This window comes from Dromaius novaehollandiae, chromosome 2 (assembly GCF_036370855.1).
Source record: "Dromaius novaehollandiae isolate bDroNov1 chromosome 2, bDroNov1.hap1, whole genome shotgun sequence".
NCBI classification, from domain to species: domain Eukaryota; kingdom Metazoa; phylum Chordata; class Aves; order Casuariiformes; family Dromaiidae; genus Dromaius; species Dromaius novaehollandiae.
In genome coordinates this window covers 154,826,886-155,049,375 of record NC_088099.1, presented here as the reverse complement: position 1 = coordinate 155,049,375, position 222,490 = coordinate 154,826,886, and the positions used below count along the sequence as shown (strand labels likewise).

At 43.9% G+C, this 222,490-nt stretch overlaps 1 protein-coding gene across 2 annotated transcripts; it reads left to right on the top strand.

Moving 5' to 3' along the window:
* The first annotated feature begins 20,654 nt into the window (after window positions 1-20,654).
* Window positions 20,655-212,141, top strand: EXT1 (exostosin glycosyltransferase 1). 2 transcript variants are annotated; one of them, XM_064507825.1, is made up of 11 exons: window positions 20,655-22,363; window positions 181,210-181,303; window positions 184,091-184,198; window positions 188,154-188,273; window positions 193,614-193,746; window positions 195,007-195,125; window positions 195,858-195,953; window positions 198,718-198,807; window positions 202,515-202,675; window positions 203,669-203,840; window positions 206,606-206,923. In XM_064507825.1, exons 1-11 carry the CDS (start codon window positions 21,411-21,413, stop codon window positions 206,639-206,641), a joined length of 2,082 nt encoding a protein of 693 aa, XP_064363895.1. In that variant the 5' UTR covers window positions 20,655-21,410; the 3' UTR covers window positions 206,642-206,923. The 2 variants fall into 2 exon arrangements, with proteins under 2 accessions (XP_064363895.1, XP_025965877.2); XM_026110092.2 differs by lacking the exon at window positions 206,606-206,923 and adding an exon at window positions 206,959-212,141 and having other exon boundaries at window positions 20,658-22,363.
* Window positions 212,142-222,490: the final 10,349 nt, after the last annotated feature.

Below are 222,490 nucleotides of genomic sequence, written 5' to 3'. Positions count from 1 at the left end.
CAGATCTGTGCTACATTCGAGTGAAGTCTTGTGAGCAAATGTGCTTTTTCAGTGAGTAAGGTACAAACCTGCAAAACATAAGTGATATTCCCATAACTCCACCATTGACAGGCTGTGCATCAAATGAGTTCCCTCACTTCATCTCTTCATGTCCCACCTCCTTATCTGTAAAATGGGAACTGTATTTACCCATCAGGGTTAAACCTTGAAACTAAATGGAGAAATGATAAGTCTTCCAAGAAACTGCTGCTGCAAAGACTATGTTGCAAATGGGATTAATTTGAATACAACAGGTGCCCTAGTACAGAAGAAATGCTCTTGATTTGGCAAACAAGAAGTTACCATCCACAACTCGTACTTACCTGACTCAGTTTTGTTGTGCCCATGCTCCAATCTGTCAGTCTGGGGACATGTCATGATACTCCAGAAGCTGTTGTATGGGTGAGGTTTTGTATAGTCTGGACTCAATTTGTCCAGGGTTTATACCTTTTATACACTCCTTTGCTTCATCCATAGTCACTGCCTTCTCCTTGCTTCTCTATATCTAATGCAATTTCTTGCCTTCTACCATTATGGATTAACATCAAGTGGGAAATGCACTGAATTACTGCATGAGAAATACACATTTAGGTGAAGTGGTTTTGCTTTAGCTAAATGGCACCAAGCCACCAGCCTTAGGAGGAGACTAAGGGGAGGACAAATTGTTACAGATATGTTCTAGGGACCAAGGGAAATAACCTGCTCTTCACGTCTGTGTTGGGTGAGACAGAAAGTGATGGACTGAAATGGCAGCAAGAAAAATTCAGAATGGGCAGTAGGAAAAACTTTCCAGGAATAAGGATGCTGAAGCAGTAGGAGGGATTGTCCAAAGAGACAGTGACCAGATTAGACAAGCACCAGTCAGGAATCACACAGGGCAGCTGACCTGGTGTTAGGGCAGGAGGATGGACCAAAATTTCTTCTGGGCCCATTTTTCTGCAGGTAAGAAGGGGAAGCAAAGAGCTTTGTTAATTATCATTACTTAACATTTCAAATGGAACTGATTCAGCTCTTCTTTTTTTCACCTCTTAGAGGTAAAAACCTACCACTATGTAGCTGTGAGTAATTCCAGACATGCTCTGGCTCATTTAAGTCAATACATCAGGCTGTCAGCTGAGAAACTGGGACACATCCACTGCTGCTGGTGGGTCCAGGCAGAGCCTGGGCTGACAGCTGGGAACAGTCCCACCTTCCAGGGTGAATCAGCAGACTTTCCGTAGATGCACCATGAATGCCTCACCGAAAATCACCCTGGTGCAGAGTTGTAGCAAGAGCCCAGTTCCTACGGTATGCAGCCAACAAATAGCCGCAGTTAGGAAGAGCACAGAGGGTTTGCACAGTTTCGGCTAAGGCGCATGGTGAGGGTCATGCCATGACCATCGCAACTATCCAGGCTTTCATCTGCTCTTTCGTAGACATGATCAGGGGATTAGAGTAGGAAAGGGAGAGGAGTGCTTGCAGAGGGATGAAAAACAAACCAAAAAAACCCTATTTTGAGCCCACATATAATACTGGAAAGAACCAATATTTTATAGCCAGCTGGACAAAGCCTTGAAAGCTTAAGACATCTTTTGCAGAGGGCAGGTTTAGAGGGGTGTGTGGTCACCTTCAGCCTCCACAGAAAGCTGTAGACTGATTAGAAAAAAAATCTCTTCTTTCACTTGGGAATTTTAATGCAGAGAAACGAAACACTCTAGGGCACATAATAAGTCTCAGCTTGAACGCTCTGCTCTGGCTCTTTCCAGGATGAGAGCGTGGTCTGTGCTAAGCCACGGCTCCTCAGCCTGAGGGGCACTTCAGCTCTCTCTGTGCTGCTAAATGGGAAGGAGACGCTGACTATGTGGGAGGCAAATTGTTTTATGGAAAATATTGGAAACCATTGTACTAAGCCTATTAGCTCATTTTAACAATTTTATTTAACTGCAAAATTTGCCCCATATGAAAAGTGCAGCTGTAAGCGTTTGCACAATGAAAACGCTCCCACACAGAGGAAGGCCAGATAAGCCCCTGCCTGTCATGGTTACAGCTGTGTGTGTTCGCACTTTGGGGAAAAAGCAGGGTTATTTCTGCCTTTGTTTAAGTTTGAGCTCAGAGCATGAAGGATACTCTTATGCTAAATGTTTTTGTACATGTCCCTCACGACTTGGCAATTCTTGGGAAGTAAAATTTTTTCAGAAACTTGAGCAATTGGGAAAGCCTATGAGCTCCAAGTGCATAATTCCACCTTGCAGTAACAACTGCTCAATTTTATCTCGTGAGAGTAACTCTTCTCCCCTCCCTCCACTTCCCTGAGTTGTAGAGTGATGGATAGGGGAAATTAGGTTTCCCTCATGCTTCCTCTCCTTCTTTACATTATTAGTTGAGTGAAAGGCTGCATCTTGATCTCAAAATATGGACCCCTTTTGACAGTGTCCTGCTAATCCCATGGAGGACAATGGAACAAACAGGAAAAATGAGATTGTCTGGAATATCACCCAAATGCTTTGGACCAAGCACCACCCTTAGCCTTCAGCATCTCTCTTTGGTCACCAGTTACTCACTGCTTCCTATTAAACTTGAATTAAATCTCTTATAAAAACAACCTGGTTTCAAGCACTAGCAGCAGGGCATTTATATTGGCCTTTCAGACTGATACTGTTCCATGGGCCACTGTTTGGGTCTGCCCTGAGTACAGGATATTGTCTTGATATTCTCTGAATGCCATCAAGAGGCACTGGTGTCCAACCACAAAGATAATTGCTCTATCATCTCTGAAAATGCAAGCTTTAAACCAGTTTTAACCTATTCGTTTTGCTTTAGAGCTCATGGCTAGCACTCTGGCTCCAGGTTTTTTTGTTTGTTTGTTTGTTTTCCATTATAGACTTAAAGAAGCAGCACACCTTCACCATAAACAGAAGCTGAGGGTGGCTGTCACATTCACTTGCTATCTGGCAAGGTGCAGAGCTGCCTGAGTTATACCTGACACTCACTGACATGGCTTCATAGAAAGCCTGGGCTTCTCAAAGGCACTTGATGAAATGGAAAATGTGATCATCCACCTCCATGCAAATAGGTATTTGGAAAGCATCTGAGAGATGCTAGGCCTTACGTGCTGCCATTTGTTTTGTTTTGAATGGTAGTGCTGCAAAAAATCAATATGGCACATTTTAAATGGATTACAAGCCAGTTAAATGACGGGTCTCAAGGAGGAGTTGCAAATGAGGGGTCATCCCATGGGATTTTTTATAAAGGGAATATTCAGGAAGCTGTTCTTGGCTATTTATTGTAGAGGTCATGATGGGTAAACAATTGAATACAAGTTCCCTATGTGATGCTATTGCTAAAGGGGCTAATGTGACCCTTGGATGTATAAATGGGAATACTGAGTGGTAGGAAAGATGTATTAGCTCTATACCTGACATTAATGAGACAAAAATAGTCCAGTTCAGCTGTCAACACTTAAAAATCACATTGAAAAACTGAGAGAGGTTGGGAGAAGAGCTGTAAGACTGATAGAAAGCATGTCTTACAGTGACCCAAAGGAGCACAATCCATTTATATTATCAAAAAGAAGTATAAGAGATGATTTGATCAAGATCTATAAGTATCTATACATGGAGGAGGAATTCAATACCAGAGGATTACTTAATCTAACAGACAGAGGCGTAGAAGCCAGGAAGAATGAAGCTAAAAAAAGAAATCAAGTCAGAAATGAGGCATATTTTTTCCTTAATAGCCTAGTAATTAACCACTGGAGAAGCTGACATGGGAGATGGTAGATTCTCCATCAGCCAAAAAGATCTTTAAATTAAGTTTGAATGTCTTTCTACATGTTCAAGTTATTGGTGTGGGAATTACTGGGCGAAGCTCCATGGTTTGCATTATGCAGCAGGGCAGAGGAAATCATCGTGGTGTTGCCTTCTGGCCATGAAATCTGTGAAACTATCAAAGCGATGGAGTTTGTATCTTACAGCCCAGCAGCATCTAGCCAGTTTATGCAACATATGCTATGAAAACGCTCTTTTAGGGATATTTAGAGGGTTTAAATATTTTATTAGAGTTTTTTGGACAGCCTTTGCCTGTAAAAACAGGTAGATGAAATGAACCTAAAAGAAAAAAAAAAAAAAGATAATCTGAAATAGATTTCCTATACACCCAAATTCCGGTATTAAAGGCCAGTATCTCAGGACACTCAGGGTTTTCAATGTGATGCTCTAAGGACTCAGTCCTTCATTGCGGTTTAAAGCTCCTATTTCACAGATTTACAGATGCTAAACTCAGAAGGGACCACTGTGATTATCTAATCTGACCTTGTGCGTAACAGAGGCCATAGGGTATCCTCCAATTACTTCCAGGCTACGCTGAGACCTTGCAGACTCTTCCTTCATAACATTGCTAAGGTACAGCCTTTCCTCTCCATCCACACAGCTAAACTTCACATTGCCTCACCACGGCGTCCTTTCTTCTGCCCTTGACAAATGAAATCTTTCCTGGCACACATCCATTCAAATTTCTGCTGTAAAGATCATTTCCCATTCCCATGTCACCCCTCTCTTTGCCTTCTGCACTGGCTCTTTTCTGCCCTTCTCAGCAGCCAACCTACTGCTTCAATTTCAAGGCCTCTCACAGCCTGGCCCCTAACTCTGCCTTTTTGTCCTCATTCGATACCAGCTCACTCCTGTCTCTCTTGGCCTATTATACATTGCTTATTCCCCCCCACCCCCCTTTTTTTTTCTAACAAGCCCTTCTATGCCTTTAGGGGTGTTGCCTTCACATCTGGGAGATGCTCCCTATGAGGAGCTGCAAAGCCACTTTGTCCCTCTCTCTCTCAAACATATCCTTCCAACTCTCTTTTTGTCATAGTGCCTGTAGACACCTTGGCCATGGTTATGGTGTGGACTGCTGAGTCCTTCCATGGATCAGAAGTTGTCTGCTGCCTCCATCCGGCTACCTGTCGTTTCTTGGGAACTCAGTGAAGCTGCAATTTCCATTTTGCTCTGCAGTCACACAGCCCATAGCCTGATGTAGCACTAGTCTACGGTGAGGTCTCCTAAGATACACTAGTACTGCTAAATGAGAAGATAGCAGAAAACCATGAAGATTTGGGAGCAGAGAAAGGAAATGAGAGGGGATAAAATTCTTCTGGCAGTCATGTCCAGACACATTTCCAGACACATGAAAGATAAGGTGACTGGAAACAGCCAAGTGGATTTACCAAAGGTAAATTGTTTCTGACCAACCTGATTGCCTCCTATAAGGAAATGACTGGCTGCGTGGACAAAGGGAGAGTGGGCAGGAATAGATATTCAGACTGTCTGAGGTCTAACAGGAAAGTGAAGAGAAAGGATGTGTGAAAATAATCTACTGCCTTCACTGCTTCTGTTCTATGAAAAAATGATAATAGCCTCTTTTATAAAGCCTGAGGGTTCAGAATTTTTCACCTAATACTGATATACACAACTGCACAACGGGTATCCGTCTGAAGTGCTTGCTTCTTGCTTTTTGTTATGAGCAGAATTTAGTCCTTCTGCAGGCAAACTGCATAAAATTGCCAAAAGCTGACACACTTCCCTTCTCAGCATTGTCAAACAGGCGCCCCTGGCCAAACCACGAGGAAAACATCCATCAGTAGGTGTTAATGAGAGTATAGCATGTAAGGGACAAGACCAAACCAGCTCAGCAAGATCAGACAAAATTCATGTTCTAATCAGGTAATCACAGCTATCTACCATTGCATTTAGTCACCAGTGGATTACTTGCACACATCCTTCCTTACACAGATATTATATAAATTCTAGAGTTAGCAGAACGCAGATCTGCCCTTTCAAGCTAGTCTGTCAAAGTTGGTTTGCCAAAGCAGAGCTTGGGACAGTGCCTGGACAGGGGTTTGTACAGGAAAACAAGGTGGTATTAAAGGATGTTGCAAGAGTCCTTTTCTCTGAGTCAGCACTGTTCAAGCATGGGGCTGGAAGCACTTTTTTTAGCAATGAGATGTAAAATTAAGTGTCTCATCTCTTGTAACTAGTACTGCTACTGTGTCATTTTTGCAGGAAGTCATGGTCAGCTTCAATCTTCATAACTGCCAACGATCTCAAATGAAACGCTGCTGCCGAAATAGGTGTGTAGCATTATTTCAGGTTGTCAGATGACAGCTTCATGCCTTTGAACAGTGGTGAGCTAAAGTGGATGGAAGGGAGGGGAAAATGGGAGAGAGGGGAGGCAATAATTCACAGAAAGAATTTTTATTTAATTAACTAATTATTTACATCTCACTATACAAATCAGAACTAAGTATATCCATCCGAGACAATATATATGATTCACGGTTTGTCAAATAGATATTCTGGAAGTGAGAAGTTATAGAAATAAAAGTCATGAATCATCAGTTGTTCTTTTACGCTCATGGACAGCATCTTTTATTACATGCAAATTCAATTTAAAACCATCACAAACAGAAAAAAAAACCAGCTAAAATCGAGTTTGCATGGATAGAAAAGTGACATGGCTTTGAGAACAAGGAATTCTGAGTATAAGGCTGGACTCTGCCAAGATGTTTTGGAAGGATTCACCTGACCAACAGCAGACCTCTGCAGTGTTTTTTTGTGGGTGCCACTAGGGAATTCTCCATACCATTCTAAAATAGCAGCCAAAATATTTCAGACAAACAGCACCCCAGGAGCTGCTGTTTCCCTCTGTTGGTCTTCAGAGAAAGCTCAACGACTAGCTCAGATGAAGACTGTAGCTTACTGGAGTTAGCTGAGATGACCCCCACCTTGCTAACAGTATTTGAAGTCAAATAGCATAGACTCATAGACGAGTCCCTGATAATTTTGAGAATTTCAGACGAAATACTTGGCTTGATCCATGAGCCTTTCTTTGCAGTGATGCTGAGCTCCTGCAGTGCTAGCTGACAAAGATAAAAGCCATAAATACTGCCCCCCCCAACTTTTAAAAGTCAAATTGCAGCATCTTAGGCTTAATAGCCAAAAAGAAAAGGCTCTTTTTTAATGTGGGTTATTTCTTCTGTCCATTTCAGAAGATGGAAACCTGCTACTATGTAAGGTTCACTGTGGGGATAAATTAGCCCAGTATCAGGAATTTTTATCAGGAGTTTTTGCCATGGCTTGCTGGGAGGACAAGCATGGTTTGGTCTGCAGAGGTAGCAAGCACATTTCTTAACATTTCTTTAACATGTCAAGAAATGCCAAGGGTTAATATAGGCTTCTGAATGGAAAGAAGAGCCCCATCCAAAAATGTAGATGTCTCAGGTACTGTGCCTCAGCTGAAGCAGCCCCAGTCCATGGTCCCTCTCATCTAAAGATGCATCTAAGCAGAGGAGGACTACACTGTGTGCTTTTGTTTCTCTGGAGAGTATCTATAGAGGCAACAAACAAAGAGGCTATACAGAGGCTATAAAGTTAGCTGCTTAACTGGCTTGAGTGTGTACAAATTCAATAAACAAATGTAAACACAACTAGGTATCAGACAACTAGTGTTTTCTTTTTTGTCTGAGACAGCCAACTGAATGGAGAGCAATACTCAAGCACTGCAAGTAACTAGACCAGAGACAAAAATATACCAGTTGCTAGGAGATGGCATTTAATCTAGGATTTTGGGCAATAAATAAAAATGAAGTTATAAGAAGAAATATTGTTTAGGGCAGAAATTGACACTAAGCAAGTGATTGTTTATGACAGGAAAAGAACTTGCGCTTGTCACAGAAGAGCAAGGATGCTACCCAACATTACATTTCAAGGACAGGGGTGACCAGGAAGGTTATCATCTTGACCGCAGGGACAAAACCTGTGCCAGTGAAAGACACTGTGGACAAAATCCTTTCCTAGTTAAGTTGCTTGGAGAAGAGCCACTAAAGTAAATATTTCAATCTGCAAATATTATCTTTGTCTGCAGTGGAAGCCTGACCAGAACCCAAAATGTTGTGAAATTCAGCTTGCTACCTCTGGTCATGAAAATAACAGCAAAACAGAGCGTCTTCCTTGTGAAGTTGAATCCTGAATCCACCAGAATCTGCTGGTTTCTATCCCCACTGAAAGTCCTAATTTTTTAATGGGATCAAAATTGATAAATGCTGTTTTTCAAGACTGGAATGCCTTGTGAAATCATACTGGCTTCAATAAAATGCCATCAGGGAGTGGATTTGGCTAGTACAACAGTCAATAGCCCAGCCTTTGGTGGAGTTCATCTTAGTGGGATTTTAGTCCTGCTGAAATCAAGGGCACAAATTCAACACATTTCGAAAAGGTCTGTTTCTCTTACACATACACATGAAAAGACTAAGGTGTAACCTAGTCAAGCTTAATCAGCTACCCCTTTTGAGTACTTTGAAACATTCTCTTTCTTTTGTTTCTCACATAAAAGTGACTATATGCAGATCTTAGAAGAAGTGTTTGTTTCAATACTATCCCTGGGTAATTCCCATCCCAGAGGTTCCCTGGCTGGTAAACACTCCCATAATATTTGGTCAGAGTGGTTATGGTAATTAGTAGGCTGGACAGTTTGGGTCCCATGGGCAACATAGACATTCAAACCCTTCATAACTTTGATATTACTTGGAATCCTGAATACTGTATCACTACTGGGTGTTTAGACTTGCTTAAGCCAGTGCTTGTCTGACTGATTGATAATTTTCTCTGGGCAGCAGCCAAAGATCAGAGTACATGCTAGAGGAGTGCATGCAGAGTACAAAGCCAGAAGGCTTTGATAACCAGTGAGTGAGTGGTTCTGTACTTCTCTCTCAGAAGATCCAGAGTGTCAGGTGGAGCATCTTCTCTGCAGGCTCAACTTATCTTCTGAAGGATAACTGTGGATTTCTATGGCCTCTGTAGATCTAAGAGTGCTGGCAGGAAAGCAGTAACATGTGCTATGTTATGCTAAGCCTGCTGATGGCATCTTCTCTTTGTGCAATCCAGACAGTACAGGTGGTATCATCACATCTGGATCTGCACACTCTTCAGTGTCTTGAACAGTGACAAGATGAAGGGCTGGGCAAGGACTGGTTGGTTTTCATTCGCGATGAAGGGCTGGACAAGGACAGGCTGGTTGTTGTATAATCCCTATAAGTACACTTGCCAGGTGTGGGCATTATCCAGGAATCAGCCAGCTAGGGTTGGCTGGATTTTTGTCATTAAGTGAGGTTTAGAGCTCAACCACCACGGGTACCAACTGTCTCTCTCCTGTTTTGATGTCAGTAGTGAGTCCTGAACTTACACAGCTGAATGTGAAAACAACTGATGAGAGCCCACGCCTTTGGGAACTCTCTGCTTCCACCGGTGTGACAGGCCCAAAATGTGCTGTGAAGCTTTATAATTACACAGGCATCCTCCAGAAGGGACCTAGTGGCTTTTAAATCTGGAGCGAGGCATAAAGATGGAGGGAATAGAAACAGAAGAGAATTTTACTTAATATTTTGTTGACAGAATCCTAAAGCACATAGCACTGAAGCAGCTTCTCAGCATTGTTTCATCCACGTAGAATCAGATTTTGCACACGCTCTGAGGGCACATAATGGTGACACATACCTAATGGAGAAAAGCACACAAGAGCCCCCACAGCAGTGTGGTGACGGAGCTCCAGGCTGCAGGGGGGGGTTCTCCTCGTGCAGCCATCACCACTGGAGTCTGCAGATCCAGGTCGGTGTGGACCGCCTTATGTCCAGGCAGTGCTACCTGGTCTGCTGAGATCACCGACACATCTGAGACTGGGCCAGATCCTGCCCTAATTTAGCTCAGCTGAGTTGCTATGGCAGCACACTGGACTACTATACAGATTAAAAAGCCAGCTGAGATGCCCCTTGGCATAGAGGAACCTCTCAGTGATATACAGTCACTGTAGCATAGCTTGTTTCAACCTATTACAGCTCCAAAAGGGGTTAGACGGACTGAGATCAGAATTGGGCTTCTCAAAGGCCACTATGATATCCAAAGCCAACCTGGCTGGCCCTGCAAAAGGGAATGAATTCAACTGCCTTGGTTTCTGCTGGGAGTGAGCACAGACTTATCAGTGGGGCTAAGGAGACAATAACCTCTATCTCTGCCATGTCACGAGAGCAGAGCCAACTGCCCACGCTGTCCATCTGTCCACATCAAAGCTGTGCCTGGGGCTCCCTTCAGCCATATGTGTGATTTGAATGAAACTCAGAAAGAAAGAGAAATGTAAGAGATGCATGTGGGCATCACATGATTTTTTAAGTTTATTTTTAAAAGAGTACATTCCTGAGCATCCAAGGGCCAAAGAAAGATTTTTGTAAACATGAAGATGATTGTAAACCAGGAGAGAAGAAAACAATGGGTCACTGCTGTTCAGTTTTTAACTTTTTAAGTCCTATGTTCTGATTTGGGGGCAGTCTATGAACCTTTAAGTTAGCAATACAGTTCCTAAGAGGTCTGGGAAGAAACTCCTACTTGTTTTCTGGTATCTAGGGCTGGAAATACACAAACTGCCTTGTAAGTTAAGTACCCTCCAGTGCCAGAGATGGGTACATGCAACACACTAGTTACACCACCAGCAGCCACCACGGCTTCTCTAACAAGGTTCACTGCTGAGCAGCAGCTTTCAAACATTAACAGTGATGTTTATCTGCCTAAACAAAAGCTTATTTCCCGCATGCATGGACTGTGTGCAAGTCAGGCCTACTTATCTGTTGATACAATTGACATGCAAGGCTAAGGCTTGGTGCTTTATGCAAGCTTAATAAAGTCTGAGTAAGTGCTGCTTTTTCAGTATTATTTGAAGAAGGAAGTAAAACCACGGAGTAGTTGCAGGGGGTCCTATGCCAGCACTGTAAGAAATGTGAAAGGGGGAAAGAGTCTGTTAACCCTTCCCCTTAACTTTCTTATTTTCTTTCTTTCAAGAATAAGGAATCTATAGGTATGTCTTGTTGTAACCTTAACTGTAACTAAATGTGTGTGTCTGGACAAAAGAGGGGAAAGGGGAAACTACCAATCTGTTTTTCATATGAGGAAATGGAGGCAGGGCAGCCAGGTCAAAATACTTCAGACACCCACTAATGACGGTGGCTCCGTGTGGACCCTGAACACCCGAGTTTTTCAGAGGCATTTAGCACCCACCTTCCTCACTGTTGTAAATGTGCATAAGCTTGAAATTCAGATGCAGAAGGGAGTCAGGCCCTGTGGACCAAGGCCATGCCAACAAATACAAGTTGCTGCTAAAGCAACTCCCTTTCTGCAGTAACGTTGCTCACAAAATCTGGGAGAATCCCGACATCCCAGCCCAGTCTGGGGATTCTCCACTTCCCCAGCTGAACTTAAGGATTCTTCTTATTTTCTCTGAAGCGGAAAAGAGACGCTACTCAATAGCAGCAGCTGCTTTAGGTTTACAGTCACCACCCACCCATGGAACTGGGAATGGGGACTCACACCCACCTACTCTGCGCAGCAGAGCAGGCTGCATGGAGAAGATGGAGTACTTTTATCTTTGTGATTGTGTTTTGCCTTCTGATGCCCTGCATGTTTATTCCTTTATCATGTATTAATTATTGGCATTCTCTAGGCTTCCTTCTGTCTTAATCTGATTTAAAACAGACATTTGCATTTGAAAAGTAGCTAGCATGTATAGCAAATCCTTTCCCTTGGTTTCCTATTAATGCGCCTAGCTTTGATGTATTATATTAATGCTGTTTGCCAGGGGTGATATTAGCACACCACCTATGGAGACACACTTCCCTGGTGAACCCACTGCTTTCACCCACAGGCAATGCATCTACCTCCCCTGCTAGACCTGGATGCTGACTACAGCAGCATGGTCACACAGCAACCCTTCTCCTGGGTGCCTTCGTGCTGTTTGCGCTCTGCATCCCTGCCATGGCATGGGGAGCTGCGTTCACACCCCTGGCTGCTGGCTTAGGGCTGTGAGTGGGGAAAGGTGATCTTACAGGTTAAGGATTAGACATCTGTTGCAATGGAGGAAGTGAGAACTAAACACACTCAAAGGCACCAAACAGGCAACTGAGAGCTGTGTGGAGACCAAAGCCAGTGAATGCTGATGAATCTGTGGTCAAAAGAGGGCCAGGCCAGCAGCAGGATTTGCCTAATGGTCTTCATGAGGGTGCAAGCAAAGAGGCCACAGTATGTGTGAACCTCTGTCACAAGAACCTCAAAATTATCTAACCTTTCTGTTGCAAAATCTCAGTCAGCCTGGGAACAGAGCAAACCAGTCCTCTGGTGAGCTCAGTACCAATACTTCCTTCTTCTTCTTCTTCTTTTTTTTTTTTTTTTGTTTTTGATTGCAGTCTATTTCTTGCATAATTTAGGTCTTTCATGAAGTTGCCTTGAGCCTGATTGATTTGTTTAAATGGTGCAAAGGGCCTGGGGGATCACTGATGTAACCCAGTTATGTTGATTTAACTGAAGTGATTAGCGGTGGACACAGGACTGGACGACCAAAGGTGCAGTCAGATTTGCTGTTCTGATGGTAACTGAGTTGACTTAAGCTACAAACCTCAGTCCACCTCAGCTGCTTGTTGCTGCTGTTCCTCTTTTCGTCTGCCGAGATCTGGCAATTTAACTGCATTGAAGAGTCTCTTCCTCGCCTTGCTCTGGCACAATATTCCAGGTTAGCTGAAACTCTTCTAATGGGAGGTTTTACTAACCTGAATCATGTTGTCAGAACTGGGTGAGGGAGCAATATTTCTGTGCAGCAGAGCTGGGGGAGGTGGTGGTGGGGGGTGGTAGCCTTTGGCAAGAAGTAGCACTGAGCACCATGAGTTGGAAACCAGGCCCTCCCAGAGCAGCATGTCTGATCACTGCTTTAGTTGGTTAGGAACACCTCAAAGTGAACTTATTTCTTCTTAAATGCCTGCACTGAGTTCTGCACCAGCTTGAGTTGTTTTTAAAAGCATTTAAGTTAAACTATTACAACTTCTGCCTGTGGACAAGACTTAAAGCAGTTTCCAGAGCTCATTTAAAAAATGGACTGGAAAAGTTATTTCAAGTTAACAGCCTACATTACAGTAGTAGTTATTTGAACAGGTGGGGACTGGGGGAAGTAGGGACATTAGCCAAATTGTGACTCACACACTAATCAGATTGCCACCCATGTTTGCACCAAAAGAAAAAAAAAGTGGTGCATGAAAATAATGCACATCGCCAGCTACAGAAGTGACTCAGCAACAACCCAAACTTTTGTTGAGGTTTATGGGGATGATTGTCTATGCTGCCATTTGTTATAGTCACAGGCTCTCTCTGGAAGCCACCAGAAAGGCTTGCTCTATTCAGATGTCTGCCAGCTCTGAAGGTACCATGACTTGTTTGTATCCTTTGTCCCTCATCACATTTCTGAAAAGATTTTCCTGTAAGTGATACTTCTCCATACAAGCAGGGATGAGTTTTGAGTCTTGTGCTCTTTACATTTGGCCTTAAACAAAGTCTTTTCTGCTATAGTGGTTGGATTCCTATTGGAGGCTCTTCCTGTAGGCTAGTTGGCAAAGCAGCAAGCCTTAGTTCTGAGTACTCCACACGACCCAGGCACAGACCCCAGGACACCCACAACCTCAGCCTCCTCTGGGCTGCCACAGCTTGAGCTCCCAGCTACAGCCCTTTTGCTTGTCCAGAAGGAAGTGTTTGGCTGTCAGGAAGAATGAAGTTCAGCGAGCTGTTCCTTGATGCTTCTGAAACACAGGTGAAGGGCTGCACAGAGCCATCCTATCACCCCACTATGCCAGGGGGACAAGGCTCCATGTACTCTGCACCGCCTGTGCATCACTAGAGATTTTTGCCTCCTCATGGAGCGCAACTTCTTAGGTTTCCCTGGGGTAAAAGAACTGGAGATGTAACCTGACTAAAAAAAAAAAAGGAAAAAATAAATAAAAATTACATTGTTGAAACTCTCCTGATTTCAGTGGAATTCCTCATGTTCTACACCAGCACCAGTGAGCGGAAAATCAGATCTAAAATGCTGAGGATGCTGGCAGATGCTTGCCTGTTTGTGTGTGCAGTGGAGAAAAGTGCTTGTTTGGTGCTGATTGCAGACTACGGAATAAGAGCAATTTCTCATCCCACCTCCACAGAAGCTATTTAAATAGTTCTACACCCACTTTGAAAGATGCTCAGTTAAAAAAGGGAGTAAATCTGGAAGTTATTACTCCTCGAAGGAAGAAGAACCAATAAATAGGCTTTGCTAAGACTGCCTGGGTTCTCGGGAATAACACCCGCGTAAGAGCTATAGCTCCCTCCATCAGCCTAACTTTTCCGTGGAACAGTTTTGATTACACAACCTGCAAAGAAAGTGCATGTGGCTGGAAAGAGCCCTGCATGCCACTTCTGGGGAGACTTCAGAGCCGACTCTTTGTCCCAGTGAAGTCACTGGCCAAAGCCTGGCTGTAGAAATGCAGATGCCTTGCAGAGTAAACAAACCTATCACAGAAACATGTGCTCCTCAGACAGTGCAGGAAGGGAGAGAATGACCAGCAAAAAATAAGGACCATGAAAGCCAAAATATCTAGCAGAGCACTGTTTTAAAAAGCCATTATGAAATACTGGGGACAGAGTTGTGCCACATGCAGTCAGTAAGTGCCTCCCTTTCCCCTCCTTTGGGATTCCCTACCATAAATTCCTCTCAGAGTAAGCTGCGTTAGCCAGCTCTTTCCCCAGACTGCTGGTGGAGATTTTAACCCACAGAAAAGTACCTGAATCAGTTGCTCAGGATGAGGAAGATGTATATTCAATTTTTCTCTCTCTCTGTGGGACTTCTGCATCCTGCAAGAGCACGCTAGCAGTTAAGGGGTGCTACCTGCTGTGTGGTCACTCTTTCTGGCTGCTTGTGCCCCAGGTAATGCTCTGTCTCTGATAACTCCCTGGCACAGAGATGCTGTGCAAACCAGCACAGGTCCTTTCCAAGAGCAGGCTACTTACTGACCAAGTCTCCTGGCTCTCCTGTTTTCCAGGCCTACTGGGGGAAATATTAAACCCACTCAGCGGTTGGAAGCTGTCCCTGGTGCCAGTAAGTTAGGTCTCATCTAACGAGGTGCTCCGGGAGGTGAGACCAGGCCACCATCTCTGTGAACTGGACCCAGGTGCACACCAGGTACTTGGCTCCCAAGCCATAAGCAACTCTGATCGGGTTGAGAGCAGACATTTAGGCAGCCAGGGAGCTTACTGATCCCACTAAATTAGATGCTTGTGGATTTTACGTGTTTTCAAATTAGGCTGCACCCAATCAGAAACTTTGAGCATATGAATTTATGCACTAAAAATAGCTGGATGGTGCATAAGCCCTCCAATGAATCTAACACAATGCTCCTGTCACTGTCAGGACTTGGCCAGGTGCTTGTATTTATACCCTCTTAGCACAGTCATCCTGCTCCATAACAAAACATGTTGAGGCCCTGACCCTACAGTGAGTTTCAGGCAAAGCCTTATTTGCTTCTGGCTTTGCCCCAGTAGAGCTCTACTGTGAGATTAAGATCTTAATATTTATAAGCCTCTGGTTTTACTATCTGTTTAACATCACAGTAAATCAGATGCCTAAACTGCTATCTCTGTATTCCACCTGAAACCCTCACCTTTTTAGTAAAGGCAGTTATGTTTTTCCTAAAATTAAACTAATTATAAAAGCAAAGTCAATTTCTTACATTTAAATAGCCTCTGTAACAACCAATTATTTCTGAGGACATGAGAAACAGCTGTTGCAATGCTGAAGCTCAGTTATATCTCAGCTATTTAAAGGGATAAAAGAGTTGATATTTTTTATTCCTATGTGATATTACCAAGATATGATAAACAACCATGGTGTTAGTATTAATTTGTGGAGCAAAGACCCTCTAATTTGCTGCAAGCTAAGGAATAGTTTTTATGGTCTTCTCTCATTCCATAAATTCACATTTGAAGGTATGTTTTATCTTTTCCTCTTTTTCTCCACCTTTCTTTTTTTTCTCTCTTTGAGCTAGGCAAAAGCTATTTTAAGACAGAGTCAGTTTTTAAGTCTGCCTTAAGTCTTTTCAGATTGGGGAGTGGACTTCAAAAAATGCTTGCTAAAGTTCAACCCTGCACTATCAACTACAGCATAAAAGGTGACCACTGGCTTTGCCTCTTGGGGACTCTCTCAGCTACCACTAGAAGGTAGGTAAATATCACAAAGGAGTCAATTCCTCTTCTATGGATCTCGAGTGAGGACTTCTGCTAAAAGCTTCACTCTTTAAGCTGTGTATAATCACCTAAATCAGAGTGGGATCTGTGGGGTACTCAGCATCTGTGAAAACTGAACTGGTTTCATTTAGGCTTCTAAATATAGAGCCAACTTGCAACTTCAGGCCACTAGCTTTGAAAGTTTTTGCTTAATTCTTTTGAAATCCTTGTTGCACTTAACCATGGAAAAGTGCATTTGGGGCACAAAGAATGGCAGTTCTAGCTAATTAAGCAACAAGGTAACACTGATTAACGGCACACGTGTTAATTACTGAGCCTTTCCAAGCATTTTAGTCACTCTGCATTTTTATGCTGCTTTTCTTCCTAGGATCATGACATGCTTGACAATGGCACTGAATTAACTCTCACGCTGTCCTATTAGATAGGAAGCCCCATTTAGCTGGAAATCTGAGGTCCACAGATAATCTAATAAACTGATTACCCCAGGTAGGAATCCTCAAAGGTTGGCTGAGCTAGAGACAGGGCTCAGCACTTCTTAAAGCAGGGAAAAGAGAGTTCTAAGAACCATGCCTTTAATGTATCAGATTGGTGAGAGCTGGGTACTCAAGCAAATCTAAAAGTCCCATGGAGAGTTAGATTTCCTAAGAGATTTAGGTACTATGTACCTCTGAAGGGGACAGTCAGGCACCTAAAAATAACACCCTTAATTGCTAGCATGCGGAGCAGGGAGCAGCTTGTGCTGGCCAGCTGAAAGCCCTGGGGAGAGAGGTTTCTCTTGAATCCTTTTCTAATCTGAGACTTGGGAGGCTTTTTCTACTGAAGGTTCAGTACGATCCTGCCTAAACTAGGCCCTAGGCAATCTCTCAGAACTGTGGTGGGTGTAAGCAGGAGTTCTCTGGTTTTGTAGCCAGGGTGCTTACCCAGAAGTGGCTTCTCCAATGACACTTTAGTAAAAAAGTGATGCATTCACTGAACTGTGAACTGAAATGCAGGAATTTTCCCTATTAGAGACTGCTTGAATGATGAGGTTGCTTGAATCAGGCCACGATTTTCTATTTAACACAATGACCTGAAACAAAAAAGTTTCAGCAGGGAAGTGCCATTCCATCCACCCCAGGAGGGTGCTGTCCTGGAAGGCACGAGGGTGAATCCAGGTCTCCTACTTGGCCAAATGCTTTAACCACAGAGTTATGAGATTAAAAAAAAGGGGTGTGAGGGGGGAGGAGAGTTAGGGCCAGGTGAGTGTGTGGCAGCATTTTCTCTTATGTTTTACCTGAATTCAATCCAAGAAGTACATCCAGAGGTCCAGGACTGAATCCTGTAGGCAAAGTAGGTAGAGGAACGTGTAATTCCCAGCGAGTGTCAAGGGTATTACTCAACAGCATCAAAACTAAGGCACATCCAAGTGTGTCAGGCAGTAAGGAACTTTTCACATAAAAAGGTGGAAGGTGTTATGGACTTCATGCTTTTCCAGTTAGGTGGCAGCTAAGCAGGGAACTCTGAGGAACTAAATTTTGGAGGCACCTAAAGTTAAAGTGGGTAACCGAGAAAGATCCAAGAAGAGAAGTACACACTAATCCACCTCTTAAAGAATCTAGCCCCAAGTGACTTGCCCCGGGTTGGACAGGTACTAAAGTGGCAAAGCCAGAAATAGAAAACTGATTCTCTGTCCTGGACTTTGAGGGCTTGGACAGATTCCCAGATAACTGCCAGCCATATGAAGATACAAATTATTTGAAAGAGTGCAGAAGGTGATAGAGCAGGGTCAAAAGCCACCTGCAAGCTTGCAGACCTTTAGCAGGCAACTGTGGCCAGAGCCAACCTGGGGGTTCTGTCTTTCATGCATCTGCCTGGTGGATACCTGCAATACTAAGATCTCTTTTACCACAGATTGTTTCTTTTCCCCAGGCAGAATTTCTAGTATGCTGGTTGTGCTCCACCATACACCTGCTTGATAGCAGATGCAGGTAGATTTATTACCTTAGAGAAAGGTAGGCTTCCATTTCTAGAGCGCTCTCCCTCCAGCTACTGCCTGGGCTGCAGATAACTCTCAAGTGGCAGCCGAATGCAGGCTACATGATTCTTGTTGGCTTCAGTATTGCCCACAGGGTCTGAGCAACAGTGATGAAACGGGCTGGAGATAGGCTAATTTCATTCTGTTATTTAGGAAAATTATGAACAGCAGGTAATAACTAGTTTATAAAGGCATTCTTCAAAGACAGAAGTAATCACCAAAGCTTTATAGCCCCTTTCCCCCTAGCTGGGGGGTGGGGGGAATTCTCTCTTGCCCAGTACAATATGATCCAGATCCATTTGGAACAACCGTACTGTAAACCAAGGATCCTATGGATAAAGCATGGTAGCAACCTGTACAGGTTTATTTCCCTGAGTTTTAAAGTGATGTCATAACTGCCTTTGTCTGGATCCAAAGCTTTTTTAAAGCGTGATTATTTATTGCTGCTGTGAAGCTGGTACCGGCTTCAATACCTCAAGTGCAGTGCAGCCCTCCTTGAAGCCCAACTGCTTTCACTTCCTCTCTACAGTTCTCTGTTGTGGTGAGAAGAGTTTTTGTGCCATGGGCACCCGATCCTCAAAACCTGCCTGCTGTAGATACTGTCCTTGGCACAGACAGCAGAATTCACAGGCTTCCTTTTCTGTTTTAAACTGGTCCCGAGAGGCTTAATTTGCAGATAGTAATGGGATTCCATCTTTCTGCTTTTGACAGAAGGTGCCTCTGTGAGCAGCCTTGTTTCACCTTTCAAGAAGCTGACTTCTTTTTCTTGAATAACATCCCAATTTTGGTATGTGGGCTGTGACAAATGTTTCAGGGAAAGATTACAGGGTTAATTAACACATTAATATTTAACCTTGCTTCCCTGCTATCAGGTCTTCAGCCAAAATATCTGCCCCTGGACCCAAATCCATGCTGGCCATAAATATCACTTTCCTCCAGGAACCTGACTCTTATTATTATTCCAACTCTTCTCTTCTGCCTCAATCCCTGACCTCCTTCCTCCAACAGTCCTCCCTACAATCAAATTATTGTAGAAGGGAATGGTCTTCTCTTGGCTCCAGCTACAAGATCAAACCTCATTTACTGCCAGTGATGCATCCTTCAAAGGTAGACTCTCACCTATTTTGTGGAGAAGGCACACTGTCTTTATGCATATTATCTTTAAATTTCTCCTTCTCATCTCCACAGGAGTGGAGGAGGTAGGACCGGAGAAGATACAACAGGAGCCCTGGGTCACTTGTGGGATGGGCATGGAAGAGCACAGGGATGGTCTAGGTCAAGCTTTGTTCAAGAAAGGGGAGGTTTTGACCCTTGGTTTAATATACCTCTGTTCTGGCACTAGAATGAGGGGTGGGATTGCAGCCTGGGGAAGGCCTCTCCATTACAGCTTTAATACTGGGTGTCAGTAGCGGTGACAGCATGTTGGTGCAGGTCTTGGCATGGGATAGTTTCTCCACATTTAGGGTCTTGTGCAAGCAGCTTGAAGCCTGTGTCATTGAATTTTGCTGTTATTATTTGCTGAGCTAGCAAGATTGATACAAGTACACCCATCTGTGGTGCAATCACCCCCTGCTCTATCAGGGCTTATGCGCACACGGCACTGCAAGTCAATTGCACTCCTGCAACCTCCTCCCGCCCAGCTCTGCCCTCCCATGCGTCGTGCAAGCTAATGCACAGCCTGCGTGAAAGGACATGGCTTTCCCCAGTAAATCAGGCTTCTGGTTATGGAATTAAATGCCAAGAAGTGTGAACACAAACACGTAGCTGGAGGGATGGTTAGGTGCTTAGGCAGCACCGTATAGTTTAGTCCCTTGATCAACCTCTAAAGTGCCTGCCAGGAGCACCTGGTGCTTTGGGACTCAAGGCGGTCAGCCCAACGGAGGGGAAACGCTGGCCTTTGCCACTATTCCGGCCTCGCTGCCTGTGAGCCCAGCGGTGGGGGAGCCGCGGCCGGGTGGCTATGAGTCAGACCCCGCTGCCGCCGGGCGGCCGCTCCTGGGGAGGCTGCGGGGACGCCTGCTCTCAGGCGCCCACCGCGGAGTTACGTTTTTCCCCAGTCCCCCCGGTTTTTGAGCCGTTAGCTCAGTTCCCCCTCCCCAGCCCCGCCGTGCCCCGGCGCTGCGGGGCGGCGCTCGGCAGAGGGCACCAGCGGGGCCGCGCACCGCCGGCACGGAGCCGGGCCGAGAGCCGGCCCGGTCGGGGAAAGCCGGGCCCGGCAGGGGGGAGCTCGGCGCGGCCCCACCGCGCCCCTAAGGCGGGACCCCGGCCGCCACGGCCCGGCCCGACCCTGGGGCGCACGGCCTCCCCGCGGCCGGAGGCGCGGCCGGTCCGCTCCGGCGCAGCCCGAACCCAACCGAGCCCTCAGGGGCGGTGCCCCCCCCCCACCCCTGCCCGCCCGGCGGGTTATGAATGGGTGCAGCGGAAGCCCCGCCCCTCCGGACGTGACGCCCAGCCAATGGAGGCGCGGGGTTGCGTGGCTGGATGAGGTCAGCGCGGCGGTGCCGGGGAATGGGCGGTGCGCGGGGGGCCGGGTGACGCGGGGGTCGCAGCCCGCGGGCGGGCGGGCAGGGAAGGGCAGGGCAGGGCGGGCAGCGGCGCGGGCTCCTGCGACTGCCGCCCGCTGGGTGCCGGGGCCGCGGGGAGGAGGAGGAGGAGGAGGAAGGAGGGACGAGGAGGAGGAGGAGGAGGAGGAGGAGGAGGATCCTCGCGGCCGCCGCTCCGCCGCGGGGGCCATTCAGCGGGCGCGCAGAGGGGCGGGCGGCGGCGGGCGATGCAGGGCTTCGTGAGGCTACGGCGCGGCGGCCGCAGGCTGTGAGCGCCCGCCCGCACCGCCGCGCTCTGCTCTGCTCCGCTCCGCCCGGCGCCGGCGGCGGCGCCCCCGGCCGGCCGCGCGCGCCCGCGGGGAGCGTGGCGGAGCAGCGCGGCGCCAGCAGCGGCGGGAAGGCGGGAGCGCGGCTGCCCCGGCGCCCGCCCCGCGCGGGGGGCGGCCCCCGTGTGCATGCGGGGCGCCCCGCCGGGCCGCCGCCGGGCCGCCGCCGCCCGCCGGAGATGAGGGACCGCCGCGGAGAAAGTTAGCGCCGTCGCCCACATGCGCGGCCCCGGCCCGCGGCTCTGCGAAGGGAGCAGCGCGGCGGCGGGCGCAGCGAGTTTGAAGTGTTTGCCGGCGGGAAGATGGCGGACTGGCGCTGAGCGCGCTGCCCGGCGAGCTGGGGCCGTCCCCGCGTTCCTCCGCAGCCCCCCGGCCCCCCGCAGGACACATGCAGGCCAAAAAACGCTACTTCACGCTGCTCTCCGCCGGCACGTGTCTCGCCCTGCTCTTCTACCTCGGCGGCCTGCAGTGGAGGGCCGCCCGCAGCCCGCGCCGCGGCCAGCCGCCCGGTAGCCGGCATGGCCCCGGCGCCGAGCGGCCCTGGCCGCGCTTCCCCGACGCCCTGCGGCCCTTCGCCGAGCGGCCGGGCCCCGACGGCGGCGGCGGCGGCGGGCGCGTCTCGCCCCGGCAGCGGCGGGACGCCAGCGCCGGGCTGTACCGCGGGCGCCGCTGCCGCATGGAGTCCTGCTTCGACTTCGCCCTCTGCCAGAGGAACGGCTTCAAGGTGTACGTGTACCCGCAGCAGAAGGGCGAGAAGATCGCCGAAAGTTACCAGAACGTCCTGGCGGCCATCGAGGGCTCCCGCTTCTACACCTCGGACCCGGGCCAGGCGTGCCTCTTCGTCCTCAGCCTCGACACGCTAGACCGGGACCAGCTCTCCCCGCAGTACGTGCACAACCTCCGCTCCAAGGTGCAGAGCCTCCACTTGTGGAACAACGGCAGAAATCACTTGATTTTTAATTTATATTCCGGCACCTGGCCCGATTACACCGAGGACGTGGGGTTCGACATCGGCCAGGCCATGCTGGCCAAAGCCAGCATCAGTACTGAAAACTTCAGACCCAATTTTGATGTTTCTATTCCGCTCTTTTCTAAGGATCATCCTAGGACAGGAGGGGAGAAGGGATTTTTGAGGTTCAACACCATCCCTCCTCTCAGGAAGTACATGTTGGTATTCAAGGGGAAAAGGTACCTGACAGGGATAGGGTCAGACACCAGGAATGCCTTATATCACGTCCATAACGGGGAGGATGTTGTCCTCTTGACCACCTGCAAGCATGGCAAAGACTGGCAAAAGCACAAGGATTCGCGTTGTGATAGAGACAACACCGAATACGAAAAGTAAGTGAGCGGGGCCCCTCCGCTGCGCGGGCGCGCTCGGGGGACGCCAGCCTTTCCGGCTCGGGGTCTCCGCAGCTGTCAGGCACTGCTCTATCTAAAGGCTGGTAGGTGCTTTCAGGCCGAAGGAAAGTCACGATTTTTGTTTCTTTTTTGGGGAGTGTGTGTGTGTTTTCTTCTTTTTCCTCTCTGCTGTGAGATTGCTGTGGTGTGTTGCTGTGCATCGCGGAGCAGGGAGGGAGATGGGAAAAGGCAGCCCGGAGTCCTGGCGTTTTGGCTTAGGCTGCCCAGGGACCGAGGACCTGTGGAGCATCCATGCTCGCAGCCCTTCGGCTGCGCCGGCTCAGCCGGCGGCAGAGATGCTGCTGGAGGCTGCTCTGGCAGCCGGCACCACCGCTCGTCCCGTGCCTCTGCAGGGTAAATGCCCTCGTCCTTCCCAGCCCTGGAGTTCTCCACCTAAGCCAAAGTTTGAGGAGAGCTGAGGGCTTGTACCCGCCTGTGCAGTGGTTTAGTTCCTGAGGGTAACAGCTCACGTCTCCCCGAAAGCACTGCCCAGGGTCCGGGCGCAATCTGTGCGTCTCAGTGGCGGGGCAGTGAGGTGCCTCACAGCCTTTCTGCTCTTGGTTCAGATTTGATGCAACATCAGAAGAGGATGGAGAACATAACACAGTCGGCGCTTCTTTTTTCTGTCTCTGAGTTTAAAATTTTCATGTGTGAGAGAGAGAATGCTCCAGGGGCATGAACACACTTCGCAAGTCCTGTTAGCACCAGGTTTCTTTGTTTTTCCTGCCTTTTTCTTTTTGTCATGTCCCTATAGATAAGTTTAGCCAAATTTTAGGTTGCTGCAGTGTTATCCTTGTTATCCTCCCAATATGCTTTTCAGGTTTGTGTATGAAGCCTTTGGGAAAATCATATCCTGGGACTTACCTCCAGAACTGCGGTGCTGATTAGGCTGTTTGGAGCTGATTAGTTCATTTAAATGCTGACCACCGCTATGCTGCCGCCGAGTAGATATAGATGAAGTTTTTTGCATGAGAGTGTTTACCATGTTGCACAAGTTAGAAACTAAATTGAAACAAACTGGCTTTATACCGCTGAGTTAGTACACTGTGGAGCTGCACTGAGAGCTGCCAGAGGCTGAAGGGGTTTGCAACGCGTAGTGGAATAGCATGTGGGTGGAAAAATGCTCCTGGAGAAGAGCAGTGAAGAAAACCCTACAACAGCATTAATGCTGATCAGAATTTCCAATTTGCTGGAATTTTTCTCCACTAAAATTTGCCACAGAGGTTTGAGAGAGGTTGGTAAGGTAACACTAAAACATGAGGAAGACTGTATGTGTTCTTGAATGAACTTTATTCACCTTCCGATTATTTTAAAGCCACCTTAGGCAGGGAGAAGACAGCAGTGCAGATAGCTGATAAACTTTTAATACTGTTCACATTCAGAAAACTGATGATTGAGTGACAAAATGATGTTTATGTGGAAAAAATATACAATATCAATCCTAAGCGTGTAGCTAAAATGTTGTTGTTTGTGCTCTGGGAGTCCCTTTGACCTGGGATCCCCTTAACACGATGTTTAAAGGGACCTGCTTTGAGGAAGAAAATGACTTTGGCCTTTCAGGTTATATTTTTGTTTGGCACAAGTTTAAGTAGTTTGAGCTAGTTTAAAGACGTGAAAACTGTAGATCATTTGATATGTTCTACAAACTGTGTGTTGTAAGGTTGTTATAAAAGCAAACATACCAGCCAGTTGTTTGACATGAGTAAGGCCTTGTTCATTTTTTCCAGCTATGCCATTTGGCCTAATAAAAGATATACTTCTCAGTATAAACTCTGCCCCTCCTTAAAAAAAAAAAATTATTTGCAGCCCTTTTTGTAGTTAGGAGTGCACTTAACTGTGTATCAGAGGATATGGAAACGTTAACCCAACTAGTATGTAGTGTTATTCATATTAAAAATAAACTTGCCACTGAAATGCAACCGTATCTGGGGTGGTGTATGATGACTTTAATATTCCATCAAAATGTTGCTGTTTAAGACAGGAAATAAAAAAAAATAGGTGATTGCAGGAAAATGAGATTACATGAGGAGTCGAGGCAGGCTGAGTATAACTTGTGGTCAGGCTTGTGAGATGAACAAGCTCGCTCTGGTGAACACTGCAAATGGGAGAGATCTTTAACCTTGTGTCTTATGTGAAGCAGTGCACCTGCCAGAGCCTGCTGCTGCCCCTTAACGCCGGTGATTCAGTGCTGATTTACAGCAAAGTATGCCATCTACTGATACTCCAGTACTGCTTCCTGGAGTGTCCTGGATTTGGTGCTTCTCCCATTCAAACGCTGACCACGCCTGACACTCGGCTCAGTTTATGAAACCTGACAAGGTCACATCCTGAGGGTAGCGTCCCTCTGGTCTGCTAGTAGAAATTCCTGCATGTGGGTATGTAACCTATGCGTGACGGTTGTAAGAGAGAGGAGCCTCTATTCATTCAGCCTGAAACAGAATGCGATGGTGAACAAGGCTGTAGTACTTGGGAGAGACATGCCTCTAAATAAAGCTGGGGCCTGTGCTGACTTGAAAATCACTTAGTGGGTCTTGGAAACTGCAAGCAGAGCCACTTTGGCAGGGATTTTTCAGCTCGGATTTAACAATGTGTCCACGTGGCTTTAATCAAAAGGAAGAAAAATGCATTCTCCAAGATATATATATTTGCACAGCCATATAGAGTTGGCGAAGTTGTATATTGCACTCTGTCTTCTGTGCCAATTTTTTATTCTTTTGCTGTGACATTTAAACTGCTTTGCTTCATATGAAAGACAGGAGTGTGGATGCCCTGTCCACAGAGACCTGGCCCCAAGATATTGATCCTTGCCAGGGTGAAATGAGTGATTGGCTAACAGACCTTGCCAAGCCAGATAAACTAGGTGATCAGATTTAAAACATGATCGTTTCATATCAACAGAGTAGCGTTATGTCCTGTTAGATTTAGCATCGCCATATGATGTAAGTCATTTGTGGTGGAGTTTTGTCTACAGCAAAATATTCAGTGTCCAGTTGCAACAAGATCTGCTTTTCTGCAGGATACATTGTTTCCTTGCTAGGAAGCTGAAAAAAGTAAGAAAGATGTCATCTTCACCTGTGGAAAATGTGTAGGGTCCTTGGGGATGGGCTGGGGAAAGGAGGGAGCATATTTGGCTCAGTGTCCCTGAATTGTATTGAAAGATCCATCTGTATGTTACAGCTAATTAATTTGCATCCCAGTTATGCATCTCGGCAGATAAAGCTGATGCAGAGTAAAATGAATTGCATTATCATGATTAGACTAGTAGCAAACAAGATATAAAGGAAAACAAAGCAAGCCTCTAGTTTCTTTACTGTGCCCTTGTCTCTGTCAAAGTTGGCCTTTAAATCTATCACTAGGGCAGATGGATTTTTCTAAATTCCTGTACAGTAGAATTTAATTTCAAGCTTTCCATTTCACAAAGGGTTAAGTGAATAAACAGCACTGCTGAAGTTTGAAGACAAACTCTTAAATATTTAATGACAGTCTAAATATATACATATGTACAATGTGTTTTAAACAAAGGCAGAATTCATGTACAGGCTTAACTGGTTCCAAATAATTACCTTTTGGAAGGTAGTATAAATGACTGTGGAAAGCGAAAGAAATTGAGGAATGCAATGTTGTAATATAGCAAGATGTATAAAAGATATTTGCACCAAAGCTGACATCTTTCTAGGAAAGTGATAGTTGTCTGCAACGTATCTCCAATCTGTGAACAACTCTGCCCTTAGAAAATGGAGAGAGTAGCAGTGGTCATATCCAAAAATGTAAGGCCTCATCAAAAGCTTATTCAAGTTAATTGGAGGCTTTTTGTTGATATCTGTGCAGGATAGCTGAAACTAATGATGGAAAATGAATACATGGGGAAAAACAAATAATGGGGGGGGCTGAAGAGGGTAGGAAGGATGAGGGGCAAGTCAGCAAAAACAAAATAATTTTTTTGTTTTGAGGAATCTGGTCCTTTTTTTGGTACATATGTATGATGGAGGACACAGCTAGTGTAGCTTGGTGTCCTTTGTGGTCTTAATATGTTTTTCAGCTGGTCAGTGCTCAAACAGACTGTATGATCAAGACCAAACAGAGAAATCCAGGCAAAAGGCAGAAGACTTTGTGACATGGGGACTAGTGAGAGAGTGCTGAAGGCTCTTGGTTTAGGATGAATCTACCTAAAGAGCTGTATAACCATCTACTTGGGTGTTATCTTGGTACTTGCAGAGAGGTTAAAGACTAACAGGCCAGGTCTGAAGGCAGCATCAGTTTAACATGCTTATATGTATGAGAGATCTCTGTGGGTGACAGGGTGACATTCAGTGGGGTTGTGTATGTAGTTTTAATGGTGAATATGTGCAGCTGAGCACACAGCTGTGGATATTTTCATTAATTCCTGGTATATCATGGGTTTACCTGGTATGCACTCTACTGGTAGCACTTGTGTCAATCACAGCTGAGTCTCCTGCCTATAGAAATGCTGTCCTGAGCAAAGCTTACAGTGATGTGCAATAGCACAGAATAGAAAGAAAAGTAACTTCTAGTTTCATTTCTTCTTCAACAGGAATAAAATACAATTAAAAAAAAATCAGTAGAACCAGACACTAGGGCTGACTTTACCACTCACAAGAGAGGCATGAAAACATAAAGTAAGGCTTAGGCATGTCTGTTCAACGTGTAATGATAATCTAAACATTGTGTATGCCTGTATGTGCATGTTTTGAACAAAGGCAAAATTCTTGTATTTTCAGCGTATTGAATTTCAGTGTATTGTATTAAAATGTAACTGCCACCCTTAAGCACCTACTGACTTATTTTCAGAATTATTGAAAAGCTTTTACAGTTCAGCTCTTATTTAGAAGGGGGCTGAGGAAGCATCCAAGTTGATAGCAGCTGTTGTCAGACACAGATCTGTTCCTGAATTCAGTGAGCTGAGCTGAGACTGGAGTCAGCCTATGGATTTTATATATCATTGGGCCTCTTCTGTAGTTTGGATGAAACTCAGGAACTACTGAGAGAGCCTGGGCATTTTCCCAGAGTATCTTGGCTCCTGCAAAGACCTATCCCCATCAGACTACTTTTTATTTTAATATCAATTTTCAAACAATTGGAAATTTGCCTGTTTTACAACGCATTTATTGCAAAATGCAGTAAATGGGTAAATAACAAAGCACCCCTGCTCTAACACGCATCTGAGAAATTTGCTCTAACACGTTCCTCTTTCTGCATGTCTTGCAAAGTGTCCTCACATGCCTGTCAGTGCAGATTTAATGCAAGTGGCTTCCTAGAGAGGATGGGGGCTCAGGGCCCCCCCCCGCCATGTGGGAGCAAAATAGGGGTTTCTAGGTGCTTTGTATCCCCCCAGGCCGGTTCTCTGGCAGGAGCTGGGAGTAGAGGTGACAGGAGCAGCTGTGGCCTTGCCTGAGCTCTCGGCAGCAGCAAAGCCCTTGGCCTCGCTGTTGGAGCCAGATCCTTGTCACTGGTTGCAGAACGGCTCTTCGCCTCTGTCCCTTTCTTCCTCATCCTCTTTCATCTTGCTGCCTTCAATATTTCCACTTCTTTTCTTACCTCAGTGTTACCTCTAATCCTCACTTCTTTACTCAACAGCGATTGCTCTGTTGCTTTGAAGCTAAGCAGAACAAGAAGCAGTAGTTGCCATCTAAATAAAGAGGACACGTGGAAAACATAAGTTCTCGTGGAGGATGGTGCACGTGTGCCTGTGACCTGGTGCACTTGTAGTCCAGGATGACGCCAGCATCACAGCAGCAATAACAACTCCCGGCTCTCGTCGTGCATGAAATTCCTTGAGCTTCGTGACCGTGTCTGCATAGAAAGGGGGCTCTGCGAGTGCAGTGCGTGCTTCCCCGCACAGAAGTTCACAGAAGTAGGAGAGCTCCTCGGAAAGCGGCAGCACGTGTGGCCGGTTGCGTAGGGTCATGCCCAGGCAGATAACACACCCTGCCTGCCGGCCTTAAACCAAGCTCCCTCCTAACCTCAAGTAATTAAGTTTTCTTGTGGGGCAAGTTATTAATATAATTAATCGCTGCAGGCTTTTCTGCATCTCTCTGTGAAGCATCTAATGCTAGACTCTGTGGTGACAAAGCATTACATTAGATGGCCAGCTGGTCTGGTCCGGCGTAGGCTTTTTCTGTACGCAGCAATGTAGGTGAAAACTACTCCCAAAGCCAGAGGGACACTGCTCCTGTTTTCCATGCCCAGGAAAATTGTTCTAGGTTAATTTATTGATACATAGTTGTCACTGAAAAAATGGTTGGCAATAGAACAGAACTCAAATAAAAACAAATGGTTTGAGCCACTGTTTTCATTTTAAGCAGAACTACAACCAAAACTGGTGGTTTGAGGTGTTTGTTGAGCACAAACCAGAACTGGACCAAAGGTAACATTTCCACTTATGTCTTCGGGTGATATTAAACCCGATGCGGTGCGGTGGCGAGGTACTGCAGCCAGCGGAGAGCCCCGCTGCTGCCCTGCCTTCTCCTTCCTGTCTGCCCCGCGCTGGCTCTGCGCGGGTAAACCCCAACCTTTGCAGATCTCGCCAGGGATTTCTCACACCAGCCTGAGGTGAACTCCATTAAACTGCTCCTAGTGGGAGAAGAAAGGCCTAATTTTGACCTCCTCTGGGGGTTATATACTGTCATTGCCCGTGGTGCACTGTAGTTGCCTTTGGATCTCCATTGAATCAGTTTATTCCCGGAGTTGTCGCCGTTCCTGTGCATGTGTGCAGATGTGGTGGGAGAGGAGAGTCCTGCATAGGCCTTTAGCCTCCTCAGTTCCTGCCAGGAGATGGTGGCTGGAAACTGCTCTTCAGCTGGGGTTTCTTCTGCTGAACTTGCCCGCGATGTGTCCTCCGAAGTTCAGCTTCCAGCCTGAATTGGTTTGAATGAGAAGAGTTTCAGCCAAAGAATAACACTAACTGCAGCTGAACAGAGAAGAGTACTGATTTGACTTTGGCTAGGAATAATCCTTTTACCCCATATACAACCCGCAACCGTCCACTGGAAAGTAAAATTCCAGACGTCTGCAACAGAGAGAAGTAAATGAAACTAGTAGGCACAAAATACTTATTTACTCAACAGATGTGAGTCAGGAGAACTGGTTGTAATCTGGTGATTTCTGGAGTATTATCCATGATTGTTTTCCCTTTCTCTCTGCAAGGTCTCTGAGAAAATCCACAGAGTTTTGTGGTCTTTGGTAAATGGCCTATTTTACTGACTAGAAAAAAAGTAATCAGTAGGTACGTAAATAACTATTTTGATTAAAAATGAAGTTAAATAATGTGCTCTGTACTGTTGGAGGCACTGATTTCCCTTCTCAAGGACTTGGCTATATCTAGGTGATGATGCAAGATACAGACTCCTGTCCCATGTCATACGGAGATGAGTTCAGCGTACAAGAATGTACCCGTGTGACTTCAGGTTACATCTAAGGTTCTGCAGCTTTCCGTGTTACTGAGTATTTTGGGACATTTTGTTTTTAAAGCACAGTCTTCTCATAGTTTACACTGAACTGCAGATTTTATTTGTTCCTTGTCTCTTCCTGTTCGTCCAGCTATGCTGAGCTTTTATTTATGATTTTTTGTTGCTTTTTTTTAATCAGAGTTTCCTGAGGAAATGGGACGTGCATTGTCGCCGTCTGCCAGTCTTGTCCTTAATTTAGGAGCCAAGCTCGGCAAATAGGAGGGAGCATTGATGCTGTGTAATGCGGAGGGAAGGGAAGGTGTAATTCATGTCCACATCTCTGCTGGCCGCCTGGCTACTGAGCCAGTGTCCTGGGCAAGCAGCTGCGTTCGCAGGAGTCTGCAGCAGCTGCAGCACATGCTGCCGCTGGCCCTGACAGGTAGGAGGTTGCAGACAGGGGCCAGAGGATGTTGGCTGTCATTATTTCTTCTGCTCTTTTCTGCAAATTACTATTTTTTTAACAGGTGACACCCCTGCATTAGAAGAAATGGAAGTGTGTGCTCACGGTCTTCTAAAGCGCTTTGGGTAGCAGTTGCTGTCCTGTATGGTAATGCAGACTTTGCGTGACCCGGGAGATGGTTTCGAAGCAGACAGATGAGGGATCAGCACAGTGCAGAGTCACAAAAGGAACTAGTTTTAAGGAATGAATTGAAAATGGGAACAAAAGAGATGAGATTTGTTTCACACGAGAAAAGGGAAGTAACGCTTTAAAAAATAAAGACTCTAACTCAGCAATATTTTGTGCCTAACTGCTTTTCTGGGAAAGAACCAGTGTGAGTGTTTTCAGTTAGATGAGTTTTCAAATGTGATGGAGCTTTTTAAAAATACTGTAGTTTTGTTGAATAAGAAAACATAATTTTAAGTTAGTACAAGGCGTGAGGTTTCCACAAGAACATGAGAAAGAAGATGCCATTTTCTTCAAATATATTGCCTTTTCCCTATTGATCTCTCCCACTGCATCTTGCTTTGATTTACCTTCAGCTTTTTGGGCAGTGTAATGCTGCCTCTTTGGAAAGGGCACAGATGGGAGCTAAGCAGGCAGGTGCCCAAAAGGCAGTACAGTTGTGGTTTTTATGTTGGGTAAATCAGGCTCCCGTTTCATTTTTCAGAAGAACAGACTTTCCAGCGCTCCTGTAGTCCCCTTGATAGGTACGGTGCTGGTAGGGCTGTCTTGGGGGCTCCCAGCCTTCCCCTGCCATGGTGCGAGCAGGTCGTGAGGGGCTGCAGTCAGAAGACCAGGCTTGCTGCTGACTTCTCCTTCACCGGGCATATCGTTACATTTCCATGTGCCTCGGTTTTAAAATGGGGAACGATACTTTGCTTTTCATAAGCATTTTGGGGGGTTACTTTAGTACTTTAGAGTATTGTAGGGAAAGCGCTTCATAAAAAACCAAAATATTATTCATTAATGTTTTTTGTGACCCCTTCTTGGGAAGCAGCGGTGAGTGTAGGTCTGACTTTGGCTTTCCAATAAGAGGTGATAGTCATTAGAAGCAGCATAAAGTAGCTGTTTTCAAGAGTGGTGGTGGTGGTGGGGGGACACACCAGAGCTTTTCTGGGTGCTTCATTTGTCAGTTGATGTAGGTCAGGGTACTTGGCCATTTTTTAGCATCTTTGCCTTTTAATTCTCCCTGCTTCACTCAGACTTTACCAAATGTCACCACTTTTCCAGCTCTTGTAGCATTGCCATTTCTGACGGGTATTCCGAGGGATCTTGCAGAGCAGTTGGTAAATACAGTAAAGCTGTCCTTACTTACGTTGACTTTTTCCCCCCCCGATGGTTTCTAATCCAGAAATACATGAAAGCGAAATAATTCTTGGGTTCCTAAGTGAATTTCCTGTTTGTTCACTTTTTTCTCTAATATACTCTTTGTGTTTCTGAATGAAACAGAATTAGGGCTAATTTAGTTGATTGGCTGCAAAACAAAAGTATTCAGTGCTAAGAATGGGAAATGAGAAGGCCTCTCTGAAATGTTACTTCTTTGCATAATTGTAATAGATTATAATTATACAGTTGGTTTTTTTGCAGTAGATTTGCTATAAACATGGTTGTGTGAAATGTCTCGTTGCTCACTTTGTCAGTTTGAGTCTTAAGTTGGTCCTATTGATGTCTGCACCAGCCACTCTAATAACATTTTCTCTTCCAGCAGCATGGTGTGTTACAGAAAATGCCGTCTTCGGTTCCTCTCTAAACTCCTCCCACGAAATTACCGCAGGTCAATGAGACTGTGTCAGAATGTTGACACAAATCAATAAGATCAATCATTCTTCTGCTCCAAAGCAAAACTGAGAGCGCAACGCTGAAGGACTAAGTGTAGCAGTATTGGCAATGATTCCTAAATGGCAAATGTGTACCACAGTGTTTTCAAAGTATATGTGGAGGGCCCTGTCCCCTTAATACTAAGGTATCTGAGGCTATGAAAAGAGCGTGGTATCAATGGTTTCCCTACAAATGCAATACACTTTATGATCCGCACAGCTGGCAGTCAGAGCATGAGCTTCTCAACAGTGGTGCAGGTAAGGGGCGAATGGAGAAGAGCTGAGTGGAGGGTGCTTGCAAGGAAGAGTGTAGCCTCAGCGATGGCCCAGAGGAGGAGGAGGAGGATGTGAGCCAAGGCATGAAACCAGGTCAAGCAGGTGAAGGGAGCTTTGAGTGAGGAGTAGCAAATGATTGAAGCCTGTTAGAGTAGGAGTGAGATGATGGTTAAGGCGAAGAGGCTGAGAGTGAGTGCTTCAGACTTGCTGCAGTAAAAGACCCACAGCCAGTTGGAGGATTTTGGCAGGTGATGGGGGGAAGTGTTGATGTTGTCCCATTTGCTTTGATCTGCAGTCTGCAAGGTTGCTGGACGTCTCCTCTGTCAGGGAAATAAATCTTTGCTGCAGGTTCCTGCATTCAAGCATTGGAAATCAGTTTGTGTGCTTCCTCTGTTGGGTGTAACTGGGGGGGTTAGTTTGGTCTGTTCTTACCGTATTGGATTAAGCCAGCAGAGCTCAAAGTTGCCTGTTGCTGACTGCAAGGGAGTGAGCAGAGCACAGAGATGCCCAGCAGCAGGCTTGGCATACCGGGGACCAAGTGACACTGCCTGTACGTTGTATGGTGAGTTTGGGTGCATTTCATTCATGCAGCCACACACTAAATTTAGTTATAGATCTGGATTTTCTTCTTTCCTCTAGAAGATCTTGGGTTCTTCTGATAATGTTTATTTTCTATTTTTTTTTTTGTCCTGCAAATAATTGCAGTTATTTTATCACAATACCATATTTACTGGTGCAGTCAGGTAGTTCAGTGTCTAACTGCCAGAAAGCCCATCAAGATTGTACTTGCTGTTGTCCTCAAGAAAAAAATCAGAGGCTGCTTCTAAAAATCAGAACCTTTATCTGAAGTGAAGGATAAATCTTGATTTATAGTGTCTGAATTTACACCTGTGAAGGCCTGTATGGGTATCTTTGCTCATAGACGCAATCACCTACTTCAGGAAGATAAACATGTAAATGTTTTATCTCCTGGATTTGCCACCAACAATTGTGCTGGATGCTTGCAATTTTTTTTAATTAAATATAATTTATCTAATCCTAGTGGGAAATATAATTAAGGGATTTATTTTGTGTACTGTGCTTTCAGAATTACTTTATAAAGAAGAGTAACATTTCCCCCCTTAAGGGCTGTTTAAAAACGAACAAACAAAATCAAAAAAAACCAAACTACACTTCAGTAAAAGTAATAAATCTCAGACAGGAAGAATAATAAAAGCATCTGATCTGTTGGAGCTGCAATAAAGCTGAAAATTAATAATCAGTAAGTTGGTGCTGCAAGAGAGTGCGTGCATTATGAATTTGAGGAAATGTCTATAGATTATTAAATATCAGAATATTTTAGCATAAGCACCACAAAACACTGGTCGGAAAGTAAAATCGTGCAAACTGCAGTCTGAGGATCCAGTGCCCCAAAGGATGTGGGAACTCTGAATATGGTTGAAAACTGAGAAGGTACTTTGCAAGATCAGGCTCTGAAAATGCATGCTAAACTTCTTTAGTTTCTGATCAGAGGGATTTAAACATTTCACTAAGGCATGACTGTAGTCTTAGGGAGAGATTTATCTTACTGTAAAACCTTCATACAAAAAGGTAGATATGACTGTTTAAAAAAATTTAAAACAAATAATATCCCTTCCCAGTCTCTCACGCTTTTTTCCCCCCTAAAACTGAAAGGTAAGGCTACTACTTGAATTGTAATGGAATAATATATCAAGTGAGTGATCACATCAGGCATGGACACTTACCAAATCACAGTGAGATAACTGTGAATAACTCTCTAGTTTCAACAATTTGCATGGCCATTAACAATTGATGGGTTTCCCTTAGAACTGCATTATCTATGGCAGCAGGATCTATTCCTGTGTACTTCTCCTGCATATTAAGTGCCAGCAAAATTCTCAAAGTAAGGGCAATAAAACTCTGACAGCAGCAAGGTGAATGATATAGGTATGAATTTTAAGGTGACATTTTTGAAGATGGGGAACTATTTCAGGCAGTCATGCTTTTTTTTTTTTCCTTCATTTCTGTATGTGACACCCTTCCCCAGCGCCCCCCTGCCCCAGTTTATTTCTTTAGAAACAGTTCTCCAGGTCTTAATTCAAGATTGTCTTACCTTCCCCTGTACTACCTGGGATGCTTTCAGACTTGAAGGTTGCCTTTGGCATATGGGACAGTTTAAACAAGATTTTAAAATATTTTTTTATTTTAGTTTTGGACTGGACACGTGTCTCAAATAGCTTCTATGCATATTCAGTTAAAGGCACCATCACTGCTAAACTTGGCAGCCCTAGATGGCTAGATGGCTGTTTTATGAGAGCAATTTTGAGGAGGTGTCGAAGATGTGTTTTCCTTATGAGAAGCATGCCACCATTTTAATAAACACACTAGATGTCCCTTATTTATGGTACTTTCATCTCTGACTTGCGCTATGTCAGATTTTTCCTGGTTCCTCTGTCAAGCTGGCTTCTTCAGCCTCAAATCTCTTCTTTCTCTCTCTTTTTTCTTTGCTTCTTTCTTTTCGTCCTGCTGTCGTTGTGGCAAGATTAAAGAAACTGAATAAAGTGGCAGTGGGGAAAGTGCAAATAATCAAAGTGTGTGAGTTGTTAGAGCTTTATGAAGGGGGGTAGATGACACATGAAAGTTCATGGGTGCAGGCTCTCCAATGCACTTGTATTTTATTGTAGACAGACCTCCTGCCATAAATAAACACTGTGCTCCTGTCGTTATTTGTTAATTTGCACACAGATGTGATTGCTTTTCCATGCCCTTCCAAAAATTTAATTGCAGAGAACTATAATAAAACCTTCCCTTTGTTTTCTGCAGAATTACTCCTGTAGGTATGTTATAGAAATAACTAAAGCCAAGCCACAGTTGTTGATACATGGGAGATGCTCGTTCACCTTTCAGCTGAGAAAATCACAGCTGCGACCTGTCTGTAAGCGCTGGCTTGGTCCATCTGCCAATAAATAACAGTTTCTGGATTACAGTGAATAGGGTCACCCTGAGGAACGCAAGCAGGAAGATCTGGGAGGCGCATTAATAGCCTCTGGGGGCAGAGACCTGCCGCGCTCAGTGCCTGCGTTGGCGAGGTTGGGCTGGAGCTTGGCGCGGTGGCCAAGGGTTTCTGCATTTGGGGCGAGGGTTTCAGAGAGCCTCTGTCCATCGCAGCGCTGCAGCCTGCCCCGTCCAGGCAATGTGAGAAATTGCCAGCAGTCTTGAAACTCCCCGTTCACGTGCCTGGCGAAATGGAGCTACTGCTTGGTATTTTTTCAGCAGATGAGTTTGCCAGCGTTGCCTTCTCCCCAGCCTCGTGTGTGCCTTGGCTTTGCCGTTAGTTTGGAGGTGTGAAGCACCGCAGCAGTCCAGACAGACTCTTGCTCTGTGCTCGTATAGTGGGATCCCAGTCATCGTCCTAATTGTTCTCTCTAAATGTGTCAAAAAAGCATTGCATTTTGCATCTGCCGTTTTTTTGCATGACTCTCTTCTTTGCTGCCTCCACCTTTCTGAGGTCTGTTTCATTTGCTGCTGCCGCTGAATACCAGAATAACAAATGGACTGATTAGGCCACACGTCTTTTGGCTGCACGCGTAGGAACATCAGTGGGCTTCAGTGAAAATAGATTTTCAACTTTTGTTCTGTTTGCTATTTCTGGTGGCTTTTATCATCCTTTACAGCAAAAAGGTTTTCTAGTTTTCTTTCATTTTTAATGAAAGATCTTTCTGACAAAGGTCATAGTAAAATAATTAGCAGTGAGAGCTAATGTGCTATGTATGTATAGAGCTGGAGATCTAAGCATTTAGAGATACTGGTGTGATCCCAGATTGCTCTATTGGTGTGGGTACTTATTATAACAGTAATTCTTATTTACTTTATTCTCAGGGTAACTATGTTTCACAATAATCAATGCACTGATTACTATAATTGCATTTTGTGGTATTGTGGTCTTATAATTAACTGACTGGACTAATAAAGTGTGGAATCTAATGAACATTTGTAAATAAACTTCATTAGGAAGTAGCCTAGGCTGAAAATATGCACTGGTGGAGGATAATAGAGGGGACCCGTCCTCTATTCCCAAAATTAAAATATATGAAAATCTGGAAGTGAACAGCTAAACATTGAAGCCATTCCACTGTTGCACTGCCTCACCTTTCATTTACTACTGAACTGTATCTTTGAAATCTCTCTCTTTTTTTTAATTTTTCCAGAAGAAGACACTACGTTGGAATGACATCCTGTGTACACAGTTTCAGTTTCTTTTGCAGAATGTTAACATTAAAGCAATACCAGGCATGATGTTGAAAATCGGTTTTACAATGTAGAGCTAATGTCAGCCTTAAGAAGTTGTCTATTGTTGCTTCATGATTGGATCTTAATGCAATTAAAATGAAAAAGGAAACGACCACTGAAAGCGGGAAATAAATTTCCTAGTGGCGCCTCGGTGGGGGTGGATCACTGACATCTGGCTGTTGCTGAAAAGTTGGGTATGTTTTATTTTCCTTGAGGAGCTATGTCCAATTTTTGCTTTTGTGTTTGCACGTGCTTTGCATGCCTCCCTCCAGTTGTATTCTCCATGTTTCAGATGTACGTTCCTTGTTTCAAACTAGAGGTTTGGTCCTGTCTACTGCTGTCAGACTACTTGGAAGAATATCTGACAAGAGTATAGCAAGTCAACCTTTGGAGGATCAGGCCCATTTTGAAATATCAGTATAGCCACTTTGCTCTGTTCCAAGGTACCCAGAAATCACTTTACACCGCCTTGCTTTCTCTCTCCCTCTTCCCTCATTTGAGTAGGTATCCTCATCTATAAGATGCTTGACTCTTTCTTTCTTTATCTTTTCAATGGGTTTTTCTGCTTGGGTCTGTGTGTGTCATTTTAACAGGTTGCATTAAATCCCCACTTTTTTTAAAGCTTTACGTTATCTGCAAAGTTTGGCATTAAGTTTTCAGAAAAATGAATTCTGTAAATGACCTTGCTGAAGGAGCACCAGCTCTAGGCTATGAATATTTGGCTTGTGAATGTTTCTTGCAGTATGAGCTATGAGGGAAAAGGGTCTTTCAGCAGCTAGACTTCATACGTTTGCTTCCTACCTGCTGGTTTCAAACAGTATTAATTTTTATGCATTTATTGTGTTTAATTAAAAGCAGTGCTGCTCACAACAGTGCTTGCAGAGATTCATCCCACCCCCAACCCCATGAAACAAATAGGCATCTGGTATTTGTTTTGTATAACACAATCCTCATAAAATGAAGAGTAATAAAATATAATTATCTGTAAAGGCTTGTTTTATAAGCCTAAGAATGAGCTCTTTTCTGTCTTGTTTTGTTCTATTTGCAAGATAAGGATCCCTTTGTACTCTTTTAGCCCCTCTCCAAATTAGTAGCGAATCAATTATTATAGTGTTTTAAACCCCTCCTATAAGGGAGTACTAAGTGTGAGTGCCTACACATGAAGGCACCTCTGTATTTTTAGGGGTGGGGAAGATGCTTTTTGTCTTCCTTCAGAAAAATTTCCATCCAAACTATAGTTTTTATTTCAAAGACTGAGTAAAGGAAGAGAAGGAATATCTGTAGGCTATACAGGCAAAGAATAAAGGTCAATATTTTTGAGCTACGATCCTTAAAGTCAGATTTGAGCCCTTTTTGCATGCAGCTTATCTTTGGCAGAATAGAGGACAACTATGTATATCCAGTTTATTGCTTGGCTGCGTATAGGGACTCTTGTTTTGGCCCTTGTGGCTCATCTGACAGACCATAACCGCTGCTGTATCTTCTCTTTGGAGCATTGCTGGCCTGATCCAAATCCAGCCAGGTCACTGGGACTCCTATTTGTTCAGCAATTTCAAACACAAAATTATACTCACTTCACTTCAGGTTTTGCTATTTGTCTGAAATTTATTTGCAGAACTGTGTGCATTTGTGCTTCACTTTGGCTTGCTGTAACTGTGCAAAAATGCTTCCAACTACCAAACGCTAGCTGCTCTGTGAGATTTTGCTGTTTCTGCATCGTGTCTATGCCTGGGGGACTCGGTCTCTCGGGAACATCCCCATTGCTGATTCTCAGCTCCGTGCGGCCCTTGGAGATGAAATTCTCCAGGGATCACAGCCTCCTGTAGCTGTGTGGCCACTACTGCAGGATTAAAAGAAGCTAGACTGGGTAACAGTCATGCAGCGTACTATTTCACTGGTGACAGTTTTATGTGCTTTTGTGGTATTGCAGAGTCCTGTATGCGATATCGACCCCTTCCTTGGCATTTTTTTCCAGGGGAAAAAGTGGAAATAGACCATTTAAAGCAATGAGATATTTAAGTGAGAGATGCTAGTATGCTCTGTGTGTTCTAAAGGTAAAGTGTGAAAAGATCCTTTCAGAAAACTGGCGCGGTGAGCCTATTGTGTTTGTTATTGCATAAAATAGCAAGAAGCAAAATTTTACTTGTTCATCATGAAAATGAAAGCTGTGGGGCTGCACCTTCGACTAGAGCATGCTTTGTAGTACGCTGCTTTAGGCCCTATTCTTGTTTGCACAATTAATTAAAGTGATAGAAAAGGAAATAAAGCTTCTCTGAGCTTTTATGTGAATTGTAGCCTTCTCGAAAGCAGATATGACTTAGGTATTGCTTTCTCTCTGCAAGGCGAGCCTTGTAATTTTGAATCTTGATTAGCAGCTGCTTTTGTTCTTCTGCGAGTCTCGGAAACAATGGGGTTGAGAGCATGTAACAAATTGCTAAATGATACCTTCGCGGAGAGCAAATTCTCCCTTTCTCGCTTGCTGCATTTTCCTGTCTGCCAAGAGGCTTGCATCAGTACAGCCACAGACAAAACAGCCTGCTGCTGAGGCTGGAAGGGGCTTCCACAACAAGGCGTTCTTCCTGGGCAGGAAGCTGCGCCCATGCACATCTACGCTGCTCTGCTGCTACCGCCTCCGCAAATCATTTACCTGCAGTGCATTTTCCTTGTCTTGTCCCAGTTATCTGGAGATATTAGCATCATATGCCAGTTGCTGGCTTTAGTTATTTCTGTTATTTAGTTAGAAGAGCCACAGCAGCAGTGTTATGAGTCTCTTTAGCCAGCTGATTGCCATCAGCAGCAGATAAGGTGTTAGGAAGTATCCTGCTGCCTGATGTGAGCCGGTTCATTTTCTGTGGCCAGAAGTCTTTGATCTGTTCAAACAGAAGCCTGCCCCCCTCCAGAGAAGCAGAGATGGGTGCCAGATTGGATGCTGATGTGTAAATGTGTCATTTTGCAGTAAAGTCTCACGTCACACATGAGCTAAATGTGCTGTGTATTTTGGAGGCAGTTCTGTTTACAAGTCAAATGGTCTGAGAAGTGTGGACTCTTGCTCCCCCATACCACCTAGTTTTTCATGAAAGGTCTGGAATCCATCTTTCTTTGTCATTTCTTTTCTGGGCTATTGCAGAGTTGGGAAATACCTACATACCTGGAAGGTCTATTGGTGCTCAATTAATTAATGACTACAAAATGTTCTGAGACCAGTTGGGCTAGTATCTGAGTTAGCCTCTTCATGTCACCAGAATAAATGGGTTTTACTTTACTAGTGTAAGAAGGGGGGACAGGAACAAAAAAGAAAAAAGAAACACCCAAGCCATTAGTTTCAGTCATGCCATCAATATGGCATGGATTCTTTATTTATTTGTTCTCTTTCTCATTGTCTATAAAGTGGTAGCAGTGGGTGCATTTTCTTTTAAACGTGACAAAAAGTGAAATCCTGTTATTTGCACACATTCTGTGGCACTCATCTTCAAAGTATCTAGGCAACCTTTATGTAAATGACACTTTCAGTTCAAACTCTTTCATCATTGTGGGTATGACCCTGTGGAGAGAAGTAGGTTTGAAAAAGAGCTGGCTCAAACTCATGGTAGGCAGCTTGAGTCACTTTTGAGACTCTGTGTAGACAGTAGAATACACCAAAGAGCTCTGCTCTCATATACTTAAAGCCTCTACTTCAAACTAATCCATGTTTTTATTTGAGCCTAGGCAGGTAGGGGGAGATCCTGGTTTTGGTGGAGCTGATGGTAGAGCTCCCTTGGTAGAGCTTCTAGGAAGTGGGGATTTCATTGCTTCTTTAATCAGCTATCAAGCAATGAACTTGCTTGCATAGTTCTCAGTTTCAGGCGCTCTAGCAAGAGGAGCAGTCCTCCAAAAAGTCATGGTGGGTGCAATAACAATGCTGCAATACTGGGAGGTGGGTATGTTTAGAAGGCTTTTTAATTCAGCTGTGCTGTCCAGAAAACATGAGACCACACTTGACTGGGAAGCTTTCAAGACTGCACGAAGAAGTCGCCACTGCTCTGTTAGTTTGCCTTAAACCCCCCAAGGAAAAGAAGAAGGAAGGATTACTCAGGGGAGATTCTTTGAATAAAGACATGTCTATGGCATTAGGGGTGGGCAGTCGTGTGACCATGCCCTGCTGACAGTCCAAAGGGGGCAGGCGTCAGTAATACAGTTATGTGGTCTCAGGTTGGGAATTAGTCTCCACTGAAGCCCAAGCTGCTCAAATACAGTATGTGGGTTTAGAGTCAGAGCTGGCTGGGGCATGGGAGGACTGAACACCGCTGGCTATACCTCAGCACATAACGCCACCCTTAGTCAACGTCTTTTTGCAGTAGCTGGTGCAGGTCAGCACTGGCAATGCTGAGGTCTCTAGGCCCTGGTCTCATGAGACAGTAAGTCCAGTTGGAGGATGTCAGGCATCAGCTATATCACGCTGTTGGTGCATGATGTGATATACCATGTGTCAAGTAGTGCAAACTCAGTCTGTTGTGTCAGATGTCCTCAGCATACCTCCAGGAGCAGCGTAGTCCTGGGCTGTGTGGCAAGCGGGTGTTGTCTGTCAGAGCAGTTGGTTAGATCCAGCGGGCTCTCTCTTCTCTTCGCAGGCATAGGATGTAACGCTGGCTCTGACGCTGTGCCATGTGCTGTGGCTAATTTGACAGAAATGTTCTTGCGTTCTCATGCTTAATACTAATCAAATGTGGGCTGCCGGATGATCGGTAGTGCACAGACTGGTGTTAATGAGCACGTAGTTGGTGTAGTTCAGTGTAACCAGCCTGCGGGTTGATTAGAAATCTCATACTTTCTTGCATAACCCTGCTCAGCTGCTCAGGCTGTGGTTAACAACAGTAGCAGCTTTGTTATCTTGTTACTGGTCCTTGAGTACGGAGTGAAGCTCCTATTTCTGGCCCACACTGCAGGGTACAGCTGAGCTGGCTTCCTGGGTTGGGTGAGATGCCTTCAGATGAACCCCAGTGACAGTGCAAGGAAGGTGGGAGCGTACGGATGGGGTCTTTGCGGAGGACAAGAGGCATTTCCTGGGTCTCCCTGCGGAGACCAATTTAGGCTGTCTTGGGCCTGTGATCCTGGTCTGTGCTTTTTGTCTTGGTGAAGCTGAACCTCGGCCTCCATCAAAAGAAGGAAAGTTTTAGGAAAAATCCTTAGTGTAGATGATAGGTGCAGCCAGGATCAGTTGCCTACTTATGTTCTGACCAAAATCTTACCTGCGGTCCTTTGGCTTTTCTCATAACTTTTTGCTTTAAATCTTTGGGCCAAACCCATAGCTAATGGAAAGAGAATCTTTTTTGCCTTGAGAGGGAGAAGCCCCTGCTTATTACTGGAGTCCTCACTTAATGACACAGCTTAGCAGGTGACCAGATGGTTCCTGCTGCCGTGCAGCACTCCGCCTTGGTTGTGTGATCTACATGGACCATGACTAAGATTTGGCTTTAATTAGCCCATTGCCTTCTTACAACCTCCTCCCCCCACCCAGACCCTCAGCACACTGAAGTCGATTTGGCCCCCTTACCCTGTTTATGTGGTGCTTTTCAGTTGCTGAATGTTGTTTTCCCTGTTGAATGGGAATGGATGAGACGGTTGGAGGACTGGCACCAAAAGACTGTAACTGCGGTTTCGGCTGATAAAATGTTGGATACTGGTGACTTACATTTGCTGGGCAGCCATTCCCTTGTGCATTCGTTGCGTTTATTGAGTCAACCCAAATGTCCGTGACCATACTCTGTGTCCGTGTGGGGATCCGATTCAATGTCGAGAAAAAAACAGGCAACCACCCAAAGCTAACAATTTTATTTTAGTTTAGTGGATTTTTTTGTTTTTTACCTGTATCAGTTCAGTTTTAGTCTCATTTGCAGTTTCTTCACACACAGTTGCGCTGGCCAAAGCGAGGGGGCTGTGCAGGAGGAGGGGGGGATGTGAAACCCCTTAAGCCAGTAGTGCCACAAGCACTGCGCTTTGGGAAACCACAGCCTGTGTCAGCCAGCCAGGACTGCCCGGGAAACCTGTGCAGGATGGGAGATGAAACCTCAAGTTTCCCAAATTCCATGCTGGTTCTCTAACTGCTGGATCCCCTTCCCCATCCTAGTGTAGTAATTCCAGTTTTTAGCAATAGCTGAGACTGAATTTTTAACTGTCTCAGGATAGTGATTTTAACTGCCTTCTTATAAAATACTGAAATGGAAAAGCAAGGAATGGCCTGGACAAATATTTGAAGTGTGGGGAGGAAGAAACCAGTGTTTTCCACACATCTGCATTTGAAGGCTTTGGGCTGTAAACAGCTTCCTGTCATAAGGCAAGACAACTACATTTGTAGCCAAAGTTTCTTTTCTGCTGTGCAGGGCAATATGATTCCTTGTGAGACTAGTGGGGGTAGTGGGGAGGAATTGCATGCACGGGAAGTAAAATCTGTAACTTGATTCAGTGCATGGTGTTGCTAGTAATGTACACATAAATAGAGACTCTAGCACTGAGCTGCTCAGGGGAAGACAAGTCTGTATTTATCAGGTTTTGCTATTTTTGTAGCATGCCATGTTACACTGTTTAAAAAAAAAAAAATCCATATTGGTTCCCTGGTATTATCGTTGCCTCATTCTGGGATCAATTGTACCAGACCTTTCGCATTGACTCTGACCTCATTGCATTTAAATAGCTGCAAATTTCCAGTATTTCTTGTCTACAGGAACACAGAAACAGTTAGGTCCGAGTTTCTGTTGCACGTCTCCTCTGCTGTAGGATTGCTTCCCTCTGCTTTGAGAAGGTCCTCCGTTTCCTGCAGAAGCCGTTAGGAACAGCTGCCCTTATGGATTCCCTATAGGATCAGGACTGGAGTCAACCGTGGTGGCTTGATAATAGCAACAGCGGACTGGATTCTCAGTTTGCTGGTTTTACACCAGTGCAACTTTATTGATTTTTGGTGAAGCTAGCAGGGTAAATTGGCAGAATAAATAAGTCTTTGCAGTTTAAAGAAATAGACTATATACTTTTAAAAATACAATCTTTTAAAATAACACGTATCTAGTAATGATGATGAAAATGCTTTTTGTTCTCCTTTAGTACCAAAGTAGGAAAAAAGTCTTCTGTGCTGTGTAACATAGTAAGCAGAGTTGAGCTTTTTATTTTTTCCGTGTCTGTTTCAGCAAAGTAATCTTGCTGTGCATTAGTTTCTTTCTCTGCAAAATGGAAATATTGAATTTTTTAAAATGCTTTGCGATCCTCAGATAAAAGGTATCATATAAAACTACTTCTGTTACTAACGGTGGGGTTCAAGTTACCTTCTGGTAATATTTTACATGTATAAGATGCTCCATTCCTGAAGGGTTTTCCGGATTATACCCCAGCGGGCAGCATCCTCGGAGCGCAGCCTCCGGAGGCGGAGTACGGCAACACGCCGATTGACAGCAGAGCAAACAAGGAGAGAAGAGGGAGAATTTCACTTAAGGATGCCAGGTGGTTTTCTTGTTTGTGGGGAAAAAAAGTATCATGGGATATTTCCGATCTTTTTTTCCTTTATTTTTTTTTGAGATCAAGTTTTGTCTTTTTACGGCCATGTCCAGAACTATTCACAGGTAGCATATGTGGGACTTGTATTTATGTAACAATGAAAGTCTAGATCGGCTTTTCTGGGTTTTACACTTTTAGTTCCAGGAAGACTGGTTGTTTCAAGTTGGGTCGCCAGTGAGCAGTAACGCAGCGTTGATCAGAAGGGAAGGGAGTATTTAACACATCTTATCATTGATAGGCCAGCTGCATAGTACTTTGACTTCATTTCTCTACTACAAAAAGCTAAAAAAGACGGCTTGGACATGTCAGCTCATGATTAACGACAGATTTTCATGTAATGAGAATAGCACTAGTAAGTATCTAAGTGCAGTAATATTTCTTTATTTGAAGTCATGTCTGTGGCTTGGTCATGAAAGCTGAGATGGATATTGACTAGTCTAATCTTGACTATATGCTTAATTATGGAGCAGTAAGAGTCAAGTGGATTGTATTTCGGACAGTAGCTGTGGAGAATAAAGTGACATGGTAAGCTGAACCCTGGTAGTTCATTTGGGACAGCGTAGTGGATTGTTATTACATTATAGTGGGAGAAGCTGCCAAGCACATACTACTGTACAATTAAATGGGGCTGTTAACAGCGTGACTGAGTCAATTCATTAATGACAATGGTGTATTCTTGTATCTGCTTTCCCTTACAACTTCTTGGTGGGGATACGCTGGGGGAAAAAGACGGATGGGAAGAAGTGAGGAGGAAAGGAGAATGTGAAGATCTTGCGCAGATGCAATTTTCTTTAAGCTTTTGTACTCTGTCATCTGAAATGTGGTCGTTTCCCAGAAGACTTTTATGGAGACCTGTCCATACTTGATTAGACCAGGGAAGCCAATGTGCTGCTCTTGAAACGTCTTCGCGTAAATATTCTTTCTGTGTATCTGCTTATTTGGTGGATCGGAAAGAAGTGGAGGAAAGGACAAAGTTCCTCCTGTTGTACGGAGGCTTTTGTGTGAAGGGACTTATCAAGGCGACCGGTGTCCTTTGATACAGCATTGCACAGATATTCTCAGTTGCTGTTTTTTCCACAGCAAAAAGCAGTGAACTGCAGGGGTGTTTGAGATAGGAAAACAGCGAAAGTACTGTCTTTGGAATCTGAAAGCAAAGCCAAAATGAAGAGCTGGAAGCTGTGGACACGGTAATATTTCCTTAAGCATATATAAAGCTGTCGTATGACCCATTTCTCTTTATGGTTATCAGCTTCTTTATTAGGAATTAAAGTCTGGTGCTGGACCTTGCAGTTCTTTGCAGCTACCAGAAGATAATAAAGAAGACCCTGAAATAACCTTCTGTTAGAAAATAGTAGCAGGAGCAGTTTAGGAAAAAAACAACCCCCCCCCCCCCATGTTGTTTTAAACAGTAAAATATACCACCTCAACAATTAGAGCGTTGAACAGGCCACGGATGCCCGTTTTGCGCTGTCGTGTAGAAGGTGGCCTCCCCGAGGAAGGGCGGGAAGCTCTTGGGATCCCGGGCCGGATGGTAGCGGAGTGCCGGCCGGCCCCTGGGCCTCAGGAGAAACGTGGTGAGGGATGAGGAGCTATTGCCTGCAGTCACCAGGTCCCGACACAGGCAGCAGGACAGATCTCAATAAGCAGTGATTGTGCAGAGCTGGCTGAGCTTCAGTTTGTTGGGGTTTCTTCCTTGGAAGGGCTTTGGGAGATTTAGGGCTACTCGCTGCCGTGGCTTGGCCCACATCCTGGTTTGTATTATCGTAATGGTGCTTCCTTGTCGAAGGCTCCTGGAGCATACGGAGGATAAACGCTTTGTGCGAGGAGGGAAGGAGGGAGGGAATTATGAATTTGCAAAGCAGCACAAGCTCTTTCGGTGGAACGGCTTTTTCTTCCCTTCCAACTCCGTGTCTCCTGTACGATACTCCAGGAAGGGTTACGCTGTTTTGTTTTGGGTAGTGAGGGGGTGAGAAGGTTACTCTCAGTTTTAATTTGCGATTGAAGCCGTTAACCTCGTCTAGGCAACCGGATGGATGCAACAAACACACCTGAAGGAGAGATGCTCACTATTGCTTAAAACATATCCATATCTATGTGGAGGGCATTTGGGTCTGGCAACTTGATTCAGTAATAAAATAAACCCAGTCTGAGAGCTCCCAGCACTGAGTTGTGCACCACAGACATAGGATTCAAAGAGCAAATCTGGTGTAAACCCACTCCACTGGTTCATATTTCCCTAAAAAAAGGAAAACCAAGAAGTGGGTTGGTTTGACTTAGATGTTTGTGCTGAATCAGGTATTTGCCAGGCTGTTGTAATTTAGTTTAGGTGCCATCCCACCTTTCAAAGCGAGCATGAAACCAGTACAAACTGAGTATTGGGTGCTCTGCTGATTTGGCAGCTGGGATACATATGCCTGCGCCAGAGGCAGCGACCTCCAGCACCAGGGTGGGATTGACGCCAGTGGGACAGCGGTGTCGAAACCGATGGCACTATATTCACCCTGACCAGAGATGAAAGGCCTCCAGAGCGCCCCACAGACTCCCCGGGCGTTGCGGCCAGGCCTGGAGGGAAGCTAGCACCTGAGCCGAGCGCCGCCCGCAAAGAGCTCGGAGCCTCGTCCTCTGCCAGAAGCTCCGGCGGTTGTCCCAGTCCCTGTAAATGGAGTGTGTTTGTCTGTGCATGTCCCTCAGTGGAGCGTTTATGTGTGTGTAATCGCTTAAGTTAACGTATTTTATTTTCTGGCTTTCTCCCATTATGCTAATTTTGTTATGTCTTTATTTTTTTGAGTGCTTGTGTGTTGTGTTTTTTTTTTTCTCATACAAAAAATCTGTTATGGTTCAATTTAGAACCAGGTTTTGCAATAGTTTAGGTAATTTGTTGCTTTCCAAAATGTTAAATTTATGCAGTACCCAGGGAAGGTAGAAACAGACCAGGCCCGGCCCTGCGCCTCCAGTGCGAAGCAGCAGAGGAGAGGGCTTCAGAGGATGGAAGTGTTTCCTGGCGGTAACGAGATGCCTTTTGTTATCCATTTGAATGAGCTCTTAAATGTGGTGCTAAACATTGGTGTGTTAAACAATTAATGGTGGTTAAAACTTCACAATAAATGATAACTTCAAGGGAAGGTTTAAAAGATGAGGCATTTCCTGCTTTGACTCTTTTATATAAGAGATCAAATTAGGCAAGCAGTCTGACCTTTGAACTTCCTGGGACTTAAACATCAAAAGGGTTTTCTCTTTTATAGTACTAAAAAGCAATGCGTGAAAGTGTCTCACAACACAAATTTTTGTTAAATGCCACAGTTTGAGGACACTGGGAAATGCTGAGGTAGCTCTTCATGTGCATTTGTGAAACAAAGCACAAGTAGCATATTCTTAAATGATTTTTTTTTTCTCCTTTATAGGGCCATTTGGTGTACATATGTGTGTGTGTGCATAAGTAACTGTTAATCAAATGGAGGGAGAAGTATATTTGGATGTTAAGTCTGACTTTTTTCCTCTTAATCACAATTGCTGTCAGCATTTTTGCTCCGTTTTTTTTAATAACACCAAAGCTGATCCAATATCCAGTGCACGTTTTCACTGTTAAATTATGTCCTGAAAGTTTTGACCTCTAGCATTTCATAGCAGCTTGTAAATTATGTATGGAAATACTCTGTATTGTTACAGTATGAACTCCACTGAGATAGGGTGTCTGAGTTGCTCCATTTGTTACCAGGCTTGTGAATGTTTCCCTGTCCTCCCCAAACTTGCATCATTGTGTTATTTTACTATTATTGGATTAAAGATGACTTTGGTCTGTGCATACAGAAAACCTGGAGTTGCTCTTAGCCAAATTAAAATAATGGGTCACTTGAAAGAATGTTGCTAGCATTTATTGCTGCTCACCAGAGGATAGTTTCAATAAGAATTTATCATATTTACTCAATAGAAGGCTAATACATTCATAATTGTTTAAACAAAGACTTGAGGGAGAAACTGCTAAATGCGTACTCTTATATTCACTGGAGGCATACGCTACTCCTTTTCACTCAATGTACTTGTACCTGCTTATGTCACCAATTAATTTGTCTCTTAATATCTTATTTTCAGAACTTTGCTCTCTTTCCTCTGGGTACTGCAAGTCATGTTCACCCCTGGTGTAAGTCTGTTGAGGATAATGGCATCTCTGATGCTTTCTGGCTTTGTGTGAATTTGATTTGCTGTTGTGGCAAAGTCTAGATAAATAAAAACAGTATTACAGGAAAGTATGATCTAATAGGCTGAACTTGAATCCAGAAATGTCCTGTGTATGAATTCTCCTGTGCTCTCTGTGCCTTCGAATAGTTCACCCAGTCTCTCTCTCTTCCCTTGCTTAAGAGCTGGCTCAATGCTTAACATGTCAAAGGTATTGCTGTTTAGTATCTCTACAGTGTTTTGTGTATGGAAAGCATGTGCCAGTGCAAATTATTATATGGTTTAGTGGTTTGAGATTTTTGTCAGGAGCTATTCTAAAAGCAAAGAAAGCAGAAAACAAATTGGTAGCCTAATAGTGTACGGACCATATGTGGAACGGATGAGGGGTATGTATTGTTATAACATGAGCATAAAACTAAGTGATCTTTTGATTTTCCATATTCTACTTTCGTTGAGTATTATATTTCAGGAAGCCAAATGGATGCTCTTAAAAATAAAAAGCTTTCACCCAAACTGCAGTTTCTTATGCCAAAGTTAAATCTGCAAAGCTGGGTCCTCTGCATGAATGGGAATACTCCAGGGGACTAGAATATGTTATGCCAGGTGGCGTCTGGATTTGTCCCTGTACGTGGTGCAATCTGTATGTCTCTGTGTGTGTGTTCAAAACTGGTGCATCTACCATGTTTTTCATTTACATAGTGTGTGTGTGTGTGTGTACATATATATGTATAAATAAATAAATAATTTTTTTTAACCTTAGTGAATTCTGCATTTTTTAATGGAATTCAACATAGTGCTACTTTTCCTGTTTTGTTGGTCTCCATCCCACCAACTCACGCATCCCACTTTGCATTTAATCTTCTTTAACTACAATTAAAGCACTGCAGACTCTCTGAAATAAACTAGGGCTTATATATTAACCCTAAAAACAAACAAAAATGCTGATGGAAGGCTTGGTCTTGAAGAGCATTGGCATGGCAAACAGAAAGTGAAGGTTTTGCAGGCTGTATTCATGACTATTTCATAAATTCATCTAACAAACCTAGTCATACCAGTGAGAAAGGCAGAGAAATGCAGTAGTATTTCTTCCTTTTTTTTTGTACTAGGGAGTCTTGCCAGTGCTCTGCTAAACAAAGAGTTTAGGGCTCGCATCAGACTGATTGCATGACAATTTGGGGAGCCCCACCATAGCTTTCGCTTGATTTGTGAAAGTCTGGTGTTTGAACCCGCAGAATCTGGAGGGTTAATCATGGTTCAGGAAGGAAAGGCGATGGTGACCTTTTCTATGTAAAGTAAGGCTGAGGAATGCCATGCATATTAACCTAAAAAGGCTCAGTAAGAGTTGTTGGCTTTCTAGGAAACCTTTGCATGTGTTTGTGGTTTCTTTTCCATAAGAAATGATTTTTTCTATGTCCTGGGAGTGAATCATAATGTTTTTTTTCCCCCGCCATTCTGTTTTTTTAAATTAAAAATAAAAGAAAGCAAATGTAGGCGTTTTGAGATTTCTTTTATATAAAGGCGGTTTGAAAGCCAGGCAAGCCATAAGAGATAAATAAACCGGTACAGATTAATTGAACCAAATAATAGAAATGACAGATTCCTGTGCTTTCAAATCCTGACACAAATTTATTAATATGACTAATACGTTGATTTCCTAATGTGATGTATTCTTGCATTGCAAATTACTTTGTGGGCAGTATGCTTTCTGAAATCCAGAGTAAAATAAAGTAATTTGCTGTCTTGATTTGATCTTTGCTATCCAAGTAAAGTACTAGAAATGCATTGCTGATGTAGCAGGAATTGCATACTGATTTATCTTACTGGCCAGCAGGGAGAAAGAGTGATCTGGGCAACTTTTTGAACCTTAAAGTCGTCTTTCATACATTTAAAACAGCTAGGCGTGCTCGTCTGTGTGATCTTTGGACTGCGGGAGGTGCTGGGCCTGGTGACTTTGTGCAGGCAGCACTTACCTTGTACCCTCAAAGTCGCCCATGTAGTTAGTATTCATCACCTAGCTGTTACAGTTTTTTAATTGCTTTTGTGTGTGGATGGGTGCAGTGCTCTGTGATTTATCATCTTTGTTATTTGTATGACAGTAACGCTCAAAGACTCGCATCAGAGCCGAGACGCTGTTGTGCTGAGGCACCATAAGGATGAGGCTCGCGTAGCGAGGAGCTGCTGCTGCTGCGGGGTTTGGCGGGGGAGCTCGCGTCGGCTGAGTCCTCTGATGCTCTTGAAAAAAAGAGAGGCAAGAGTCAAAGGGCAGTGTTCAAACTGGTGGGTTTTTATTTAAACTGATGTGATTCTGGAGTATCTGCCACAGTGTTCGCTGTTAAAATAGCCCGGGGTGCTTTTAAATTATGCTCTCCTGCGTTGTCAGCAGGGAGTAAACAATTATGCCCAGATCAGTCTGGCATAAGTCATCTTAAAATGCCGCCTCCGTCTGCGCACCTTGCCCGCGGGGAGCGGGGCGGCACACGCGCCTCCAGCCTGGCAGGGCACCGCCGCCATGTCGCTGCCGCTTCTTCTTAAGCCGCTCATCTGGGAACGCGTAAACTAAAACTCTTCATACAGCCTGCCGATGGGGTGGAGCGGGTGAAAGCGAGTTGAATTTCTTTGCTGTTAAGAATGAAATAATGATGAAAACTGGGGGAAAAAAAACCCTCTAAGATTAGTGCTTTGGGGTCGCTGGTTTGTTACGAGGGCCTGAGAACGAGCGCTGGAACTGGGCACGCTGGCAAAATGTCATTTTACTGCTTAGGGTTTGGATTTGCAAATATTTTGCTTTCTCTCCTACAAGTTCAGGGGTTTTGAGGTCTATGTTTTGCTTTGTTATGAAACCGAGATGGCAGGCTGCGGCCTGAAAAATGTTTCTCTAGGCACATTTAATTCGCTAGCAAAGCGTGAGCCTCTTTGCATGGTGGAGACAGTTGGAGATGAGTGTGTGGATTTTGGCCGATACCTCGGGCTGGGACGGGGACGGTGGCCCTGAGTGTGCGTCACCGTCTTCAGCTCTGGGAGCTTTCCTTGCGCTGAGGCCCGAAAGCGGGCGTCAGGCTCACGGCGTAGGCGTTTCACGGCTGTGAAGCCGAGCGCTAACTGCCTTTACGGGAATAGTGTTAATGAGCGGCGATAGCCCTTTTCTGAGGCCTTCAGTTGTTTTGGTTTCAGCACAATAAACGGGCACCTTTCTCCTGCTGGTTTGAAAAGGGACAAACTATTTTTGTTAGGTTCCCATGAGAATTGCTCGCAATTTGTTCGGGGCATGCCAGGACCTCTGCTGCTCTGCGTGCGTTAACCAAGTTTTTAAGGGCTTTATAAACACTTTCCATTAGCTATGCCATAGCTATTGTCATGAATATTTAATGTCGAGAGCAGTACTTATTATTATTGTTTTGGTCAGTCTGCTTTGGTGAAAGTCAATATGGAGCCCCCTTACGCCGTGAGCCCTCGCGAGGCGGCAGCGGGTGCCACTCGCCTTTGCCTCTTTGCTCCCTCCCTCTTTTCTGCTCTTGCTGTGAGAAAGTTTCCCCTAACACCATTGTGGCCTTAAGGTTTCTTCCCCCCCCCCCCCCCCCGCCTTTTTTCCTTTTATCTGCAGTTTGGCGAGGGCCTAAACTCCTCCTCCTCCCCCTCTCCTGGCTTTGCGGCCGGCGAGCGGGGCCGTCTCAGACAGGATTTGTGGTTGAACTTTGGTGGAGCACAATAGCTGCCCGGCCACCTTGCTCGGGCACCGCTGCGTGAATTCCCCATGCTTCATGGGTCGCTGGCCCCTTTCTGTTGGCAGCCGAAACCAGGGAGCGTCTGCGAGGCAGAGTGACTTTGGAGATACACCGTGTCTGGGGCGACCTCTGCGCTTGTTCTTTCCTTTTTTTTTTTGCTAAAGAAAAATGCATTTTTCCAGGTTGTAGCCCGGTCCTCTTCCTCTTAATTGTTAATTTTGACTATTATTTTTACCTTGTCATCCATCATGTCTGTGTTGTCTTCCCATGCCCTACTGCTTTTACACTTAGGTGCGCACATGCACACACACACACACACACACACTTTGCTCCACCTTTTGCTCTCAAGGAACTCTGTTTTGCTTTGTTTCTCCTCTGAGAAGTGCGAACTTTGCACTGAAATTTTTGGGTGCTTGGCACCAATAAAAAATCACATCAGGAATTACTAGAATTTAATTTTGTGCTGAAGTTAAAGGTGCAGATATGCTCCAGATACCCGACTGATACAACATAGGGCAAAGATGGTGGTGCTTCTTTGGAACAGAAGTTTTCCTACAGAGGGTGTGATGTCTACTTAGGTACATCTGAACGTTTCCTAATCACTTGTGCGTAACAGCCTTGCAGTTCACATGGGGCAGGGATTTGTGCTCGATGACGGCCAGATGGGACATGGAGCTGCAGGAAGGATTATGGGATTTATCTGTGTTGCCCAGCGCATCTGTGTCAGACTGGGGGGCTCTGCGTGGGGCTCCTAAGCACCCTTCAGACCTCAATGTTTCACATGCCACTTTTCTCAGAAAATATTTCTGACATGAATCAGATTTGTATCCTGCCAGTGGAATGAGCTACAGCCTGGGAATTTCTGCTGGTGATGAGAAGTGGTGCCAAAAATTCATTGACTGATTTTGGGCAGAAGTCTTCCAAGCAAGGACTTGAGAAGGCCTCTTGGAATTGCCTCATTTCAAAAGGGAAGGACAACAGCAATATATACACTTTGAAGAAGATCTGCTTAGTTTTATTTGATGTCATTCTTACCCAAAGTCCAAAACATGCAGGAGTCCAAGTAAAGTCAAGTTTTGTTGTATCTGAAATCGCGAATGTTTCAGTCACAGTGGAGGAATCATTGATGGTCTCTACTGTTTTCACAGAAGAGAGTTCCCACCACTGCCCTGTCATGCTCTCTCTGTGTTTTAGCAGCATATATCCCACGCGTAGCTTTTTGAGGTTTGAGAGAAACCAAACTGTATGTGTTGTAACCGATCAGTATGCAATTATTTCAACCATGCTCCACTCGCCCCTCCTCCAGTGAGGACGTGGATGTGCTGCTACACACATCGCTTGTTTGGAGAAGCACTGGTTAAAGGCATCTCTCCACTGGGGCTGCACGAGTAGGTCGTTTTCTTTCTCCCCCCTTTTTTTTTTATTATTATTACTAATCTAGTTATAACTTAGCCTCCAGAGGCCTAGTCAGCCTAACCACATGTCCCAGATTTGTTTGTATGTCAACTTTTAGTGGTAGGGTGGAATTGGATGATTTAAGCAGATTTTTCTGATAGTAGGAGAAAGGCTTGGGGGCAAGAGAGGCTTTTCACTTCAACTTATTCACTTTGACTAGAGCAGCTAGAATACTTTATTCTCCAAATCCTACTGCAAACTCTCTTCCTCCGTTTCTGTCGCTTTTGAAACATGGCTCAATTTGATCCACGGAGAGTTTGAAAACTCTTGTTTTGCAAATTGGTTTCTAAAGCTTGTGATTACAGTCATGACATTAAGGATGTCGTAACTGTGGGAGTCGTGTCTGCCAAACGCCTCTCGCAGACTGCTTTTCTGGGATGTGAAAAATGAAATGTTCAGTTCTGGATTCAGGAGCCAATCAGTGGTTTGGTTGTGCATGCTGAAGGTTGAGCTTTGAGAGACGAAGGCTCTTCCTGTTGAAATCTCTCTAGTGTGATTCCTCCTCCTCCTCCTCTTTCTCCTGCAGCTCAAGCTTGAGCACTCTTGGCAGTGGTGATGATGTTGGTTTCACGCAGAGAAAGGCAAACAGAAGGCAATTTATGATGCCGTTGACTCTGCTGTAGTGATGACCCCCCATCTGTGGATTTTGATGTGGGTCCCTAGCAGGGACAGCTTACCTCAGCGCTCTCTAAAACGGATGGGAGGAAGAATGGCCTTATGATTAAAGCACAGGGGCGTTAATCCTGCCAAAGCACTTCTGGCTTCAGGTTTGGAAACTGAGGGGTCTGGATTCATAGATCTGTCTCACCCTGTGACGAATTGCTTAGTCTGCTCTGTGGTGCCACCGACTTTTTTTTCCTCTCTCCACCAGCACTGGCTTGGTGGGCTGGTGGCAGTACCCAGCTCTCCCTTGCTTCCCTCTCCTGGGCTTCAGTCTGTTGAACTAGTTGACTAGTCCAGCTGAAAAATAATCGTTGTTCTGGAGGTTATGTTCCAGATGAATCAGTTATTCAATCCAGTTCACTCTACAGCCTCACTAATAACACAGTGTAGAGAGTCGTCAGTGGTATGAAGTACACAGGAATCAGGAGGAATGTAAGCCTACTTAAGCTACATTGTAGGTGAATATTTAACCATGGCTTCAGGTTTTTGTGTCTAAAAATGAAGCAGAAAATCTTTGTTGGGTATAAAGTTGTTAAGAAATATAAAGCATTACTGGAAAGCAAGAGGTGGTTAAATCTTAGAGCTAAAGCTTGCTTTCTTTCCACTGCAAAGAGCCTTTGTTTCCTTGCAGGAATCCGCCAGCATCCACAGTATGTTTCTTTGTCAGATTAAACTGATGTAAGGTACCATATTTCTCTTGGGATTACGAAGTGAGAACCTGTGATTTATCTCTCTGTCTCCCTCTCTGTGTTGAAGAAGGGGCTGGGTGCAGTTCTTGGATGCAGTTTTTCTGGAGGTGAGTGGTGCTTGCTCCATGGTGGCGTTCCCAGCATAGCACCGTAGTCTTTCCACAGGACTTGTGTGACAAAATACACTAATGAGCTCTGCTCCTTTTAATTCCGTTGATATGATGTGCATTGGAAACAGTGGGGCTTCCCCCGCTTCCTCTTGCTATCCCTGGAAGAAAACCATATCTGATTGCTTAAACTTGGTTTTCCCTAGCTGAGAGTTTCCTAGCAATTGGGACACTTCCATCATTGCTGTAGCCCTGTATTCAAGACAATATTAAGAGACATCATAACATCACAGTGTCAGAGCAAACAAAGCGCTATGTAATTTTATCCCATATTAATGCAGAGTGTCGCAGATGGTGCTATCATTAGACAGCAATCTATAAAAATGGCCCATGAGACAAAGCCCTGGCACAATTATTTATTCTTCAATTATTTATTCAGCCCTTTAGGATGTGCAGTACTGACAGACAGCACAGAATGTACTGCCTACCAATTTGCCGATCTTGACTGACTGAGTCCTCCATCATTTTATGGAATAAAACATTAATAGGGGGAGGGCGGTTAGTTGTGGTCTTGGATTTTATTTTTGCTTGTTTTCCCTTTTGCTAAGTGGTTCTAAGGTTATCTTTTTAAAACAAGCCCCTTCACCCTCATTTTCGTCTTTTCATTTCAGTTAATTGTGAGAAGGACTTAGCGATCTTGGCCTGAGGTTTTTAATCCCTTGTGTTTTTGGACCCTGAGGTTCACATCCCAGCAGGGTTAACGGCAGCTCAGCAGCCTTGCTGGGCAGGCTAATTGGCCGGATTTCTACTTTTCCCGCTACCTGAGTCAATCCAGCAGAGCTCTGCTCTCGTCACTGATTGATTTTATGATGGATTCGGCACTGACCTGATGGAAAGCAGAATTTGACCCGCTGATTTCTGGTCAGATTAATGTGAGAAGATGCAGCTTCTTTTGGTTAAGACCGTAGCAGCCTGCAACATTGCCTGCTCCTGACAAGCCATTACTGATCCAGAGGCATTTAAGACAGGAATTTACCTCCTGCCGAATTTTCACTGTCACTTTACCATCAAAATGATGTCACTGCTATCAAAAGTAACCCATCTGCCTTCTGACTGTACTTTGCCTCCCCTGTGATAAGACAAATTTTTCTGTGGTTGCCTGGTGAACCAGGACTGGGAACTGATTTGGTTTAAAGGTAATGTCAGTGTTACTGGTTTAGGTTTAGGCTTCAAGTGACTCTGAGACAACAGAAGTGTCGGTGTCCAAGATGGCTCATGTTCATCTGGAAAAATCCTCCAAAGTAGCTATATTATATTAGTGGTGACTTTAATTCTGTTTGGTTTTAGAATCCCAGTAAAATGTAGATTTATCTGTCACCGATTTCTCCTTTCTCTTCCCATAGGCGTTGATTAGGTTCCTACCTTTGGCATGCGTATTGCCCAAAGTCCTGTCCCTTGAACTAACCTGAACCCGAAACCCCCCTGGCCCAAAGGCATCATTCTGTTCTGTTCTGTTTTTTTAAGTAAATGACTACAGCACTCCTTTAAAGCCTTCCTCGCCTTCCCCGTAACAGTTCTCTTCATACCTGTGATTAAAAAAATGAACAGTGGACCTTTCACTCAGAAATACAATTGCAGTTATTTATAGCTTATATTAGCTACTTGTCTTTAAAACTCTAAAATCCAGCTCTGCCCTCTTATTTGGTGTTGAGTCATGCTGGCAAGTCCTTTCTATTATGCTGGTAAATTGTGGGCCAGTGAGAGTAACCTCCCATTTCTTTTAAATTTGCTGATAAATCTATAGCAAGTGGCTTGTAACTGACAAGATAAAGTCTTTAATTAGATTAGCATGTAATTTCTGAAGTGCATGCTTTGGAGAGCTAAGTTAGCTAGTTCTGTGCCGGATGAGATAGGATCTCTTGATAGTTCACTTCATAATTTAAGTAATTTCTTAAATCTGCAAACAGCATCGGTTTGAATGCTAAGAGTGGACAGAGAAAATGTGTGCATGGGCTGTGCCCTTCCCGTTATGTCAGCCGTAAAGGGCACCTGTAGTTTCCATTATTTGACAGGATATTTAATTACTTGGGAAGGAGCCGAGTTTGGGTCAGAACTGCTCGGGGTGCCGGCCGCAGTTTGGTCCAGTGGCTGCCGAGCCGTGCCCGGCTTAAGCATCCGTTGGAGCCCCAGTGTGGGCCAGGCCAAGCGTTTCCATTTGCGATGGAGGTTTTGTTGGCCGTGTGAAACCACCTCCTAACAAACTCCCCCAAAGCTTCATATTCTCAGCCTCTGAAGAGCCACATTTCAGCGAGGGGTGGGTTCTTCTAAAATGCCGAAGACTTCAGCTGGCTCTGTATCCGTTTTGGGCATAACGTCTCCCTAGCAGGACTCCTCTGTGCTTAATCCCTGGAGCATTCTTCCCACCCGCCTCCCCCAGGGCAGGCTGGAGGGAGGGGAACCGCGAGCTGGATTCTTGCTATTTGGCACTGCTCTGAAATACCGACTGCTACAGTTACACAGGTCTGTTTGTCAGCGCTATTCAGCGCTGCTTAATTCCCCTTTGTGTCTGCTTTGGAAGGACGGCTGGGATTTTGCAAGTTGGTTCATGCAGTGCTTGCAGCCCTTGCAGGGAGCGAAGGCCAAGGAGCACGTGAAAAGGTGTGCGGGCACATGTGCGCATGCAGCACATACGCACACGCGCGTGGTTTTCATTAGAGGGTCATGTAATATTAAGAAGACATATCTGAGTGAGGCTAGCAGCTTGACTTAAGCAAAGAAATTCATGGTGAGGCCTGAAAATCTCTGCTGACATGCAGGCTTTAACCCAGGTGGTTGTGCCAAAAGATCCAGAAAAGGCTTAATGGCAGGAGACAATGCTGCAGTGTCAGCACACATTTTCAGTCTTAGCTGTGAATTTCCTGACTTTTGTTTACTTAAGTTAAACCCTGATGTTAGTAGCCCCTCACCCCTCCAAATAAGTACCCTCAAACAAAGAGTCGAATCCCAGCAGTCTGCTGCTCAATGAGGGAGAGTGGTAGGTAATGACGTGTTCAGAGGCATGAACCTGGTGAACTTGGAGAGTGATGTTACAGTCCATTGGTGACCTATTAAAGCTGCTCTACTTCAGGTCAGTAGGGACATTACAGGCCTGCCGTTCCCTGAAAAATATATTTAGTCTGTGGATCGATAGCTAGAGATAATGAGTCCTTGGGACTCAGAGGTGCAATTCCTGATGATCTTGGTAGTGTTGCCGATAGCAGAATATACATTTGTGTAGTAAAAAATCTTTCTTTAGAAATTATTTGGTTGTACTCCTTCTAGTAAATGTAGACTACAACCAGCTGCTTTCGTGTTCACGTTAGCTGCATTACCTAATTATTGTAGTGACTTATATTTTTTGTTCTTGTATTCTGCTGTTTAGTCCTTGCACTTTGCACGTTTCTAGCAGGAGCATGTGCTATAATAATACTTGTTACATCTTAGGGGCTGGAAATGCCACGTAAGCTCCTTGAGTACAGTAGCAATGGCACGCAGGGCATTCCCATGCAAGAAAATACTATTGTTTTGACAGCACCAAACAAGAAGACAAATATTGGAAAGAATGGCAAAGATCCCTAGCAATATTTTCAGTGATAGCAGGATTTGGTGTTGAGACTCTAATTCTGTGCTGGAATCCATTAGGTCTGATCCCCAGATGTCCCACTGACTCAGCCTCCTTTAACAAGATACGTTCAAGAGAAAGAAGGGGAAATCTCTCGCTTGAACTTGAAGTTGCAGCCAGTATGGGAGTGAATCTATCTAATCTAGCAAAACAGGGGTAGAAGGAAGGGTTTATCTTTTGTCCATAACCAAGCCTTTCTCAGTCTCTAAAGCCAGAAAACATGTAAGAGCATAATATTATTGATAATCCATGCTGTGTGTGTGCCTCGAGGTAGCCTTAGGACAACTGTAACTTGAATGTGACATACTCAGACTGTTTGCAGTCAGTCTGAGCTCAGGCGTCCTGCCTGTCCTATGGACCCTTCCCTGAACATCTGGTCGTTCCTGGCAGGGGACATGGGATAATGCCAGTCCTATATATCCTGCCAGTCGTACCACAGGTAGAAACTTCCTGGGACCAGTGCTAAGGATTAGCATGATCTGAAGTATGGGCTTGAGTACTGCTTCTGCGGACTAAATGAGCTAGACGCATTAAATCAAATGCAGACATGTATTTTGTATAATACGGGGTTGTCTAGATTTGTATGATAGTTACTAGAGAGAAATGAGCACTCCAGGGTGCGATTCTTCTCATCCTGTCATAGCATTAAAAAATAAGTCAGGTGACTGAGCCCTAAAACTTGACCATGAACTCTTCAGAGAGACTAGATGACTAGCTCAGATTATGGTCATTTGATGAGGATATGAATTGTACCTTGATTTGATGGGATTGAGTATGGGTTTGGGCTTATGCTTAAAATCCAGTTTAAGCAAAGATGGTACTTTCGTGGAAGAACAAATATTTCTATTTTCATTACCTGTAGAAAAGCCAGAAATTGTTTGTAGAGTGACAGATTTGGGAAGCTCTTATTTGACGTGTGTCCATGCATTCCTCATTTAAATGCAAAGTTCAGAGAGGGACTGACCAAGCTGATCTAGCTGTTGAGATGCTGCTGCTGTTGTGTGCAGTGTTTTGTTCTGGAAAACTTGAGCTGTTTGGCCCAAGGAGCTCACAAGCTGATAGACCATCAGCATCTTCAGGAGTGAATGAGGAAAAGAAATGGAGCATCTTTCTCCCCCATTTTTTGTGAAACTGATACATACATCTTCTTTCACTTTGCAGACAGAAATGAGTAAAATAGAAATGAAGTCTTAAAAGGTTAATGCTGTTAATGAGTCAAACAATCATCTGTTTTTTTTCCTTAGGGGCCTCCAACTTCTGAATCCTGGAGACACTTTAGATATTGCACATCACTGCTATGTAAATATACAGATCATGTTCTTAATAAAACCAGAATTTAATAAATTTGAAAAAAAGTTTATACTAGGTTATTCTGTTTACTCTGGTTTACTCTGCTTGTATATGAAAGCTGAATTTGACCCATTCTCTCTTGTATTTTTTTAAAGAAGCCATTTACTTTACCTATCCAGTATTTCAAATACTACAAATAGATATAACAGCTAAAATAAGGGGGAAGTTTTTGTCAGTGATTGGTTGGCATATAAGATTTTTTTAAGAAATAAGAACAAACAAATTGGGTGAAATTCTTTGAAGATTTTATTACAGTTGTGGTTTTTACTGTCGGCTTCTACAGTGTATGGTTCATTCTGCTTCTTAAGGAGGTGGTGGTGGACACAGGCTTTACTGATTGCTACACGCCATGATTTGGCTGGCAGCCTGCCTCTGAACCAGCTCTAAACTGCGCAGAGCTGAGATGGCCTCACCTAAAGATATAAGGAAAAAGAAAGATACAAGGCGAGCAGAATAGAATGAAATTTTAAAGAAGGCATGGGAGGAGGCAGGAATGAGGAAACAGTTTTCCCCATTTCCTTTGAAAGGTAACCAAAGGAGCTCTGTTGCTCTTTCTCTGCAAGGTTCCTGTGGACTTCAAAACTTGATGAAAAGAATGAGTATGGTTCCCAGTGCAGCTCTTCTACATCAGACTAAAGATTTTTTATCTCACTGACAGATCTGGACAGAATTGTAGCTTCTTGTGGCTGTGTGGCTGCTTGGAAAAAAATACTGTTTTATGGGGATAATATTACAGGGCTTCAAGTATGAACTGGGGTGCTGTTCAATAGCTGAGCCTTGCCACACAGATGAAAGTCTTCATTCTGGAAAGCAATGCTTTTGGGCCATGCAGAGAAACAGTGAATAAAGGTTTTAATCTGTGGGGTAGCTGAATTTCCTTCATGTAGTATGAGACCTAGACAGCACTGAAATCACATGTATCTGTCAAAATAGTTCATAAAGGGATTGAAGTAGCATGTGGGCTTTGTGGTGACCCTCTGTGCTAGGAAGGATTTCCTCCCTGGGAACATTGCAAGGAAAATCTGAGGGAGCTGAAATGTTAAGTGTCTTCATTTCACTTGGCCAGACACTTGCTGTTCTGCAGCATCCTTTTTCCAGGTCTCTTCAACTACTGTTCAGTAGATCGTGGAAGAAAAAATCCATCATAAGCTAGTTTTATACTGCTTCCTATATGCAATCTGCTGCCATCCTGTTCAGATAAAGAAGGGGTAAAGAGGCTTCCTTGACTTCAAGTGGGAGAAGGCAGAGAGGCAAAAGGCTCGCGGGCTGGGACAGGCAGCGATTTTGGGGTGAAGGTGGGGGGTTGTGCTGAGGCACGTGCTGGCAAGCTGCAGGCTGGGCCGGTGGAGGACAGTGGCGTGGGTGCTTCTCTCCCGCCGTCGGGGCTGTCACCTCTGGCAAAGGATGGTCACAGGGAGCCGGGGGCAGCGAGGCGACGGCGAACAGCCAGGGATCGAACCGCGGCTTGCTCAGCAAATGTGAATTGGAGTCTGCTGTATTGTGCTCACGTCCCTGCATGAAACCATTTTGCAGTGGTTCTGCTAAAAGGTTGGCACCAGAGCGAGAATGGGAGTTTCAGTCCTCTTTACCAGATAGTCTGTTTGTATTAATTCTTTTGTGTTGTATTGAAGGGAATTTCCTGGCAAAATGTCATTTGATAGGATTGTTTTTAAATTTAAACATGTGTCTTTCCAATCCCTGCTTCCTTTTCTTCACCTCCAAGAAGAGGAGGGGTATGTATGCTAAAATAAAATTTGGCTTGGCTATTTAGGGGCATATGGGTGATTCAGAAGAACTCAAGACCTATAGACTTGCAGACATTTGTTCCCATAGTTCATTGCAGTGAAGCAATTTGTTGTATTTACTCCTTATTTATATGCTTTTCAGTTTTTTCTTGAGGTGCTAGGGCACAGCCAGAAAAAGGCAGAAGCTTGGCTTGAATGGTCATCTGTACTATCTAGCCTTGTCCAGGTCTCCCTTCTTTCCTTGTCTATAACCATTGGAAAGTTGTTTTTGCTGAGATCTATACATACAGAGATTCTGTAAACCAACGACTAATTGAAAGCAAATAATAACTTTCCACATGATTTCAAGTAGTACTCTTGACGCACTGAAATTAGACTTCTATTGCATTCTGGTTTTAATATATTTAAAAAAGATGTAACAGAATCTACTCTATGACTTTTGGCAGAATACGAATCGTACTGCAAAATGTACTTTTCACAGATGCTGCAGTCTGAACAAAACTTTGTCATAAGCCGTGCCTAATTTCTCATCTGCCTGTGACTGTATTGTGTTCTTGTAGTAATTGCTTATGAAGAAATGGAACAGTCAGGAATATTAGGTATTTTCTAATGTGATTTAGTGGATGAGCTTGGCCAGGTTTTAATACCACCTAACCTGTTGGTTCTGCACGTGTGCATCAGTAAACCTAAGGCTATAGGCTGAGAGCTGCTGCTTCACTGTTAACTAGGTTACTGTTTTCTCCCTGTATCCTTATCTATTTCATAAAGTTGTTTGTTGGTTTTGCCACTGTCCTTTCTTGCTATATTCAATAATGAAGGATTGAGGGCAGCGTGCTTGCGAAACACATCTGTTTCTTAAAAATTATTTTAAAAATTATTTCTTTATTGATTTTCACTTATGATATTTTTTGACCTTCTAGTGGAATTGCAGCAGGGACCAAAAGCAATTTTGATGAGAAAAGTAATAGCAAAAATCCTTGCACTTTTTTAGATAGACTGATAAAAGTCACAGCGTCCTCCAAACACAGGTAGAGCTCCTGTCCTACCAGAGAAGTCCCTTGATAGGTAAGTGGGCTGGTTTCACCCCAACAAAATATATAATCTATTGTGTATGTCAGTGTTCATGCAAGGTTGAAGAGCCTTGATGCTTGTGAGAAACTGCCTATGAATTTACGTTTGGTCCTGTCATTCAGGTAAGGTGTCTAGTGCAGCAATACCAGGCCTCTGCTTCACAAAATGGATGATTTGGGGACTTTGAACCAGTTGACAGAACAATTACTTTGGAAATTTTCTTCAAAAAGCTATGTTGTCTTCTGATGCAATATATTTTCTAACAAAGATAAGGACAGCAGGCACACAAATACAAACATCATACAAACATATCTTTACTGGTATAGGGGTAGGACTATTGACTAATGTCCAAGAGACAGCATGCTGTCCATTTTGCTTCTGATTTTTAGGAAATATTTCCCCAGTGCTAGGAAGGAGAGCAAAAATATAGCATGGAAAGTCTGAAAAATACCCAGAGGTGCTGCCAGTTCAGCAGCCACCTTGCCTAACTGCAAGTCCAAGATTCTTGAGTTCCTAGATCAGGTCTGCATGAAATATAGTGGTGTTGAGAGCCATAAATCAAGATTATTTAGTCACATTGCATTGTGAAAATGCATTTAACTTTCAGTCTGATTTTATCGGGAAGAGCCATATAGAACTGAATAAACAAACCTGTCCCCTTAATTTAGGAGCAATTATTCTCAGAAAATAAAAAGGAAACTATGAAAAACACATTTTTATTTCCAAGGGAAACAGTAACGAGAAAGAGTTAGGTCACTGTGGAAAAAAATCCACATAGAAAAACTTTTTTAGCAAGGAACATGGAAGCAGAGCTTATCTTTTGGGGCAGCTTTGCTCAATAGATAAGGCCCTAGATTGGAACTGGGTTCAAATCCCAGCTCTCCTGGAACATTTTGTCAACTTAGACCAACAGTTTGTGCCCTTTTAATGTCTTTCTGTAAAGTGAAGATAATGTATCTCCTCTTCTCAGAAGTGTTCACGGTAAATATGAGGTGCTTATATGGCCCCCCATTGTTGTACTGTCTTAATACCTACCTGCACAGATACTTAGATCTGAGAGATGAAGTTAGGTGTGACAGTTTGCCCTGCTCACTTCTATATCCTGATTGAGTTAACATTTTATTTTTCACCTTTCCCTAAGGAGACTATTGTTACCTTTAAATGGCAGTACTGTCAGAGATGCTATATGCTGTAAAGTGCCCCAGCTCCTCCCAACTCCTAAGCTCCAAGCTCCACCAACTTCTAAGAAACCTAGAGACCATATTGACCGTTTCAGTACCTTTCAGCCAAGGAACAAGTGCTAATTAATCAAGCCTTGCAGCAGACTTTTGAAAAGGCTAAGCATAATCCCAGCTTTTCAGGTAGGTGAATTAAGCATGGAGAGGTTAAATCACCGTTTCAGGACTGCAAGCTGTGTCAGGCTAAATCAGAGCCTCTAACTCAGTCTCTTCTAGATTCCTCACCTCTACGTGAGGACAAGGTTTAACGTATTTCACACCACTTAACCCAACTAACAAGTCTTGGGTCAGGGTTAGAATAGGGACTATAAGAGAATGGGGGAGCTGGAAGCAATGTTGAGGCTTTGCTTTCTAGATCAGCTGTCTCTAAGACCGCAGAAAATGAAATCTTGGATGCTTGGTGTTATGAAAGCTGAAGGCTTACTAAGCCAGCGATAAGCCAAACCCAGAGCAGTGACTAGCAGGGCTTGCTTGCTGTTCAGTTGTCGATCTGGCACTGTAGTCTTTGTTTCCTCTTTTCCTGCTAGGTAGTGTTTTCTGTCAGCTGCCAAACAGCTACTGTTAGGCACAATGATGGCAGAAATCCATGCATGGGCTGATGGCAGAAATCCATGCATGGGCAATGTCACAGGTACGTTGCAACTCTTTTTAAAATGTCTCAAGTCCTGCAAGTTCACGGCAACGTTGAGAGGTATAGTGGAGAACGTCTGATAGAAACAGGCTGGCACACACGCTTATGGGCTGAACTCGTTACTGCGGTTGTAAACCATGAGAGACTAAAAACAATTAAATGAGAATGGTTAATTTTTTTAAACCCATTTAAATTCAACATGTCATTACGTTTCATTTCCATTTTCACCAGGAATGAACCTAAAAGATGCAATACCTCAAAGCTTTCAGTTAAAGTGAGGGCTGTTGTTAGCACTCAAGTTTCAGTATCCCACTGAGGAAAACCAGGTTTCTTATATCTTTGAGTCCTAAGGTAAAATTTAACTGAGAAACCACAACAAGGCACCCCCTCACACACACAGGCACCCACGCACTCGCACACTTTCTCTCAGTCTTCCAAGCCTAGTTTAAATCTCTTAAAGGAGTAAAGAAGTACAGACAACCTATTTAAAAAGCAACTGCTAAAAAAATGAACTTACTTCCCAGATTATTATTAGGTGGTCCTTTGGTCCACCAGTGTTTGTAGCCTCAAAAGCAGCTGCAACAGAGTTACCCCTGACCCTACAGCCCTGTATTCATTTCATGCACATCCTCTTAACACAGCTGGAAGCCTCTACAGGCTACCCGGGTTACTCCTGGAGTTGTAACGATGGTAAATCAAAGCCCAGCAGAGGCTTTGTGAGTCTTCTGCTCAAGCAACTTTTCCATTACAAACAGCAGTTCTAGATTGATGACAGTTATTTTTTGCTGATAGTAATTTTTTTAAAGTGTAATTATTGCTTAATTAGTTTTTAAGCAAGAGAATGGTTGAAATCACCCTGTTTTGAAGAGAAGAGTTAGTGAAATACTGCTAATTTATCTGTGAGTGAAAACCAAAGCAGAAAATGGATGTAGTTCCACTAGTTCCTGTTAATTCCTCGGTTAACCAGCAAAGTTCGAAGCAAAACCTGACCAACGTCTGTGTGTTTATATTGGCCACAGCATTTGGTATCATCAGTGTATGGGAGAAAAATGTTTCATATTGACCCTGTGCAAAAGCCAATGGTAAAGTTGCAGGCAACTTCGAAATGCGGTTACTCCCTACATAAAAAACGTACAGCAGAAAATAGCAGGTCAGCCATGTGGAGAAATAAAGCCAGAAGAGAGAGTATATTTCCAGTAGCAATTTAGTGCATGATTGATCTTACTGATAGTGTTAGTGTAGTGTTCATAGCTGAGTAAGCCCACCAGCAGAAACTTGCTTGTAATGTGTGTGTTGGAAAAATGCACGGAAGATAAATTAAGTTTTAAGTAAAATTTACATTCGTATTAGGAAATCAGCATGTTAAAGTTTAGCATGATTAACATTTTATGAGAGCTAATTCCCTTTTCCAGAATTACTCAGTTTATGTGTTTGTTTTGCTGTTTCCTCTCTCTTCTGTGGCTGTTTGTTTGTCTTGATATCTTTAGTGTACTGTCTTTAACATTAACACTTGAGAGGTAAAAATGACAATTTCGGATGCAGTAAACCAGAAGTTAAGTTTGCCCCTGTGTGTTTGTTTTCTAGTTAAATTTCCTGTAATGCTTCCTCCCTTCCTGCCACCCTCTCTGATAAAATCTCATTTTTTCACTGAGTCAAGACAGCTGATACAATCGTGTGTCGCTTTTGCTCGGGGATGTCCCAAAGCGGTTGCCTCCCTTCTTCAGCCAACGCAGCAGTGCCCGCCCTGGTGGTGCGGAACAGAAGCCATGTGGAGGAGCAAACGTGGGGCGCAAGCCCCATCCCCGCCTTGCGAAGCTGCGGCATGCATGGGGGCAGCTCCGGAGGCAGAGGCTGGGGTGGGAGGCTGCAGCCATGGGACGTCGGCCAGGTGCCCACATCTGGTTTGGCTCTAGTCATCGTTCCCAGCAGGCACTTGTGGTTGGGTTGTGACTTGCATGTTTGCAAGCAAATGCTCTTCTTGCTGATGATGTGAAGGGAAGCTTTTGCGCTCAAGTCCCTTACCCTACAGAAATTTGAATAGGAAAGCTGTCAAAGCCACCTTGAAGTGGTTGAGAGAGATTTCCCTTCTCTCCCTGACCTTTCTTTTACAATAAGTGCACTCACACATATGCTTCTGAGCAATGACAGTAATCATAGGGATGGTGTTCAAAAAGACTTCAGTCAGAGGTGGTCGGCCTTGAGTGACGCGTTTGCTTTTCCAGCCCTTCTTTAAGTGCTTCCCTTTGTAACGAGGGTGTTCAGAGTAACAGACAGCCTTAAGCATTATAAAATCGCCATCATAAGTAATCATTATATTGGTTCATCCTTTTTCCGATGCACAGCTTTTTTGCTGTCAGAAACAAAGCAGTGGTACTCACCTTCCTTCCCATCCCCTGCAAAGAGAAGATTTAGAAATGATTTAGTAGTAGTACTGAATCCTGCATTAAGGTAGCAATGATCTGTTGTGCCTACAGTGATCCTCTTCCTCAGACTCCTTGTACTGCTCTGCGAGAGTCTGTGCTCCTTGGCTACGGATCGTGATGGCTTGCATTTAGAAATCAGGCCACTTAGCTGGACTTAAGTTCTGTTGGCACCTGTGTTCAGAAATTTTACCACAGTTTTGGTAGGTTGATGTCTGCAAAATTGAAGTTCTCTTTTGACTTACCAGTGATTTGATTTGGTTGAAGGCATGCTAACAGTAACGTTTTCTTCAGTGAAATTTAAGAGTGCTCTCTTGCATCTTGCCTCTTTGGGATTTTGCACTCTGACAAGATTTGGTACATCTTGTGCAGCAATCTAAAATGCTACTGCTCTCAGCTGATTACAGCTGGGCTGGAAGACTGGCTTGTAGCAGAGTTGGTGAACTCGTTGTGTGCCTGTATGTCAACCAGGTGTCTGGGTTATTGTCCTAAATATTACTGTTAGTAAAAATAGGCTTTCTCCAAAACTCTGGATGATAAGCTGGAGATGCTGAAGTGCAGCATGCCCTCCCTTCTACAGAGAGTGTGAACGTGTCCAGTTACACAGTCTGGCTCAGCTCTGAAGCTCGTGGGGAGAAGAGAGACCTCAGTGCCTTGTAGGTCTTGATGGATCTGGCAGAGGTGAGGCCAAGCAAGCTGCAGCTCAAGTGACCAGCTCACGTGGATTGAGCTCCTCCCAAGCAAAGCCACTCCTATGAACTGATCTGCAGCAGGGTACAGCAATGAGGACAGAAAGTGTTCAGGTCAGTGGATGGAGGACATGCTTGAGCCTGATCCTCGTTTGTAGGTATAATGAAAGTCTAAAGTCTGAAATAAAAATGACAGTATCTTGGGACACAGAATGGACTCAAGGTGATCTAAATCCAGACAGTCTTAACTTTGAAAAAACTATCTGTATTTCCTCCTGTTTGGTTATATCTAGATATTGTTTGTATTACTAAATTTTGGTTGTGATGTGTTTTATTTGTCAGAATTGTTTTATAGCAGGGTGGTTTGTTTTGAATTCCTACAGTAGTTGAGCTGCGATCTCTAGATTAATGACGCTTCTTCTGCATTTGCATAGGGGCCTTATATATTACAGTTTCCGTTGGGAGGGAGTGGAGGTCTGGTTTTTGAACATGTATTAAAATATTATTGTGGGTAATAAATTGTTGTTATAGGCTGTTCACATAGTGCCTTAGATTTGCATGCGCTAGACTGATAAATAAAATGAGTGATCATGTTCTGAGTAAATTTAGCCTCTATATTTTACTGTAATTTTTCTTTTGCAGAAAGGCAGACCTGATGTTGCATGTTGGATTTTGCGTGCATGGTGTGTGCAGCTAATGTTGTTCCATAATAACTTATGATAGAGCCATTTTATGGTGGGATGTTACCTGGTGGCCTTGAAAAAGCAGGTTGTTATAGCTTAGATAGCCCAGTGGCAAGCAGTTTGCCCTGGTGGCATCCTCAGTTTGAAAGCCCATGGTTTGCACCGTGAGCCTTAGGTTGTGCTCATTTCTTTATGTCTTATTCCCTCCACCTTTTTACTCATTCGTGACTGCCATGTCTTTTTTCCTCTGTGAAGGAGAAGGTGAGTTATTTCCTTTGGAAAGTATCTTTCTGTGCATAAAAAAGTGCTTCTGAGTGGTCCTCTTCACTGCTGCTGTGCTTCCATCACCAGGTCAGTTCCTGTTTTGCTTATGCAGTCTCCATCTCCAAATGTTCCGTATAGGGCAGTGGTAAACAGTACAGAATATTGCAGCATATATTCATTTATGTCTGTTCTGTAGCATAAAGTAGCCATAAACCTGCTGCATCTGGCTAACAGACCCAGGTTTTTCGCTCTTGTGTGCCACTGGCGTGCCACAAAAGCAGGGCGCCCTGGTGAGTGTTACTTCCACTGGTGATTTCTTCCACTTACGGATCTCAGAATGTCTTGTGTGTAGATCCTGGAAGTGTGTAACAACACTATGAGATGTATAAAGTACCTAGGGAGAGTAGTTTGGCTCACTCTACAGTAGTCTGCTGTGCAACCAAGCTCCTGGTCTAGCCAGTGAAAAGAGCTGCTCCAGAGGGCAGTTCATGCCCTCCTCAGGTTGGTATCTCCATGAAGTGACTGTGGCCTGGGACAGATGGAATAAACTAGCCTTCAGGGAACACATCTCTCTCCTTTGACTCAGAAAGCCTGTATAGCTGGGTTAGAGCTGATACCTGGTTTTCAGATGGTTTGTTAGGTGACATGAAACCCATCCTAAATGTCTTGCTCTAGCAATAGATCCGTATTAACAACTTTATCTCTTAACAGATTTGTGTGTGTGTATGTGGAAACTATGGAAGTTGTGGTTCTAATTGCTTTATCTTTACAATCTCTTCTTTTGAGGCAGTTTTAAGTACCCTTCCTCTTGCCCAGACTAATTGCATCTACATGCATTAGCCCTGTTCATTGGAGGTTTTCTTAGAGAGCAAATCTAGAAATTGTGGAGGTTCTCAGAAAATGAACAGAAGGAGATGCCTGAAACATCTGTTGTGAAAGGAAGAGGAACATTTTCTGTGAAGAGTGTAGAAAAGATTAACAGACCTCAAGCATTTACAATCTGAAATGTGCTGCTTTTGAGAGGTTTCAGAAGACCAAAGGAGATCATGGAAAACAAATCATTCTGCTAATGTAGGGCACAGCTTAGTCCATGAAAGTTATTAGGTCTTGGAAACTTTCTGTAATCATGTCAAACTCTTTCCTAAATCATCTGGGACTATTTTCTTTTCCTGGCTTGGTTAGTATGTATAACCTCTTTTACTTGGCTTGAATAGAAAGGTGGCTAAAAAAAAAAGACCTTTTCCAGGGAAGGGATAGGAGACCTTTTCCAAAGATAAATTTTCATGCAAAGATCTGGGAGATAGAATTTTGCCCTGCTTTGGAAAAAATGCAGAGCCTCAAGCAGTTGATGAGACAAGTACTGAAGGAGCAAAAAAACAGTCACGCTAAATCAGATGCAGGTGCTAGCAGATCAGCTGAACTTTGCCCAGAGAAGTCATTCCAATGAGTCATATGTGTGTGTCTGCCTCCTAGCAGCCTGAGCTGAAAAACTTTTAAAACTCTATTATCTAATTAAGATAACAAGGCATTTGAGAAAGGATCTTTCCCATCTGGATGATTTTAATGAATCAGCTAAACTGTATGAATTTGTTAGCTGTAGTCTGCCTCAGTTAAAAGATACAGCTGGTGTAAGAAGATGGAAGAGTTGGCCTAGAGTCAGCTTCAAACTGCAGAATTTGAAATCTAGATCTGCTGCAGCTCTGACATTACAGGCGTTTGGGTATATGTCTAAATGGGGTGTATTTTTTATTTGAGAGCGTGCATTTCTTTTATCCTGCAGTACTGTTGTCTTGTTCGAGACACGACTCAAGCGGCTGCTCTGTAAGCATCACATGTCTGGGGAAGAGTAACGGCGGAGAAGCTGCTCGTCGTGTCCTGTGCTTTTACATGGAGCAGAGACACATATGTGTATGCGAGCGTGGGTGTTCTTCGTTTTCTTCTGGGGAGGAGGCAGATTTCGCATCGCACGCCATGGGAGATGGGGAAGGCGTACTGCTCCGGCACGGCAGACCGTGGATGTCAGTACGCACAATATATATTGACAAAAGCATTTGATGTGCCAGTCAGAATAGGGTGTTCTCCCGGAGACAGAGGGCAGCTGTCGCCAGCTGACTTGAGAGGTGTTTATGAGCAAATAAATCTTTGTCGTCTTTCTGTCTGCTAATGGGGATGTGCTAAATTAGTGCAAAGAAGTAGGAGGAAGGTGCGAGCGCCTACCTGCCAGTGACAGCGTTATGCCCAGGTCAGCTCCTCTCCGAGAAGTTAGCATCAGAAGTGGCTTTTGTACCACTTCTAAAGCGTTCAAATACTCAGAAAGGGAAGACTTCTATCTCTAGATATTGAGTCAAAGCATGATCTTGTTAGAACATTTAAAACATAATAGACCTAATATGGTCCGAGGCACCAACAGAAAGGCGAACACACTTGCACGGGAAGCTTCTCTGTCTTGTGATTTGTGGTCTGCTAATTAGGTCAGTTGGTTTATTTGAACTGTATAGAGATTTGTTAAAATGCATGACTATAGAGGTTTGAGGGTCAAACATTGCTCTTTTCTGATCCCCATTGTACTTTATACAGAGTAACGTAATGCGTGTTATTTACCTTCTTAGACACCTGTGTTACTTTTGATAAATACCAAATGTCAGGTGTAGAAGGCTGGAAACTAAAATATTCACAAGTTCACAACCGTTTGTGAAGGGAATGTGAATCATTGCTTCAGTCAGAGTGAGACTGGATACTTAATTTATAAAAGACAATTCCAATTAAAATACTTACTGTTTTGCTTTTACTTTTACATTGGAATATGTGGAGCCTGTTACATAGAAGTTCCCCCGGGCTACCTCAGCACAAACATATAGATATTTTTTCCTTCTTCATAGTTACTCACTGCTAGTTACAATTCCCTTGATCACCAGTGTTTGACAGCATGTGCAGTTAAGAATTTATCCGCATTATTCTGAAATCTTATTTTTTTTCCAAAGGTCTAAACAGGCCAGAACTTCATCAGATTAGGTGAAAAAAGAAAAATTCTGGTAATTAGCTAGGTCCCTCTTCAAGCCGGGGACCAGGGAGCCATAGTCAGGCTGCAGTCTCTCATTCCTGTTTGTACCCCTGCATGTAGAAGAAAAATTGCTGCATCCTTGCCAATGGATGTATTTAATTCCTCAGCGTTGCACAAGGTTCCTTCCTCCAACTCCAGGGCATTCTGAAAGTAGCTCGGTATTTTATTTAGGAAGTTCATGTTATATGGTCCTTAACTGTGCTGCTTATTTCCCATAATCTCTGTTAAGCACCCACGTTGTCTGATTTGGGATGCATTGCGTGAAACTTTAAGTAGCTGTTCCCTCCAGCGCTGGGCTCACCGGTCAGACTTTCTAGGACTGGTACGTTGCTGTCCGTGCAGAGGTTTGAAAGCTTCTTTGTGTACGTACTGTGCTTCATATTTTACCTTTTGAATTCCTCTATTATTCTTAAAAACACATAAAGAATTTTTCTTACGCTAATTAAAAACATATTACATGTTTTTTAGACCAAGCCAACTGATGCAAGCTTTTTTTCAACTGAGTTTTTTAAAAATGGTTTTCAACTGTTTGCAGTAAAGAAAATGGGTAAAAAAGCTTTTTTTCTTTTTTTTTATTCCTCTCATAGCTTTGACTACAGATTCTTTTAAATGTGTTTTTTTTATTTTAAGATGGAGAAAAACTAGATCTAGTTGTGTTTTGTTATAAAGGATTAGTCTATGAGAATTACTAGCCAGAAGTTTTTACAGCGAAGATGGTAACCCATGAGATAATCTCTCTGGAGAAGCTGGAAAGGAATTTGTCTCATTTTGTGTATTACAAAAAGCAAGGACAATGATGAGGGTTGTTTCGGGCTCTAGTAGGTTATGTTCCTCTTCAACTTGTTTCCTCAGTCATTAATTTAACCTTAATTCCTTTTCTTCTTTTATTAGGTTTAAGATGGATTTTAATGGAATATCATATCAATATATTAAAAAAAAAAAACCTATAATGTTGGCAGTAGATTGCAACTAGGCTAATTGAAATGCATAATGAATTGTTTGCTCTATAGTGGTTCTGGTTTTCTGATTACAGTGGTGCCAAAAGCTGAAGTTGAGGGAACTTTAAAGTTCTTGTTACCCCTTAGAGCTTGACTAATTTGAATTCATACTCAAACTGTGCTTTATGTCCTGGCTTCAAATGAGTTTTTGGAGCACAGGGTTTTCGAGGCTATCCATCTGAGGCTCTTCTGGCTTTCTGAGGATTCAGCCCCTGGGTGTGAACTGACCGTGACAAAATCCATCCTCTGGGGCTGGGGGTGGGAAGGAGCCCGGGCTACTCGTGCAATAACAGGGAATTCAGTGCGCACTTTCGGTTTCTGTCCAAACGGTTTATTACATTTTCCTAGCAAAGACCAGATACTTGTTCTTAAAAACTGTTAATTGGATAGAATATGCTTGCAAACAGTCACAGGGGTAGTAACAAAGAACCGATGGAGCGAAGGGACAATGCCGCGCTCTGAGCTTCAGGCTAAATGACAGTCCTGGGCTCATTATGGACGCCCGTAGTGCATCTCTGTAGTTAAGGCTGCAACTGATTTCCCATTGTAGTTTGTTACATCAGGTTATTTGTTTTGCTGTATGAGAAAACTTGGATTTAGGAATGTCTTTTGTCAGCTAACTTTGTTTTCAACAAAGCTTTTTTTTTTGTGCATTTTCACATTGATGCCTGATAATGCCTCACTAATTGAGGTCCATCAGTGGCTATATGATTTAATGGCCTTAATAGGAGTCTATGAGCACAAACAAAACACTGTAAGTCACAGCGTGCATGGAGAAAAGTAATTCTCTTTCTGTGGAGAGGTAAGCAGCAAAATTATTGAGCTGTATAATACTGCATACCCTATAGGTCATTCAGAGAACTGGGATTTCAGATTTATCAACTTTTGTACAATAATGTCACATGAACAGAGTAGAGTATAAATATCAATGACTTCTTTGTTTCCTTTATGTGGCCATAACGAGTGCTGCTGTTGTTGGGAGTTACAGCCGCTTACCATGCTCCTGCATGCTCTCATACAGGTATAGACATTAATTTAACTGAGCACATTTTCTGGCAAATATTGTTTTAAAATAATTGAGGGTAAGGGTTTTTTTTTTTTTTTTTTTTTTTTTTTTTTTTTTTTTTAACTATCCTCCTACTTATGATTCTGGTAACCTAGGTAACTTGTACTTGATATTATATGGAGATGTCTTAGTTTTATTGGGACAGCCTGATTTTATTTTATTGTCAAGTAGATGGCAACCGTGCAGAGATTTTTACATGAATATGGTGAGAACTGCTATGCAATTATTAGCCTTTCTGGTATAGGGCATATGGAATATAGTTTCATAGTCTGTTTTAAAATGTGCTATATTTTATTATATAGGCCATAAAACCTATCTTTTTCTCCTTCTGCTAATAAGACAAGATTTAGATTTAAGCAAGAAACACAACAAACACACATTCACAGATGTACGCCATCAATGGTTGCAGCTGAATAGGTGTTATTTCCCATCTTTTCTCTTTTGACCTTGTTAGCTAGAAAATCTAGCATGTCATCTCAGACTAATTGTGCAGCTGGAGTGTATGCATTGTCTCTGGCTGAGGGAGATCTTTTGATGTACATAGAGATTTAATTATCAATACATCTCTTGACAACATTTCAAGAGTGGTAGAGAACAGAACAAGTGCATCATTTTTTTAAAGCTATTGTTGACATCTTCAAAAGCCCATGGGATGTTGACAAAGCATAATATGTAAAATTTCATGGTGTGATGTTGAGTGCTACTACCAGACTTTTAATAAGGAAAAAATATTATTTGCAGAAAGAAGCAAGCTGTGGATGGCAGGTTATTTCATGTTGGAATAAGGTGCCATGTGTCACGAAGTGTATATTTTATTGCTGCTCTGTGCTTACTCCTGCCACCATACATGCAGCACAGTCTGCCATTTCTTGTGTGCTACCCCTTCCCCAAGGGGAAACCCATTCCTCGCGCGGAGGTCTGTTGCCTAAGCTGGTCAGGCACTAACCTGCCTTAGTCCATGTTCTGCTTTTGGGGATTTATGGAAAAGGCAGGCAGTTTTTCCAATGGAAATAGTGAAGAGAACACCCTGCGTGGAGTGGACCCAACCGAATGCGCAGAGCCAGGCAATCTGGCCACTGGCTGGGATCAGCTCATATACTATCCTTGAAATAAAATTCATTAGACCTTCTGCCTTTTTTCTTTTTGTTCTAGTGATATAGTAAATCATATAGAATTAACATTTGTAATCTTGTGCTGGATAGACATGTCACTGCCTAAAATGTACATGCATGTGTGTATTTATTCCTCGTTACTGATGTGCCAGTGACAATCTCGAACTGTGGGCATCTTGCTCTGACTTGCTCCTGCTACCCTGGTGCAGACATGAAAGTCCTCTGCCTCTGTTGCAAATATTTCATTTTTAAACCACAAAAGCATAACCCATTTTTTCCCTGAAATGCTTTGATATGGTAATGATCAAAATATGGTGCGATTCTGAAGGAGGTATACAAACTTCCTTGTTCTTGGCATGAAAATATTACTCTCTGGAAACACCTTCTGTGTCAAATGATGGATATGTTCATGTGCTTTATCTAAGTGACTGTCAGGAGGTTTTGTAGCTTATCCAATTTGAGCAGTCAAGTGCTCTTGCCTTACCACTTCTGACATACTTGATGGATTTTCATGATTAGCTAACATGCTTTGTAATTGTCAAAACTTTGCACTGATATTCCTTAGAAATATTGAGGGAGGGGGAAAGAAGTTCTACCTCCCTATTTTTTCCAGGCCCTCATTTTTTTCCAGTTCTCTTTTATATAGCCAGTACATTTGCCAAGGCAAGTAACCTTTCACAGCTCTGTTTGCTTTGCTTGACTGTCTCTTGGGTACATGCACTGTTTGTGTATTTTTTTGGGGGGGGGGGGCAAACGATTTACTGTTTTTCACTCAGGCAGGGTTAATACCATAGCATATGAATATTCCACCTGTATTTAATGGGTCTGGTTTGGTCGGAAGATACTGTGCTACTGAGAACATGACACACATTTTCTGTCTAGTGTTTTATAACATCGATTTTCTGGGTAAATGCTGATGTAAGGAGTTTTTTGTTTGTTTGTTTCTTTTTTTCCCCCCTACATACAACATTTTCAAATGCTCTTGGCCTCTGTTTTGAGTAAGCGTGTACCTCATTACTTTGCTATCCAGGTCAATAGTGCAGATGCTTGAGAGACCTACCAAGGGTGTCCTTCCTGTCACTGTAAAGACAAACTTGTTTATGGTGCCTCTTATGATCTTTAAATCTGTGATTCGGTAATTCCTAGCCTGTCTGCCTCGCGGTTCGGGCGGCCTGTAATGGCCAACCTCTAACCCATGCGGCGCGGCACCTGCGAAGGACCCCATCATTAGGGGTGGCAAGGCCAGCACCTCTCTACAGCTCTCTTCCTCTCTGTCACTTATCTGTCCGCCTCAGCCAGCGCTAATTGCAGTGGATGAAACAGAAAAGGATGGGGAAACGCAGAGGAACATCATGGTCCTGCTTCGGGTTTGCAGCGCTGGCAGAGAGTGCAGCGCTCGCGTTTGTGCCATCGGACCTGCTGGCGTGGGAGAGGTGGCCGAGGCAAGCGGGGTCGGGGGGGACCGGGCGAGGAGCGAGACCCATAAACAATTAACGCAGGTTGTTTCAGTTTGTGGGAGGCCATAAAGCGTAGCCAGGCTCAGCCCTTGGCTGGGTAAGTAATAGTGGGAGGACTCTGAAGGCTGCTGCAGGGAGGCTGTAAATAAAGGTTTAAAATTTGCAGAACTAATAAAACTGGGGGAGACAGGGGAGCAAACTGTTGTAAATGAAGTGCTCTAAACTTTGGATGATTTTTGAAGTGGAAAAAGAGGAAGAAAAAAGGGAGACAGCTCCCCCGCCCCTTCCCCCTCCTCCTCCAAAAGAAAAGCTGGGGTTCGGATGGGAAATTTGGATCCTGGAAACCTCTGGTGGGGAAAGGGGCATCAGGCTGTGTCCCCACGATGAGGAGAGTCCTCTTGCCTCTGCAGCGAGGTTGCTGCTTTACGTCCCCTTCTGACATGGAGAAATCTCTCGGCTGAGGTCCACTCTGAGAGTGGCAGGGTTATTCATTAAAAGGGACCGGGGTTTTGTTTTTATTGCTGTATCCCCAGGTGCTGCCGGGTGGGCTTTTGCTGTGTGTTAACACTGCAGGTGTGCAGGGGAAGCCGGTCTCGGTCGAACCATGAGCAGGGCACCAGGGCTCTCTCAGCGGCAGCGGAAGAGCAAATACCATCTACATCCATCTGCTTAGGCTCTGACAACAGCAGTATATTACCAGGTTTTCATTCAGAGGTCCTACGGGCAGATACGTGGAGATCCCTGTTTGATATAGTACTTGTGTTGGAGGCGAGAATACATAAACTGCATCCAGTTAAGGTTCTGGAGGTGTATTTTATCAGTCACTTTTCCTCCTACCTTCCATTTTAAACCTTACTGTGAACTCGAATCCTCCCTTTAATTTGCCTGGAGGAAATGCGAGTCCACTATTCTTGTATCTCATTATCCACTCCTTGCAGCAGGAGTGTTTTATCTCCTGGAGGCCGCAGCTCTGGGTGCCTTAGGGAGGATGCCATACAGCGTAGGCAGTGCAGCGTCAATCAAGATCGCTGTAGAAGGAAGACAAAACAGTAAATGCTGCCGTCATAACATGTTTGACCTAGGCCCTTGTATATGCCAGAGACATCAAGAAGTTACCTCTGTAAGCAATCAGTGCAGTGCTTCTTGCTGCTAAAATAGTTTTACGGGTTTTTTTTTTCTTTTCCCGGGTAAAGTTTTGGAATTGAAACCTTTGTCCTTGAAAAGTCCTCGCAACATAAAATGTCTCGGAGATGAGAAACCAGTAAATGTGCTTTCTGAATTGCTTACATAAATAACTGCAAAACTCATTTTCTTGTCTCTTCAAAATATCGCAGGTCAGTATATCAGATGTGGTGCGGTGTTCTAGGCTTTCCCCTATGGCCATGCAAGGGCCTGGGCGTGATTATGCCTGTCCATTTGCAGGCAAGTTCGGATGGGGAGATGTATTAAAATGTTTTGCGATGAGAGAAGATATTTCCTCTGTTGGGCTTTCCACACTTCTTCCCACCTCTACAAAGTTCAGCCTGCTTGCTTGCATCTTCTCAGTGAAAACATCCAGCACTTGGTGCCTTTGAAAACTAGACCTGCCAAATCCCAGGAATCCCGCGGTGAGGTTGCGAGCTCTGCAGAGAAGGGTTGCAAACATTTTTTTTTAATTTTGAAAATTAACATTCAGAATGAAAATTCTTCAGCATTGCTAATTCCTAGATGACTGCTGATCAATGTCTTTGAATTTTTTTATTGTTGGTTTAAGCAGGAATAAATTTATGCCAGAGCTGTCACTTTTTGAAAATCTTACCCAGTTGTAGGTACAACATTATAGGAGACATGAAGTTAAAGGGAAGAGGAATGGGGAGTATTTTAAAGAATGTAAAACAAATACCAATGAACGTGTCATATGGGCTTTCTAAAACCCAGCAACTGAGCCTTGCTTTCAGTACACCTTCCTGCAGTTGCCAGTCTAAAAGCCGTCATCTTGGCAAAGGAGGGGAGCTGAAGAGCCCCTTGTGGGTGAGTTCAGCATCAAAGTTAATCTGAAAGAAAAACCTAAACTAAAGAGAAATAAAAAAAATGTTAAAGAGAATTTCTCATTTTTCTATTTGGAGGCTTGGCCGCGTTCACAAAGCAGTCTGGCAGCTCTGTGATACACGGTAGACACCCACTGAAATGTATACCCCATCCACGGCATCAAAGACGCTCTGTTTGCCCTGGCGGGGAGCCACCACGAGGAGAGGATGGGCTCCCCGAGCAAGGCATCCGAGCAAGGCATCCGTCACCTTGGCATTTAGGCAGGTCACTCAGTGCAGCCAGGCTCCAGAGGGACCTTTCTGTTTGCATTCTTGGGTAATGCCTCTGAAGTCCGCTCCCCTGAGCAACTGGTCCCCGAGCTGCTCTCCAGCAAACTCCTGGATGACCGGGTGTAGCGTTTCAGCATGCGCCGCCTGCTTTTGCCTGCACGCGGAGGGCCCTGGGGCTGCACCTGCACACCCTGAGCTTTGCTTCACTGGCCGTCGGGTGCCGGCAGTGGGTCCCTCTCGTCCCTGGGGAGAGGGAGCAGGTGACCGGTGCTCGTCATGCGGCCTGTTACTAACGCAGAGCTGATGCTAATATTAATGAGCAGGTGCTGCGTTGAGCTGGACTCAGACTGTGGCATAGCTGAGGCAGGTAACATTTATGGCCGCACTGAAAAACAATCTCCAAAGCAGCTGGCTCGCTCGCTCCCCTGCGTGCTGCTGCTCCAGCTGCTTCGGGCGCGTGTCCAGCAACGCATTCGCAGTGCGGTGGGAGAGCGTGCACATGGGTGCGTGTGCACCTATCGATCTCCGAAGCGGTAATTTCCAGTGGACTTCATCATCTCCAGTATCCCTTGTAAGGAGCTCTCTGTCTGGAGAGTAAATGCAGCCCTTCTTTTGCTGGGTCACGTGCAGGGCAGCCAGGCAGTATGAATTGTCCTAGTCTTGCTACTCAGGTGACCTAAATCTTTCGACCGGACTGGGTCTTTCTTCTCAGCAGTGCCACATCTGGGAGCCTTCCCTGCTCGAGCCTGCATTTCGCTCTTGAGCAGACATTGCCAAATTTACCTGTCGTCGCTTTTGCATTTTTACTCCGGTACCTGTTCTGTGATCCAGACAACAGTTCTTCAAACGCTGAGCTGAGATCAGCAATTCTGTTTTTATTTATTGTCTTTTCTTCGTCAAAGCACTGTGGATGGTGTTAGTTTATAGCTCTTACTCCACCTGGTCTTCTCTCTTCTCCTTGCATTCCTTAATCATTTTCGTCTTCTATTACAGGAGTTGCAATATATATGAAAATATCCAAGTACTTTAGGCTGGCAAGCATTACATTATGGACTGTGACTACATGGAAAGTTGGCAGTTTCCCTAAATGTTTGTAATAGTGAACCTGGCTCTGGAATGTACTTTTGCCCTTCATGGCCGTCACAGCAAATGATAAAACTATGTAAAATTTTGTGAAGATAAGGACATTGTGAGGGGTAGGACTGTTACGGGATATTCTTTTGCTCAACTACATGATACAAGGCGAGATTAAAGCTAAGTGAAATTCGTGGCCAGTACAAGAAAAATCACAAAAAAAGTTGGTGACCAGCTTTAAAAGAGCAATGTTTGCTGCTGGAAAATCTGGATAAGCAAAACCTGTTAGTGCTTATAAAAGAAATGAATTAGATTTTTGTAATGTAGAAGAAATTAATTTGATATTGTAATGCCTAATTGAAATTTTACAGAACCACACAGTTTTCCCAAAAGCTAAGCAGTTCTGACCAGAGCCGTGGCACCAAGCTCTCCAGTTAGGGGAGGTGAAGAAAGAGCAGGACAGTGCTGTGCGCTTCTAGGTGAGATCACTGGCTTTGGTTGAGAGCCGAGCTTAAGGGGTGAAGTACCTTCTTTTGAGAATACCGGTAAAGAGTATTAGCAGTTTGTTGATAATCATGGGCCCTCCCTTCCCCTTATGCTGTTCTCTGAGTTACTTAGCTGTGTGTGCACGTAGAGGACTGAGGTAAGGAGCTGTGATGCATGCAACTCAGTGCAAGTACTTTGAACAACTTTTGGGTTCAGGAAGTAATATTTTTCCTTCCTATTTGTTGTTCAACTCTTTTGAAGGAATCTTTTGGGTCTGCTTTGCAGCAGTGTGTGGCTTTGCTACTGGGTGTACTGATAAGGCCTGTAAAAGTAACATTGCCTTGCCTTCAGAACATGTTTTGAATTCTGACTTTCCATGTGGTTTTCAGCACCTCTGTCTTTTGACCCTAAAATGTCTTTTGACCCTCACTTGTAAACTCATATTGTCTATAACCAGCTAAAGTGTCACCTGCATTGGCCTGGGGATCCTTACATGTTAAAGGATCCTCCCTGGACAGTGTAGATGTGCCTTTAGGGCTTGTTCGGATGGCATAGCCTGGAGAGTTAAGGTAAATCAACAACCAGTGCAGCCAAAGCACATAAATTAAAATGTGAATGGTTTTATCCAGGTGTGAAATGGCCTTAAGAGGTACTGGCAGGGAAGCAAGTGATGGGAGTTGGGTTTCGCATTCAGCAGGCCTGTCAGTCTGTACTTTATAGAAATCTCTCCTTAGATCCTGTTTTACGTAGAGGCAGTTGAAATGTTAACAGCGAATCCTTAACATCAGTAAACCTAATAAATACCTGTTTACATCACCAAGCTAAATGTATGAGCTGAAGAAAACGCAGTAGAGAAAAATTTTAATAATGCAAAAAGTGATCTTAGCGCTCTCTGCTAATGGTTATTTAGTGGTTCGACTCATAGCCACTTTATGGGGTACTAAAGTGCTGAATTTGAAGCTGGGAGCCTCAGTGATGACCGGGAGCTGCAGGCGTACCATGTTGCTGGACTGGGTGAGGAGGGCTTGGGCCGGCCGGGGGGTCCGTGGCCTGGCAGGAGCAGGGCAGACCCGGCGGTACGGTGAGCCTGAGAGTCGGGGGGGGGACCATCCTGCTGCAAGTTAATGACCATCTGCTACAAGAAAGGCTCAAGAGGTGGTATCCAGAGTGACAGTTTACGTTCAGGAAGTTCTCACCAATTAAGGGCTTTCTTTTTAATGAAAGTTTGCTTTTGCATGGTGAATGATTTATGGCAGGGCTTTAGATGTATTGCTTTGACTATGCCTACACACTTTGAACACTCTAAATAAAATCAGAAAGCTTTGAAACAAACTCATAAATATTGTCTGAGCATTCAGAATATATTGCCTTCTGGAGGATGTGTATTGTAGTTTATCACCAAGCAGTTACAGGAAGATATTTAAACTATGTAGACATTGTTGCTTAAACCCCAGTAATGTAATTACTCCATTAGTTACTGAATCCTGAAATAACCTCAAGCCCCTGAGATGTGAAGTAGTTAATGCCAGGGGGCATATGTTGTATTTTAAGCAAAGCAAGCTATTTTAAACAAGGATTAGTTACTTGTCTTTTGTTTAAAGCTATGCAGTTGAATATTTGAAAAAAAGTTTGGTAGTTTCTGTCTGCTCAGATAATTTTTGTACTGGACTTTGGAACTGTAGTATTTCATAATGAAACACAGATCAGCAGAAGCTCCCCCTTACCCCAAGTCATTTGATGTCCTCAACTGCTTTGTCACAGAGACATGTGTCACCTTCAACCGGATCTGGCACGAAGGAGAGCAGTCAGCTGATGCTTCTGGGACGGAAGAACAGCCCTGGTTACCTAACTGGTGGGCCAGTAGATAGCAAATCATCAGAAATGTCTATACAAACAGGATGTACACATGTAGCATGTATTCCTGGTTTTGAGGATATTCACCCTGCAAAGCTGGGCTCTCAGATGTAAAAATTTTTTTTTTTTTGAACAGGTAGGGGGAAGAGAGGGATAAGCCTGTCTGCATAAGAGAAGCGGGTGATTTCTCTATTGCTGGAACTGGTAGTGGATGTTTAATCTCAGCTCCTTCACTGTGGAAATATTTCCTATATATTTGTACAGTGATGTGCAATATGGAGCGTAGCCCCGTAACTAGGGAGCCTGTGTAACTATTTCAGTTTGTAGCATCGATATTGCAGCACTAACAGTGAGAGCAAGATCCTGCAGAAGTTCCAAGGGCATTCCCTGTGTCTTTTTGATAATTAAGCATTTTGGTGCTCAAATCTTTGTGTGTGTATTGGCCACGTTTGAACACATTAGACCAGCCAGCAGTCACGGGCCCATTCTGGCCCTCAAGGTGGTTTTGTGACCAATATGTGATTTTTGATCCTGTTCAACTGTGTCCATACATGCTTCGGAGTTGGACCCTGCAGACTCTGCTTTTTCTCTTTTGACTGCGCAGGGACATGAAATTAGCCACCGAAACAATGTGGGAATAGTAACTGGGTAATTTCCTTGGTTCCTCTTTGACTTGATCCCTCCATTTCCATTCCAGTCCTTACTTAAGTTGTTTAAGCCAAGAAACTGAACTAAGAGTATAAATGTGCTAGAGGACTTAAAAGCTTGGGGCCGAACTCTTTTCGGGTAATATATTTAACATACACTCTTTATGCTGGATAATGACAAAACGATATCCCACATGGGTGTCTTTACACTGCCTGTCCTCCTTCCCAAAGTAATTCTTAATGGAGAAGAAGGGGCAGCACTAAGAGAATGTGTTTTTCACAGAAGAGTTATCATCTTAAATATTCTCATTGTACTCTGTAATTTTCTTTTACTTTGAGCACTGTCTAAGTAACTTTATATCAAGCATTGATCCTATTTTGTTGAAACATTTGCATGGTCCGTTGCTTTTGATTTGTTAAATAGCACATTTGAAGTCCTGTCAGGCATACCCGTTCAGGAAAGTGGTGCCAGCCATTCATAATTTTACTTGATATTAAATTATACAAGTTGGCTTTGGGAAAAAAAAAAACAGCTTGTAGGATTACGTTCTCTGCGATTCTTTTGAGTCTGTTCCAGAACTTCAGTTTAAAGGTATTTCTAGTTCCACCTGAAATTTTAGCTGTGTGACATTTGCATGATAAAGCCTTTTGCTGCCTCCTTGTGCTATCCAACATCCTGGAACCGAAGGGTTAATACTGCAGCTCTGTTTCCCTCTAAAGGTACTTATCTTTGGGTATTTGGATATGTTTTTCTTAATTAATTCTGACAAGATGTTAAGAACTCACCAGTAGTCTAGAAGCTAGTTTCAGTAACTAAAGTTTTTATGTGACTAATCTTTTTTTTGACTTTTGAAGGGAAACAATCTGATAAACAGCAGTATAAACTAGTTCCCAGAAAACCCTGTAAGACAGCTGTTTTCTTGTCTTCTTCCAATCTTCCAGTGGCTTTCTTGGAGATTCAGAGCCTCCAGTGTCAGGTATTAGAACATGTATGTGCAAGATACTGTTGGAAGAGGCAAACCAAATCAAGACTGGGAGCAGTTGCAGAGCCAATTAATTTTGCTTTGATTCTTTGCTGTCTCTGACTATGTAGACTGAGACATCATTGAATTAAGATCTTGGAGATAAATATTTCTTTAGTGAGTTTAGAGAAATTAATTTAAACTTAGAACTGAAACATTCTTCTTATACAAATTTCTCTTTATTCTTATTCCATGCTGTTTTCTGTGCCTGTCTTCCAAACAGCATGAGTTTTGGTTTTGGGGGTATTTTTATTCTTGCAGTTAGTGCAATTACTGCAGATGTGTAATACCAGTCTTGTGTTCAGCCGGTGTCTGGCCTTAGTTAGCAATTGTTTCGTACACTGTGGTGATGATTTCGTTTCTAGCAGCCCAAACTCCTTACGTGCACAATTGCCACATTTTCTGTGCAACTGGAAACCTCTTCTATACTAAAGTGCTTGTGGGTGGAGGTTATTTTTTATCCTAAACTTCACTGGAGTTGTGGAGCTGCTGTTAAATACCTGCATTTCCTTAAGGTGTAGAGGACTAACCCACACCACCACCACAGCCTGCAGCAAGTAGCAGTTCGTTCCCAAGAGCTTCTTGTCTTGAAATTTAAAGCATTTTCTCAGTGAGGGGAATCTCTCTCCCCCCACCCTGGGCACCATCCTTTTGGGGGGGGGGTTAACTTTAATAAGGTGTAATTGGAGTATACTCATCTGTCGTTAACTGGGTTACAGAGCAGCTCCTCTTGCCTTGTCCTGGGCCACTCCGCTTTGGCTGTGGGTACCGGAGGTACCTGCTTTGGGGGTCGCTGGCTACCTGTACTGCTTAGCGTGCTGCGGTGCAGGACACAGTACATATTCATAATCCCTGGTTTCAGAGGCAGTAATTACTGAGCAGCTGTAGCCTATGATGATAGTGAGGATTTTAAGCGGCTTACTGATACAGCATGTTTACTGGCTAGAGTAACATTACTTCTCGTTGCCTGTCTTAATTCATTTCAGATTAATCTGTCTTACAGTCAGGAGGAAAATGAATCAAGTCAGTAACTTTGAGGGTTATGTAAAATCGGAGCAGTGCTAAATAAGTGTGCGGTGCTTTACGTACGCTGCTGGAATTGGGATGTCAACTTGACACAAATTCCCCAAAGCAGGATGCCGGATGAGCCGATCTTTCCCTCGGAGAAGAGCCTTGAAATTTGTATTTAGGAACCCCGTGCTGGAGTTTAACAGTCTCGCTGTGTCCTTTCCCAGGCCGCCCTGGGCATATCGATGTTGTTGACCAAATCTGCCCTCCGTTGTGTGTAGGGGCGCGGAGGCCCGTGCCGGCGCGTTGGGAGCGAGGATGGCTGGCGGCGTGTGCGAGCGCGTGTGCACGTGGCATGTGCCCCCTTCCGCAGCGCTGGTGTTGAACAAATGCCAAAGTGAATCAGATAAGGGTATGACAAAACAGAAACATATAATTGTATCAAGAGCCAACAGACTAGAAGTGACTAAATATTTTGGCAGGGTGCCCTGCTGAGGAAACGAGATTAAGTTTTTCTGTTGCATTATGTGGGAGGGAAGAGGAGATCTGGATTCTCCCCTGCTCCAAAACTCCTGAGTCTAAAATCTGATTCTCTTTGACTGTTTAGAGCTATTTAAAATTGGTAGAAGGCAAGGCAGAATGGCATGAAGGATGTCGATGCCAGCTTTTAGCATTTGTAGCATGGGATCCTGTGTTGAGTCCACTTGCTTGTCGAACTTTCTATAGTTAGTGACTGTTCGTTAGTTTTTCCTATTTATTTTAGAAAGGACCAGTGGGAAAAGTCTGGGCTCCCCGCCCTAAAAAAAATAAATGGTGATTTCATCATGTTCTGGCCTTATCTCTGTTGTTCTTTATTCATCATAAGCATTTAAATCAGTCCTGAGCAACCGTTGGCTCTGCTTGTTCACTGTGTCCAACTGGAGCTTTGCAGACGTGGCTCAGTGCCTCTTTCGATGTATGTGATCAGCTGCTCTGCATCAAAATTCATCCACTTTCCTTAGTTGCTTAGTTCCTCCCAAACTTCTGGCTTTGTTAATTAAGGAAGAATTCCCCATTTATTCCTTTGATTTTTTCCCCTTTGTGGTTAGTGTAAGATGCTAGAAACAATAAATGTAGATAATCGCAAATCAGAGGAGTGGTGATGCTTTGGGTCCGCTACAGACTTGGGGTTTTCTGTCTGTCGTCCCATTGCAGAGCACGGCTTCCAGTGCCGCGGAGCCTTGTAGGACGGGGGTTTGCATCCGATGGCTGAACACAGGGCAAGTGGCAAAACACTCAGGTTTTGATGTATGCTGAGTTGTGTGGGGCATAATTTTGCTCCCTTCTTTTTTGACATAAATTTCTTGGATTCTTTTGGGGAGGAGCATGCATTTAAGGTCTGTATATCTTCTGGTCTTCTTCATCATCATTTAGAATAAACAAACTAAAAGGGCAAGCTTCAGTGCAGTACATATTACCCAATGTGTTAAACAGTATCATGGCCAAAGAGTAAAGGACCACTTTGTTATTCATCTATTACCAGTGACACTCCATGAGAAAAATTCCCTTACCTCAAAGGCCAAGCGTGTGACTTCATTCTGTCTGCCTTAGAATAACATTTTTCTGTGGTAACTGGAGACACGGACGCTATTTCTGTCCTAAGAGCTGAATAATTTTGGCAAATGATGCTTATCATTGGTTTGCCCCATTGTCTGGTATGCAGCTTACTGCCTTGACCTTGGTTTATAAAGGAGATGAATGGCATGAAGCATGTTGCTGTCTCAGTCTCTTGTTGAGTCCTGCACCCGCTCAGCTGGAGCCCTCGGCTGCCTTTTTTATGGTTGTGTGGACTGAACCGGTGTGGAGGATCAGGTTTGGGCCACTCTGAGAGTAATGGGGGCTGAAGGGGGAAAAGGGGGAGCCACCACATTTTAATACGAATCCTGGAATAGAAGAGGTCAGAGAGCCTGAAGGGGAAAGCTGATCCTTTGGGAAATCTGGCCCAGCGTAAATGCCTATTTCTGTGTGAACCTGCCTCGAGACCTGCCTCTGCCCTTTGCTCGGTTTCTGCCTAAACTTGCTGCTTGCACCGCTCCTTCTTCCATGACCCTGACTGCCAGAAAGATCTTTGCAGAATGAAAAGAGATACTGCCATGCCGCTCCTTGCCAAGGCTGGCTGTTTATTTGCTTGCAAACTAAAAAGCATTGAATAATATGTGCCACCTAGTGATACCTGTAAGAGAGCAAGTGGTTTCGTTTCTCTGTGTATGTGGTTGTGAACACACAGAACATATATTATGATCATAATACGTCACCCAGAAAGCAGCATTTCAGTGCTCCTCTGTATCTGCCAAGATGGGAATCAAAGCGAGGCAACAGAAATGAGGGGGAAGGGCATCCTGTGGTAAGAAAATACAATTCTCTTGCATTTTCATAGGCGAATGAGATTTACATTTGAAAATACTTGGTTCATCAGCTTTCTTGTTTTCATTTTGCCATTGAGAAAGTGGATGGAATGGATAGGCTGGCTGTGAAAAAGCAGAAATACAAAAACTGAGCCCAGCCAACATTTGTTTCTGCTTGGTTAAAACAGACCATGCAGATGTAGGCGCAAGAATGCCAAAAGACTAGCTCTCAGCAAAGTTTAAGATTTTTAAACTTTCCAACAAACTCTTGCGCAGATTTGATACTGCCTAAGGACAGAGAATTGGCCTTAATGATGCACCGGTGCCCTTTCCTGTAGCACTTTCTTACAAGCCGTCAGTCTGAACGCTTGACCTCTCCTGGACCTGTGACGCTCCGGAGACCTAATGAGAAGGGGTGCACATGGGATGTCTGAGAGTGGGAGTGCTCAGGCAGACATGGCCAGGGAGTACAGGAATGAGATTTGAACTTCTCAAAGATACATTTTTTGTGTGTTTCTCGGGGATTAGGTCATGAAACCGGCATTAGCACTAATGGGAATTTGTGTGGCTTCATCTCCATAAACAGCATTAACATGCATCCTGCAATACTTAATGTGTTAACGTATATGCAAACTGGCTTGAAGCTAGCACATTTGAAAGAGGCAAGATGGGGTTTTGGAGGTCATTATTACCATGCATTAAAGGAAAATTTATGTTGCACAACTCAAAACCCTCAAACAGATGGAGCTGGAATTGCTCCCAGCATCTGGTCAAAATGCCAGTTTTCTTGAGAAGGGGGAGAAATGGTGCAAGAATGCAAACCAGTCCTCCGCTCCTTTTAAGTAAGCCCTAACCCTACGTCTTTTGTTTGAATGAGGAAACTATGGTACAAAAAAAAGCTTTCTCTCCTACCTGGCACATCAGATTTTGTCTTTCCTGGGGAATTTAAAATTACCAGACTAATCTGCAGGCTGCTTGCATGCTGTGGTTAGGTTTTCCAGGAATCCCACCGTGTGGTCCGCTCTGGAGGGGAGGCTGGAACAAACCCTCTGCTCTTGCACTTGCTCTCCACTGGCATCTCTGCTCTGCCAATGAAGCAACACTGAAATGTAAGGGAATGTGAGATTTGAGGTCTTTATCGAATAGCACAAAAGTAGCGCGTCAGGCTGAGTTAAAGGTGGGAGAGGCACAAAAGGAATATATAGTTTGCCGTGCAAATCTGAAAGCGTGTTGTTCCCTGACTGACCCAGAACAAGAAGGGCTTTGAGGCATCACGCTTTCACAGAGAGTCTCCGGGCTCTTTTTCCTAACTTTAAAGATGTGCTATTTCTGTGATATATAAACCCGTGCTAACCCAGGGAGTCATATGTTTGTGCTATGAGTTGATATCTAAAGAATCAACCAACTTACCTTTCTACACAAACTCTTGCTTCTGTATCCTCTTGCCTTTGATATTCAGGGATAGTTTCCACGTGGTAAAGCCTCAGTGTGAAAATAAAAACACTGGCAGAACTATGTCCCTAGCATTTTTTAACTTGGAGATAAGATTACATTAGCCTCTGCTACAGGTGATCTAAATTGTTGCTCTTCATATTATATTTTAACCCTGTTATATTTCCCTGCTTATATACAGCGTCATCACAAGGAAGGGTCACAAACATTATCTACTCAGTCAGGAATTTTCTTACTCCGTAAACCTCCCCATAAATTTTAACCTGACCATTTAAATAGGAAGAGGCCTGCTACCCATAATTAGCACTCTATTTGAAGCCTGGGCTGCTTTCATATTGTTTAAAGAATTTAGCAGAAATGAATTTCATCTGTGAGGTTTTCTTTATAAGTAAAGGGTAAACCAAAAGGAATTTCCTGGGATTGTTGCATGTATTTGATCTGAAGAGCATTCGGGGTGGTGGTGTGTTTAAAAGACTGTCAAAAGTGAACCTTAGGCACAAGAATTGAGGTCATTAGGGTTTCTTTGTGCTGAGAAATGATTGCATATGTACCAAAGAAATGAATTTATCTGGATATCTGCCACTGCCTCCTACTTCCCTCTTCATAGAAAGCATTTTTTTCCAAACATAGCAGAATGTGAACTCATAGCTTAAAAGAGCTGGTGGTTTGGATTCTTTTAAAATCACGATGCAGACAGGGAAAATGTTTAAAATACACTTAGTCTTTGACCAAGATCCTGTTACGTAATTCAGGGGCTCCTGTGTACAGAAAATTTGAAACAGAGTGTAAAAAAAGAGAAACACAAACTAATCAGCTGCTGAAGGCTGTGTTGCAGTTTAGTCAGGAAGGATGCGGTATTGATGAGGTTGAAGGCTGAGGGAGAAACTTGAAACTGTTGGATTAACAGAGATTTAATCTTAGTTTGTGAAAATCTTTCTTTCTTTTTTTCTTTTTTTTTTTTTTTTTTTGAAGAGGAGGCCTCTCAGCCAAGCAGTGTGAAGGAGAGCCTGAAGTGACGCTGCACTCTTCGTTATATCAAGATGCAAGGCCTAGTATAATGTCAGAAATTACAGCTCTATCTGTTGAAGTGGCCTGTTGGTCTTCCCACTCGTACAATTTTAATGACATGGGAGGAACCATGTACTAGTAGCCTTGGGCTTTTGTTAATTCTGATCTTTGGTGTACTATAAAATATACTTCCATGGCTTATAATTAGTGGAAGCCCGCCCCCAATAATTAAATGGCATCTGCTTTTCGTCAGGATCTTTGCTTCGTTAACCCCAGAGCCATCGTTTCCGAAGGCTCTTCGTAGACTCAGAGGATGCACGTAGGTGAGTGCTTAAATTGCTTGCTATGGTGCATCATTGCCTGGGAAGATTAACAGAAATAGAGAGTCCTGAGTTATCCGGTTTGGCAGTGAAGATGTGGAAGGTGCCATCTGCATAGCAGCTGCTTTTTCTCTGGCCTTGATTAATCCATCTCGCGTTGCGTAAGAGCCAACGGGCTTTTTTCTTTGTGCAGTCAGGCGACCTTTTGGGCCCATGATTTTCCTCTGGCGTGCGTGGGTGTTTTTTCCCCCATCTCTTCTTTAGTAAGACTCATTTCAGGCCATGCGTTTATAGGTGGCAATCTGCCACCAAAACCTTGGTCTGGCTTTGCAAAATCTCGGCAAGTGCAGGCTCAAGGGGAGAGGGAGCTCGCCGAGCGCATGCCGGCACACGTGTGTGCGGGGCCCCGGTGTCCTGCTGCTGTCGGCGACTCTCTGCTTGTCTCTGTCCCCGGGAGCCCCCTTACCCAGCGTGGCGGGAGGAAGGTCTGCTGAGGCTTGTTCTAGGGATGCATCACAGGGAGGGAAGCGGAAAGCAGCTGACTGCTGACGGATTCGTCTTGGAAGTGCCACTGGACACTCTGGTTGCTTTCAGGCAATCTTGCAAGTTAGTTCATCCAGACTCCTACAGGGATTGCATGGCCCCAGTGGTTTCCTTCTCATCAGCGTTGTTCTCCAATCAAGGAAGAAGAAGAAAAAAAAAAGAAAATTCTCCTTTGGACAGATTTACAACGAAACATCTGTCTGAAAAGCAAACAGTGTTTGTGAACATTATGTTTATGAAACAGTCGCTCCTAAAACAAACAACTTCTACGGTTTTGCTCCCTAGGTATGTTCTGTTTTGGAGAAGGGGGTAAATCCTGACAGAAAGGAATGCAGGTTGAGAATAACCCACTTCTTCAGATGAAGAATTTTTCTCCTTACTTTTGCCTAGTTGGAAAAAGTTTGGAGGATTAAGTTCATGTGATCTACACAAGTTTCATTCAGACTATTTTTTCTAACCAGGTATTTCTTTTCCCTGGAAATGAAATTTATCTTGAAGCATATAAGCATTTTACACAGTTAAGTGGAATTTAATGAGGAATGGCTCCATCCCCAAGATAGGAATATGGGTCTGTGCCTTTTTTTTTTTTTTTTAAGGGAATGGGGGAGAATCTTGCTTAAAAACTGTTTACGCCATGGACCAGATTATCCCTTACAGCTTGCTCCCCTTGAAGGCAAAGATCTATGTGCTGAGCACTAGAAGCAGAAGGTAGATTAAGGGTTAATTTTTTGTATTCTTCTGTATTTACTGAAGAACTGTCACAATTTCTGCCACAGTCCAAAACCTGTTCCAGCTCTAGAGCTCTATGACAGCCCTGAGTTGTCACATGAAAATCTGAGTATATACCTGAGGAGATTTGGCTTCTGTTTTCTAGGGTTTTGCATTCACAGGTTATAGGTGTTTTTAGCTGGTTTTGAGATGTAAAGAAAAATTATTTGTGCTTTAGATCAGAAGAAAGATATACATCTAGTCATTTTTAAAAACACGAGGGGAATTAGATTAAAGTGATGTTTCCATGCTGGGAAAAAAAATCCATCAAAGCATTCATGGATTTTTCAAGTGTGCTGAATACTTCTCGCTGCTCCTGACTTCAGTGGGACTCAAGCGCTCTGCAAGTTTTTGAAATTAATCCTATTTGCACTTTACTGTAGCGTCAATTGTAGTTTTCCTGAATATTTACCTAGCTAACCATCTGGGCAGACAGCCCTGTTCTGCTGCAAGGCGCCCGTGGAGATGGCTTAGCGCAAGAAGGTGGCCTTGTGCTTCGGCGAGTCGGGGCGGCTGGGGCTCACCAGAGTGCTTTCCTTTGGGTCCTCCTGCTTCATTAGCAGGAAGGTAAAGGAGGGTAAAGTCCCATTTGGGGAGCTTGTGAGAGGTCAGGGGTTTGGCAGGGCCAATGGGTATTTGCGGTAATGCTGGAGAGGGAGGAGAAGACGCGCAGCGAGGAGTTGCCCTGATTTAATGCTAACTGCCTGTGTAACGCGTCTCCTTGGAGCAGGCTGACGGGAGCCTCCTTGTGTTAAACCTCTGGATTAACCGTTGCTTTGGCCCTCTCCCGTGGTTTTTGGAGGGGGTTGTGCAGTTCAAGTGGCCAAGCACGGGAGTCTCATTGCGCTCTTCCCCCAAGCTCCCCCCAGAAGCAGGGCCGGTCAAGGTGGTTTCAGTGCGAGACAGGCAGAGAGTGTTTCCCTCTTTGGGGAGGAAAGAAATGGAGTTTGGAAAGATTATTTTGCGACACCGCGCTGCTGGGTGGGTGCAGAGCAGTAGAGTCCCAGTGAGGGTTTCCCAGCCTGGATGCCCTTGGTTTTGGGCCCTTGGAGGTTCCCTCTCTGCCCCCAGGTCCCCTGCGCAGGAAAGTGGCCCCGCGAAGGGGAGCCCCTGGCACCGCAAGTCTCTGCCTCCAGCTGCTGTGTGACACCAGGAAAAATGAATGGAAAGTTGGAAAAAGCTCTTTGGATGCCGACAGCAATAAAGGAAAAAAAAATCCCCGTGTGCGTGGTGGCCATATCATCTGCCAGCCTGGACTGAAGCAACTGGTGATCAGGGGCTTAACCCCCCGCCGGACAAGCGAAGGTCCTCCCACCTTCAGCCTTCGTTTAACCTGGGGATTTCAACCCACCTTATACTTAGTGGTTTGGAGCCTAAACTTTTCGATAACGAGGCAAGGGAGTAAAAATATCTTTGTGTGCAGGTTGTGTTTGCAGAAATCAAGCACTTCCTCTCCCACTCTCTCTTAAAGCAAACAGCTCCCTCCCACAAGCAAACTGGCAAATCTCAGAGCTCATCCCAGCCCCGTGTAAAGTGTCAGACCAAAATATAGGCTTCCGAAGCCAGGGATAGCACGAAGCGGGGAGGAAGCAAGCAAATCCCTTGACTTCGATAGGAAATTCTGCCTGCTTAAAGGGAAATAATGTCAGCTTTCAGGTGACGGCATTGTCAGCTGGAGAGCCAGTTTATGCCCCTGATCTGACGATGGACGTGTGTGCCCTTGATCATGCAACGTAATTTTTAGCCTGTAGTTCTCCTCCGCAATAATGCATTTCTCAAATATGAGCCAAAATGCTTTTGTATTAAGTACAAATGTCAGCGCCATGGAAAGCTACACATAATTAAGAGTTAAATGAGTGATTTTTTTTTGTTCTGTATGCTATTCTAGAAAAACGAATAGAAGTAATACTTGCCTTTAAGTTAGATATAAACAAAGTCCAAGCAGCCAAATTGGTATCGAAGACTGAATACTTCTAAATTGGTATGATTAGTGAATTATCCAGAAATTGTTATTTTCAGGTCACCTCTTTCCCTTTGATCAAGAAGAATTATAGACACAATTAGATTTTCATGGTGAATGTAAAATAGAACGTAATGGCTGCTGTATTACTTTTTCCCGAGGATCTGTATTTTGGGGGTCAGGGGAGGATCAAATGGAAGGGGAGAGGGAAAAAATGACTGGTGCCAATGCGAATGACTCAGGACTTAAGCATGATTGCTGGGAGTTTGGGCTTTCCACGTTCGCAACCAGCATCTCTATTCTGCTGGGAGAACAAGTCAGCTTTGGAGCCATCTCAGATGCTTGTTAGTCATGTTTTCCAGCATCAGAGGAGAATTTTTCCCAGTCTGCTCCACATGCCTCCATATGCAACTGTGCGGAGCAGTTTTCCAGGATGGAAAATCAGAGTGGAGTGAGTGAGTGAGAGTGTGTGTGTGTGTGTGTGTGTGTGTGTGTGTGTGTGAGGGAGGCAGGAGGGGGAAGGTGGACAGGAGACTCAGCTGCTGTCTCATTTTGTAGGCTGATTTGGCACTTTGGGAGATGATCTCCCTTCTGACTGAAGGGCTAAAAGGAAACCGCGTGTTCACAAAATGTTATCCAAATGTAAAACAAATATTGGGGATTTGATCTAATGTGGGTCAGAAAGCTTAAATATGTTTTAGATGAGAACAAATTGTCAAACTTAATTATTTGTATTGGGTAGCTTTCAAAAAAAAAAGCCCAAACCTCAGTGAACTTCAGAGAAGTAAAAACAGCTTTTTGAGAATTTGGGTGGATGGCTCTTTTTCCACAATTTGGAAAAAGAAGGGATCTTTCCTGCAATGCTGCTGGCATGGACTTGCACTTCATGTAGGTGCTTTTATTTGTTTTTTACTTTATGTATCTTCTGTCATGTAGCCTATTTCTAGACAGCCTCTCTCTCTCCCTGAGCCCTGCACAAAAACATTTAATTGAAAATGAATGTAGAAACATCTGATGTTCAGTGGTGTTCAAATTTTGGATTCAGCCCGTCTGCTGAGCTCTGTGTTATGCCAGTGGAAAAATGCTGGCTGTGTTTCATCACATCTGACTGTTGACTAAGTTAGATGCATTTTAGCCATTGCCAGATGTACAAGATACTGTAAAATGAGCATTTCCTGTAGCAAATTAAGACTTGTTGGCTCTGTAATGATATTGGCTAAAACTCCTTGTTTGCACTGGGGATTTGGCCAGATTGTGCTGGTCAATACAAACAATAAACTCAGTTAGCGGAGGAGATCTCCCGATCCGGCTTGAATGCTTCTTATTCTAATTAGTGAAGTCTGGGAATTACAGGATTTTGTTGTCACTCCTGTCCGTGATACGAGCTTTAGATACACCCACTGTTAGATAATACCAAGTGCGTTACGGCATTTCTTAACCACACTGAACTGGTGAAGAGAAGCCTCCTTGGGAGTGGGGGATGCTGGATGAAATGACCCAGCTAGCCTGTTTCCCAGGCTAAATCCTGAGCTGTCTATGAGCTGAGGCCTTGCGGAGTCAGAAACTCATCATACTACTTTGGCAAAGGACCTGGCTCATCAGCTGAAGGCTTGCCCTTTTGCTGGTAAAATGCCCATGTTCATGATAGATGGGAGACCTCTGACCAGCCACCTCCAGTCCTGTCCTTCCACCCCCTGAGCTGCAGGTAGTGGTGCCTACCTGGCTGTATTTTAGGGTCATACATCTTTCTTCTTAGCGTGTATTGATGCCTAGGAGTGGGAACTGTATGCATATCTCGACGGTGGGATGTTGTCCTGTAGCTGCTGCCTTTATGCATTAGGAAAGCCATTATATCTGGGGTCTCCCAGGGAATTAGGGTTCGTTCCTCCATGTCCTCTGCAGGCACTTATCAAAGAGGTGCTTCCTGTCTTAAGAAGCAGATGAGTGACTGCAGTGGCTACAGGAATTAAACTGGGAAAACTGCCATGTTAAAATTAGGTCGCCAGTCGGAGCAGTAAGTAGGGATCACAGGGAGAGAAGAGGAGCTGTTTTAAGGCAGTTCAGTCTCTCATCATGGAGCTGATTGGGAATTTATTCTTTAAAAAACTTTTGAGTGCTGTTAGGGGCAGGCAAAAGAAAAAATGTTTCTTGTGTACTAGACCTGCTTATGGATGCATATCTCCATTGGAGAAGCCTTAGAAATTTGAGACAAGTGACAAGGCTGTAAATGTGTCCAGTTACTGAGTAACATTTACTGAGGTTTTGAAGGGGTATGTTATCCACCTCTGGAAAAAAAACTGCTCCCTGAGCAACCCAGCTATGAAGGCTGCAACACAGGGAATTTTTTTAGCTTGTGCAACACTGAAGACATTTAAAAGTGCTGCCAAAAATGCTGGGTAAAAGCCCATCCCATTGGACACATCAAGCGGACCTCAGTGGAGTATGACAGAGAATAAGGAAAGAAACTGATGTACTCCTGAATTTACCTGCAGGCAGAAGATGGTCACGGCAAGACTGGGTTAGAGGCAATCTAAAAGACAAATGTCTGAGTTAATATTCATGAATCTACTATAGTCAGAGCAATAGTGGCCTTTGAGGGGATGATTTAACCCATTTATCTTAAGACACCTGCTTTGAGAAGGAAGAGGCTACCTGAAACGGGGCTGGACCCGTGAAATCCTAGACACTAGGAGACCAATCCAGGGGTGGAAGATTTTGCCACTAAGGCAACAAGTTCACATAAATGTAGAGGAGAAAAGCTAGGGTCCAACGAGATGTCCATCCTTGATGCTGTAACCCAGAGAGGCGCGGACCTTTGCTAACATCTCAAGTGAGGCTTGTTTGCAAATGGGTTGGGAAGGATTGCTGTAGACGATTCAGTAGCAAAAAATGTCCTAATGCCAATTTTCTAGCTCCTATCTGTTTGCCGTTGTAAGTGGAGCTACGCCGATGATATGTGTAACGACTGGGAATTGAAAGAAGCAGTGCTGCTAGTGCTGCAAAAGCATAGAAGTGTTGCATACAGTGCCTTTGCCGAGGGAAAATGAAGTGTACAGGAAGAAAACAGTGTCTCCTCTTCTTGTTGCTTAGCTAATATTGTTTTCAGAAAAAAAATAGCTGTAGCACCAAAGTAAATGTAATCCCAGATTGGTTTTGTACCCACGAAATGGAGAGGGACTGGTTTTTTTTTATGATTTTTTTCTTTTTGCCAATGCAGCAGTTGCTGAAAGATCAAGGTGCCGTAGATGTGAAATTTTGAGCTTCACAGACGGACAGGAGAGATGCTGAATCCCCGTTTTCCTCCGTGACAGCAGCAATGCTGTCATGTAACGGGAGAATACCGGGGAAGTTGAAGTCCACAGCTGTCTTTCCTCATGTCATCTAGCCCTCTCCAGGCTCGTTGTCGTTGAAGCTCTCCTACCCTGTGCCAGCGCCATCTCAGCCGCTGTATGGAAGGGAAGTTATCTGGCTGGCACTGATTATCTTGTCATAAGACAAAGGGTCCACAAAGTAGGTGCATGTGAAGCGTCAACAGCGACTCTGCAGGGAGCCGAGAGCTCGCGAAGCCCAGGGAGAAAATGCTGCACTAATAATGTATGTGGAGCATCAACTCTGCCGTGTTTAAAAGGATGCATGGGCCTCTGAGGCATGGAGTAAACAGGGCAAAGGGAAGGTTTTGGACAAGATATAGTATTGCTTTATCTGTCTCCTTTGAAAATATAGCTAGTCTAAAGAGGGTAGCCCCTTAGAGAATTCCTTTTTTAAAAAAAGCATATATATATACTTATATACATACATACATACATACACACACGCTTTTTACAGTTATCTACCATAACCAGATCTCTTGGCTATTCAAAGCAAGGATTAATATTTACGATAGTAAAACAAGCCTGTTATTTATTAAAAAAAAAAAAAAAAGTTGTATTGTGTTAGGTTGGTGGAGGGAGGGTATCTCACTCTCACATTTGGTGACCTGTATTAACAGCATATAATAGGCACTCAAAATTCATCCAACTGGGGACTTTGTCAATATCTCACCCAAAAGCCCCAAATCCTTAAGGCCTAGATCCTTTTTACCCCTGTAAATAATCCCGTGCAAATCAATTTACTTTCATGAGTCGACTAAACGGGATTTGTCCCTGGTTAGCATGAAGTGGAACAGATTGCAGGCGTGCTTATCTTTACTGTGGAGGGGCAGCCGGCGGAGGCTGGGCACTGCCGCATGGCTGTCTGCGCACGGACGGACGTGAGGACGCGTGGCTACCGGGAAGCTTCGGCAGAGCGGCGCATCTTGGCCTCCTGCTGCCGTTAATTCACTAGTAGACGCTACGGAAACAAACCTCAGAGCAGTCTGCCAGACCAAAATGGTGCCTCATGTGAGACTGAAGTCCGTCCTTTTTATTTTTCCCTGTCACAATCTAGATATTAATGCTGCCTTGTTTATTCTTAGTTATTTAGATTTTTTTTCAGATTAAAGCCAGTGGCATTTACTAAAATTGTAAAGCACATTTACTCTTTAATTTATTACCTCTAATACATCATTATTTAATATTCGATCCCCCAGTAGGTTTCAAATAGCTTCTTCCTAATGTTTGAATCCCCCAAGTGGTAACAGTTTACTTAGTGGATTATTCTTCATTTGTGTTTCTTGTGCTTTTGAGATGGGGACAACTCTATTTCATGGCTTGTGAAAACGCTCTGGCTTTCAAAGTTATCTTTAGATGGGGCTATTCTTCTGGCTGCTGGGCAAAAGTTAAATGATGTTGGCTCCACACACGTAGCGTTACGCCAAGTGGGTTATTTTTGAAATGCCAGTGTACGTCAGTTCAGGGTTATGCCCCCAGATAGGTCTGTGCCCAAGGTGAAATGCGTTTCTGAGAAATGCAATCTGAGAAGACACTTTGCACCTCATGGCCGTAGCCCACATGTGAATGCATTTTTCATTTTAAAGTTGGCTTCAAGATGCTGTGTGTTAAATCTGAAGTGTGTTTGGTTTTATTCCCTAAATACAAACATTGTGATTTCCTTTGTTGGTTAAACTGTTTCTTGTGGTTCCTTGAGCATCTCCTAGCTTCATGCTTGCTTGGGAAAGGATAGTAGCTCTCACGCACAGGTAGGGGTTTCCTGGTCGCAGCTGATACAGATTGGAGGTGGCAGCGTGGCTTGCACTGGAGGTGAAGCTGTAACTTCTAATAAAATGCTTTCATAATCCGCTGCCAATGATCTGATAGATTCCAGCACCTTTTCAGCTAAGGCCCAAAAAGTAAATTCCCAAAAAGTAAATGCTGTGTCTCTGTGCCTCCCTCTGAAGTTGCCATGTTCTTGCCCAAACAAGCAGGACGGAAGCCAAGAGCTGCTCGCTGTCACGATGGAAAAATACGAGGGAGGTCTGTAGAACAACGTTGAATCTACTGGGGTAAAACTGACAGGAAAATCTGGCCTTTACAAGGGTTAGTTTTGCTAGCAAATGCACAGGAAATAGATTGATAATGATAGCATCTTTATGATGCTTTTCTTTTTGAATATTTGGTGAAAGCTATAGTTTCAATATCTGGCTCCAGATATAAAACACCTTGGACTTTCTCTTCCACTGAATGAGATTAGTAGCAAAATAACATTGCAGTTAGTAGGAGTAAAATTTGGGCAGGGATGAATAAACCGATTTTTTGTTTTTATTTTGGGAGGTGCTGACTTAAAAGCTCGTCTTTTAAATGAGCAAACAAAAATTGGAACGGTAACATTAAGACATTTATTTACACAAGATGTGCCATGAGCTGATAGCTGAATTGGTTTAAACCAAAATAAAACCGGAGGTGTCTGATATATTGCTATCAAATAAATAAAAATGCGTCGGTGGTTTGGTGAATTGAGTAGTGGTATTTGCAAGAACACGGCACGTGGGCGAAGCGGGATCCGCTGCTCCGCAGCCTGCGGGGGGTTGCGTGTGGGACAGGAGCAGCCCTGGAGCTTCCAGGTGAATCAACCCTCGACACCTTCTGGTACCCGGAGAAAAAGCTAATTGATTTGACTTGCTAGCTGGTGTTTTGGAGAAGGTTTGTCACGGAGGCGGGAAGTGAGTCAGCACTCGCTCTCCGGGTTTGACCTTGGGATTGGTGGTTGGTTTTTCAATTTCAGTAATAATGAGCACTTAATATTCGCAGCTAAACCTGCAGACAAGTGAAAGGAAATTACAGGCAGACTTCAAATCTGCGTGGAGAAATGAGCAAAATAGAAATTTTTCATGCCTCATGCTGGATAACATAAATATTTTATTTAGCTTTAAGGAATAACCTTTGAAGTGAAAAGTGGCAGCTAGCTGAAAAATGGCCTGGAACAGGCAACTGAAAGGCTTCTGTTTCCAGTAGTTTGTTTAGGGATTATTTTTTTAATATATATATATGTATGTATGTATATTTTAAGTTGAGTCACTTCATATTTTCCATATACAAATGCTCCTGGTTGTATTTGTAGGCTCTGAGATATCTACGTACCTGTATCAATATGGTTTAACTAGCGCCTGCCAACCCTGCGTCCTGCTGACGTCCCTCCTGCGACGGCTCCCTGCAGCTCCGTCGGGGACCTTCGCTGCCGGGGCAGACCGGGCGCAAAGGCAGTGCGGCACGAGCAGCGGCCGGGCAGCGAGTGGGCGCCATGGGCGAAACGGGCGGCTGAGGGTGCCTCGGAGCCGGGCCCTCAGAAACGCAGAGGTTGCAGCATTCACGGTGGTTACAGTAAAAACCTTTGAGCTGGGTTATTTCACGCGAAAAGCACCCTTTCCAGGCACTGCTGGGAGTGTTAGTAGGAGAGGTCCCAGCCTGTGATGGCCGAAGGGTCTCGGCACAGCAAGGGGGCTGTGCTTCAGCGCCAGCCTGGGCCACCTCAGACTCGCCGAGTTGTTGCTCCCGTTATTACGGGGAAAGCTTTCAAGTACGTGGGGCTTTTGGCACTGCTCACTCACTTGGGTGCAGAGCTGTTGTGGGACATGTGGCCCCTGACGCTGAAAACTGCCTTTTTGAGAGATGCTTGAGCGGCGTCTCTATAAACCGGGCTTACCTGCCGGGAGTCCCAGCACAGAGCTGCTGGGGACTGGAGGGGACAGAAGTGACCTCTACAGGTGCGGTAGGAGCTTCTCTTTTAGGCAGTAGCAATCCACACTGTTGCTCCAGTTTTTAATCTGTCTCCGTTGCCGTAAAGCCCTCTGGGTCGTTGCCCTTGCCACTGCCTGACCGACAGACCTCCCGTAACGTTTGACCCGTGGCTCAAGGAGACGCATCTGTTCTGATGCAAATCTTGGCATCTTTGTCAGGTCTAGGTTAATTTTTAGAATTTTTATTGCAGGGTTCAAAGCTGCTGCTTCTTTTGATTTTACAAAGACAGTTGTGTGCTTCGTTAGAACAGCTGTAAAATTTTAACTTAGGCTGGCACTGCTAGGACGTAGCAAAGGAACGAGTCATTTTATTTATTTATGTTCTGAGTGCTGAGCTAAAGTTGTCGTGTTTCGCCCAAATCCAAGATTGGACGGTAGGTTTAATCTCTGTGAGAACACTGCAGAAAGAATCACAAGAGCAAACGGGAAAATGTATGCTTTCGCTGTATCATCTTGCCCTGTTTTTTGTAGCATATAGATATTAACGATATAATTTACTCTTGTAACTGGCAGCCAGCTAGTTTAAATGCAAGCGGACGTGGAAGATGGCAGAGGCAGAGGTTTACGGAGAGGCTGCTCTGGCGCTGCAGCTCGGCAGAGGAACGGCTCCTGCTGCGTGAGCAGCACCTGCACGTGGGGTTTCATCCCATAACCGACGTTCGTGTCCAGTTTTACAAACCCTTGAAGATGGGGCTTAAAAATGGAAAAGCTGAACAGCCCTGGTGTTGTGCGAACGGCAGCTCTGCTGCGATAAGGATTAGCAGACGACTGCTCCTTCTGCCGCTGCGGGCTGTGCTGCACGGGGCTGCCCTCGCGGCGTGGCCGTGCGTCTGCGCGGGCTGTGATGAGATGTGGCCTGGGCGGCTTTTGTTTGTGAGGGCAGGGCAGGGCTTGGAGAAAACACATCCACTTGCTAGTGGTGAGTAAAGCCACGTTGTTTGACTGGCAAAGGAGATTAAGGCATAAATTCACCCTGTGGTTTTTTTTTTTTTTTTAAGTTTTAATTAAAAAGAGGAAGGTCTGGCCTTTCTGTGCAAAGGCAGCCTTTCGCGTTAATTTAAAAGGCATTAGTGAGTTCTGCTGAGGTCTACAAGTAGATGACTCTTCTGTCACCACTGCTGCTCGTTCCTCTCCCAAGAAGCAAGGAAGCAAAGTTGATAAAACTCTGCTATGTGATACAACTTTGAAATTTAGAATTTTAGAGGAAATTTATTGGGTAAGCAAAAAAAAGAGTCTTGCTAAAATAGTAAAATAAGCAACAATTTGGAATATAAATAGGAGTTCTGCTTAGGGCCAGAGGAATAGGAGGAGTTTCATCTCAAAATAGGTTTCCACAGCTGTCATCTAGAAGTTGCTCTAAAGAAGTAGAAGATCAGCAATGCAATTCTGGCCCTGAATTTTGTCTCATTTTAAAAAAGTGTATCTAGGTAAAGTGAATAAAGGTATTTCCATGCCACGGGAGTAGCTCCCAGATCACCCTTTCCTCCCAGCAGCTGGATAAGGAGTCATTTTTGTGAGACCTTTTCTGTAATAAATAGCAAAGCAATCTCATAAAGAAAGTAATGTGCTTTTTAGACTCAGTAACCATATTGAATTAAATGTTATGCACACTGTAATTACATTTGCCTGTCAGTTGTATTAATGTGAATTTCCTTGATTAATTTTTCAAGTTAGCCTGTATTAAGTGAGTAAAAAGTTTAAGGCCGCTGCCCCCCAGACCTCCAGTCAGTCAACCTTCATTAGTGGGAGGATGGTGAAGCTCCACAGAATCAGTGTTGTTTCATTCACTCTACAACTTTAATAAGTTACCTAGAATCTTGGTCTTTTAAGTCTCCCAGTATGATGCAGTGTAATAAGAATCACTGACTGGTAACAAACGTGCCTTTCGAGTGTGATGTGCGGCATTTATAAGCCGGGCGAATGTGCAAATAATTTCATGTGTGCTGTAGCGTTTTTATGCCCAGGTGACAGCAGAGGTGGTAAGTCTGCCAGGCACTGCGCTGGCCACGTTCGCTGCTGCATTCAGAGCTGCGCAGGTAGTGCACAAGTTATATGATCATCCATAAACAGTGTGAAGTGTGTGATTCCCAAGGATACAGGGCAGTAATTTGGAAGCACAGGTAACAGAATACTTACCAAGGGTAGTTAATGTGCCGTTAGCGTACACTTTCCAATTTAATGCTGATCTCATCCAGTTATCTTGGTATATGTCAGCTCACTATTTTACCAAAAGCTTTCATTGTGTTAAAGCCATCCAGGTTCATTTTACCCTTTTGAGGAGCTGGATTCTGATCTCAGTCCTGGAGGCTGCTCCTCAGACGGATAATTGGAGAGTCTGTTACCGAACCCAGCGATCTCGCAACATTCAGCACAGAGCATCCTGCAGCCAGTGGATGTTGATATGTGAGTCTGACCTTCTCCAAATTAATAAAATACTTAGCGCTATTTTAGAGAGGAAGCTGGAGTCATTTGCACGGTGGGGGTCTGTGCATTACAGCTGTGCTACTTTTTGCTCCGTGTCTGCAAACTTTATATTACGTCTCTGTTCCTGGTTCATCTCTCAAACATCTGTGTTAACTCATGGGGCTCTGGGAGTCCTGCTGTAAGTGTGAAATGGGAATGAACTGAAACAAGCTCACTTAAATACGGACTCTTCTTTTGGGTAAATCAGTGTGGATTATTGTGATCCAAATAAACAATCATTTGGATACATACATCCTGCAGCACTCTCTGTTTCTATTACATAGCTCTTGGGAGATGAAAAGAGTCTGTTTAGTATCTACTCAGAAGGAAGAAACGGGAGCAGGACTGTGGAAGATTTTTTCAAGACTGGGAGTCTGTTTTGTATTACAGTGGCTTGCCTAATTTGATACAAAATTTCTTAAATATTGGTGTCCATATATAACTGACTAGCAGTTAACAACTGTTAAGCCATGCCATGCACTGTACTTTTATTTCCAATGTGCATAGCTTTTGCTCTTTAATCCTGTTCTTACAGAACAGTATTTTAAAGTAGTTTGGAAAAAAAAAATACAAAATACAACCAAATGTAAATGATCAATTAAAAAGAAGAAAACTGGAAAAATTGGAGACACTTAATAGGAAGGTCTAATGTATACAAGCTTATTTCCTTAAGAGGCTTTTTTTTTCTTACCCTCCTGTTGCCCGTCTGTTCTTAGTATGCCGTAGAGCATATACTGTAGCAAACCATATGTTTCAGGCAAAGCTCAAAGTACTCTGCCTGTCTGCAAGGCAATATGGACAGGCAATGGAGTCTCTGTTCTTTGCTTCCTTCTTGCACTTCTAGGTAGTTGGTGCATAGGCCAGTTTTCAGTTTATTCTTATTAAAAAAAAAAATAGAACCCCCCAACTAAAAATAATTGGAAGATGAAAGATGACCATTCAGGCTCTTGTTTTCCCTCTGCTTTTAGAGCAAGTAAATGCTCCAAGCAGAAGAATATGCTGCTTCAGTTGCATTTAAATTTCAGCTCACTCTTAGCTGGGCTGAGTCCTTTCGGTGCCACACACAAGCCGTTTGGTTTGTGGCGAGCAATTGCTTCTTTTTTCCCTGTGACTAGTGGCTCATCAGAAAACAGAAAGTGAGATCCTGGCTTGAGATCTCACTTGAGTGAGATCCTGAGTCTGTGAAAGTTGCTGATAACTTCAGTGGCACAGCCATGTCTGTACCTAGAACTAAACATTACAAAGAGTGAATGTCCACGGGGAAACCTGAGTCACTGTACTTAGTGTGCTTAGTATGCTCCAGGATACGAAAAATATGCGTTGGCAAACCCCTAATTTCTTGTGTGGTCTGTTGCTGACTTGTAGCAAAAGATGGCAATATGCTTTTTCCTTCTATCTCAGTCTACTCTTTTGTAAAATGGGAGTTTTCGTAAACGTTGCATGACTACTGTGAGGGCAAAATAATTATTGTCTGCACAGTTACCAAACTTTGTTTCTTGGTTCAGTCATGGTGATGCTTAAGAATGTGAGCAAAAATGTCAATAACCACAGTGTCGAACGTGATGCTATGCTAAGCAAGAGAGCTTAGGCTCTAACCCAGTGGATACCTAGAAAGACTGGAGAGTCAAGTGAGTAGTTATATCTTTAAAATTATAGGGAAATTCCTTCAACATTTCTAAATAGGCTAAATCGCTTCTATTCTTTGGATCAGCTTCTGACTTTTCTGTATGGGGCAGAAAAGCAATTGGCCCTGTTCCACTTTGAAGGGGAAGAAAAAGGTTGTGGGGGAAAACCCACTTGCCCTAGGGATCTAATAAGTTTAAGATACTTTGAAATACTTGTGACTTAAATTAAAATGAGAAATATTTGTTAATTTTTCTAGTTAAAATGTCCTTTAAAGCTGTGAGCAGATAGGTGTATTGGTATGTGTTGCAGCTAATAGTAAGTAGCATTTGGCAGTCTGCACAGATATTTTTCAGTGTGCACAGAGTGCCTAAATACTCCTTAGTGAACAGTAGAGAATAGACTGGGATTACTGCAAGCAAATTGAAACCTTCTGGCACCGTGTCAATAGTCACAGAGATCTAGGGGGAGGGACTGAAGCAATGTGCTCTTAAAAACCTCTGTGTTTTCTTTAGGTGTTGTCTGGGTAGCACTTGATAACCTTTTTCAGATCAGATCCAGCCCGTACCTCTTGTAGTCTTTTTATGTAAATAAAGGCATGCTGTTGAAGAAGGCCCACTGTAGGAAAAGCTGAGTTATTCAGGCAGCAATGTGCCTTAGGAAAGGAGAGCTGCAGCATTTTTTTGAGGAAAGTCTGATTCATCACTTGTCTGCATGCCTGGACAAGAAAAGGGTCATATTTCTGCTAGACAGCGAAGCGGGGGGGGGGTCTGTTTCTAACTTGATTTATCAACTAGTAGAGATGAATTAGAAGCCTCAGGGGAAGGAAAACTTCACACAAACCGAAATATTTTTACATTGCAGATGATTGTGGCCTCCAGACTTTTTCTTGTATGGCATTTATGCAAGCACACATTCGAAAACAAAATTAAACAAACAGTCCCTTGAAGACTCCTAATTAGCCACTTTGCTCAATACTCAATTAGAATAACCATGTAGGTAAAATATGACTGCAGTGCAGAGATTTTCATTTGAAGTTGCAGTCCGTAAATAATGTTTAGGAACAAGTAAGAGAGTTCATCAATGAACGCCTTTTGCTTGGAGCAAATTGAACGCCGCAAACAGTTGGTAGGAGGGGAGGGTGAGATGCTATAAACCTGATGAAGTCTGGTAATTTAAAGCAGAGGCCTAGAGTTCAGAAGATTTGGGAAGATCATACCTCTGCCAGAAACCTTGATGTGACCTCAGGCAAGTCACTTTACCTTTCTGTACCTTATCTGAATAAATAGCTCTGTTTCCTATCTGTAGGATGAAGATAATGCCTCATATGTCTTCTGAAACTTTAACGTTAATAAAGCACACCGAGATCATCAGATGGGAAGTCCTTCAGAAGAATAAAATCTGAATTGTATATACCTTTATGTCACTCAATAGCTACAATTTTCTTTCTGTTTTTCTCAGGCCACTTGCAAACACTTAATCTATTTAGACTTATTTGGCATGAGAAAGAGCATATAATACAGGGACAGACCTGAACAAAACATTTGGATTCAAACAGTCTGAATACTAGAGGGATAGAGAGCAGCTGGTTTCTCTATCCAAACTTGGATTTAAAATGGAATTTTGAATGTAGTTGTCAGCTGCATAGTGAGTAAAACTTAGTTTGGACCCTTAGGCCGGAATTCATATTTGACTTGAGATTTTGTGGCTAGAACCTGTTTTTATCAAATCATAATAAAGAATATTATAGGGAACTTACCAGAATTCCACTAGCTAAAAATTACCATCTCTGTATGTCTGTTTTGGTTTTGCTTCCACAAAAAGGCACAACTTGCACAACTAGTAAATTACGTAGTTTCTATTGATATGATTTATACCATGCTAGTAGCTAGTGGTTTTAGCTGGCTGCTTTGTGTTTTTCATAGTCCCTTGTGTAGAGAAGATTGCCTGGAAGTGCTAACATTGTAGGTTTGTCTTCTCCCCGCTCCACATCTCCAGCCCATATATGATTACACTAAGGTGCATGCTTTATACTTACTCACACTTCACAGAAGCACTGAATCACACAGAAGAATTGAGGTTGGAAGGGACCTCTGGAGATCATCTAGTCCAAGTCCCCTGCTCAAGCAGGGTCACCTAGAGCATGTTGCACAGGATTGTGTCCAGATGGCTTTTGGATATCTCCAAGGATGGAGGCCCTACAATCTCTCTGGGCAACGTGTTCCAGTGCTCAGTCACCCTCACAGTAAAGAAGTTTTTCCTCGTGTTCAGACGGAACTGCCTGTGTTTCAGTTTGTGCCTGTTGCCTCTTGTCCTATCCTTGGACACCACTGAGGAGAGTCTGGCCCCATCCTCTTTACACTGTCCCTTCAGATACCTATCACATTGATAACATCCACCCTCAGGCTTCTCTTCTCCAGGCTGAACAGGCCCAGTTCTCTCAGCCTTTCCTCGTAGGAAAGATGCTCCAGTCCCTTCATCATCTTAGTAGCCCTCCACTGGACTCGTTCCAGTAGGTCTGTGTCTCTCTTGTACTGGGGAGCCCAGCACTGGACACAGCACTCCAGATGTGGCCTCACCAGGGCTGAGCAGAGGGGGAGGATCACCTCCCTCGGCCACTTCACTAACTGTTAGGAAAACTTTAGACTTCACCCAAGGATTCCTCCTCAGAAAGCCCAAGAGACAGCACGTTTCTGAAGTGTTATGCCCCAGATGAGATAAAATGCAGTGCGTTCAAGAGAAGGTGAGAGTGATGAGCCTTAACACCTTTGACAAAGGTAAATAGAATGCAGAACAACATTTGATTTGATGCAAAGAGTAAATAAATTTGATGATTTAGTAATATGTGTTGAAGTCATGGCATTCCATTCTCATAGAATTAAAATAGCTACCATTTAAAGAGTATTTTGCCTGAAGTACAATAGTCATATGTTGATTTTTAAAAACCAAAAGTTTTAAAAAGACTTATTTAAAAAGCCTTCAGAAAATTTTCAATATAGCTCAGGTGCTCACTTCAGTTAGTTAGGAACGATGTCTTCTAGCTCTTTTCCAAGAGATTTGTAATTCAGAGGACAATTTGAAGACTAAGATCTTCTTGGAAATAACTTGCAGTGCAGCTCCTGACTGGAGATGTCAGAGGCTGCAGATGAAGGTGCAGGATTGGACCCACAAAGCCTGGAAATGCAGGTGTGCATGGGAAGAATTCCAGAGCGGAGCAGGCTGCATGAATGCTCTGAAATTTTTGCATTGTTCATAGTGTAAGAATATTTGGTAGTTCCTAAAAATCCTTTTGCTTAAATTCAGAAGCAATGTAATGATTTTGAATACTGAATTTGGGACGTCTTAGAAGGATTTATTTTCCTCAGGTCGTGCGCTCAGCATTTGCGAAACTGAGACACCTTATAGTGACCTGGATTTGGAAAAAACAAACAAAAATAATTAGAAAAACCAGAGTGAGTAAGAATGTGAAAACTAGGCCTTTATCCATTGTTTAAGATAGACAGGAAAGGAGAGGTCATAATCGGTAACAGTTCGAAGAAAAACTATTTAACTATTTTGTACTTTGCCGATGTCTATTTGTAAAATTCAAATCAGGTATTCTTCAAAGAGGTCATTAAAAACAACCTAGCGGTTATGAATCAGTTTATTATAATTTTTAATTTAAAACTGCACTTGCATAATTTTCCAAATTAGTTGGAGCCTTTGTAAAACTCACTTCAATCATTTTTTTTTTCAAAAGAAGTCAGCTGATATATCTTAACTTATCTTCCTGATTAAATCTTTCCATGCTGGATAGAATTATCATTTCCTTCCCAACCTTCCCTTGTCTTTTGAAAAGACCAATAGGTAATTTTACCAACTTAGATAAAGAATTCCATTATAGCTGGGAAGCCAATTTTCTGTCAAGACATTATTGCATTATTATTAGAAAACTGGATACTTAAGCAGCAGGTTTTTTTTTTTTTATTTCCTGCATAATTACCATGCCCTATGTTTTGATTAGATCCTAATGATAGCAAGAACTTTTTAAACAAATACTCAGCCCGCCCGAATGAAAAACATTTTGCTCCTTCAGTTGCACTTGTGTGGCAATGGTGATTAACACATCTTGGGATATTCAAACTCTATCTCATTAAATCAGAGTGCACCGAAGAAGACTTTATAAATAATCTTTCCAAGAACCCTGCTGAGAGAACTATGAGGGAAAAAAAGGGAAATTTGTTAAACAGCAGCTTCATGACGGAAGACTTCTGCTAACAGTGCAATCCCCCAGATTGATTCTCCTGCCTATAAACCTGCCCTTGCCCTGCACCCCCTGATAGATGGGACCGACTTGATTATTCATTGTTTTTATTGCAGTAATGGGGTCTGCGCTTCTGGGCCCGGCAGCCTGGCTGAGTCCTATCGAAGTACCCAACTAAGGATACTTTTCTGGACAGCACTGGATTCACAGTGTCGTCCACTCTGTAATAGCGCATTGTGTGCATGCTCCTACTTCGTAGCAAACGAAACACTGCTTATCAGAAAAAGAGAGTAGGGGCATGCATATTGCACAGTAACTAATTCAGTTAGTTGGCTTACCTTGCAGGGATGCACCTTGTCCTTATATTAATATCCGAAAAAGCAGTCCTCATAGCAAAGCGCATGCTGCTCAAGTGGTCTCTCCCCAATATGACCCTCCTCGGGTTGTATTCATCCTATAGTCCGGTACAAGTCTGTTTTAAAGCAGTCGGCATAAAAGGTATGTCAAGGAGGCAAATAAGGGATATCTGCTTGGAGTAAGCTACTGTGGTGGGTTGTTTCTTCATGAGCGTCACCAGCTAGTTTGGCTCCAGGTAGTCCCCAGGATTAAAAAACCTTAAATCCTGGCCTCCACTAGTTAGTTTTGCCAATCCCTTACCTCCGTGATGTAGTGTTTGCGAGCCAGAAAGAGGAATTTGTTTTGGTGTTAAATTAAACATGTTTTAACTTCCCCAGCACTCGTTCTGAAGGCTGCGGTTCAGGCCTCCGTAAGGGCAGGGATGCAGTTTTAAAGAAGCACTGCCAACCTAACAACAGCAACAAAAGTTCTCAGGTTATTTTCTGTCTCATCTGTTTTTCTCTGTTCCTTTTACAGGAATTTATTGTAACTAAATGAGTTTAGAGGAAAGAGATCTCTGTTTTTCAGGTGATTTAGTTCACATTTGTCAGGCAGCTTCACCCTTTCCCCTGCGTTGTCAGCTTCCCCTCGTTGTTTGCATAGGTCTTTCCTATAGCAACAGGAAGCAGGTTCTTAAAAATAGGAAAATGTGATGTTAAGTCATCAAAATTTGGCAGGGTAACTAAGGGGCAGGTGAGACTTGTCAGATTTCGGGTTGGCAGTGTCTCTGTATTTGTATAAATGCCATCCGCTGTGTTGCAGTCTGTGCCGGCTCTTGACTGGCTGTTAAGCAGGCACTAGCCTTGAACCTGTGTCATTTGTGAAATCTCATTTTCTGTGTGTGTTTGGGCATGTCAGCAAGTCTTTGAAGATTTATTAATAGCAGATTATACTCTTTTAAAGAGGTGTTTTCAGTTCCAGGATTAGATGAGGGAGTGGCCCGTTTACCTCTGCAGCCACCCATATCTAACTGTCTAAATCAAATTGCTCCAAATCCATTTATAACATAACCACCAAAAACTGGCACAGAATCCCTCCTTGGTGAAAGATGCAGCATCCCTCACACTCCCAGTGATGGCTCAGTGGTCTCTGGGTCAGGTTTCACGCAAGCTAATACAGGCAGTCAGAGGAGCACCTCTAAACAGTCTGTTTGATGGTTACTGCAGAGCTGAAGCTCAACCATGTGAAAAAGCTTTGGGGTTTGAGATCTTGGGAGACCAGTGCCCTGGTGTTTTGGCTTTGCCTATTCGGAGTAGCAGACTGAAAACCTAGTGTTTTGTGTTTTCGTCCCCTTTGAAAACTGGAAGGCGTCTTACAAGGACAAATTCTTACTGTAGGTCAACATCAGTTGGACCAGAAGGTCTCCTAGTAGCCATGGAAGAAAGGGAAAGAGCCAGGGAACAAAGGGAAAGAAGCTGATTTGATTTAGAAGTTGGTGTAGAGTTTGTTCATTCGTTGTTGAAGGTAACAATGTAGATCAGCACTCCTGAACACTCCTCTTTTGTGAAGACCAGAGTAACCAGGAGACATACGGAAGGTGTCAAGAATTACTGGGGAACCAGCCTCAGTTTTCCTCTTTCCAGTTTTTATCATCTCAGCTCTGATGCCTGTGTTAACATTTGCCATATAACATACAAATCTTGGATCTCCCTGTGCATTTTCTGTGGGAAAATACTTGGGATCTCAGACATTGACAACTCTTTTAATTATAGCCCGTGGCAATCGCAGCTTTACAGAAGGAATTTTCATGGGGAATTTTGGCTAGAACTGGCATTTCTGTCCATCAGTGTAATTCATTTACATTTTTTAAAATATTTTGATTGTGGTTAAATAACTGCTAATCATGTGCAGGTGGTAGATTTTGAGTATGATCTTCATTACTTCTGGCAGGGAAGGAAAAAGCCATCTTCATGAATAAATATTTTTTTCTTGAACTTAAGTACTGAGATTCCGTCTTTGTGGGAAAGAGTTTCTTTTCTCAATCCACAGCTCAGATCTATGACTTGCCCTTTATTGAGACACACATACTAAATACACTTTTAGTTTTACAAGATGCCCAGGTGTTCATTTTCTTCTTTTTCTTTCAGTTCTGGAGCTTTAAGTAATTCTGGACTCAGTCCACCCACCTGGTTGAGTGCTTTTTTCTGTTCTTGATTTCTTTTTTCTCCTTCTCTTTCCCCATCTCTCTCGTGTTTCATTTCCTAAGCTTTTCTGCCAGAAAAGCTTTTTATTTCAATCACCTCCGGGAATGGAGTGGACGTAATGAATTGGGTATTTTATATGGGCTCCGTGGGAGAATTAGGTGTGGCAAGAAGTGGTATTGGCCGCTGTTGAACCAGTGCTCCTAGACTGTGCCAGTGGGCACTGTGCAGCTGGCTTCCAGCACAATACAGCCATGAGGGGGAAAGCCATGACTTTTTTGCAATTGCTTATTGTCCATAAACCAAGCTTGAGCCCATAATGCAGCTCGCACGCAGTTCAGTTGGAGAGTACTTTCAGGAACAGATATCTGTCTGGAGCAGAGACCTGTACTCGTCCAGCCTTGCTGATCAAGATTACTGATGAAACATTTATTTGTCAATGTGGCTGTTTAGCTAAATATAGGCATACACTTCTGCAGCGCAAAGATGAACATCAAGGATCTTGGCACAGAATAACGTGAGCAAACGGCAGATGCAATGAATGTCTCCTGTCAGACGCAGGCTATTATCTTCCGCACGATCTGAAGAGGTGCTGGATGGGTGTGATTCATTTTTGTTTATTTGTTTGTTTGTTTTGTCCTGGATTGTTGATACCTGTATTACTGTTGTATCGTTAGTCACGGACTAAAGCAGTCTTTAGTCTGCTCAGCCGTGGAGCAGGACTCCATTTTCGTGAGACTCATGAAGCAACTCCACGCATTTGCAAGAAATGAGCCAGTTTCTGGCACTGGGACAAGAAGAAGTCTTTCTCTGATATGCATTTTTCTAAGCTGCTGTTGAAAACCTGCATGAAGTTAATATTAGAGCAGCTTTAGGAAACCTTGTTCCTGTGTTTCGCTACTATTAATATTGAATTATTTTCCCCTTCATACCCCAATAAAATGCAGTTTGTTGCAAGTTGAATTTTTTTTGTCCATCTGCCTTTGGATATAGGAATCTTCAATTTTAATGTTTCTATTTAAATTCATTTATACTTAATTTTAAAATTTATATTTTTATTTTATAGTCCTCTCATTTCAGACTTTGTACATCTAGTTCTAGTATCCTTTAGTCATTGGTTAAATTACTTAAGCCTCTTACGATTTTTATCGCTCTGTTCAGGCGCTGTTTTAAATTTGGCTGCTGCTGTATCTATCTTAAAATGCTTTATCTGAACCTGGACTCAGTAATATGGACTAAGGTCTTGCAAGTGCTGAATAAAACAGGGCAGTTATCTCCCATTTCTTATGTGTGCCACTGCTTTTCATAGAAATCAAGATTTGGGTTTTTTTGTAACAGCATGACTTTGTTGACTCACGTTTATGTTGTGATTTGCCATGACCCCCAGATTCTCGCTCCTTGTTTTGCATTTGTGCATCAGTGTTGGCTTCCAAAGTGCGTTATTTAGTTTGCTAATTAGCTCTTCTGTGTGTACTAAGTTCTTTGGATTCAAGAGGCGCTCATATTTTCCCGTGTGAAGTTTTTTTTCTTTATCCTTGCTCTTTCTTCTGTTGCTATGTGAAAGACAACACACAGAAAACAAAGAAATTGCCTGATATTCTGAAGAAATGGAAAAGCAGAGTATATACAAAACAAACAGGGTGAGAAAAGCAAAAAATATTTTTTTTTTTAGCTGTGGTAATTTTAACTGCATTCCTAAGAATAGCAAGGGAAATGGATATCAGACATACAATTTTTAAGAAATCAAGCATAGATTCAGAGAGCACACTTAAAAAAAAAGTAAAAAGAAGGCCATAGAAAGATGGAAGGAACTATGAGATAGATTGCTTGGTATTTCTAGGGACAGTGTAATGGTTTAGCCAGCTAGAAATGGTCGTAGTAGTTTTTGTAAATATGATGGATAACAGAATGGTTGACTTTCATTTTTCTGTTTAAATATGTTTGCACGTGAATTTCAGTTTGGCCTGGGTATATTAAAACATTATTTTATTGGATAAATAGATTGATGCCTTCGATGTTAATCATGTCTTCAAATTCATTTTAATGGGGAATCATAAAACTGGAGTCTTCTAAAAATTCACATTTCTTCATAACTTTCTTTTTTAATTCAGCCAGAAAATAGGGAGTTAAAGTAGCTTGCTGATATAATTTTGTCAGGAAAAGAAAAATTGGGGTGGGATGGTCTGATTCCAGTCCAAATGTATTGAAATTCTGGTCCGAATGGACAGTGAGCACTCAGCATGAACTCTCTGATAGCACAGTATCAGTGCTATTGGCCAATATAAAGCTCTTCAAATGTCTCTTAATCCAAATAATAAATTATTTTTACTGGGAAGATTTTAGGAAAAGCTATTAACTTTCATGCCAAGGTAAGCTTTTCGCTTTTATCCTGAAGATGTAATGGGAGTGTTTGTGCAATTCATATATGACTAAGTGCTGTTCTTATATTGCTGAACTCTGCTCTGAAAATAAAATCTTTTTATGGGGATCAGCCTCGGGTGGAGCGCTTGCATTTCTGGAGTGTTTATCTTGCTCACGTTCCACCAAAGCGGGTAACGTTTTGCAGCTTAAGCCTTCCTCCCCCCACGAAGGGAGAAATCTGCTTGAGCTTTGGCATTTATTTAATTTTTCTTTTATTTATTTGTTTTTAATTCCATTTTCTTTACCTGCCTGTGTGAAAAGGCCTACTAAGACATAAAAGGACAGACAGCAACACCCAGCTAGTGATGGTGGAGTTTGTCATGAGCTTGGTTTGGGTTACGATGAGAAAATTTTGAGCGTTGCAAGCAGGGCCAGCCAGGGGTGGGCTGGAGGGATGGGCAGGAGCCAGCTCTTTGCTATTTAGTACCCTAGTTTCTCTATATTCAGCCAGTCTTTCCCCTTTTACGGAGGTGGCAGAGAGCTACCAAATGAAGCTTGCATTTTGACCCCGAGCTGCCGTTTCCATTTACCCTTTTGTTGCCCTTCATCCTTTCTCTTTGCACAGCGGAAAGAATTTATGGATGCGCATGGGCTGCAGCAGCGAGCATCAGGACGAGAGGTCATCCAAAGTTTGGAGGGCTGCTAATTAGCTTTTTTCTTCGTGAATTAGTCAAAGCTAATTAGCGTCTGTCTTTGCAGAGATTCTGGTGCAAACACGAGAGAGAGTAGTTAAGTCGGGACTCTTGAAAGCACCATACAGTGCCAGCAGCCGCTAATTCCCACCTTCTTAGTTTTTAGCATTTATCCCACGGTGGGTGGGGTTTACCTGTTGCAGACAGTGCGGCTGTAATGCTCTGAAGTCAAACTGTGTGTCTATCTCAACAGCCACGCTCGGGCGACTTTTCGCTGGATTGCTAATGCAGGCAAGAGCTGTCGTAGTCCCACCGCTAGCCCCTGTGCTTATTCTGAGGGGATGTGGGAAGGGAGAGAGCGGGAGCAGATTTCCAGATGCTCCTGCTCTGGAGGACAAGGCTCTCTCATTATTCATCAGTGTAAAAGGAAATGAGGGTTTATAGCATCACCTGGTACCTCTAGAATTTATTTCACAAGAATTTAAAACTCCCCTGTCAGGAGAATTTTTCCATTTTTAATTTAAAATTACTGTGCAGATAGTCTGAAGTCACTCAGACTCCTGTTGTAAAGTGCAGCACTTCGAGAAGGAGCTGAAATGATGAAAACAATATGTAGAAAATACTTGGTAACTGCTAACAGAGGAAGAGGAGGGGAAGAGGGCAAAGTATTGAGCTTGTTCACAACTCGGAGGTCTTATGACATGCCAGATGTCCTCTGTGTTCAGTGTCCGGGGCCGTGGGGGTAGGCTGCCATTGGGTCTGATGGGCCGCTGGCCTCGCTGGAGGGAGCGCTGCTCCAGGCGCCCAGCCTGAGGCAAAGCCTTCTTCAGAGGAAGATGACTGTGTGTTGCTCTACCAAACAGGGAGGCAGCGTGATCTCATGTGCTAAATACTGGAGCCAGAAATTCCTGATCCGGTATCACCGGATCTCCTCCAGCAAGTGGTTTTGACCTTCTGATGTGTTTGCACATTGACTCCTGTGAGCTGGGACTGACTTCACCGAAATCTCCAGGAGTCCTCTTGGTTTACCTTAGTGTAATTGCGAGCAGGATCAGATCTGTATCTAACTTCTTTGTTTAGTACGTTGGCATAGCAGTCCTTACCTATCTTCCAGGATTAATTATTGATCACGAAGGGCTTTTTTTACAGAGAGAGCATTATATAATTACTATTTCTTTTATATACTGCTCTCTTCTGCCTTACTCTTGGCTTCTGGACTGTTGCTGCCACAAAGGTTGTCACATCAAGAAGATGGCTGTCTCCAGCTGTCAGCTCCGAGAGACCATTTTAATTAAATTTTTTAGTTTCAAATTCAAGTCACAGTTTTAGACAGGCTGAGATTTGCTTCTCAACACATGAACTTTCAGATTGCTTCTGCTGAATACGACGGGGAGCACTTTCATGTCTGCGGAATTCCCTCCTTTTTTTTGTCTCCACTAGAGCTGAATTAGCTGTGGAAGAAATTGATATTATCATTTTCATATATATTATATTAAAATTAGCTTTGAGTATTAAATACCCAGTACTCCTGAAACTTTGACATGTTCTCCTTACAGTCTGGCATTTATGGTGTTTGAATTGTACCTATGTATAAAAGGTCTTTCTGTTGAGAACAACCAATTTCTAATGAGCAAAAAGTTTGGGAACATTAACCTAAGTACCAGATTATCAGGAATATTAGCCTTTCAAGTTCCTCTAGTGCTCTGACTGAGTATGTATGACAGTCTCTTAGAAACTTCCTTAGGGTGATTTAATTAATTGAATGGTGTAGTTTCATTTTGGACGTCTACTGAGTGGGAGGAAGACTGGATTGTATTTGAAACGTTTCAAGTGCCATGCTTAAAATCTCTCCCATATGGAAGCCAATAATGCAGGTTCTGGAGAGTACAGACTTTAAAAGAGAAGGTGGGGGAGGAACCCTGAGCAGAAGTCATTTAAAAATTGCACTTGTATATTATCAATATCATGTTCTGATGTGATTTTACTTGGTCAGTGTCCATTCCCTCAAGGCTGGTTCTTCCCAGCTGCTTTTCAACATGTCTCTCTCACATATTCAGCTGAAGGTAAAAGGCCAGCTGCTAATCTCTGAGACCAATGTAAATCAGGAGTGTTGTGCCCTTTGAAGCTGCTGGTGTTTCCTCTACGTTTATGTCTGTGCCGTGGAGACTGGGATCCGGTACAAAGTGATGGGAGCTCTTCTTGCCCTTTTTTGTGTTTTTTGTCACCCGAGTGCTGCTACTTAGAGAGCATGCTCAGTTTTACTGGTAAATAAATCGACACAGATGTTTTTCTGCACAGAAATTTCCATTATGGGCTGAAGCTAATGTGATTTCCCAAGTCAGATTGTTTTGAGTTTTTCTGTTTATGTGGGATTCTCGTAAAATCATAAAAATCCCCTAGCCGTCCCTCCAAAAAGCTTTAATACAACTGTGTTGCAATATGCTGCTGAACCTCCCTTACCCTCCTCCTCACCCACCACTTCCTAGATCTTAAAAAAGCTCGAGAGCTCTTGATACCAATTGAGAAAGTTACCAGGAAGGTTTTAAAGTAAGAGGTTGTTGTTACACATGTGCTTTGCCTCTTTTTGCCCCAATGAGTCCTGCTCACTGTGCAGTCTGCCGTGCTTAGAGGGGACGAGCATCTGCAGAAAAAAGGCTTTGAGGGGAGTCAGTGTTTTGGATGAGAAGGTCCGATGAAGGGCACCGCTGGGCTGGGCTGGGCTAGTCTGCTCTCTGCTGTGCATTTAGAAGAGCTATTGCTAATAGCTGGTTAAATGGGATAAGATCACTTCTCTATCTAATCCCAATAGCTTTATCTTATTGAGATCAGTTTGCAATTATAACGAAACACGTTTCAATGGAAACGCGGCTAAGCGTGTTAAACGGCTCAGATGATTTAGGCCCTCGGTGGGAATCCTCTTGGTGGTGTCAGTCTGGCAATGGCAGGTGCTTTGCTGCCCCTCGGACCCGCTCCCGGGATTCCCGCGCGCGTCCGACTGCTGTACCACACTGCACCGCTCAACCTGGAGGGAGACGCAATGGCTTGGACGATTAGGTGGGGGGCGAGAAATTTTCCCTAATCGAATGAGATGTGTTGACCCCATCAGAAGGGATTGCCAGCTGTCTTGTTTTAATGCCAGTTTTGACTTTTTCTGTGCCTAAGCAGCACTGCTATGATTTCCTACGCTGAAAACATCCCGAGCGAAGAGTTACAGCATGGGGAAAGGACGGCCTTCAGGGTGTCCTTTCTGAGAGCTAAATGAAACGCTGGCGCAGAGCTGCACAAAGCACTGCTCGCTGTTTTAAATAGGGCTCGTCCAAGTTGACCCCCGCGTGGTGACAACCGCGGGCTGCCATGTGTCCCACTTCATCACCGGCATGGCTTGCTGGCTGGAACGGTTCATGGCCTGGGCAGAAGGAGTTGATTAATCCGTTTGACTGCCTAAGTCTAGACAGGAACAGAAGCATTTTCAGCATGTTCTGTGTTGTCTTTTTTTTTTTTCCCGAGGAGCGTGAGACAAGGCTGCATTCTTTGGTATGAAACTGTTCCCGGTTCTGCTCTGTCAGAATGGAGCAGGACATGAATTCCTTCCCCTCCTTGCAGTTTACAGCAAGCGCCTCGAGTTAGCTGGGAGAGCCTAGCAGTGACTTTATTAGGCTTGCGGTTGCATGCCACTTGGCTTTCAGAAACATGCACCTGACACCATTTTTCTGATTGTTAGTTTTATAATACAGCTTTTGGTGTAGTCCAGGCGTGGGCTTTTTTTGTTTGTCTTTTTGTCTTTGTGTAACGCTTGCAGAGTGGACTTCACTAGAGAAGCCTCAGATCATTTCACACCCAGCCTTCCTGAGATGCAGGCACTTCTGGGCTGCAAAGCCATAAAGTGATAGAAGAACGAAATCTTAGACCAAAGCCAAGGACCCAAAGACAAATGACAACATTTACAATCTCACTGTGGAAGCATGTCATGTCCTTAAACATTTGGTTAGCTGAGAGTTTTAGAGGAAATTGTCTGGCTTCAAAATAGATTAGAAGATAATCTGTTCAGAATGTCATTGCAAAAATAGCTGTAGAATCCAAAGTTTTCTGCTGCAAACTACTGATTGATATTGCCTGAGCTAAAGAATAACCTCTATGAAGTCCATAGTAGTGGTTCAGCTTGTGTTCACTGGAGGACAATGATGCATGTAAATATTAACAGTATTATTGTTTTGAACATATCTTGCAATATTTGCATTGAACAGTTCTGAGCTGCTCTTTTAACAGATTAAAACAAAAGAACAACTGGAAAGCTGGAGGAAAGCAGAGCAATGAGTAGATTTTCTAAGGCACAAGCTTAGGTTCTAAATTTTACTGTTTTCTTCTTCTTCCCCGGCACTGCCCTCTTACCACAGGTCTTGGGTGCATAAGTGTCCTTTGTGCTTTTGAAAATCCCCTTCTTAGTCTTTTCCAGTGAAGATCTCCTTATTTAAAGGGCCTTGCTTTTTTTATTTGAAAGGCAAATAAGTACCAAATAATGGAGGGCCCTTTTCAAAAAAAGACTGCTTGTATGCATGAAAGCAATCACAATGCAGTCTGCCTTGTGCTGTTTATACAACCTGGTTTGAGATCTAAACACTAACCAAGAAGTGTCAGTGACCATAAATGGGGCAGGCTAACACACAGCTGGTTTATTTGGGGTAGGTTAAAGCAGAGATCACTGAAGCGAGTCTCATAATCCTCTACAAATTGAATGACTAGCAGCTGCTTAAGGCGTTATTCCTATTCATAACGCTCAGGAAAGTGCCCTCGAAGTTGGTTATTCTTTTTGGAGACACGAGACAGAAGACGCATAAACGACTGAAGGAGACAGAAATTCCACGAGCTTGTTCCCAGTCACTTGGTCTAAATGCAAGTCTGATTGCCTCAAAGTGAAGTAAGTTTATATCTACTTCTTGGAGGGTGACTGTCCCTCTCATGAAAGTGTACTACTGAACAGTATGGCAGTGCCATTCAGTGCACAGCAGAATATACTCCATAAAAGTATTAACAGACAATAGATGTTCTGTCCTACTCCAAGACATGACAAACTATCTTCTTAGACCAAATTTTGAGAATAAATTAGCATTTAGTCTTCCTGATATTGAGTGCACATGTTTCTGACTCCTTTGCAGTCTTTAGGATTTTAATCCTCACTAGGTAGGAAGTGCTACCATCTGTGTGGGCTCGAGGCACAACCAGGAGGCGTCCATCTGCCCTGTTAGGCCAGGTTTACAGTCACGCCCCAGCTCTGGGCCTGCTCTCCTCCATGCTGCCCCTGTGCCAGCCTGCCCTTGGCTTGGCTGTGCTGTGATCCGGCCGAGTCCTGAGGAGTTTGGGATAGGGAATGATGCTGACAGAAGGGTCCTGGAGAGTTGGTGGAGGATGATACTGAGAGAGCTCTCCAGAAACGTCATGGAGTGGGACAGAACATCTGGCATCTGTTAATACTTCTGTGGAGTGGTTTCTGCTGTCCATTACTCTGTAGGAAGGTCATTGCTTTCTTTTAAATTCTTTTTTTTTTTTTAAGAGAGTTAAATGCTGGAAAGAAAAAAGCAAATTTATGTAAATCCTGTTTTAAAAATAAAAGCAAACCAGACATTTAAGATGACATTGTACCATAAAAAGCACAGAAGGGTTTGAAATTACACTGCTTCTGTAGGTGTGGAAATACATATTTGTGTGTATCTGTGGATAATTTCACACATCAATTTGTGCCTGTCTTTCTTGTGCTGAGTTGGTAGTGTTGCAGAGAACATCCTATAAATGACTCTATTCAGCCTTTTTTCTTCCCAATAATAACAAAAAAAGTCTCTGCATTAGCGTTCCTCATCTCTAGGGCTCTAATGGAGAAACTGTGCTGAACACAGTTCAACCAAATTAAAATATAAGCTCTGCTTAAGAATGAGGAACTGATGGAGGGCTCAACTCTCTTCTTGCTGAGGGTGATGTAAATCATGAGTAAGTTTATTGGAGGTGATTACATTATAGTGGCGTAAGGAAACAGTGTATAGTGAGATGTGAGTCAGGCCCAGAAAGTCCCATGCAGAGATGCCAAATGGCAGCAAGGGATCATCAGAAAATCCCACAGAGCAACTTGAAAGTTAATTATTAGGGACATTTTCTCTTCTGGAGCAAAGTCTGTTGTTTATTGAAACAGGTTCTGAACCTGCACAAATCCTGCTATGCCGATTTGGCCAGGATGACACCACACTGTAGGAAAAAAATGTGTTTTCTTTTTCCCATTTGTTAGTCTTATGTGCTGTCATGTTTTATGCCTTGTGTTTCCCTTGTGTTTTCCCATCTGGCAGCTCCCACTCTGTATCTTTTCAAATAAGGAAGAAAATGGAAAAACAAGGTTTACGCTGGGGACGTAGAGGGCAACAGGAACGTTGCCTGAGTGCTCTCTGCTTGCAGATAGATGAATAGTTTAGGCCATAAGCATCTTCACTGAGCATCTTCAGATTGTATAACCTGTTTGTGCTGCTACGTATGGGGAAAGTACCTGTCTTTACAGCAGTTTCTAACCAGAAGAGAATGATTCCATCTTATCTGACTTCAGCAATAACTTTGGCCAGAGGAGGATTTTCCCTTGCCTGAGGGAAGGGGGAAGAGATGTTCTGGTTGAACTTTGTTTGTGCTGTTTCTAATTCTAAGCTAATTAATGAGCAAAATTATATCCCAGAGAGACTTTCTGGTATATTCTTTATAAATTCACACTTCCAAGTACCTTGTGGAGTAACAGATCATTGTGGAAAAAAAATGATTGGAGGAAAGTATTAAAAGTAATGCAGCATGGTAGAGGCTGTAGATTTCCTCCACATTGCATGTTAGCAATGCTAGAAAAGTGGGAAGGACAAAGAAAAGATCGTTAAAGGAAAGACCACTGTGAACAGATGCCAGTGCTACTCCAAGAAGGAAACAGTAAAATTTGGTGGGGAATCAGTAAAGACTGTTGTATGCAAGAGCGTATATCAGGGCTTCCTGCAGAAGGCCAAACATTCAGGGGTCAGTGGGTGCTGAAAGTGCCCCTGTCACCAGAATAAATGTGTGTCAAACTAAGGCTGGAAGCTCTGGTTGCAAAAGCATTGCCATGGAAATGTTTTGGAACTGGGGAAACAAAAAGTTTCTACAGGGTAGCAATGAATCAGTCCAAGACGTCTCGCCAGCTGGTGTCTGGAAAGTGAGGGCTTTTGGATGCGGATGTAAAACCCTGGAGGGAAGGGGGTGCCCAGGACCTTGCTGGTGCTGGAGAATAACTAAGGGGGTGGGCGATGCCTGATGGACCAGCCCCAAAAGAAGCGTCCTGTCTGGTTCAGAGCAGCGCCGTGAGGCTGGGAAGGGGCCTCCCCGCGGCGCGTGCGTGGGCTTGGGTGCTCCCCACTCCCAGAAGCCCAGCGGTGGGGAGAAGGCGCTCAGAAGCACAACAGTTGTGCTCCAGGTGTCCGTACCGGTGAAAGCAGATGGGGCGAGAGCTATGGCTAAATTGCGTGTTACAGCAGGACGGGGAGACTGTGCTGTCGTAGGTGGTGTGGGAGGTGAGCGCTGCCCACCGACACAGCCCCTGTGGCTGTAGAGGAACCAGAGAGGTGAGGAGCAGAGCGGGGACGGGATCTGGGCTATCAGCCACCTCGTTTTGTGCCGTATTTACTGATGTGACAGAATGTATCATAGCTTTAAAGAAAAAATGGATTGGAGGGAGCAGGAATGCTTTTTCTGTTTAAAAATCATGATTAATGCCTAGATAAAATTGAAACGGCTCTACGAAATCCTTCTTGCTTCCAAAAAAAAAAAAAAAAAAAACCTGAACAAAATTACCAAGCAAAACAGTCACAGGGCCTGTAGTGATTAAGCTGAGTCCCATTAGGTGTAATGCCCTTGGAGCTGGTTCTGCAAGATGTATGCATTTTTGCTGAGGGGGTAAGAAGGTTGCCATTGGAGTTAGATTTAATGTTTTTCAAGCAAAAAAAGTCACACAATTCCCATGAACTTGTAAGCGAGCTGCTCATAGTTTTGGCATTGCATCTTTCGGAGCAATCGGAGCGATCTCTGGCTGTGGATACCGTAGTCATTACAGAGGGACTTGAGAAATGTAAGTGAGAGCATGACACTGCCTTCCTGCTTGCTGAGTAATCGGGCCGTATCCTCCTCGTGGTATGCGGCGCTTCACTAGCACACGCTGCCTCGTTCCCGCTTAGCTGCCGGTTATGTGGCTGGTTTTTTTAATTACTAACATTGCTCAGTTTGTTGACCTGTTGGATCTGAACAGATGCTGCAAAGCACCGAAAAGTGCATCCCAAGGTGTGGGTTGGTTTTTTTTTTCACGATTATTCTGGCTGTTCGCGAGTGCCTAGCGAGGAAACGGTTTGACAAGACTGTGCTTTGTGCTGGGGCGCCTGGCAGCGGGCCAGGCCGCGCGCTCCCCGTGCCTGTGCGCGGGCAGGCAGCGCCGAAAAGCGAGGAGGGGGGGCGCGGGGAAGCGAGGCGGTCAGACTTCATAAATCAGGGAGATTCAGGGAGATTGCAGTGGAATTGACTCCCTGCCAGCTGAGTGCGATACATCATGCATCTGGGCTGAAGCTGACATTTTAATGGTTTGATTAGTTTAGGGAGAATACTTTTATTGTGTGTCTTCGATTATATTAAGCACCGTGCGAAGCTGTTACATTATGATGAGCTTATATTACCTTCCTGTATACAGTGCGGGCTGCGCTTTCTAGCCAGGATCCTACCAGTAATCTGGTGGAATCCTCTTAAGGAAGGAGTTGTTAAATTAATAAAGCTGTTAATCACATGAAAAAAAAAAAGATAGGAGGGAAGAGAAAATCTTCTTCAGAAATGCCAAATTGTAGCTGGAACGTTTTGAATTGGGATGGTCCTGCAGGGTCAGGAAAAATGGCCACCTGTATTATAGGGGTGCCTTTCATACAGTGATTTTTATACATCCTCATTTTCTTAGATACTCTCTGTGTTGGAGCTTTGCGCCTAGATTGCGCTGTGCTTCTTAAGCGTTAATCCTAGCAGAACCCCTTTATACTTGATAAAACCCTGTTATTATTATCCTCTGCATACAGGCAAAAATTATAGGCAGAGAAGTGAAATGAACTGCTAAAGGCCTTTTATAGGGGAGACATTGGCACGAAGACTCAGTCTGTGACGGACGGCCTCGGTTCAAACCAGGGGACAGTGCTTCCATTTTGAGTGCGTTTTTAGGACAGTGTAAAATGTATTTAGGTATGTTTAGGTGGGCTGGGAATTTACAGAAAGAGCTTAAGTGTTTAAATCCTATTGAAGTCAATGGGACTGAGGTAGCTTCTCAGCCATTCAAGTGCTTTTGAAATTTTACTTTATCTCTGTTATTCTTTAAACTTGTGTGGAAGAAACGACACTGGAGTGGAGTGCGGCAAATAATTTGCATGCAAAATCATTGAAAATTGACTTTTTCGGTACGATTAGGTATATGGAGCCATTATGCATGCGGATAATGACCTGTTTTTGATTGCTCTTTATTTGCCAAGTGTGGCTGTACCGCCGCTTGCAGCTGCAGTAAGCACGCAGGCACATGTGGCTGATTGTTCCTGTGTATGGAGCAAACAGAGTCCTTGTCAGACAGTTCAGTGTCAGAGTGGTTTTAATCTTCGCTGCTTTTTTTCAGGGAGGAAGTGATTGCTGTGCCTCAGCCTTTCAGCACAGGATGCCCTGCCTGAAGTGTGTATTTTGTTTTAAATGAGCTGGCTCATTTCAGGAAGCAGGCGTGATGCTACTCGCGGCCGAGGAAGGTTCTTGCGTGTCAGATGTCCAGCATGTGCCAGTAAATGCATGGAAAGTAATTACAAAAAAGCACACAGGAGGAAAAAAACCATCTTCATGGAGCATTGAAAGAGTGGCACGAGTGGGCTGCAAAGCAGAGCTCGATGCTAACTAGTGTGGCAAGGGCAGATACGCTCTGGGAAATGAGCAGCGTGCATGACTGGAAGACCTACAGACAATCTTAAGCCAAAATCTGCCGATGTTTTTGCATTTCTCTTTGAAGTCGGGGGAGCTGTATTCTCATGGCGTGACCTTTGTATCATCCTATGGATCGCACTGTGCTGACTGGAGGCCAGTGTGCCATTAACAAAGCGTCAGAAAAGCAGAGCTGTCTGCTTTTTTTGTTGTTTTAAGACCCTCTTGGTAACAAACAGGCACCCCTGAAAATGCAACAGGGAGACTGGCAGCGACGGCACGAGGCTACGGCTCCCGTTCGCCTGCAGGTGTTGCTGGGTTTGCACCGGCTCTGGAGGGGACTGCCCGCGGCGCCAGGATCGCTGCACTGGGTGCTGCTGGCTGCTGCCGGCCGGCCGTGTGTTGCTGCGCGTTCAGATCCACTAATCTGGGCTGATGAGCCACAGCTCTGCTCCTGCAAAAGCCTGGCACCGGCGCCTGGTGTTAATAGCTGAAGGTTTTTGGCATGGCGGGCAGGGCATTTGGCCTCATCTGCCCCAAATCCCTCGTCCTGGCCTTGTGTCAGGGAGAGGCGCTGGGAGCACATCAGGCGATGAGAAAATCTCTTTTTTAGACGGTGAGTCGTGGCAGAGGGATGAGACTTTTGAGGAACGGGAGCTCCCAGGCTAACTTTAGCGCTCCAGTTCAGTCCCCCCGGATGTGTATAAAACGCGCCAGGATTAGAGAGGTCGGGAGAAACACTTTTCTGGCAGCCGTTGGCCTTGACAGCATCCCAGAGCTATCACCAGCTGCTGGCCGCTGGGTGGCTTGGGGCCATCTCCAGCGTCTCGCTCCGTCACCGCCTACAGCTGGGGCTGGCGCGGGCGCTGGCAGCCTCACAGCTGCGTCCACACAGCGCTTTTCGGGCAGATGCAAGCTGCTCCTGGAGATGGGAGCCCCATCTGCCTCAAGGTCATGCAGCCACGTTATCGAGGTCTGGAGATCATGCCCCACCGCCGTTGGGCACGGTCCCCTTGCACAGGTGCTCGGCCGTGCAGGCCGTGCCCTGACGGCCCTCGGGATGTTGTTTCCCCATCTTGCGTTCCCCATACTTCAGCATCACGTAGCTCTGCCTCATTTTTGGCTCGTTTTGGAGCCTGAAGATCCAAGTCAAAAGGGACCCAAACCCACCTGCCATCCAACCAAGTGACCCGTGTCACCTCCAGGCTTTGAAGTAAACCCAAAAACCTTGAAGGGCCCTTGGGGGAACACTGAGAGAGACGCTTTGCCTGTGTATAGTGAAGTCGGCAGGAACAAGTGATGTTGACCTCAGACCCCAGGCAGAAGCAATATCTTTAATCTCGTGTTGTACTGGATTCTTAATCTCCCGTACATTGCTATATCTCATTTGCACATATTTTCCTGTGTATGTACAGATAGGGGCTTTATTCAAATATTAATCAGCCTGACTGATGGTGGAGATTTCTGCATCTGACAACCTGACACCCTTACTAGGCGAGTCTTGTTATTTATAGGTTATTATGGATAGCCCTATTCTGAGCACCTTTCTGAAATGAGTGTTTAGTGGGAAAATTTGGGGGGTTTTTTAGATGTTCGCTTTCCAACTTTATTTGTTTGCTTAGAGAAAAGGAGATAGGACTTGATTCTTTGGCACATTAATACCCTTGTATGGTGACATCTCAAATTTTGTTAGATGCTAGTTGAGGTTTTAAAATCCAATTTGTATCAGATTGCCAAAAGCTGTTAAGATTGCCTTGGGGATAAGTGATGTTGTTGTCTCGCATTCCCTCTCCCTCTTTTTTGTACAGTAAGTTTGCTGCAGTGCTGAATCTAGGAGCAGCCGAAAAAGGGCTTGATTGATCGCCTTGCAGGCCCGGTGATCAACGACGCCCCATGCCGCCGTTGGGGGCTGCGGGGCGGCATTGAGCTGCCTCTCTGCTTCCACCAGCGTCGAGATAGTCGGCTTTCGGTTACGCGAGCAAGAAGGACAAAATTGGCTTTTGCTCCTTGTCTGGTTGGAGATGGGGTGTCCTGGGCTGGACCCACCGTCGCAGCGCAGCGCCTCGGGGGGCGAAGGGCCATGCGGCCTCATCGGGCCTTCACAGCCGAAGCTCTCACCGCTTATCCCTGAGCTCTGCGCTCCCAAACGGCTCGCCACCTGCACGGGGCAAAGATGTCCTTAACGTGGCCTATATGTCTTCTTATTTCCTCTTTCCTTCCGGCCCTTTCTCCACTGAAGTTATCTCATCCCACCTGTCAGTTTAAGGATTTGTTAAGCTCTTCCAGACGTGTTTGTAGGGTATCTGCTCTACGCTGCGCTCCCCTGACCCCTCTGCTCTCTGTCGCAGAAAAAGAAGCTTAATAGAGTTGAAAGCTAAAATACAATATCCACTGAGCTAGGGGAACTGCCTACATAAGCCTCCTATGTAAACAAAAAGCACCAATTTGTACAGCGCTGCGGTTAAATGCTGCAGATTAATTTTTTCCAAATGTCAAATGTCTGTATTTAAATATAATATACATGTTAAGCATTCCCCCCCCCCCCCCTTAGCCTTTCATTTGTAGTAGGAATCACTCCCATGGAGTCAGCTAGAATTACTCCTTTGGAAAAAAAAAATCCCTAATTTCTGAAAAACATTCTAGGAATGGGAAAAAAAAGGTTTGTTCCCTGCACCGGATTTACCCGTTCACCCTCCCACAGGCGGTGTCCCGGGCTCCCCGGAGGCCTCTCGGCCAGGAGTCGCTGAACTCGCTGCAGAAGCTGCTGCTCGGTTGACAGGGCTGTGCTCAGATGAAAGCCGCGCAGACATTTCTGACGCGCAGAGCTGCCGGCACGTTGTCTGGCTATACGGTAACAGCAGGTCTTCGCTGGCAGCGCTAGCCACCTATGCGGCTTACTCTTCCTTGCCCTCTCATTAGTTTAGTCCTTTCTCTTTGGTAGGGTCTGTGTTATTTTGGGAGTAATGTGTGGACAAAGGAAAATCTCCACCCCGTGTCTCCTTGCAGTTTTGCCTTGTATCCCTGCATAAATATGTTTTAAAAACACAATAAATACATTTTCTGGCCTAGATCCTATTGCTTACCTTTCGACACTGGGGCATAATCATTTGCAATGCGGACACCCCTGTCAAGTGGTGGGGCTTTTCTGATAATGCGGCTCTCCAGTTATGTCTCGCTCAGGATCACACGTTCAAATGGAGACTTCAGTGACAGGAGATTGGGCTGTAATGGGCAGCTTTAGAAATGCTCCTGGATGGACAGACTCTTCTCCCCGCTTGGAGACCTGTCATGCAAGCTAGCAGTTTCTTGGATTTCTGCAACATTCCTGCTTTCACCCTAAATATGTATATGCAGCTTCCCCATCTTCAGGTCCTGATTTTGATTATGTATCATGTTTCCAAAATGAAGCTACTACCCTTTCCAATAGGGAAAATAAAGTCTCCTTAGTTTTGCAGGTAAATTAGTCTAGAGACATTTAAGGAGGACTCGCGGGGCAGTAGCTTTGTGGGTGACATTAGAAGAGAAATATGAACAGAAGTACCTGGATATTTTTAGATTCTCTCTCTCTATTTTTGTGTTTCACTCTCTTCCATTAATTAAATCAAGGAAGTGAGAGTAAGAAATAAAACATCATGCAATAAATATCATGCTTAATTATTAATATCCACAATGTTTCAGACACGTGCATTTTTTTTAATAATATTGAACAGGATTTGTTTTTTGTCATTTGCCATAATCTATTTGCTGTTATCTTTGAGCTTGTCTATGTATTTGAATAATTCTTTTGAATCAACATGATGAGCATGCACAAATATTTACATGTATAACCATCAGCAAGATCAGGTAATGGGTGGAAATTAATGCTGAAATTCATGGCCATGTAGTTAAGGGGAAAGGTGGCAACAAAATAGGAATAACCCTTTTAGAAAAGCCATGAATGCAAAAGTTGCCGGTGTTACAGAACCCGAATAAAAGGACTATGAAACAGAGAAATAAGATAGTGAAATTGAACCCAGTTGTAAACACTTCACAGTGTTCCTCTGGCATCGGAAATGAGTTGAGCTTCATTCTCCTAATTTATGTGATGCCAGCTGAACCCCAAGACGTGTTTTACCACCTTGTAATTCTCCTACTCATCATATATTCCTTGTATACATTTGTGCATTGCGACCCCACTCCCTGAAGAAAGATGTCGAACCAAAAGTAAACCCGTTGCACATGTCCAGTCTGAGTAGCATTTAGCCTTGGGAAGGGTCCCCTTGTGTTTTTCTTGACAGTGCTCTTGTTATAACTCCTGAGAGCCCAGCCTGTCCTCAGAGGCTTGGATACTTTATCCTCCTGAATGAACAAGCAGAATAAAAGGTAGCATCTCACCAGCTCTCATTATTTATTTACCTTTATATTTGTCTTTGTCTTTTATGGAGCAAATAAAAGCATGCTATGCATTGTGTTAACGTGGCCTGGCTGAGGAGCCTTGCATGGTAATGGTATCCTTAGTGTCTCCAAAGCATCGTCTCCTCTTCATCAAGTGCCAGGGAATAACTGGAGGGCAGAGCCTTCCTCAGTGTTATCATGCAGACGGAGGCAGCAGCCACATTTTTCGGAAGCAAAGAACAGGTATAAAGTGAACTCTGCAAAATATAGTGTAACCCAGTGGTGATCTCCCTGGGGAAGAGTTTTAGGTGTCTGCAGCTTTTGTTCGTCATGTTAATGGAAGATGACCTCGGGAGATGCTGATGTTGGCTGCTGTCTGAGGCAGATGCTAATTTTGGTCAGCCAATAGTTACAGTTTGGCTCCTCAGATTCGGTGGGTGCTCACCTCTAGACACAAATGTACAGCTGAACCCGACAACTTTGTGTGCCATCAACTTTTAAGGCAGTAAGGTCACGAACGGTGGCATGCAATTTTTAGTAGGTCGTGAGAGGTGGTTATTGTACTATTGCTGAGTTATAACATCTTCATACGTGATATGCTTGTGGCAGTGGAGATTCAATTTAAGAGTGACTGATTTATGGGCTTGCACCGGTGATGTATGCAGCAATCCATGCACAGGCTGCTCAAAATGGAGGCAAGGGGAGTACTTCTCCATGTATAAATCCACCACATATTATAAATACGTAATGTTTATATGGACCGGTTTATGTCTTCCAGTAGTATATGGAAAGAGTAGGGAAGGGAGAGATACCTCCCTACCCTCAAACATGGAGCATATTACCGGAGGTGACAATATCTCAAGGATCAGAAGGGGTTTCTTAAGTGCATCCATTATACATAAATCTCTCATGTGCATGTAAAGATATATATGTAAATGAGTACTGAGAGATTGAGTTTTGTATTCTGTCTGTGTATGTAAATGCCTACTCATGCACTTAAAAGTATAGCGTTAACTGTAGGTTGCAACTATAGCGAAACCATATGGCTTAAAAAATAACTTCAGCTCTGTGCTGTGAAATGGATGAGAAATGCAGTGTAACGTGCGTAGCTGCAGTCACTACTTTTACCTCTGGGATTTTGACACATCCATTAACAAAGAGACCTTGGTAGTGCAGTTGTTTTCAATCACTGTAAGTCTTATGGAAAATTCAGAAGACAAATCCACAAATAACTGATAATATTGCTTAAACAATTACATTAAAACACATTCATTTCATTTGAGATATATGCACATAAATAATCTGTTTGTACACACGTTATTATTCTCATATATATGAGTAAACTTCCATATAGTAACTTACATTCTACGGAACCTTAAACTTAGGGAAAGATTTAGTTACACTTGTATGCAAATGTGTTTTATTTCTTCTTGCTTGTTAGTAAGATGCCAGTTTCTAGGATGAAGTGGCTTATCTGCTCAGCAGCATGTACAGAGGTATCATTCAACTTAGAAGACCAAATGGTGTGTAATATAGTATCCAACTTATCTGATGACTTGAAAACTGCACAGGCATTATACCCAGGGTTGTGCTGGATGTGACTGGAGATAATAATTTGATTTTATGTGGAAAAGAATTTTATTGACTGCAAAATTATCTAGGAACCTGAGTATACATAATGATATATACATAAGGAAAACTCAATAATGTATATGCAAAAATAATAAAGAGATTGAAATATGTAAGACAGAGATAAGTTTAAGCAGCAAAATCCAGATGTAGATTTCATACTAGGTGATAGTTTTTTAATGAAAAATTTTGTGAAATGTTTTCCCTTCTTCCTTCCAGCTGGCTCTTGCTTGGGCCCCTCTCTAATATAAGCTACATAAGAGAAATGCCAGCCATAATCTAATATTGCACTTGGTGAATATGAAGTATTAAGAAACAATGGGGAAATGAGAAAAAGGGGCTGTAGGAGAACTAGACTCCAGACCTAGCCTCTCTTTTCACGGATTTGCCCATTCTAGAAAAGAGGTTATATAATATTTTTCAGTAGTATTTCCACAGTTCTTCCTTTGCAATTTTGTTTTTAGCCTCATTCTTGAGTGTCTGATTTTTTTATTATTTCTTCATATTTTTATTGAGAGTCTATTCCACCATCATCACCAGTAATCTGAACATAAATTACTTTCATAAACTGAGTAAGTTAAACCTATGACTGTCCCTCGCATCTATTGCCATTAATGGCCTTTTTGTTCATGCCTCTAGATGCTGGTCTTAAAATCCTTGTGCCTAGACATGACTCACAGGATAGATGTTCAAGCATGAATGACAAATTGGTTTGTCACAAATATACGAAAAAGAAATGAGGTGCGATGATCTTGAAGCTAGATAGGCTTCTAAAGAGCCAGTGTGACCTTGTGCAATGTGTGTGCCAGGTCGCTAAATTTAACTGGTTGCAGTCTTGTTAAGAAAGTGCTAATGCTTCTTGTCCGGGAGTGGGAAATGGGCTTTTGGGTTCCCTGGGCACCTGACCGCCTTCAGTGCAAATCCTGAATAACTTGCGTGTCCTGACCCGCTTCTATTTACAGTTGTTCCAGCTGGTCCCAAGGAAAGACTTCAGGGAGCAGGGGAGGGAAGAGACTGAAGCATGGGCTGACTTGCAAGAGCTGGCAAAGGTGGGGAGGGAGAGGGAGGAAGGTTGTCTTCTTTCCAATGCTTTAGGTAACATGTTTTGTAGAAGTGGAGGAAGATGTTTGGACCTAGAGTATTTTACTTTCAGAGTCTAAAAGGCCATTCTGTTAAAAGTGGTGAAAATTGGGTTTGAGTTAACTCTGTGCCACTGTCCCAGAGAGGGGGAAGAGAGCTCATCATGTTATCTTTTGTGATTCCTCTACATTGGCTTAGCTGTGGGATCCGGGTGGAAATTAGCCTTCCCCAGCTCAGTGCTGCTTTTTTCCAGAGCAAGTGGGGCTGTCTCTGGTAGACCAACACCTGCAGCTTCATGTGTTTCCCTAAATGTTCACTACCTGGGCAGCCATGTGGTCCACGTCAGTTGTCATCCAACAGTATATGGGGTGAGCTGATCACAAACTCATCCTCTTCATTGCTTTGGTGTCATGATCCAAGGACAGTCTTTCCTGTAGTTTTGAACAGCAAAGATCTTTAGTTCAAGGAGGTTTTTCAATTCCTGTAGGTAAAACGTGGCCTCACTTGAGCTTTTGCTAGAAGCTCAATTGCCTTACATTTTTCTTGAGGTGCGTCATGCAACGCTCTTTCAGCTGAGGCCGTACAATTGTTGACAACAGTGGAAAGATTACTTAATGTGTCTTGCAGGCTGTGCTCCTGTTTATGCATTCCAGTCGGATGTTTGCTCTTTTGCTCTTTTTTTTTTTCCAACATGAGGATAAATTTTGGCTTATACTCAGTTTATGATTCACTATAATCACCAGGTCCTTTCCTGAAAAACTATAACCTACCTAGTTGCTCTCCATCCTGCATTGAGTGTAAAAATAAGAATAGGAACCGTTATTTCCGAAAATCTTTTCTAAACAGTGCTGGTGTCACATGTGTGTGTCATATTAAAGCTCTGATGGGATACTTCTTAGCTGTAAATCTCAAAGCGTTTTACAGAGAAGTCAGTACCAATGTTTCCATTTTACAAATGGGGAGACTAGGCCATTGAGAAGATAACGGATTTCCCAGCCCCAAAGGTAGCCAGAAAGGCAGAGCTAGGAAAGGAACTGGGAGGTCTGGAGCTCCTGTCCTGCCCTGTGTCCACACGGCCTGTGTAAAACATGTGTGCTTGTCTCTTATCAGACCCACTTCTTTGTATTATTTCTCTGTTAATTCTTGTCTCTCAACTACTTCAGTGCTTTGGGATGGGGGTTCTCATGGCTTACAGTGTTTGGTACCATGCGATTCAGCTGTGTTGTGGCTTTCTGTGTGTCTGAAGGTAAGGGTTAAGTTCCAGTATTCGCAGAGGCTTTCCATCAGGGGCAATTAGCAATTTTCACATTGGAGAGCCAGTTCTTTTAAGAAATCACTGCCATGATGGCTATCAGAGGGTGTGAATGAGCGAAATAGGGGGATCTTCAGTTTGTAGCTAGCTAGTCTACAGGTTGGAGGTATTTAGTTCTTGAATAGCTCATCATCAGTCTGTTTTGCATATGAAATGTCTTGTATCATATTACATTTGAAAAATGTTATCCTCTTTTTTATATGCCTGAAGGTGTGGTGGTAAAAATTATTCTGTCTTCATAAAATTGCTGGACAGGACTGCAACCGCTTGGTTAGATCTCCTATTTATTCTACTTGTTTAGGCTTGCAGTGATAATTATTTTTTCTCTGAAGCGTATGATATAACCCATGAGGCCAACGTGAGGTTGCCACGAGCCATGCAGCACAGCAATCACTGGCAAATGTTGATTACCTTTGTGCTTAGATGATTTGAGAGGATGTTGCATGTAGGTGTAAATAGATAATTTTCTTTTAGCTTCTGTTAGCAGTGCAACCAAAGGGATTCCCACTCATTTAGCATTATTCCAGTTCGTTTTGCAGCAGTCTTGCCAGCCAAGAAATACCCTGGTGAGCCTCGTCGGAAGCAACCAAGAGCAGCTAAGTACCACTAGAAAAGCAGCCCTCCCGAAGAAAATTGTTCTTTTTTCCTGTCCACACTCTTTGCTAATCGCTGCCCGTAGAATTTTACACTACGTAGGTATAGTTCTGAGACATAAAAGCCGTAATTTGCCAGATTTCTTTTACATTCATTCACAGAAAATCAAAATTATTGGTTCTCTTTGAACTGAGTTTTTTTTTCTTTTCATTTCCCCATTTCTCTCTCCTTTTTCTTTGCTCTAATGAGAGACTTCTGGGTCCTGCAACAAAGCGGGAGGGTGGAAGAGCTGGCGCTAAAACTTGGCAGTTGTGAGAACAGATTTCCATTTCCTCTCCAAGTACAGTTATGGCCATTCCTGAATGGATTAGCATCTTTGGTGGGACAGCCTTGCTGATTGTGATGGAGCATTTTCATTTCTTACATGGATTTAAGGGATCTTTTAAATTGCAAATATAGTGTCAAACTCCTTTTTGTATTAAATACGGGGAAGGGTTGGAAAATGAAGAGGTTACATTCATGGTTAGGGAGACGCTGTGTGCTTTGCCTGTTTCAGCAGGTTAGCAAGCCTTTTTCTTTTGGTGTTACTGTCCTTGTTTTTCACCCAGCCAGCCCAGGGGCAGCGGTGCTGCAGGCTGGATCAGGGTCCCTGCGGGTGCTGCAGCCCCATCTCTGTGAAGGGCTGCCGCCAGCGGAGCCGATCCTGCACCGCGACGTCAGCCTGGTCCCCGCCGGAGCAGTGTCTGTCAGCGCCGAGTGGGATGTATGGGTTCAGAGCGTCGGCAAAGAGGCAAACCAGCCTGGGTAAATTTGAGGCTGTTTTTCTCAGCTGCAAGAGCACAATTCAGAATTGTTAGGCCAAGTTTTGTTCCGTGTTGAAGTCCAGCAGGAAAACAATCAACACTTTGACTAATTGCAGTTACTTGGTTCCAACACTTATCTATCAGATAATTTTAATTAAGCAAATTAAAAGTTTACGTTCCAGCTTAGCATAAATACATCCTTTAAATACATTGGATCCTCTAATTTTGGCTGAGCTTATAACCTTCACTGAGGGCCAGCGTGCTGCCACGTTGGAAATTTTAGATTCAAGTGGGATGATTTGCTTTGAAATAGGCGTAAGTATCTTTTTACTGCCTGTTAAATGAAAAATAACTGAAAGACTAAGGTTGCATTCTTAAAAACTCACATTTGAGTTGGAACTGAGTCTGGAAAGGAAAGCTGAAACACTTTTACAGGAATGAAAGGAATGGTGTCTACTGGAGGGCCCTTCTCCAGCCGTGCACGGCAGTTTGCAGCGCTGGTGCCATAATGACCATACCGTATCTGTTCAAGTCCCGAATTTACAGCCTGTTTGTTAAACGCCGTCCATCTCTGAGTGACTGTAATAGGGCTTGAGAGACGCTGAAAGTTGCAACAGATTTTTTTGGAGGCCACCCCAACAGTTCGAAAGTGTGAAAGCAGCTGAGATAGGCATATACTAGCTAGCTTTAAAGTAGTGAGCTGAAATCCAGATTGCATCTGCCTATCTGGAGCCACCAGTGCAGAGGATGCAGCGCAGGCACATAGGATGCAGCATCAGTGCATAGGATCCAGCACCAGCACATAGGGTCCAGCACCAGTGCACGGGACCCGGCTCCGGCCAGCTGCGGGGCACCATGCCGTGTTATGAATGGGTTTTGCAGCCAGCTCTGACCTGCCACCCCTGTGCTAGGACAAGGGTTGAGTCTGAACGAGCTCCTGTAAAAGCTGCTTTACAGCAGCCACAGGGACACCTCTGAATTGTAGCAGAGCTACGTCTTTCAGGGGAGCCATGTGTCATGTGTTGGAGCCTCGTCCTCACCTTCTGTCCCCCTGCTTAAGTTGCCCTCTGTGGGCTTCATTTCACATATACCCGGGTGCTGCTTGTCTGGGGGATTGCAGTGATATCTGGGGAGAACATGTAGGACCCTTTGGTGGTGGTGGTGGTGATGGTGGGGTCACAGCTGATTTAAAGTAGGGAGAAAAAAGCACTTTACTTTTAAAGGAAACACAGAGTCAGCCCTCATAAGGCTAATTCTTAACTTATTTATTAAGAAACAGTTCGCTTCAGCTGCATTTTAATTTTCACAGGCAGATTCAGCTTTAAACTGAGTCTCCCTCATTTTAATTACTCACCTCTTTATGCCACTTCCTCAAAGGCTGTTGCTAAGCAAGGGCAGCCATCCTTTAGCTGCAAACGTATTAAAGGCAGGCCATGACTTCGCCAGGCATCCTGGATAATGAATGTGCGTGTGTGTGGCAGGCGCGCTGGGCTCTGGAGACCGGTATCAGAATTACTGTGACCTGCAAATGCACTCTGGGTTTTAAAACACCTCCAGTAGGCGAGCGGAGGAAACATTTGCAGCGATGGAATTATCGGTCCCATTACCACTCAGGTGTCAAGGAAATGAAGCTTTTCCATTACGGGATCACAGTAAATCACTTGGGGGGATGACAGGCTCGTTAGCATGGGCAAAGTTACTGTAATTTATGTATAAATAACTTCTTTGTGTCAAGATAATTCAGCGGCATTGAAATGCCTTCTTTCAGGAGATATAGATACCTATGATTTATACCTTCTAGTTATAGCTATATTTGCAACGTTTTCTGAATTACGTTTAATTTTCTGTGTGTTTGTGTTTGCATGGGTAAATGTTGCAGGTAGGTCGTTTTGGTAACACGGGTCTCCTCAAGATCCTGGAGAACGAAGGGAGGATTTGTTCCTCCTACCTCTGTTTTTCAGCACAGGAGCCAGCGTTTCCTCTTCTGCTTGGGCTTTATTTGATTAGCTGAAAAAGGATCAAAGCGCCACGTGCTGAAAACTTCTGTACAAGTGTGCTCCGTGCGGCAAGCAAGCATTGCCTTCATGGCACGGCACCTTCGTGCAAGGCGTTTGGAAAAACTCTGTGCAGCCATGTGGGTGCTGAGGAACGAAGACACAAGGGAGATAATTTGCTGCTGCTTTTTTGGACAGATAAATAAACGGTCACACGCAATTTTCCTTCTACCAGGTGAAAAGCCACGGGAAGAAAGCCGCACGGACCACAGTGTGCCCTTCCATCTCGCCTGTGTCCGAGCTGTACTTGGCTGAACTCTGCTTAATGCTTTGCAAATTATCGTATGTCTCCCGTGATTACAGGCTGTGTCATCAGTTTCCATAGATTCTTGGTGACTTCCTTTGGGAAGGATTTTTGCTTGTGATTAGGCTTGGCCCTTGGAAACGGGTGACCATTTCACTGCTTCCCTTTGGTCATATTGTTTGCTGGCTGAGGAGTCTTACGGCTGTCAGGTTGAATTTTATGTCTACATGAAGTTGTTTAGATTTGCCTGCCTCCTGGTGGCTAACGCCAAATATCTGAAGGCATTTTTTCTTTTTTGCTCTGTGAGAAGGGTATTTTTTTTTTTTTTTTAGTAAGGGTTTAAATGTGGTTGGCTTTCCTGGAACTTCAAACCCCATCATTACTCTTTGTCAGACTATTTTTTTTAGCCTTTGCTGTTTTTCAGCACATCAATACACTATTAATGCATTTAGTAGCGTGAGTATTTTTTGTGTTAGTAATGCAGTACTATACAACCTTTTACCTAACTCTTTAGCCACTTGATTCACCTATGCAGCTGCCTGGTTGTTAGGGTCAAATTTGAGCTTCTCCCATAGACTCCTCTTGCCTGGAACCACGTCTCCCCTGCCTTGGGTGGGTGCATGTACAGAAACCAGCAGCTCTGATATTTCTCTGGGGTTTCTTTTCTCCACGTGGCCGATGGACGACACACCACGCTGCAGCAAAGAGCCGAACACCAGAGTGCCAGGCAAGCTTTGCATGCGGTTTGGGAGCATGCTGTAACCAATCCTTTTTCTCTCCCTTTGCCTTATTACAATAAATTTCTCACTTGCTGGCCCATTCTTTCCAAGTACTTTGCAAGGAAATAAGAGTCTCAGCCTCTTTTTATAGACCACATATAAAGAAATCTCAGCAGGTGGTGGCTGTGAGTTTATAGACGTCTCTGTACAGGTTAGATCCTGCATTTTAAGGGTTCTCTTACTGACGTGCCGATTTTATCTCGGCTCTGCAAACCAGGCCCATTGAAATCGCAGACTGAGAAAGGCAGAGCATGAGTCTCTAAATTATACAGTGTCATTTATGATTTTACTTTTGTTTTAGAAATCTCCATTCTGCAGAAGATCCAAGCAGACAAACAGCTTTAGAGTCATTTAGCTTTTCAGTTACAGCTCAGTTAGTAAAAATGCTGCATTCCTCCAGAAATTCTCAGCATTTTGCAAACTTAAATTGAATTTCATCACGGCCAGGATGCGGGCATGGTTACTCCACCCATTTTAAAGACAGGAAAAAGAGAGGGCAGTGAGTCGGATTCAGTACGTGGGCACTGGGAACATTGAGGAAGGAGCCTAGACTTTCTGTACACACTCACTAACAAGAGCAGGAATAAATCAGCTGAGTCAGCAGCCTTGGCTGGTCTGAAGCCTTTGTCTTGATGGACAAAAAGAGCGTCTTTCATTTTTGTTAAACTGATGCGATTGAACTAACAAGGTTGAAAATGCACCCTTTGTAGCTGTCGAGACACACTCTGGTCCGTAGCTTCCAGGGCAGCTTTGGAGCCGGTTGAGGACTCTTGGCAGCGTGTCCTTCATTACGCGGTGTTCGACTATACTTGAGGGTGTACTTTGTAATAGCTGACAGAAGAAGTATGACATTTTGATGATAGCTGTGTAAGCAGTATTTGGGCTATTTTTCAATTAGCCTGTGTTCTCTTCAAAACACGGCAGGTGAAAGAAAAAAAGAAAAAGCTAATGATGAGTTGTGGATGGGCTAAGCTGGAGGTGAAGCGCCTTCCCAGTCTCCTTAGGAAAAATGAGGCCTTCAAAATTGAACAATTTTGGAGACTTCACCCTTGGCTCATTTTGCTGAGGGTGAAAAATAGTCCTGGCAACTCCCACAGTAGAGCTGGAGCTTTTGTGGGGCCGGAGGGTGCTCGGGGTGAATGACTACAAGGAGGAGGGAGGGGTTGGTACGGGCTGGCAGATGGTCCAGGAGGCTCTTCCTTCATAGCTGAACAGCTCGAAATTAAAACTGAAATGCCGCGCAGTGCCGGTTGGGTGTTCGAGCATCCCTTGAGCACTATCTCCAGATGAGGAGCTATTATGGAAATGGGCTTCGGGGTAGGGATGTAAGTATTTTGTGGTGTCTCTTAAAGGCAGTGAAGTATTCTCACCTTCCACTTACTGCATCTGAAGGATCAAGTTCTCAGTGTTCTAGTTTTTGGATAGGGGATTTCTGCCTAAAGTACTGAACTTTATAAAAATAATGATTCAACTGCTGTTCTCACAACTGGAAACAGTTGTTTGCTGAGTACTTTAATGTCTGAACCTTTAAAAAAAATGGAATAACTTAGACGTTTTGTCGAGTGTTTTTAGCTTTAGCTGCAGAGAAAGTGAGCAGGGGATTTGACTTGAAATGAAGAGAAAAACACATGTGCACTAAGGGAGTTGTTGAGTTTGGGTTTTTTTCAAGTTCTGCTTGGCCTTCATGGGCTCCAGCCCGGCGTGCCTGTGCCAGCGCGTGTTTACCAGGTGCGTGTTTACTGTAAGGCGCCGGTGGGAAAAGGGGGGGGAGAGAAGGTTGTGGCGTCCTTCAGAAAACGCAGCTTTCTAAAGACTTAAAATCAAGACTTTGCAACCAAGCTGTCGAGTTTTTAAGGGGAATTCTTTGGGGATTGTAACAAATAGTTCTTCGTAACAGCTCACAGGATTTAACAAAAGGCAGTGCTGCAACGGGGAAGGGTTGGGATTTTTTTAATAATGGTGCGGTTTTTTTCCTCCTTTTGTCTTGCAGCAAGTGGAGTACATACGAGAGCTCCTTAGCAGAATACGTTTCTTTTAGAGATTCGAAATGGTGTTAAACTGTGATTTGACCCACTGATGAATTAATGAAACGCTGAAGCACTACAAGTTTTAAATAACTCACCCGGGCGCACAGGAAATGCAGAACAGATCCAGGAGCAGAGCCCACGTCTTTAGCTGTTCGAGCAGCCTTCCCGAGAGACTGATTAGGGCATAAAGTCCCTGGCAATTTTTAATGACCGTTAGTCTGGGAGAAACTGTGGTTGAAGTGAGCCTTGGAGCAGAAGGGCAGCGTGAATGTTTTGGTTAATCACTCTTTTTCACCGTGGTCCATTTTTTGTAATCATTTGGATTTACAGTGAGCTAAAAAGATGGGGATGCCTGTGCCTAGATGCTTTTGTGGATCTCATAGTCCCTTCTTGGTACAAAATTTCATCAAATTCCGAAATGTGGTTTTGTGACCATCATTTATAAGAGAACGAATCTGCTGTAAGCTGTAACATTGCCATAGCTAAACAAGTGTGCTTATAGGGATTTAAAATAGTCAAAGGGTCTTATGCAGATCCAGAAATGTAGGGGAAGAATGAGTTTAAAATTTTAAGCTGGCTGCCACATTGTGTGGAGGCTGCTGCAGCAAGGCATTGTCTAGATGATCTGTCTCCAGCAAGCTCTTACAAATGGGTCCTCAGAAACAGGGATTTGGGTATAAATGGGAATCTAGACATACAAAACACTTCATTTACTCACGTAAATGTCTGCATAAAAATGCAAATATGGATACCTATGGCAATTGCCTCTGTATTGGGCAACAGTGTAGCATATAAAAGGCATAATGATGAGTTTTTAGCAAATTTCCTGAAACTACTTGGACAGTCATGGGCTCTGAATGGAGCTGAATCCAAAATACTATCCTTGAAAAGGACAGTTGTAGAATCAAATAGTCCGTGCCTGGTAAAAACTCCAGGAGGCAGCAATATTGTGCTTAGCAATGAGTCAGTTTACAATCGGTGATTCATTTCGTGTTTAAAGTTTAGTTAATTTGACGTTGATATGATGTGTCACGATGTTATGAGTATCATTTGAAAGTCTACTTTTCTCTTTTGTGTTTTGCACCTTCAAAGGGGCATCTGAAAATCCCTTGCCGACGCCAGGGCAGGCAGGTGAAATCCATTGTGGGAGCTTCAGTTCTCGGTCTACGGTGTGTGGCGTTTATGGTTTCGGATGAGATGGCAAGTTGAAGAGAAGCCTAGAGAAAAAAAGTCAGAGACTGCAAATATAAGAATATACCAGCTGATACTTAAATGAAATACTAGCAATTTGGATGGAGTTATCTAGATATCGCTGGTTAGTTCTGGCTAACTCGTACCAGTGCTAGTGCCATGCTGCCGTGCTTTAATCCATTTTTAAGAGGAAGAGGTAAAATGCTGCCCTGACAGCGCTGTCATTCATATGGCGCTGCTTTTGACAAGAACAAGAAGGTTTATCTCAGGGTAAGGCCAGACACTGTCTGAGCTGTCTTCCCAGGAGATCAAAAATGAGAAATGAGAATCCGTTCAGGAAATCCTGGTGCCTGAGTGTGAGGGTCCGTGTGGGGACGGCCACACACACACACACACACACACGCACAACTTGGCCTCTGGAAAACAGCCTTAATTATCTGTAATGTATAGTGAGTAATAAATGCATAGTTTGTGAACAGTTATTTTCCAGAACTGTATGTTCTTGCTCAGTCATGGCTGGAAATGCTAAGCTTGACTTTCTAGGGTTTTCAGATGACCTGGAGTGGTTAATTTTTTCTGTGCTGGGACTTTTTCTGTGTTATAATAGAAAAAAAAGTTTGGTGACTCCTGGTGCTATATATTTCAAGACATTCCCATCCCACGAGGTTCATTTTCACAGTCTAAGCTATTTTTAATCTTCAAATTGAGAGTCTGTGCTCTGTCATATTAGACATAGCAGGATTATATTTAAATATATGAATCTATAATGTCCACTCTCATTCTCTTTTTTTCTCCCTCTGCGCTCTTCCGTGATGATTTTCCCTGCCTGCCTTCCCTTGCCCCTCTCTCCCTTCCCAATTATTTAAAAAAGAGCCTGTCTGGAATAGGAGGATTTTGTTGTTGCAGTCTCGGATTTCAGGAGCCCGGTAAGACAAAAAAACCCAGCAGTAAATTGGAGTTGCCTTTATGCAGCCTGTGAAACCGCTGTCAATCAGACTTTGCCTTCTCCTCGTGTGAGAAGCCGTGCTGGAGCAAGAGCGGTGAGCTCTCCCGGCGGGCGCCGCGGTACAGCCTGACGCTTGTGCGGCTTGTCTGGCGAGGCACGCCAAGGTGCCCTGAGGTAGCCTAACGAGGGACAAGTCACGTGGTTTTGTGCTCTAATTAATAAAAAAATAACCCCTGGCCGTTCCCTGTTTGCGGCGCTCTGAGCAGCGTTTGTTTGCAGGAAGGCAGCTATTACTTGCTGTTTGTTCCTTTGAGCTGGTACAAAGAGGATACCTGGGAGGCAGCCTTTGCTGAGAGGGTGTCTGAAGGTGTTTTGGAAAGTGTGTGTGAGCGCACATCCACACACACATACTGCTTTAAACCATCCAGGGATTAAGTGTACCAACCTTAATATTTAAAACTGGTTTTGAGAGTTCCCCCTGCCCCACTTCTGCTCTTCTGCAGTAGTCACAATGAGTCTGCAGGGAAGAGTTTCATCATCAAGTGTTCAAAATGTATGTATTTTTTGTTTTTCTGGGCAATATGATGTGGCTAGCTGGCTTTGAAGGAACAGCCTTTGTAGCCGTGCGCGTGCTCGTGGCGCTCACCTGAAGACGGGCACCGGTTGTTCGGTGGTGCCCGTAGAGGTCTGGGCCCAGCGAGTCCATTCCCGACCAGCCGCTGGCTCTGTGCTACGCCGGGTAAGTTACTCAACCTGCCAGCTTTATTTTCTCCAGCTGTAAATCAACCGTGATTTCCTTAACAGGGAAGGAATTTTTGTTTTGAATTTATGACAGAGGTTTCGGCTCTGGCTTCTGTTCTCAGCTCCACGCAGGGCTGCAGGCTGCAGAGCAGTCCAGTGGGTCAGGCTGCTCAGGTTCCTCCTCTTCCATGCGTATGAATAGCAAAGGAGGGAGTTCTTCGTGGGACGACCACCTCTAGACTATGACTAGTACAGAGCCCTGGGAAACTTGCTTTGGTGTTTTTATGCAGTGGCAAGATGATATTAATATGACAGAGTCCGCAGCCTGGGAGGTTCATGTGTGTAGCTAGTTTTAGAGTGATGAATGGATCCATGGTCGTCAGTATTTGGCACAAAACATCGTCTTGGTATGTTTTTGCATTGCTTCCACGGTGCACGTCTGGAGGACTCTGCTCTTTTGCTTTGTATGTGCTCAGCAGACGAGCAACTTCTATAAAAGCAGCACTTCTGTCCTTGCTGCGTTTCTTCTTGCGTTGGCCACTGATAAAGGTTTTCTTTGATGAATAGCAGAATAACCCTGAGCTGGTCAGCCTTGATTTCTGTGGTGTGCTGTCTCTTCAAGTAAGGAGAAGGAAGGGGAGAGGAAAGGCCTGATTTATTATTTTGAGATGTCAGACCACCATGGGAAAAAAAAAAGAAAAGAAAAACAGATGTTATCTTCCTCTTTGCAAAGAATATCTGCCAGATTTCAGGGATGTATGAAATAGCTGCTAGCAGCAGAACAACACGGTTGATCTCAAATACCTTCTATCGCGATTAGCGGCCGAACAGTAAAAGCGCTCAGGAGATGGTCGCCAGTCCGTAGACATCGCGGCCGACGGGCAGTGCTGCAGCCGCGTGGGACGAGCGCGGTCCAGCAGCGGCCGTGCGGGCGCCCCGGCGGGGAAGGGTGCTGCAGCAGGAGGGCTTGCAGCCTCGCTCCGCTGCCACCGGCACGACGGGTTTCGGCGAGGCCCTTTTTGTTTGCTTTTTCATTGCTTTCAAGGGTTACAGCATGGCCAGGAGTGCTGGAAGTCTGTGGTGGTTTGTAGCTGGAGATGAGGGTAGGGTTTCAGGCAGCGGAAAAGAAAAGGATGCTGGTTTGCAAGTAGGAAGGTTTACAGGAATGATCACCGTTTATTGCCAGTCAGGAGGAGGCTATTGTTGCTCTTTAATTGCTTTTTTATATTTTTTTTCTGCCTGGAGGGGAAGGGAAGGAGCCCTTTATGGACTATTCATCAAGATCAATCAAGTTTGGCCGAGAAACATGTTTGGGGAATAATTTTTCAGAGCAGAAGGGAGCTATTTGGTGAGACTGCTGTGCTGTATTCTTGCCTGATGTATACCCATATGCATATGCATAGAAACAGATACACAAGCTTGGTCTTTTGGTTTATTACTGTTGTCTTTGGCACTGAGGTTACGTATTTCTTAAAGTGACACTGGAGAATATCTTCAGCGCTTTCAGAAAATTAGAGGGAAAAAATAGCTCAATGAACTAAGATGTTAGTGATCTAGCACACCAGGGCATTGCACTTTTGAAAATAATTTTCAGCAAATTTTTTTAGCAATTGAAAATGAAGCTGCTCTTTGCTTACCGGGCCTCTGCAGATGTGGTAGGAATCTTCTCCCCAGTTTCTCTTTTCCAAGACTAAATATTTAATGAGTAATTGCCTACAAGTGTCAATGAAACCCAATCAAAAACTAAACAAAATGAGAATGCTTTTAAGTAATGCCTCTTAGCTTCTCGTTTTCAATAACACTTTGTTATTAACATTTCTAGGAAGCAGATACAGCCCCAGAACAGGGAGAGCAATAGAGCAAACTCTCTAAGTCCTTCTTTCGGCTTTGGTCATGCTTCCTCCTCTTGTATAAAGTGGCATCTTGGGTCTATTGATGTCAACGGCAAAGCACCCTTTGATTGAAAATAGGTTATTTTCAGTGTTTAGTCATTTCTGTTTTGAGGCATATTCAGTCTTTGTGGTCTCTGCTGAGAATTGCCAGCAACGGTAACAATAACTGAGGTTATAATTTTTGTGGTGCAGAAATATTAGATCTCTGGAAACCGGACTAAACATACCAGACTCATTTCTCATAGGACACCGGAAAAGGTTCAGTGCAGACTGTAACTCAGACAAATTGTTGACATTTCAGAACACAGGCCAGGAAGGATTAATTTCTCCAATAACTCCCTTTATGTGGTCAGGAATTCTGAGTTGTAACAATCCGTTTGGCAAATGGCTCTGCTAACGTTGTCCGAAAAATAAGACTGACTTGGTAAACCTGAGAGTGTATTCCTGTGCCGATGAGTGCTGCTATATGTGTAATTTCCCCCTCTTTCTAACTGCGGACATGACCCTTCATCCCAGATGCACGTACGGAAGGAGAGGAGGAGAGCTGCTAATACCCTGAATTGTTTAGGGCTGTTGGTTTGTGAGTCGTCATAGGGTTTGGTTCTAGTTCTAAATGCAGATTCTTAAAATAGTACAGGCTGCCTCTGAGGCTGGCTGCAATTGCTTTATTTTTTGTCTTTCGCATTAGGAGAAAATTGTGTGGTGGGTGTATAGCTTGGGAACCCTGGTTCCTGAAATCTCAGGAATTTCTTGCATGTGCCTGTCCAGTGCATCATGTGCGCACATACCCTATATGAAAGTGCAAGCTCACATATAAGAAAAGTATTTTTGATGGGGCCGAGGCCTACATGAGTACAGTAAAGGCGTTTTGTACATGCTGGCATGTGTATGCATGCAGGTAAAGGTCCTAGTTCAGCCATGCACCTAAGCGTGCAGCTCAGGGCCTTTATGTGTGAACATCTCCCTCATTTAGGTTAAATTCCGAATTAATTTTGAGAATTTTAATTTGATCTCAAAGCCATTAACACAGCTCTTTAAAAACAATAGAGCAGCCCCTGTGCGGATTTTATAGCCCTGTCAGCTTCAATAGTGATAAAACCCCTTTCTAAAAATGCATTTTCCAGTGTTTCTAAATGTGAATGCGGCTTGTACAGTTGTCTTCATAAAAAGCACTTTTTGACAATCTCAGAAAATGTAAATTTAATCTTGATAAGTGCTTTCACTGAAAGCAACCTTTTCTCTATAGTGGAAGAGTGCATATTACATCAGCATAAATGTACTCAGATCTATATACAGGCAAGTGACCTTTCATTCAAAAGATGTTTTAGGATCATTTTAAAGAACCTATTATCCATCGTAAAATTTTTGTGCAGATTAGGAAAAACAGTAATAGAGTTTTAGGGTTTTTTTTTTTCCTTCTGTAACAGAACAAATTGGACTTTCCTTAGAAGTCGTTTCTGTCTTCTAAGCTGATTGGTGTCATTATCCCTCGGTCCAGAAAGTGCTATTCATTCATTTTTTCCACCCTCTGTGATATATTCAGAGTTCAGCAGGTAATGCAGAAGCTTTCTATGATAAATAAATAGCACAGGTGAAATGGAAAAACTGGAATCTTTATTTTTTACTTTTAGTAGCTTCTTTTCAGTTTACAAATGAAATGTTAAGATTTTCGGCAGCATAATCAGAAGAGTCACAGTGAAAAATACAGTGAAAATGCTTAAAAACAAACGATAATTTTTGCAGAGATCTTGTTGTATATGGGTGGTTTAAATGCGCTTGAACTACCTAGCTTTTAAAACCTGTGACAGTGGTGGGGTGCTGTTGGTTGGCGTGGATCACAAATGAAAGTTTTCTTTAGATGTTCAGCATCCCAGCGTTATTCTGGTTTCCACAAATATAATTGAAAAGAGGGATTTCTCAGAAATTCCCTGCTGTTCTAACGAGAGTGCAGTGTGTTGGTCACAGCTGCATGGTTACCCTCCAGAACACCAAACCACAATGTAACCTGGGTTTCGCTCTTTCTGTCTGGAAGGCGCTTTGCAGCCTTGTGCGAATGATCTGGTTGCTAGAGGAAGGTGCACAGTGTCTCCAACCTGGGGGCAGATAGAGCCAGGCAGCAGACCCTAGGGCATCTGAAAAGACAGCAGAGATCTGCATTTCGGCATCTGAATCCTTCTCCTGGGGTCAATACCAGTCCTCCAAGAAAAAGGCCATCCCTGTCCACTTTCTCACAGTGCACTGAAGGCTTTTATTTGTTTGTTTATTTATTTATTTATTTTTAATGAGACATTTGAGCATGCAGGCACTGATGACTTTCGAATCTCTCCTGAGCTAGGTCAGAGTCCCAGTCATTAATACCAGATCTGTGAACTATCAGATCACCCAGCAGGACCAATTTGTTCTAGGTCTGGTGTCGTCGGTTGATTACATTTCTGCTAAATTAGCCAGAGCACACAGGATATGGAAGATACGCTAGCTTTCTGGTTTTATGCTAGCTTTGGACAGGAGAACAGATAATACCTGGCTTGGCATAAAGCTGGCTGGTACAAAGTTAGTCAATTAGAAATTTTCTGAGCAAATTTGGACTGCCAGGGTGAGTCTGTGCTGGACGAGCACTCTGTGTTGTGTGGACATGGTGTGTGAGATATGGTATTAGGAAACCTTCAGCTAGATTTTGTCATGAAATGGATTTTGCATCTTGCATCATCAGACCATGATTTTCATACACATGTCATCTGAAAGGGCTGTCTCTCAGATGGCTTGTGCTAGCCTTTAGCACTGTTCTTGTACTGTTTTAGGGCTCCTAAATTTCATACTTACATATTTTTATTCAAATTGTTTTACATTCCTATTAAGTATTGCTTGGAAAATATTTTGCTTCTTTGTTTTCAAGTTTTCTTAATGATTATTTAGTTTGTCCAGGCAGGGTCAGTGCCTCGTGCGGAAGGCACCCTTGTTCTTCTGACTCTCAAATAAGCTCAGTTTCAAAGTCAAGTGGAAACCACATTTTCTTTTTAATCTGATGATTGCATGGGAGCATAAAGAACTTGGCAGCAGAGAGGATTCATCTTCTTTAGCTTAGCTGTGTTGCCTTGAACAAACCAGCTGGCCGCTGCTACTGCTTTTCAAGTTTATAGCATGTTTAGGAGATCTCAGCTTTTACTGTTACCTTGAATTTTGAGATGATTCAAGCCTGTGGCTGTGTGGAGGAGTCCCTGGGTAAAGCAAGTGTGGGCATATAGATGTGCTGTAGTGAATACAGTGGTTGACTGTGTTTGGGTTGAATTGCGGGTTTCTATAGACAGTAAGAACGAGAGGGTGAGCTATGGCAAATGAGAGTGTGATTAGCATTTCCAGCATGAAACCCTTCGGTCAGCAGGAAAGAGGAAAAGCAAAGCAGCTTGACACATGAGAACAAGAACATTTCTTATTGCCTAGGCTATTCCCGAAACTTTGAAATGCTCCTCTTTGTTGACGAAGCATGCAAATGTTCTCATTATTTTCTGTAATTTGCATTATTAAAGGAAAGTTATTACCCAGGCTCAAACTTTCTTAGAGCATTGAGGAAAGATACTGTTTTCCTTGCTGACACTGCATGCTCAAATGGACCTAATAGCACACTGTTCAGGAGTATTTTATTTTTAAGAACCTTTAATTACTTTAACATGCCCTGCTGTAAATAGACTGAATCATGGATAAACAGCAGTCCATTGCGGCTCTGTTGTTAGATAGGGTTAAAGGGGCTGGCTTAAATTAAGAGTTAATCCTTTTTCTTAAATCAAGGAGGCTAAGTCCTTAAAAGAAAAAAAAAATGCCCTTCTGTAGTTACAAATCCCAGTTTGAGCCCTGGTGCTGCCAGAGCAATCCTGGCTTTGATTCTGGAATCTAGACTCCCGTTTCTGACTTGTTTTTGGGACCCCGCGTTTTGCTGCCACCTTGCTGAGCGTGAAGGTGATGGGGCTGTAGTGTCTGGCTCCCATGCAGGGCCCTGAAGTGCACTGGGTACTGTGTGATTTCGGCCTCTCTCCTTGCGCCTGGCTTGGATCACCCCCAGCTGCGCTGGGGATGGTGGCAGGCGGTTGCGATGCCTAGACTATGTGCTCAGCACCCTCTGCTCTCTTGACCTGTCCTTCCCAAGTCACTGCCTTGCTCTGATCTGCCGACATATCTGCACGTCTGCTTCCAACCTAGTTCTGGCAGAAAAAACATAGATTAAAAAATCTACTACTAAGTGCTTAATTTAGATGGTGACAGCAGAGCCGTGATACGTGCAAGCGGTAAGCCTCAGCAGAAGAAGCTGGTGAGCAGCTAGGGACCACAACGCCTCCTCCCAGCCCCAGGGCCGCCGGGACAGCATGCACAGCTGCCCAGGAGCGTGTACCCACGTTGCGTGGACCCACATTTGTCATGCCTTTCACCTCGCCGTAGCTCTTACAGCTCAATCTGTGCATCTGGGGGAAGCTGGCCATAAGGAAGTCCCCACTGAGACCCTGTTTGGTGGAATCAGTTAAGCAGGGCTCTCCTCTTCTCCAGTAGTGCCGAAAAATGTGCTCTCTCCGAAGGAAGCGAAGCAGCCGAATGCTCTCCTCTGAGAAGCGATGCTCTGGGTAGCGGTGGGAGCAGTCGGGGGCTCGGTGGCTCCTGCAGCAGAAGGGAAATGATGCCCTGCGGTTGCTGAGAGCGATGGGCTGGGAGGAAATGGGGGATTAAGTGCCTCTAGATTGATTCCTGAAACTGCCAGCATTGCCTCAGATTTTAAAAACAAATCGCTGCGAAACTACCAGAGAGTTTTCCTTTGTGGTTTTCTCTCCTGGGCTAAGGATGGTAAAAGCAATGTTGATTCAGGGTGAAGTAAAGCGATGGCACTGGTGACCTCGTAGCGCCGAGCTGGCTTGCGGCACGGAGGGCGCCCTGCTGCGGACAGCGTGGCCGAGCGGCCTTGCTGCTTGGCGCTTGCTCCCGATAAGGAAGAAACGAGATGAATTGTTGATGTCTGGGAAGGCAAAGGGCAGCGGAAAAAGCAATAAAGAGTTAGTCTCAGGCACAGGCTGGGCTGGGGGGAAGGGAGCCCATGGGATCCAAAGGATTGGCACCGATTTTAGCCTTCCCTCTAACACTGAGCTGAGTCTAGGAGCACAGATGAATGCAGAAGTGCTGAATAGACGCTGATCTACCCTGGAGGTCAGTTTGCTCATTCGTTTCTCACCATCGGCTTTCCATATACACCGGGGAGCTCTTGAACAGCCTGAAAGACTTGGCTGGTGGGAGAGTTGGCTCTGGTAGCCATATGATCACAGATCCCATCAGTTTGTCTTGCCCCATGGTTTTGACTCAAAGGGTTTGCTGGCTGGCTGGGACGTTTCCTGTGCTCCAGCTCTCAGGCATGTGTGCACGCGCGTGGTATGAGGTTTGTGTGCGAGCTTTGGCTAGAGCGACAGGAGAGGCTGGGACGGGCTGGACCGCCGTACTAACAAAAGAGCAAGTTCTCTTGTGAAAGGAACATTGTCCAGATGGGCCTCTGCTTGTTCGCTCCAAACTCCCCTAATACTCTTCTGTGTATGGCATTCCTCTGAAGATTAAATCCTCCCAATTCGTCCCAGTCACCAATTTAGCATACCCTTGCTCACCGGGACCGTTTTGCACAGTGATTGCTTGCTTGCTGAAATTGGTAGAAGATTGCTTGCAGGTTGCCCTCACTCAGGACTTTGCATGAGCCGGCTGCTGGACCTGAGGTAACGTAAAGGAGGGTTCCCTGCTGCATTAGCATTTAGGGGGTTAAAGAGATGAAATGGATTTAACCCACTGATGCAGCAATACTGGCCTCCACAAGCTTGGTCATTGAGCTGTTCCCCCCAAGAAAGTGCTTTTTGCTGCGACTTTCCAGGCTTGTTCCTCAGTGCCCGTGGCCAGGAGGGGAGGGAGGCGTGGAGAGGTAAGAGAAAAACACTCTTAAGCAAAGGCATTATGTATGCGCAGAACTATTAAAAGTTAACCACGAGTACATTTGTCATCCTGCAGAATGGGCTGGGATGGCATTGCATTTCACACTGAGTAATCCAGGAATCCAGATGAGCATTTAAATATGGTGAATCAAGGGGGATGATTGTGATCACGCCACTTTGTCTTCTTGACTTGGAGTATTTTCTCCTCAAGGGCATTTAAAACAATGGAGTATAGCCTTCAGATTCGTAAGCTGCCACCTTATTATCCTATTAGTCAATTATGGCTGTTGAGGAGCAGGAGTAAGTGACAGTGTGGCAGATTACAGCAATTTATTTGCAGTTCTCATAGTCCTGTACTGCATATCATCAGGCTATTTAAATTTAATGATAGGGTTTTTGCATGAGTTTTAGTGCAGTTAAAGTTGTAATCAAAATGTTTAGGAAAACCCCTACTGACCTGCATAAATACTCCCATCTTCAGCATTGCTTTAATGCCCCGTTGTAATCTTTATTAGCAGAGATGACTCACTAATTAGAGGAAGCAAACTGCTTTGGAAATAATAGATTTTTTTTTTTACCACTTTACAAAGCTTTGAGGAATAAAAGTTGCTCATTACTCTGTCTTGGCTCTGCTTCTGAGCTGTTCTCTCACCACCCACCCAAACGAAATTAAAACCTAGAAACAGGTAAACGTTAACTTATTTTCTCTAAGCCTGGAGCGATATATTCCAAGTGGGGGAAATAGTCACCCACTTGGAGTTAAGCATCCGGCAGTGGTGTTCAGCTGGAGGAGGTGTCTGTGGTCAAACAGCACAACCTCCGGCGTTGTCTGGCACATGTCGTATTCGCGTATCAGATGTCATCATTTGACCAAATTGAGGAACTACCAAGGACTAATTTTTCTTGCAGCGTTCCATTGGTTTGTAGCTGATGTGATGACCACTGCATGGTCTAAAAGCAGGCTGGGAGCAGCTTCTCTCCTTATGGTAATACCTGTGGTCCTTGACAAACCAAGTCTGTTCTGCTCCTGTCCTCCTGGGAGGCAAGAAGGAAACTGGAATTTTTTCAGCTTCCCCCTGGCAAGATACAGGTTTGGCCGAAGCAGCAGTCGTGGTAGTGTGCTCTGGTTTCATCACTGGTGCTGCTGCTGTCGGGATCTCCTGGTGCTCTCAGAGTGGGTAGTCCCTTAAAGAAGAGTTTACAATCTGTGGATCCTCAGCAGCATCCACCACCTTTTATCAGAGTTTTCATAGGACCTTATGAGCTAGCTTCCCATGGTCACCTGCTCCCTCGTCTTCAGCCCGTGGTGGGATGTAGACCGAGATCCCTTCCTGCTGTTCACCATACAGTCATTCATCTGGGCGTCCAGAAGCTCAACTGCTCTCCTGGCTAGCGTATTTTAACACTAGGCTTTTGAAAAATTTAAGAGACCTCTCTCAAACATTTGGAGTCTAACTGGACTATTCAGTAGCTTCATTCTGCACAAAAAATAAATGTGTAATTCACAAACTCATGAGCATATTCAGTGTTCAAACCCAGGATAAGGAAGATGAATGAAGTTGCAGCTGCCTGCTGCTATGTGCTTTGATGTAAAACAGCAACCTAAATGAAATAGGAATACGTAGGATGAAATTTAGGGCTAAAGTGTTTCATGGCATAAAGAGAGCTCTAAGAATAGCTGCTAAGAAGTGAATCTATAAACCCTGTTGCTTACACAAAGTAGAATGATTGAGCGGATGAAAGAAAAAAAAGTAGTGAAGAATATGTATTTCTACTGTAGTAGTTGCTCTAAAGCAGACAGAGTGGAAGATGGTCAGGAGGTTTGGACTAATGTTGTAGCCACAGGTGGATGGTCCTTTCTCCTCTTCTGCACATGAAAGAAAGGCAGCCCCCCCAAACCCCCAAACCCTCAGTCTTCTCAGTCTCCCTTCCTCCTGCCTCTCTCACCTGGCCATCTCTTCCTCACTAAGCTTCCCAACCGGAGAGTTTCCAGGCAGTGGTGAAGACCTGGTGGCTCTTGCTTAGCCCGGTCCTCACCTCGTGCCCTGCGTGATAGATTGCCAGCGCGGGAGCAGCCCCGTGGCTGCGTGCGCCCAGGCCGCTCCTGCTGCCTCCCTGGAATAGGTTGAGATCATCCTGGCTCGGCTTTCTAGAGGGAAGGATATTGTCTGAGCAGAGCAGCGGCGTCAGATCTGGATTTAGACTTTCCTAATTAGTGAGTAATGGGATATGAAGCTGCGATGCACTTCCAGGAGTGTGCAGTCATGTTTATGATTTAGGGAAAGGTTAATGATTTAGGAAAAGTTTTATAGACAAAGAGGGTTGCTTTCTGCAAAGGCAGGGACAAATAAATGGATTTTCTTTGATCTGTTAACCAAGAGTCACAATACCATTTATTATATCCATATTGGGAATATGTCACATAAATACATAATTGATGAAAGTATTATCTTGCTTAATTGTGAAATCGAAAGAGCCACTTTCCCTTTATTTACAGATTATTAGCAGCAGTGTCTCCTGTTTGGTTCATGATGGTTCACACATAAGCCTGATATATTCAGTATATTAGTCCTCTGAAAGGTCTCTGGCTCTTTAGTTTCAGGTATAACAACTTCTAGGAACACATGCAATTTAAGCCTTGTAGTATTTTACAAATACTTGATACAACGAACACATAGCATTACTAATAACTGAAAGATTAGGAAAAGTAACATTTTTTTCTATTTTATTAAGATTAGATGAATCCCCTAAATTTCGTATTGGACCTCTTTACCCCGTGAGTTTCAGGCTGACTGTAGGTGACAGTGCTTGGTGTAGTCAGTATAATTATTTTTTCCGGTACGATTTCACAGTAAGTTTCTGACTCATGATTTTGAGGGAGTTCTTGCAGCAACAGGAAACTTTTTTTAAAATCAGAAAATATGATTATGAAGTCAGAAAAGGTATAGGAAGACTCCAAGGCAGAGGTAATATCCTAACTGTAGAAAACAGGAAATAAGTAAATAAATAAATAAAAGAATTAGCCTCATTTTGATTTTGATATCTTGCTTTTCTTTTAAACTCCAATTCATTTTTTAACTAAAAGCCTTTTAAAACACAAATCCAGACTTTTCCCACCACTTAAGTATTAAAACCAAATATTATGACAATTTCACTATGTGTCAAAAAGTATTAAATCACATGTTTTCACTAAGAAAGTTGATTTGAATGAGTTGGCAGCATCACTGAAGATGAATTAATCAATGAAGTTTTTTGGAATAATTAGCTTTAGCTAAGATGTGCTCCTCAAGTTAGAGTAATTTTTCTTTAACTGTGGAATCTGTTTTTAGAGAATGCATGAGAAAATCTGTTAAAGGGTTTAAGTTGGTACATCCAGACCAACATTTTCGAAGGTACGCTTCGTGGAGATACTGTGTGTGGAGCACCTTTCAAAGTCAGGATAAATATGTTAATTTTAAACTCAAGACACCTCTTAGTGGCTGCTTCTGAAAATAAGGATCTGTGTCTTTATTATCTGTAAGTGGTGCAAACAATCCTGTTTTGTCTTCAGGAGATATTATGAAAGGTAATTTTTAAACGTTGGCTGAGGAGTCTAATATCCTTGGCTTGCCAGCAGTTGCTGGAGTGTGAGTCGCTGTTAGTCACTCTCCTGATATCCATAACATGCCGCTGTTTCCCACTGCTTTTGAAAGAGTTCGGATCCTGAAGATAAAGCCGTGCTCCAGGGCCACGTCTGCTGAACCTCCCCCTCGTGTTCAAGCGAGAGACCGATCTCTGCGGCGTTTCCATCTGAGCGAAAACTCATTTAGCGCTTTGGGAAGAGCAGGCAAATGGTGCTAAATGCAGGAGATGGAGCCAGGTGTGTTATCCGCTGGCTGGAACAGGCTTAATCGTAAAACAGATTTCCTTTTTTAGTCAGTCAGGGGATGTTCAGCTTTATAAACAACTGCTGAGGACTGGAACGGAGGCTGTGCCAAGTGGGAGAGGGGTGTTTTTCTGTGCCACGCGCCGGCGCGGGCCAAGGCGACTGGGGCAGATTGGCCGCCGCGGTGGGAAGCGCCCGGCTGCACCTCCGGCTGAGGAGTTTCAGCCCACGAGTAGTTGTGCGAGCGATGCACCGGCACTATAAAATGGAGGTTTTATGTAATTTGCCATATGGGCCAGTGAAGACATGTTTCTCGTGGCGCCTCGTTCGGTGACTAATTGCCATGTTGCTTGTGCTTGCAGTGGATGGTTTTGGGTGCTTATTTGGTGTCTAAGAGGTGGTGCCAGGAAAAAAAAAAGTCGAAAAGCAGTTGGTTTTATTCGTTCAGTGTGAAAACAGATTTTAAAGAAACTTCAAAGCAGAAGCTCACTGTCTGAAACATATGGACATTTTTCAAGCAGAGTAATTTATTAACCTCTATTCAAGTAAGCAGAAGTCTACTGAGATGCTGTTTTCCAGCTTGATAGAAAATCAGAGAAACCTATTTTGGAAAGAAAATGACTCCTTTGAAGTCTCCGCTTTCTGATGCACACTTTTGCCTTTCTGAGCTGTTTGGTTCGGGTGCAGTGATTGCAAAAGTGACCAAAATGAAAGCGTTTTAGGCAGAAAGCGAAAATCTGCCCTCCTGAAACCCGGGGGACGTTTCACCCTCAGGAGGTCCCATTCCAGCTGGACTGCAGCCGATCACCTGAAGCTGTTAGAAAGCTGTTCATTGACCGGTGACTGCAGTTCGCATGACCCTAAACAGGTGTTTCATTACACCTACGCCATCTTCAGTCTTCCCTCCTTGCGCCACGGGAAGCAAAGCCTTCCTGCGGTGGCGAGAAGTTGCCTGCTCTTCTGTTGCTCCTTGCCCGGTTGTTTGCCGACAGCTGGGGGGACCCAGGGTGAAGCCAACACGGGTGAAGGTGGCAACGGGCAGATGTGGCCAAAGGAGGCAGCAGGTACAGAACTGCCGCTGGTGAACGGAGTACTTTGCAGCCGCGATGCTTTGGATGGGCACTTGCCGTTCATCTGTTTTACAGCATAAAGCTGCGCTGCGGGTCCCTGTCCCGACTCGCAGTTGGTTTACAGGGCGCCAGATGCCCCCCTGCCTGCTGGAGATCCTGCCAGGCCGCGCCGGGGCTTCGCAGAGCAGCGCGGCCTCTGTCTGCGCAGCCGCCTTCTGCCCTCGCTCGCCGTGTTTGCCAGCGACCGGCCAGAAATACAGAAAACCTATAGCAGTGTAAGTGGTAATGGGCAGTGGCTTTAAAACACGGAAAAGTCCACAAGCAGAGTTCATCAGTGCAATTAAATAAAACCCGGGTCTCTGGACACATAGCAGACCCTGCCAAATAACCTTTCAAAACTTGTCTGGCTTAAAAAATAGCTTGGGCTAGGATTAGCTGTGGCCCACCAGATACTTGTTGCTTTTGCTCCCGAGTTGCACTGTGCCCTCATTTTTCCAGGCAAAACTTTGCTCAAATCTCTTGAGTGCGGCTTAAAACGACTGGTGACATGACGGAGCCTCTTGTTTACTCTCCGAATAACCCTCTGTGTTGCACGAGCAAAACGACGAGCCTCGTGGCTGCTGCTGGTTAGTGCCCGGAGCCAGACGGCGGGGCACGCTCTCGCAGGCGGCTCCCCGTGAGCGCAGCAGGACCCCCTAGCAGGGGGAGCTGCTGGCTCCCAGCAGCCGCTGCACACTCCTGTTTTAATCCGGGAGCTCTGGAGCCTGCAGAATTAGCAGCATCCAGTCCTGAACTGGCGAGAACGCAGCGTCCTAACATGGTGATGTCAGAAACTGCATATTTGTTCTGTGTTGTGGAGGACTCTGTTAAATTCTTGTTTAGGGGGTTCAGACTATTTGTTCCCTTCCCGAGGAAGAGCGGCAGCGTGGCATTGCTGTTCGTCGCCAGCCAGCTCTGGGCTGGTTCATCCCACGGCCTTCTCTAGCGCTGCCCTGGGCCGAGATGGTGCGGGAGCTTCGTGGTGGCGGTGCCGTGGACTGCCTCTCGCCAGAGGGCTCATCTGGGGGACGCAAAGCCAAGCTCAGTGCTGTCGGAAAGCCCAAAGTCTCACAGGACCAGCTCGAGGTGAAAACTTGAGCTGCTGTCGGTCCCGTGGGCCCCCATAGCGGTGTCGAATCACCACTGTGGGATGCACGAAACATCTGCTTGTCCTATGAGGTCTGGCTGCCCCAAACCGCGGTGTGTGGCTTGTAGGCAGTGTGAGATGAGCTGATTTTGGGGTGTCTGCCTGAAAAGGGATGTTTGAACCCCTTTTCTCGAGGTGCCTCAGCAGTGTGCAGGTCGGTGCACGTGTCGCTGTTCTGCCCCTTCAGCTCCAGACTGGCACGAGGCATGAAACAGGGGCATTTCTCCCTCCCCAGAGCTCCCCTGCTAACCAGAAAAGCAGCAGAGACCTTGATTAAGGCATATTCATTTGATGAAGCACTCATTAGTGTTGATACAACAGTGGTGGATGGCCTGAAAAATGAACTGTGCATGTGGGGCTTCCTCTTACACCCGCAAACCACCGCTGCAACCACTGCCGTACGGCTGAGATGAGCAGGAGGAAGGAGGCTTTGCTGACGGTGAGTTTTATGGTGAGGGAATGAGTCAGATTTTTCAGCTGCTGACCAGTTTAGTTATCTCCCAAAGTCCAAATAAAGAAAAAGTTTCCCTGTTACTTGCAGTGGACCATTTAAGCATGAAATAAATTGCTTCTTTGGTTCATTTCTCAGGATTGTGTTCACTCACACCCTCCCCCTCAAATCTATTTGTGTAATAAAATACACAAATTCTGGGTTCAGGCAAATGCAGTGTTGACATGACTGATGTGAGGGAAGCCAGCGAGGGCTCAAGGGCTGTATTGTAAATGTACATGGTGGCAGCTTAGCCTTGTTTAGTCCTTGCTGGGAATCTGAAGGTATCTAATCCCCTTTTAGTGCTTTCTGTAGTGCCTGTCATGGCAGTATCTGAGAGCTTGAGCCTGAAAAACACTCAAGGCCAAATATGCTGGAGCATTTAGGCACTGTTCTCTTATTTATTTTAATGGGAATTAAGCAAATGTATAGCTTTTGACCTTACTCTCTCTCTCTCTAATCTTTAATATAGCTGGGAACACTTGCTTTTTAAGTATTCCAAGAAGTTCTCAGGATTAGGCCTTTAAATCCTATTGTGATAAGTAAATAAGTGAATATTAGACAATATTCTTGCTTTTCTTGGCTTGGAAGACACGGAGACCCTGTAAGTCCTTCATTTGACTGGATTTGCAAGGCACTTAAGAAGCATCATTTCTAAATAGTTATCACTAGAACTTCTTATCCCCAAACTTGAACACCCACTACAAGACGATGCAGTATGGTTAAATACTTCTGGCTGTTGCTCAGCATGTTGCTAAGGAACCGCAAGGCCTAAGTTGGCCTTTGGAATGGCTAAAATTTTTCCCTCCAGTATTCTAATTCTTTTTAATTGGTGCAGAGTATAAAGTCAAGAAGTTGTTGTTAAACCCGCCTTTTTGGGGCATTTTTTTTCCCTGACAGGATGAAATGTCACACATGTCTCCCAAGAATTTTCTAGTTGCAAACCAAAGTGCAGGCATCTGGGCACCAGTGAGCAATTCTTAAAGAAGGGGAATATTCTGTCTTTCAGGACAGGAAACACTGTTGGAAAAGTAATTCATGTTTTGGGAGATTCAGAATTTAAATCCTCAGCTGGTTTTGGCTGATAGAAGAGTCACAGGGGAAGAAATTAATACCAACTTTGTCCCCCCTCTACCATGCCCTCTCCAGCACCCAGTTAGATTCTGACACCCTGAAAATTTCACACACACGATCCCACACGACTGAACCAGCCATTGCGTCTAACTGAAATCCAGCATATGCTGTGAAAAGGCTGATGAATAGAAACATCTTCTTTAAGCTATTTGTAGGGCAACCACACTCTTACATTTTTCTTATAGTCTTCTCACTCCCTTGTCCGTTAGTAATTTGGCATTTTCCAGCCATCCAGCCAGATGAATGCTTAGGGCAAAGTGGGGAGTGTGCGTCTCCTTATATGACTCTCCATGAGGAGTGTAACTCTAAAGGGTTAAATGCATGAGGTTTTGGTGGGAGGAAGAGGAAGTTGGGGCTAAGATTTTCGCTCTGTCCAAAAGAGGAAGCATGTCACGGATGATTCAGAAGTTGCTTCTGGTATAGATAGATAATTTCCTCCCAGACGTGTGTGTGATGGCAATGCAAGGCCGGTTTCTCAGGGGAAGTCACAAAACATTCTTGTAAGAAACAAAAACTCAAGAGTTTCACTCTGAGAACCAGTGTGTACAAAGGCTCTGGTGGAAGTTGACCCTGCAGTCGATACAAAAGCAATTAAAAGGAAAAAAAATCAAGTGTCTGCTACCAAGGGACTGATGCAGAAAATAAGGGACATCCTTCCACGAGTTTTGGAAAGCAATGAGATAGTCTGTTAAACTGTATTACCCCGCTTTTCCTCTCAAAGACAAAACCCCCACCTCATCTCTTTCTTGTACTCCACTAGACCCTTGTCACTGTTTGAGGCCTTCTTCTTCCTTTCTCCTCACCCTTTGCTCTCCCCCGCTTAAAGTGTTAAGAAGAAGCGAGCATCCTTCCCACCTTGCCTCTAGGTAGACCCTTCCTGCGCCCTGTCCTCCCAGCTATGGCGTGAGCCGTTCAGGGACACCCCTGCCTCCTGCTTGGAAGAGCCAGCCTGTCCGTTTGCTTCAAGCTTTGACTTGAAAGTATGGTACCTGTCTCGATGAAGCTGGGTCAAAAGTACTGGCTCTGAGACTGACTCTCTGTGAATTAAAACGATAAACAGTACTTTCTGTAGCTGACTATCTCAAAATATATGAAATTATTTGCGCTGAGCGTGTCCCTTGTTAAGGGCGCATTGACTTCAGCACTACGCTGTATTTCCAGGGACCTACGGCATTCACTCATTTCCTCTGTTCTGTCATCGTTATTCTAGTTCTAAGTACCATTACTGTAAAAACTTCCCACCGAGAAATTTAAACATGAAGAGTTTTTCTGAGCTCTTTAAAATAAAATGTCTAAAAATAAACCTTGTGGGAACAGTTTTCCATTTCAAGAACAAAATCCTGCAAAAATGTTTTAATGTAGATTTGGGACCTAATTATTTTTTCTCACTCGTAACTGTAGTTTTGCTACAGCGTGAACAGCAAGTCCGTAAAACTCAGACTTCATCCACTCAGAACCTGGTATTTTTCTTCCCTAGGATTTTCTCGCGAGAGCAGGAATCAGACTAACCAAGGCAGTGAATGCCATCTTAGAAGTCCTAGAGTTGATCCCCTCATTAATTCTGCACCCTTCATTTATCTGACCGGCAAAAAGTCAGCCATTTCTGCAAGGTTGCCCCAGGTTAGTACGAAGAGTCAAAATATCTATACTGGGCAAACTAAAGGGTCCTTAAAAGAAAATATGGCAAGAGAGCTGCTATAATTAAAATACGGTGTTTCAGAGTGCTCATTAGATTAGCATTGGGGAATATCCAGTATGTGAACATACAGTTTTAGAGTTGACTAATGTGTACTGAAATTTAGTGATTGTGTTGTCTGGGCCTCTTGAAAGCTTGCTGTTAAGTGGCTCTGACCGACTTCAGTTGGAAAGGAAAGACCTGTTGATGTGGCTCTGGTCTCCTCCAGCCATACAGGTCGAGTATTTCCTTCAGGGCTATTCTGCTTTGACCACTCTGTAACTCTGCATTGTAGAAGTATCCAAAGTATCAGATTGCATACTTGCTGTAAAAAGTGGGTTGGGAACATTTATTTCTTTTATTTAGTGACTTCGGAAGAAGAGAGACCTTAGCTGGCAGTGGCTGAAGATTAACACACTGTGGTGGTGCAGATTAGCAGACTGTGTTGGTTCTTTGGTGTTAAATGTGTTGGGTGGCCTCAGACCTTTATTTCATATTTTTGCATGGACAGTTGTCCAAATTGTTCTTGATGGCCCTAATGGAGAGGCTAGGGTCAAGGCTGGTGCAGCAGCTCCCTGCAGTGAAGTGTTAGCAGTCCTTCCCTTCCATCACGCATATTCATTCATCCATTTGGGTGTAGAGGCTGTTGCAAACACATTTGTACTAAGTCTGAGTAGGCATGAATGCCATAGTCCTGTGCCTTCCCAGTGCTGTCATAGCAGGATTAGTTTATCCAGTGTCAGCTTGAACATTTTTGTACTCATAGCATGGCCATGCCCTTATCAAGGCAAGAGTGGGGATGCTTGCGCCTTCCGCCTTGTCTGCATTACCAGTGCTTTATCCCTGCTATTCATTTTTAATCTGGTGATACGTGTAAGTATGCTAAACATTGTATAGGCACAAGGAGAGACTGTGCACACTTCCAAATGGCTATCTAAATACATGAGACAGGTGCTGGACGGGGAGGGTATCGCGGCAAGGGCTTGAGAAATGGCTCTGCCCTCTCAGTCTGTTGAAGCCGTCGCCTAGAGAGACTTCAGCAGTTTTCTGCGTGAACTCTGTCCTCTCTTCCCAGGCGGGAAATGCCAAGTCATGTGTGTCTTCCCTTCTTCTTGACAAGATGTGCTTTTCTGTTGCCCCATTGAAGCTGCCCGAAGAGCTGCAGCACTTGTAGACGGTTCCTCAGTACCAGAGGTGCCTGCAGAGCTGGTGACTCCCCTCCTGCTTTTTGTATGAATAAGTAAAATCCTGTGTTTTTTCAGCGTGTGTGCTGTATGTCTGAATTCGGTAAATAAACCTTGGGCAACCCCAGACAATTCAATTATAGACTGTCACTTAGCTTTAAATCATGGCTGCATGATTATAGGCAATGCCCTTTGGTGCTGTGACAATTTCAGGCTTTTTTCCATCTTATTTTCCTCCTCAGCAGCTAAAAAGAAAATATTGAGTGAGTCTTAACTAAGCTAAAGCTTGTCAGGAAGATCTGAGCGCATATAATGCCATTTCAGAGGAGAGCCAAAAACAGTATGCATATGAAATGCGTTGTGAGTGGTAGACCCTGCCTGAGCAAAGGAAGAAGTGTCGTTTAACTTATATGAAAAATGGAGAAGAAATTGTGCTTTCCTTCTGGGATCCTCAGTACCAGGACAGTAATTTACTGTGGCTGACATTAAGGCAGATGATGCCGAGTATATTTTTAATAGCTTAAGCTGTCACTAAAACAGGAACCAGTTTCGATCAGAGACTTTTTTTCAGTTTCCGAATTTTGCAGAGTGTTATCTTCATTCACAGTCGATGACGGAGGCATCAGTAGTTTATTAATACCTAAACCAGAAAACTGTTGCCTGGTTGCATAGTTTTACAGTGTTACATTATAGGCAAGTATGTAAATATATACAAGTTTTAAGATAAGAAAGCTTGTAAGTGGGAGTGGGGGAGATCTCCTGTTGTCATTGAAGGATTTGAAAGTCTTAAAACAGATCTGGGGTGGAAGGATGGTTTAGGACCAGCACAGGTGGGAAAGACTTTCAGATACTTTATCAATTTTGTATGTGGCGATAAGGTTGCACCCACATTAAGACGGGCAGCATGAACCCAGTGCTCCCCTCCTCACCCCCCATTTATGGAGCCCCTGGTGTGGGACAGTCTGCATTTCATAGTTAGGTCGCTGAGAGATAAAATGATCAGGATTTCAAGTCAAAGGCTAGAAACAGAATAGATCATTTCTGAGGGCATTTTTGTGATTTACTCGTGAAATTGCAAGAGCTTCATTTTCAGTCCTAAGTGGTTTTAGGTAGCTCTGTCAGTGACCAGTGCAGCCCGCAGATAGGGGCACTGCCTAAATCTTTGTTTTGGATTTGAGTAAAAATAAATAAATTTAAAAGCTTTTTGGAGGGAATAATCAGCCATGTCAACTCTGGAGCCATGTGGACAGGTTCTCCTGACGTAATGAGCCGTGATAGCGAACTCAAACAGTTCAGCTGGTGGCCAAAACCACCCCATATGGCTCTGACCTTGTAACTGAGCATTTGCTTTCTGCATATTTCACATACAGCTGGAAAGGAAAAGAGATTTAAAAAGGAATTAAAATGAGTTTCAGATCCTGTATCTGCTCCTCATCCCACTGACAACTTTTTTTCAGTTCTTTTTCTTCTACATTTCTGTATTCCCTATCACTGTGTGAAAGGCTCCTACAGACATGGAAGAGATTCCCTGTAAACCCTCTGTCTGAAAGGAGACCTGGGGAAATAAGATGTAGTAATATCAACTACTAGGGACTAAGGGTTGGGGTTGTTTCTGTACCACGTTATATCTGTGGGCAGTCTAATCCAGCCTTTGGCTGTGCTTGGTACTAATGTTCGAGGAAGATGTAAAAATCCGTACGAGATGACCATGGAATAACTTTCCCAAGGGCCAGTCTGAGGTGAGCCGTGAAAATGCGGAGCCTAAGCATCCCTCGCGCACTTTATGTTGGATCTAACCTAGCTGTGATGTTCTCAATACCCTTTGCTCATTCACACAAGTTCCTGGCCTTAATTATGCTCAGTGGCAACTAGTTCCACAACTTAATTATAAAATGGGTGTTTTAAAAAAAGTCTTTTATCCTTTCAAATGCATCTGCTTGTGTTGATTATTCTCATAGATGGGAGCATCAAGTCTGCCTCCTCTGTATTGCTCGTCTCCTCGCCGCCTGTCCCACGTGTGTCGTGGGCTCCCTGCCCCGCTGACTGCTGCCACGCGGCCAGGCAGCTCTCTGCCGAGCCCAAATCTGCGCTCGCTTTTCCGATTGACACTGGCTGCTTTTGAACATCGCAGTTGGCTTGTATAAACCCCTTTGCTGTACCCTGTTGCACACTAACCTGCATTTTCTCGACGGCGAGCGCCGTCTGAAGCCGGGGTGCCCTCCAACCTGCCGGCGGGTTCATTGTGGGCCGGGCCGGCCCGATTGAGCTCCGTCACCTGGGGATGCGGCTTGGCAGAGCAGCCCCTCTTCCAGGTCACTGCGCGCTCCCAGTAAACGCGCGCAGGATTAAACAGGAGGAGGGGTGGGAGGGCTTGTCAGCCTCTCTGTGTATTTGCCTGAAGCGTTGCCGCTAAAAATAAGCTGTGAAAAATGTCAGAAGTGTAATTTTAAAATTGATAGCATGCCCCAAAATGTAGGGATTTCAACTCTTCCCCAGCTTTGCAGCTACCTCTCAGTCTAATTCCCCCTCCCCTCCCGGGGTCCTGCGGCCGCTGTCCCGGGGCCGGTGCTACGAATGAGCGATTCCTGCCGCGCCAGCGCCTGCTGCCACGAGCAGCGCGGGGTTCGTGGAGCGTATGGTTAACACGTAGGCCCGGTGGCATGAAAACGGACTTGGATGCGTCTTGACAGCCCAGGGTTTGCAGCGCTGGGCTGCGATTGTGAGGTCTGGCCTCCGTTTGTAGCTCGGCCACCGATCTGTTGTGTCATGTGGGAAAGGTCCTCATTTCTTCACCTTTTAGAGATTTACTTAGGCCATCTTTCAGTACAGAAGCAGCCCCTTCCTTAGGTATGCGCACACCCGAAGGGTAATCACTTGGTCTTAATTGACCACGGTGCAACTGTAGTATAATAAACTACAATAAAAATACCAAATTACTTGTCAGGCAAAGAAAATAACTGGTATTAATCTCTTCAAGAAGCAATTCTCAGCGTGATATATTCAGACAAAGTATTTTGTTTGTGCTAATGCGGTATAAAAAAATTACTTGGGTAGTTAGTAATTACAGAGGGAAGAGTTTGGGGGGGGGGGATTTGTCCTCTTTTTGGTAAACACCTAGCACATCTCTCGTGTTTTCGTAAAGGTCGAGTGTAGCTGCGACTGATGCCATGGGATAAACAATACAATCTCTCCAGTAGCTGGCAGAATTGGAGCCAGCTGTTGTGTTTGCTACCCGTACAGCTATTGAGTCAGGGGAGAAAAACAACATTTCAATGCAGCAATCAGGACCATACATCAGCTTTTTCCTTTCAACTCATTTTGCACAAGCGCTGTCAATTATAACTTGAGATTTCCCCGTAAACACGGGTACCTGCTGCGGGAGGCGGTGAGGAGAGCTGGGCTTGCAAATGGTAATGCCTCCCTCTCCCTGCAGAATGAGCTGTGCCATCGCTGGGGCCGAGAGAAGAGTTCTGCCGGCGCTGATTGTGGTTTATTTATAAATTTAAATTCCTCTGCAAGTTAAGCAGAAGTGGAGACCTCTCGGAATATTCATGTTTCCACACTAGGTGTAGTAGTTTGCTATTGCAAGTGTATTAACCACAGGTTTACACCAAACATGCAAAAACAAATTAGAAATAGGGAAAATACAAACACATTTTCTCATTAGGGGATATAAGTATGTGCCGACTGTAGTACAAATATAATTTTTATTCCATTTGTGTAACCTTTGGTATTTTAATGAAGTCCTTTTCCTGTGTACAGCGTATGGTTCACTGTCAGATAATTTAACACTAAGAAAATCTGCCTTGAATAAATTAGAATATATTTGCAAATTAATTGGTTAATTAGATTTTAGACATCTCTTGAGGACAGGAGAGAAACAGATGTGTGCAAAAGCCACACAGATAGTTTGGGGATGAGTGTTTCTTGTAGGGTTTTATCACTCGGTTTTGTGAAAAACAGCCTTCTGCAGGTGCCAAAGATTAAAAACCCCTCAGTTTTCAATGCAGAAGACTGTTAGACTCTAATTTCCGTGGTGCTGCTGATTTTTTTTCGGGACATAGGCAGAGCCATTTGGACCTGTTAGCCAAATGACTGCACTCAGAATAGGCGAGGTGGCTCTTGAGCTTCTCTTTTCTTGACGACTAGAAGTGTCCACGAAGCCGTATGGAAATACTCTGAGCTAAACACTTCCAGATCAGCAGAGAGATGCCAGCTGGCTTGGTGAAGCCCAACTGAGAAGCGTATCTCAGATGGATCCCAAGATTTAGAAGAATGGTCACTGAAGAAGGAAAGCTGACAGGGCAGGTTTTTCTCTCGGCTACATCGGTGTCAATCCAGAGCAATTCCACTGAGATTCACACCAGAGTAACTGAGAGCAGAATCTGGCCATCATCATCCGCCTGACCACAAAAAAAGGGCTCAGATGGGGAACATAACTTGCTTACCTTCCTCTAACAAGCCTTTCACACCTAATTTTCAGAAAGGCTGAGTTATTTTTGCTTGGTTTTGGGACATGGAGCAGTCATACAGAAACAACCAACTATTGATTACTGAAAGTAATTAGAGATTTTGCTACCGAAACCAGGGCTTGTGTATTCATTATTAACTTAGAGCCCTTCTAAAACAACCTCTGATTAAATCTTGTTTGGAAATCGAGGGAATTTAGGAATTAAATTTTTCCAAAAGCTGAATAGGGAAGGATTTTCAGCTTAAAAGCAATGCAACAGCTTGTTGCAATCCTGGCTGATCTTAAGAGCAGCAGAGGTGGGTAGGTGACATTACTTGCATCTATTTTTCACCCCTACGAAAATAATCCTGCAGGCTAAACCAAAATTAGAAGCCAGATTGATCAGTCCCTCCTGGAAGAACTGCTGGTGGTGATCGTGTTGCTTCATCCTGTGTGACATTATCTCCGGGATTCCATTTTGGGTGTGTTTAGAGCCGTTTGGCAAAATCTCATCGTTAAAAACAATATTTGCCGTGCGCAGTAAGACAAACAAGAGCCCATTTGCGTGCGTCATCGATCATTTTACAAACAATCCTCAGGCTAAGCTCAAAACTCACCCTGTGTTGGTTGTTCGGGGTCAGGACGCGGACGTCAGAGGCAGAAGTATTTTTCCTGCTTGCGTAACTTCTCCTTGGCACCAAAAGCCCGACGCTGCTGGGGACAGCCTTCAGTAACATTCTCTGTTTGACCTTCACGCATTTTTATAAACAGTATAGATAAAGCAGTGAAACAACCTTGTTGCTGTCAATGTGTGAAGACTATAGCCCGATTTTTCCAACTGGGTAGCCTGGAGCTGGGGGGCTGAGGTTATAGAGGATGTGTCGTGTCCCCGGGGACAAAGCATCGGGACAGTCCGCCTGGCTGTCTGGGCACGAACGCTGAATTTCATGCACTAGAAGACAAGTGCTAGAGGTTTTGTCCGTCCTTGGACCCAAGGGCATCGACGTGCTTTCGGGAACAGAAGATGGCTTTTAGCAGGGCTATTGCAAGCTAACCAGGAGGTGCAAAAAATGGAGCAGATTGACTCTGAGGCACTAAACGGTGAGCCCCGAGTTTCTAACCTGGCCCTGGCGGGCAGCTCGGTGCAGACACATAAAGGAAAGGGCCTGGTGGGGTAGGTCCCTGCCTGCAGACTGGTGTCCTCGGTGGCCAGGGCTGCTGCTGGATCCCCACCAGCCCGAGGGTACGTCTCTGCTGGGCTCTTGGCCTCTCAATCCCGGGTGACCGAATAGCCCAGCTTTCCCTTTTCAGCCAGCTTCCTGGCTGCTGCCCGCCGCTCGCCACTCCTGTTCCCACGCAGCATCTGGCCTTCTCCTCTCCCCAGCCGGCTCCTTTCTGACCCCGGCACTTATTTCCTTTTCTGTGCAGCAGGGATTATGGAGTTCTCCACTGCCTGGAAATTAAATTGGATGTGGCAGGTAACAGCTTTTAGCCGGATCTGTTTTGTGTTAGGCGGGAAGCAGCACCTGGGACGCTGAGGACAACACCAAACCCGCACCGCGCTCCCTCACCCATTTAATGTGCAGATGAGGTATATGCCTGCAGATAAATAACAGCGTAGGTGCGTTAACACTCCGGGCTAAGAGACTGCTGCTTTTCAGCTGTGATAAATACAAACAGCTCCAGAGGATGTACATGGACATTTCCCTATAGCCTTCTTACAAATGCACGGTGATCCAGAAACCGCTTTGTAACTATTTGTGTGCTGGCGTCTTTAGGCAAAATGAATCTGCACATTTGTCAGGAGTTTGGGGGTTGAGGGGAGACCTAAAAATTACTGGCCATGGTAAAATTCACAGAATAGAGGGTTAACACCATGACCCACCTGCCCTGACTTTTCTATGAGGCTTTTGTTGAATCTCTCGTTCAAGCCGTGTTTGCTGAGAGTTTTGACATTTGTGGCAGCGCTGGGACAGGCAGCAAGGTCATGTGTTGCTTTAAAGGCTTAATTTTTCCCAAATTCCTGGCGAAGCTGGAGCTGAAAGCGCTCTCATGGATTTCTTGGGGAACGTGCTGACGCAGCGCTGATGGCACCCTACCCACCTTCCGCGGAAAAGGTCGCTGCTGAAGTGCGCCAGACCCGTGCGGCCGGAAAGGGAAGAGGAGGGAAGAGGTGCCGTGCGAGAGGGCGAAGCCGGCGGGCACGCTCGCTGCCTGCTGCCGTTTCTGCCGGCGCGTGGCTGGGAGACACCTGGGGAAACCACAGCCGGCTCTCGATGCCGAGGTGTGGGGAAGACGCAAACCACACAGCTCCATGGCCGCTTGGTTTTCCGCCAGGGCTGTATTTACCCAACAGAGCGAGAAAACCTGAAGCAGAAGAAGGTATAAAACAAGATAACGGTATCTGTGACGTGTGGCTGAAAGGCTTAGACCTTCCTCCCCTTTGAATGCGAGGTAGATGGGCTGACACTAAAACAGGCAAGAATCTTTCTTTAAATTTCTTTCTCCTTCTCTTTTCCCGCAAGCCTCCCATACCAGAATATTAATATATGAAGAGAAAATAGTTTTAGCAGAGCTGCTCGCTGCAAAAGATAATAAATGCCAATGTTCCCCAGTAAATTCCCCAGTAAAAAAAAAAATAATAAAGGGCTTAGTACATTTTAGTGGAAAAACTGGCTGCATTACTAGACAGAGATCATAAACTTTTGAAAGTTGTAGGGGAAAGAAAGCAAAGTATTCTGCATAAGGAAAATCTGATCGTTGAGTTTGCAAGTTCCTGAGTTTCCAGAGTTATCCATTCTTGTCCGGTGTCTGCAGATGAACTCAGGAGGATTTCGTTAATCCATTAAAAATTAACCATTTAAAAATTGTCGCCCTGGCACAATCTTTGGTTGGTTTGTTTGTTCTTTTTCCTCCTCCTTCCCTGTGAATTTATGGATGCCACTATTAGTTTTGCCATAATGGTAATTGAGGAGTGGACCTTTCCATTTGGTAGCTTCATCCTGATGATCATCCCCGTGAAAAAGTCCCATAAAGAGTTTTATAGGATTGAAACCAATTGATATCTATAGAAATGCAATATGATTCTGTATATAAAAATAGCTAGTTTTTAAACTGTCCTGTTCATCAAATAATTCATTCTTGATTAAGTTCAGTGTGTGGGTTTAAAGTAGCAAAAATCCTAAAGGTTATTTGTTATTGAATTTAGTCTGTTCTTGTTTAGTCTTACAGAAGGGGCTATTACTGTTGCTACTCTAGTAGAGCTACCTAAGCAGCACGGGGAGCTGCTCATCAGAAGATGCTGTCCCCTTTAATGTCCCCGCACGTTTCAATAATAATCTAGTATGATGGAGTTTGCATGCTAAAATATGGGAGGTAGTGGTTTTGTGCTCTTGACGATCAGAAAACAGACAGATAGGAGAAGCTTTTATAGAAAATGGCAGGCCAGATGGACCGTCAGATTACTTTGTCTGATCTCCTGCATATTGCAGCCCATTCTGTGTCACCCGGTTTATCCTGTATTGAGTCCAGTAAATTGGGTTGAATTATAGCATCTCCTCCAGAAAAGCATTCACTTTTGATTTGAAGAGCTCACTTAATGGGGAAGCCACCATCTCGTGGCAGCTTGTTTCAGTGGTTAAAATACCTTCAGTGCTGAGAACTTCCTACAGATTTCTACTGCTATTTGTTTGGCTTTAACTTCCACCTTTTGATTCTCGATACGGCCTTTTTCGGTAGATTAAAGAACTCTCAGTTCCCTTTCTTTTACTCCCCAGAGAGATACTTATGTGCTGTAATCAAGTCTCTTCTTACTCTTTTCTCTGATGAGCTAAACAGGCTGAGGTCTATAAGTCTTTCCCAGTAGGGCATTTACTCCAGCTCCTTAAATAACTTTTCTGTCTCTTTTCTTTGCATTCAGTTATTCGGCATCTTTCTGAAATTTTAGGGTGTTAGCATTGAATGTATTCCAGTATCTGTCTCACCAATTATGGATACGTGGGCAAAATTTCTTCCCTGTTTGCACTCCGTGGTCAATATGCCTAAGGATTCGTTCACCCTTTTATAACTGCCTTGAGCTGCTGCTCCGCTGCGCCCCTATGATCCTTTTCAGAGTTGTTGCTTTCTAAGGAAAAAAGTCCCGTTTCAGATGCTAAGGATGGCAGTGGAATTTGGTTTTGGGAGCTGTATAGTCTCTTCATCTGTCTGTCGGAGGCATTGGCGTGGTGTGGGGATGCCCCAAAACGCCTGCTCCAGGGCTGCGTCCTGTAAGCCTCCGACGTTGGCAGAAGGCGCTGCCATGTCGGACGTGTGATCCCCGGTGCTGCTGCAGGAAGGTGCTGGGACCAAACCCCTTCTGGAATCCGTGTGAGAAAATGCGGGAGAACAGCTGTGTGGACGCTGGCGGAGATATCTGCGGTCTGATTTATACCCCGTGGGGAAACGGCGTACAAAACCCGACCTGACTGAAGATCGGACAGCCTGTCCTGCCACCAGCGCAGGCGATGGGCTGTCACTGCCTGTGAGATGTTGGAAGCTGAAGTCACCCTGTGCCAAAACCTCTTCTGTGGATATCTTGTATGTGTGCCGTGCCCCACCGTCCCCATGCATCTGGCCAGGTGTGAGTGGGATGCAGGTGCGCCGCAGCGACCGGACGCGCAGCGCACGCGGGAGGACACCTGGGAGCCCTCTGTCTAGCAGCCCTATGGCTTGTTCAGTGTGTTTCGGTGGCTGGCAGCTCACAAGAAAAAGTGCCAAGATCTGCGTGACCTCCTTGCTTCTCTTTGCTTAACCTCTTTCTGGCTACCGGACCTGTGAGCTTGCGATTTCCTCGCTGAGGTACCCAGCTCCTCGTGGTTAAAGCTCTGTTTGGGGCAGAGACTCCTGCCTCTGCGAGAGAGCGTCCTTTCCTGTCCGTGCTGTCTAATAAATGATTCTGAGATGACAGGATTTGTTGGTTTCTCTAAAGAAACATAATTATTTTAAAATGACAAACTGGCCCCTTTGTTGATAAATGTTTCATATCCGTGCCGCTCTGCCTGAATAGTTTGTGTAAATAATGTATTAGCTGGCAAACAGATGTCGCACGTTCAGGCACGCACTGCCCAGCAGGGTGGGAATGCTGGAAAAGCGGAGCGGATGGTGCTGGGCGTCGATGGGGAATGAGGGATGCCATCTGGATCTCCTAGGATCGGTCCCGATGTCGCTCGGACGCTGACGCTGCAACGATGCATTAGGGGCACAGACGTGAGCGGTCAGGCATTCAGCCGCCGCAGGTATGGCGTGTCCCTGGGACTCGCAATCGAAATGAGAAGCAGCTCTCTGAATCGCGCTGTTGTCCACGTTAGATAGCGTCTGGCACTCACACTGGCAGATGGGTTTCCAAAAGACTTGCTTTGCCTTCCCAAGAAGAGCTCTCCCTCAGAACGGGGTTTTCGGTTTGGTTTGGTCAGCTGTTCTTCCAACTTTGCCCTCAAAATGGGCCTTGAGTTTGAAAAAGTAATTTTGCAAAAATAATGTGTGAGGTTCTTCACGTGTCTGGATGGGATCAGGAAGAAGGAGGATGTGCGCATGCCTCACGGGTTTCTGGCTGAAATTCCTTTTTAAATAGTGCAAGAGCATGTATATGTGTGTGTGTGCGTGTGTGCAAACATGCATGTGGAGTTTTAGATATCAGTCTTGCACACTCAGGCTGGGATCTAAAATGCCCCTGTGTCACCATGAGGAGTGTGGATAAGACTCTCTCCAGCCCTACTGACTTGAATATAGTTCTCCCAATTGGATGTAATGTCAAGTGAAAACCACTGGAGTTGCCTAAACAACCCTATAAAAGGTGTTAGGAGTGACTGTAAGCAACCTAATAAAAGCCAGATGCAGATTCTAAAACTAAATTTAAATTGCATGGGGCTCTCATTCATTTGCTGTGTCTTGGGAGGGAAAGGGGAGCCCTGCACCAGAGGGGACTTGGTGACGTCGAGATGCCATGGACCTGTTCTCTTGCTCTAGCTTCCTTTTTGCTGAGAAGAGCAAATAAGAGAAAACTTAACTTTTGATTTTACTGTGGTCAGCAGAAATAAGTTGGCACACGAAAGGAGCAGCTCTGCTGAGTGACAGGTCGCATTTTACCTGGGCACTCTTTGGAGCATGGTCATAGTTTCTAAATTGCACCTGACATGGTCTGATTTACTGCCCAGCTACCAAAACCGAGAACAAGAATGAGAGGTATTAGTGAAAAACAAGCATCAGTGCATTTATGTATTTCTTCCCACTATGTCCTCTTTTCTCTCTCTTAAAAAAGAATTAAAATTACTTAACAATCACTGTTGACTGCAATTGGAAATAAATTTCCTGAGTTTCCTGCCCTTCCAGTTAACACTCCTGTGCTCATTTATTGAAGAAGTTAGTCCTCATTAAGTTCAGAAGAGAAGTACCTGCTGTTATAGTCTCTATTTTAATATCTTAATCTGAATTACTGGCCAGATTTGCAAGTCTCTCTTCTGGAACCCAACGATGGCTCCTACCGCCTGGCAGCTGGGTTCAGAATCTAGAGTCAATATTTGCGGTGATTGCTCTTCCCTGTGCAAATGTCCACGTTACTCCAGTCGTCTCCTCCTGATCAGTGCAGGAGCCTGCCGTTCCTGATATGGGATTTCTGGCATTTCCTAACTGGGGTCAAGCTGTGAATCTCCGAGGAGCACACCTTTTCTCTTGACATACCAGCTCTTCTTTGCTTTTAGGACCTAAAGCAGAATAAGGAGGGTACGGGTGAGCCAGATAAATAATAAAGGACCTCTGTGAGCTTCACCTGCTTCTTCAAATGCCACCGCTCTTCCCAAAACGCTTTGTGGTGGAACCCAAGGGCCTGCAGTCGCCAGATGTGTAAACAAATGCATTGATTTTTGACTCTGATTGAAGCCAATAGCAGCTACAGAAAGAAAACTGCAGGGTGAGATTTTCTCAAGCACTTAGCTAGGGCTTAACAGGAGGAGTTAATTTCAGTGGAAGCAGGATTCGGGCGTTGCGGAGGGTTTCTGAAAATCCCATTCGAGCGCTCAGGAGAAGCTCCCCCCGGACGGTAACACGGCTGGCGTTTCACCCTCAAGTTCAGAGCTCCACAATTAAAACATGGAGAAGTAGTGCTTTTTTTCTCCACCCCTAATTTGTGTCCTGGTCCTATTTTTGAGGCCGCTTTGCCTTATTTATAAAATGGGGATAGAAAGTGCTTTGAGATCCTGAGATGCAGGTGAATATGAGAACTAATAAACGACTGAAATACTGAAGTATCTTGATCTGTTGTGTTCCTACAGCTGACTTCTTATGGCCTCAGATAAATCACTTCTCCCTTTCATTCAGAGCTGTTCCATGGATTTGCTGAACTGATTTTTTCTCCAAGACTGATTGCATTTTGGGTCAGCAAGGCTAGACAGTGCGTGGCTCTGCCAGCATTTCCTGTATAAAATCCCTCTTTTTTTCTTTGGAAACAAATCTAGTCATTCACAGAAATGAACTCCAGCATAATTAGGCCCAGTATTGCACATCATCTTTGCTTTCCGTTTTTAGATGTTACATCTAGAGTCTAGAGAACTATAACTTTTAAAGATGCCAACAAGTCACTTAGGAGCTCGATAGCTGTAATGGGAAAATCTGTGCAGCTGAATAGAATACAATAAGCTCCGTAAGGACTATTTTAAACCATTTGGTAAGGAGCTCAACCAGACGCTCAAAGCATGAATAGAAATGATCACCCCTTCTAATTCAACCTGTGGTGTTTTGTGGCTTCTCTAGTATCCTACTGAAATCCAGATCCTACAGGCAGCTTAGTATAGAGGACAGTGCTCCTTATGGCAGAGTGCAGTAGACTCCAGTGGATCCAGTTATTGGACCATGACTTACATGGCCATAAAATACTAATTTTATCCCTATTTTAATGTATAGGGCTTTTCAGTGTGATCAGGCATTTCTCCTGGTTTAGTTAAAGCATCCAGTAACCCCAGATATTGCAGCATGACACTCTAGAAAACTGATCCTCTTTAGCACTTTTTTTTACCTCCAGTTTTCAATATAAAGCTATTTAAAATAATTAAGAAAGATTTGGAGGCTTTTTTTGTCAGGCAGCAGGGAATCGTTGGCTTCAGAACTTGCAGGTGTTGACAGGTGAAAGATCTCACAATAAGTCTTTTATTTCTCTGTACTCTGAGGCTTTCAGGTATGTCCTGTAATCTCAAAATTAGAGTAGGCGGCAGATGAGCTAAAATTTGTTTCTTTGTTCAGAAAATGTGGTATGGATTTTTCTTTGTTTGGGTCTTTAATCCAAACTGATGCTTTAATAACTAAAATTCCAGTAGTAGGAGGTTTTTTTCTTTTAAGTTAGAGAAGAAATCAATAAAAGCACCAACTTTGCAGTGGAAAGTTACTCCAAAGATATTCACAGCTCAACTGTCGAAGCATTTGAGGTTAGTTAGTGGGACCAGGTGGGGGCTCTTTAGGACACACATTTGACACTGCTCCGCTGCCAGAAGAAGACTAAAGACCTAACAAAGTCACTCTGTGAAGGCAAGAATGTCATATACCCAATTTTAAGAATTAGTTATCCATCAATATGCCAGAGCACACTGTCAAGAGTTAGATATCACTTTTAACTTAATTCTGTGTTTTTCTATGCAAAGTACTGGGGACATGGCTGAGGAGGTGAAGCAGAAGTTCAGAGTTGGGAGATGTACAACCCTTCCCTGACTGCACACAGGACTTTGCTGTGCAGCGAGGCTCCGTAGCAGTTTCCCCATCAGTAAGATGGAAATGCTTCTTTGTTCTCTCGCTGACAGGCTGAGGTTCTTTATATTAAAATATTCAAAAGACTTTTGTGATCTCTAGAAGATGGCAAGGTAGAGGCACCATAATGATGCAAAGCATTGGGCATAGTTTATTGTTGGAATTCTGTTAGAAAGAACCTGCTTACCTGGACGTGCCTTGAGCTCCTAGATAATCTTAACAGCTCGGTCTTATCTTTGTTGTAAGATTCAAGCAGCTTGTTGGGTGATTAGTGCCAGGCGTGCACATTTCTGGCAAAGAGGATTCGTAGGAGTATATGGTCACTTCAGAGGGGAGTGGCAGGGGAGTTAGGTCCATTTAGCAGCCTACACTGTTATTCTGCGTACGTGCGGTCTTGTGCATGCATCCATGCAGGCAAATATCAGTGTCTTTAAGGCTTTCTCACCAGACGAGACTGTACTGAATCCACAGTCTGCGATGCTGCGTTTGCATTCCTTGGAGGAACTTAGCAGTGCTTTTACTTCCTCCCTGACTTTTCTGATTCAGACCTGTTGTGAGGTTTCTCACTGCTGGTACGGGGTAGTACTGCTGGGAGACAGGCGCTCTTAGCGGCTTTCAAAACCTAAGAGCGAGCACTTACTTTCAGAGAAAGGACTACACACGTGGATTGGCAGCTTGCTCATAACTGGGGCTTAATTCTGTCTAGAGAGGCACATCCACAAGTTTTGACTCTGATACGCTACCTATGAACCCTCTCTGGCACATTTGTTAAATAATCAGTAGCTTTAAACATCAAATGATGCTGGTGAGAAAACATTTGCTACTGGATAAGACTTCTAGGTCATGTAACCTCTGTCATATAAGCCAGCTGGATAGTCTTCGGCAGTCCAAACATGGTGCTTACTTTGCCTGAGCCATTATAGATACACAGGGCGTGCTGCATGTCTATTTAGACAAAACATTGTGTTCTGAGAAATCATTAAAGCATATTTTATCTGTTAGAACGTACTTTGACTTAATGGCTTGTGTATTCAAACATTTCTGTGTATAATATGTAAGTGGACAGAGTACAACCATGATGCCATTGAAGACTTTAAAGATGATTTAGATGTCAATGGTTATTGTCCATCTTAACTGTAACAAAAGCCTTCTACCAGTATCTTTTTATCTTCTTATTAGTCTTTTAAAGTGAAAGGTGTACTTCCCTTTTTTTTCTTTGCTGACCTACCCTTCTGAACTAGAAGAAGATGCTGGTACAATTCTTTACCCAGAAAGGAGAAATAACCTTGACGTTAGTTGCTGAACGTTTCTGAAGTTTCATTTCCAGTGCTTGGCCTAGAAGAATTTTGCAACATTTCCATGAGTTTTGCAGCATTTTCAGATTCAGCTCATCCTCATAACCGTGTTTGGCCGTTAGCTGTGTGCCAAGAACGCTGTTTTTTCATGCACGCCCTACTGTACTTGCACCTTGGCATCTTTTGGACCTGGAGCCAGGGCAGCATGGCTGGCTGCTTCGCCGTTAATGAACCAGGCTGAATGAAATACTCCAACGGCTGCCTTTCAGCACTTGGCAAGAAAATCCTTTTTATGTTAGTTTCAAGGTCGTCAGATATCGTTATAGCCAAGTATTAAAAATTTCAAAGAAAGGAGGCAGTGTGTTTGATTTATAGAATAATTATCTAGCTTAGCTCTAACTTGGCTTTGGCAATGGTTTTGCAAGCACTCGAAAATTAAATCCATTTTTTACGGCACTACAAGGTATTATCTCACAGCAAATGATAATTAAACACCTGTGAAATCAATTAGCCCTTTAAGCAGGAAAAAAAAGTTTTCCAATTATGTTTTTGCACCTCCAAACTTTCTAATTCCAGAACCAAGGCTTGTGGAGAGGGAGGGAAATGAACGGCCAGCCACTTGCCTGTTAGCTAGGAGTAAGATCAGCCAAAAGCGTTGCGCAGCCGTAATCCCAATATAAGTAGTTTGCGGTGACGGCACCCTTCCAAGTAGGATGCGTGAGTCCTCAGAGCTCGGTCTTAGGCAGCTATCTATCCGAGGCACAGCTGAGCTGTCAGGTTTTCTACAAAGGCAGTTATTCACTTGGTGCTTTTGGTGCCAAGTTTTACTTGTCAGTCTATTTAGAAGCCAAGATACCTTAATGGGAACCCAGCAACGAGACACTCCATGTGGCCGAACGGGTTCCTTTTCAGGCTCTCCAGCCAATAGTTCACAGCCGTCTGCATTAAGAATTTATACGTGGAAAGCTGGCTGATTGGTTAATAGCTGAAACTTAATATACTGGAAAACTAGGAAACACTCTGCCATTTAGCCTTGCAATATAATGTGTGTTTAATATCTTAGTTGTAGCACTTGAGCTGATCCAAATACTTTTGGAAGATGCAGCGTGAGGTCATGGGCTTGCAGATTCAGGGAGGCAGCCCTGGACATATTTGGTTGCATGCCATAGCAATTTTTGGCTTGGGAAAGAAAAAACAGCTCTAGTCCCATCTGACATCCACAGCGGTATGTGCTGATGCTCCCTGCCAAAGATGAGCTCCAACATATTCCAAAAGATTGATTATATGTGGCACTCTTAAAATATATACTGCTGGGTTAAGTCCATCTTATTTGTTCTGCTCCTGTATTTCCATCTGAATTTTGACAGAGATAACGTTTGGCAGCTTTTCAGTCTGTGGTGTATTGTCAGAGAGGATGGGAGGCAGGTCAGGACACTGATTTTAGGGTTCCCAGGTTCTGCCTAGCTACTTGAGGAGCAACCAGTCATCTGTATCTCGGGTTTTCCATCTGGGAAATGGAGAGGGCAATGATACCCTATACCAGTGTTCGGAGAATTATATAAGAAAATTTGTGCACTGCTTTATGATTCCCACATGACAGGTGGTATATATCTGGATAAAATATGATCATGAGTAGCTAGACATACGTGCTGGTCCAGTCTAAAACAGCCTGGCTTCTCTTTTAGACCTCTTTTCAATCAATGGCGGTGAGGATGGCGATTTGGAAAAAAAAAAAGTTTATACAAAAAATTTGTAGTGAAAATGTTTCCCAGGGTAGTTTATAATCTCTTAAGTGTAGTGACATGGGGAAATGCTTAAGCTGTAGGCAGGAATGCATGGCATGGCTGATTAGTCACTGCAGAGCCTCTGCAGCCGGCCCGGGCTCCGTAGGATAACGGAGGACCAGGAATTCCAAGCAGCTGCCTAATCCCAGGGCTGATTGACAAGGTCGGCACATCAAAAAAAAAAAAAAGAAAAGAAAAAAAGGGGGAAAAAAAGAAAAGGGGACCGACAGAAGCAATGTGTTGGATCAAGGAGTTAAAATTATAAGAGCATTTTGCTGAACAGCATTTCTTCTTCTGGTAATTGCCCACACAGCGTTTTAGTGTTTACACCTGCATGATAGATGGGGCCGTACATGTTTTCTCAGCTATGGGTGGTAGCAGGGAGGGGATATTTCAATTAAAATGTGAATAAATTAGAATTGATTACAAATAGAGCTATTTGTTTATGCTGCCTAAAAAGGTATTAGCTGCAAACATGATGCACTTAATCATTATGGAAGGAAGCCTGAAAGTTAATAAAACATACTGCTGATCCTTACAGAAGGACGTGAGCTTTGGGTTAAATCTCTAGCTATTTTAGTTTTCAAACCCCAACTGACATTTTAAAAGCATATGCATTTGGGGTTTTAACATGTCTGACTGACACAGCTGAGGCCCAGGCCAAGCCATCCTTAAAATTGGCAGTAAAGATTTACCTCCATGTGAACGCGCAGAATGAAGGAGTATTGGGATAAAGCGATGAACGAGTGCCCCCCGCCTCCACTGCAGTCTTCAGAGGAGGAAGCAGGAGCCTTCTGCAAATAAATACCCATGAGCAAAGCAGCAGACTCCTTTCAAAGCTTTTCTACAATAAATGCTTGGGAACATTAACTGCCAACATTGCACCAACAGTAAGCGCTAGGGAGAATGCGACCCCTGAGTAACAGAAATAACGAAGAACTGCCCCCAAGCGCGCACGTTGCCCGCGAGCGCCGGGGAGAGGGAAGCGCTGCAACCTCTCCCGCTGCAAGCCCAGGTTGTGGAAGGTTATTATCACTCCAATTTCCCCGGCGTAAATGGTTTCTAGCAACCTGCATAGCTGGGTGAAATGAAAATGTCTGGATACGCAGATAGTTCAGGCCCCACAAGCTGGGAGCTCCGGGTATGGAGAAACCACAGCAAACTAAAATACTGTAAGCAAATTTTCCCGCAATCCTCAGATGTTACTAAAAATGGATATATTTGCCCATTTCCAGGGTAGAAAAAGAAAAGGAAGATCTAGAAGAACGTCTTTTAAGCACTTGACTGTTTTCTCTGTTACTTCAGCCCGCTCCACGAACTGGGAATGGGGTTGTAATATTTAACTGCCTCCCAGAGGCCTTGTTCAGATTAGTCAGTGAAGAGCATGAAGAAATCAAACCAGTTTTTGGTGCAATGCCTGTATTTGCAATAGGTCCCTGGATAGTGCTGAATGTATCCTACGAAAGTAGTTGTTTGTGGATGTCTGAAAATTGGACCGGGTTGAACAGGAGAGAGTCTGAAGTCTGTGCTTGCAGCACGGTCCCGCAGGTCCTCAGTGTGGGGCTCAGGGCTCCCACCAGGCACAATCTCAACGTTGGTCACGTCCATATAGTCATGCTTTTATCGTTCTTGTTATTGCTGGTTTTATATCTGTTCGGCGCCTGAACTCGTGCCGAGCACCTCTCGCTCTGCCTCACAGTCAACCCTGAAGCATTTGTTCACCACAGAGTCTGTGGGCTGCAGGTGAACTTAGCACCAAACGTTTTAGTGGCTGGTGTCTTCTCCAAGTGGTGCATGGCAGTATGAGAAAAACATGAAATGGTCTCTGCTAAAGACTAGTGTAAAGTATTATTTTGTACATATAAAACATTTCCACTGTAAATGCTGCTTCACATTTCAAAGACTTGTTTACAACTGGCAGAGATATTTCCATCTTTGTGTCTCCGGGGGTTGTGAGAAATGCATTTCCAAATCCATATTTAAGCATATTGGGCTATGTGCTTTCTTTTGGTTAAATCAGTGTACCCCCATTGCTTTCCGTACTAGCCAGGAACTAGTAGAAGTAAAATTAGCACATTGTGCTTAAGGATTTCAAAGAAAGAGATGATTAATCCCAGAGTGTTAGCTGCAGGGGATTAAATTCAAAATGACTCCTTTAGCGCTGCTCTCACAGATTGTGTTGTGCCACCTTAAAACATTCAAGTTGCAATGAAATTTGTTCGTGAAAAGACTCTCTGGTGCAATTCATTACCTGTAGCTTGAAGCTCTTGATGGATATTGCTCTACGCCAGTTCTGCTGTTACATTTGGGGGGTCCTCCCTGCAGTGAGTGGAAATTTTGTGCCCATGCATCAAGGCTAGGATGAGGCGCTCTGTGTGTGTATGATGTAGATAAATTGCTTGATGACCATGGACCATGCTATTCCTGAGCTAAGCAATAAATCACAGGTTAAGCTTTAAAAAGCGCAAATGGGAGCGAGATGCTAACTGGTTTTCAGGTGGGAAATGGCCAACAAAATCCTTTTTGTTTTTCCCTTTGAAAAACTATCCTAGTATCAGCATGTTAGATATGAAAGAAAAGGTGCTGAATGTAAAAAGGCGGTGGCAGATGGAGGCCTCGCGTCCACTGGCCTCATTCTCTGCGGCTTCTTTGTGTTCCGATTCTGCCATTGACGTTTTGTGGATATTGTTGCGTTCCAGGGTCTTAACAGGATTTTACATTTTTAGCAAGCTAATGATGGGGGACTTATGACTGGTGTATTCTAGCCCTACGGGGTATTCTATTTCTGGTATTTATTAAAATTTTCTGTCATACAATATGCAGTGAAAGCGATGAGGCTTAGACCTCTCAGTGTGTGAAAGAAGAGTGCCTTAAAAACGGCAACCTTTTTTTCCCCCGTGTGCCAGCTTCCGAGCCTTTTCCCTCCACGTGCAGTGTCACTGCTGCCTGTTGAGCTGGGACTTAGTTGCCAAACAATATGCCACACTGAGAAAAAGGAATTGCTGCTACTCATATGGAATATATATATTTTATCTAGCCAAAGTTGAGACCTGGTTTTTAAAGAAGCCTACTCTGAAGTCTGTTTTGTAGTTTTAATTAATGCAACGAGGGTTTTTATTTTACTCTCAGTGGAGATAATCTTAATCCATTCACAGTGACCTTTTCTTGTGCAAATTAGCTATACACGCTTGTTTAAGCAAATGGGCCTTTGCAAGATGTCTCTGCCTAAAGACGGTGCTTATAATTGAAAATTGGCTTACTCCCATCTGTCTGGCCTGTGTAAGATTATAAATGTGGTTCTGGACTTTTTTATATACAAAATGTAATCATATACATACATATATACATGTACACACATACAAAAAAATTCACTGTGCCTGCCAGCTATGATTAAATTAGATTATTAGTGTTAAAAAATTTCAGTGCCACAAGTTACTGTCAAAATAACATCTGTCTCCAGAGTCCAGGAAACTTCAGAAATGAGGGATATTTAATCTTGATCCTTTTGTCTGAACCCGAGCTGGCCCGCGAGGTCAATGCCATTTCCAGGTCCACAGGTTCGCCAGAAGTACAATAGCTGCTAATAAGCTAATAACCGGCTTGAAACTGTTAGGGCTTGATACGTGTTTTTGGTAAATGGTTTTGAAGTGATTGATGGCATCAGAAAAACCCCAGGAGTGTCTAGCTGAAAGTTTTCATTCAGAGGAGCAGGGGTCATTGCCGCTGCCTGGTTAATTGCCAAAATTTGGCTGCCGAAGCAGCGTATTCCTCTTCCTCTCACCGCACATCACAACAGCCACTGAGCGAGACGTTGTCAACCCCCACCCCCCTTTTTAATGCCTGATTGATAAGGAAAGACTTGTGTGGCGTAGTTTGAATATTTGTGTGCTTTTTACAAACCTCTCAGGCAAAAATGAACACAGTTGTGCATGACTTCGACTACATCTGAATAGGAATCAGATTCACCGAATTGCCATGACAGCGTTTTGGATGTAAAAATGTTTAATGCAAGTTTATTGTCGTGCACTCGTGCTCACCTATTTATACAGAAAAGAGTGATTATTGCTAAGGCAAAATTATTATTTTCATTCTCAGTTTTGTTGCTTTCTCCAACTTTTTCCCACATTTATTCCTCCTTAGGATGAACAAAAAGGAGCGTGAGAGATGGCTAACACATGTGTAAACACACACGCACGCACACACACGCACACACACAGAGCTAGTTAGCCTGATGGTGAGCGGCCTTCGTCAGAGATGATTTTATCCAGATGTGTCTCAGCAGCTGTTTGCATTTTCATGCACAGTTACCCTAGGACTCACCGCTAATTGAATTTTCTCTTTTCTCCCCTGTCCTTGTTAGGTATGATTACCGTGAAATGCTGCACAATGCCACTTTCTGTCTGGTTCCCCGTGGCCGCAGGCTTGGCTCTTTCAGGTTTCTGGAAGCCTTGCAGGTAAGAGCCGGATTTATAGCGTTGGCTATGCTGGCTGGCGTTGAGCGTGCAATAGCAAGGCGGTGGGGAGGAGGGAAACGTGCCTCATTTCCCTAGCGGACAGTAATCCACTTTGCAAAAGCCTCTATTCATACTTGTGGAGCAATTGGCAGCTTCTTCCCAGGAGGGTCTGAGCGCTGAGCTCGTCTGCAGGCTGAATTGCGTTACCTCCAGGAAAAGGGTTTCCCTGGTTGAGTGGGGCTTTGAGGTTGGGCTGGTTTAGAGCAGTATTTTGTCAAGCTGTGAGGCTTCCTGTGGGAGACACTGACCTCTCCAAGTAAACCCTGGGGCGCTAAAAATAGCTTTTTCTTTTCACATAGCCAAACTGGACCTGCTTATGCACCATCTGTCTTGTGGTGCTGCATGCTGACCATGCAGAGAGTGGCCCGGTGGCTTTAAAGCCCCAAATGGAAGCATGACATGAAGCAGGAGGTTGATGTGGGCTGGTCTTGGGGAGCTTATGGTGTTCAGGACTGTGTCCGGAACAGCACACAGATCCCCTTCGCAATTTAAAAACATTTCAGTTGATGGGTCTACTTTTGCTTTTGGTCAGCACCAGAGATCAAAGGAAATCAGCTCCCGAGTCCCTGCAGCAGTGAAGCTTGGCAGCACGGTGGTAAGACTTCTGTTACCAGCCTGCCACTGACTGCTGCTGGCATGACTTTCCTTTTTGCAAACGTCAGCTCATCCCTGAGGTCTTGCAACTTCAGTCAGCCATAGGGAGCAACTGTTGGGGGATGCTACAGCTCCCCTCTGGGACTTGCATCTAGATTTTGCCTACATGGAAGCCAGAATAAAGGGAAGGGCAGGCTGGGGCGCTTCTTGGTGTCAGTGAGATTGCACATGAGGACACCTTACAGGGTCTTGCCTTTGCCATTCAGGAACCGTCCCAACATTGGCAGTAAAGCTGTTTAGGAAATAGCATCACATTACCTTTCTTCATCATCCACAAAATGTCCCAGCCCCTATTAAAAAGTAGAGTATTGTTTAACAAAATGTAGAGTGGGATTCAGGTGCATAAATGCAGGTGTGTGGTGTTGTTCAGAAGCCCTGGGCTACTCTTTTGTCTTTTGGCTTCTCCAGAAGGGTGCAGGTCTCCTGTAGCTCTTGCATCGTATCTGCCAGCCTTGGGTGGGTGTCTCAGATAGCCTAGAACATCTCAAATGGCACTTATGTTTAGCCACTGAATCCCACCCCTACCATCATATTGGAGATCCAAGTTCTGGACTGTCTCCTCTTTGCTCCCACTCAGGAGAAGATTAATGCTCTGCAAAGTGCTGTGCTTTCTCCAGCCTCTTCAAAGGAAGCAGTGGGACAGGCTTCTTGGGGATGACAAGTAGCTTCAGATCCTCTAAAAAGCACTGGTCAGCTCTTTCCTTGACTGGGCCCAAGATCACCACAGGTCACACAGCTTCCACTAGATAGATTGCCTCAGGAGAAGAAAGCAGTGACGGTACACCACTGTACAGAATTTGGAGGGCTTCCTAATGGTGGTGATAAAATTCAGGGCTGGTGGGTTTTCCTACCAGGCTAGCAGCAGTATACACCGACTATGATGAATTCCAAATTCCTGTCTGGTTCCTGGGCATGTTGAAGGACATAATTCACATCAGTGGAATGTTTTAAACATGGAAATACATTGCTAAGCATTTTCTAGTTGGCTTTTTTCATGCACTAATGTAATTTCTTTACAGAAGATCACAGTTCTTTACACAGTAAATGCACTGCTATAATACAGAGACTTGACTAGTCTAAGATCCCATGTGTAATATATATTACAAAGGCCTGTACAGCAATCTGAAAGTTCCTCTTTATTCCATGCTTTGGACCCCAATCTGGATCAGGCTCAGAGCACTTAAGCTTGGTTTGGCCCCAAAAACACTGAACCAGAGCACAGGCTTGATGCAAATCCTCTGGTAATAGAGAAGGTTCTGTCATCACTTCAACGGGCTTTTGGTTTGGATCCTGCAATCCAGCCGACCAGCATGTAGTAGCAATCACTTACTTACTGAAATACTGAACTATTTACTGAATATTCACTAACTTGTTCTCTGTGCAGAGGAACTTGCACAACACAAAAGAAGAGATAACTTAGATGAACCATATGATTGAGAAATACATGCTGAAAATATGTGCTTTTTGTTTGTTTTTTTTTAAACAGAAGGCACTTATTTTTGTAGACACATTTCCAATGATGACAGACAAGTTTTGCAGTTGCTTCCAATTGGAGAAGTGCTATCAAATGGGATAAGAACTTCTCACCTCCTTTATGGAAAAAATGCTCTAGAATTAAGTATGACATACATTTTCTATTGGGTTGTCTTACAGCATATTATAAAAATTGAGGGAATTAGCTCCCTGCTGAATGGTTCACAAAGCAGCGAGAAAGGCCATCATTTTTTATTAAATTCTCTGGTGTTATATTTATAGAACTTTACCAGTTCTATCCTAGTCTGTCAGCATAACACAGGCTTTCAGTTGCCACTCTGCCTGCAAAACCTACCTTGCAGTGAATATGAATAAGCATAGAAAGGAAAGCCATAAAAATTTCGGCTGCTGTGCTGTCGTCTCGAGCTCCTGGTGTTCTTTGCCATATTGTCTTTCTTTTTGATTGCTTTTCATGAGAGCCGGGTCAAAAGTTCTGCAGAAAATTACGGTAATTGCATTGGTATGGACCTCAAAGTTTGCACTAATCATCGACCACACGCACAGCATATCCTCTAATGACTGCGCTGGCTCTGTGTGCAGGCTGCCTGTGTCCCAGTGATGCTCAGCAATGGATGGGAGTTGCCATTCTCTGAAGTGATTGATTGGAACCAAGCTGCCGTCATAGGGGATGAGAGATTGTTATTACAGGTAAGGAAAAGGCTGTGGCCTTCAGTGGATCAGTTGATTATCGCTGCTGCCCATCTAAATGGACGGGGAAGCTGAATCCAAAAGGTCAGGGTTGTAAAAGAATTTTTATCATGAAGGGACTGTCTGTATCATGCTGGCTATGAGCTCATTTAATATGACATCATTCATTTTTTGACCTGAAGGTCATTGAGACCACTCGGCCACATTCCTAAATGGAGGAGACTTTTTTTTTTTTTTTGGTAAGAGCACAGAATTTTTTTTGGTGTGGAGCACCTGGATGCCTCTCTGAGGCAAGGCAGTCTGGAATCGGATGCTATCGTGAGACACAAAATAACTGAAGTCCTTTTCTGCTCTCCTGCTTCAGAAATACTTTATTCTTGGGGGACACCACCAGTGGTGCCTGTCTGACTGGTAGGTCCCACAAGGACTCCTCCAGAAAGCAGGTATTTCCTCAAGAACGAGTTAATACCTAACATTTTTATGAGAAGCAGAACCTGTCTCTTTTATGATATCTGAATCACATAACATTTCTTTGTGAAGCGGTGTTCATATCACTTAATTGTTAATCTGATTGAGATCATGGAACAAAAGGGAGCTGAGAAATTGGAAATGCTGTGTTACCTTCAGTATCTACTTTTGTTGCTAAATTCTCTAGACTTTTTTTCTTTTTCCCTAACAAGTTTTACAGTCTAACTACATTTTTTAAAGTATGTGGAGAAACTGATGTCAGGAAACGTTAGTGAAAATTTGATTTCGCCGAAGTAGAAAGGCCATTGCGCAATGTTAAGCTGAGATCCAGGAGATGTAGGACCAGTTCTGGAATAGCCAGTAAACAGCTGTGTGATCCTGAACATACTAATTTCCACCTTGGTTACATGGAGGTTCTTCCTGCCTTCTTGAAAACATTTTGACATTACTAGGTAGAAGGCAGGATGTTTTGAACTTTTTTTTTTACAACAAATGGATTTTGCAGATGGAGCGTCAGGGAAGGAGTTTGGAAGGCGATAGCTGCTGCACCCTGACTGCCCTCTCGTTGCAGGGGAAGAGGGCTTTTGTTTTTGTGGCGTTCAGCTCATTTCCAAAGTGACAAGCTATTGTCAGCTATGGAGAGAAGCCCTCGAGGTACAGGTGTCCTGGCTCCCCAAAAATGAAGTGCCTTTGAAAATCTCATTAGATGCCTATTTACTTGTCTAAAGATGTAAATATTTGTAAAGAGCTGGCCTAGCAATCCTTTTGAAGTGCTACCTATAGTCATTAATGAGTAACAAGCTGCAAATATGAAAGGGACATTTGATTTTTTGCTTCTGTGGACTGCATATTTTTTGTGAGCAAAATTATTTCACTCTTCAAATAATAATAATTTGCTGATCTTCATGCTTTCCTGTAACATGCCATTCGTTCTCTTCACAGCTGCTTCCATATTGAACAGCTACTGCGCCATTATTAACAGTGTTTTTAAAGAGCTGGCAGAAGGCCTGAATGTCTGCTCTGGGAAATGTTTTTGTTATGTTACAGTTTTTCATTTCCTGTTTTAGAGCAGCTCAGATGTTTTTATTTGCATATTCTCCTCCTCATAGCACTAGGAAAGCTTAATCCAGCCTTTCTGCGTTTATTTGCGTAGCATGATTTTTCTCCTCCCCCTCCTTATTACCAAAATGACCTTCTATTAAGACGTCATCCAGTTCTAATAATTCCAGTGTAATCCTGCCAGATTAGTAGTAATACATCATTTTCCCCACCTGTCTTTCTGGACAAGCAGATTAATAACTAATAGGCAAATGCAGGTAAGACGGGAGCTCTGATTTTTCTTTCCAGCTGTTGCAACAGAGCAGGCACCAAGGCTTTTTTTTCACCTTGGCACTGTGTTTGCAGGCACACCCAAGCACACTGTAGTCTGTACAATGATAACTTCTTGCAGTAACCTTCATGGTCAGAGCAGCCTTCACATTCAAAAAGCATAGCAGAGAGTGAGTCCTGATGTTATATCCTGCTCATTCACATATGCCCACACACGTGAGGTTGCACGTCATGCAATGAAATGTTTAATTTGGGGGGGGAAATGCCATATTGCCACTATGAAGTGCATTTGGTCACGTGTTTGCTGTTGGTAATGATCACAGGTATATGATTGTACGCATGTCTGTGTACAGCCAGTAGATGATGTTCAGTGTCCCTGTACTTACTGGACCCTTGTTCTAAAAATGATGAAAAGAAAGAATACTCACCCCAAAAGATAAAATTTGATACAATTATATTCTATTCTGGAATAATGAGGTAATTGATTAGAAAAACACGTACTAATGCATGTTTTAACTTGAGCTTTTCATACTTGTTTTGCAGTGAATATTTTATATATAGACCTAGAAGGACCGCAGCAAGGGATTGATACTGTCTTTGACATTCTGACCATTTTCTTCTATTCCCCCTTGCTGTAGCTCTTCCTCTCCCATAAGCTCAAATTCTGTAATAGAGTTAATCAGTGTATTAGATTAAGGTTTTAGAGAGCAGAGATTGTCATATCTGGCGCTGCGCAGCTCCGTGGAGCTGAGCTCCTGCCGGAAGCTGTGGCCAGACTTGCAGTCAAACAATGCAGTAAAGAATTCACTGAGTCCTGTGGAAATGCATTACATATAAATTATTAAAATTTTGAATTTTCCTCAGCGAAATGTTTCTTATGAAACCATTTCATTCAGGAGCCTACAAAACCAAATAATAATCATTGCCAGCTCTCACTCTGCATCTTTCAGGAATAAGCACAGTGTGTTCTGCTCCGGAAAGGGGGGGATGCGCTGGGGTGCAGGTAAGCTTCACGATGAGCAGGGATAAGCAGAAAGCAACACAGCCAAGCTATTTGCTTTCACAACTAGCGACTGAGGTGAAAGACTGGCGACAAATGAGTGACTGAGAACGAGGTGGCCTAATTTGAAATCCCCAAAAAGAAGGTGCAAAAGCACAGCTCCTCATTCCTAGAATAAATGAACATAAGTGTGAAAAATATCCCAGATGCCTTTCTGGAGTTGTCAGCAGGCCTTATAATTGGAGTAAATTGCAGTGAAATTCCCTTGATACTGTCCATTTGCATTGTCAAAGTAGTGCACAGGTGGCCTCGGTTGAGATCTTAGGAAATTAAAAGTTGACACATGTATACATTAGGTTTCCTCCAGTGTGGAAGGGGAAGGGAGAAAAGAAGTGAGAATGGGGAAAAAAAGCAGAAATGGAGTCCTCCCCTTCGGAGCCAGTGAGCAGCTAGGTTTTTTAATCAGCAAGCACTGCAGTAGGACTACTTGGTTTTTATTTGTAAGGCAACTCATACCAGAATTAAAGCATTGCTTTAATGGAGAGAGGAAGAAAGAAGCATTGTTTTCGCTTGTGAGTAACAGGTGTGGTGGGAGGCGCTGTGCCTTCCACCCACAATAATTAGTAAAATGCAATTTGATCCACAGGCTCCAAAAAAACAGAGTCTTGCTTCAGAGGTTGCTGTGTTTACCTCAGGGCACTTAGCATTGCCATGCTGTGGTAAACGCAATTCCAGATCCTTTTAATATACTTTGAGAGTGGAGATTATTGTTGGTCTCTCAAGTCCTGCAGGTGCTAGTTTGTTAAACTGCCAGTCCATGAAAAGCATTTTGCATGAGGGATTTATTGAAGAGCTCCTTGCTGTGCCACGCCACAGCTCAGGGGAGAGGAGTGCGGGAGAGGCAGCTTTTGCTGCCATAGAAACAGCCAAAAACTGGGAGAAAGCACATAGAGAAGTTTTCATGTATTCTAAGGTTGGCCGGTACCAGAGATCATACAGGGTTGTGCGTCATTTCCTTCCCATCAAGGCTTTGCCTGTTGGTTTACCTGTTAGCGGATGGGAGTGCTGGGGAGCACTGAATCCGTGCAGCTTGGTACTAATTTGATGAGGTTGCAGTGTTTCCTGAAGCTAACCACTATATTATGTCTTGTATTGCAGATTCCTTCTACAATCAGGTCTATCCATCAGGATAAAATCCTAGCACTTAGACAGCAGACACAGTTCTTGTGGGAGGCTTATTTTTCTTCAGTTGAGAAGATTGTATTGACTACACTAGAGGTAAGTAAAAGGTACCCGGGACCGTGCCAAACAGCGAGGTTTCCTCACCTGTCCAGCCCATCCTGCGCTTGGCCAGTGTCGGACCTTGGCTTTCATGATGTGGGATTGGTCACTGGAAAAAAAAAATGCGCATCTTGATAGCTTTTCTCCCCTAAAGAAATACTTTCTTCATTATTGGAATCCATGTTAGAAAATGGACCTGGTGAAAAATGGGAGCTATCCCACATATGGAAAAGTTGTCGTCTGTGATCTTGCCTTCACAGGGCTTTATGGCTTATGAATCACTATTCTTGTCAGTGATAATGAATGCGATTCTTTAAGAAACCTTTCTAGAATTCATTTTGGGAAAAAATATTACTGTAAAGCTCCTTTTCTACCATTTCTTAATATTTTGATGCCGTTTGATGGGGCTTTTGGTCTGGCTGAAGGAAAACAGGAACTGGTAAATCACCAAGTCTTATCTTCACACACAGGGTAAGGGAAAGTCCTGATCATCCCTATGAAATATTAAGAAATAATCATAATTAGGCTGCTATTAAACAGTGAGACAGATGATCTCAAATGTGGAGAGAATCCTTTCTGAATTCAGAGACAGAGGAGAGATGAAAGACTCTTTAGAAGCAGGGGCCCAGGCTACAATTTCAAAAGCAGGTTTCTCTTCTAATTGTTCTGCAATTTTGCACATAAATTTTTGACACACTTTTACCACCATAAGCTCCTCACTTTGTAGGTGCAAATGTATTCGTCTTATGCTAATGCTTCTGCAATTGCATCTGTCTTTGTGCACAGTTGTAAAGCTCCACATTGCCTTCTGTGCTTGCTTTGCCCTGAAAACTGCAAATGAGAGCTGCTGCCTGCGCTTTGGCCTGCAGTGCCTGATCATGGCTGATCTACCTCCAGCTGCTGCAAGATAGTCCCTTAGGTTTTGCCTGTGTTAGTAAGGAAAACCAGCCAGAGAACATTTTCAGAGCCCCTGGCATAGCTGTCCTTGCCTCCATGCAACGCTGTCCTCTCCTCTGAGAAGAGGATGGCCCCATCCCTCCTGCCTGTTGGGAACTACTCCACATCCTCAAGCTCTCTGTGAGTGCTGAAGAGGTAGCGGTAATTATCAGAGCCTCAAACCATGGCAGAATCAGACTAACTGAGCCGGAAGGCCTGTGCCAGGGCTTGCCCTCCCCGGGTCTAATTTATTCCGATAGAAGTACTATTAGAGTCAATCAGGGTGCCTCATGCCTTGGGCGTCTCTGCCCCATCCCTGCACGCACCGTTATCATTAGAGATTTACGAAAAGGAGAGGGCAGCCCAGCTTTCCTCCCTGCCTCTCTCCTTGCCATGCTGGGGCCATGCCATGGGGATGTTACCTGCCGTTGCTGAGCCTTGGCGTCACATCAGGCTCTGACACAAGCGAGTTCATCTTTAGGGCTTCACCGGGATATGGTGGCCCATGTGGCCATTGGTGCCAAAGGGACAGGCAGCAAAACCTGAAATAAAGCTCAAACCAGCTGGGCAGCCAGCAAGGTGCAGTCTGCCCTATGAGGGGAGAAGTTGAAGAGAAAACAGAAACTGTCCTGGAAGTTTTAATTTAATGAAACCAAGGAATGCATGCTTGGTATTGAAGTTGTGTTCTGGGTTTTGTCTGTTTGCAAGAGTGGTTTTGTTTTGAAGATTTTTTTTTAATTCAGGACTCTCAACGTTTGTAACACGATTAAGAGGGGTTCTGTTCATACAAACAGGTATTTATTTTACATTTAAAGTTGCCTCAGTAAAGTCTTGAGTTACTTTCTTTAAAAAAGGAATAAAAGAGTTGAGAGTGGTTCTTGATGTCAGAAGTCTGCTAGCAGCGTATCCTCTGTTTAAAATCTGATACCTGGGAGTAAATTCCTAGCAGGACTGTTCTTCTGGTGGATTTTATTTGTCTTGTGTTATAGCACTGTAGTATCACAGTCTTCTGATGGTGCTAAATATCATCAGAATAATCAATCTGTCTTCTGACTGCAACGCTGTGACATGTCCAGGGATGAGGATGTTAGTACAGAAAAATTCTTCACCAACTCAGGTGTCTGCAAAGATATCACAGCTCCTCTCTCTTATCCTGGATGCTTGTTAAAACATCAAGTCAGAATCTAAAGTCCTTTTCCAGAGCATTTGGTGGCCTGGGCCAAACAGCTCATTTGCCTGAAGTGGGAGGTTTGAAACCTTTGACCAGTAGCCCTGTGTCATTGGTGCTGAGGAACTGCCTGGTCCAGGGGCTTTGGTTTAGGGTCTGCCCCAGGCTGGCAAGTGGGAGCCAGAGAGCGATGGGCTGCTGCAAATACCCTCCCAACACACACTCCAGCATACTCTGCACGTTTTCCGCTTGTGTCTTCTGTAAAAAGCCAACCCAAACATACCTAAATCCCTGTGCAGGATACTCAGTCCTCCCCTCGGGAAGAAGAGTGGAGAAGGAAAGTGCAAAGTACATATAATAGATGTTTGATGCTTGACTGGAGCGTACTAAGAAGTGGCAATGATTACTGCTTCTTATGAACTTTTTAAAGACACAATTAATGTGTGGGGGCATTGCACCATTAATGAACTCCAAAAAGAAAAGGGAGGTATGGTCAGAGATCCTAACCCCTTCTTTCTCTTATTAAAATCCCTGTGTTGCCTCATCATTGGACACACGGTAGAGCTGCTATCTGTCTCTGCAGTACGTGTAACATCATATACTTTGAATTTTAATTGATTAGTCCTCCGTGTTATCTTTTTTATCCTTCCCTGTTCTCTTTCTGCCAGCTTGTCTTTTCTCCTCTCTATCATTACAGACAGCTAGATTTCTTACGTTGGCCAGGAGTGTGATAAATTAATCTCCCATTTGTTAACGGTGACTTATTACACGGGTCAGCTCCCCAGCCTGTTGAGTAACAGTATTAGGGAGATTTGTATGCCTGACATGCAGTGAAGGCTGCCTCTATCGCGTGGCATCACGGGGCTGCTTCGTGTTAGAGCTGCTTTCGCTCCCGGCGCGCTGAGGCGGTGTTGAATGGGAGCCATGTGTTTCCCCTGCAGCCTTGTTGGCTACCAGTGCCATGGAAAACTGTGCCGTCTGTGAAAACCCCCTGACCATGTAAATTCGCAGACTTCTCCTTATCTGATTATGCCCCAGTTCTGAGAAAACAGGAGGAAAGAGCTGTAATATTTAGGCTGTGTGGTAAACACTTGAAAATATGTACTTTCCAGGTTCTGTCTTTGTTTAGCAGCATAACTTGCAGATGGAAAAACAGCAGTCGTCGTCTTCCCCCCCCCCCCCCGCTCCCCCGCTACTATGCAGGAGATCTGACAACTGATATGCCTAACTTTCCAAACAGAAGTATTCAGATATACTCTTATCAGTGATGGAAATACAGTCATAACTCTATTATCCCCCCACAAAAAAAGGTTATTTAAGGCTTAGAAAGGTGAGAAAATTACTGCATATTAGCTATGGTATTTGGCTGCAAGCTACAATTAACACAAACATACAAACACTTCCCGTTTGCTCCAGGTTAGCAGTGCATACATGGCCACTAGCTCTGGGTTCGCTAGCACAAGGTAACTTGTGTTTTAATATGTTTTTTGTCATGGCAATCAAAAATTCCAGGAAAACCACTGGTTGTGGCAACATTTATTCATGTTCTCTATTGACCAAATGTCCTTGAACTCAACTGCTTGTAGATATTCCAAGCTTGCTTAGACTCCAGCAGCTGCTCTTTGGGTTATGTTGTTTGGGTCTTTTTGCTTGCTTTTGATTTTCCTTTTCTGAGGGCATATTATTTCTGTAGTTCTGCAGATTTTAAGGCCCGAATGAACTAGGGATCAGATTTAATCTGACTTCCAAGTCATAAGGCTTCACCCAGATATACCTATGTTAAGACCAAAGATGTTAAGTTAGGAGAACCCAATGTGTTCTTGGCATCTGAGCCCCATGCCATGCAAAAACTACCAGTTATGTGAAATCTCCTTAGTGCATCGCAGAAGATGAGCATCACCCCTGGCTGCAGGAGGCAAGGAAATCCTGCTTTAGCTGACCGAGGGAAAATTCTTCCTTAACCACCACCCAGCCCTTGTCCAATGTCCCATCTCCAGATCTGGCCAACATTTGATACTTCAGGAGAAGGCAAATCTGTAAGATTGTGTAGCCCAGATTTAGCAGATTGGTGGGAGGAAGATCCTTCCTGACCCTGAAGGCTTCCATCTGAAGCCCCGGTTGACTGCATGAAGAGCTGTAAGCGATAGAGGCAATGCAATTCCCCCAGAGCTCCCAGAGGAAAATGAATCAACAAAGACACTCTGAGATCCAGTGCTGTGGACTGCTGTGTTTATCCTTTGCACCCCAGGTAAACACAGCTCTCTGAAAGCATAACCCTTAAAAGATGCTTGAGGGAACCAAGCACTGGGATCAGAGCTCTGGATAAGTTGGTCTTGTTGTTTTATTACCCTCACACTTAGAAAGTTGCATCTTACTTGGAGGCTGAATTTGTCCAATTTTAGCTTCGCACCCTTGAATCTTGTTATGCCTTTGCAACAAGTTTAAAAAAGCTTCCACTGGTGTATGAACCTATGCATACTGGCAACTGATCTGAAGTAACTATAATTAGTTTCATAAATACACATAAGTGTACAGCTCTCTATCTCTTTTTTGTGGCTTGTGGGATTCCAGATGATAAAGTAGATGACCTAACAATCTGTTCTGGTCTTAAAAATCTGTGAATCGATGTCTGTGGCCCTCCTCAAAGATAGATAGTTGTTGCCGAAAGTTCTTTTTCTATTTCATCCAACAGAAACTGTTACAGAACTGAGACATGGAATCAGCGATGTGTCTGAATACTAATAACCCTTTATAATTAAGCAAGAATGAATAATTAGTGCGTCCTGATTTGCTGAAAGTCCTTGTGTTTTTGAATGCTCTTGTTATCACCTCGAAAACCCTAGCTTTGTAATACCATCCTCAAATAATTGTCTTGTGTGAGTTCTGGATAGTACAGCTGACAATGAACTAATCAGGCTTACAACTGGTAAGTTACTCTAAAAGGCAAAATGTTTGACTTTAAATACGGACTGCAGTGAATTGCAAGGTCCCTGTGACCACAGACACTAATGAGGTGCTTTGAAACCTATTACACAAAGCCTGAGCCGCTGAAGTGGCGTTGAAGTGTACAGGTTCTGTGTCATTTTAAGAGAGATTAAACAGGAATGCCTAGTGATTTGTGTGTTGCTGCTTTTTACAAGATGGGTGATGATTCCAGTCAGCTGGAGTCTGTGCAGCTTCTACCAGTGGCTATTAAGATCTATTTAAAAATCATTGCCTCTCTTGTTTTCCAGATTATTCAGGACAGAATATTTAAGCACATATCACGTAACAGCTTAATATGGAACAAACATCCTGGAGGGTTATTTGTACTGCCACAGTATTCCTCATATCTGGGAGATTTTCCTTACTACTATGCTAATCTCGGTGAGTGAATCCTTGCTATACTCTCATGGTTTTTGGTCTATTATTGATCTCTGAGTAGCGTGTGCCAAATGACTTACCATTCATTTCTAGTTAATGAATGATGAACCTTTGGTTTATCATGTTTCAGTCATCTTCCCTGCCCACTGTAGACTGGACTGTCTCTGATTCATCCACATGTATCACTTGCAAAGAAGGTTTAAAAAAAATTTGTGTTCCTTCATAGTTTTCAGTTACCAGTAACCAGTGCCTGAGTTGCAGACCCATTTGTGGCCCAGGAGGACATAAAAGGAATAGCTTTTTGCTTTCTTTTTTCATTTATGCTTGGAAAATAAGGGGCAATTTACTCATGACACTTGTTAGTGGAGTGGGTAGTTGATAGGGATTTATTCCCCATGCTGTGTGTCTCCATATGGGTCCCGCTAGAAGGACTGAATAGGACATAGGTCCATGGCTTTTTCCTGAAGCAGAGACTAAACGATGAATTCTGCAAGGGAATGTGCCTGCAGTCTCAAGTGCTCCTACTTACCAGACTGCTTCCACTTACCAGACTGCTTCCACTTTCGGCATAGCCTTTACCATCCCACTTGTGTGGATGTGTACTGCCCACCTGCTAAAAAATCACAGTTACCATGTTAAAGAAGGAGAAGAAGTTTCTGTGGGAATTTTGATGAAAAATGACTGTGACCCCACACAGACGAACGTAGATAAGACTGAAAGCAGTAATGAAGGGTATAAGCAAGTAGGATGTATTATTTTAGGCAGAAAAGGAAAACATAGCAAGACAAAAATGTCAAAATGGAAGACAAGGATGCAAGCAAAATTATCAGCTCAGGAGGAAACCGAAGATGAGTGTGGATGGGAATCCATCGAGAAAGAGAAAAATCTGACAGAGGGTGCAATGGGACTGAGGAAACTCAACAAACTTCTGGAAACTGTGGAGCCTGGCAGGGAAGCAGAACCAGTGTCAAGAAAGAAATTTGGCTGAACAAGCTAGATGTCAATAGGGCGTCTGTGAAAATAGTGAGTAAGAAAAGGCAGTAGTTGTATCAGAGTCAGGGATTTCAGAGGGCACGGCAGTTAAAGGGAAGTGTGATCTCTTTGGAAGCATCTGGGACTGCTATCTGAGACTAAAGGAGGTGGCCTGATAAAATATGGCAAGGTTTTCATTATGTGTAGATTATTTTTCCATCTCAGAGTCCTTTAATCTCTACTTATATGGGGCAATTTTGTCTTTACTGAACCTGTATCTCTTTGCTTCAGGTCTGAAGCCTCTCTCCACATTCACTGCCGTAATCCATGCAGTAACTCCCTTGGTTTCCCAATCTCAGCCTGTGCTGAAACTCCTGGTTGCTGTAGCCAAGTCCCAGTACTGTGCACAGGTAAGCAACACTATTTATTACCTGTCAATCACACTGGAGACAAAAGTACTGTCCCAAGAGTGAAGAGCCTACTGACTTCAGACCTTCTCAATATAGTTTCCCACCTGTTTCCTTTCTGATGTCTCTTTTCTCTGAGGCTTCTACTGCCTGTGATCTGCGTGCGTGGAAAATAACAAATTCTAAGTATAGTGTGAGTGCAACAGAGACAATAACTAAAACCCCTTGGATTTGTTTCATGAGACAGGTAAAATAGCAGCTGCACTTTGAAGATCAGGGTTGCATGTGTTGCAGACAGGGAGTGTCTGTGCCTTAAGTGCCTCTACATGATCTTCCTTCCTCCGCCTGTGGCTCTTAGTCTCAGCAGTGCCAGGACTTTGGCTTCCCTAGAACAAGCTCTAGGGTGTTCAGTAGGAGCACCACCTTACAGCATAGAGTCACAAGAGCTTTAGCCTTTAATGCGTGCCAAAGTAGATCAGTGACATCCTTGTGACCTGGGCTAGAGACTTCCTGAGTTCCTGTTCAGCCTGTGTTTGTTTTAGAGGATGTATGTTGTATACAGCCAGGATGGGTGAAATTACCATTGGAAGAGTTATTTTTATACAGATTTATATCATGTTGTTGATTTTGAAATTCCCAACTTGAATTTGACATTTTTGTATGGAGATTGAGTCCTTAGGGTTTGAACTGCGTTGCCCCGAAGGTCTCGGATCACGGTCCAATGTTCTTTTTCAGATTATCGTTTTATGGAATTGTGATAAACCCCTCCCAGCCAAACACCGCTGGCCTGCCACTTCTGTGCCTGTCATAGTCATTGAAGGAGAGAGCAAGGTAGGTGGAGAGAAGCATCATAAAAAATTGCATATATTCTCCAGTGGGACCAGAATTTATTTTCCAACTGCTTTGGTGAAAGCTTTGTTCCCAGATGTGTGACAGCCTCTTTCTTTTCCATGGCCCTGTGTATCAACTTGATCATGGATTCATGTTTGATGCACGAGGTTTGTGCTCTCAGTAATCATCAGCCTGGTAATTAATGCTGTGAGTCAGAGATTCGCAGGTGGGACCCAGTTTTGAAGTGTGCCCTGAAGGATACGTAGTGCTGACCCCATCTTTGGAGATTCTGTCCATCTGCAAGTGCATAAAAGTAGTGATGCAGCTGAATTCATTCAGTTGGAGCAGTCAGATGCAAGACCCAAGGATCAGTTACAAGCACAAAAGCAGAGGAAGAGATGCGAATGAATGCGTTAACCTGCCTCTGAAAAGTACCTTCTCTTATGGCCTTGCAGGATGCTGCTGTCACTGATGGAATCCCAAGGCAAAAAAAGAAGAGGCAGGGACACTCACATGGGAACAAAACCACTGTGACATCTCTTACTGTGCAACATACTTGCTCATTTGCACTTGCACTAAGTCAAGATAACCAGCACCCAGATGAGAGAAGAGGCCTTTTTTTTTTTTTTTTTTTAATCCACACTGGAGTGGATGGTTCCTCTCCAAAGCCAGGCCTTAGAGGAGCAAGGCTTGTTGCCTCTGGACTGATTGCAGACACATTTGGGCTGGTCTCCTCTCTGATCTCCTATCAGCTGCTTCTCAAGCTCTGCATTTGCAAAGTGAATTTTTAGCTGCTTGGCTGTACAATCCTATTTTGAATTTACAGTCCTGTCTTCGCTCTTTTTCCCTAGTTGACTTAACAAGGGAAAAGCCAGGGCCCTGCTAAGCTGGCAGCTAATGGCTCTTGCCTTAGCCATGTAAACAGTATTAGGAGAGCTGTGGCTGAAAACAGCTATAGTAATTTCTGAGCTTTTTGGACATTGTAGGGTTTTTTTTCTTTCTTTTTGGAAAGCTTGCAGAGGTGAGATAGAGGAGAAAATCTTTGACCATTTCGACAGGGTATGTAGAAATTGGCGTGGGCACTGTTTAGATTACAAATAAGTCTCCTGAGTACACAAAGGTGTGTTTATAGTGGACAGTCTCTTCTCTGTAATATCCCAACATATGCCAAATGGCTTCTTGTGCAGAAAAGCTGTTTGGACAAGGCTTGCAGAGCCAGAGCAGTACAATTCAAAGGTTGTACAAAGGAACTGCTTTTCACATTTGAACTTGACTGAAGCATATTGGCAGGCAGAGTTACTCTGTCCAGGGGGTCACAGAGGTCTCTGTCTACCTACTCTTCACTGTTCCCCCATGAAATCAAGATGTGTTATCACACGCATTTTACAACAGGGAGCTTTAACAACAAAAACAAATGCATGGGTAATCCTATTTTACACAGTCTGTGAGAAAGCTACGATGGGAACTCCAGTCCTTATGGCCACTTCCTCTGCTTTGCCTTTGCCTAAGCAAAGCAAAACCTTCAACACCTACCAGGTCACCTCTTTCTCACAACGATGGCCTCTCCCTCGTAGCAATGAAGAGATGCTCTCCAGAAGGACACAGTGAACCAAATGAGCGTAGGAGACAGAACTTTCTCTGGATCTGGGCGTAGATCTCTTGTCCCTGTTTCCACAGTGATTTCCTCTTACATGGCCTGATTTCTGTAGTGTTTTCTTGGTGTAATAAGTTGGACAAATGTCTTCAAAGAATAATAATGACACCCTCTACAGCTCTCTGTCAAAAGATAAGCATAGGCAGCCTACTCGTTTGTGTATACACAAGCAAAATGTCTATTAACTAGTCAGGCTATTTTTCCTAGCAAGTGAGGGAAAAAAAATAGTGTCGTGTTTTTATTTCCATTCATCAATTCTCAAAAGGTGCTAATTAGTCTGGTAAAGAAACCATATGGATTCTCATTTCTTGTTGTTACTTTTTTGATCGCTTTCTCCTATCTATTTCCTATTGCTTTGAGAAGTATCATGGCCAATTTTTAAAAGCCCATTGTGCATTTTATGCATTTTATGTGCATATCGTGATGTCACTTAAGAACGCGACTTTAAAAATGGCGCAACAATACCAGTATAATTCCTGATGCATGTGAAGCTCATCTGATACAATGTTCTCATGTTGTTTAGCTTATTCTCCTTTTCTGGTGGGAGAAGTTGCTCCATTTGACAGCAGCTCTGTCGATACAGCAGCAGTGCACAGAGATGGAGTTGTAGCACTTTGCGCTAGCAGTATAACTTCCATCGATAGACAAAGCCCTGGACATACAAGCTGGACTCGTTAGCTTCCCAACTGTGTAACCTTATGAATGCTACAAAGTCCTTTACAGCACTTCATTATCTTTCATCCTCTGTACCCTGTAGGAGGGCAGAGGGACAGTCCTAGCTACCAGAGAAAATCCTCCCTAAAGAATCTGTACGTACCTCTAGTTATCGGTGCGTACAGTTACAGTTTGTCACATAAGGAAGGTAGCCCACTCCAAAGCGAGACATCTGTTCAGAAATTAATCCCTCAGGTATAAGATGTAAGTTGACTTCTGGGGTGATGAAAATGACAGTATTTCACTCCTGAGCTGAGGGATCCTTTCCATCAGATAGAGACACGCGCTGTGCCTCAGACGAAAGGAAATGAGAATGAGCAACAAAAGAGTGTTCCCCTTGAAAATGAGCCTTTCAAGTGATTTTTTTCTTCCCCTTCCTGCCCTGGATACCCACAGGTTATGAGCAGTCGCTTCCTACCCTACGACAACATAGTTACAGATGCGGTGCTAAGCCTGGATGAGGACACCGTGCTTTCAACCACTGAGGTAAGGACTCTGTTGTCTTGGAAATCTCCTTGACTCCTCCGCTCACCCTGAGCACAGCGGAGGGGCTCTTCTCTTGGGTTTGCCAGTGAGCAAGTGTTAAAATATTTCCTGCTACGCTCCTCAGGTTTAATGTGCTGCACTTGTTTCAGAAGCCCTGCCACCGCCTGCCATCAGAGGAGCTTTTCGCCCTGATTAATTGGCTCATCATTAGCATATGGTTTTTCTGTGCTTTATTATTTTAGTCACATAGCTGCAGGCGGGTATAGGCAGCCAAGAGCAGTCTGCTTTAATACTCTGTTCTCGCTTTGCTGATTGGGGTAGCTCTTTTTCCCCACACATTACCAGTAGGGGTGTAGGTGGGGAGGAAGGGGTGTCAGCAGTAGGGGGTTGCTGTTGCTCCAGAAGACAGTATTTCCACCCTAATGCAGGATTTCTTATTTTTGCTAAGGAATGCTCTCTCACTGACTCTTGTGTCATCCCATAGAACTGGAGATCCTTGCTAGTGTAGATGTTGGAGTGTTTCTGCCAAGAGCAAGATTGCGCTAAGAAAAGAAAGATACTGTAGAAAACCAATTTTTACAACTGGGATGAGTATTGATTTCTGGAACCACTTCCTGAGAACTGTGGGGGAAATCGATGACAGTTTATATAGAGTGCAATATTTGGGAAATACATTATTAATGATGGCCAGGGAATAGCTTGAAAAACTCAGTTTTCTTTTGTGTTTTCCCTTTTTTTCATGTTTATGTACATTCCCTTCTCCCCACTCTACCTTCATAAAACTACTTTCTTGTCAGTGATGTGGACCTTTCGCTGATGCCATTACTGCTTCTTTGTTAGTGAAGGAACGTCTAATGTTAGCCAGCAATCACTGCTGTAAACCTTAAGGTCTCACTGAATTTGTTGTAAATGCATGAGATTGCAACCGCTCTTCTCCCCAGTATGGATTTGCTGTGCTCTGGTCAGTCTGCTCCAGGAGGAGCCATTGTAGCCTTCTTCTGCTGCACAGGTGGAAGAAGTCATTGGCATGGAACCTATTTGGTTTCAAGGTTACACCTTGGTGCTTCCTGCTAGATGAGGAAGAGTACAGCTACTACCAAAGCACTTGTGTGCAAAGTCCAACATGGCCAAAAAACCCCAGCTCCCAAATAGAAGGCATTTATCCTAAGCCTGGAGTTCCTAAGCAGGCTGTTCTTCAGGATGAAGGGTAAATGTCTCAGCTGCACTGAGGGCCATGGTAGGCCTGTCGGGGACATCACTGCATGGTGGTGGTATTTACAGCAATCTAGCCTGTTGATCCCATGAGGATTTGCAGGTTTGTTTTATTTTGCCTGGTATTTAGTCATCATCCAGGCTTTGGAGTCAGTCAGGCTTCTGGAATGCATGTTAAATAAATAACGTTTCTCATTCAACTTGGCCATATTTTATGCTAAACATTCTAAAATACAAATATTTGTTGTTGGATGAAACAACGTCCACATTTCTTTGTAGCTTTTTCCCTCATGTGAGCAGCTGGCTGCTGATAGTCCATGTTTGCAGTGTGGATATTAGCTCTGCAAGCCCCATGGCGCCTGGGCTGCCAAGAGAAGCAGCTGGCCAGCCCCTCCAGTTAGCGCAGACCTTTTAGCTTCAATATGCCTGTGCCTGGATGCCCAGGTCAGCAGGGCAGGTGGTTCACTTTGAAGAATTGGGGCTTTTCTCTCACTTCAGTTCAGTGGTCATATGGTTTGTGTAAATAAAGAGCGTGTCTCAAACATGGGAAATGCTTGGCGTGAAACTTCACTTGAAACTGGCTTGTCACATGGGGTCATTGTGGAGAAGCCCATGGAAGACAATTTTGAAATGTGGTCAGACATGATCATGTTCCATGCTAGAGGAACAGTTATCAGACACGTCTTCCACTCTGTGCAGCTCTAGGGTTAGTGAAAGGTTTCTGTCCCCAAGGGATTGACGCGTAATTCCACTGGTGCAAGGAACAGCCCGAAGAGCTCTGCCACACGCCGAGAGGGATGTTTGTATGGGAAGTTATTAGAAATCAGCATGGGTTAGAAATGATACGGAGATTTAAGAGACTTGTTGCCTTTTCCTGCTGATCAGTTGAGTGATAATGCTGCTGAAAATAACAGGACAAGAACTTGGGGCGGGGGGGGGGGGGGCAGTTTGTGAAGGGAGATTTCCCATAGGGTAGTTGTTTTAGAGCCTCTCACTGGTACAAGGATACATATTTAAATGCTCAAGCGAGGACAGTGGATGTAGCTGCCTTGGTATTTATTTTAGTCTGAGATTCTCCAACTTCTCTAAAGAAAACAGATGTCAGTTTTATGGGAAAGGCCTTTGCAGGGAGAAAACCTTTAGTGCTTTCATGTGGTATTGATTTGGATGAGATCAGAACTATCACAATGATAGCTGGTTTGTGCACATTGTCTTTCTAGTTGGCCTCAGATTCCTTGAAACAACTTGAAAGAAAAGAACCAGTTCCTGACTTTGTGTTCCAGTACATGTGCGACTCTTCTGTTTCATAAAAACACTTGTAAATGAGAGAAGTCTGACAATAATCACACGAAATGTAACTGTTTTCATAGCTGCTATTCTTTATCTAACCTCTAAACCCTGACTGAAGCTGTATTCTTGGAAGGTTTTTCAAGTATTTTTGAGCAAACTTTTAGTCCCTTTGGTACTGAAAGAGAATGTTGTATGCACTGTAGAAATGAATCCCTTGTTCGCATGGTTTTGACTGGGGCAATTAGAATTGTCTTTAATTCTTTTTAAAATTTGGGCTAGTTTGAGCTGCAAAACATAAATTGAAATGAAGGGACTGCCAAAAAACTTTACATTGGTAAAAAACGCTTTCCGTATGTATTTTTACCAAACTCCTTTCAAATCCAGTGCTGATGAGCCTGCTGCAAACTACCTCAATCATTCCTTTCCTGTTGTCTCTAAAATTTGTTTGGTAGTTAGCAGTGTCCTGTCACCCTTTCAATTCTCAGAGATTTGAGTTATTAAAGTAGTTACAGCAAGACAAAAATCTTCTTGTGATTCTTAGTGTATCAAGCATTTTAGGAGCACAGGCTCCTAGAGCTATATAACTACATGGGAATGTAGAATGAATGGTATCTTCTGCTTTTTTTAAGATATGAGTTTAACCCTCTGCCATATAGACAGTCTTAAAAACATGAAGTGCATGTACCTCAAAGGCTTGGAACAGAAGGAAAATGTAGGACTGCACACTGATTGCTTGTTTTAATCTTTCTGAGCCACCCTTATAATTTGAAGTGTTTGACTCCTCATTTTCAGAGCTTTGTGTTGACAGTACTGAAATAGTAGGTAAGAGAGGTGCATAAAGATATGCAAAAGGTTCAGTTTACCACATGGCTATTACCGCTCTAGTGCATCTAACTATGAATACATGCATCTACACCTATTCTTTCTGTAACTTGAAAAGGTTTGATATGTAAAGGGCAAGCTTGAAAATGTTAATGTAATGCGGTGATTCTCTAGACTTCCTTTAACAGAAACCATTAAAATGTGCATAATTATAGGGCAAAATGTCAAGCAGTCAGTTTAATTTGCTGATGAATACATAGAATTAATGTTTTGTAACAGTTTCAAGATTCTGAATTATGAATTAATGGCAAGGTAATATTTTGTTTTGTTGACATTTGTTGAAACAATTTGGCTATTCATTTGGCCTGTGCCTTTGTCTGCAGGTGGATTTTGCCTTTACAGTTTGGCAGAGTTTTCCAGAGAGGATTGTAGGATACCCTGCTCGCAGCCACTTCTGGGACAACACTAAAGAGAGATGGGGCTATACCTCCAAATGGACTAATGACTATTCCATGGTATTGACAGGAGCTGCTATTTACCACAAGTAAGAACCCAGAGCATCTGCTGTCTTCCTTCTGTCTTAAACAAAATAGTATGGGGGGAATTAAGAGCATTCTTCCAGGGAGGGGGAAAAATGGAAAGATAATAAATGGGTCTACTTTTTATGGGGTAATAATTTAAGTTTGCAGTTTAGCTCTGGGGATCTGGTAATCATTATTGCGCTTGCTGGGTCTCTTTGAAGTCACTTGTATTTTGCGGCAGTTGGACTGCTCTTTTTAACATCAGGAATTACACACTTCAAAGAGTTCCCGAATTCATTAAGCTGCTCGGCTGAATGGCCTGTAGCGTAGCAGAAAGGAGGTTACTTCCAGCCCAGCTCTGGGTAAGTGTTGGCTGACAGCTGCAGTCTGCAAAGTCTTCTGGCTACTCTAGAAACGTAGTGCAGTGGGCACATCACAGAGCAGTGCAGCAGACTGGAGAAAATGCCTGTTGTTAGGACTTCAGCAGACTGAAGTTCTCTCCAGATTTTAAGAGAAAGTCAACAAGTTCTGCAATACCCGATCCTCTTCCCTATAAAGGAAAAGAGGGGCTGAAGGGAATAATGTAGGCCCAGAGGAGAAGGATTTGAACAAGAAGGACAATAGTAGGCCAATTTAATAACGTTCTCTCCAGCTTGACACAGTTTTGAAAGAAGAAATGGAGAATAAATTCATCAGTGTTGGCTATCACAACATATATAGCAGGAGGAGTTCTTTTTCCTGCTTCTCCATTATCTTACACCTAGGGCAGCGCTATTTCTTTCAACCCGGTTAAAAAAATAGGCAAATATTTTGTTTCTCCAATAACACTATTTACTGCCTTGATGAGATACTGATTTGTTCTCCCTTCTTTTTGGAGGATGAGACCAAAGAATGGATCTGGTATATCCAGACTTGCACACAAAATTTGTGTCTCAGTTGGGACAGGAATTCCTTGGAGTTCATAGTCCCTGAAAAAAAAGTGACTTGTATTAATAACCCTGCTGTTGGTTTCCCAGATATTATCACTACCTGTACACTCATTACCTGCCTGCCAGCCTAAAGAATATGGTGGACCAACTGGCCAATTGTGAGGACATTCTAATGAATTTTTTGGTGTCAGCCGTGACAAAATTGCCTCCAATCAAAGTAACACAGAAAAAACAGTATAAGGAGACCATGATGGGACAGGTATGTATCCACAGCATGTTTTAGCTGTTGAGATATATTGTTAATACAACTTTTTGACTTCCAGGTTAGACTTATGGAATAAATTCAATTCTGCTGTATTTTTGCAGGTTTTAGTTTAACAGAACTGTAAACAGACTTTAAGTATGCTTATTATAATGAAAGAAAATCCAAAAGGAGAAATAGCAAATATCTACATGTAGATGACAGCTTCTCTTCATAGTCTTTTCATATTGTATTCTTTAGGGTGGTATGCACAGGGTAGGTACCAGTTCTTTCTAGGTCTCAGTAAGAAAGAACATCCATTTGAATCTTTAAGTACAATACAATGTTTAATTAGAATATTCAAAGATAGAAGTGGAAAAAAAGATTAGCAATTAAATCTGATGTCCCTTCTGATGCTGGGAACTGCAAGATGATACAGCAGAAGATGGACCTCTCGGTCAGGGCATGGTGCTATGCAAATCCCATCCATGGTGAGGTTCACCCACATTTTGGTCTTAGAACTCTTACAGGATTTTCTTAGGAAAAAACAGTTCTATTCATCAAGCGAAAGGTGTTCACATGAGAACATGCTGCTTCGCTTTTAGATAAACGGGAGGTCACCAAGGTGGACACCCAGTGGGAGCTGCCTGTGTGCCCCTTCACTGTTAGCTGGCTAAGTTTATCTTGTGGCCAAGGGATATGAGCAGCACAACAGGGACCTGTGCCTCCTCAGGTTATCTGTTACGTGGATCACCAACTTCTCGACATACAGTAGTCTTCCAGTTAGGATCACTGCGCATGGTGATCCCAAACTCATGGACCTGATGACTGTGGGGTTGATTGTGGTAATTGAATTTGCTTAAACTTCAGTTTACTAATTAAATATTCTAGACCTAAGACCTAGTCGTGCAATGCTAGAAGCAGAAGTAAACTCTAAAAAGATTTTATATTTTTAATTACTATTAATGAATGTAATGTACAGAGCCATACCCATGCTATGTAAAAGTTTATAGTGTCATTAAAGCACTGACATTAGACTGTAACAACAGAGGTAACTTATGTTTTAAACAGTTTTTCCCACAAGTAACATTTTGTTCCACAGTGATGATCTCCCACTAGCTGCCATGAAATGCTTGTTTTAGAGCTTGTTCCAGCCGTTGGATAAATATTCTGCCCCTGCAGAAGTGGATGCACCTTTTAATAACACAGGTGCTTGGTAGGTTTGGGGGACTATTCCTGCCTTGTATGAGCGAGTGATGGGATTAAGAGCACAGAAGCTGCAAGTCCTAAACAACCTCCCATCTGTGCTGCCACGGTATCCATGATCAGCACTACACCCTGTACAAGGGTTACTGGGGGAAGAAGGGATAGGAGAAGTTAGGGATCTTCTGTTTTCCCCTCACGTTTCCTTCCATTAGCATTACCCAATATGCTGGATCTTTGACTGAGGAGTGCCCAAGCCAGGCTGGAGACTCATCTATTTGGCACTGCATTTTAATCTGATTTATAGATAATATTCAGCAATTCTGACTCGTCTGGGCACCCAAGAGACCTAATACTAACAATTAAGTGCCATTTGAAGCTTCTTATTGCTTCCAGTTTGAGCTTCACTAGTCCACAGGGCCGTGCTTTGGCTGTTTTGCGCAGTCTGCACATGCATTTTTCTTTTTTTAGAGCTGGTGACTTGAGTTAACCATGAACTATAACTCTCTCTTTAAGATAAGTTGTTCCTGCAGCTTTGGGAAATGTAGTGGACCATGCCCATAACTCCTTGGAAGACAAATAAAAAATTATTGTAACCTCAGTGTAGTGACAGAGATTAATGGTCATATGGAAATTCACTGCTAATGGCCAGCACGTCTGCTGTAATCCTCTAGCAGCAAGATTTTGCTTGCTCTTTAGTGGCTGTGTATAATCAAGAGGCTGGAATCAATGCACATTATAAGCTACCACTTTAGCTAAACTGAACAAGCCTTGGATAAAGATCAAGTCTGGTACCAAATTCCTTTGGCAATTGCGTGACTACCTGTTTCCTCACATTTTAATTAACACATGCTGAGTTTATGAATTTTTATTTGTTTTTAAAACATAGTGGAAATAGAAGTAAAATCCTGTAGAAATGCATGAAAGTGGCACAAAACAACTTAGTAGTTTCTCAGCATTCATAGTTTCTCTTAAACAGTAGTTTTAACTTTCATTATATTTATACATGTAGTTTAGGTACAGATAGAGAATAATAACTGCTTCCAAGCTTTAGGGTCTTATTTTTTTCAGAGGTGCTGAGTTTCTGTGGACTTTCATGGGAATTACAGTTGCTCTGAGCTTTGGAAAATCAGGCCACAGTGTTTTGCATAAAGGCAACCTGTGGTCTTTTCCTCAGATTGGAGTTTAATGAGATGTCTCTGCAATTTCAGCTTATTTTCTCAATGCTTAAGATTGTTCTGTCTTACATATTACTCGCAGCCAATCTGATTTCTGGAAGCATCCTGCTTTTACATGCAGGACATTTACATATGCAAGTAGATTTAGGCACCTAAGAAGTGGCACTGAGCTCAATTACAAACAATTTGGAATTACTTGTGTATAAATTTTTGCAGGTCTAGACCGCAGAAGTGCATTTTTGACTTGACAAACCGTAATAATTTCGCAGTGTTTTCCTCTTATGGCTGAAGGCCATGGGCAGCAGCTGGTTCTAGGATTTGTACCTCTAGTGGAAAATGGTGTCCTTGTTTTTGTTCCTGTTTTTTTTTTTTTAATGACTTGTTCTCCTCTCTCCTAAATAGCTTGTGGGTTTAAAAAAAGAAAGAGAAAGACTGTGAGCTAGTGTGCTGACAGGCTCCGGGAGGCTTGCCCAGAGGTGCTTGTGCTCCAGGTGAGGGCTGCTGGCAGTGAGGGTTCAGGTCGCCTCCGCGCACTGCCTCTTCCCCGAGCAAGGGCCCACGAGGTGGCCAGCTCCTCCTACGGGCATAGCTTCATTCCCATGGCTGGAAAATAGCCACCGGCTAGATTTCAGCCTCCTGCTGCCGCTGTGCAGCGGGGTGACCTCAAACCCTGTCACAGCATGACGTTGGACCTCCTGCCTTTTGGGTGGTTTCGTCAACGCTGACGGCTGGTTTCTGCGTTTCTCTCCGTGCAGACCTCCAGGGCTTCGCGCTGGGCTGACCCCGACCACTTTGCCCAGCGACAGAGCTGCATGAACACTTTTGCCAGCTGGTTTGGCTATATGCCGCTGATCCATTCTCAGATGAGGCTCGACCCTGTCCTCTTTAAAGACCAGGTCTCCATTCTGAGGAAGAAATATCGAGACATTGAACGACTTTGAGGAGCCCTGCTGAGGGGACTGAACTGTTCGCCCTGCCCAGCGCAGATCCACTGACACAAGGAGCCAGACTGTACCAGGGACAGAAAATACCTGAAAATGGAAAGCTGATTCACGGCTCCCAGGGGTTCATTGCTCTGGACTGCTTCAAACCACCTCACAGGCTTCTGTCGCTCGAGACTAGGTTGTGTACAGTTTCATTATGGAACATTAAATAATTATTTTTGAAATGATTGCTATGCAGGTTTAAACTTTTTTAATGATCAAAAAAACTATTAAAAACAGAGTTCTTTCTTTAATCAAAATTGTGTTGGTTGTGAATATTTCAGAGCTGCCATTTCTTTCTCACATGCATTTGATTGCAATTTTCATTCATTTTCCCCTGCAAAGTTAAATGTTTGAATCTCACAGGGAGAAAATGCAGCAGTTACAGAAAAAAATGGAGCATGAGCAGGACAGAAATTAAGTACTGTGTTTTTCACTTGCTGCTGACTTCTTTTTTTTTCTTCTGAGTTTTCCACAAGCCAATAGCCAATATAGCAAAATTCCATTGGATAGACAGAAAACTTGGAGAACTCTCAATGCATAAAACTAGAGTTAAGATCCTTCTGTTTGGGGATCTTTTTTAAATACAGTCAGCCTTGTTTTTAAAGGGGAGAGGAGCATTATTGCCAAGGAACAAACCAATAACACTGAGGACAGAAAGGGCTTCATGCACAGCAAGAATTCAGTGCCATCTACTCTCTTACGAATGGTTCACACCAAATCACCCTCCCCATCTCCAAGCACTGCTGTGGGCTGGAAGGGTTGTTGGGCAAAAAAGAAGACATGTTAGTGCTTGAAACACAGGAATTCAGCCTGTAACAAATTGTTTTATATGAAATCAAATCATGGCAGGGCTTTTTTTTTTTGTGAAGTTGCTGAAGTGCAAATAGGTGGAGAAATTTCTTCCTTGAGTCTGGACATCTGAATTAAACTGCATTGTCAATTATTTGGTATTGGTGGCAGCGAGTTCTTCCAAATATACTTGAAGCAGGGTAATTCAGACAAAAAAATCTGCCATGAAATACAGATGTTGCTGATGCTCAAAAATGGTATTATCATTTAAAATGGAAGTATTTTAAATAGAAGTATTGCAGTTGTTTACTTCTCTGTAGTGCTTTGCCTCTTTAGGTGTTTCGTTAAATTGGAGAATTAAAACAAAAGCGGTGATTTAGCTCAGAAAGATACCATTCCAATTTACTAAGACAACAAGCACTTTAAAAACCTTTTGGGGTATACTGTAACAATAGCCACTGGTGAGAACAATGTTAAAGTCACAGTGAGAGGGTTTGGTGTCAATGCCCAAAAGAAGACCAGCAAATCTTTCTATACCTCATTCCTTTGTAGCTAGGCTGTCTAGTAACAGGGGTGAAGACTAGCTAGAGTAATAAGAAGGTGCTTGGACCAGGATTGTTATTTTAATTTCAGGTTCAGACACTGATTTATTAAGCAGCTTTAAGCATCTACCATAACTGAGGTATGCCTCAAGTTTCCTCATTTGTAAAAATAATAGTTACTGGTTGTGGAGGGAACGCTGTGAAGCCTAGGTAGCTACTGTTGATGGTAAGAGCAGAATTCCTGAACTGAAAGTGGCTTTGAAAGTGAAAAGTGCATATTACTAATTGTTTTTATGCAAGCTGACATATAAAGACTCGCAAAAAATGGTTTGCTTTTCACACGCATTGTGATACTTGAACAGCACACGCGAGTTAGGGCAGAGGCATCCAGTTCCTGACATGTTGTGTTAAATCTGAACCAAATCTTTAAAGGAATCTGCCAAATCATGTGTGAGAGGGACTCTAGCCCATGACCTGCTGCTGAGGGGAAGAGGTACCACTTTACCCCCCACCTGCGCTGCTCTCTGGCCCATCCCAGGACCTGGCCACGTGGCCTCACCTCAGACCCTTGGCCGGTTCTGGTGCCCATCAGATGCTTCCATGAGCCCCTTTAACTCAATGAACTCACAGAAAGCTGTCCAGTGATTTACTGGATTTTTTATGCCATTTTAGCAAGTTAAATCAGCATGGGGAGAGATGTGAAAAGCTGCAAGGATATATAGACAGGAACAGGGAAGGAAGGGGAGCAGGATATCCTCCTGCCAGCTCTGGTGAGCTGCTAATTCAGCTCCCTGAATCCCATAAAACCTGAACTTTGCTTCCCTTTGCTGCCAGTTCTGCACTTGCTTATTTGCAGGCAAAGGCAGAGTCCAGGGGTTTGGTTTTCCAGGGTGAATTTCTCAGCAGTTCCCATGCCCCGTTCTTTCGAAAGTCAGGCAGCTCTTTTGGGGACTGGAATATGTCTTCTCCTTAGACTTCTGGTTTTGGCAAATGTTGTCCAACGCTGGTTGAGGTTGGCACTGCTCCCGCTTCGCTCGTGTCCTGGCTTGCGGGCAAGTGTGTGGATGTGTCCACAAGGATGTCTGAAGCTCTGAGGAATAGTTAATAGGTCTGTCACCAGCAAGAGGAGCCCAGCAGGGTGAGAGAAGGGTACCCCTTGGGCTCTTATTCTGCAAAAACAAGGACTGCAGTTCTGCTAGGGTTGTATTTAGGGGGGAACATATGGGTTGGGTTTTTAGTAAAATGGGAGTAGCTCAGCATTTTCAACGTGCAGCAAGTCAGGCCAAGCTTTTAAGCTGTTTGGCATTCTGTTAATGTCCTTTTTTGGGTGGCTGAAAGACTGTGCAAAGCTAGCTCTGACCGTGGTTCAAGGTTCCTTCTGTTTACAGATCGCTAATTAAACAAGTAACAATAAAAGGCTTAACTCCAGAACGGGAGTTAAGGATAGGTATGGGCATTTTTCTCTGGAGCACGTTACCGAGGCCTAACCGTCTCCCTAGGAAGGAATGTACTTGGCGGCCAGTGGTGATAATGGCCACAGCTCTGTGTCCACGGGCTGGAGGTCGGGAGAAGAGCTGGATACAGACTCAGTTTAGAAACTGGGTGTACCGCGCAGGGTGCGGGTGTTATCAGCCAGTGCTCCCAAGGACACCAGGCATGTTTCCAAGCCTCCTGTGTGTATCCGCGGTGCATAGGGCTGTTCTGTTTCTTTAGCAAGTGAAATCACCCTTTTATCACGTTCTGTGTGTGTGTTAATGGTTCTTTATTCTTTTTTTTTGTTTCCCCTTAATTCAGATGGTGCTGAAACAAGGTTCATTCCTTGTTGCTCCTTTTGTAGGGTTTATTTTATTTTTCATTAACAGCAGGCTATGTTAGCCTTTACTTTACAGGTACTTGAATGCCTGATGACTTGACTGAGTGTTACGCATGTGGCCTTTTGTAAAGGTTACTGACCTTAATTTAATCAGGGGTGAGATGGATGGATGAATGTGAATAGATCCATGCCATTAAAACAGAATAAAAATAGGTATTAGAGTTTGGAAGAACTGATGAATTTTTAATTGAATTTATTAAAAAAAAAAAAGAAAGAGAGAAACCCTTCCCAGTTATAACTTGAATGAGATCTATTGCTGGAGGAGGGTTTCATAATGAGAATAATGAGACACAAAAGTAGGGGCAAACTTCCAAGATAGAAAGTGCCTGGCGCTCCTTGCAGGCCCTTGGGCCTGTGCAAGATTTTCTTTGCCCTCTTTCTATTTTGTGAAAAGCTCTAATTATTACCATAACTTTTTCCAAAAGTGAATGTTGAAGCTTTGTAACCATTTCATAATGAACACACCAGTGTGCTAATGCATGGCTATCAAGCGCTTTGATCTTCTTTTCTGTTTGAAAACATCATAGATTTGATCAATTTCAGATTTCAATTTCTTTTTAGAGCCAATTTTGACAAAGAAATTAATCTTTCACCAATGAGCGCCTTTTAAAATAGCTCATTTACCAAAACATGTCATTTCAAGAATGGAAATGATCATTTGATGCCGAAACAATGAAAGAACCAGCTAGAAGTAGACTCCATAGGGGTTTTTTTGGAAAACCATTAAGTTTCCTAGCATAAAATGCAGTGTCCTCCTTTTTCTATCGCTCCCCATACCCAAAACAAAAACTACCCATGGTTGTCATAACACCTATACCGATCAACTGCAATTTTATCATTTCCTCCAATTGGATATTCTCTTCCAGCAAGGGGTGGTTGGGCGGGTTGGTGCCTTTTCCAGGCTGGCTCCGCTGCTGAAGGGCTAACGCAGGGAGGTGGCCCTGACGGGTGGCACTGGGACACTATGCGGGGTTTGGCGGTGACGCCCTACGCTCAGAGGAGTAATTCGCTGGCGGTCTGCCCTGGCAGCACCTCGGCTGGCACCTGCAGCAGGACCAAACAGCACCTTCCAAAACGATGTGCATCTCACCCTTGTTTAAAACTAAGTCCAGCTGGCCTTTATATCACTATTTTAATTGTCTTTATGCTCTTTTTTTAAGTTGGAGTTAAATTAAGGGGGGTTGTTGGACTTATCAGATGCTTTTGGGTGCTCTCTCCCACTTTTTCATGATCTTTTTAGTGACTGTTTTGCAGTGGATTAGTGATGATCCAGTGGGTCTTGCGACCTTGTACATAATCCTGTGTATTTATTTTGAGAGAAAATATGTATAGTGTGTGGGTGATGGGAATGGAAACTTGAAATGGGAATTCTTAGGTGGGCATATGTAAAGCAAAAAAAACAAACAAAAAGTACAACCTTATTTTGTATAAAATGTACATTTTTGAGAAAAATTTTCTAATGCATTACCAATGTTTTCACCATGCTGCCACATCTTTTTCAAAGTGTTCCCCCCCTTTGTTTGACTATTGACAACATGGTGCAATTAAACCTAAAGCAAGTGTGTGAATGAGAGGAAAAGAGAGAATGAGAAATTAAAAAGCCATATAATTTGGTTTACTTCATTAACCTGTATAACATCATAGGTTTACCATCTAAGATAGGTTGTTTTTATAGATAGTGTCACCAAAGATGTTTTTTCTTCAGATTTATTTTGAAAATTTGTTAATAAAGGACATACATTTCTGTTGCAGTGTGTTTTTATTTTTAAGGGAGAATAACAAATGTTGTTTGTGCTCTTGCGAATGCAAATTTGGGAGTACGACCATCATGTGTCTCCAGCTCAGGGTAGTTAAATTAATGGCTTTTTTCTATGTCTGCTTGCTTCTCAGCTTGAACTGAGAGATGTCTATATGTATGGCCTGTGTGTGTGTTATATAGATAACCTACATGGTGTAGCATCCATGCATAACGGTAACTACTCAGGCAACATTGACAGGTGTTTACTATCTTCCCTGAGGGCAGAAAAAAATTCAATCTGTGTGTCACTTGTGTGTGGTGGCACAGTGTCCCTATGTTGTGACACAGTAATTGGTAGGGAACGTTGATGTTAATGAGAAGCTCTGCCTACATGTTTGTGTGTGAAGATGATTGCTCCACCAGCCTGCACGCCTTGGGAGGCTGGTCCCTGAAGGCTGAGAATCTATTAATTTATTCATCCATATTTATTGTTAGGTGCTTATCAGAAGTCTGTCTCTGTCACAGGAGATTGTGTTCATCCCACCTAATTTTATGTGCCTACAAGGCAGTCGACTGTGTCAGAGCTCATCCTTGCAGACACCCTCCATGCTCCAGGGATGGAGTGGAGCATTTCTAGGGGTGATCCTCTTCGCCCACTTTAGACCTGTCCTTTACTGTGGGATAAATTGCACCTGGCAGGTGCCACTTGCTCCCCACAGACAGTGCTGGCACACTGCTCCCAGGCCCTGTGCTGTAGATACCAACATGTGGTCAGGTGAATCTCACACTGGGAAACTTTGTGATAAATTCACTGGGCTTTGGATCATGGCCTGTAAGTTTTAGGGATTCATCATTGTTTCATCCCCCTCAGAGATGTCCAGAGCTAGCTTTACTCCTTCAGGAGTACAGACTGTCTCAGCATGGAGAGGTCCATAAATAATCATCTCATCTGCTCTGCCAGTGGAAGAAGACTGATATATCTTGGCAACAGGCTGAAAGGAGCAGGTGAGTCTTTTCTACTCCAGTGTTTCTGAGTCACTATGGGATCCTCCAGAACAGAGGATCCTGACAGCTGTTTTTGCTCGGTGCTGGCTTTGGGCTTCTCCCTGCCAGAAAACAAGACCGTAAAATGTTACACTGAAAACAATCCCAGACCAATGTTCCTGCTCCTTCAACATTTGAATTCTTGGCTTGTGGCCACATTATTTATACAAAACAACTTGTGGTGGAATTAATTCATTTGAATGCAGATAGCTACATCTGAAGGAGCTACTAGAAGGCTATTGTCTACATGAGCAAGTAGCATGGGCTAGTTGGGGTAGGTGTCCAGACTGACTCAGTGGTGCTTCTGCATCTTCCAATTTGGTTTCACCTGAAAGGGACCCAGTTTGTGTGCTCTGAGACTGTTCCACAGCATGAACCAAAATGCAGTAAGTGGGGAAAATTGCACTTCAGAAGTGCAATGCTGAGCTGAACCGAACCACTACTGTAACTGTGGACCCCTTGTGCCCTGAGCAGTCAGTGGAGATCAAATCCAAAATAAGTCAGATGAGCGATGCCCTCAGAGAGCCTGTTTCATCCCTGTTGTCTACAAAAGCAGTCTGTAAAAGAACCGGCTTCACTGGAAATCTCTGCGTTGTGCTGAGGTGACGGGAATCCCATGCTAATCTGCCACACTGGGAATAAAAACAGATGAGAACAAAACCACTGTCAGTCTTAGCTGAAATAAATCAGTCATGCCAGTGGACTCACTGGGACTATGCTGACCTAACACGAGCTAATGGATCTGGTCCAGGCTATTTAAGGCATAATCAATTGAACTTTAAAGATATGTCTGAGTGTAGGGCATTTTGGAAAAATCTCCCTGTGCAATAAGTTGAATGGAGTTGATGATATGAGAGTTGATGCTGATCAACATCTTGTTTTATTTTCTCTTTCAAATTATCAGCAAAAGAGAAAAGAAACAGGTCTCCACTTCCTCTTTGTAAAGCTATTAGCTAATTGTACCCACAATGTTATCAGAGAGAAACAGATTTCTCTTAAGATTTTGAGTAGGATGAGAGTGATATTACAGTAGCTGCACGATGTGCTTTCTTGCAAGCTTTTGTTTCTCAGGGTTGCGTTCAGGTTTGTGCGAGAATTTTATGAGCTGCTTGCTGTAGCTGCTGCTGGTGCAATGTAGCTCATTTGCACATTACCTGCATTTCTGCTGTGCACTGAGAAAGACAGGCTGTTTCCCAGGCTGCGGAGTGTCTTCTCTTTTCAGCTTGAGCTCCTCCCCATTTCCTTTCTGTAATTAACCATTGCTTCACTGATGGTGGGGAAGTGAATTAAGGAAAAGATTTTTTCCTTTCAAGAAAATGCAGGATAAAGCCATTCTGGAGGTTTCACTGGAAGGTATTTGAAGACAGACATATTAACAGCAAATGCTGAGATAATGAGTGAAAATACCAATGCAATACTTTTGAATTTGCAGCAGAAATGAGAATTTGAGCCTGTAAAATATTTTTGCTCAAATTTCTCCCTTTCTCTACACTTAGAAACAGCTCCTGTTGATGACCACAAAACAAACACAAGGCAGACCTGATGCTGGAGATCAGCACTGAGTTCCTGCTTTTCTACAAATCTTTTTTAAGTATCTTGTGGTCTTTGGCTTCCCCTGTGGGCCTTTTTTTTCTTTTTTGGTAGTCCTGTAGAAGACAGCTGACTGAAAAGGTCCTAATTTTTTAGGAAGAGCTTAGAAAACCAAAGCATTTTATGGCATCTTGACTTTGAGATGGAGAAACAGAGTCATCTGCATGCACTCTGCCCTTTTGACAATGCAAGTCTGAAATGGAGTAATCAGATGTTCAAAAGTGTTCAGTTTTCAGTTCTGCTGCAATTTGCTAGGCTGCTATATGGTTACTAGGATTTTTCTGAAAATCTGTCCTTCTTCACAGTCTGGTCATCTAAACCTGCTGTGGATTCACATGACAAAGCAGAGAGGTTGTCAGTGTTCAGGTCACCATGCACCTGCTATTGCTACCACTGTCAGAGCATTAGGGAACTGGGAAGAAAATATGAAAGTAGATTAGGTAATGTAAGAGTTTCAGAAATGGCTTTTGAAAACCCAAATTTAAAACTTAAAATTTTAAAATTTAGAATTTAAAACACAGTAATGAAGGGCTGATACAGCAAGAGTAAATGGATTCCCCTCTTGCTCTGACTGATGTGACTTGATCTTAGTTATGTTGAAGCCAATGGCTTCTTATGGGCCTGAAAAAGAGAGGAATTTGACTTTTTAAGGGTGAAGTCACAGCATCTTTTCATTCAGTGATGTCTTGATCCTGCTATGATAACAAGCCACATTTACAATGTAATCAGCACCTTGTGATAGGCTGCCAAGAAAACACACCATCCTCTGCTTTTCCTGAAACAGGCAGTTACAGCACTATGTTAATCACAACCAGTGACTACATTAAGATTATTTTTAATACCCAGAAAATACTCAAGAGAAGCTGAAAAAAAGCATTTTATAACTTTTAAGGGAAATGTATGCCACTTCATTGCAATTCCATTTCCTTCACCATAATAGTAGAATAGTTGCTATTACGACCAAAACTGAGTCTAGCTCAAGATGATCTAAAAATTGGGAATTGCTTGTGATACCAAGCAATAATATTGTTTTCAAAATCCACAGATGATTTAAATACAATCCCCTTAAGTATTGAAATCCATCTAGTTCCCTCCAAAGGCAAATAAACCCTGCATATATTCTTTTTCTCTCTTAGAGCAGAGCCAAATTCTAATCTCAGCAATACTAGAGTAAATCCAAAATAAGTGTGGTCTTACTCATGCTTCCCCTGAAGCCCGAAGCCACACGCCCACAGAGATCAGTGACCCTCCTTAGCTGTGTGGCGCTGGGGTAACCATAGCTTGAGGTCACCTTGGGACTGAATCTGCCCCTTGCAGTTGGTTGAGTAACAGGTACATCAGTAACAGAAGTCGAGTCTGATACATTTGGAGCAATAATGTCAGCAGTAAGCAAAGTGCCAAGGAAGACAGTTCTCCTGTAATGAGACCGATGACTGGCTGATAGGATTCTCACTTCTATTCCTGACTCTTCTCGTGATTTATTCTGAGGTAAAACCCATTTAACCCCCCTGCACCTCACCATTCCTAGACAGCAAGTGGATATTAATAAATATCCTTGTTCTGCAAGGAAGGATGTGATATTCAGGCGTTCATGCCAGTGCTTTCGGATCCTCAGGTGAAGCATTCAGTGTAAGTATACATTTCTGTTACACCGGATGGAAGAAACTCTGGAATTGGTACTACTAAGTGGGGGCTCTGGAGGTCGGTCTTTCTAACCCCCTATCTTGCTGCAAATGTGACAGATTGCAGTTTCCACAGGTTTATTTTATTAAGCTACCAAATGAGATGAAGGCTTGGAAAAGTATAATGATTTATGGTAGCATGCAGCAATAACAACATCTCAGTCACAACCACTTACAAAAATGGTTTGAAATCATTACCCCTGTATAGCAACAGGGCAGAGTTTCAAGGTCTGGTCTTGTAAGGCACTGACACCCCAGCCTGGTGAGTCCCAGTTCATTACACTTATGGAGAGGCACCGTCTGCAACTTCAGCTGTTCTGGAGGTTACCAGTGTCCACAGCATCAATTTAGGAGATGTCTGCGGCGGGTGCAGCATTTCACCATCTGTTTGTAGCCTCCCATCGTGCTGTCCATGGGACTAGCACTGCCAGGGATGGGAGCAGGCAGTGTGGGCAAATCTACACCAGGTGCTCATCATGCACAGAGCTTGTGGTTCCCTGCAGATCTGCTGGCCAAACCGCCCATGGTGGTCTCTCTCCAGCCCAGCTTGTTCACACTGAACTGGGTTAAAAAGGCCAGCAACTTAAGATCTTGAAGTGGGTGGAGAGTAGCACAGAAACACCTGTGCTGCCTGGCTTGCAGGACAGGAATTTCTACAGCTGGGCAGTGAGGAGCTGTAGGGACAAGTAGCTTCTTCATTCCAGCACTGTAAAGCCAGAAAATATCTGTCAAAGGGTCTTCAGAGAGTCTCAAAGAGCTTCAAAGGGTCTTCAGCATGTTCTCTGACTACACTGGGGGAAAAAAAAAAGCAACCCCAAACCCAAATCAATGACAGGACGAGGAGAAGAACTTAGCCTTCCCAACAGCTAGCGTCTGTCTAGGACTGTGTTGCCTTTCTTATATCTCCACTGCTCTGCCAATGAATATTCCCCAGGGTGTCATGTAGACGAAAAGATCTTAGCCCTCACGTAGCCTTCGGAGTTGAACTTTTTGAGGACAGCCTGCCTAGCTTGTGCATGTGGACTGATGCCATGCAAAAGAATAAAGTCCTACTGTATTCTGCAGCTGGCAAACTTGACCACTTATTTAGTTTTCCAAGATTGTACGAAGTTTTCTTGGACTTTAGTCTGAAATAAAAAAAAAAAAAAAGTTGTGCTGTTTCAGTTAAACCAGCTGAAGGAAATGGTCAGATTTTATCCAGAGTACTGGAAACCTGGCTGCACTCTTCGTAAGAAGGCAGCCTCGGTGGGAGTGGTAAGTCAGTGCCAAGGTGACTTCTGAAAGGTGCTATCAAACCCAGTGTGCCATGCAGTGTGTGTGAGTGTGTGTGTGTGTGTCCAGAAACGCTGAGAACCTGCAGTGTCCAGACAATTTGTTTTGCACCCTGAGATTTTCCAGAAATGGCCTCTAGTGCTTTTCATGTGTTATGCATCAAATGTAATCAGCCACACAGCACACAGTATAATGAAATAAATGCATTGGGTCACTAAAGTGCATTAAGTGCCATTTACTGCATCGATTTAATTCTGTCCCTAGTCAAACTTATAATAACTGTGTCTATCCCTCACTGCTGCTTCCCTTTTTCTTTTAGAGCTGAGCAGGCAATAGCATCCATTTCCTTACCCGCCGGAGGAACTCAGCCTAGTTGATAACCCAAGTCCACTGCCATCAGTCCTGCCTTACGCAGTGCAGTAGATCAGAGGACTGTAGGTATTTCAGACTGGCAACCCCCAGGGAGATTGGCTGCGTGAGCCAGCAAAGCCAAGGGCTCTCTTACTGCCAAAGCATGGCAGCCCTGGTGCTTGAGAAATTCAAACCTGCGCTCGTTGATTTGTCTCCCTCTTGCAAGCTCCACTTCATGTGAGAAGTTTTCCATTAATAGAGCAGGAGCTCTGCACTGCCCAGGAGTCAAGTGCATTAATACAGCGGGTCTGAGGCTGCAGAACGGATGTCCCCATCCGAACGGTTTCCTCCGCAGGAATTTGTTTATGTCGTTTGCACCGTGTCCGCATTTCCCATTGTACGGCTGTGTAAGTGCCAGAGCAGGTTGAAGGTCGGTGCGCAGATTAATTTTCCATAGAGAAAAATGCTTTTCTTTTCTTTCTTTTTTTTTTTCCTCTGAGTGCTTATGCAACCTCTTTCTTTGCTGAAGAATGCGGAGTCTTTCTTTTTTATTTTAAATTGCCAAAACATTGGTCTGTGTGCTCTACCTCGCACTTTTTTGCGATTACCCCTTTTTATCATGTTACACATTTATACTATTTATTTATATCACATCATATTAGAGGGTTTTGCAAACCTTGTGTGAACAATCAACTTTCCATATTTAACTCCCAGGCTAAAGAAATGTCTTTGACAATATGGTAGAAAGTTAGTGAGGGAATACTTAAAAGTAGGTAACACATCAGCTTTTTTACCCCACGGCATAATTAGTTTCAGCATCCAAGCGCGGGCTGTGCTGGGAGCGAGGAAGATGCTGCTGGGCAGGAGCCTCGCAGCGCTGTCGCTCCTGGGAGCCCAATTCTCTTCCCTGTGCTCCAAAGCAGCAGACTTGGAAAGGCTTCCTGTAAAATAATTTTTACTGTGTAATTTTACACAGAGAGTGCATCATTGCCTTTAATTGATTTCACTGTGTTTCTGTGCGTGGTGCACAGTTTGTGCCCTGCCGACTGAAGTGCGTTGACAAAAAGATGCCTAACGAGGCCCTAAGAATATTGTAGGGGCCACCTTTGCTGGTAAACTCCAGCTGCTTTGTGCCAGTTTGGTAACACAAAGCAGCTGTAAACCCAGTTTAACTGGGTTTATGTTTACTTTGCTGCCTCAGAGTGGCTCTCAGCAGCTGGAGCATAGCAGAAAACGGGGTCCTCAATGTTTAATATTTAGTATATGTCCTCCCTCTAGGGTGTGTATCTTGCCCTTGCAGGGGAATGTTTTCCTGGCAAGGATGTCTTTCATCTACAGCCGTTGTGATCATATAATCAATGACGGCAGCTGGAAACGTCCCGTTAGGGGATGCAGCACGCTGTTGCTTTGTTGCTGACAGGTGCGCCGTGGTGGGATTTGTCTGTGCCTTGCTAGGTGTCTCGTATATTTAAACATACTTCAGGGAAAGAAAGGGATAACGTGATTACCTATGAATAGGTACAAATAAAATTCTCTTGGGGAATCAAGATCTGCTTCACAAGAACTGCTGAGGGTTTGTTCTGTGCAGCCAGTTCCACAGAGGAGGAGGAGACAGGGGATGAAGGCTTTGCCCCCTTCCCAGCAGACCTGTCTACCTAGGACACTTTGGGAGGTGACAGCTAAGGAAAAGGAGGCTCTTGAGCTTGGCTCTCCCATGACCACCCTTCCTGCTCTGATGTAGAGCCTCTTTCTTTGTCTGCTTCTTCCCCTCCACGCGGTTTTTTTTTTCCTCCTGTTTCTGTTGGAGACAGACACTTTTCATGAATAATTAACAATTAACTTGTCTAGAGAGTGAGCCCAGAAAGCTGTGGTAGAATACAGGGAGGACCACACCATGCTTGGTTCCTGCAGAGCTGAAGTGACGAGCGAGGTCCAGGAGTGCTCAGTATGGAGGCAGCAGTTCATCCGTATCATAAACTGGGGATAAAGTTTGGAAGAGAAGAGAAATAGGAGCAGAGATCCATGTCATTTCTCCCTGAAATTGTTGAGAAGATAAAGAAAAGCCCCGAGGAGTGATTAAAATAATATGAGAAACTGGCAGAGGTTTCCAGACTGAAAAGGAAGACAAATCAGGCCACAATTTTTGTAAAGGAGGGAAGCATCCAAACATTTCATTCTGCAGTGTGGTACTGAAGGCATCAAGCCCAGCTCCTGAAGTGAGCCACACTACACCCAGACCTGGGGTGGCAAAATTGAGTATAAAGCAAAGGGGCAGGAAAAGGAGAATGGAGGAGAGTGAAGGCTGAAGAAAACTGAGAACTGAATCAGCAAAAGGGAAGAAAGGGTACAGAGGAGAGCAGGGGAGAATTTATTGACAGCTATGGTCTGAAAGTCAGGAAATGCTGGAAAATGGCTCCAATCATATGGCTAAAACAGCACAGGGACCATTCCCTGGCCTTAAGGCTGAGTGACATCAGGGTGGCTTGCATCCATGCACCCAAAGGTTTTCCCTACCCTCCCTCTCCACCCTCAAAACCAGTATGACTATGTTCAAATACTGGTGGGGACAGTTCCCGGTCCTGTGTCATCCCCAGATGGGTGCATGAGCAACATCTTGGCGACAGCCAGTGCTGTGTCAGGGAGCATGCCAACTAGGAAGCACCACAGACAACCCGGCCCCCTGGCCCTGTTCTATCTGCTAGTATAAATACTGCCAAGCAGTCCATGGACAGAGAAGGGGGATCTCCAACAAGGGGGGACTTGCAACCCAAAGCCCAGTGCTTGGTGATGTCCTCAGTGATGGAGCAGCCAGCCCTGCAGTGAGAAGAGCCACTGAACCACTACATGCCATACAGACAGCTTAGCACAGGCTTTTGATTTGGTAGGGCCTGGTATGCTGTGCTTTTTTTTTTGCTTTTTTTTTTCCCTGTGTTTAGATGCTGCTGTGTTGGCCAAGGTCACTGAGTTTCTCCATGCATGCAGTGAGGAGCGGGGCACTGCCTGGGATAGTGTGCCTGCTGGGTCCTTGCCCTTCCTTCTCCTCCCGTCGCCTTTGGCTGTCTGCATCGTCTCGCCTGCTGGTTTGGGAAGCGCTCCCCAAGGTTAGGCTGCTCACGCTGCTATTGCCTTCATCCAGGCTGAATCACATTCATAATCTCTTGACAAGGCAATACCTCCCCTCCACACTTACTGCCACTCACTTGGCTATTCAGAGGCGTGATTTCTCCCCAGAGCTCAGCTCCCATTTTAGCACCTGCAGATAAGGGCCAAATTTCCTGAAGTGCTCATCAGACAGCTGCCTCCGCTGGGACACTTAATAGTAGATTTTTCAAAAAAAGCTATGCTGAACTGTTTGGAAAGATCCACCATTTGTAAACCCTTGGGAGCAATGACTGTTGTTTATTTTCTGTCTCTGCCTAGTACCATGGGGCTTAGTGTTAGGCGCATGTTCTGATCGCTTTGTTAGATTAACTTCTTCATCCCCACCTTGGAGGAGCTCAGAGCAGTTATTTAGCGTTTTCTTTTGAAGACGAAGATGCTAAGGAAAGATGAGGGCTTCAGACTCTTGCCTTACTCTGTCCTAGTGCACAAAGAGGCCATTTTCTCATTGACATGATCAGATAGAAACAAAATTCACATTCTGCTCTATATTAACAGACAGATCCTGAAGGAAGAACTGTTTTTCTTTTTAAAACATATCTGAAGGTCTCAGAAGGCTGCCTAGGACAGAGCCATTTATGTTTTAAAGGCACGGGAAGGGACTGTGATTCCCGAGCAACCAGAGTCAGGCAATGATCGTTCAGCTAGCAGCTATGACACTGGATCTGAAATCCTGGCTTGCAGGCTGAGGATGGATTTCTTTCTCTTTCTTTGCTTTCCAGTCAAGATTTTGGTTGCTGGAAGCAGTCCTTGGTGAAAGCAGTGAGGTGAGGAGGAGGGTGAGGTCAGGAAGCACTTAAATCATGTTTCTCTGTTTTCTTCAATGAAATGGCAAGTCTTTCTGTCCTGCAAAGTAATATTCAATGACTAAGATGTGGCCTAAACCAGTTGTGTCCCATCTTTCATCTGAGAGGTCACACAGCCTAATATAAAGACACTTGAGCTTCACATACCTTCCTATAACATGATTAGATGTGTCTCCATTACATGACCAAAATATGGGTCCCACGATGGGGAAGGCTGTTGCAGCCTTCAGCAGAGAGTTGGCTACAGTCAAAATGAACCATTGAGTCCGACTGCACCTGGTTCATCGTGGTTCATTTACACTGGACTGTCCAGGTGTTTCTCCTGGTGGTCACAGTGTGACAGGGCACGGGCAGGGATGTCATGCAGCAGGTCCACATTCCCTTCTTGGGTCTGTTAATGTGCTGTCTCAAGAATCTGGCCAAATCACTTTTTGATTTCTGGGCATCAGCTCCTG

Excerpts from the sequence above, each read along its gene's own strand:
- EXT1 (XM_026110092.2), top strand. The coding sequence starts at position 21,411 with ATGCAGGCCAAAAAACGCTACTTCACGCTGCTCTCCGCCGGCACGTGT. Across the intron at positions 22,364-181,209 it reads GACAACACCGAATACGAAAA|GTATGATTACCGTGAAATGC; the intron begins GTAAGTGAGCGG and ends TGTCCTTGTTAG. Across the intron at positions 181,304-184,090 it reads GGTTTCTGGAAGCCTTGCAG|GCTGCCTGTGTCCCAGTGAT; the intron begins GTAAGAGCCGGA and ends CTCTGTGTGCAG.